At 41.8% G+C, this 259,552-nt stretch overlaps 1 protein-coding gene across 1 annotated transcript; it reads right to left on the bottom strand.

The window, feature by feature from the left end:
• Positions 1–34,755: 34,755 nt before the first annotated feature.
• On the bottom strand, positions 34,756–205,940 carry MICU1 (mitochondrial calcium uptake 1). The gene is made up of 12 exons (XM_054983650.1): positions 205,790–205,940; positions 180,193–180,354; positions 158,377–158,560; positions 148,058–148,220; positions 136,580–136,623; positions 120,058–120,172; positions 102,938–103,020; positions 97,205–97,402; positions 83,908–84,045; positions 70,788–70,896; positions 42,594–42,683; positions 34,756–35,857 (listed from the first exon to the last, which is right to left on the bottom strand). Exons 2-12 carry the CDS (start codon positions 180,351–180,353, stop codon positions 35,697–35,699), a joined length of 1,446 nt encoding a protein of 481 aa, XP_054839625.1. The 5' UTR covers position 180,354; positions 205,790–205,940; the 3' UTR covers positions 34,756–35,696.
• Positions 205,941–259,552: the final 53,612 nt, after the last annotated feature.

The following is a 259,552-nucleotide window of genomic DNA, read 5'->3' as shown; positions in this document are numbered from 1 at the left end:
TTGCCAAGATAGACTGCTGCCACATAAAGGGCTTCACGCTATCGTTGCGCTAGAAATCATTCACATGATCGTCTCGTCCGGACAGCATAATCTAGTTGTGAATTAGTATTGTAGTGCAATTACCGTGCAATATCTGATTATGGAAAGTTTATTCTTGTGAATCAAAAACTACAGGGAAGTATTTATTTGCTTCATTTATATTCCTCCTTTATCTCTAGTGGGGACCCAAAGTGGCTTCCTCCATTTTGTTGTCACAACAACCCTGTGAGGTAGGTGAGGCTGAGTGTGTGTGACTGGCCAAAATCACCCAGCAAGTTTCTATGGCACATTGATAAGATCTTATTCAGGAAAAGGCAACAAAAATATTTTAAAATACATAATTTATCTGGTTGTCTACTGAAAACATGCATGATTAAATGTAAATACTTTTTAAAAACAACATTGCAAAGTTGTTTACCCAAATCAATCCAACTGGTGTTATTCCCTCAATGTGGAAACGAAACATTGTAGCCCCAGTATGTAAAAAGCTGCAAACCGGTTCCCCAAAATTATCAAGCAGTTGACCTGCTGGACATATCCTCCAAGTTGTCAAGCAAATTTTTACTGCACAAACTGGAAGACTGGGAGACCTCTAATAATAATATCCATCCTGAGCAAGCAGGGTTTAGGAAAGGGGTAGGCACTATTGATCACTACTTGACTTTACCAGCTGGCTTAACATAGCATTAGGGGCCCCAACCAAAGCTATGTTCTCCGTGTTTGTGAATCTGACTGCTGCCTTTGACTCAGTAGATCTGAAGCAACTGTGGGCAAAACTAGAAGGCACTAAATAAATGCCTATTGTTCCTAATTCAGGAATTTCAGTCCAATATATCTGCTAGAGTTAAGGTAGGCCCCGCAGGCTGTTTAACAGAGGAAATTCAATATTTCATGTCTAAGGAAAATCCCCACGGTAAAAATGAATATATTACCAAAATTGAATGTTTTGTTTCAAATGCTGCCAATTTATATAGATGAAAAGATTTTTAAAAGTTGGCCAAAAAAAAGATAAATTACTTTGTATGGAATGGAAAGAAACCAAGGATAAGATTCAAAATACTACAAGATGAAAAAAGCCAAGGTGGATTGGCGGTTCCAAATATCAAATTGTACCGCTAAGTGGCAGCATTAGTTTGGATAACAGATTGGATTATAAATCTGAACAGAAGACATATAATATTTGAGAAAATTGATACCAAGGAAGGAATCCATATAATTATTTATGGGTTAAGAAATCACTAAAAACTATTCAAAGACAAGATGACACTCATGTTTTGAGAGATGGATTATTAAGAATATGGTTTCAATGTACAAACAGACTAAGTCCGCCAACTTCACCAATGATATCAGTAATAGATGCCTACTATGATACGACTACAAGAAATAGAACTGATCGTGTAAACTATGAATATATGATGGACAAGCATGGAAAAATAAAAAAAAATGGCAAGAAATTTAAGCTCAGGGGAAAAACATCCCATGGTTGATGTGGTGGTGTCCAAATTAAAAGAGCAACTATTTAAAGAAGTGGTGAGCCAAAACACTTGTTAGGAAAAGTATATAAAGACTTGTTGCAGTATGAAACAGAATCACAGCAAGTTAAAAAGTGTATGATAAAATGGATGCCGTTGCCAAAAGGGTCTCCCCAAAATTTTAAACTGTATACAAAATCCAAAATCCAATAGTGTCTGCTTACTGCGAAATCACTCTTCATATATGAATGACAGCCACTAGCAAAAATTATTTTATCTATCACAATGAATACTTTAACCAATACACAGTCTACTTAAACCAATACACAGTCAATGAATAAAGAACTACGTGTGGAATTGCATATGTACAAATCAATACAGAACAATGTCTCTCTGTCTATGTCCACAAGTTGTCCGTAATATGTTCTCAACTCCAAAGAATATTCCAACCTGATAGTCAACATTCAAGATGTAGGGGAAGGTCCTCCTTTAGGTGGGGAAGAAGTGAAGAAAGTGCTGTCGTGCTGTGCAAATCCACGTTCTTTCATCCACAGGCTTGAGTGTGCAAAGGAATCCCCTTGCCTCCACAACAGCAGACGTGTTCCAAGTTGCACTCTTTCCCCTGGAGTAACAAGGAGGACAGTGTTCCCAGCCCAACAAAACGCTAGCAATTTTTGTTTCGCTTGATCCAGCTTTCTCAGGGGCTTTGCTGTTATACAAATAAATACATACATCAGCTTTAACAGGTGTACCTTTTCATACATTATTCAAAATCCAGTAAAGCTATATCAATATACTCTGTTTCAATTCATTTCTGGGCATAGAACTAGTCTGGAGCCATTGTGACAGCAAGTCTCTCCGGATGCTCCCTAAGTATTTCCTGATCTTATATTGGTGCCTATGCATCCTTTCCTCTGTTAGCTGTTATGTTCTTAAAGGAAACATGACAAATCCCATTCACCATTCAGACCCATAGGTTCTCTACTGTTCAAATAAAAAATTCAAAACATTTCTCTTTGAAGTAGCTGTTTAGCCGTAAACAACCCCTCCTTATTTCTAACCACCTCCAGTACTGAGAATTTAAAATCTAGTTCCTTATGTTGTGCCTGTAGAAAATGGGCCGTTAGAGGTGCTTCCAAGTTACGTCTTCTAATTTTAGACTGATGTTCTTGAATGCGTATTCTCAACGCACGGGAGGTTGCCTTTTGGCAACGGTTTTCTACAGTCTTTCCCATAGCCTTTGTTTTTGCTTATGATAAAATGGATGCAAAACTTTGAAGAAAATACGTCTATGAGTGAATGGGAATCTTTATGAACTAAAGAGATTAAATTTACGGATTATCAAACGTTAAGGGAAAATTGGTATAAAATGTTTTTAGATGGTATGTTACTCCTAAGGAAATTGCAAAAACAATTAAGGACTATAGTGGAAGGTGCTGGAAATATCAATGCATGGACGCAACATTCTATCACGTGGTGGACATGCAAGAAAGCAAGAAGATAGTGGACAAAAATACATGATGAGATGCAAAAATATTAAAGTTCCACTTTGTGCTAGACTCAAAAATATGTTATTAAATATTTTACCAAGTAATATTGCAAAAGAACACAGTGAACTCTTTAAATATATGGCGACGATGGCGAGAGTAGTATATGCAAAAAATGGAAGGCAGAACTTTGTCCAGATGTGACTGAATGGATGAATAAATTGTATGTTTACGTGACAATGGCTAAATTAACTTCTTATATACATAATAAACCAATTTCAGAATTTCAGGAGAAATGGAAAGTCTTTTTTGAATACATGGCTGTAAGGTAAATTTTTTCTTAAAATGCTGAATATAAAATGGCAAGTATAATATATTCTAACATAAATAAGTGAGGGGATGGAGAGAAGAAACGTTATGGAGCTGTAATAATCTGCTATACTTTCTGTTTTTGATACTATGTTTATTCTTTAATGTTAGTTTTTGTTATATTATGTAGTTTTAATACTTTGTTACATATTTTGTTTTGATATTATGTTTACTGTCTAACGTTACTTTCTCTTATATAGTCTGCTTTGATATTCTTTCTACAGTCCAATGCTATTTTCTGTTTTAATAAAATAATTTTTAAAAAACTGGAGATTTCAGTTACGCGGGGGAGATAAAACAGGGGTGTGTATTTGCCCCCTTCCTCTTCAATCTCTTCTTTTTTTTTTTTTTCCAACTTTCTGGTTGATTTTTTTTTTCCTTTTTTTCTTTTATTTTTTTAAACCAACCAAACAAACAAAAACAATGTACAGAAGTAAAATAGAACAACAACAAAGTCTTAGTGAACTATATACAATAAACGTCATGCCAATATAGTTAAAACAAAGACAACTAGCATTTTTTTTTCAATTATTTGATAGTCGTTGCTTCAAATCTGAGTAACAAAAAGTAAATGCTTAGGTGGAGAGTGATTTGTATTGAAAATGAATTCAATGAATGGTAACCATTTTGCAATAAAATCAGTTTCTTTCAAATAGTGTTCACTCTGGTATAATTCGTCATGTATTTTTTCTTGTATATAGTGGTCCCATATTTTTTCTAACCATTTTTCTGCTGTGGGAACCGTCTTTGATTTCCAGTGTAAAGCTAGCAAGTTCTTAGCTACAACCAAAAGGTTGCTAATTAGATCTTTTCTTATTTGTGGAATTTCGAAAGTATCCCATACATTCAAGAATATGATCTTTGGATCAAGGGGGATTTTGTAGCCCGTTATTTCTTTTATATAACATAATATATCATTCCAAAAAGGTTCTATTCGGGGGCATTCCCACCAGCAATGTTTAAACGTTCCTATATTTCCACACTCCTTCCAGCAGAGCGGAGGATTTGTTTTAGTTATTAGTGAGAGTTTTCTTGGTGTTATGTGCCATCTGTGAATGATTTTGTAATTTTGGATTTGGGAGGTAACTGTCTTAGGTTTTAGAATGTTTGCAGTCCATATTTCTCTCCATTGTTCAGGTGTTAGCTCTATGTTGCAATCTAAGCGCCAATTTGTTTGGCATTTTAGAGTTTTAATTTGGTTGAGAGATAAAAGGATGTTGTATAGATTAGAAATTAATCCCTTTTGTTTGAGTGATTTGGTATCAAGTAGGAGTTCAAAATCGGTTGCGTTCTTTTTAAGTAATTCTTGTATTTTTATTTGTTTTAGCATGTTTGAGAGTTGAAAATAGGCAAACCAGTGAATCTTGTGTTTTATTTTTTGTTCTAATTCTATTTTGTTTATGATTCCCTTTTTTGTTGTTATATCAATTATGCGGATCATATTTGCTTGGAGCCATATATTTTTAAAGGCTTTAGTTTGCCCTGGAGGGAACCAATGCTGTTCTATAAAAGAAGAGAATCTTGAGAATTGTGGTATAAGTTTGAATCTTGTACGATCCCAGGTATTGATTATTGATTCTAGAAAAGGGTTATTTATTTTGTGGGGTCGATCTTTTTTTGTGTTCCAAAACATATTTTGTATATTGCAATGTTTAAGTTCTGACTCCAAGATTGTGATCCAGTCAGTCTTATTTGCTGTAATTAAAATTTGTAATGTATTGAATAGTCTGGTGGCTGTCTGATAGAGTTCTAGATCAGGGTATTTAAAGCCTCCTTGCTGTTTTCTTAGCTTAAGAGTTTTAAAGGCTATTCTTGGATGTTTCTTCCCCCATAAGAATTGGTTTAATAATTGTTGCCATGATTTAATTTTCTTTTGTGGAATTGTTAATGGTATTGCCCTAAAAAAAAAGAGTAATTTTGGAAGTACAAATGACTTAATTAGGTGGTATCGTTCTAACCATGAGGGTGTAATCCTTCCCCATTTATGTAGATCTGCTTTAATTTGGTTGATTGTTTTGATGTGGTTTAGTTCCATCAATTGGTTAAGGTTATTAGGGATGGTTATGCCTAAATATGACATTTGCTTATGGTTCCAGTGGTACTGACTAGATTGTTTGATATGTGTAACAGTGTTTGCTTGGAGAAATATTGGAAAGAGCTGTGACTTGGATTGATTGACTGTAAGGCCCGAAATTGAGCCGAATTCCAGTAGTTTATTTTGGAGTGGGTATAGAGAATCTATGGGATTTGTAATATATACAACCATGTCATCGGCAAAAAGGCTTAATTTATATTGATTGTTCTCTATGTTAATTCCTTGTATTTTGGGGTCTTCCCTAATAGCTATAGCCAACGGTTCGATAGCCAACGCAAATAAGATTGGTGAGAGAGGACACCCTTGTCTCGTGCCTCTTTGGATTAATATTTTGTGGGATAGATGATTGTTAATTGTTATTTGGGCAGTTGCTTGTGAGTATATAGCATTTATTATTTTGAGGAATGTCTCTCCAAATCCCATGCAGTGTAAAACTTGTTTTAAGTACAATATTTCTAGAGAATCAAACGCTTTCTCTATGTCCAAAGATAGAAATATTGATTCTAATTGTTTTTTTTGACTGTGTGAAATTAAGTTGAGTGTCTTATAGATGTTATTAGTTAAATCTCTGTTTGGAATGAAACCTGATTGATCTTGGTGTATGTAATGTGTAATAAATGAATTCAACCTTTTAGTTAGTATAGCTGTAAAAATTTTATAATCTTGATTTAGTAATGAAATAGGTCTGTAAGAAGTTGTTTTAGTTGAGTCTTTACCTGGTTTAGGGATTACTATGATCGTTGCAGTGAGCCATGATGGGGGTATTTGTCCGGTATTTAAAACTGTGTTGCAAGCATGCATTAGTGGAGTAGCAATTAGTGTGGCAAACTTTTTATAAAATTCTGATGGGTAGCCATCAGGTCCTGGAGTTTTGTTATTTTTGAGTGATTTAATAACATCAAGTATTTCTTGATGTGTGATGGGGCTGTTTAAGAGTAAACGGTGTTCGTCATCCAATTGTTTTAAATTCTTGAGTGATTTTAAGAAATGTGTAATTTTCTCTTCATTTGGTATTTTAGATGAATAAAGTTGTTTATAATAATTGACAAAAGTATCAAGAATTTCTTTTGTTTTGAATTGTAGTTTCCCATTTTTATCATATATCTGTTTAATGATATTGGATGATTTTTTTTCTTTTATTTTATATGATAGTAACCTCAATGATTTCGGATTGTTATACCAGTAGTTTTGCTTAACATATTGGAGATTTTTCAAAATTTTGTTAGTTTCTAAGGTTTCTAATAATTTACGCTGAATCAATAACTTTTTATATGTCTGTTTGCTACCAGTTTTTTTGTGCTTGAGTTCTAGTGCTTTGATGTTTTCTATTAATTCCTGTTTCATGACATTTCTCTTCTTATTTAGTTGTGATGATAAAGAAATGATATGGCCCCTAGTAACTGCTTTAATTGTATCTCACACGATGCATGAATTAACATCATCTGTTGTGTTTTTTTTTATAGCCAGCTCAATGTTATTGCTAATTTCTTTGATAGCATTTTGGTTGTTAATGAGTAATTTATTGAATGACCAATGCCTTTGTTTCAATGTGTCTTGGGTGGCCATCAGTGTACAACTAGTCCAGGCATGGTCTGATATGGTGATATTACCTATTTCAGAGGAAAGTAGCCTATTTATTGCTGTATTGGAAATTAGAATGTAATCTATTCTAGTATAGATGTTATATTTAGATGAATAGTATGTGAAATCCTTTTCTATACCATGTAAATGTCTCCATACGTCTGTTAGAAAGTTATTGTCTAGAAGCTTTGCTAGCTTAGTATTTGAAGTTTCTTTTTTACATTTTTTGTTTTTAGGTTTGGATCTGTCTAATTTTGGGTTTACTATGTAGTTCAGGTCTCCTCCCAAGATCAGTTCACCTTCCTGAAAAGAAGTCAATTTGTTTAAACTGTCTTCCAAGAACGCAATTTGATTTGAATTTGGGGCGTAAATTGAAGCTAGGGTGTAAGTTTGTGATCCTATTTTGCCCTTTACAAAAATGAATCTCCCTTTGGGATCACTTAATGTGCTTTGGTGTTGAAAAGAAATGGTTCTAGAGATTAGGATAGCTACTCCCCTCGCCTTAGAAGTGCCTTTTGCATGGTATTGAAGGTGTATCCAGCTTGCTTTTAGATTTTGACTATTTATGGGGTGGAGATGTGTTTCTTGAAGAAGGATGATGTCTGACCTTGTTTTAGCTAAGTTTGCCAAAATGCGTTTTCTTTTAATGGGGTTACCTAGACCACGAACATTAAAAGAGGTGATTTTAATATTTGATGACATATTGAATCTAATGAATTGTTCAGATGAATTCCCCCCCTCTTTTAAAAATGTATTTTAATTAATTATTTGGTAATAGCACTATCTCAAGGTAGATTGATAAAATCGAGAATAAGGGTTTAATTAATTGATGATGTGGTATTTCTCCCCCCAATCAATTTTCTTCCAATTATGGCAATTAATTTATAGGTGGTAGTTTTGTACTGTTTGGTAGGATTCAATTTATAGAAGAACTTGCTAGCTTTATATGAAGGATCTTTAGTAGCTAAGATGAATTGTGGATACTTAGTATTAAAGGTTTTAATAGATTAGTAAATTCCTGTTCACTTGAAAAGTTTTATTTTGACTTGTTAAGCTTGGTGTATATACTTTCCCTTCTAACGTTGTCTGAAGAGATCACAAATTGCTGCAGTAGTGACTATATCAATAGGATCTATAAATAATCTTTAGAGTGTTCTTTGGTACAGGTATCAAGTAAATTTAAACAAGTAAAAGTTAAATGATTTTCTGTGTTTATAACTTACGGAGATTTTTATTAACTTGAACAATGAATTCAGCTTTATATAACTTAGCAATTACCCTTGAACGTTTCTAAGCTTTGCCTCTTTCTCTTTTCTCTCTTTTGTTTATTTCAAGACAAAAATAGGCCAAAATAAAATAAGAGAAATGATTCTATTAGTGAAGTGTTTTATTCACACTTCAAATAGTTATTGAAAATAAATTGTTTGATTTCCTTTCCACTGACCTCTTACCCTTTTCTTTCCCTCTTTTTTGCAGTGTTGTAGTTTCACACTAAGTAGTTTGAATGTAATATAGAAGGATTTATTTGATTTTCCCTAGCTGTCCACTCCTTTTCTCTAACTCCTTACTCTGTTCTATTTTCTTATATCCTTTGTTTAGATAAATCAACTTATTTCATTTAATTTTCCCCCTTTCCCCCCTCCTTTCCCCCCTCTCTTTTCCTTTCTATTCCCTCCTCCTCCCTAACCCACCCAACTTTGCCCTTTAAGTCTGAATTAGCAATACAAATGAGCTTTGGAAATTTCTCCCCCTCCCTTGATGTTTCCCTTTCCCCTTTCCCTAGTTATCTTATCTTTCCCTCCCACGGAACTCTTGGTTGATTAGCTCTAAGATCACAATAATGGGAGATCTATTTCAAATCCTTTCCCTCCCACAAATCCCCTGGCCAGTTGTTACAAACTGCACAAAAATAATAGATTTGTTCCCCAAAGCCCTTTTAGCTAGTGTGTTCTATTCACACACTAGTTTGGTATATACCAAAACTTACCGGGCTTAACTAAAAAAGGAGTTACATTGAAAGGACCGAACTCCCCCCTCCCTTTCTTACCCCGTTTTGAATCTTCAATAAAGAGTATTATGATAACGCTTCCCTTAAATTTTAGCATTGTGGCTAAGTGTCTAAATCAATTGTCTCTTACTGAAATTTTACTTCCCTTCTGAGGGATGAAGATGTTGACTGAGAAAATTTTCTTTTTTGACTTGGTTTGCTTGTTTCCATCGGTTCTTCTAGGTTCAGTTCATTTAACATTGATGCTGCAGAGTCGTAGTCCGAAGCAATAAGACGATGTCCTTTGTGATAGACCAGTAGTTTCGTGTAATTCCACCATTTGTATTGTACTTTCGCTCTCCTCAAAGTCTCGGTTGTGGGTTTAAGTTCTTTTCTCTTTAAGAGAACTTCATTAGGCAGGTCACTGTATACTTGTATCTGGGTGTTATTGAATAATAGAAAGCCTTTGGATCTTGCTTCATTGATTATTTTCTTCCTGATGTTAGTATCTGGTACTTCAATAATGATATCTCTCGGCATATTTCTTTTTTTCTGCTGGCTTAAAGATCCAATGCGATAAGCTTTTGTTATGAGTTGGTTTGTGCCTTCCTTAATGCCCAGCAGCTTAGATAGCCAAGGTGTTAATGTTCTGATTATATTTTCATTTTCTATAAGGGACTCTTCAATCCCACGGAGCTTGAGATTTCTGTAACGAGCTGACACTTCCAGGTGAAGAATTCTTTCCTCCTGCTGTTCTAGTTTATTATATATTTCTCTTACGTCTCTTTGAGACATGATACTAAGTTCCATAGCACTTTCAGCTGTTTGATTTGTCTTTTGAAGTTCTAATTTGATTTCTGTTAATTGTGTAGATAGCGGTTGGATGAGCAGCTTCATTTGCTTGAGCAGGTTTTCTTCAAATTTTGCAAACTGTGCCTCGAGGGAGTGGTTATTAGTTTTTGCTGCTGCATTTGTTTCTACAAGTTTCCTGTCGGCCATTTTGGATAGCTCGGCCTTGCTGCGTTCCTGAGGCATAGTTTGAGTTGTGCTGTAAAAGAGCTGCTGCAAATTTCTTGCTGATTTTGGATAGATCTTCTTTTCCCTCTGCGTCTGCTTTCTCAAATATATAATGCAGGGTAAGCGATATCAGCTGTTTTCCGGGGTTTACAGGGAGGAAGGAGACAGAGATCTTTCAATGTGCGTCCATACCCGAAGGCTCCGACGCCACGCCCCCCTTCAATCTCTTCTTAAACAACTTAGTTCCAAGCTGGTTCAGCCTTGAGTTCTTTCCACCATCTTTGGGGTTGGGGGGAGAGTCAGAAAGTATTGATTCTCCAATACGCAGATGACAAGGTGTTAGTGTCCCTAACTTGTATTGGTTTAAAGAGGATGCTGAACAAATGGGGACAATTTCTTTAAGTGCGAGGCCTTAAACATCAACTTCCCCAAGACCAGAGCAATGGTCTTTGGGAAAAGACCTTGACCATTTAAATGGTCAATAGATGGCAATCCCATTGAACAATGCAGAGTGTCTTAAAGTATCTAAGTATCTTAAAGAGTGCCTTTAAATATCTTGGGGTGACATTTAGTGAAACCCTCTCATGGAAAACCCGCTTGGCCATAACAAAAGCCTCGGTTCTAAAATCCGTGGGGGGCATCTTTAAATTTTGCTCCTCAAAAAGAGAATTTTTAGTTGAGCCAGCCTTGAAACTGTTCCAGTGTAAGGCCATCCCACAGTTCCTATATGGTGCAGAGATCTGGGGTTGGAATAGGGTTCTCATTCCCCTGGTGGGAGTGGGGAAATTCCCACTCCCACCTTTCCCCCTCCCCCCGCCACTGCTTACCTGGCCAGTGAGGGGGAGGAGGTGGGGAACGGGACTCCCAGGCGCTCTCCTGGGGCTGGTGCCAAGAGCACACCTGCACTTCGCAGCGGGCCAATTTGGGCCCCAAATGGGCTGAATCAGGCCCATTTGGGGCCCAAATAGGCCCGCTGTGAAGTGTGCATGCTCCCTGCCTTGTGCGATGATGTCACTTCCCAGAAGTGACATCATCACATTGGTGTGGGACCGCACACACAAGGAGCATCATGTGAACATGAAGAAGTTAAGTGCCAGGTCCCCCTGCTGGGAAGGTCAGGGGACCTGACAACTCTAGCTTGGAATGAATGTCTGACCTTGATCCTGGAACCAATTCAAAATATCTTTTTAAAGGGGATTCTACCTTTGCTTTGTGACACTACACTGGCTTTAGTGTGGGCTGAACATGGCTTACCTTCTATCAGAGCTCATTTGTACTGGGCCAGATTTATATTCTGGAAAAAACAAAGGAATCTCTCTGGGAGTCTGCTCTTGAGTGAAAGCAATGCATTGCTGCTTTCAGACGCCATTTGCTCCACTGGCTTTAACAATATCCTCTGTCGTTATTCCCTGGTGAATGACTTTCAGGGTGTCCCCTTGCTCAGTCTCAATATATGAGATTGGATCTTTATGATGAATGCTGCATTGGACAGAATTACAACTCTGGTACAAATTTGCTCCCTGGTTCAAGTTGTTCAAGAGAGACTGTAATGATTTTAAGTAAATGTGTGTGTGTGTCTTTAAATGCTTGGTGCAGTATAGATGAAGAGTGGGGGTGAAAGCAGGCGAACTGTGTGTGAAGCCTGAGAGAAGATCTATGTGACTGAGTTTGAGTAAAGTAACTTTAAGAATTGAGAACTACTCTTTTGAAAGCATCAAGTTTTAGAAATAATATGAAACTGATACGCTTCTTATAAAAATAAAAATTTACTTCTTTTTTTAATATCCCAGAGTATCTGTCATTTCTATATCCCATTCCTTTCCTCAGGGCCACATAGCACCATGAAAAAGCCTGACTCTTGGGCACGTTAAAGGAGAAATTTAAGTTATTCTGGAATTTAATTCCTGGTGGCAGCAATCTACCAAGAAGGGGCAAGAATAAAAAGGCTTAAAGACCAAATCTACCCAAGAGAAAGAAAGGGGTCATAACAGGGACCGTGGCAGAACCTCTTATTTGACCCAAATCTCATTTCATAGGCTTAGAATCGCTTTAACTTCTCTGAAGTTTTAAACCATGCCCTCAGCCATTCTAGATGGTTGTTACAAATACCAGTTGATGCCCTTTTCTGTATTTGTGGAGCTTCAGTCCCTGAGGACCTTCTGTGTTATCTTTTGTTCTGCCCATTTTATACAGAGACCAGAAAAAAATTTCTTGGGGAAATCTTAAAAAACATTTATTCTTCCCCTGTGGTGGAAAAATTAACCCTCCTTTCTGACTTGGATCGATACATCTCTTATAGAGTAGCAGTCTTCCCCAGCAGCTAAGAAAACCAGGGCTCGAGCTGTGCCTAATGGTTGTGACTCCTTCACCCACATATTATGAAGGTGCTTATGTGTTTAAAATAATTTTTCTATGTATTTAACATCATAGTTTTATTGTTTGGTGTTTATGTTGTTCTTATGTGTTTTACTTTGTTTTATTTGCTTGATTGTGATGGCCTTTGGCCACATGTGATAAATATTCTGAACTCTGGAACTCTTTAAAACATATAGTTCAAAGGCATTTGTTATTATTGCAATTAAATGGTCATGTATAGCATCAGTAGTGCAGGAGAAAATGACAATACAAAAGTTGGGAAAAGTACTATAAGAAGAGGAGGACTAATTCCACCCCTTACTCAGGTTTCAGAGGAGAACAAACCAAATAGTTAGAGCAGTCAGGGATCTATTTACACTTTGCTCTTTACTGCCCTGTTGTTATCCTTTGATGTGTAGAATGCTATTCTCAGGGACTTCCTTTTTGTGACACCTCATCTTCCTCTCTTTGTTACACTCTCCATCTTGCACCATGGATGCAGGACCTCCCATCTTGCTATCCATTGGCATCCTAGATAGCTAGATAGGGATCTATTACTCGTCTTCCTCACTTATCATGTATGGAGTTCACACAATAAAGAACTCTTACTTCCTTTTCTAAAGCTTAACCAAGGTTCTGAGTGTAAGTTTGTGTCTCTCCCTCACACACACTAGCTATGCAAGCTCCTACACCCCAAGTTTCTCTGCCTAACTATGCTACTCTGATAACAAATACAGACACAAATGCCTTTGGATCATCTCCCATCACTGTAGTTTTGATCAATTTCTGCTGCAGCTTGGAGGAGCTAGCAGGGTGGTTTAGTTTGCATCCTACCACCTGTGTTTTTAACCCTTTCCTCTCCTGGCTGGCATGGGGGTGGCCTTTGGGTCCAAGAAAGGTGTGCAGATGATCTTTTAAAATGTAAAGAAATTGGACTTGCCCCTGCTCTGACCTGCATTGCACACAGCCACCTCCAGGAATGAGCCTGGTTGCCCCAGCCTTCCATCTCTGCATTGCTGCACTCTGACCCGTCGGAAGCAGGTTCTGTTCCCCCAGCTTGTACTCATGCCTTGTGTGCATGAAGGGCCAGTCATCATATTGTTTTAAAAACTTGTACCCTGCTTATCAGAAGAACTCTAGATGCAGTTTTGAAGGTCAGCAAAAAGAGCAGAGAAAACAGTTGTATAGTAAAAAATGTTTCTTACAGGTGGTGGTTGTTGGCAGATGGAAAGCCAATGAAGAATCATCAGCACGTGATTTTTGAGCCACCGGCTACAACAAGGACACACTTGGCTAGATGAAGAATTGGCATAAACAAACAATGGTATTACAAATGGTATCTTGGCAGCCTCTGCAGTAGAGTGCATTATTGTTTCCCCTCTGGTTTTTCTCAATAAAAAGCCAATATCTGTTTTCTCCTCTGGTACAGCTTCTTTTCTCAGCTGCCAGATTCATTGGTACAATAAAAACAATTTTGAAATACAGATCTTTAATTCCTTGTAGCAATTCAAGCAATTGAATTTTCCTCTCATATTTTGTGCAATCACCAGACATAATTATAGACTTATAATTCATAATTTTCTGGGTCTTATTTGTTCCCTTTATCATCCACAGCTATGTTCTAAATTATAACCTTGCATCTGATATAAAATGATTTGGTCTAGGGCAATAAGATCACTATCAAAAGCAGTTACAAAACTATGTTCTTATATGTGTGTGTGTGGTGCTCTCAAGTCATAGCTGACTTATGGCAACCCCTGGTGGGGTTTTCAAGGCAAGAGACTATCAGAGGTGGTTTGCCATTGTCTGCCTCTGCAGCCCTGGTCTTCATTGGAGGTCTCCCATCCAATTACTAACCAAGGCCAACCCTGCTTAGCGTCTAAGATCTGATGAGATCAGGATCACCTGGGCTATCTGGGTTAGGACATATCCCTATATAGAGTATTCCTATAGCATTATGCTTTTTAGGATTTCACATTTTGAAAACTACTTCAAGAGGTTTTATTTTAATAAAATATGAATTCAGGTTACTGAGGTACGAATGATTTCATTCAGTTGTACAAATAAATTGACCAACTTTACTAGTACAGGTTGTCTATGTGCCTTTGTAGGTATCTGTGGCATGAAAGAGAAAAATAATCCAAATGAGGTTTCCTGCAAGTTATTTTTTTATCTTCCTAGCTACTTAGAAGACCAGTTTCATCTTGTGACCCAATGGGCTCATCAAGAAAATTATTTGAGCAGATTTGTGCTATGGTAAACAAGGGCAGGAATCAAGAGGTACAAGTTTCCAGTAAAACGTCATACAGTCCTGACCAACATTATATTCATGTTCATCAGTGAGTTTACAAAATACATAATCTGTTTCCATCACTGTGAGAAATTTAAAGTTTTATTTTTAAGCTATCTACTCTGCATCCTGCCCCCTGACCAAATTCTGTAAAAAGTTAACCGCAATTATGTGTAAAGAAATGCTGGATTCTGTGGCTTGTATACAAATTAAGTAAATATACATATTGTTTCTTAATTTTTGTGCTATATATACTGCTGCGGCTACTCACAGGGAGGATGAATAATGCAAAGCACTGAAATCCTTAGCCCTGCTATTGGCAGTTGAAATTCACCAGGGCCCTTTTCACACTGCTTACCTGCTGCCGCAACGACGCGAAATATTGCGCAAAAAATGCGGAACATCGCGTTTTCTCGTGCGAGATTTGCACAATGTCGTGTTTTTTGTGTAATATTTTGCGTCATTGCGGCAGCAGGTAAGCAGTGTGAAAAGGGCCCATGTGTTGCCTACATACTGACAAACTATTCTGCAGAACCAAAACGACCAGAAAGTTGATTTTCTCTAAAGTTGGATACTCAGTAACTGAAATTTTGTCCCTGATCCCATATTCTGTGCTTATATAGACTCATACAAGATAAACAATCCAGCTTACCACCCAAAGTGATAGCCAGCAGCCAAACCAATCTATTACTTGCCAAAAGTCCCAGCAATAATAAAAACTGAAAACAAGAGAATGGTTCCTCACATCCTGCGAACTCTCTTTACACAGGCAGTCTTTATTTTCTTCTAAGCACTCCTGGACAATGAATCTCTCTGGTTTGTCCCTGTTGTGTTTTTGGAGGTGCCAGATTCTCTTGGTGTGCATCCACATTCTCTACAATTGCCATGTTTCAGGGCCCTCCAGCCAGCTTTCTAGAGCTCAAGGGCAGCTATATCTTGACACATCTAGGGGGAAAGTACAAGTTACTTCTTCAAACACGAGTGGGAATGGAGAACCTTGAGCCTTTATATCCCAGCCAAAGGTGGGTAGGTTGTTACAAGGGAGGGCCATCAGGAAAAAATGGTAAAATGCAGCTTGATTAGATGGGAGAGGTGTAGTAAGTAAGTACTTGTGTCTGAAGAAAGGAGCTCTGATAACACTCTGAAAATCTTGTTGGTCTCTAAGGTGCCATTGGATTAAAATCTTGCTGTTCTACTGTAGACCAACACGGCTACCATCTAAACTTAATTCATCACAAAGTGCTTAACAATGTGTATGATTGGGCTCAATGATCTTGAGGTCTCTTGTAGTATCTCTGATCCTAGAAAAGCCTTCAAAAGGTTACACTGTTTAAATTTTGCTTTTAGGCTTTTTAGTGACTTTCTTGAGAGACTCTGGCTAGTTTGGGTTTAAAGTAGCAAGGAGGAAAATGGCATACTAAAGAAGAAATTAAGTGTTCTGTTTCCTTGACCATAGATCCAGAGGAGTTAGCTGTGTTAGTCTGTAGTAGCAAAATCAAAAAGAGTCCAGTAGCACCTTTAAGACTAACCAATTTTATTTTAGCATAAGCTTTCGAGAATCACGTGCATGGAGGGCATCCATGCATCTGACGAAGAGAACTGTGATTCTCGAAAGCTTATGCTACAATAAAATTGGTTAGTCTTAAAGGTGCTACTGGACTCTTTTTGATTTTGTTTCCTTGCCGTTATTTTATTCATATGAAACTGTCTTAGCCAGGACTTGCTAAAAATAGTATGTTTTTACCCTTCCAAATCTTACTATTAAACCTGTATGAAGATTACTTTGCCCTCTTGCTAGACAGAGATTCTCTTTAAATCAATAAGCCATGGAAGAAGTTGATACAGAGGTTATTATTACCTGACTCCACTTGGACAGCCAAGCAGATGGGAGGGAAGGGTAAACCCGTTAGAAGTCAAGGCCTTGTGGCCTCTTTCCCCCAGTTAATTTCCTTCTGTTGAGAAGGCGCCCATCTGACATACTGAGTCAAGTACCCAAATCATCTGTTTGCAGCAGGCCGAAAGGTAATGATGCACCTTTATTCAGTGGCTATTATACCAGAGAGGTTAATTAATTTCAAAGCTGACGAAGCTCAGAACCTATTAGGCTGAATTAAGTAGAAGCCAAAAGACAAAGGGGGGGGGGGAAGGGGGGAATGCAAAGCTCTTGTGTCCTGGCACTTACTGAGAGTTAGTGGTTCTTCTCAAGCAATGAGACAATAACTCCGATTTTTGCCAGTTCAACCACATTTCGAACTACACAGATTTATTTCCTCAGAGCCTATAAAGGGAAAGCATCTCTCAGACAGAAGGACAGTTGGGTTCTTCATCACTGGAAAAGGGGGAATGGATAAGTTTTAAATAAACTATCTGGTTACCAATATGTCCCATTAAAGCAGTCAAGTGAATCAGCCCCTTCAATGGCAGCAAATCCTGCGAAATTACTGCAATAATCACATTTTCCAACAACTGGATAAGCACACTTCTGCATACAAGAATCAGAAATGCATATATTGTTTAAGTGCTGAGATCAGGAATACCCAAGTTTAAACCCAATGGAGTAATAACTATCAATAAGTATCCCATTGGGAGAGAAGTTTGCATGATATAGCCTGATCTTACCAAATATTGGAACCTAAGAAGGGTCTGTACCTGGTTGTGCAACCACCAAGGAAGACTCTGCGGTGGAAGGCACTGGCAAACCACTTTTGCTTCTCGCTTGCCTTGAAAGTCCCTTGCTGGGGTCACCACAAGTCAGTTGTGACTTAATGGCGCACATAAATACACACACACAAACTAGCCCATTGAACAATGGACTAGTTGCTGTTTATTGGATGATGATCCAAGACAGGGCCTTTTCAGAGGTAGCACCTTGCCTCTGGAACGGCCTCCCCTTGGAAGTTCACTTGTTGCCTATCTTCCTTTGTGTTAAGTTCCCAGCCAAAAAACTTACTTTTTGTCCAGGCTTTTCATTGAGATGTCCATCTTTTAAAGCCATTTTCATGATTTGCTTCCAGCCTGTTTTATGACTAGGGTTGCCTCCCTGCTACCGATTAGTGGGTGTTGGGTAGTAGGGGGCGGCCAGCACTTACCCGTCTTCTGTTTGCTTGCATGCAATCCTGTGGTGCTGGTTGATGATGTCATTTCTGGCATAACCTGGAAGCGATGGCATCATGCCAAGGACAATTCTTTAAGAATTGGCTTCAAAGGGGTTTTTTTTTTACTATGGAAGTGATGCACTAAAAGTGATGTAATTGGCAGGGGGATGTGGACACATTTGCACTCATTTCCCTGGTTTGCCTGCCAGTGGTGGGCAATCTCAAAGCAGCCTTCTTGTTCTTGTTGATCAGCAGTGATTGGTGGGCAGCAGCAGGAGTCCCCAGGAGACTTCCCACCACCAGTGGGCACCTGGGAAGCCTGTCAATGACTATCATTTTAAACTGCTGAATTTTGTTTTATCCTGGTTTTATGTTGTGACCTTTAAGGCTTGTTTTTATGCCATAGTTACATGCAGGGCTTTTTTTCAGGGGGAACGCGGGGGAACGGAGTTCCGGAACCACTCCAGCGGCGCGGAGGGCTAGCTAAACTCCCCTCTGTCTGGAGATCAGGGGGCGGGGCCACCAGCCAGGTGATCATTTTCGCCGAGGGCAACCCACTGAGTTCCACCACCTCTTTTCCCAGAAAAAAAGCCCTGGTTACATGATTTCATTACACTATTTTATTGTGTGAACCTCCTCAAGCATGTCTCTGGAGAAGTAGCATATAAATGTTCTAAATAAATAAAACAGCAACATTGCCACAATATCTTTTACAAAACAGTCCTAAGGTATTAAGAATTTCAAAATTTAAAGTTCTGTACTGTTCAGAAATGTCAAAAGCTTAGATTCCCAAGTAAGAAAGGATGTGCTGAGTTAGGCAAATATGTTCTGAGGCTGTGCTGTAGGATTAGACATTACTTTGACAGTGAATATTATCAATAATCAAACTAACAGCAACTCAAAACTCTAAGAATATTTTACGTGATAAAATTGCCAAAAATTGGCTGCTTTTAAAAAAGAATCCCTAAGCTGTTAGGAATGAAGGGATAAGAAAAGAACAAGTATAAATGTGTACATTCTCTTCCTTCATTTGTTTTTAATTTATGAGCTGGATATATTGTTTGCTCTGAATACTGGTTCTGATTGAGTTTTAATTAAAATTTAAAAATTAAAAAAACAAAGTGATTGTTTTTGAAATTGAGTATTGTACCTATTAAGTATGTACACAGTCATAAAGATGGTGAAGAATCCTGGCAGGGATATTAACATGTCCCAGCTCTGGACTTCTTGCCCTGTGGAAGTATATTCACTCTAAACAATTGCAGCATCATGCCCAACTAAAATTATGTCCATGGTTTAGATTATGGTTGCCATGTTCCTGGCTGCAGTGGATGAACTCTCACTCGCCCTCAATTGCCCATGCTCAATCAAATGAGCAGCTGGAGAAAAAATTTGAAGGGAAATGACATCACATGCACCAGGCATTCTAGGAATTCCTCCCATTTCTATGGCCTTTACCATAGACTGGGGGAATTCCTAGAGTGCTGCAGAAATGGGCTGTGTCAGCACTTCCAGGTAAGATTGCTAGGTATCTGGTTTTCACTGGACAGTCTGGTATTTTGTTAGTCTCTTCAGGGAAAATGCACTCAAAATACCAGGCACCAGGAGGGCAGAGGAGGAAGGGAATGAAAAGGAAAGGAAGGGGAGGGAGCTGTGTGGTGCAGAGAAGGGTTGCCAGGTCCCCTGGTGGGGGCATGGGATTTCCTGCTCCCAGCCCCTGCCCTCTGCTGCCACTCACCTGGCTGGTGGCAGGAAAAGGTCTAGGGAATGGGCCCGGGAGGCAAAAAACCTCCTGGGCCAGAGCACAGTGGGAGCACCCCCAGCAGGCATGATGATATCACTTCTGGAAGTGATGTCACTGTGCCCACCAGAAGTGTACACGTGCTTTGCACAGATGCGAGAAAAACCACCCAATAAGTGTCAGGTTCCACCCCTCCCCTCCTGTTGGGTTAGGAGACCTGACAACCCTAGTTCAGAGGAAGCTGGCCCTCTTGCCACTATGGAAGAAGTGGGAGTGGACTTGGCCAGGGGCCGGCACTGTTCGCAGGCTGAGCCCACAGCACCCCTGCCTCTCTGCTCCTCGTTGAGGGGCACCCACAGGAGGGCTGGGAGGGCCCGGAAGGGGAGGGGCCAGCACGATGAGGAAGTAGGCCCACTGACTGAGGAACAGGCTGCACGGCTTCACCTCTGAAAGACTCAGGGGCTGGGGCCTGCTCAGCCTGGCGCGACAACATCACTTCCGGAAGTAATGTCATTGCACCAGGGCTGGAAGCACACACTCATGCAAGGATCCAGTTTTTGGGGTCCCCAGGGTCCAGTTTTTGGGGGGAGACCACCTGGCAACCCTACTTGCAGGTAAACACCCAGAAGTTACATCACATCACTCATGATGCTTTCTTCCACCAGGCTCTGCACCTCCCAAAATTTCCATGATTCATGGGCATGGGCTGGCAACCCTATCTCAGGTTCATTGCAACAGCCTCTTCTTATTGTATAATTTATAACGTGCCGTTTCACAGTTGTGGGGCTCCTCATACCTCTGGCCCATCACTTGCCCCTCTGTTGCGAGTGTCACCATTCCTTCCACTACAGGCCCACTAGGCCTCCATGTGAAGTGGGTTGCAGCTCTAGGATCCTCCTCCTCCCCGCTACATCCCTGACCTGCTTCTGGACCCTCTTTAAATAACCAGTGAGATTTGGAATGCCGTGCCATTTTGGCCGTTTTCGTCCACCCATAGTACAAAGGGGTTGCCCAGGCTGTCTGCTGACATTGTAGAGGAGAAAGGAAGAGCTTGTGTTGCTGACTCCCACCTTCCAGCAGGTAAGGTCAGGTGGGGTCCTGCCTCGTGACAATGGTCAGTCATTAAGCTAAGGAAAATTGACCCAAACTGTCCTTTTGATTCCTCCTTTAGCACTTGGAAAGCAGGTGGGAATTTGCTGATTACAGACCTTCCATCAAAATGAAAAATACTGGGGTGGTCCCAGATATGATTTTGTGCACTTTCAAGATGGCCAGCAATACGATTGCTAAACTTGAGACCTGCTAAGCTGATCACCAGTTACTTGCTAGGTACATTTACACCATTCTTGACAGACAGCAAAACAAGGAGCTGGACTGCCATCATTTGCTGTTGGTCTGTGCACTCTTGCTATAGCTGAAGATTTTGGCAAAATGGCCACAGCATAACTGTGGCTGAATCCACACTTACCGGCACAGCGCTAAGCAGGTGGATTGAGAGCATCTTTCTGGTGCATTTTATGATGTCATCGCGCCATGAGAGTGGCAACATGGTGCGATGACATCATAAAATGCACCAGAAAAATGCTCTCACTCCGCCTGCTTAGCTCTGTGCCAGTAAGTGTGGATTCAGCCTGTGACTTGCCATACAACAATTCCCTTTTTGTGCTCTCCTTCTGGAGAGAGAATAGTACGTGTCCTGCCCTTACATTCAACAAATTATGAAGCCTGCCTCAAGCTTAAATGGCTCTTCCTTTGACAGCAGAGTCATTTTATCTGGAAGACCCCTTAGGTGGAAAGAAGGCAGGATACATTCCAGTATTATCACTAAGACAGATTACTTTATTCCAGCCCCTTCTGAGGACAGGAGTGTAACTAGAAATGGAGCTCCAACATAGTGTTTTAGGCAAAAACTGTATAGTCAGCCAGGGTAGGTCACCTGCTAGAAGAAAGCACATAGTTAATAGTGCTGGGAGCACTTCGCAGCAGATTGTTCAAGCTTTGTTGGATCCATAATGTTCATCATCTGCAATTAGGAAGTAATCAACAGTCCTGCCATCTTTGCTACTGCAGACCATACCCTTCTCTTCCGATTACCCACAGCCTCTGATAAAGACATCGCTCTGATAAAGACTCCTCCTACCTGGAGCTGTGCCAGAGGAAGCCACTAGCCAACTTTAAAGCATCTAGCTTCCAGAAGGGTATACGAATGCTGATGAGGTGAGGTAATTTCACACACTAATGAGATAAATTTTTAATGTCACCTTAAAATTACTATTGTTTTAATGACAACTTTAGAAGGAAATAAGAAATTGTGTCTAAGCTGTTCATTTGTGACTGAGGAGATTCGTGTAGGCTTGGTGCCAGTGACTGAAGGACATTTCTAAAGAGCACTTTGAACACCTTCAGAGAGAGGGGGGAATAGTGGGAAGGGGAACTAGGAGGAGGATTTATTTTCAAATGTGACATCTTTTCCAGAAGAAGGGGTACAATGACGCATGGCCAGCCTTGAAGTAACACTTCCCTTCACAGAGGACATGAAAAATAAGTCAGAATGGAAAATCCACACAGATCATCTTTCCTATAAAATATGTTATTTTTTTATTCTATTGTTACCAAAAATTGCATTAACCATATGACAGAAAAGACATTTACCTTAGAATAGGTCCTCAGCTATACTGGCAAAAATTCCTCTCAGAAATATTCTGCTCATCTATTGGGGGTTTTTTGCATGTTTTTTCCCTGTTGGTTCTAGTCCTATATTGCTTTGATTTATCTCCTGATTTCCTCAAGCATTTTGGGGTTTTCCCCATTTCCCCCCCCCCCCAGTTTGTTTGACAGTACTTTTACCCCAATCTTTTTCTGGAAGCTGATCTTGAATCGATTTTTCCCCTCATGCGTCATGGTTTCTTTCAGTTTTGTTCTGCCCACTCCCACCCAATTCTTATCCACTTTTGATCATTGGATGTTCATTATTGTCGAACCACTCCCTCACACCTTCCTTCCCTCCATCCTGGTTCTGTTTTTTATATCATCATTTTCATATTGCTATATCAACCTACCATGGTAATTATACAAGCAGCAGATTCTCTAAATTCTCAGTTTTCTTTAAAAAAATAGGTCTATAACCTATTCCATTGCAGAGATATGCCCTTTTCATTATATAGGGGATATAGGCCTAGGGACTCATACAGCAATATGAAAAAAATCACAATTTAAAAAATGCTGGTGGTTCAGAGGAAGGGGGGTGGCCACTTCTAGTGCCAGAAAAAGCAGCAGTTTGAAAAGCATATAGTGGTGTCCGACTGCTCTGTGTCCATCCTGTGCTTTGCCAGCTGGGACATGGGGAGTGACTTTCTCACTTGTGTTTCCCATGCTGTGCGGTGTTGCCTCCACATTCCTCTTTGTGAGGGCAGCATGGCCATAGAGAGCTCTGGAGGGAGAGAGGGCCAGTGACAGCTGAACTGGGCAGAGGCCGAGAAGGCACTCCTGTATGACCTGGTGGTGGATCATGTCAAGTGTTGCCCTTGCCACAACCAGTGTCGTCCTCCCCATGGCCAGGGGTGCCTCAGCCACTGCTCATTGATAGGTCTTTTTACACATGGTGTCGGAGCTGATGTCAGCCCTGGGGCATGCCAGGCAGATGGAGCTGTCCAGTATGAAGAACTGGAATCACTCCTTCAGGCCAACTCAGAAGTGTGTGTGCGCCCTCATGGACAGAGGTACCCCTTATGAGTGGGCGTTGCAGGAAAAGTTGTCTGAGACAGAGGTGGAGGTGGTCATGCACGCAGATTCCCACCTGTCCTATTGGACAGCCTCAGGATCGAGGTTCTGTCCTGTGAGCCCATGACTTGAGGAAGCAGTGCCGTGGGGCGGCCTGGGGGACTGGGGATGGGCCTTGGTTCCCCTTGGAGGCTACTAGTGCCCTTGCTTTTCTTCTGTAGGTGAATCACTCGGCATGGATGCTACTCCACCATCAGGTGTCAGGGGCAGGGACCACCTGGGGGAATCTGCTGGATGTCATGTACAAGGGCCAGGCACAGATTTAGGAGCTGCTTGGGCAGCTCATGGCTGCAGTTCTTGGCCCAATGTCAGCCCCTCTCCCAGCCCCTGACCTGCAGGGGTGGCCCCCGGGGCACACTACGGGGTCACCCCCAGCACTGTGGCTGGGAGGCCCCTACACCAGTGAGCATGGCTTGCTCCCAGGTTGGCTACGGCCCCTCTCCATCCACCAGGGGCTATTGCACCTACCGGCTGCTCCTGTGATGTGCTCTGGGGCTGTCCTGGCTAGGGTTCACCCTGGTGAGTTGCTGCCTCATGCCCCCTTGCAGCTGGCTGTACCTCTGGGGAACATGTGCCCCAAATGCCATGCGGCCAAGCAGCTCCCTCTTCCCATTCGTGGAACACCTCCTGGAATAGGTGCCTCCTTGGGCAGCAGCACGCATGCTCATGGGTGAGGTCTTTCCACCTCTAGTGCTTTGCTTTCCACAGGTGGTGGTGGGGGGGTTGTTTCAGTGGGTGGAGCTGGGGGAGCTGCCCATGGAGGGTGAGAGATTGACAGCTCAGCCAGCCCCAGCGGGGAGCCTGGGGGCTTGCCCCCTTGGCACTGGGGCTCTGCCTGTGATGGCTGGCCCCTGGATGGACATCTCAATGAGGGCGCTGAGACCATGTGGGCACAGGGTCCCCAACAGCCTACTCTCCTGTAACGGGAGAGGTGCCAACAGGCAGCAGTGACTATGGCCTGCACTTTGGCTCTTCATTAGCTTGCCATTTGCGGCCTTGTCACTGGGGCAGAGCGGCCATTGGGGGATGCTGGCAGGGTTGTCATGGGAACAGCGGGGTGTGCACTGTCTGCTGCAGCCTTGTTGCTCCTTGCCGAGCTCAGCCGCCAGAGTAGCTCTCCCGCAGAGGTCTTTAAGGAGCACATGAGCAGCACTACAGGTATGCGGGCAGCGGAGGCACAGCGGGCCTCAGGATTGCGCTGCCAATTGGAAACAAGAATTTGCCAATTACTCAGGTGTCTCCGAGGGACTAAAATGCCTCATTTAGATTGCCCTTGAAACCATCATGACAACTTCAAACAACATGAGCATGTATAATAGGGAGAAATTGAGCTGTGAGCTGTGCAGCACAGTGTAAACAGTTTCTCCAGCTCATCGCTCAAGTTACTGGGAAAGCTCCACCCATCAGCATGATGCACGTGAGGTTCCTCCCCTTTACCTGGAGTCATCAACTCAGAATGCTCCAAGAGCTGAAGGCAGAAGCTGAAACATAAAGATGCTAAAATTGTTATTTTCTTGCCATTTTGTACCTACTGCGCACATCCCGTTAAGCCTTAGACGGAAGTTATACTTTCTGCCTTCCAAAATGCTGCTGTGGAAATAAACAGCCACCTCCCCTGTGGATTGAATTTTGTTAGCAAGTTCTCATTTAAAATGTGAAAGGCCTTTCGATACAATTCGTTTGTGGTGTACTCAATGGGCAAACATTACTCCACTGCAGGGCAGCCAGTCTCCACTCCTAGAAAGAGAGCTTTTGTTGTAGGGAATTTCAGTTCTCGCAGTACAAAGCCCGGGTTTGCTTCTTCCATCCTCTTTGCCCCCACATTCGTTCTGTCATGTTGCTTCTTCCAAACCTACACTGTAACATTTGCCCCCTTCCTATCCCTCTACTTTGCTGAAACTATGGATTCCCTCTCCCCTTGATTAAAGCCACCTTCTTCTCTGAGGGTTTCCCCTTGAGCATCTCTCTTTCCATCCTGATCCAAGCATCACGATAATCCCCCTCTCTCTTCACTCCTTCATTGGCTCCACGTTCCCTGCTATCTCCAACCAACTCCCATTCCTTACTTTCCAAAGCAGTCCACAGTCCTGCCATGCCCTGTCATCCCCCATATTCGCTTGGCCATGTCTTATCTTTTCAGCTTTCTGTCAGATACTGAAAAACTTTGTGCTCTCTCATATAACTTTGCCCTTTATGTCCAGGAGTGCCCGTGAGAAATAGACACGCAAAATGAAACTGCAGTCACAGACAGACAGGCCCTGTGCTGCGACAGGATGGACTTCTAATCGTCCTTGTGTGACCCTACAGAAAAGGTATTTCTCACAGGTTTTGTTCTTCTTTTTGGATTTTGAGTGGACCAATGTGGCTGTACAACCTTTTCTGCAGCAGAATCAGAGCATGTCATTCAGGCTGTAGTCAGTAAATGTGGCCTCCAAGGGATGTCAAAGATTAATTCACGTCTGTGCTTTGCTTGGTCCATCTGCGTAATTTGCAAGTGTACTGTGGCTGTAAAGAGCACCACATTTTTCTTCATTCCTGTTCTTTTCCTTACAAGAGTCACTGAGCGGCTTTGAGACCAATAAGACCAAGTTCGGGATTTTTTGCCCCCCCCCCCAAGGAAGAATCTTCCATTTGCTTCTCTGTTCAAGCCTACCTTTAGAACCGTGCGCCCACAGACATTTCAGGGCACTGGATCGTGTGCAAGGCCTTTCTTCATTACCACCTTGACAACCGACGAACATCAGAGAGAGGCATATGGCTATGCCTTCTCCCCAAAAGATCTTTCAGTGTTTGTTTACAGCCAGTCTGAGGAGGTTGATAGGTAATATAAAAAGCTATCCTGACAGAAGGTAAACGTTTCACCCCACTGAGCAGGAGCAGTTTGCAGCTGGTGCTATTCAAACACATTTGAATGATGGCTGCAGTCACCGAACGGAAGGAACGCTGCGAAGACCTTTGCCTTGAAGCCGATATGGAAAGCAAAGAGGGATGGCCTGTGCACATATCTGAGGGGAGAAGAAAGAAGATCATACCACTAAGAACAAAATATCTTAACAGATGTTCAGGATTCTTCTCCACTCATGACCCTGGCTTCTCATCTTTGTAACCGCGGGGAAATGACCGCTGCAAAATAAGCCCCATTAAGATGCTGCTAGTAGATTATCTTCAAGTGAGAGACCACTGGTACCTATTAACTGTTAGAGATGGGGGGTTATGATTTTCCTACCATATTGCACAATACCAGCTATAGATGTCCACTGCTGCTTTCTTCTTATTAATAGATAGCTGTTACCCAGATACAGAAACCAATTTTGCCACTTGTATGGATGCTTCTAAGAGCCAAAACACACGTTAAGAAATACCTAGGTTCAGCACGTGTTCTCTTACCTCAAGGTTTGCCGGGATCTGTAGGCGTCCTGGAAGCTTAAAGTAGGCGTCCTGGAAGCTTAAAGATCTGTAGGCGTCCTGGAAGCTTAAAGTTCTGGAAGCTTAAAGGATCTGTAGGCGTCCTGGAAGCTTAAAGGCGTCCTGGAAGCTTAAAGCTTAAAATACAGGCGCCTGTATTTCCCTTCCCCTTTTTGCTGCTCTGTAAATGCTAAACTTTAAGCTTCCAGGACGCCTACAGATCCCGGCAAACCTTGAGGTAAGAGAACACGTGCTGAACCTAGGTATCTCTTAACGTGTGTTTTGGCTCTAATTCACACCATAGTAATGGGGCCAATGTAGATAAATCTTAGTGATAGAAAAATGTATGGCAGTACATCATTTCTGTGAAGGGTCTTATTTTCTGCAGAGAGGGAACCTCTTGACAAGCAGGATGATGCATGGGAATGTGCAAGCCCGATACAGGTTTAATTGCAAAAAGAAGTGCAGGAAAGCTCTGGAGTTCTAGTCAGCAGCAGCACGGCTCCAGTTTGGCTTATGCTGCCGGAGCTGCAAGCAACTGAATTCAGATGTTATTGTTGAATTTCTTTCAAGGAGAGTCTCTCTACACGAGACATCTGACATGTGAAGAACACGTGCTGGGAGACGCCATGTTAGCCGAGAAGGGTAGTTTAAAAAGACAGAGCCGGTGGTAGGGCAAAGGCTCTGCTAAACACTGAAGCTGTGTGGAGGGGCTGCAAAATGCCAGAAGGGAAACTTCAGTCCCTTATAACCTCTCCAGGTCCAAGCCCGGCTCGGGAAGGCATCTCCAGCCCATTTTCATTCCTCACTGCCCTCTGGTTGTGATCCCACACAGTTTTAGACTGGAGAGGTGAAATTGACAGAGTCTTTGGGGAGGTGAAGATGAAATTAACAAACCCTCTGAGAAGTGATCTCTGCGAGCTCTGTCTTTTTAAACTACCTTTCCTGGCTAACATTCCTTACACTTGACAAGCACATGCTGAGGCATCTTGTTTACAGAGACTCTAAGATGTAGTCACAAAGAGTTCAGCTGGTATGTTTGTCCTAATCACCAAACATGTTAAGAGAGCTGCATTGCAAGGGTGCTGTAGAGGTATCAGTGTAATGCAAGCATGTTGATAGCACTGCAGCTAATGGTGATAGAGATTTTAGGAAAAATAAGACTGAGCTTAAACAAAGCATCCCATCCATTACTTTTGAAGAAGATACTTCCACAGTGTGTCAGTTTTAAGAACTTTGGATCTCCAGTGCCAAGCCCTATGCATCCTGGATTAATTTCTTTTTATCTGTTGCAGAGGTGAGGGTGGGGAGAGTTCACTGCTTTCTGCTTGCAGTGCCAGGGATTTTCTTTCAATCCATTTCCTATTTACTTTGCTAGGCATTTTAACATGCAATTAAGACATTTTTAGCTCCCCAATACTAACACATTGAACAAACTCAGACAAGCAAACTTTGTTTAACACTGTGATGGGATTTGTTGTGTTCTGTTGGGAGGAGAAGGAAAACGTAGGCGGCACACAGCAGCCCGTATCTATCCAGGTTGTCAGGGGCGTATGTGCTGTAGGTTGACTTACATTCCACCAGCAGTGGTTGATGCCTGTCCAAAGTGGTGGAGTTCAGGGCTCCATTCCAGCTCTGCCCCATCCCCTCCAACTCTTTTGGACTGATCATCAAGCTTTTCTTCCTGCATTAACAATGACTAAGGGAAAGTGATGTTTCCCAGGCCAAATAGTTTATCTGTGATAGATATTACCTTAACTTATATATTGTCAAAGGCTTTCACGGCCAGAGAACGATGGTTGCTGTATAGCCGTGGTCTTGGCATTGTAGTTCCTGACATTTCGCCAGCAGCTGTGACTGGCATCTTCAGAGGTGTAGCACCAAAAGACAGAGATCTCTCAGTGTCACAGTGTGGAGAAGATGTTGGCAGGTAATTTATATCTACTCAGGAAGGTGGGATTTGGGCTGAGTCAGCCTGTAAGAGTTTCCCAGGGTGTGGAATGCTAATGGAGGGAGGCTTCACTGTATCCTGAGAAGGTTCTTTTGCATATGGATTGGTGCTTCATATGCTAATCTTCTCTGCAGGGCTATTGTAGGATGTAGAGTATTTTGTTAGTCTGGTGCTTTTCCAGGACTGGAAACCATGCTCTATTCATTCTTAAAGTCTCTTCTTTCCTGTTGAAATTGTGCTTATACTTATGAATTTCAATGGCTTCCCTGTGCAATCTGACGAAGCAGTTGGAAGTATTGTCCAGTATTTTAGTGTCCTGGAATAGGATACTGTGTCCTGTTTGAGTTAGGCTATGTGCAGTGGCTGAACATAAAAGGCAAATGCACTTACAGTGGGCCAGGATGGAGGGAATGTGTCTGCACAGAAGACACTTGGTGAAAAACAGTGCAGCTAAGTGCAAACCTGTTTTCATTGTCATTCTTCTGTGCAGTCCCACACTGGGAGTATAGGGAGCTACTCACTGATGGAGATGGGTGAGTGTGTCTGTGAAACAGAGAATGCAGGACTGCTGTTCCAACTGCTGAATCCTTTCTTGAATTCCTATCAACTGCATAGTGCTTCATGAAGGTGTCAGCCGAAGACCACGGGCAGGGAGTTTTAGCTGTTTTGTAGCAAAGTCTAATGGCTGCTACAGTCTATCTGGAGAGTGTTTGAGAAGATATTGCAAGGCTCATGTGGGGGCCAAAATAACAGACAAAAAGAGCCTTGGTTTTGCAGAAACTCTTTGTTCTGTATAAACTCCTGGCGGGGCCTAAAAGGGGTGCTAACATGCAGTGAATCCAGTAATAGCAGATTTTGCAAAGGACCAACTAGCCACGTAGGCTGGAAGTTGTTTACCAACCTAGCCTGCTTCTCCATATTCTTTTAATACCGGGATTCCACGCAAGCTTTAAAAGTGAATCTGCCAGGCCAATGCATAAGGAGCTCTACAGAACTGGACAAATTATTTAAAAATGTTAACATTTAAAAGGTTTGTTACCCAATATTTCAGCAGTTTTGTACATTAGACAAGCCCAGAGATATATTCCAGAGCTTTTAATGTGAATTTACTGAGGCTAATCCTGAGAGAAATGATTTCTGGATTGCAGTCTTCAGATCTGGTGCCGGGCCAAAAGTACTCTGCTCTTGGGGAATAAAACTGCAAAACTAAAAAGGCCCCAGTTCTGGTGTACAGACACAAGGCTTGCTTTTCCCACTCTCAGTCAGCTGTGTATTTTAAAGCCACACGTCCTAGCTGTTTTCACTTACCCGCCCCAGCCCCACACATGCACCAGAACCTTTGATGTACTTTGGAGGTCGTCAGGAAAACCATTACCATCTCATACATGGTTTTCCATGAGGCAAAGAGAATTCTTCCCTCTTACAGTAGCTCAAGTGTCCATTTAGTAATTGCAGAATTAGTTACTGCTGCCACAGCTAAAACATACGTTGAGGAATAGGCCACCCTGTTATGCTTCATTGAAATTCAAACACGGCATTGCTGCAGTCTTGTGGGTAGAGCTTTATATCTGGGATGTAAGTCCTACTGGGATTCGGTCCCCTTTATCTTTCCACATATGTCACAGCACCTGGCATTGACTGACAGAGAAAATAGGACATTCTAATTTATACCCATCCAACATTTCAGGTACCAAAAATGAACCAAACCTCAGTAAAAATGGCCTGAGAACTCTCTTCTTCCTATCAGAAACACAAACTCAAGATTGTCCGTTTAGGGGAGTGGTACCATCTCAGAAGCCAAATTGCTTGTAGCTGCTTTTGCCCTCTCTAATCTTTCATTACAAACAATTCTCACATCCTCACTCATCTGGTTTCCACAGTTGCCAATTCTCCACAGGAGTGGTTGCTACAACTCAATTTACCCAGCAGGTGGCAGGCTTGTTCCTTTAGCTATTAAACACTACTTTTGATCATTTTAGTAGTTACAATGTCCTAAGGCAGCCTGGGGGAAGAAAGCCTTTAGCTGCAGTGCAGGCAGTCTCACTATGGATAGCTCCCATTTTTATTTTTTGCAGAGGATTTTGCTTCTTATGTAATCTGCACCTGTCCTTGTACGAAGTGTCACGAGCTAGACTTACTGTTGAGAAATAGAGTAACTGTCACATGTAGCTCTAGCTGATACAGGTTTACAAGTCAGTCCAAGTTCAACAAGACTTTCTGCCCGATGAGTGTATGAAGGATTGCAGCCTTGGTCTATGAAATGGGGGAGGGGAGCATTCCCTTTTGAAAACTATTTTGCTAGTAGCACCATCTCTAGTAAAAGTGCCATCAAACTACTTAGGGTTTTGAACATCTATTTCCGACATTTGTTTTACTATATGATTATAGCAGGATATGATTGTAAACAGGATTAATCTATATATGCTAATAAATCATGGAATTCGCCTCTGCTCCCCATTATACCAGTTCAGACAACAGATCATGAAAGTACACATTTTAATGTTTCCTCCTGTAAAACTAGCTCCTAAGAGAAAGCATTCTAAGCTAGCCTTCTTCTTGAGAGGCTCTTTTTCTATATGGAGGCATACTTTTCTCCCCAGCATTTAAACCGGCAATTCTCTGCTCACAGTCCCAGTAAGGCTAGAGCAGGCGATCTATTTTCATGTGTAGATTGACTTTCAATCTCATCTGGTTTCATCCCAGGATGTGGCAAGAAAAGCTTAAGCTGTCACTGCATTAAATACCCTCCCTCAAATATCATACAGTGCCTGGCTTAAAATGAAACAAAATGGATGCCAGCAAGGTCAGAGCCTGGGAAAATATTTTAGAAGGGGAGTCAAAGCAGCAGATTAATGCCCCCCTCCATGTCCCAGAGAGAAGCATAATTTAGGACATTGGGCCTTCCAAGATGTTCTTGACTAATCTCATTCATGCCTGGCTTCACTTCCCCTCAACCCATTTACCCCTAATTAACCACTACCTAACACTATTCACCAAACCTGGTAGCTTTTCCCCTCCAGTACTCACAGGGTCATCAAGCACCATTTACACCTATTATCCACCTCTGGAAAACCCATCAAGTTATTGTTTTTTGGGGGGGGGGGTGAAACATCAGCTTGCCCCAGGGAGCATTTTGCCATATATCTGGAGTCTCTAGGTGTGTGTTCTGGGACCTGTACATACACTGCCATTTGGGCCCTCTCTTCTTCTTTCTGTGAAATGCTGGTCGTTTTGCTGCTGCCTCCGCAGATCTCTATCTTCGAGAGTGGTAACTATGGCCTTCTTCAAAACTGCTTTCACCTGTGTGTGATTACATGTTTGCCCTTTTATTTCTCTTTTAATAAAAAGCTTTCTGGCCAAACATCTGGCTGGTTTATTTCGAGAGTTCTCTTTAAGGAAGAATCCTTATAAATATTGGTGGAGAATCACAATTACCCCCCTCTCGCTGTTTCCTTTAAGCTTCTCTCAGTCTGAAAGAAGTGGTCATCTGCCTACTACTTAAAAAAACCATCCTCAGACAAAAACGATGTAGCCAATTATTGTCCAGTCTCTAATCTACCCTTTCTGAGCAAAGTAGTTGAGAGAGCAGTAGCTGATCAACTCCAAGCCTTCTTGGACAAGTCTGGTGCTTTAGACCCTTTTCAGTCTAGTTTTAGCCAGGCAAGTTTGGAACATCGCAAACAATAGCCAGATAACACCATGCATGGCTGGCTCATGCTACAAACTGTTTCTCTTCTGCTTGATCTAGGATGGAGGTGCCTATATACAACACAACGTATGTACTTCTGCAACAGTCTGACTAGTCATACAATCTCTGTCTAGAAAATGTTTATCCCACTCTTCCTCCAAGGAAAGTGCCACGCATCATCCTCCCTTCCTTACTTTATCCTCACCATAACCCTGTGAGGGAGGCTGGTTCACCTAGTCAGTTTTATGGCAGAGTGGGGGACTGAACCTGGATCTCTAAGATCGTAGCCCAACATTCTAGCCAGGACACAACATATATGTTTGTATACATCCTGAGCTACCTAGAAATAGGTTGTCTATTGCTTGACTCATGCCATGGGGTCAGTCTCCTCCAAACCACATACCATGTTTTACAGGCTTGCAGCTTTGTGGGAACAGGACAAAATGGGCAGATGCTGCTGCACCAAGTGCTCCCCATCTGGTAAGCATCTCCCCAAATTCATGGTTGCCACAGTGAACTTGCTGTTAAGGCATCACTCCCTTTGCAAAAAGGTCAGAATCTGTGAAATCACTGTAGTCCTTAAGTGTGCATGGGACTGACATACTGAGGAGGACTCAGTGTGGTATCAAGGTTAGAGTGCCACTCTTGTTCAAATCCTCACTCTGCCATGGAAGCTCGCTGTGTGACCTTAAGCCAGCCACATTCTCTCAGCCTAACCTACCTCACAAAACTGTTGTGAGGATAAAAAGTAGGCGAGGAAAATGACGTGAGCCACTTTGGGTCCTCACTGAGGAGAAAGGTGGTGCATATGACATCATATATACACAAATAAACAACCTCTCAGCATTGCATGTAGGGAAAAGAGAAGCTTCCTCCTCCTACAAGTTTTCTATCCCTTCGCTTTCTTGCTTCATGGAGTCAGCTTCACTACAGCAAACTCTTTCCTCTGCTTGGGTACCCAAGCGCGTCTGCACACGCCATACTCCACTTCTTCCTTACTACAGAGCTCCCTCTTCTGAAGCCACATACTTCCAGGCTCAAGCCAACCGAGCTCTTGTGGCCAGGTGCCCAAGGCTCATCTCCATGGAAACACTGTTGCCACCAGAGCCCCTCTGCTCACTGGGAAGTAACTTTTAACCAGTGGAGGGGCTGCTGCCTATAGGGAGGAATCCCTCCCTTACTCCACATCCTTTCCCCTTGCAGTTTAAAAGGACACACACGGGTTAGGGGGAGGGGAGTACACACTCAATTTCCTCCCTCTCTTTAGGTCCCAGGCTAGTGGGTCAAGAGGTTACACCTGCAATCTCCATCTTGTTCTGGAATGTAGCAGGAGGAGACAAGGTTTCTTTTCCTAGAAGCTTGGGGGGTCCCCCTGTTCCATATCTAGGGACTTCACGATTTCTTTGATCTGGAGGTCTCACTTTTTAAACTTTGAAAATGATTGAGAGCACTAAGGGAATGGAAATAAATATTATTTGGGAGTACACAACAAATACTGCTATTTTGGTAGGATGGTAGTCAATAAACGTCTAAGAGGGGTAGCAGGGAACCCTACATTATATTTCCATCCCCTCGTCAAACGTGCAAATGTTGAGTGCTAGGCAGAATTTTGAGTATTTGCAATAGTATAGGTTATAGGCCACATACCCTCAAGGCAAGAAATACTTGCCTATTGCTGGACTTCTCTTTGTAATTACTCATCATGTAGGGGCAACTTTCCCTGGCAGTGAAGCCGAAGAAACACACCTGCACTCTAAACAAGCCCACTTCAGCACTATTTCTGACTGCATTTATCAGAGGTTCTGCAACAGGACAGGAGTACTCCTAGCAAACCATTGTGGGCAATGCTGGAGGTTGGCACAGGCTGAACTGAACTTTTCACACTTCCAAATAAGTAACCATGGAGCTAGCCTTTGAATCTGACAGTCTTTCAAACAAACCTGGAAGTGACAGACAGGTTATTAGAGTGAGTGGGAAAGCTTAGATTACAGAAATGGATGAAACCCTTGGAAGGCCTTACTAGAATTCAAAACTGGATTCAAACCCGATTTAATGAGGGAAACATGCTGAGCCCAGAACACAAGCAAGTGAACCAAATGTGCGTTGAGGGAGAATGTGAAGAGGCCAAAAAAAATACCAGGTAGGGCCCCACCCTCCAAAGTTTCGAGGTCTTGCAAGTTCCTTATCTACTGCCCTTTCCAAACAGCAAGGGCTATTAGTTGCTGAGCCCAGAAATCCTTCCGCTGTCTTTCCAATAGCCCCTAAGCCCCCCTGCCTTTCCACCTTGCCAGTGAGACATGGCAGAGTTTTATGGACTTGCTGCCGGGACAAAGTCATCCCAGTGAAATTCATGAGGCTTCCCAGAAAGACAGAAATGACATAAGAGTCCTTGCTTTTTGTTGGGAACTATTATAATTAAAGCAATATTTTACAAGCACACAAGAGCTTGGTGAAGAGCAACTTGAAGACAATACAGGAAAACAAATCAGGATGAGTAAACGCACTTGTTAACAGGGAAAATTACAGATGGGCGCATATACATTTGGAGGTTAGACTACGGGGAAGGAGTGGTAGGAGAAAGTCTTAAGTTCTTGCCTAAGTTTTTAAAACCTTTTTACAGCAACAGAGCTGTCCCATTCCTGATCATCTACAACCTTTTGTTGTGGCATAGGCCAAAACTGCTGAGGAAAGGGAGACATTTTGGGAGAAAATGAGCCTCTTGAAGCAACCCATCAACCTATCACTCTTCTATCTTGCCTTGAAAGTCACAGACAACTTAAAGAACAGTACAAGTTTTGACATTTATCACAGGCATCAGGGTTGGCATTTTTTTTTGGTTTAACTGCAAATCAATCTCTAGATCAAGCCAAGAGACTATCAGTGGCATTCCTGTACCAATGATGCATCAAGTTCTGTATAAAGCTGATGCAAGCAGTATTGTTCTTCCATGTGCCCACCCTTTTTATTGGATACAGGAGTTTATTGCGGAGATCAAGCAAGCAGCTGCAATATTCAAAGCTAATTGCTCTGGTGGTCCATTTGTTTTTCTTCCTGAGAAATAAAGACAAAGCGGGGGAGGGAGCATTGTCAAGACAAAGGCTGAAGAAGACACAGTGCGCTCAGATTTCTGCTTAGGTCTTTTAAAGGAACGTTTGCAGTTAACAGTCTTTGCCTTGCAAGTTTTCCCCCCTCTCCTTCTTTCACTGCAGCCACAGATTATTGTAATTCCCGGGGAGGAGGCCTTCACCCACTGAGCATCAAATAAGATGGCCTTCAGCCTGCAGGGGCAGCACAGCAGTATCCATGACTCCAATCTCTGTGTTGCCACCACTTCTTGTTTGTGGCTATTGTTTGGGCATGGCAAAATCCCAGGCAGTCTCCTGTGCACATTTCCACATGGCCCTCATGAGCCGTGTAAAGCCCATGTCTTTGGGCTTCTCCAAGCCCCGCATCAGTCGCTGCTTCATAATGGCAACAAACTCCTTGTTGCTCAGCTCTCCATTCCCTAATGGAAAAAGAGGGAAAAAAATCAGTTAACAAGACCATCTTATATATATATTTGTTGCTGAAGTCTTGGACCATAGCAGCCAAAAAAGCTTCACTGCACAATCAGAAAGGGATTTAGCTGAGGTTTCAGGACTTGTCTTCACTGCTCTTTGGCTGGGTGTTCTTCCCACTTTGACATGAATTTGGCGCACATCTGACTTATCAGTTCTAAAAAGGACAACAGTGTAAACTGGTGTAGCCCTTAAATTACAGCACTCAGACATTCTGGGGATGACAACAGGGTTAACCTGGCAGCAACAAGAAAAGCAGTGGAATTTGCAACCACTGTTGCCACATGGGGAAGCAACAGAGTGTCAGGCTGTTCAGCCCCCCCCCCCCGCCTTTGCGAATCATTCACCTGTCTGATATAAAACAGACCCTTCCCAACCAGCCTGCAGCCTTTTCATTCTCTTACACAGGGCCAAATGGACAATTCTTGTAAAATATCTACGGCCAGGCTAACCAGATAACAGGGTGATCAGATACATGACTAAGGCTCACTTCTCAAAGTGAAAGACCAGCAATACTTTTGCAGTCGCATATTTGCAGACTCCGAGGAAATGATGAGATACAGGCATCACAAGAAGGCCCTTAAACCCCACCCCCCACAAGTTCTCTGTTTTTACCTACTGAACTACAGAAAAGTCCTTTAAATAAAAGGGATATGATTTAAACACAGAACAAGAATCATTCAACACAAAAGTTGTCTTATATTAAGTTGGGAACAGGGCCTAAGTAGATGTTCATGTACTCTCCAGCCATCTTATTTATTTCCACGTATCCCACACTATTCACTGAAGACCCTGCGTTTTTATCTTGTGTTTCTAGTGTATCCCCTGCTTTGTATTGTCATTCACTGCGCCTCAATACTGTAAACCACTTAATTTGTACCAGTCACATTTTGGCGGCTGCGGCTTCCTACTGGCAGCACTCCTGACTTACTGAGGTGCTTCTAAACCCTAATTAACAAGTTGCTCTGTAGCAAAATCCTTGCAAGCTCTTAGCTCAGCGTTCACTCTACAGATAAACACTTAATTACTGTGGATTGGATCCAGAAGGATCTGCTGGAATATTTTCAATTGGGGACAGCACAACAAAATTTCTGCTGGTGGAGAATGGGAGAACCATTTCTGCTACTTGCTCCCTCCTGCTGCCTATTTCCACTTTGCCTCTCCCCCTTGGACCCAGGAGTTGAACTGCAGGGGGCTCAGAGGGCTGAAGTAGAAGAGTGAAGCAGGGAAATATGGCTCCACCATCTTCACTCTACCGGGGGCGCTTTGGATCTGACCCTGTATCAAGCACTATACTGGGGTCATACCTTGCTTATTCCCTGCTTACTCACTGGCTAATGCTACTTAGGAGGAAGCAACTCCTGACCAGGTTGAACTTGCCTGGTAACATAACTCACTTCCACAACCTTTACAGCTCATATTTCAAGCATTCACACATGGGCTAAAGACAACACCCTCTTTCCATTTGTATCCTAGCAACCTTCACTCTTAGCCTAAGACATCCATACCCTGCTTGAATTTCTGTCTAAGAAAATATTTTTATCGAGAAGAAAAAAGAAGAACATGAAGAAGTGGATGGCAAAAGGCAAACATGTAGTAAATATAAAGACTCAACACTCTGCACACATCACCGTTGGCAAGTCTGTAATTCTGCCCAAACCTGACTCTGGGAAGGGAGGGGAGAGATATAGATCAACAGGCAGCTCTACTCAAACAGAAGTTTGAGGATCCTCTGAGAGCAACTGCTACACAGCTGCTGCCACCATAGAATCATACCTCTCAGCAGGTTGCTGATGGGTAGCACTATGCATGGAAATTACAACTTCAAAATAACTTCTCTTCTTCTATATGTATAATTCAGTTTATGGCCTATTCAAGACAGCATGTGGAGCAAAACCGCTGCAAATTTCTGCTGCAGCATTTATTACTCATCAGATGCGGTAATTTCAGCACTGTTTTCAGACAAGCCTAGCTTCCTCTTTTAAGAAGTTAACTCACAATCTTCACCACAAGTATAGTATGGCAAGAAACTCCTAAGCATTCTGTAAACAGCAGGTTTCTTAATGGCCCAATCCAGAAGGAATCTCCATACAATCCTGAACTGAGTGCTAAAAAACACACGACTACAAGTGAAGGTCAACCCACATCTCAGGGTACAGTGAGCATCCTTTTCCTGTTGGTCTGGTGCCAGGCCTTTTGAACAGTGTGGACCAGTACTTCCAGACTGCAAAGGTGTGAAACACGGGGTTTATGCACACATCCTGGTAATAGCATGCCTATATGAACGAGCTCCAACCAGCTTCCCAATACCTAAGGCATTCAGAAATATTGCTGTCCTACTGCCACTGGAGCTTAGGGCCTGAACAACATTTCCTGCTCTTCTGTGACCAGCCACATTCTTACACTGTTATTTTATTTTAGAAATTCCTCATGCTTTAAACGTGGCTTAAGGTTGTACTTGTCATGCTGGTTGGTTTTCTAGACTAACCTGTTAGTTGAATCACTAAGAAAGAGTGTTTGGGCTCAACATGATCTTCCTTCAAATTATTCTTGGCATTTTGGTGTGTTCATGTCTTTATCATGAGCAGGTACTTTTATGAGTTGGTGCTAGGTTATTAGTTTACAAATGAGTATGGCCATCAGAAGCATTCCCCCATCTTTAGGCCAAAATGTGACTGGGAAGGAGCTCCAGGTCAGAATTATTGAGAGCAGATTTCCACATCTCCTCCTATACAAATTTGCTCAAACACTTAGGTCAACTTCAGAGGTGTGATCTGATCACACTTGATAAGCACTTTTCAGCTGTGTAGCTATGTAATAGAATGGCCTCCCAAAGGAAATCCGCTTGGCTCAAACAATCACTGCTTGCCTTGAGGCCTTCAGCAAAACCTGGTTATTTCTAAGAGCCTTTAGAACAAAATTAAGCTAATTGGTCTCCAAGTAACTTCTGGGATGTTTTTGTTGGCAATGGTTTCTCTTAAGCATTCGATGAACTAAGAATGTAACAGCAGCCCCTGTTGGATCACACCAATGGTCCACCTAGACCAGCATCCTGCATTAAATGGCGGCCAACCAGCGGCTGAAAGGTCAGCAACAGGCTAAGACCTTCACCTGGTGCTGCCTCCGAATTCAGAAGTTTACTGCCTGGTTTATATTAGCTGCCTTGGAGGTCTTCTAAAAACAGAAATGAAGAGTTAAATTTTTAAAAAAAGCTGGGAAGGAACGTGCTGTGCTCTGAGTTCTATATTGTTTCAATGCTATAGGCAGATACATAAAGGCTGTTAGTTCAAATGCCAAAAAGGTGCTTGAACATGATTCAACTAGAATGGCTTGTTAGTGCTAGAAATATAATCCGGCATGTTCATTATTCTTGACTGAGACAAGAATTAGAGAAAGGTGACCAGACAAAGAATGTTTGCCAGTTTGTCACCTACTTAGATCCAGGTTATGTTTCTCCTTATTTTGTGCTGTAACAAGGACACTGCCTGGTTCAAACAGGACAAGCTTAATACACAAGGGTGTTTTGGAAAGGAATGGCAATTTTTGGCACAAACATTGAACAGCCATTGTGCCATTATTTTCTAAAACTTCTTTATATACATATACCATTCAACAGAGTTGTGCTATCTAACAATGACCATTTTAATACATTCCACACAGTACAGGCTGCCGCCTTTGGAGAATTTAGATGGACTAAAATTTAAAAAGCTATTACTGTGGTTTGAATTAAGGCTACTCACACAATGATGCCTCGGGTTCTTTTTGAAATAGTAATCTTCACCTCCCTACTGTTCCTATGCAAATGTATCATGTGCAGCCATACCTCTTGGAAATGGGAAAATTAGCAAGATGGAAACCAGAATCTATGGGAGAGTTTTCACCAATGAAAAGGATCACAGAACAACAATGATCTGCATCTATTAAAAGGGAGGATAGGAAACGGCATCCACAGTAGTGGGGGAGATGTTACCAGCACCAAAGCAGATGAATGCAAAGCAATCTTAGAAAACTGTACTAATATGTTAATTTCACTGATTTCCTATACCAAGAATTGTTCTTTGGTTGTTTTCCTTGAAAATAATTCCCATGAGAAAGATAGAATGGAAAACTGGGACACAACAAAAGGAATGTTACCAACAAGAAAGACCCATGAGGCCTTGTTTTTGCCTTCTAGTGGATCTGCTCTGGAGCCAGGGCTTTGGAATCCCACTTCAATTTACTCTCAATTGCGGATGCATGTTTGCTTCCCCCCAGACCTTTAGAGAGGTAAAAAAGAGACAATTTGCACCAACTCCAATCCCAGTGCATTTGGCTCATCGCTTGGAGCTTCACCTAAGAGACAGCCTGTCTTTTCCAAATTATTTCTTTGCAGTAAATGGTCCCTTACCCGCTCCCTAGACATAAATCAAGGAACACATGATGGAAGTACGAAACGTAGAGACCCTTCAGAGAAGCTTAGCCAACACTGTGTCCTTTTTGGATGACTTGCCCCCGTTTATTTATTTTTCCAAATTTATGCTCTGCCCTTTTATTGAAGTACGCAGTGCAGATTGCAAAAATTAAAACGTTTAATATACAAAATTAAACAGCTAGACAACCCTCCATAGCTTCTGCTTCAATCGTGATACTCAAATTCTGAGACTGTTCCTAGCCCTTGATCATACTACTGACTTCTACCACTTTGAGCCTCAGTGAGAAAGGTGGACTATAAATAATGGAAATGAACACAATCCATCTACACTGCTGGCACAGGAATCTGAACCTTTTCTCAACCACTTTCACGTCCATTCATTAGCAAGTCAATGCTACATTTCTTACAGAGGACGATACCACACAGTCCTCACACAGGGATCTTTCCCTCTCTCCAACATCCTTTGCCTTAGCTCATTAAAATGGCAGAATTAAGGAACACTTCTAGATTCAAACTGTAAGCAAACAAGACAATATAAGATTGTCTTTATAATGAAGCAGATTACAGGTTCATCCAGCTGATTACCACTTCCAGTTGAGGCCCCCACCCCTGCAAAGCTCACAAAGTGACCATGGCCTGAAAAAATCCACTTAAAATATCCCCCCTCATTTTTATTTTGTAACATCTGGCCTGATGAAGAATTCTGGGGAACTTGAAAGATTGCACACTGTTATGTGTCATTGGCTGGGACCTAATAAAGATATTGCTTAAAATGTGTTCTTGGCTTTCATGAAGGAAACAGACATCCCTGTTTGACCCCAGTATCTGGTAATAAGTGACATACTGTTTCTTAACACCAACATTCTCTTGCCAGCCTCTGATCAATGAAAACAAACAAACAAAAATAAACAAGCCCTTTCCTAGCACTCCTCAAATATTTCTCCAGTGGACCCTGGAGCTTGTTTAGAGAACGAACATTTATTGCTTTTGGATACGAGACCTAGAAGACAAAAACACCTTAACAGGGCATTTAGAGATTGGCACCCTTCTAGCTACCTCTGTCCATATTCTAAATATATCTGGGTAAGTGAAGCTGAATAACATTATCTGTTTCAGGCATAATGTTCAGATCGCAGAGCAATTTCTTTGCACAAACATCCAAGAATCTCCCGAGCTGGCAAACTGAAAACACTTCTCTTCAGCTTAGGCAGAAAATGCTTGAAGTGCTGTGGGAAATTGTGCAGCCATTAAGTTAAGGGCATATGCAGGGATGGGAGCATGAAGGGGCAATATTTTGTGCAGGGATGCATGCCTTGACTTGCTGCTGTCACTGGCTAGGCTAAGTCGATCATGCAGACAGGAGAGCAGGAGAGAGCAGACCTTGGCTACAAGGAAAGAATGGAAGGAAGAAGGCAATGGAGTAACAGGAGGGCAGTGGAGGTGGTGGGAGCTCAGGGGGAAAAGGGCAAAGGGCTTGAGGGAAGGGCTATTGCAGGGATGGCAATAGCCCAGGAGATGCAGAGAAGCCTAGGAAAGAGAGCAGCTTAGGTAAGTGAAGATTCTGGAAAGCTTAGGTAAGTAAAGACTCCAGACATCCTTCTACAGAGAAAGAACTTTATTTGCTTGGATAAGCTTCATAGGAAAACTAGAACAATATTATACCTTTTTCTATCTTCCCTCGACCCCAATTTTGAAGCAGTCCTGAAACGATATGGCAGTAAAAAGCATATGAGGAGATAACGCTAGCAAGGCGCAGGTATGGATTGATTCTGACACCCTGATGGTTGGGCAGAAGCAGCACCAGCTCTTCACATGTGCTAGATGATGCGGTGGGCATCTTCCCACTCAGATCTTTCCTGACTGCCAGGATAGCAACTAGCAGGGGAAACTATACTTGGATGGGTTATCGGACAGTGACAGTACATGCCTAAAGTTCCCATCCCCCCTGGAGAAGGGAGGATGACAAGAAAGGAAATGAGGATTAGTAACAGATGGGGGAGCACTCTTTTTTTTAAGGCAGACCACCCCTATTGTCTGATCAAAGTAGAGCAACAGTGAAATGAAATGCAAACAGAGTCACCAGCAGGGTTGCACCCGGGTCCCGTAACAGGCACAAGTGGCCCCAGCAAGACGCACATGAATGCTTACTATCAGGAATGCAGTCACTGTTGACAAACTGTGTGACTACTTTGCCTTAGCTTTTTTTTTTTAAAAAAAGCTGTATTGTGGGAAAACAAAAAGGACAGGACTACATGGAAATTCAAAGCACTTACCATCACAGTCGAAAAGAGCAAAAACCACATCGCACACGTGGTCCGACAGCTCCACTTTCGCCACTGTCTTGGCAACCTGCTGCATAGTGTCTGAAAGAAAAATGAGAATTCAGTGTAAGTCAGATGTCAATATGGTCCAGGAGATTAAAGAACACCCTTCTGATCCCTGTGGAGAACGCATCAGAGGCCGGATCTTCTGCCCACGACCCGTCCACCTACCACTTTCCCCTGCAGTGAGAATTACTTCTAATTTTAAACACACTTAGCAACTGGCCAGGCAAAAGGTGCTGAAACCAGCATGTAATTTCTCATTTAACTGCACGGCTGAAGCCAATCACACCAGATGTAGTCTGTCGTTCTGCTGGCGGGCATTTCATTACAATCCATTTGACATGGTAGTGGAGAAACCTGAAGAGGGATGGGCGAGCCCAGAAAGTGACGGATTAAAGCTTGGGAGGCTCAGAAATAGGCAGGCGGCAAATCCATTCCATACATTCAGTGGGTAACAGATGGGTTGAAACTGGAAGCGCAAGGTCCGCCAGCAGCCTTGTCCTCTGGGCTAACTTTTCAAGAAATTAATGGAGATCCAGTGATTCCACCGTTGTAACTCCCATTTGTTTCACTGGTGGTTATAAAAGAGATTATCCTATTGTACTGTGGCCTTGTGTGCATCAGACACCATGATCCAAAGGCTCTTAAAAACATGCAGTTGCCATAGAGGAAACATTATACATTATAATTCACATAAGCAATAAGCGACTATGAATAAAGGAGAGACAGGGCATAACAAATCTTTATTAATGATACACACACACACACTTGCTCTCTGTCTCATGTTCCACTATCTGAACACAGCCTCACCGCCCCCCCCTCACCACTCCCTGCCATGGAACATTTTAGAGCCTGATACCAGCTGAGAGAATTTCACCCCAAGCATTCAACAACGTGCAATAAAGAAAGTGAGCAACAATATTAAACTATATTAAAGGATGTTCACTCAGTTCTTGCTGGTCTCCACTGAGGAGGAATCAAAACAATCTCTGAAGAGAGGAAGGCAGGAAACAAACCTAATTCATAATCACTCCTGGCTATTTGCAGAATCCTTCCCCTACAGGAGAGAGATTTTTAGTAATCAAACATGCAAAGATGACTAAACGTCTTCACAAATATGCCAGGGAAAATTCATGGAGAAAGAAAGTTAGGGTACATTTCCACGTTCATTAAACCTTTTGTAAGCCATTTTTCTTCATAATCCATAAAACAAGATGGCATATCTAAAGCGCTGCCTTTGCCTCCATTTTGTAAATACCTCACACTGCCTGTTTGTAACTAGGGCTGACCTTGGGACCTAGTCAGAAAATGGTTCTGCTCTATAGTTCCACCTAGGCAGGCATTGGGAGTTGCCTGATGGGCTCCCCACCTTGCCTTCCCCATGGGGAGAAAAGTGAATTAATCGACAGAATCTAGGGCCAGGGAGATGTTCATTCAAAGATGTGGTTTCTCTGATGCTGTGAGATGGGATCTTCCTGATCAATTTGTTCCTTTCTCCCTGCTGTCAGAAAAACAGAAAAACAGAGCAAATGCCATGTGGGATTCAGCCACATTCTCAGTCTCTCTGCAGACAGAATCCCCGGAAATGATACCTCTCTCTCAGAAGCCCTGGGTGGAAGACCTTTCCTTGCCTACAGACAGCCCCCCAACCTTAAACGACTTCTCACCCACAATCATGAATCGGCCAGCAGAGTCACCAGCACAGGTACCAGGCCCTGCAACAGACCCAGATGCCAGCTCTGCCCCTATATCTACCCAGGGAATACAATTACAGGACCCAATGGCATCAACTACACTGTCTCTGGCTCTTACAGCTGCTCATCCTCCAATCTGATATATGCCCTCATGTGCCAACAATGTCCTTCTGCTCTGTACATTGGACAAACCAGCCAACCTCTAAGCAAAAGAATAAATGGACACAAATCTGACATTAGAAATGGAAACATCCAGAAACCAGTGGGAGAACACTTCAATCTACCAGGACATTCCATCAAAGACTTAAAGGTCGCTGTAGTTCAACAGAAACCTTTCAAAAACAAAATCCAACGGGAGGCTGCTGAATTGGAATTCATATGCAAATTTGACTCTGTCAAGCTGGGACTGAATAGGGACTATGAATGGTTATCACATTATCACAGGTAACAGATTTCCTTTACAGAGGCGGAATCTGGGGGAGCCCAGTGGCGCCTGGCGTGGGCTTTCGGGGACCACAGTTCTCTTTGTCAGATGCATCTGACGGGGAGAGCTGTGGTTATCGAAGGCTTATATTACATAGGAATTGGATGGTCTAGCTGTTTTACTGCTGCAAACTAACACGGCAAACTCCTTTGAAGCCTCACCCAAGCTAACTGACCCCCACACCAAAAGGAGATGTTTACATTTACTAGCAAAGGAATGTTTTGGTTGCACCCTCCCTCTCCCCCCTAACTGCATCTTCTCTCTCCTCCCCTCCTCCCCCCTCCTCTTCTGTATTTGACCAGTTTCTGTACCATGCATCTGACAAAGAGAACTTGATTCTCGAAAGCTTATGCTACAAAAAAATTGGTTAGTCTTAAAGGTGCTACTGGACTCTTTTTGATTTTCCCGGAATAAAAGATTCTGAGCAGAGGTCAAGACGACCAGTTCACAAACAGCTATCCCTTTTATGGCTTGAAACCAGCTATGGATTTTACAGTGAGAAAAAAAAATCAACAATTAATTATGGAAGGCTGGCAGATGTACTTTCACATAATAATTTTTTTAAAAAATTGGCATAATTACAGAAATGCTTATTCAGGATTACAGCTTCTTAGTTGTCCCTTATGCTCTCCTCCTATGACTGTCCTCCACCCACACCTGCGCTAAAGAGGCCAGCAGAAGTACTGCAGACCTCATCACAATAAAAGGCAAAGTCCTGCAGAGCCAACCAATACCTATCTCCCTCGATTCCTTCTTGTTCAGTGGTGCAGAGCAGGCCAATGTCTTAGTAGAAATTAATGACCCAAAGAATGGCCTCCTTGGTTTGCAAGGAGAGGAACCAACTTGGCATTCACTGTGATGGAGCCCCTTGACCGATCACTGATGTATTTCAAATCACAGCTAGTGAAATCTAAGACACAAAACCACTCATGGGTTTTATCTTGGATTTTGTTTTCCAGGTAAAACTACTTTTAAAAAACTACTTTAAGAACATTACAGTGACTCAGAAGATTGGCTCTGTGTCTTATACCCATCATTGCTCCTCCTCCATGTTACTTTCCTATTCTAGTGATCCTGTGTATGAAAACAATGAAAATATACACGGCTTGAGTGAATCAACCATATATCCCCCCACCATCTGTAGGCAGGGTGAGAACACAGGCTTGTCCCCCACCCCCAATTCCCTTTTGGGGAGCAAAGGGAGGCCTTTGTATGGCTCCTACTCCCCATTCAGCCCCTCCCCTCCCCCTGGAGGACAACAAAACAGGGAAACAGGAGGCATATACAGGCCTCCTCCTCCCACCATTGTCTGCCATGCTGACTGCCTTTGCAGTGTAGGAGTAGGAAGGATTCTGCTGTCCCCCTCTAGGGATCCTTCCATGGGTAGAGACCGCACACTCAGTAGACCTTAGGTTCCATCCTACAGACTCAAGGCAAATAACTGTATATATAGAGTGTGTGTTATATGCTGTCAAGTCACCTCTGACCTATAGTGATCCTATGAATGAGAGACCTCCGAAATGTCCTATCATTAACAGACTTGCTCAGATCCTGCAAACTGGAGGACGTGGCTTCTTTTATTGAGTCAAACCGTTTCATTTTGGGTCTTCCTCTTTTCCTACTGCCTTCCACTTTTCCTAGCATTACTGACTTATCCAGAGAATCTTGTCTTCTCATGATGTAGCCAAAGTACGATAGCCTCAGTTTTGTCATTTAGAGAGCAGCTCTTAATCCTGTTGACTATCATTCTTTGGCCAGTTCAAGGAATTCTGGCCCCTGAGCAGAACATCAAAATAGTATTTTCCTCTGATCAAGGAACAGTATAATAAAATTAAGTAACTGATGGATTCTCTTTAATAGAACCGGAACCTGCTCTCTGCACCATCATCCTAATTCCACCCAAGAGCACGGCCAGCTTTGTGCCAGTTTAAACTTATCCACCAAGTTTTGCATGATGTTTTTAAGGGACAAGATGGTTCTAAAGCTGTAAGGCTTTTTCTATGTACCCTAAGAGAGTGTTCCTTGGCATACAAAAAGAAGGTACTGTACTACTGTTCCAGATATACCCAAATGAAGCCATATAGGACTTTGAATCCTGCGTGGAAAACAATGTGCTGCCAGTACACTATGCACACATGCATACTCTGGAGTATTATTTTCCTGCAGGATGAGATGGCACAAGAGAGGTGGCTGACAAATGGCCAGCCAATGAGCTGAGAAGCTCTGGTGGCCAGGACAACCTTTAACGTTGCACTGAGAAGAAACAAGCTACAGAAAGAGCTGGGCAAATGCCAGGTTGCCAGGATAATTCCAGAATAATTAGCAGGCAAAGTCCCAGATTCCTTGTGAGGTCTTCCAGCAAGACCAGCAATTTGTATTTCATTACCCATTTTAAGGCAGACGAAGTCTCCAAGTCCAGGAATTGTAAGCCAAAACATGGTAGCCAAAATAGTTGGCTCACCTTGGAATGATGAAGAAGATAACTATAGATGAAAGATGTCCTCTTGATCAGGCGTCTAATAAATAGGTGGAAGCAGGGAAAGAATTTCAGCAGAGTTATCCAAGGAGAGTTTCCTTCCATTTGGAGTTCCTGACTCATCTCAGCAATGCCCACAAATTGACCTTCCTAACTTATTATGGGTAGTGTTTCTTGTCTAATGCAGCAAGTGGGGAGGTAAGCTATGGACACAGAATTAACTCATGTCTTTCCTCCTGTCATGCAAGTTTGTGATTTGGCTAAAACCATCCCTGCAAATCAAGGCATATAACTCATTTGCATTTCCTCTCCCAACATCAGAGAATGTTCCAATTGACCTAAATTCAGCAACAATAGGCTCACAGGCCACACACAACTCTAGGACCAAGGTCACCCAGCAAGCTTCCATGGCAGAGTGGGGATTCCAATGAGGATCCCAGTCTGACACTCTGATTACTACACAAAAAGTCAGTCGGTCTCTTTGAAGTCACAGATAGCCAAGGTCCCATCTCACCGACGACTAAAGATCAGTGAAAACTTCCTTCTGAACTCCATTAATTGTTCACATGCACACACAGAGCTGCCTTCAATGAGTCGAATGATCATTCGTCTGTCAAGGTCAGTACTATCTACTCTGACGAGCAAGCGGCTCTCCAGGGTATCAGGCAGAGATCTTCCATATTGGATCCTTTAAAATGGAGATGCTCGGGTTTGAACCTAGGACCTTTGTCATGGAAAGCAGATGCTCTACAGGTGAGCCATGGCCCCTTCCAAGTGTGGTCCCTGTCTAAGTTTGTGCTGGCCCCAAGAAAACTCAAAATGATGCAATACTCAAAATGATGCAAGGTTTCCTCGGAGCATCCACATGTCGTCCTCCTCCCAGACCACTTCCATGGTTCCCTCCCCACCTTTGCTCTGATGTTTTTGAAACCTGCTTTGATCAACTACATCCGGGGAAATACTGTAGTCAAATCAGGATCTCCTGCAATGTGGACAGGAAGACGCAGTTTTCTGCACCTTCTCACTCACATTCAATACCATTTTCCCATGCCATTCTCTCACACCTGCCTTTTCTGTTGCATTTGCAGCAACAATAAGCCCACAACAGGGAAATGTCCCATGCGGAAGCAGCACAGTATCAGAACTTTCTTTGTACCATGTTATGTTCCCCTTGAAATGCTCATGTATATTTGAAATATAAGCATGAGAGGCAGCCATGAGAGCCCTGCTTTATGTGACCCTGTAAAACTTCCATTGTGTTTCAGAGAGTGGCAAATGAACAGCATTCCTGTGACAAGCTAGGGAAGAGCAATGTTTCTCTCATTGGGGAAAACCTCAGAACATAAGAACATAAGCAAAGCCATGTTGGATCAGGCCGGTGGCCCATCCAGTCCAACATTCTGTCACACACAGTGGCTAGAAATCCAGTGCCATCTAAAGGACTGTCAGTGAGGCCAGGACACCAGAAGCCCTCCCACTGCCTTCCTTCCAGCACCAAGACAACAGAGCACCACCTCCCCACAAAGAGAATACCATCTATCTCCTGTGGCTAATAGCCACTGATGGACCTCTGCTCCATATATTTGTCCAGTCCCCTCTTGAAGCTGGCAATGCTTGTAGCTGCCACCACCTCCTGTGGCAACGAATTCCATGTGTTTATCACCCTTTGTGTAAAGTAGTATTTTCTTCTATCTGTTCTAACCCGACTGCTCTATAATTTCATAGAGTGCCCACGAGTTCTTGTATTGTGAGAAAGGGAGAAAAACACATCTTTCTCTACCTTCTCTAACCCGTGCATTATCTTGTAAACCTCTATCATGTCTCCCCTCAGTCGTCTTTTCTCCAGGCTAAAGAGCCCCAAGCGCCTCAATCTTTCCTCATAGGGAAAGTGTTCCAACCCTTTAATCATTTTAGTTGCCCTTCTCTGTACTTTTTCCAGTGCTATGATATCTTTTTTAAGGTGTGGCGACCAGAACTGTACACAGTACTCCAAATGAGGCCTCACCATCGATTTATACAGAGGCATTATGATACCAGCTGATTTGTTTTCAATCCCTTTCCTAATAACCCCTAGCATAGCATTAGCTTTTTTTATGGCAGTCGTACACTGTGCTGACGTTTTTAGTGAGTTATCTATCATGACTCCAAGATCTCTCTCTTGGTCAGTCTCCGCCAGTTCAGACCCCATCAACTTGTATTTATATTTTGGATTTTTGGTTCCAATGTGCATTACTTTGCACTTGGCTACATTGAACCTCATTTGCCACATGGATGCCCACTCTTCTAGCCTCGACAGATCCCTTTGGAGTGCCTCACAATCCTCTCTGGCTTTCACCACCCTGAACAATTTCGTGTCATCTGCAAATTTAGCCACTTCACTGCTTAATCCCAATTCCAAATCATTAATAAACAAGTTAAAAAGCATTGGACCCAATACCGACCCCTGTGGCACCCCACTGCTCACCACCCTCCACTGTGAGAAGTGCCCGTTTATACTCACTCTCTGTTTCCTATTAATTAGCCAGTTTTCGATCCACAAGAGGACTTGGCCCTTTATCCCATAGCTACTGAGCTTACTTAGGAGCCTTTGATGAGGAACTTTGTCAAAAGCTTTCTGGAAGTCAAGATAAACAATATCTATCGGGTCTCCCTTGTCCACTTGTTTGTTCACTCCCTCAAAGAACTCTAACAGATTGGTGAGACAAGATCTTCCCTTACAGAACCCATGCTGAGTTTTCCTCATCAGCTTTTGGTCATCAATGTGCCCACTAATTTTATTTTTGTTAATAGTTTCCACCAACTTACCCGGTATTGATGTCAGGCTGACTGGCCTGTAATTTCCCGGATCTCCCCTGGAACCTTTTTTAAAGATGGGGACAACATTAGCTACCTTCCAGTCCTCAGGAACAGATGCAGAGTTTAATGACAGATTACATATTTTTGTGAGGAGATCTACAAGTTCACACTTGAGTTCTTTCAGAACTCTTGGATGTATGCCATCTGGGCCCGGTGATTTATCAGTTTTTAAATTATCTAGCAGTCGCATAACCTCCTCTCTCGTCACCTCAATGTGACTCAGGTCTTTCAAAACCCCTCCCAAAGTCAGTGCTTCCGGAGTGGGCATGCACTTCTTATCTTCCACAGTGAAGACAGAAGCAAAGAACGCATTCAGCTTCTCGGCCATTTCCCTATCACCCTTTAGTAATCCTTTTACGCCTTGGTCATCCAAGGGCCCCACTGCCTCCCTAGCTGGTTTCCTACTTCTAATATATTTAAAGAATTGTTTATTGTTTTTCTTTATGTTCTTTGCAATATGCTCCTCATATTCCTCAGAAGTTTTCTGTTTTTTACCAGATCGCATTTTTTTGTTTTTAACCTACAGAGAAACACAGTCTCCGTGCTCTAAATATGTTCCCCACAAGTACAGGCAAAGCTCCTTTATGTCTACGTCACAGAAGAGGTTCCATAGCACATCTTCTGCATTTTTGAGGTTCTCAGTACCATATGTCAATGTATCTGTGAATGCTTTTTAATCTCACTGGGAGCTGTGAGTGGGCAGTGAGTGTCAAAATTTACCCTAAGAAGGGGTGGGGGGGGGGACAGCCCTAATTCCCAAGTAATTTCTGTAGAAATTCTGGCTCAGTTGGGCTAAACAATCCTGAATCATTCTTTTGCCAAGTGAACAGCAGGGGAACCTCATTATGTGTAATGAACGCTCACATGAAGCCACATGGTAAATTATGTCACATTGCTCAAGGTTTCAAGGAGAAAACAAGTATATATAGATACATCAAGGGAAAATACCGAGCCCATTTACAGCTTGCCAGTGCTTTAAGCTATGAAAAGTGATAAAACATGCACCCTTTATGGGGGGGGGGGCAACAACATACCTCTCATCAGGATGGTCCCCCCTAGGCATAAATTACACTTGGGGAGAGGCAAGGTGTTTGACTGGATAATGGACTGTAATTCAAGCTAATAGGATGCACTGGATGAAGGCAATCATTAGCCCTACAACAAAAGGGTTCTGCAACAGCCTTTTGTGGCATAATCTATTTACACATGCTTCAAACACCCATGAATCATAATTAAATTAGAGCAGTCAGATTGGTTTCCCTCCTCCAACTTTTAAAGGGGAGTTGAGCCAATCAATGCAGGGGTTTTGCATCTACTGCCATACCATGCTGTTAGTCAGGGTTCACCTTCCTATTGAGGTTGATAAGGACATGCCTAATCAATGACAGATCCAACCCAGAATGTGCAGATGTTCCGCCTTCCAGAATGCCTCTAGAGAACAGATGCAAAAAAACACAAAAACACCTTGTGGCTGTTTTGCTGTTAATGAATCTTGGGTCAAACTGACACAAAGCAGATGGGACAAGCACACCTCTGCATAATGCTGTTGATGATCTTCTACCCACAGCTAATAAATAACCAGCACAGAATTGCTACTGCCTCTCCTGAAATGGCTTTCACAAGAACCCTCAGTAATACCTAGGAAATGCCTAGGGAAGGGGTGCAAATTTAATACATCAAGAAGCAGTAATCACTTTGATTAAAACCAGGCTGAAAGAATTTATCAGAATCACAAGAACTTCATTTACTGAATGATTACAGAATCTCATTTGTGTACCAGTCAGACTGTTAATATTTAAAGGTGCCATTAGACTGTGTTAAGAATCTCATTGGCGTTCTTCTATACAAGCAGCCGGCACTCAAGTCCTAACAAAAGTATAGGCAATGCAGTGTCCATTTATGAGCAAGCATCTAAAGAGCTGCATAGGCTCAGGTTTCTACTGGGTCCAGTAGAATTTTTGACATTTTACTTTGAGCAAGCAGATTCTCATGTCATATCATAAACTGCTTTTGAGACTCTCTTTGGTTTCTAAGGAATAATTTACTTCATTTACATCCTCACTTTTATTTCCTAGTGAGGACACTACCTTGGGGGCAGGTTAGGCTGAGAAACCATGAGTGGCTCAAGGCCACCTAACAGGCTTCCATGTCAGAGTGGGGATTCAGACCTGGGCATCGCAGATCTAGTCCGATTTAACCACTACACCAAGGGCTACAGTTTGAGAGAAACTAGTCTAAAAGCTCGCCTGGGTCTTTATTTAAAACATTTCCACTTCACCTTTTTTTTTGGAAAGCTCAAAATGACATAAAAAGTCAGCAGTTCTGATACATTAAAAAAACAGTCTACTAAATTATATTCTATTCAGAATATTTCCTAATCCAACATTATAATTCTGGAGATTTGGAATCCCACTGGTTCCTACAGAAAGTAGGCTGTGCTGCCTAGGAAATGAAAATTAAATGCGTTCTCCAGACAGGGTGGAACCAAGAGTGATGTGGAGAGGGAACCAAGCGCCCCCTGATTGATGTTGGCATGGTTTTGCCAAGGAGGTGGGGGACTGGAGTAAAAGCACAGCCTTTGATTGATATCTGCCTGCGCTCAAAGGATCCTGAAGCCGGCACAGGCAACAGAAAGCACTTCCGCATCGATCCTTTCCCATGGAAAAAGAGGTATCGCTGCTTTACAATCTCCCCTACTGTCCTGTGACTAGTTGCTGTTGATTAAATCGCTGCATGCTGTAACAGTCCTCCTCCCATCCCTTTCAAGACAGCTCAGCATCCACTGCCTTCAATATCTAGGAATAAGATTTAGGACTGGTAGATTCACAGATTAATTAGACTGTAGATCAAAAGGAAAAATTTACGTTTAGTTTAGGCCTCTTTTGCAGTATATTAGATATAAGGATAAGATTTAGACTGCAGATTTATAGGCTTTGTCTACGTACATACGTGACAGAGATGCTCATTATTTTTTGTCTGTTTTGCTGAAACAAACCTTTAAAAATGGCTTGCCTTGTTTTTGCTGGAAAATGGCAGTTTCCTATTGATTATAATGGTATTCTGAATATTTAGAAAATGCATTTAAAAAAGATCCCAAACCAAAGGATTATAATTCCAAATCCAGATTTCGGTGCTGGCAGTAATAAACATCACCAACAGCACCACACTATCACAAACAAACGAACAGGTGAAAATAAACTTACTGTGCTGGCTAATAAGCAGGGCTTTTTTTCAGCAGGAACGTGGGGGAACGGAGTTCCGGAACCTCTTGAAAATGGTCACATGGCTGGTGGCCCCGCCCCCTGATCTCCAGATTGCCGGAGGGCAATCTAAGCTCCCCTCTATCTGGAGATCAGGGGGCGGGGCCATCAGCCATGTGACCATTTTCTCCATGGGCAACCCACTGAGTTCCACCACCTCTTTTCCCAGAAAAAAAGCCCTGCTAAGAAGTATCCACATAAAGAGACCCACTCAAGAGAACCTTCAAGCATCAATTTTTTTAAAAATAGCCATTATGGAGTGGTTAGGGCTGTTTTGGAGAGTTGGAGCCACATGTCAGAACTGTGGCTAGATAAAATCCTTACTCCAATCTGCCTTCTGCAATTAGACAAAAGTCCATTGTTTCCAAAAAGCATTTAATGAAGAAAAAGATTATTATAGTCCACTGGCCTGAATGCAATATCCAGGTTGGTACATATGCATTGTTACCAATGTCAGGCAAAGCAAGAGATACATATTAAATATCATAGCTGACCCATCCTCCCCCCACAGTTCTCAAAACATTCCCTTTGAAGCTGCAAAAGCGAAAGCTTCCCCAAGGCCGGTTCTTGGTGGAACGTCGGTAGCCAAAACAATGCAGGTCTGTGAGATAGCTGCCTGGGAACCTCTGCACCTGGGGAAGAAAGCACTGAACACTGAAAGGATTAAATATGGAGTCGGTTAAGCATAAGTATACAAAAGAGCATTCTGATCCTGACACCACAATCGAAAAGGCTGGCAAATGGGCTGCAGAGGAACATGCAATTCTGATTAGAGGTTGTGCTGTAAGGAACATAACTGGTGCACAGATTCCTGAAATAGGTATCATAGTTCCTAGCTAGTGTGCAATATGAGTATAATGTGTGTTTAGCATACATTCACAGCAGGGTTTACCCACACCATCACCCAAAGCATTCTCCAAATGCATTTTACCTTCATTACAAACTCTGCAGTATGACACAAAATCAGCTGCTGTATAGCAACAGCACTTTATTCTACATGCAACACTGCTAAGAACAGCACGAGATCTTCCTTGTATTTAACAACCTGCCTCTCTCTTTTTATTATAAGGATCCAAGTAACTTAGAGAGCGGCTTGGGGCACCCCTACCCCCCTCTCCCCCTCCCAAATAATAATAATATAACATTCAATATATATAATAACATTCAATTTATTTATATTCAGGACAACTTAATGCCCACTCAGAGCGGTTTACAAAGTATGTCATTATTATCCCCACAACAAAACACCCTGTGAGGTGGGTGGGGCTGAGTGAGCTCCAGAGAGCCGTGACTAGCCCTGGCTTCAAGTGGAGGAGTGGGGCATCAAACCCGGCTCTCCAGATTAGAGTCCCACGCTCTTAACCACTACACCAAACTGGAGATGTTACTGAAAGTAATATAAATCGTCTTCGAGTAGGGTTGCCAGGTCCCCTTATCTTCCCAGCGGGAGGGGAAGGAAACCCAGCACTTACCTTGTTCTTTGACTTTGTGCATGCCCGAGGCAGAATGATGGTGTCACTTCCAGGAAGTGATGTCATTGCGCAGGCTCTGAGAGCACTCCTGCACTTCACAGCAGGCTGATTTGGCCTGTTTGGGGCCCAAATCAGCCCGCTGTGAAGCGTGGGATGCCCTTGGGGTGGTGCAATGACATCATTCCCAGGAGTGACATTGTCACACCACCCTAGGAGAGTGCCTGGGAGGCCTGCTCCCCCCTCCCCCCGCCAGCCAGGTGAGTGGTGGTGGAGAGCACAGGGTGGAAACATGGGATCCCTCACCCCCACCAGGGGACCTAGGATCCCCATCTCAGAGACAGAAGGTCTGCAGGAACAGACAGGAAAACAAACTGTTTTAATTACCACAGAATTTGCAAAACATTCAAAAATGATAAGGATCTCCAGCAAACTAGGTCGCCATGTTCTCTAAGAACATTTGAAAGACTGCCCTAAAAAGAGCAATTAAGCTTTTGTTCACATGATGACTTGTATAACTTAATTAAAAACTAAAATTGCTTCAACTAACACCACACAAGTGCGCTCAATGAAAACGAGCTAATTAAAGGAGTTTCTGGAACTGAGCGGCTACAGGGGACGCAACAGTCTTGCACGGTTGATAGAAGGCCTTAGATCCAAACGACAGAAGTGCTTAAATTTAGCAGAATTACATCAACCTGCAACTAAACTGAAGACTTGCAAAAAGTTGCACAGGACCTCAATGGCTGGACTTTAGCAAGGTTCTCATGGGTTCACTACCCATAATAACGGGCAAGAAACTATCTTATGTTATCGGCAAATAATATGAAAGTCAAACCAATCAGAACAAAAAGTTAAATTAAGAGGATTAGATTTCAAAGCAGGGGACAGATGAAGTTTAAAGTTTATTGTCTCCTGTTCAAATGTATTAAGAGTGGATTTCATCGGGTAAAATCCCTACTTTGCATTTTCTTTTTAAAATATAAAATACAAAAATTAAGTTAAACCTTAAGACAGTTTGCTTGTTATATATAATTTTTCTAAGGACAAGATACAACCCCCCAAACCATTTCAAATGAGTATTTTAACTATGATTCATAGTTGCATCACTACTTGCTACTGTAATTCTATTTTTTAATTTAAACACTGAGATGATTGTAAGGCAGTGTGCCTGCGCAGATATATCTACGGGACCACCTCCCTCTCTATGTTCCTCTACGGCAGCTTCACTCATCTGAACAGGGTCTCCTGCAGGTGCCAGGCTGCACATGGGTGAAATCAACAGCAGCCTGTACATGGGCTTTCTATGTGGTGGCCCCTACCCTGTGGAACGACCTGCCTGAGGAGGTCAGGACGGAGAGCCCACACTCTCCTAGCTTTCCACAAATGATGCAAAACCGAATTATTCAAAAAGGCTTTTTACTCAAATGGGAGGGCTGTATTGTAGGGAGGGGCTCTCGGATGTTTTACCAATGAGATAGGGACCATAGACTTCAACACTTATATATTATCTGTTGCTTTAAATATGTACTCCTATGTACTACCTGTGCTTTATGTTGTCTAATGTTAGTCCTAGAACTGATTATGTTCTGTTTCAGTATTTCTTCTATTCTGTATTGGATTCTTGCTAATGCTATGTCTTTTTACACTTGTATCTATTTGCCCAATGGCATTGTTTATGGAAATGTCCTTGATATTGTATGGAAATGTACTTGATACTGATTGTGCTAACCTCATACTGTGTAATCTGCCTTGAGACTCAGTGAAAAAGGTAGACTATAAATGACATACATACATACATACATACATACATACATACATACAGAGTCAGTCAATCAATCACTCACTCAATCTTAGGTAACCATTCTTTTTTTGGGGGGGGGGAGTTCCTTTGTTTCTAGACTTTTGCCAAAGTGAATCTTGCTTCTGTTAACATAGTCAAAGTTATAGCATGTTTACTTTTTGACAATGAGACAGTATAGTATAATAACGCAAATACTGGCAGCACAACTTACTTCAACATCTAACCCTAAAGCCAAACAGTTGATAGCATTTTCTAAAAGTGCCCCATGTGGGTACAAGTATGCTACGTGCAGAAAAAATCTGCTTTACCTTTACTACTGTGTTAACATTTTAAATCAGTTTTTGTAATGTATTTTAGCCAGTTCCTATAGCAAGAGATGCCACTGATTAAATATTTTCCGTGCATTATCTCAAAACACAGCACTAACACAAAAGATGTAGCCAGTGAGGCAGTCCTTGACAATTCAAGGGCGCCAGGTGTCCATTGGGACCTGAAGTTTGCCCAGTTTGTTTACATGTGGCTGCATCAATGGCGTTTTTTAGATTACACACAACAGTCAGTGTCTGTGATGCTTTACAGAACACAGGGCAGGAAGTTTCTGCCTGCAAGAACCTTACAAGGTAAAAAGGAAGAGTACGAAGAGAGGGAAGATAAGATGAAGGTGTGTGTGTGGGGGGGAAATGGGGGGGTGGAGAATGTGTGCTCATTCCAAAGATATGTGAATGATTTAGTTCCTGTAGCAGAGGGGACTTAAGGGATTGTACTAAAAATTTTCTGGGCTGTGCCTCTCCTTGAAAACCTCATTTTGCACCCCATCTGAGAGAAGGTGAGGAAGAAGCAACTCTGCACCTAATTCAAGAAAGCATTCCAAAGCCTTGGCCCAACTGCAGTAAAAGCCTTGTTCTTCACACAACTCATGTTCTCTCTTCTTCAAGTCTCTCTACATGAGATGCCGAGGTGTGTGTCCATCAAGCGTTGGGAGATGCAATGTTAACCGGGAAGTATAGTTTTGAAAAAAGACAAGAGCCGGTCGAGATCGCTTCAAGGCGGCGATTCTCTCACAGCCCTCTGCCGACCCTAGCATGCCTTACTGTCTCCCCTTCTGGAGCTTTTACCCTGCCACCCTTGTTGCTGAAAACTTTGAATTAACCGAGCCTCGGCCAGGCAAAGGCTCCGGAAGGGGAGACAGTCTGGCATGCCAGAGACGGCAGAGGCTGTGAGAGAATCTGTCCCTTCTGGAGTGATCTCCGCCAGCTCTATCATTTAAAACCATGGCTGAATCCATACTTACCGGCACAGCGCTAAGCAGGCGGAGTGAGAGCGTCTTTCTGGCGCGATTTATGACGTCATCGCACCATGATGCCGCTCTCATGGCGCGATGATGTCATAAAATGCGCCAGAAAGATGCTCTCACTCCGCCTGCTTAGCGCTGTGCCGGGTAAGTGTGGATTCGGCCCATGTTTCCCAGCTAACTCTGCATCTCCCGACACATGAAGAGCACATGTCAAAATTATTGTGTAGAGAGACTCTTAAAGTAGGGTCTGATTTACTAAATTTCGGGTTGTCAACTGGTGTGGAGAATAATGTCCTTCCCCTTTAACAGAGGGTTAATATGTGGAAATGGATATTTGAAGTTTTTTGTGATGTGGAGGTAAATAACATCACCTGATAAATAACTGTCTCATTAATCCTCTATTAAAGGGACAGGGAATTTTTCTCCAGGCCAGTTGACAAACTTTCTTAATATGACGGAGAAAAAAAAATTTGTATGGATGAGTCTGGGCTTCTTATATTTGGGCTCACTCCTAGATCTATAAGAAATTTTATGAAAGCTCGCAATGAAGTTTCAAAGAATTAATTTCACAGCCTAAAGCATTCTATCTTTTTTCTATCTCTCAATCAATGTATATTGTTTCCAATAAAATACCATAAATTTTACAAAAGGTACAATTTCCATTTCCAGACAATCAGAATTCAAACGTAGTTGCTACGTAATGGATGAGGTGGCTCTGACACCAATCTAACAAGCTTGTTGTGCAAATGAGTGCTAAGGTGTTTTTTTAATAGCTCTATTTCTGATCTTCTTGTAGACTAAAGGTAAACTGATTTGTACAGAACTTATGATCAATATTAAATAATATTGAAAGCAGAAAGCAAACCCCTGTCAAGGCAGAATAGAACAGGACCCATCCAAAAAGTTAGAGACATAGCTCAGATACCACAGTGAGGCCGCAAGACCAGAGAGAAAAAACTTTAAGAGCAGACAAGTCACTTGAGAAGACCACGCATTTGCACAGGTGGATTGGATCAGACACAACAGAGAGATCTTCTGGGCTTGCCTATATGTTGATTTGGAGGCACAAAGACACCAAGACACAAGTTTTGCTCTGAGGCCATGATTTGGATTGCATATTCAAGGGAACTGCTGGTCACTCAAATACTAGTACAATTCACTACTAGTGCTCAAGGTTCTTGTATGTCCTGAACTGGGAACCAAAAGAATTCACCTAGCACATATTTAGTGAGCTCTGGCCAAAAGAGGGAAACCAGGCATATTCAAAAAGGAAGCATCTTGAGAAACAATCAGTCAAAGTTAGACAGCCTGACCCTTACTAAAAGCTTCCATCCAGCTTAGGGTTGCTCAACAATATTCTCTCTCACTCGGTGTGTGTGTTTGCATGCGTGTCAGGGGGTGCACTGATATAGCATATTTGCCTTGTATTTAACATAGCTCTTGCCATATTTAGCACCTATTTAATATAATTTAATCCCCTGATGATTTATTTAATATTTGTGGAGATGTGTGGGCAGGTTGGGGGACAATATATAAAAATACACACGGAACACTTGGGAAGTCAAAGAAACTTCACAGTTATGAAGGATATTTAAGTAGCTCCACATTTCTGCAGGTATAAAATTAAATTCTCTAATGTATAAGCAAAACCAGCACTGAAACGAAATGCTGAAATGAAGAATGGAGGCAGGAGTCCTTGGAGTACAGCTGTGTCGTTGCCTTTGATGCAAAGCCCCTTTCCTAAGCAGTTACGTTAAGAGTGATCCAACCTAGACCATCATTCTTTAGGCTAAAAATATAAAGAAAGAAAGAGGTGGGCTGAGATATGAAATACTTCTAGCTGTGCAACAGTCCTGAATGATGGGTTTTAGCAAGTTTTAAAAATGGTTAATTAATTCTTTACAATTACAAAGCTCTCTTCAAGGTCAAGGAAACTTTCAATATTATACTGTACACAGTTTTCTATAAGTCAATAACATTTGAATCTAATTCAGTCCTCTTCCCCTCTACTAGCTTTATTCTAATGTTTTAGGAAGTGTGTCATGCATACAGAGTAGCCAAAATAATAGCTTCCAGCAAAGGTCTGTGTCTGAACTCTCTCCATTGGCATAAAAAAATTAATAGTACCTACAATACTCGATAAAGATCCTATTCACCCAAGTGATGCTGCAGTCAAAGAAATATAATTAGTCTTTATTCAGAAGTGGATTACACACCTAGCAATATAATTCAAAAGGGTAACAGAGGGAAACTGCAGATGTTAATGGCACGCATCTTTCTCTACATGGTACAACAGAATTATCCTGTCAGCAGCACCCCAGACTGAACTTAGGTGGTGTTCATTACTATATTTATGAAACTTCTAGGCTGCTTTTCAAGCATTTCAAGCCAGCATATAGAAGGATTAAAAATTTAACACAACAATGAACACAGCAGCAGCCAAAGAACAGGTAATCTCTGACACTTGTCCTCCTATATGTGCCGTGCTCTAGCACCGTGAAGGACTTGAATCCTGCATGTATGTAATAATGCCATCAGCACTACTCCAGTGCCACTAGAAAGGACAAACACTTTTCAAGGGCATAGGAGGATCCAATGGGCCACATCCTGGTGGTCAAAGCAGCTTTCCTGCCTTAGCATCTGAGTAATGTTTAGAAAGCAAGATCATGGAGCTACAGTGGAGGCCCTTTGGGCAGCCTTGTCCCATCTGTCAATGACAGAAAACTCTTTCAGCTGCTGTGATGCACCATGTTTGTGCCACAAAACAGCCAAGGTAATAACATACAAACCAGGTTATAACATAACGAAAACACACCTACCACATTTTTATCCCACATTTCCTCAAAGGAACTCAAAGCTCTCTTCTCAATTTTGTCCTCACCAATAACCCTTGCCAGGTTAGGCAGAGAGATGTAGCTGAGGAGGGACTTGGACCCAGGGTCTTTCCAGGCCAAGTCTGACACTCTAGACTAGGAGCACTCACGTTCAGAGTTACCATCAACCCAAAGAGCCACATGACTACTTTATGTCCTTTATGTCCTGCGTGCATTCCACCAGACATATGTACATTCTATACAATATAACTATGAATAGCTGTAAGTATTAACTTTTAAAACTACCAGAGTACTTCTGCACATGACTCTCAGGCCACTATTGAACTTTAGCCAGTTCTTGAGTATCTAGATTGAAGAGGAAGGGCTTCCCTCTCTCCATAGCAAGAGGCACAGCCAGACAGGTGAGAGAGTGAGTTTGCCTAGGCAAGAGAATGCTGGCCATGGAGAAAGGGGAGTAAAACCACTACCAGGTGGCTGCCATGGTTGTATTACTCTCTCTTCTCTTCAGCCAGCTTGTTCTCACATGAAGGAAAGAAAATGCAATGGTTGATATACCTTCAAGCAGCTTCCAGATTAAAAGAAGCCCTCAAGGATTACAGGGGCCAACTGAAGGATCACACCGATTTTGAGAAGATAATTATGCAGAAAAAGAATCATATGCTAGGTCAAATTTACAAACTTTTACTTCAATATGATACAGAAACAGAACAAGTGAAAAATTGTATAATAAAATGGATGCAGAATTTTGGAGAAAGCACAACATTTCAACAATGGGAAAATCTATGGACTAAAGGTATAAAATTTACTGCATGCCAATCGCTCAGGGAAAATTGGTATAAGATGTTTCTTAGATGGTATATTACACCAAAACACATTGAAAAAAATGGACAACAAATATGTAGGATTGTGCTGGAAGTGGATCTCTGCGAGGCAGAGATTTTCACCTCACCTCCTACTGGATCCTTTAACCAGAAATGCCTGGGATTGAACCTGGGACCTTCTGCATGCCAAGCAGATGCTCTGTCAGAGGGCCACACCCTCCCTCCTTCCAGCAGCTGCCTAAGTGTTGGGATGCTAATGTAGGGGCTGCAGAGTAGGTTGGGTGGGTTTTGCAGAGGGTGGGCCTCTTACTCCCCTCTCTAGCGAAAGGCCCATCGCTTGCAGCTTACTAGTTCTATACTCCCTTCTGCGACAGCTACCAACTACAAGCCCTACCGGGCAATGGCCTTGCTTGCTATCCTGGTACATGGGGTATGTGTGCTCCCACTGGGGAATGATGTTCAGAAGAACCACATATGGCATGTCAAAGAACCACTGAGTATCATTGTTCTAGTCATACAGGCTCTCAGTGGCGATCCAATTATATTGTTAATGGTGTAAGTTCTCACTAATTATTTGGACTTAATTCTGCTGAAGTTTCATTTCCCTCCTTCGACTTCAGCGTTGTTTTGTTTAATTTATCCTTTTTTCTAGCCCATGCAAGATTATTTGCTTTTCATGGTCACGGCTTTTATAGCTTTAATTCGCACTTACCTTAATCAATTACAACAGCCTGTCTTTCTAATCCAGCCCTATGGTATTACCTTTGCTTGATTTTAATATTAATTGACACACTTCTGTACTGAGCCGTAAGGTGGATAGAAATCCCTCTGCTCTCTCACATTTCATTCAATGCTAAAATCATTTCCTTTTCACCCATTTCTTTCCCCAGTCTATTTATGTTACTTTGATAGCTTAATTTTTTTGTCCTAAATGACTGTAATGAATCCCACAGCAATCTGTTTTTTCCTTTTCATGCTACTTTCTTAGGGGCAAAGTTAAAACAGGGTTGTACATACTTGTAACTATTGCTCATTGAGTTCTTCTGTGCAGACACACACTGAGGCCTGCACATGCGCTGTCCTCAATGTGGGGATGCACAGAAGAACGAAGATGGACATACAAGTTAGCCAGTGAGACAGAGAGTCTTTTAGGAGTTGTCACCCCACCAAAAGTTTCTCTGGAGAAGGTGCCTTCATAAAAGAAACATTTTCACTCTCAAGTTTCCTTTCAGGACAGCATCAATCTTTTCATATCAAAGCTAGCTTGAATCTGAAGCTATTTACATTCTGTTCTAAAGCGTGCATGTTTAGAACTTACTTTCTATTCAAGACTGAAAATGTCATCAACACATGAGGTACCTCATTTTTAAATCATTGTGCATTGTGGACAGAACTTTCCAACAAGGATAGAGGTTCTTCACCTTCAAACTCTTACTGTGGTTTTGAAGCTAATGCTTCAAACCTACTCTGTAAACTCGACATACACCCAGAGGGTCTTATAAGATTTTAGTCACATCTTAATCAACAGAAATGACAACACAAAAAGCTGCACCTTACAGAATGGCTTTATCTTACAGGGTCAGGGAGAAGTAGTGCAAGACTCTGGGAATGACTCAGCAACACTCATTCATCTCTTTAGCACAGTTACATGCATTCATCCTTCCTGTGTGACATTTTCAGATACCAAGAGTGATTTACGCTAGCATTCTCACTGAATGCTAATGTGGCATAGTGGCAAGATTGCTAGAAAGACCAGTGTACAGAATTCCTGCTCATGCATGGAAGTTACTAGGGCCCCTGGTGCAGACGGAATGCTTCACCATCATTAGCACTAACCATAGGCTTTAACCTGATTAAAAATCCCAGGTGCACAATGACATTATAGGGTTTAGCTTGCCTAGGTAACTCCATCCCTCAGAGGCTGAGTCTAGGGCAATGATTTCCAAAATAGTACCCATTTGCATGCTTACTGGTATGTTTCCTGGTAGACATTTTCCAGTTCCATAAAGTAAAGTCTTCCAATTAAGAGGAGCAAAAGGTCTACAGGGAGTTCCCACTTGGAAAGATCTGCATTCATTAAAGGAGGATGCCTGGCATGGAACCCCCTCCTAACATTTTGTGGAACTTCCTAGTATTTTGTGATTAGACCTTGCCCTCATGGCAGCCATTTTGTGGCAGAGGTGTCCACTGCCCATTCTCCAAATTCTAAAAGTGCCCACAGGTTCCACAATGTTGGGAACACCTAGTCCAGAGACATGCTTAAATAGAAAGGCATGCCAGGAGGGAGAATCTGCATCATCCAAAAGCATTAGGCCAAGAGGATTACCATCATACTGTGGGAAAAGAAAATGTGACATACTTACCTAAAAACCTGGGAGAACAAACACGCCTTTGTCCAGTGATGGAAATATAACAAATAAAGAACCAGGCATGTTTCTGGAAACGGGTATTTTCAAACTGGGGCACTGTAACTGAAGAGGCTCTGCTTCTACCAATTATATACCTCACCTCTAAAACAGGCTGAAGGGAGAGCAGGGCCTCGAATGATCTTGGCAAATTATCTTGTAAACCATTTGTTGCCATATATTTGGTTGTGTTAGCTGTTCTGAACAACCATTTTCATAACTGGTATGGACTATGAAGAATGTTTTCTGCCACAATTGCAGAATACTAGCAAAGCATTGTGGCATCTCTTCTGCCTTCAGCTCGGCTAAATGTAGAATTATAGGCTCAACACATCACGACTTGACAGGAGTATTTAACAAGTCTGCTAGAAACATTAATGCAGTAGTAGTCATAACTCATCTTTTCACTGCCTCTTTAGAGAAGGACGATGTAAGATCTGGATTGAAGCTTCAGGGGACTAAAAAAAGGGTTAGAGATAAAGAAAGATGATTGATGGGCAAACCCCTTCCCTGTAATGTATTTAAAATGCTAATCAGTGACCTTGAAGAAGGCTCTTGCTAATTAGTTGGTTGTAGAGAATTTTAGAAATCATTTCTATTGGAAAGAATTCTCTATTCTACTCCCAGCATCTCCTTTGGAATTAATTACTGGTGCAGTTCCTGGTTTGAAAGTTAAATGACCAAAACTGTAACCCCTTCTGCATGGGGCAATTTCGCTGGTTCAGTTCCCATACTGCAGTGTTTTCTTTTGTGACCATCTGCACCAGATTTGTTGTCATGACTCTGGTCACTATGCGGCTTTTCCGTGGCTTTCCTGGGAGCACTTATACCCTGACTTTTTAAAAAATCTGCTTTGTGGCTGGCTATTTCCCTGTGCACACTCCCTATTCTGTTTTTGGTGTCCCATGTGCTCCCCCCCTCTCCTGCCCCCTGCCAGCCCACTGCATTATGATTGGCTAATATCCTCTATCCAGGCACTCCCCCTCCCCTGCTTGCCATCCCCCCTCCCATTTCCTCTTTAAAAAAAATTTTTTTTTTTAAAAAAAGTCCAGTGCAGGATCAATGAATTGTTGGTTTGAAAGCATGCAGGCAGAAATTCCCTTTTTATTCTTTTTGCTTTGGCACCAGTGAGAATATTGTATAGGGGGCTAAATATCTGGGTATCAGAAGCAAAGATTTTAATATCGAGTTTTAGATTCTCTTTTTATCCCATGGTGGAGAAACAGATGCTTGGGGGCAACAGAGAAGGAGTCAGGAATGGAAATTGGCCAGTGATGTATTGCTGCTTCAATAAGATGATCACTTCAAAATAAAATTACTTTAAAAAATATTATTTCTCTGTGTTTCAGGGAAAGAACATTTCCTTTTCTTGAAAGTGATTCAAGCACATGTGCAACTCGCTGCTCCCTACTTCCTCTATTGTTGCCACTGTTGGGCTGACCAATAGGCAATTCTCACAGCCAATCACATCTGGAGTTCCTTAATAGGAAAAAGAGGAGCACAGGTGAATCAGCAAATCAGGATCAACAAACGGAGGGGTGGAGAGGCTGAAATCCAGGAAATAGGTTGATCCAGTGCTCCAGCGATTCAGTGCATGAGCAAAAAAAAAGAAAGAAAGAAAAAGGAAGAAAGGGCTGGCACTGTGACGCCCAAATGACAGCATCGGTGATGACAACGAAAGCGCTCATGATCTTGACTCATTTTGGTAGGGTGCGAACTAAAAAAAACAGTGCCACACCGACCAAACATGAGAGGTGCAAACAGCCATATACAAGCCGATTCTATGTCTTCTGGCTTGACTTACAGTGAAAGTGAAGAGTTATGTTTCTGGTTCAGAAGGAGCTTGTATCTGCTTGGGGTTTACCTTTTCCTCTGTAAAGAAGTTTGATATAAACACGTGAAGGTGTCTTGTACTGAATCAGACCACTGGTCCATCACGTCATTATCGTCTACTCATACCGGCAGCGTCAGCATACAGGGTCTCACACTAAGGCCTTTTACTTCACCTCCTCCCTGGTTCTGTCAACTGGAGATGCCAGGGACTGAACCTGAGACGTTCTATATGCCAAAGCAGGCGCTCTACTGCTCAGGCACTGCCCATCCCTTTGAGCGGCGATAATGTCACTTGAGCTCATCATGTATGTAGTGTGCACGATTACAGCCACTCTGTTTTTGGCACAGAGTGAACAACAATTAACACGAGCGCTCATTTTATCCTCACAACAAATCTGGAAGATGGGTTAGGATGAAGGAATGGAAGTTAACTTCTTGGCTGAATTTAAGTTTCCAAATTCAAGCGCAACAAGTCCTATACCACACTGGCCTTCTCAGGAAGCTGCTTCTCAGGAAGCTGATCGTCCCAATGGACTGTGTTTTCATACATCCTACTTTTGAACGCAGATCTCTTTCAAAAGAGCAGCCCCTTGAGAGTTTGAATCAGCCATTTAGTGCTGATTCTTGGCTCATGTGCCTATTCTGAGTTAGTTTACAACAAAATCTCATGATTGCTAGAGAATGCTGTGGGCTCTAGCAAATATTAGAGGCTGGGCAAAATGGACCACAAGTCCCTCTTCTGCCAATGGTGGAAGAGGGGGCAGTTGTGCCCAATTTCCCCTCCTCGATGTAGCCTCCATCACACATGGCACTTGCTTTTGCTCACTTCGGTTCTGATTTTTAAATGATGTATTGCTAATTCTATTGTCAGAAATGATATCTTAACCTAGGGGTGTGTACCCTCAAAATATTCAGAATTACCAGAATCTCGAAGTGGCTTTTCTGGTATTTAGTTTGCTTCAGTAAGCTCCGTAAAGATTTAGAGCATACTGAAGTGAGGGGGAGCAAACCCTCCACCCCACCTCCTCCGCACCACCTCTGCCGCCACCGCAGGAGCCAGCTGGGCAGTGAGGAAGGCCAGAGCCGGCTCCTGTGGGGCCCACGCCACTTCCTCCACTGCCGCAGGAGCCAGCTGCAGCAGGGAAGCCTGGAGCCAGCTCCTGCAGGGACCCGCACTGCCTCCTCTACCACCTTAGTGGCCAGCTGGGCGGCAGGGAAGTCCAGAGCTGGCTCCTGCAGGGCCCACACCGCCTCCTCCACTGCTGCAGTGGCCAGCAGGGTGGCGGAGAAGGCCTGAATCAGCTGCTTGGCAGGGATCTCCCCGTCAAACAGCTGATCCACAGGTTTAAATGCCCCTTTCAGTGCTGCTCCGCAGCGGCATGGGAAGGGGCATTTAAACTCCCGCCCGCTGGATCACCTGCTTGGAAGGGATCTCCCCGCCAAACAGCTGATCCACAGGTTTAAATGCCCCTTTCTGTGCGCTTCCCAGTGGCACAGAAAGGGGCATTTAAACCCCTTGACTTGAAGCTTCCTGAAGCAACATGAATCACTTCAGGAAGCTTTGGTTCGGGGTTTCTGAATCATTGCAAATCGGGTTCGATTCGGGTACTTTACCCGAATCCAAAACCCGAATCGCACACCCCTACATTAACCCTTTACACATTAAGAAAACAAGAATCAAGTACTATTCCAAACCTGAGCTTCCTAATGTTAGTTTTTTTAGAAACAAGTTTACGTTACAATCCTAAACAGAGTTATATCCTGTTAATCCTGGACCCAGTGACTTGAATGGATTTAGAAGGGTGTAACCACATTGAGGATTATAACTATTAATTACTTCAGTTGAGGAAAACAAATAGGAAGCAGGCAGTTCTCATCCCCTACCCACTCCTTTCATTTTGCAACACAGCTGAAATCTTACAAATTAGAATAAGCTGCAATGAAGCAAGGAATGATCTAGGCTGGATACATGGGTTATATTTAATGTTCAAATAAAGGCACTGTTTTGACAGACAAGCAATCCATTTCTAATTCAGTGTATTACTATAGGAAAGATTAACCTTCCTCTGTTATTCAGGTACTAATGCGAGAAACAGCAAACACAGTTTTAACTTCATTTACTGGAGCTGCTGATTTAATTAAAAGAATGTACTGTATAAAGTAGGATAAATGCACTCACCAAAAATGCAGTCACCAAACTGAAAATAAAACACCTAAATAATGGCATTCTCAATCATTACCTTAAATATGTAAATGTCCCAAATTCTGGCACATTTGCCAACATTTCACAGAGGAAATTTACCACCAATTTCCTTGAACTAAGGATCACTGCCTCATGACATATGTTGCAGAACATGCTGATCTGTGGGGTGTAATGCAATTATTTACTCCACTGCAATAGACTGTCCTGTTAGCATTTTAAAAAACCAAGATGGTGCTTGAGTTGAAGACATTCTGTGGGTGAGGGATGTTATCTTTACCTTACTGTCAACAGTCAGGGCAGTCTTAGTGATTCTGGGACCCTGGGCAGAACTGGGACAGAGCTAGCCCCCCAGACCACCTGTCCAGCCAGCCATGCACAGCCTGGGGTCTGAGCAGCTGAATACCTCCTTCCTTCCCACCATACATCTAATTTCCTCCCCCTGCGTCCTGAGTCTCAGGCACTATGGGGGATTGCCAGCTGTTGCCTGAGCGAAGCTGCAGTGGTGGATGCTTAAGGGAGCCCCCCCCCCCACAGCACATGACCTGGAGCAGATGGCCTGTTCCTAAGACCTGCAGGCCTGTTCCTAAGACCTGCTCTGTCAACAGTTTAACATGCACCTCACCACCACTGTGTCTTATGCAGCATGCCCATGTTCATACAGGTGAGGACACATCCAGCCACACAAAGATTAAACTACTGGAGACCCCAGGGAAGGGTAAACTCTGGACAACATGAGCAACTTGTGCTAACAACATTTTTACAAGGCACCACCAAAAGTTTTTTTAAAAAATGTCAAAATTGGGACAGTGGTATCCTATGCACAGGTACCAGACCACAGAAACTGCCCCTGTTAAAAAGGAATAGTTGCTGCATGAGTCATACTTATAAGACATTAAACCACCTTTCCAAAACTGCACCAGAAATCCTGCCCAATAAGACCAAAATAAGGCCTTCCTTCCTTTTCAAAAGATTCAACTCTCCTCCATGAAGTTCACATACACTAAAGAAAAGGAACACTCACACCGAATTGAGACAGCATAAAAAGTTCATGTTTCATCAAGTATGCAAATATTATTCTTATATTATTCATATTTCTGGTGCTTTTTCAATTCTGCCAGGATTCCTTACTTGCTGGAAAAATTTTCGGTAACTCTGGGAAATACTAAGGCAGCTGCACCAAATGTGAGAATAGATAACAAGGTTATGCAGTAAAAAAGAGACTGATTTGTTGCAAATGATATCATTAATTAAGATGATTTCAAACACACGATCTACACTTTGGTATACCAACGTATCATGTTAGGTGGTGCTGCGGATGGGCTATCAGGTCAAAGCACTTTTTATAACAAGTGTTGCAATGAAAAGGTACATTGTACCCAAATGGAGTCCAGGCAGACTCGGTGATGAGAACACAGAGGACGGAAGGAAGAACCCAGAGCCACACCAGTCCTCTGGCCATTAATCCAAATGGTCCAGCTTGTATGACAAGGTCAAAACTAAGCTAGGCACAAATATTTAAGAAGTTATAAAGTAGGTGAAATGTTAAGATGCTGTCTAAAAACAGTCTTTCACAGCTAGTTATGATACGGTTCTTGCAAACAAACTCCACCAATGTGAGGCACCAGTGCCTGCTGATTTATGCTATTCTTTTTAGGGGTTATGCCACTTTAGACATGCAGGTTGGGAGAACCTCCCTTCACGTAAAAAACCAGCACATCAGAAAGAGGGCTATCCTACAACCTCTACTGCTGGCACACATTTTATATGCAGGGAGTTTTATCATCAGCCTATCATCGGTGGCCACTGGACAGAATGGAACCAGGATGGGTACTGATCCCCCACACAAGGAATCACAGCCTGTCAGTAGATTATAACTTACGTCCTGTAATGTGGACAAATAAGCGATTATGCTCATTGTTGGTGTAAGTGCCAGTATGTAACAGAGTTCTGGAATAAGGTTTTATTTCAAATCGCAGTAATAACCACCCACGAGATACCTATGAAACCAGAAATTATCTTTTTGGATATTTGGGGAAATCAGGAAATACTGTCCATTAGAAAAGATTTAATAACAACGTTTCATGCAGCTAAAACATCATTGGCATTGCATTGGAAATCCAAATCAGTCCCCACAATTAATACATGGTTTAACAAAGTCTGGGATCTACTATTGATGGAGAAATTAATTATCTTCAAACTAATCCAACAGGTACTTCAAACTTCTACGTTAAATGGGAAACTTTTTTAGAATTTTTATCTAAAAACGAACTTTCACTAACGAAGTTAAAACGTCATGATATTGTTGACATGGAAATGTGGGGGGTTATGGTGAGCTTCTTTAGTGGAACTCTATTTTGACGATAATGCTTTTATTTTACTGGTCATCTTTTTAATTTTATGTTTTTGTAAAAGACAAAACTCTTTTATAAACATGATATCTCTGTATTAAGAGACAGTTGATATTTTGTATTGTTGGATAGTTAAATGTTACATTGTTATATACAAATAATTTAATAAAAAAAATAAGTAACTTATGTTCTGCACATTGCTGGGTTAATTAATGTAATCCGATTTCAGCACTTTACCATAACCAAAACATACAATTAAAGGCCTGGTAGTGAACACACCAGGCTCGTCACTGGCCCATGGGAGTGGCCCTTTGTTTTTAAAAAATGACAACACAGTATCAGATGCATAAACTGTTCAGTACCTTTATCAAGAGAGGCTCCAGCCATGTGATAAAAACTTAAAGCTGTATCCACATCATTTATATTTTTCAGGAATGTGAAGAAGTTCTCTACCTCCTCAAATGTCAGACCCTGTAATGGGATACAAAATACCTTCAATTTAGGATTAAAACAAAGAAATTTAGTGGGAAAGTCAGTTAACCAAGAAAGAAGTTCTGAGCAATCTCGTATGGTCTATGCTAAATAAGTCATAGGAATATTTACATTCAGATTTGTGGCTCACTGGCAAGCCTAATTATGCATTCTAGCTACTGCTACTATCTTTATTGTAACAACAACAACAACAACATTCGATTTATATACCACCCTTCAGGACAACTTAACGGCCACTCAGAGCGGTTTACAAAGTATGTTATCATTATCCCCACAACAACCACCCTGTGAGGTGGGTGGGGCTGATAATAAGCAGACCACCCGCTTCAGCCTTGCTCAATTAGTTTTCCGCAGCCTACAGGGTCACGACACCTCAAAAGGAGAGGCCAGTCACACCCTCTCAGCCTAACCTACCTCATAGGGATGTTGTGAGAATAAAACAGAAGAGAAGGGAATGATGTAAGCCACTTTGGGCCCCCCTTGGAGAGAAAGGCAGGGTGTAAGTGACGAAAAAAATAAAAACAAACAGCAGTTCAAGGCAAAAGCTCTCTCGCTTTCTGAGCTCACACAAGGCCAGTGTCTTGGCCAAAAATCGCTTGGAGCCAGAGGAATGTGCTCTGCAGTCGAGGACCACCAACACACCTGTGGGTGGCGCTCAGCACAAAAAGCAGCAAGGCCAAGGATCCCCCTCCCCTGCAAAGTTAAAAATCAAAATGACCACAACCAATATAGCTGTTCCCATCCCTTCCAAAACACTTGAAGCTTCCTGGCTGCAACTTCTTATACTGCAAAAGGGCTGTGGAAGTAGTCAAAGATCCGTATGTTCCTTGTCTATTACCCCTCATCAAAAAGTAGGTCTAACAGCTGTCTTCTTTCAGATTAAACTTCGGCTTTAATTGTATTACTTCCCATTATGGCAAGTACAAAGCAGAACAGTACCTGAGAAGGCATTCTTGTGAAAGTATCACTTTGAAAAAAGGCAGGGGAGGATCCTTGTTTACCAATTTCAAAGAGCACCTGCTTCTGAATCACGGTTTAAAAACTGTTCCATTTATTTAATTATACCCTGTTTTTCTCCCAAACAGGGACCCAAAGTACCCTACAACCTCATTCTATCCACCTCCATATTGTCACAACAACCTGATGAGGTAGATTAGGCTGAGAGTGACAAGCTAAAGGTCACCTAGAGGCCTTACACTGTAGAGTGGGGATTCAAACCCAGGTCTCCTAAATCCTAGATCAATGTTTCCCAATCTGGGTTTCCTATAAAAATATTTTTTTAAAGTACACAAAAATTCCAAATATATGCATTGAAAGTAAGCCTTATACTTTTTTCCTTATGATGTAAACTGACTTTATATATATAAATAAATGTTCTTGACAATAATTTAGCAGTAATTGAATTGCACTCTCTGCCATCAACTTTTTATGGCCTGTAAATGTTTTCCTTGGGATTTGAAAAATCCCAAAAATTAATTTAGAGGTTCCTCAATAGAAAATAGATTGTGAAGCACTATTGCAGACTGATTCTCTAAACTTGAACTTCACGATAGGATCATTTGAGATCTTCTTGGTTATGAGGAAATGGTTAACTCTATTTCTTTGAAGACCCATCCCATAATCGGCTACCGCTTGTGGAAAAGTTATTTGCTTTTAGCATGGGAAATCCTGAAAACACAATTGTGCAACTATGCTAAAACTGAACACAATATGGCATTCAGCCAAACAAAGGGCAATGCAGATATAGCCCAAGAAAGATATAATTTTTGAGAAAGAATGAGTGGTTGTGAGCATTATGGGTAAGATCCTGGGGACCCATTCCACAAGTGTTGCACTCTCCTGTGGCCCAAGCAGCCTTCCCAGGGCACAAGAGGATCTTCAGCTGGTGGTGGCAGATCTGTAGAGTCTAACTCTTCATTTCTATACTCTTGTTTTGACTGGTTCGTTGGCCCATGTTCACCTGCACTACCTGCAGACCGATTTTCATTTGCAACACTGCTTCAAACTAACACTGACAGTTAAGCACTAAACACACATGAAAAGTGCCTAGTTCTTATCACAGTCTTAAACCCGATACTCTGAGCAGAACACGAAAGACAAGTAATTGTGTGACAAACCCTACAGGTTTAGGCACACCTCCACACAGACAAGACATAGTAAGATGGAAGAAAAGGCTCCTGTTGCTCTTAATTTTGCTGTTCTCTGTGCATTTGATGCCCTTGCACATAAAAATCAATACAGATCAAAGCTCATTTGCTGAAATCCCTCTCCAGTAGCAAGTGTCAAAATATTGGAAATGGACTAGCAAGTGGAAACATCAAATGGCAAAAAGAGCACGTCAGAATGGATAGGCTCATTTTACATCTTCACATTAATTGTAAAATCTGCTATTACCTTACCTGATATTTTCCTGCAGCATGAAGTACCTTCAGGGCCAGGGGCAGTCATGCTGAAATGGGCATTAACACCTCCTCACCCCATTGTGCTAATAACTCTGACTGACCTGCAAAATCTTTTTTTATGCACGAAAGAAATGATTTGGTAATTTCAAATGCCTCATTTTTCAAAGACCTGTTAATTATCTACTGCTTAGAAGTCAATGCGCTATGTAATTGAAAAAAGAAAGTCTATGAATTCATTCTGGTGTAACGATATACTATTTAAAATGAAACTCTCTTTTTATATTCAAGTCATACAGTATATTATTGTAAAATCTATTTCCTTTGGAAGTTCAAGGGAGAAGATGTGCAACTTAATGGTGCAGCTAGACAAGGTGTTGGGAGATTTCTGAAGGGATCTCTCAAGAGGTTTATTGGTAACACAACTGCAGCATGGATGGGTAGGCCTGTATGTTTTCCCCAGTAGAGCAAACAGCGGCTCAGGGGAATCATTTATAATTTATGGGAGCTTTGCTTTCACAGAAATCCAAGAGAATGAAAAAACCCTCAAAATAAGGAAAATGCTGTCTGATTACTCGGGTGGGTCAAGAAATGCTTCAAAAAAGATCCCTCCATCAACATCAGAATTAGACATTCTGAATAAGAAAGCACTTCCTCTAGTAAAAAAAAAAAGATGTGCAATTTCTAATAAAATGTATTGATCCATCAGCTATGGGGAATGATGTGCTGAACAGCCTCCCTTGAATGGCTTTCAAATTAACATGTAGTCTCTCACAAACTTTTTTTTCCTTAAGAAAAAGTAATCTGGATACATTCGACCTGTTAAAAGTATAGCACATTTCAAGTGGAATAAAAACATCCGTTCTTCGCATTCTGGGAAAATTCCACTTTGAGAGAACAATTTGAACACGTTAACTGCAGTGGAAAGTTTAATACATGCTAAATTTGAAATGTTTTATTTAGGTTCCAAAGTCTTCCCCCCGCTCCACCTTCACCCCCGTCCAAGGATGAGGGAACAGGTTGTTGCACACAACACAGCCTTAAAAAAATGTCAACGACTTCTCTCAAACCGAGCGCAGCGGCACCTTTTCATGTATTGTGTGGATTAGGCTTGAGTAATATGGTGTTATTACCCTGTATACATTTTAAAGCTAGTCCATCCCTAGCTTGCCTGCAACTCTACTGCAGACTATCTATCAGGAAGGTGGCTTGAAGGATGGTTCTTGGCATGGGGTGGGGGTGGGGGTGGACTAGACGGCCCTTCTAACTCCTTAATTCAAAGAGGTGCATCTGAATCAGAGGAAATCAATGGCTGGGATGAAGAAAAATGCTACCATACAGAAAATCTTGTGATCTGTGAAATGGAGAGATTTAACCTCAGTGAAGTGCTCTCCTCGTCACTTGCTTTGGCTGGTAACTTAACTTCACTGGCATCAATTTACTGCAATATTATGTTGTGAGATGGATGAGTGGTTTTTGTGTTGTAACAATCTTGACCATGTAACAATCTCGCCTGCCCCCACACATGCAACTAGCCGGTGAGCAGATGCAACCCTGCTCACAGGCTGGGAGGGAGGGGGCTTGATTTGTCCGAGAGAAACTCAGTCTTCCCATTGGGAATTCCTCACTGTTCCCCAACTCTCTTAGGAGCTTTGAGGGGATGTTCTTCTCTGGTAGCTACCACCACCTCCTGAGTCATGCCCCTTCACCTGCTTGATGCCAGGAGGAACATCAAACAGGCCTGATTGGAAATGTGAGCATGGAAAGACTCCCGTGCAGAAATCAAGGCAGTCTCTTTATTCCATAAACAACACAAAGCTTTATTCCACTATCAACATCTCTTGAAGGTGGACAGGCTACGTATTTCGGGTGCAGGTTGTAAGAAAAGGAAATTTATAACCTATCTTGATTTATAACCTAACTTGAAAACTACAGTTAATTGGTATTTGCTTTCTGGAGCAAATGGGAGGGAGCTCCCTGGCTATTTCTGCCTGAAAATAAAAAAAGCAAACAACACCATTTCAGTTTTCCCACCCCAGGTGTGTTGGAGGTACTGGGCTAATCTGGGCTGCTGGTTCCCACCAGAAAGTAGCAGCCGATGTTACTTGCATCAGAGGGATTCATTATTTTCACCCCAGGATACGAAAGCCTATTGATCTGGGGCTGACAAGATGTTCCCAGCCTAGCTATCTCCATTCCATCAATTCACCTCTATAAATGCCAGCCCTTCCTAGGGTGAAATGGATTTTCCTTGCTTTTATTCATCAGAAGTGTTACTTTCTGTAGATCAACAGAAGGGACCAGGGGTCATTTCGTAGAAAAAGAGCTGGAGGAACTCATTAGCATAAACTCATTAGCATATGCCATGCCTCTTGCCATCGCCGGAAGTGTGTCATTAGTATAACGGATTTGCATATGCCACACCCCCTGACATCACCTATTCTGGCTGTTTTGGACCCAATCCTGGCCATTCAGGGCTGAAATTGGGCCCAAAATGGCAAAAAGGGGCTGAAAATGGCTGAAAAGGACCCCAAAATGGTCAGTATCAGGTCGCTGATGAGTGGGAGAGTGATCCACCACCCATCAGAGGCCCGATCTGGGCCGTTTTGGCCCCAATCCAGGCCGAAACGGGCCCAAAATGGCCAAGAGTCAGGTGGGTGGGGCCACCTGACATGTTACCTCTTTGGGGAACTGCTGGAACTGCGTTCCTGTGCATTCCCCCTCGAAATGAGCCCTGGAAGGGACCATCTCCAGTGCCCTACAGCATTAATGCAACTGCTATAACTTGTGCTTGGTGGGAAGGAGACTAGAAAGGAAGCCGATGTTTTCCTCCCTTCAGATCTGTTCAGTTACAGAGAAAAAACAGGATGCTTCAGGGCAAGATTATGGAATCAACGAGAAAAGGAAACCCTTGCAACAGTCCCCTGAAGCTGACTGCATGCTTGGCACCAAAACCCAACACATTTTGCTTTCCGGCAAAATAATGCCGTGTATTCAATAACAGGCAGAATTATTAAAATGTGTGTTATTTTAAAATTCCATTTTTGTTCAGTAAAATATTAGAACATTACAGAGGTTTGTGCACTGAGGCATATTATTTCAGAAGACTTTGTATACTCAGTACTTTATAACTGGTGATTCACTGTAGTTGTTTCTGTTAGGTTAATTTTAGTGGTGTCAAGATGTTTCATCCACAGCTTTACAGATGATAAATAAGACTATGATTTAATAGGCACAAATCTCAGCAGCTGAAGCAATAAACATTTACTACTCATGCCAGTGCCACCCTCGCGACGTTACTTCAGAAGAGGAGCACTGCTGGTCTGTAGCAGCTTAAGTAAAAGGAAAACAGAATAAGAGTTCCTAACTAATTTACTAGGAAATGAATTTTTCATAGGCGAGAACCACCTCTAGGCATAGGAAAGGTCCCATGCCAAATTAGGGCTGAACTTTAAAAAACTGAAAAGGATATAACAAGTGAAGAGGAGGAGAAAGAGAAGTGGTGGGCTGTGCCTTACTGGAAGCTCTCACGCAGTGGCTGCAGACCCATCTGCCATGAATGCCCGAATTTGGATTTACTGCATGAGGGAGAAATGAGACTAGATGGACTATAAACCCTTTAAAATTCTACAATTCTATGTATGGGACTCAAGAGGTGTTTGGGCGATTGTGCTGAAGCATGGGGGTGAGGGCGGGAATAAAGCAGAATTAGACAGGAATACAGAATTCCCAGAATGCAAATGGTGGCTGCTTAACCCTTCCCCCTCAACTGCTTTCCATTGGCAGCCCCTTACTCCACATGGGCCCAGCCAGCTGTTTGCAACTTCGGGCCCAGCCAGCTGGTTACCTCCTCCCTCCCTGCTGTACAGTTCCCTGGACAAGTGGAGGCAGATGACTGGGGGCAGAAATTACAGAGGAAAAATATTGCCTTGACAACGGGTTAAGCACCCTCACATCTACCTGCAAATGCCCCCTCCCTTGCAAGAAAAAAATACCCCACAGGACAGGGATTTTCCCAGGCATCTAGTTCAGCCCACAGGTAGCTGTGCAGCCCATATAGCACAGTTTGTTAGCATTTTCCAGGAATTGGCATCTCAGCCATGCAGAAGAGAAACATTCTTTAAAAAAAAGTTATGACCAGATTCTCAGTCTTTTGATGGAGATACCATACACCATGCCTGAAAACAAACACTGTAATTCACAGCATGAATTTACCCATTCAATATTGCGGTGCAGATGACCTTGTCAAAGTCCAAGGAAGTTAAAAAGCCATTGCTTTATTCACTTTTTTTTTTAAATGAAGAAGACACAGATGAGGCAGTCTGGACAAACAAAGATTTTGTAAACATGCACTTCCCAAGGCTGGCAGATGATTTCTAAAAGCCCAGTATTAGCAAGGATAATCCTCCGTAGAATGACAAGGGCTGACCGTGCGCAAGCACTAGATAGACTCTTTAATTTAATTAGTTATTATATAGCTCTCAGCAAAATGCTACTAGAAGTTTGCTGTGCCTCTGTAAACACAAGTTGCCACTTTTGCATTCTTTTATCTATGCTCAAGTCCATTTCAAAAAACCCAATTTGCTTCCAAGGTTAATAATGAAGTGGCATTCTCATAAAAAAAAAAAAGAAACACCTTGAGATTTTCACAGCTCTGCAGCTTAGGCCATTTATAAAAGATTTCTTGCAAAGGAGGCGCATTTTGAATTATTCCCCCATTCCAAAACCTTGGCGATGATGAAGAGCTGTTGTAGACCTATTCATTAAGATCTATAAGAATTGAACAGACTGACAGGATGGTGATCTTTAAAAATCAACTTAAAAAATATGGTTCTTTTTCAAATGCCAAAGTTAAGGGTAGGGGCAGCTCAAATTCCTTTGACACTCTGCAGAGCAGGTGTATAAGATGCCACCTGCTGTGGATCCAAAGAGAGCCATAGTGGATTGCTTTGGACCTGGCAGGTGGCCTGGACCTGAGAAAGCATCTCTCTTCCCAGGCTCCAGAGGCTCCGCTGGCACCTCTGCAGCCCACCTTTCTCCCAGCCAGGCTCTTGGACGGACCTGAATGTACAGACAATCTGAATCAGGCTTGCTCAGGAGAAAGCCTTCACTGTCCCTGCTGAGCTTTTCCTGTCCCTTCTCCTTCATTTCATTTCGGGGTGGGGGGAGGAGGAGGTAAATTTTAAGCTATAGGAATATTTTTGCAACTCTTACTTTCTTATCAAGCCTCAACTTACTTTATTGTTTTAACATAAAATATATCATTTATACCTTGTTAACATATCGAATTGTACCATTCCATGTATTTATGAAATTTATCAGCATAAGTGATTTAGTGTTCTGCAAGCAAAATCACAAATATACCCCATAATAAAGAAAGAGAGAGGCTGCAGCCACGGGGAGGGTTTTCTTGGCTTACAGCTGCAGCTATTTCTTTTCTTAAGCACCCATATAAAACCCTCCTCTAATCATCCACTTTCCAGGCTTTCCCCATGCTTGTTATGTTGTCTCTCAAAACCAGCTTGATATGATTTCTCCCAAAAGAATGTAGTCCAATCTCATTTGCAAACAGACTGTTCAGGAAAGTGTGCACTTTTCAAGGTTCTGCCCACATCGGCACCATTTTCCTGCTGTCAGCCCTTGTAGCCACCATTTTTCCTGCACGGACAAGTTTTTTTTAAAAAAGGTCTTTTAAAAAATTGGTAACTGCTATTCCATCGCAGCACAATAATGTTATAAGCATCTATTGCCATGAACATCTAGTTCTTTGAATTCTCAGCTTTCATTTTCAAAAAACTAAAGTCTCTCTCTAGTCCTTTTTGTTGTGGAGTTATAATGCAAAAAGGGCTAGGAACCTGCCATTTTTAATGAAAGCTGGATATTTGGGGAAACAGATGTAATGTTATTGGGCTATACATTTACTGATTTTTTTTTTAAAAAGCCTTCAAAAATCTCTCTCATGGTACAGCAGGGGAGAGGTATAAGGAAAACAGCAGCTTTTGTTAAAAACGTGCACAAAACTCTTTTATGGATGCTTTGTCACCAATACAAATGCCTCTGCGTTTCTGACAGAGAAAAACGGCAAATAGAGAAGCTTCACCATCTGGATACTGCCAGAAAAAGAAAACTATTTACTTCATTCATTAGTCTGCCTTGCTTACTGAAACTCGAGGTGGATTAAACATTTTTTTTAAAAATGCAATAAAAATGTACAATACACAAAATAATGTAACAAACTGCCACACTTTATGCTACGTATCATAGAAAGCTACAAATTGCTACACTATGCCAATTTAGCAGATGTATCTTAGTTTTTGCCATATGTGAGGCAAAAACTAAAACTTGAAAATAGAAATCAAATTCTCTGGTAAAGAAAAGTAGCCATATTTGGACCAAAAGTCTCACAGAATCATAATTTAAGTTTTGTAGCACTGAAAACACTGAACTTTTCAATCATGCACATTCAATCATCGCGCAAGATGGGAAGGGTGTGGTTGGATGCACCACATATTCTTGAGTCTGACTTCTATTCTCTTAACTCTGAGGACCCCAGATGAGATGCAAGTCAGTGAGGTATCAGATATATAAAGCTGCAGTAAAAAAAAAAAAACCCTTTAAACTGGAACAAATTGAGCACTGTACTTTTGCTATATTAGCAACTGTCCCAAGGATAAAAACCTTCTTTGGGGTAAGTACAATGAACAGCCCTTTCTAATGCAAAACAAGCAAGTAGAGAAACACTCTAGTAACTTTAATAGTCAGGCAAAACCAGAGAAGGAAGTTTACTAGCAAAGAAGACTACAAGACATTAGCTGATAATGAATGAGATCACACGCGCCTCCATAGAAAAAGAACACAAGGCCTCTGCCAGTACTGAAGATATCATACCCAGGTTGCTCTGGAGGAGACTATCTTCTCTACATATGATTAATGAATCACCATTCCAGCACAGTGAAAGCAACCAGAACATTACTAGTGAAATGTTTTATTGATACCATAAAGCTAAACTGATCTGAAGAACTGAAGTCATCCCTGACTCAATGAGACAGATCAGGTTGGTTAGACCCTGTTTAGTGAGTTACATTTATTCCTTTTAGGCTTCCTTGATTTTTTTTTAAAGTTCAAGCTTGAAACTGCCAGGAAGCACATATTCCAAGCATAATTTTCCTCCATGATCTTTATAGGCTGAACCACTTGGCTAGCACCTGTCTTAGACAAAAGCTCCTGCTGGCTGGAGTTATTTAGGCAATGAAGCCATAATAAAGCAGAAGTCCAGTGGCACCTTCAAGACTAGTAATATTTACTTCAACATGTAGCCATAGAAAGAAGAACATGCAATCAACTCACGGCACCCATCCATGGGACATTCCAGGTAAGAGACAAGCAGAAGTGGTTTGCTGTTGCCTTTCTCCATGTAGCAACCTCAGTTTTTCTTGGTGTTCTCCCATCCAAGTACTAACTGTGGGCGACTCTGGTTAGCTTCCAAGTTTTGATGAGCTTTGGCTATTCGGGTTGCTATGTAGCCATAAGACTGTGACATTTTTACTATGCCTCCATTACTTTTAGAGTGGTCTGTTTTTCACATACTGTGTGGGCAGTTGGGCTTACTTACTTCAATTATCTGAGCTGTTCTCCTGAACTACTATTTCTCTCATAGACCACCTATGAGAGAATTGTCATGCTTGGACAGACAGAGTTCTCGCTCTTCCTGCCTGAGTCTGTCACTGGCCCTCCTTCCCCCAAGACTCCAAATAGCCAGACGTTGTGCAAATGGCTGCCAGCAAGTGCATGCCTTCCATGCCTTCCTTCCGTTGACAGATGGGTTTGATGGGATTCTCTGTTTCCGCTGGGCTTTGTTAGTTCTTTTTGGGAGGCTGGTTGCTCTCTCTGTGTTTGGCTTAGCTTCTTTGCCCCATAGAAAACACTGGATCCCCCGCATAGGAAACAATGGAGAGCAGCTGGGCACCTTGTTCAGGGGCCCAGAGAATCAAACCCCTTAACCCCATCTTCTTGAAACTTGGGGGGGGGGGTCTTGAGAGGACTGCCAGCCCTCAGTCCACTGCAATTCCAGTGTACTTTGGTCAAAAAACACCCCCCCAGCCCCTCAAAAAGACTGTCCCATAGGTAGTAATGTAGCCGAATATATTTGGATATAAACCCTGATATGAATACTATATTGGTATTTTTGGACGCAGATAGTGAGAATACCAATTTTTATTGGATTCCCAATACCAGAATCTGAAAATAACTGATTTTGTTACAGCACATCTTTTTCTAGGAGTATTTGGAGAATGAATAATGGTACGCTTTTAAATACAGAGGTAAAAAGAAAAATTCAAAATGAATTAAAAATTTTAAAATAAACATGAATAACATAACCTCAGATCCAGAGGAGTTAGCCGTGTTAGTCTGTAGTAGCAAAATCAAAAAGAGTCCAGTAGCACCTTTAAGACTAACCAACTTTATTGCAGCATAAGCTTTCGAGAATCACAGTTCTCTTTGTCAGATGCATCTGACGAAGACAACTGCATCTGACGAAGAGAACTGTGATTCTCGAAAGCTTATGCTACAATAAAGTTGGTTAGTCTTAAAGGTGCTACTGGACTCTTTTTGATAACCTCAGATCTTTCCGTATGGAAAGATAGTAAAGCTTTCATATGGGGCGTATAAATTAGATGTTCTGCTTTCCAAAATAAACAGGAAAGAACAGAATATACTGAAAAAGCCAGAAAGATGGAAGTGCAGTGTTAAAAAAAAGATGTTAATGAGATAAAATAGATATTGAAAGAATATATAAGGATATTATATATGCAACAAAAACTTCATGAAGCTGGAGGTAAGACAGGAAAGAGACTGGCTTGAACATGAGCTACTAACTTTTTATGAGCAATAAGCAAACAGGACAGATCTATAATTTGTGATATTTTACAAAGAATTCTATACACCTTAGAACTGCCAAAAGGATCTAGATACAGGTAACTTTTTGAAAAAAAAATCATTGTTGGACAACAAGAAGTTAGACCAAGATGATTTAGACTTCTGTCCTGTGCACAGTACGGTTAGGGTCAGACTAGGATCTGGGATACCTGGTTTAGAATCTCCATTCTACCATGGAAATTTGCTTGGTGATGTTGGGCTAGTCACACAGTCAGACTAACCTACTTCACTGAGGAGTTGTGAGGAAGAAAATAGAGAATGATGTTAAGTCATTGGGGAGAAAGGTGGGGGTATAAATGAAGAAAATAAAAGCTTAGAATAAGTCCAAATGCTCACAGCTAGGCTATTCCTCAGCAAGCATGCAAGGGCTTGTTTCTGAGCTGAAGAACATTTTAATTCCTATTAATATTAATTTATTACAACAAACTCCATTCATTTGTTCAGCTGACAATCTGTCTCCATATATTATTTATTACTGGTCTTTTTGTATTTCTATTTCTATTCCTTCAGACTTGGAGTTCTCATTTTGAATTTACTGGGAATTATGCAGCATCTTAAAGACAAAATATAAGCTTTTGTGAGACAGAACTCACTCCATTAGATGTGTCAAACGCTAAGTGCAGAAGGCAGACACGTATATATGGAGGAAATGGAGGAAAGGGAGTGGGATACAGTATTACAAAATGAAATCAGCAATCTAAGTGTATTCCACTACTTTGTGGAGTACAGAGAAAAACAAGATCCGTCAAAAAAACTAACCATCCAGAATAAGAGTGGGTACGGACCACTCCCAATTGGTTTTGAGTTGGCAAAATAAAACTGTACATTTAAATCTCTATAATGACTTTCGCTGATGTCACTCCCAGGTCCTACTGAGTCCCAGTATGATAGTATTGTTCATATAGGAATTATGCAATAGCTTGAGGCTCTGCAGAGAAGCTCTTGAGTTGCAGTTCCCAAGCAGATTTGACTGCACTAGACCCTGGGGGAGGCACCCTACATAATCTGCTTAAAACTGGATTCTAGCACTTAAAGAAATGAGGTATAGCTTGGAAAATTACTAGTTCTAAAACAGAAGTCCTTCAACAGTTCTCAATTGGGTTTAATAGCTATGTTCAGATAATAGTTAATCAGAAAAAGAAGCATTATCCATCTTTAAAAGGACCAGATGTGAAAATCTTACTTTCCTTAGCAGATTGAAAGATGTCCTTCCACTTCAAGTATTTCATTCAAGGTCTCTTACAATGCATTAAGTACCACAGCAGCTGCAACCTCTTTCCCCTTTTAAAATTATGAGCCTACTTTTCGATAATTTAACTTTCTTCACCTGAGTTTGTTATATGATAAATTATCCAGTCACAATGGACAATTAAGCCAAGGTCACAGCAGTGGGTTATACATCTTTCTCTGGTTTACTCAGGCAGAAGACCAAGGGAGCAGACTGCTGTAAGCACAAATTGTTAATGTTCATAAACCCTCCATAGTAATGCACATCTTTTAAATCTTATGGCCAGTTTTCCATGTATGCCCAAATTATAGCAAAGCAGAGGATGAACCCTTCTTTAAGTGTCACTTTACATTTCAGCCAAAGGTAACAAGTGCACAGAAATAATAAGAACCTCTCTCTGTTTCATCGTCTAGAGGCCACACTAACCTCTCCATCTTGGAACTGTTTCTTGAGCTGTTTCAGCATGAGGGTCAGCTTTTTGGATTGCACTCCACTGTAAGCCAGCAGCATGCTGCCAAACTGACGCTCTGTGATCCGACCGTTTACAGGGTCATGTCTTTCAAACTGGAAGAGAACAGAACAGAACTAAGTTAATCTACAGTCAAATCTCTCTCTCTGTGTCATTTTCTTGCATACAGACATTACAATGTTTATTTGGAATTCTTCTTCCAATCCGTATGAAACTGATGCAACAATCAGTAATCTAGGCAGGTAAACAAACAGGTTTTTGAGTAGATGAAATTCTAATAATAATGGAACAGCATTTTCAGCAGCATCATAATTTCATGTGCAGTAGTCATAAAAGAGCTGGTGTATTTATGCGTTTCATGTGTTTCATTTTTCTCTGAGATGTTATTTTCATGGACACAAAATCCTAATTTATCACTTTTATCTGGATTTAAAACAGGCTCTTCCAAACCATTTTCAATTCCAAGATCATCTTTAGAACATGCTACCTCCATTTTTTCAAACTTCTAATCATACCACGAAGGTAACCACAGTTTCATTTTAAATGAATATTGAGAATATACTTATAGATAGTTATGAAAAAGCAAAACTGTTCCTGACAATCTCTGCCATAGGCTGTAAACAACAGGACTGGCTTCTTGGGATACACCTGAGTTCAGGGGAGATTTGGGAGCACAGTCTGGGGATGGGGAGGGACCTCAGTAGGTATAATGCCATCCGAAGCAGCCATTTTCTCTAGGGAGACTGTTCTCTGTCACCTCGAGATCAGCAGTAATTTTAGATTTCCAGGCCCCAACTGGAGGCTGCAACTCTATCTTTACCTGAACACATTTAGCAGAAAAATCTAATGGTTGTTAATATTTTGTTGTATTTTAAAAGTTATGAGGATAAATTCTTTAATACTGTGGCTTGAGAGGCAGAATGTGTCGCATTAAACAACCCCCAAGCAATTAACTAACTTTATCTGAAATAATTTTAGTATTTCATTTGGAGTATCAAAAGGTGTCAACCCTAAGAGTATCACTTTTGCATCCAATGTCTGACTTTAAGGAAAATGAAAAGCCAATGTATTTATTAGGGACTAGAAATAAAGCATATTTCTATATTAGAGTCATCACCAGTAACCCAGACTTATTTTGTCTAATAGAAGTAGCTTTCCACAGTAAACACAGATATGTTTTAAGTAGAGTGCACAGTATCATTTCAGTTTGAGCAATGGATGAGGAATCAAGCATCATTCACCAACAGGACTAATTAAGCAAAATATTCACAACTTCAGATATCTTTTCATGGCAAAAACCTTCACTTTTCCTGAATCAGAAACAATGAACCAGTCATTATAATTCAGAAGAACACATTTCTCAAACATCCTGAAAATGAGCAACATTTCCAAAATTCCCAGAAGCCCTCCAAAAGGCAATTTCGATTTTATATCCAGATTTTCTAATGAAGAATCTCCATTAACTCCTTTGATTAGCCACACACAAATCATCATTTTCTACAAATGGCCTATATTTTTTTTCCGGAAGAAAGCCATTAGCTTTTACTAGCACGCCACAAAGGGCTTTAAAATCATGTTTTGCCAGAGGCTGTTTGGTTTGTAGCAGGATCTAAGTGATCTGGCGGTCAAGAAAACTCTAAAAGGCATGATATCTTTGTAATGTGAAGACAGCCGTCTTTTACATCCCTCTTACAGAACAATCCTAAGCAAAGTTACTCCAGGCTAAGTTCATTGATTTCAATGGGTTTAGAGTGGAGTAACTCTGTTTAGGATTGCACTGTCAGTCAACTGAGCGCTCCTTAGAGCAAGGATCATGCCCCTGAGCCTGGTTCCACAGCATCTCTTCGTCTCCCGGGAAGCCCACTTGCTACCTCTTCCTCGTCTATGCTATCTTCAGCCTGTTAGGGGCTGCCTCCCAGGACTAGTGACACATGACAATCTTGACGGGTCATGCAAAATTGAGGCTAATGCCTACATCTGGAGCACTTTGCCCTTTATCAGGAAGGATGAATGACTAAAAGGAAGAAGTAAAAAGGAGGAAGCACGTGTGGAAGTGGTTAAAACTCCTGATAAACAGTTTGGACCTCGCAGTCATGCCAGTGTTTCAACTTAAGAGGAACGTGGCAGTGACTTGAGCGCTTAATTCTCCAACTGCAAACCCATTTCCAGATTGTGTAAATAAATGTATTACTATGGGCCAAGCTAGAAGTGATGAATGACACTTGCCTGGCACGTGAACAAACTCACGTGTATTCCTCCCTGTTCACTTGCCATTCACTTGCGCTCCAAGTGGAGAGCAAGTGAATGGCAAGTGAACAGGGAGGAATACACGTGAGTCTGTTCACTTGTCAGGCAACTGTCATTCGTCACTTCTAGCTTGGCCCTCAGATATATGAACTAGGTAAGTGATGGCCATCAATATTTGCTTCCAAATCAAAATCAGAAGCCTACTTCAAACCAGGTTGACAATTATGGTTAACAATGAATTGCAATGTCATATTTTAAAATTTTCTCTATGCAAATTAGAAGACCCTCTTCCATAAAGCTTTAGCAGCAGAGCAGAGGCGGCTTACACTCACACTTAGTAGCTTAAATAAGTTCTCATTAGTTTCCACAACAGATGTATTTATTTTAATACAATGCTGTTGAATTATATAACCAAAGCTGCTGGGGGGTTGGGGGTGGAAAACAGCAAGACATTTTAAATCCATTGGTTTAAAACTGCATGTCAGAGCTAAAACTTTAACCCAAAAAAACTGAAGCTCTTTAACACTGCTATACTAATATACTGATTTACACAAGATGTCAAAAGGCGGATTTTGGAACAATAAAAATAAAAGCAAAAGATGGTTTCCGGGGCATTTCTACAACATGAGAATAAAAATAAATGAGGAAAGGAACTTCCAGCAGCAAACCTGCCCCTCCTTGACGGCACCATTTTCAATCAGCATCCTGTTATTAAGCATGGCAATCTGCAGTCACCATACACTGTGGTGTAATGTAGCAAACGGTAGTTACAGAATGGAATCGCTATCCCAAAGAGCCCTGCAAAATAAATGAATGTAACCTAAAGCACATTTGGTATTCACAGTGTTTCCTCATTTTGGGGAAAGAACACATGCCAATGAAGATGTGAACCACAAAAATACAACAGCCCAATGCTCATCTGATAAGCTGTTCTTCAAACCATTCCTTGCCTTCATACTGTCAGAACCTCTCTAGAATATCCTGTACCATTTAGACAGGGCTGCCTATTAATCCAAACTCACTCGACCAGATGCAATTTGTCACTCTATCTGACAGCATTTAAGATTCTCCAAATTTCCCAGAGTTTCTCCAGAATCGGAGGAGTGACCGCCTGCTATGCTCATCAAGCTGGAAAAAGACAGTGGTAAGCATTATGCCTTCCGGAACTGGTGAATTGTACATGCTTTATGCAGACATCAAAATATCTGTTCTTAGTATCTGACAGGGAAAAGCCAGAAAATCCCTAGATGTATAAAAAAAAGATTTATCACATATGTACTGCTTCGCTGATGCAAGACAGCCCCAAGAGCCCTCCTCCTATGCTGCCCTGCCAGTCAGGCAGACTCCAAAGACAGCACCTATGCTGCCCGCCTTGGAGCCCTGGAGGGTGGGTGGTACACGCCTTCTCCAGTTTTTTTTATTGCTGCCAGCAGGATCTGGGAAGCACTTTGTTCCCCAGACCTGCCTTACCACCACCAGGTGCAAGATAAGCTCCAGTAGGAGAATGTCAAATAAAATGGACAACAGAGGGATGAAACTTGGGGGAGGGGGCAGAAAAGCAGTTTATTGGAAGTTTGACCAAGACCGTCTTTGCACGTGGCTGTATTCTTATAATGTGGCATGAGGAAAGGATCAAAGCTAGGAAGTAAAAGGGGCATGAACCAGAGGCTGTTTTATGTGCTGTGAGATTTCTTTCTCCCTCTGCATGCAAAGCAAATGCTCTACCACTAAGCCATGGTCCTCCCAAGATGAAATGTCCTACGCTATATTAACCCCACACATAGTTCATCACCAAACGTGCACCAGCCTTTCACTGAGCTGAGACTTCTTGCTCAGGGCCATTTACAGATTCACATAAATTCTTGCACATTAAAAAAATCATCTTGGATGAGGACTACAGTCCTGAAGTATGCTTGCTGGAGAGAAAGAGCCACCGAATTCCATGCCATTTACTTCTGCGTAAACACTCTCAGATTGCACTGTATGCAGACAGCAAACAAAACAGAAGAAAGCTGTGCTAAGAAAACCTAGGGAAAAGGGAAAACAGCTCATGATTGGTTTTCACACAAGTAAACGTTCTTTAAACATATGCTTCAAGGAGGCTTGTTTGAAGTTCAAAATTAATGTAGCCAAATATGTTGCTTTAATATGCAATGTGCAAATACTTCGTAAGAGCACTTAAATATGTAATAAAAATGGCTAGTTATATCATTTCCCCCAGGAAAACCCTCTTCCATGAATAATCAACCTCTATTTGTTTTCCAAGATATTATTTCTTACTTCAGCTCCCTCTCCAGCTGAGCCCTTGTGAGAATGTTATTTTTTAAAGGGCTGTACAGAATTGCCTCCACTGAGGATTTGAAATATAAAATTTAGAGATCAAGGAAAGTGACTTTTCACTGAAAGTTAAAGCCACCAGCGTCTCTTGGTTACAAGACACAAGGGCTCAGTTCAGACAGAATGGGAAACCGGGGCTTACATTGAAAAAAACAAACCCTGTTGTTAATGTGATTGTCTGAACATGGACTACTCCACAGTTAGCTGGGGGTTCATTATGCCAGTAGCTGAAGCTACAGTTCGAAATTGTTTTTTCAGTCACAGTTAGCCTTAAATATGGTTTTGCATGATGTGTGAACATGGGCGTGATGGCTTCGCCGTGATGGTGCTGCCTCCTTCTCACACACCTTGGCTGCAGAGATGCCTGGCTCAAACAAAGGGGATGAAACCAACATTCATTGACAAACCAGGATGTGAGTCTGTGAGTTGACCCCCGGTTTCACAATCTAACCACAAGTAAAATAAACCACGGCACTGCATTATGTCTCATCTGACCCAAGGAGTTCTCCAGTTTGTATTATCATAGTAAAATATAGGGTCCCCTCCCCAAGATTTACTTCTTAAACTCTGTGCCTATTGTCAACCTGCAAAGAACACAGGCATGCGCTCGTGCAAACATGCACAGTTTTAAGACTCACAACAGAAGACGTGTGCAAATGCCATTTAAAAAAGCAGAACCCTTGTAGTGGATCCTACAAAGACATATTTGGAATAATTCGAGTATACCTGCTGGTATCAGTGGGACTTGATGCACTATAAACAAAAGCATCAAGACTAGTGGATTCTGCTGGGCAGAACATTTTTTCTGTTCTGATTATAGAACAGCACAATCAGGAAAGCATTTCATAGTTTGGATTAGAACTGCCCTATAAAACAAAGCAGTTCTTCATGTGCTGCTACTATTTGAAATGAGAATCACAGAACTTCCTGGCAATTGGATGCTATGTGCACTAAGATGAAATCCAATGTCACACCCTGGGCCTGACATTTAATTTACTTTATATTTCACACTGTCAATCAAAAAGAAGTAAAGAGCACACTCCTGAGCAAAGCTGCTCCATGAGTGGATTGGAGAGGCACCCAGCTGGCAATTAGCTTCTGCGCTTCACAGATCTCTATCACAGCTGAGAATTCTGGAGCCAGGCAGTGCAAAAAACCCAAGATGTTTGACAACACTTGTGGGAGCATTCCTTCCTTTCTTCTTTCCCTTCCTTCCTCCGTCCCTCCCTTTCTCTTTCCTTCTTTCCATGTCTTTCTTTCTTTCTCCTGGGAGGCAGCCGTGCCTTACACGATGATGTCACTTCCTGGAAGTGACATCTTTGTATGGTCCTAGGAGCACACGTGTGTAGTGACAGGGGCGCCACCTCCTGCCAGGAGTTGCCCCGGGTGAGAGTTCCCCCACCTCTTTGCCTGGAAAAAAAGCCCTGGAAAGAAGTAATTTCCAAAGGGTCTCCTGATGGTGCGACTCAGTGTCTTGGGCATCACTTTCCCCCCTTATCTCTGATTTTCATAAAAATCTAATCAAGAGCATCCTTGAATAGACTGTTGCCTTGAAATGGATAGGCTGGAAGTCAGCTTGCCAGGCCTGGAGCCATAAAGTTCTTCTGGTGGCTGCTGCAGATACCATAGCCCTGGATGAGAAGATTAGGGAATCTAACGTTGCATCTGCTGTGAATGAGTTGGCTTTGAGGACTCTGTTGGCTCCCTCCACTATGTGATGGTTGTGATGTGCTGAAGAAGTTTTCTGGACCAGACCATAGCTGCTCTTGATACCATTGCGGCGATGGAGGAGGCCTTGACGGCCATTGAAGTATCCTCATGAGCTTTTCTTAGGGTGAAGTCAGCCCTTTTGTCTAGGCTGTCCCCAGGTCATGCCCTCACCATCTTCTGACAGTAGTCCAGATGACTGTAATGCTGCTACTTGAGCATCCACTACTGGGACTTGAAAAAACTCAGTATTAAACGATGGTAAAGAATTTGGTTTCTCAATAAAGGTTGGAAATTGCCTGTTGGCCATAGGTTTTGCTCATTCTGCCTTTAATTGCTTCTCAAAACATTTAAGGGAAGGGGAAGACCCTCTCCACTATGCTTGACCTTGGGAAGAATTCAGTCTGTCCTTGGGTTCTGAGGTGGATGAACCCCATTTCTCCTTCTGATGGATTCTCCTGAAGATCCAAGGCTGAACAGGAGATACTGATAGTCCTCTGATTTAAAGAATCTTAGGGATTGTTCTAGGACTTCTATCTCATCCTCTTCCTTGTCTGGGATGTTGTATATCATAATATATTGTATATTTTGTGTGTAAAGTACCATCAAGTCACAACTGACTTACAGTGACCTCTGCTGGGGCTTTCGAGGCAAGTGGGAAGCAGAGGTGATTTGCCATTGCCTTCCTCTGCAGTGTCTTCCTTGGTGGAGTGCCATCCAAGTACTGATCTTATTTAGCTTCTGATATCTGACAGGATATATATATAAGCTATACCATGCCACCTGCCTTCTAGACTTCACTATCTGCATAAACTTGTTTCCCACTGAGAGTTATCTCTCTTTCTAATTTTCTAGTATAGGTTTCTTTTCCAACTGCCTTAGTGGGCCAGCTAGGTTTCCCTTTATATGAAATTGCCCCTTCTGCATTTCCCTGCCTGGGAGGGAAAGGGCAGGTGGATGAACTGGAGGGAGATCTGTCTTTTCCCTTAGCACTCAGACAAATATTGGCAATCTCTTCTCTCACAGTTTGTCTAATCAAGGTTAGGAAATCTGGAGATAATATCACAGTTCCCAATTCCAACGCATGACTCACAGGTAGACCTTTGCCGTCAGCACCGGATCCTGGAGTCATTGGCATTTGTAGATCTGCAAAACAGCTTGACTGGCTCTTGTTGGGTCCAACGCCCATTGATTGGCTTATGGATGTGGGGAAACCACTTTGCAGCCACCTTCCGGTAGGTTGGCAAGGTTGCCCAAGTCAGCGGGGCCAGAAATGGCTGCCACAGTTTTCTTGGGTGCAGAGGAATGGTGCTTCTTTTCGGCACGCTTTTGAGCCTCTGATCTTTTCACGCTGTGGATGACAACTGCTGTGGCCTCTGTGCAATCTGTGCCGATTGCACTAGTGTTGTTACTGGGAACAGTAATGAGGGGGGCTTCTAACTCTCCTTCAGAGTGGAAGCTATTGCTGCCCTCACAGCTTTCCATTTTGGAGTGGTTGGGAAACATGCTCTGTAATGCTGTCAGATTTGGAGAGAATAACCATCACAGCTGGTAAGTTCTCTTGACTAAAGCAGTCTTTCCCTGAAGTTTCTTTGTGTAGATACACAAAATAGAGTAGACTAGTGAAGAAATAGAAGGAATTGAAGACAGGCACAAAAAAAGAATCTAGAGTTAGAAGTTAGTTGAAAAGAAGGAAAGAAAAAATGAATAGGTAAGACAGTGCCCATTCTAAACTGCTCTCCTTGTTGAGGCAGGGAAAGAATTGAGGAGATGGGTGGCTCTCACCAAGGAGACAGGAAGTGGAAAGACTTTGTTCCTGCCTCTCTGATTGGAGGGTGGGAATCACCCACCAAGATGTCCTCCTCCTCAGAGGGAAAAAGGCAAACTAAAAATAATGTAAATAAATAAATAAAAAGAAATGAAGAAAATTCCAAGAGGAGGAGGAATAAAAAGAAAGGAAGGAAAACCAGAGCGGGGAGAGAAAGAGAAAATGGTACAAAATGAAGGAAAGGATGAAGGAAGAATGGAACCACTGATTAATGGACATAGATCCAGAGGAGTTAGCCGTGTTAGTCTGTAGTAGCAAAATCAAAAAGAGTCCAGTAGCACCTTTAAGACTAACCAATTTTATTGTAGCATAAGCTTTCGAGAATCAAGTTGATTCTCGAAAGCTTATGCTACAATAAAATTGGTTAGTCTTAAAGGTGCTACTGGACTCTTACTGATTAATGGAAACCTTAGTGCGTTCTCCTGATCCTCCGGTAGTATTTGAATGAGGGCAGCCAATAGCAAGTGGGTGCCATGTTGGAGAACCCTGATCTACAACGTATGAGAACACCGCTTCCGGCATGAGCTCCAGCTTGAATATCCCATACCCCGAAGTATCTCTCTCTCAGTTTCTCCACCAGTGAAAGATGAGTTGGAAACCACGTCCCACCTCAAACCCTCTTTCTTGTATTGTTTTGAAATTATTCTAAGCCACCATGGCAATACAATAATGTTATTTTTCTTTAGATATTCCCTGCCTATGCGGCATGTGCTCCAAGGTCTCGGTTATCTACAATAGGCTTGTTACTACAATACGCTTGTTACTACTTCGCTACTGGTAGACTCCCCTTCAAATGAAACCAGAGGTGGTTTTTTAACAAATAAAATTGTCACTTATTCATTTCACTTCCAGAGGCAAATATAGGACACACAGGTTTAAGCAGATGAGCAGAACAAATTGGGAGCATGATAAAGTATGAAGGATCAGGCAGTAGAGTAGCAGAGAAAGAGGAGCTATGGTGGGGCTTAGTGAAGACTTTCCTCAAAAAGTGATTTTGAGGAACGAGAGAGAAATTATTTATGATAAATCCCTGGGCCCACCATTTTCCCATTTCTCCTGCCCCTGGAGACCATTTTTTAAAAAAATGAATGGGCAGTAACTAGGTTAAAATATACTTCTTGGTGACAACAATATCCCCATGGATGCCAGCTGTTTGAGAGATATTTCTAACATATCGTTGACCTTGCAAATACACTGCAGTCTGGAACAGAATGATAGAATTAATAACAGCCTCTAGCAGTTTCCAGCACCTTAATGAGCAATTAAAAAGGTTATGTAAAGAAGCACTGAACCTTCAGCTTTCAAGTCATGCATGAAAGTAACTTAGTCTGCAAGAAGCAGTTCTGCAGATTTCCCACCCCCCACAAGCTTTTTTTTCTTCCAATCTCTGAGACATGCAGGGGAAGAGTTCCTCAGAACAGGATGAACAAGGAAGAAAGGCCTAGGAAGCAAGGTGCATGCATGAAAATGAAGTACTTTTAAAATTCCAATGGTCTCCTATATGTAACTGTAAAATTAAGAGATGTGTAACTTCGAATAGTAGACTGTGGGAGCACAGTTCTTGTACATAAAGGAACAGGGATTCTGGCATCCTGATTTAAAGTTCAAGTCACGTGTCTTTTCTGCACAGTTGATTTACTCCTCTCTTTGCTCCTCAAGGACTGGTTTTGGCCACCTATCTTTCCACATGCTGCTTTTAATTCCACTGTGGGGGCTGTCCACACCACCATGAAATAAAGAGGATTACATGGTGAGGTGTGGATATCATCATTAACATCACTGATGCCATCACATCACCATCCTCTTTTTTAATTTTTATGTATGCCCAAATGAATTATTATGACGGCTAAAGGCACAAGCACTAAGATGTTACCAATGGGGGAAAAAAACAAAAACAAAAAGAGAATCAAAAGGAAACCCAACATGGTGTACATGCAGTGTTGGCACAGAGTAACCCCAAACACTGAACTTTTAACTTAAAAAACATACCTATCCTTTGAAAACCTAAAGGAGATCCATGTAACCCCAACACAAAGTAACCCTGCCATTATAGTGTTATGTTATACTGTCATTATGCACAGTTTTTTTAAAAAAAACCCTTGATACAGGACAGCCATTCTCTGAGTAGACATTTTTGTTTATGATTTATGTGAGAAAATCACAAGAAGGGAAAATTCACGTTAACCTTGGCCCCCATGAATTTGCCTGTTAAGAATGTCTACAGAGTTAGCCATGCTAAGTAAAAACTCCATTTTCAAGGGCAATATTCTCTCTGAATACAAGTTGCTGGGAACAATGTGAGGGAGAAAAGTGCTACCTTCATGCCTTGCTTTAGCAGTTGGAAAAATAATGCTAGAGCCAAGGTATTATTATCTGTTTCCACAGTATCTTCTTTTAAAAAAAAAATTACTTACACACAGGGATGATTTGAAGGTAACAAATATAATCAAAGTTAACTGATCTCCAAAGGTGTTTAAAGGAAATGTGGCACCAACAGCTCAAGTGGTGTCAAATTCATTTTATCCTGCACCCATTAGTAACTTATACAGTTCTTCTCTTCGAAGTCACAGTGCCGCACATCCTCCTTTTTTTAAACGGAGCTAAAAATAGCCTAGCTTCTCCATCCTTTTAAGTCAGGTTCTTATGATTCCTACAATAAGCTTTCTCGTTGTATCATTCCCCAACAGAAGCTAAGCATTTCCACTGAGGGAAGGATTTTTGTGCACAAGGTGCCATTTGCTTGGTCTCCTTCCTCTGCAGCCCAAAATGTGATTCCAAAATGCTGTTCCTGGGGATCATTTTGGGCTGCAGCAAGAAATTCATACTCAGCAGGCAGAAATCCTTCTGTCCACAAAAAATGCTGTGCTGCAGCCAAGCCAGAATCTGTTATTTTGGCATACTAATGATCAGTGCTAGGCAAAGTAATCCAAATGAGACTTCACCAGTCTTATTCCACAGCATTAGTACTTCATAGCCGTTCTGGAAATCAATGCACCCTGGAATTAACACTTTTCCTGTCAACAGTGGAGGCTCAAAGGCCCATTTCACATGGCATACTTTAAGCCGGCACTTCTGAGAATTCATGTAGATCGGTGCTGAATCGGTTTGGGCTTCTGGCACTCTGCACTGCACAACCTCAAGGCAATTTGGTGTCTACTTTCTTATTCCAGACAAGTTGAGATACGTCTGTTTGAAGCCACCTTTTTGGAGGGGGGGGGGGACTGGAGCCAACATCACTTTTAAAAAAAAAAAAAAAATCAGTGCATGTAGTGTAACATTGCAATGTTGGAACCCAGTGTGTCCACCAGCCCCGCCCCCCTGCTTCTCCCTGTCCCTGTATTCACTGATTGGGCAGTCCCAAGCCCACCATTTTTATTTAAAATTCTGGCGAGGCAACTGGTGGGAGAGTTCTGGGTGGGGGGAACCTACAAAGTACTTTTTGTGCTTGCTCCAATCGCTGCTAGCAGATTGCTCTGGTGTGGTTTGAATTGTCTGCTTGGCGCAGAACAGCACCTCTCTGCCAGAGCAAAATGTTCAAATGCTGTTGCCCAAAATACAGCATTCTCACTGGCCTCCTCACATCATGTGACCATGTTCTGGGATGGGGAAGGTGGATTCTTGAAATAAGTCCCCCATCCCTGTTTCCAAATCACTGTGAACATGAGCCCAGGTTGTAAATAAAGGAAATAAAAAAGTAAAACCAAGAAGTGATCAGGGAAACAGACAGACATTGTGCTTAAAAGGGGAGAATGCATGAATGTTGCAGCATTTCAACTTTCCCCTAATTAAAAAAAGAGGGGAGGGGAATGGATGCTCAGTTGCTTGAGGACTGTTTCTGGCTTCTCCTAGTCAAAGAGGGGGGAAAAGATGTGTGTGGAGAGCTGGGGAGGGAGACAGTGGTCGCCACAGCTGTTTGAGAACAACACAGTGTTATGGCTTCCACCAGATATCCAACCAATCAGTGCCCAGGGGGAAAGGAGGGGGAAAGATGCAGTTAAGGACTAAGAATCTGCACACACATAGGACTCATCAGTGGCAATGACAACAACAGCAACAATAATAACATTTGAGTTATATTCTGCCCTTCAGGACAACTTAATACCACACTCAGAGCAGTTTACAAAGTGTGTTGTTATTCCTCACAACAATCATCCTGTGAGGTGAGTGGGGCTGAGAGAGCACCAAGAAGCTGTGACTGACCCAAGGTCACCCAGCTGGCTTCAAGCAGAGGAGCGGGGAATCAAACCTGGTTCTCTAGATTAGAGTCCTGCTGCTCTTAACCACTACATCAAAAAAAGGCTGCCTTATGTGCACATGGAAAAAGTTGGGGGAAAGTTGATTCTGCATCTCACACATCTCACACCTGATGTAAGGAGGCCAGTGAGAATGCTGTATTTGGGGCAACAGCATTGGAACATTTTGCTCTGGCAGAGAGGTGCCGTTTTGCACCAAGCAGACAATTCAAACCACACCAGAGCAATCTGCTAGCAGCTAGTGTGGGATGTGTGGAATCCAAAGTTTGGGTGACTGCAATGATACACATTTGTAGCCCAGAGAGCCTTTATTTATTTATTTACTTCATTTCTACCCTATTTTTCTTCCCAACAGGGGACCCAAAGTGACTTGCATCATTCCTATCATCTCCACTTTATCCTAACAACAACCCTGTAAGGTGAGTTAGGTTGAATGTGTGACTGACTGACAGAGTAGTGTTTGAACCTGGACATCCAAAATCCTAGTCCAACACACTAACCACTATACCATGCTGGCTTTGATTCATTAGGATAAATGAACATTGCACTGAATGAAAATACTGATTTTCAAAGTGACTTTAGCTACCTGTCAAGCCTTAAAAGTACCAGCCACATTTGAATCAGATGGGTGCTAGAAAATAAAGATGCCATTGTTCCTTCTTTTGAGTCCCCCTATCTAGCATTCTGGTGCCTTTATACAACATTATATGTATTGATATGATTTGTAGACCTGCTCTGTAATTACTAATTGACTTCAACATTTTCATCAATTCCAAAGGCTAAATCTCATCTTTCCCACAGCTGACAGCTGGTTGATGGAATCAAAGCCAAGCGGTACAGTAAGCAGCGGAGTCCCCAAACCTTAGCATGTCAGACGCTTACCTCAAGCTTCAAAATGTCATGCTGAAGTTTGCGCTGGAAATCCAGGAAGTGAGAGATGGTCAGTTTCCCCTTCAGATCAGCTCCAAAAAAGTAGGTGGTCAGCGCAGAATTAAAGCCAGTCTTCAGGGTGTTCCCTGTAGTCGAACGGTCCCTGTGACGCATGCCCATGCTCGTTTGGGAGCGAATGATGCTCTGAACCTGAGAGATTGCAGAAGTCAAGAAAACCAGTTATGGAACACAAGCTACGCAGAATACCTGCAAATCAGCATCTCTGCTGTAAAAATCACTTTACTGAAGACAACAGGGGTTTTCATTGTGGTGCAGTTGAATTTGTTTTGAATTCTTTAATGACAGGATAGTTAACTACCCTATTTTCAGAAGCCACTGTCTCTTACAGACGATATTCTGAATGGATGGCAACTGGATCCCCCCCCCCGCCCCGCCCAAGCCTGGCAGAGTTAAAGAAAAGGGTAGAAATGCATAGTGTTGTACAAGATCGCAACATGCTTGGAAAAGTTTGAGAAAGCCAAAACCAAAGAAAAATTGCAACCCAGCTCATGGGCCCACCGACCTACTCAACTGGAGGTGCCCACTAGGTTATAGGCTCCACTTAAATTTCCAAATTGATGGTTCCAAAAAAAGCCTTAGAGACATTCTGATGTCTTAAAAGTCTTAATCTTTTAATAGGGGGATCTAAAATTCATGACATGATAAATCTGTTTTCATCATGGCATAATCTTGAGATCCTACTATTCAAAGACATGCATAAAACCTGGAGAGGTAAAGCAGAGCAAGGAAGGAGCTCACATCTCCCAAAGCCTATTACTGTGCCTTCCTTGAGGACTCTTGCCTCTAATGATCAGACCTCAAGTCTGTTGTAGTGAAATCAAAGCTACATTGCAGGAACATAAAAATAAACACAGAAGAAATTATTATTAAGCAAGTACAGTTATGTATACAATCATCAAACAAACAGACACCCAGAGAAATCAAGTTTCTGTGACAGAATTCAATCATTTCTGCAGGAATCTTCCAAAATTATTCTTGCCCTGAGATCAAAGTCTGTAATAAGAGAACAGGCTCTGGCAGACATTAATAACTGGCCATATGTTCCAACACCCAAAGGTCAAAATAAAACCAGCAGCTGGCAAACTGCGATGAATCTTGATGGCAGCCACCATAAAAGATCATCAACAAGCGATTAGGAATATAATCTGCCAAAAAACCCCTTACAATGTATTTGCAAATGTAAATATGAATATATGTAGATAAAAATTATTTGGTGTCTAGCGCTAAGATGACACACATGCAAAAAGGGGGGAGGTGAGTGATGGGGCGGAGAACTGGAGAGGTTGAAAACAAACGTAATCAACAGAAAGCACTAGCAGGTCTGATGCCTCATGCCTTGGCAAAATTCCTACATTTATTCTGGGATTCAATAAGAAATTGTTTTAGAGATTTGTTCATTTTTATTCTGTGACATTTAAATGCTACCTACCCTGAGTTGTTGCAAAAGAAAAAGAAAACCCAAAATCATATTATGGGAACATGTCCAAAGACTATAGTCTGTTCCAATGAAGGAAAAGAAAACTTTCCATATTGGTCACAGGCTGATCCACTTTAAATATTCAAATACCAGGAAGTTAATTTTCATTTAGTAGGCACAGTATGCTACATTTTGCCTAGCAGAGTGGAGAGCAGATACAATCCTGAAGGGCATGTTTTGATAGCCAACGGCACTAAATAATTTGAGTAGGAGGAATGGGATGTGGGGGAGGACTCCAGTAAAAGCACAGCTTTCTTTGTCAGAATCAAACTTCCTGGTTTGTGTGATGCAGAGTTTTCTTTAAGGGCACCACCTGGAATGTTTAAATCTGTCATCTAAACAATGTTTATTTAGCCAATCTCAATTATAGGATCTGAGTCTAGCGGCACCTTAAAGACCAACAAGATTTTCAGGGTATAAGCTTTTGAGAGTCAAACTTTGACTCTCGAAAGCCTATACCCTCAAAAATTTGTTGGTCTTTAAGGTGCCACTGGACTAAGGGTACTAGGTCCCACAGTGATCAAACTGGGGGGGGGGTAGTGGGGTACTTATCCCCACACCCTTTTATCCCACCAGAAAATGATGTTGTTTGCTTCTGGAAGCAATTCTTAGTGAATTGTTCCCTGGTGAGACAGCTTACACATTGCACCAGCAAATGATGTTATTTTATGGAAAAATGAGGAAGCACATACGCACTGTGTGTTTGTGCCTTCTCCCCACCAGTGCTTTTACCCCCACTAGTCAGGTGAGAGGAGGCAGGAGAGCAGAGAATCCTCTTCTCCTAGTGGGGTGGGTGGGTGGAATGGCAACCCTACACTGGACTCTAATCCTGCTGTTCTACTGCAGACCAGCACGGCTACCCACTTGAAACAGGCTCCCAACTGAGGTTTATTTAATTCTGGCATTGCTTTATACCTTTGCCTTGCTGGGTTTTACTGTTTTTGTATTATCTCATGCCAATTTTAGGTTGTGTTTATGACTTGTTATTGTTATTTGTTCAATCTCAGAAGTTTTGATTTCTTAACTGGCTGTAGGTCACCCAGAACTGTTCTCGGGAAAGGCTAAGAAATCATCATAACAAGCAAACAAAGGACTAAATTTTCTGCTCGTGCAAGGCATTTGTGTCACTGGAATAGTGTTCCTGCATCCCCACCTCCCCTGGTTGCAGCTCACTGATATCCCTGAAATGCTGCTTTCAAGGGGCAGGAACAGCAGGAGAGGCAAAATGGGGGTCTGCAGCAGAGAGAGGGAATTGGTGTAAATTACTACGTCTTCCGTTAGCAGAAAAATTGGTCCAGATCCAACCCATACACAGTTCAGTGAAGTTCAGCAACAAAAAGAAATTAAGCAAGCTTTAAAAAAAATTAGTCAGTGACATACATTAACAGAAGGATCCATTTATCTTCCATGAAGATAAGTTTCAGATGGGTAGTCATACTGGTTTACAGCGGAACAGTAAGAGTCCACTAGCATCAAAAGGATCAATAAGATTTCAAGGGTATGAGCTCCCTTCATCAGATAATGTCAGAGTTTGACTCCTGAAAGCTTATATCCTTGAAATCTTGTGGTCCTTAATGTGCTACTGGATTCAAATCTTGCTGATTCATATATCTGTTATTTCTTGTTTGTTCCACCTGAATAAACTTAAGTTGACTAGCTTCTTATAAAACATTTTGACCTCAGAATGTTTTGTGTAAGCAGACATCTTATATTAATAACTACATGGAGCTAAAAAGAAGTTTCAGATACTGAAGGTATCAAGCAGCCACTAATGAATGGTGTCTCTAAGAATTCAGGAACTTGCCACCAGATATTCTTAGGCTGCAATCATATGCAGGCTTACTTGAGTGTAAGGAACTCAGCAAGACTTATTTCAAAGTAAAGCAAAGTAGGATCAAGCAGTACATTAAGGGTTATGAATGTGTGAGTTCCTAGCATGCAAAAGGGGTTACATTATGGTATCTGTCTTTAAAGTATGTTGAAGAAGAACACGGATAAAGCATGCCTTGCACATACATCTCACAATCATACACACAGAATAGAAAAGCCATAACCTGTTCATTATATGTTTCAGACGCTCTACTAGAATGCCTTAAGACTCCTTGGCCAATTGCAGAAACAGCAAAGCTACTAAAAACTGACTTGCATCCATACTGGCGGGAAACTCTCCATCACGCATACATCACTGCAAAACTCAAAAACTGATCCCAGATCTCATGCTGCATGATGGTGAACAAGTGGCAAAACACAACACTTTCTTATCTCCCTTATGTGGTTCACAGCAGCTGTTGAGTGGGATTTCTATGCTAGCCTTTTTCTATTGTATTGAACCATTTGTTCGCTGATAATAAAGGCTGCCTTCCCGTATTTCCAGGGAAAGACTACAGGAAAGCAGGAAGGACCTGTGAGATCCAACCCAGTGGTCCTCAAAGTGAGCAACTTCTGAAGCAGCTATAGTCTCTTGAAAAAGAGAATAAAGGCTTGCAGAGTAAGACCCTGACTGAATCCTGGGTTTTGCACTGTGGGAGAGATACAGAAGGCGGGCAGCAATAGGGTGGCATAAAGTGTTTTGAAGTATTTCCAACACAGGCTTGAAACCAGATCTGCAAACAGGTTCTCAGCACACCAGCCGCATATTACTGCTTTTCAGGAGCTTTTTTAGCCCGCAGGTAGGAGCTCCTAACAGGGGACATAAACATTCCCTTCGTTCTTATGCAGCGTACAGACACATAAGGCCTGTCTTTAAAACAATACTGTTTTTATTCCCCAGTCAACCCTTGCCTAATTCCAGGGCTGACAAAAGACAACAGAGACCTGGCTACAACACAAAATGCTTGGCAATTGTTTAAAAATACAGGATCAAACTAATGAAGCTCAAATTTGGCACACTTAAACTTGCTCTTGAATAAATTTCCAATGTGTTGTTTTCAAGAAAGAAACACTGATTGGATCTTTAGCCCACATAAGTCACGAGCAACAGAACATGATGCTGTTTTGTGCCAGGGCAACTTAATGGAAATTGAAACAAATGCTAAACAACTTGTTTATTTCTCCCTCTCTGAAAGTATTCCTTTGGGTTCTACTTGTCATGTATCCAACTTAATTGTTCTCTTTCCTCTGTAAATGCTTTCACCTTTCCTCCTCACCCCTGTCGCTGTTCTAGCTCTGGAGCAGTTCTCTCTGTTTACAATTAAAGGTATTTTATTAAACTTTCAAAGCGCTATTTGCCTTTCTGTCACAAACGAAGACAAATTAAAACATTCTTAATGTAAAGCAAAATAAATTAATTGTACGTTAACACATACAACAAGCTGGCTTTGGGATTTTCTACTTGCAATGTGTTGCATCAGTAGAAATCAGGCCGTTTTCTCAATACTTTTAACAACCATTTTCCTAAAATCCACTTGTGCAGGTCTAATTTTACTGTAAGTGAGATATTAACAAAAAAGGTGGAAACTAATGCTCTTTGAAAAGTAAGCAGACAACTTCACAAAAGCATCTACTTCAGATTTCACTTTTTAGAAAAATGCATGCACTTATTTTCCTCACAAACAAATGCTTTTCTGAATTTTGCCCAAGTTGTAGTCTTATTAAACACTCTCATTGCTTTTCCTCTGTAGTATCTGTAGGCATCTTAGGATTCAAGTGTGTAAAATGGAAAGGAAAAACTTCCAAATATGCCTGGGGTTTCTATCGAGAGATGGCTTTGCCTCTAATTGATGACCACATAAAATCTATTCTTGTGAACCAGAATTGCCTTCACTTGAATTTTGACTGTACATGTCGTCATGCATAGATGCCTCAATTCTGAACACACACACACCCTCCCAGAGGTAATTGATAGTGCAAAAAATGAGAGAATGGAGACATTTAACAGGCTAAATTATGCAGCGAAAAAGTGACAAATCAACAAATCCTCTGTTATAAGACATGTTACCAACATATAATGCACGCATCTGACTTTCATCTTAAGATCTCTTCAGGGAGAGATGCTAACAGTCAGAACTTTGAAGTTGACATATTTGTTCACAGAAACACAGAATGAAAAGGTTCTACATATAGCAATCAGAAGCAGAGAAAACGTAACTTCCGACTTCAGTGCAGCTACAAAAGTGTAACATGATTTGTGCACGTAATTCAGAATAAGACTAGTCTTTTTTATAAGCTAAAGCTCCAAGAAAACTTACCTGCTCAAACTCTTCCATATCCACTTCTCCATCACCATTCAGATCAAACATCTTGAAGGCAATTTCAAAGTTCCTCTGAGGAGCTAGAAGGAAATACAGACACTTACAATCATGAACAAATAAAACAGCAGAAATTTGATCCAAAAGTAGTCTCATTGATAAGTTATTTTTATAAATATAGAACACCATTTTTGTTTCCTTCTTATTTATAGCTTTTATCTGTTGCATATTTTGTTTTCACTAGTCTCCTGGTACTAGTCTTTTAAAATGATTCTTATACATATGTGCTCCCCCTCCCTGCAAACTATGGTTAGCAGTCAGACCCCTTCCTCATGATAAGAGTGCAGTTTATGGATGGAGTATCATAAACGCCCTTCATGACTTCAAGGAACTGCCTAGCCCAGAGTGGATACCAGCTGGGCGGGAGCCTGGAAAACTACCAGAACATGAGTCCGAGACAGTTGATAATGAGGTTTCTTGAGGAAACCCTTATCTAATCCCATCTATGCCCTGCTATACTTCCCCCCTCACCCACCTATCTTAATCACAGCTATTCAGCAAACCTGGTAGTTTTCCCATCCAGTACTTACGAGGTCATAAAACAGTATTTTTGATGATAGGAGCTAATGTTCATCAAATCAGCCCCACTCAGGGGCTTTCACTTCCATGTTGCACTGGGAATGTCATTCTCAGTGTGACAAGGAAGATCCTGGGCCCGTTCTAATGCTTCCCTCCCCCACCACTCCGCCAGATAGGTGAGTGTCGGCAGAGGCTGGGAGCAGGGGACTGGTAACCCTAACTGGTACATAGATTAAAATGAATGGGAACAAACAGATTATGATCATTCAGAGTGCAGGACAGCATGGCTGGAAAAAGACAGAAGGCAAGACATTTTGCCCAGACCATACACAGGAAAGCTGGCAATCTTTTAAAAGAAGCACAACCTTTGCACGGAGGAAAATGTTATAGCCTACGTTTTGTTTCCTTGGAATAAGTACCAGCCAAACTCGATACAGAAAAATAAATCCCCGGTTGAGTTGGGCTGGAGACTTCCAGATAGCAATCCAAAGGCCAAGCTACTGCAGTCATTTCTAAATTCCATTTTGAATTTGCTGCAGAATCCTGTATTAGAACTGGGATTGTGGGTTGTTAGTGGCAGTTGTGGGACTATAAATAAGAGCTTAACAACAACAACAAAAACAACAATCATATACCGCCCTTCAGGACAACTTAACACCCACTCAGAGTGGTTTACAAAGTATGTTATTATTATCCTCATGACAATCACCCTGTGAGGTGGTTTGGGCTGAGAGAGCTCCTAGAGGCTGTGACTGACCCAAGGTCACCCAGCTGGCTTCAAGTGGAGGAGTGGGACCTCCAGGTTCTCCAGATTAGAGTCTCGTACTCGCACTCGCACTCTTAACCAGAAAGTAGAATGCTAGTGGGCTTAGGGGAGAAAGCTTATTTTTTAATGACAATTAAGCACATTAGCAAAAGCCAAAAGTACCAGATCTACCCAGGAAATTTCTGAGAGCTAGGGACTGGGAGGTGAAAGCCTACACCTTTAAGGAACCCTGTGTCTTGGGAACCAGGTCCAGTAAATCTCCTACCATGAAAAACTTTCTGAGGAAAGGCAGAAAGAATTTCTCCTCAGTGTTTATTTGTTTAGTTGAGTTATAAAGTATTCAGTCTTGAGGGAGGAAGACTGTAACTGCTGGGCTGCACTGTAGAACTGCTTTACCACACCAGCACTTAATACCTTGTTTTTAATGTGAAACAAAACATTTTCTTCTGCTTTCACTTGTGTTTTATCTGTCCAGTAGAATATATAGGAACAGGGGAACTAAATTTACCTAAAAAATACAACCAATATTGTTGTAACAGCACCTGAATAAGAGACTTTTGGGGGCACATGACTTAAATGCTACCAGCACTTTACTATAAACATATGTCACCCATTTTCATGACTGTGGGTAATTGGTAATTCAAAGATAAAGATATGGTAGTGTAAGGGAGGGGCCATTTTAGAAAGACTTCAGAGGACACTGATGTGTTTCAATACAGCATAATCCTAAACATAATAAAACCTTGAGCCTAAATACTGTTGCCTTAGAGTTTCATTCTGGCCATACTCTTCTGTAACTTTCTAAGCAAAAGCAATGCACGGTTTCAAAATTAATATTTGTATAATCGCCACAAAGACTCCAAGAAATTAATAAAGTTCTATTAGGAATAATTTTCTTTCCCATAAATCAGAACCATAAATACCACCATTCACAGTACTTTGAGGTTTACTAATAACAACAAAATCCAGGTGAAACTTCAGACTTCCTTAAAACCAGATGCTGACATCTAGTTACTCCAAGCTATCTTCTGTCTGGCAGGTTTGACTCTTTGTCAAAACATTCTCCTTTAAACAGCAAGGGCTTAAGGAGTGACTTTTTAGCAAAATCTACAAAATAGCAGGCTGGTTATTTCCTAAGGCTTTGCACGCTACCATTTTAATCACAAATGCCTTTTGCATGTCTTTGAACACAGAGTACTCAGCCTGGTGCAGACGTGACACAATGGTTACAGTATCAGACTATGCCATGTGTGCTGGATGGCCTAGGGTCACTCACTCTTTCTCAGCCTAAGCTGGTCACAGGGTGGCTAGGGGAATACAAGGAGATGGGTGAACCGAGTACGCTGACTGGTGCTCCTTGTAGCAAGAGGAGGATAAAACAAATTAGGTATTACTAGCCAACAAACCAAGATTCACAAATTGGAAGCCAATTTTATGAACACGCTCATCCTCTCTCCTTCCTTTCTTGTTATATGAACATCAGTTCAAACCAGAGTTCTGAACTGGGTTTGCAAACCATGATTAACCATGGTTTCCACGGTGCACATAAAAATTACAAAGCCATGGTTAGTCCTATAGAAGGGAGAAGAAATTGCTCAGAAGAGGAGGAGGAAAGCATTCCACACCCACAAGGCTGCTTTTTGATTTGTAAACCATAGCTTGCCAAGAACTACCACTACATCATACACAATGCTCATGAAGAGTTAGGATGACTAGCATGCATATTATACGCCACGAGAGATAGAAACTCGCAACCTGAAAGATGTGAATGGAAGCTAGGCTTCTCAACTAGAGATGGGCACAAACCGAAATATGAACCAAAGTTCGTGATGAACCATGCTGGTTCGTGATTTGTGAACCGGCGGTTCTTCAGAGCTCATTTCTGATGAACTGCTATGAATTTTAGGCTGGTTCGTCTGGTTCGTCACTGCAAACAGCCTGGTACCGATCAATCAGTTTCCTAGGCAACAGGGGATGGACTTCTTGCAGACCTTCTGCTGACCCAGAAATGGCCTTCTGCTGGCCTGGAAGTGACATTTTCATGAATCAAACAAACCAGTTCATGAACCTGGGCAGTGAAAGTTCGTGGTTCGTGAAATGCGACAAACCACAAACTGCACGGTTCGGGTTTCTGAAGCCCTTCCAAAATAGGTTACACACAAAAAGACTTCGTTTATCATTGTATGTAACTTTAACTTGTATGCAAATTTAAGATGAATCTCTATTTTCCTTGACAGAACACCAGGGGGCAAAGGGGTAGCTATTTAGGTACCTATGCTCACAGCATTATTCTACCATTACTATTTAAACAGCACGTGTGATAGGTGAGGGACTCTTAAGTGTGTCTGCTCCAACAATTCTGCAGCAGATGAGAAGCTGAAAAAGTAACTTGCCCAAAGCCATCAAATGAGACCAGAGAAAGGCTTCCATGAAGATTAAATGCAGACATCTCTTACCAAGAATCTCTACAAGGTGACATTTAAAAATCTGTATACAACAGAAAAGAAACTTAAAATTCAACTTATTCTTAGCATTTTTATTCACCGCTTTTCTTCCTGAACTGACCAAATGCAACTTGAAACAATAATAAGAAATACAAACAAAAAACAATAGAAGAAAAACTAAAAAACAAACAAAAAACAACCAACTATATCTTGGGCTTGTTCAGGAGCCGATGTTCATCCAAGGTCACAGGGAGGAAGCTTTGGGCTAAGTTCCAACAGCATCTTCCCAACACGAGAAAACTAACATTAATGTGTAAAATGAGGTGATACCCTGCTGCTTCTTCAAACTTTGACCATAGCTGATGTGCCGGGGGGGGGGGGGGAGACCATACATGCCAATGAAATGAGCAGCACATTTTCCATAATAGCTAAGGAGGGCTTGTCTTTACTACAATTTACATCTTTATATGTGACATTTTCTACAGAGACGCTGAGAAACTGCTAAACACATCAGGGAAAAATCATGAGGAAACACAAACAAAATGTTCACTTGCCTCTGCAGTTTGGAACAAATAGGAATAAAGATTTGAGAGGATGAAAGGCACAATTTATATGCGGTTATTGGAGAGTGGAAGTAATTCATCTGTGGTCAAGTCATGCTAGAAATATGTAAGAGACTGTGATACTGGTTGCAGAAACAAGGAGGCGGTGCTCTCTCCTCTACCAGTATCTCCTTTCCCGTAGCTCCTGCCTCCTCCATGTAAAAAAGACCCAGTGTTGGAGGTGGGGATATGGCAGTAGCCACCAAAAAAGGAGGAAGGCAAACAATAAGATTAGATTTTTCTGGGGATTGCAACTGAAACACAGACTTTAAGTTGCCAGCAACTTGTGTGTCATATTAGAGCTGGGAGACAAAGGTTTGAAGCCTCACCCTGTGAGCCAGTCATTCTCTCTAAGCCCATCACAGAGGTGCCATGATGAAAAAATGGAAGAGGAGGAAATAATGTATATACTGCTCTGAGCTCTTGGGAAGAAGGGAGAGATAACAGTGTGCTAAATAAATAAACCCTAGCTGCAAGTCTGGAGTAGTGCACAACTGTGTCTAGTATAAGCCCCCAAAGCTTTAAAAAAATGGCAAGCCTCTCCACTTAAACCAGGAGTGAGAGGTACTTTTATTGTTGCTGTGTTTATTTTTCATTGTTTTCTCACTGTTACTGTGGCTGGTTTTGCAGTGTCTTGGTTTTAGTTGTTCTTTGTGTAATTATTTTCTTGTGCATCATTGTAGTATACCAAATAAAATAGGTCACAGTTTTCCACTGACAAAGTATTAATTCAACATTCCCTCAAGCAGAAACTAAATCAGCACTCTACTTGTTCTAAAATTTGAGCACCCCAAACAATGTATTGGCATACTATAATGTTAACAAAATGTAAAAGCGAACAGGAAACTGCTCCTTTGCAAGTCAAACTTACAATTCAATGAAATGTAAAACTTCCATTACTGGCAATTTTAATAATAATATTGTACTTCCAACCCCCACATTGAAATAAAATGTAACATTTCAACTGATGTCAATGGAATGGTTAATGCTTGTATCATTTGGATTCATATGCAAAACGGCTCCTGGAAAGTGTAAGCGCAATAATTCTAAGCACAGATAGAAACTTAACATGGACAAAGTTGTGCTTCAGGCCACAAATGGGAATACAAGACTGAATGCTCCCATCACATAAAAAAAATCTGGAAGCCAAGGAAAAGGGGTCCAGCTGAATTCTCTTCCTTGCCTTTTTCATACAGGGGAAAGGGTTGGGGGAGGATACCATCATGTGAACAGCAGTCTGAAATAAACCAACAGCAGTCTGAAATAAAACAGCCCACATCTTTCAGCAAGCATTAAGCCATATGCTGGTACTGGAATGCACCAAAGAAAATGATTTAAAGTTGTGATTGTATGTGTGGTGCTAAACATGCAAAACCTCCACACCTTATAATGTAGCAAATACAACCCAAAGCCAACCTTAGAAACTGAAGAATAGAAAATTCTATTTGTAAAAACAGAAAGACAAGCAGTTCTGCCTGAATCCCACTGTCATTGGTAGGGTTAACATTGGTAGGAAACTTCTTGATAATGACTGTAGGTATTACTGAAGACAACCTGAAGATTTCAGGAACCACTAGCAGCTATCTGGTTGTCATCTCCTGGAAATCAGGGAGGTAACTTAAGTAATTTTTACTGGGGCAAACATTTAGTACCCTAGGTAATGCAAGGGGTGAATTCTAGCTGGATTCTTAAATAGCATTTCAACTTCTAGTTGGAGGGGGAGAGAAACAATTTCCTGAGAATATGAAGATTTATCAGGTTAAATTAATTAACCTGGTTAAATACAGTTGAATGGTTTATCACTTCTAGCTGCAGAGCAGAGATAAGAGACAATGTCCTAAATCAGAGCTCAAGCATTAACTTCTAGCAACATTACCTCAGTTACTGACTGGCCTTCAGAGGTATATTAAAATAAAGAAATAAAATTATAAGAACACTTCCATAGCAAATTCTGGACCCAGTGTAGTGGGTGCGACAGAAACCCCTAAACTCCCTATGGCTCAAGAGTGCCACCTAGAGCATCTGGAATCCTGGACCCCTGGAGTTTACATGAGAACAGCTCTTTCGTAGCCAAGCCACTGGGCCTACTTTTGCCAACTTAATACTTTTTTAAATAAAGGACAACTGGTTTGGGCCAGATACCCTATTTGTCATGGAAGTACAAAAACTTTAATAGGGTGTGGCTATTATTTTGGGAATTTTCTAATCGGTATCAGTAGCCTCTGATATAAGAGGTGGCTTACTTGGGATTGGTTAAACCCATTGGTCAATATTACAAAGGAGGCTGGCTTAGGTCAGATTTCGTTTCCCATAAATACCTGGGAGCTCTGGACTTTCCTTTTGTTCCCACTTTGGAATAGCCTGACACCTAGAGACCCCAAGATCAGTGGGCAGGAGTTAAGGACTCTTCCACCATCTTGGTACTGAAAGGAACTCTGTACAAGCTCTAAGGAGCCTACTACAGTCTAAGTACAGTATACTTAGCTGAGGTGGTAGTAGATACTGGAGAGTGCTGTCAAATCATAGGTGACTTATGGCAACCCCCGTTTTCAAGCCAAAAGGCCAGAGGGTGAGACAGAGAAGAGAACAAACTCCTGCCTGTGCAGAGAGAAGCCAGCGGATTAGCCCCACCATCGTCTATAAGAGTGCCTGCGTCCAGGGGCCTACACTGTCAGAGAGAAAGGGAGAAATCCTGCCTATGCTGCAGGCTGCTTGAAATGGCACTAACTTACTATATGCCTCACTTTGCTGCTCAGCAGCACTTTAGCTCGAGCTGTATACATTTCAGGCCTGTGAGATGGCATGTGTCCCTGGGATCAGAGTTTCACAGCAATTTGGAGTGGAGGGGCATGGCTGTGGGAGGAGGTATGGAATTCAAAGAAGTGCACTGATATATAGATATGCTTGGCTCCCTCAGAATGATGATGGTCAGGCCCAGTGTGTTTCCTTCTCTTCCAGTTTGAAGTTGTGTAATACCCAGTCAGTGAAGAACAAAACTGATACCCTCTGGGAGCTTATTAGGAGAGACAATTCTAACCTGGCTTGTGTAACTGAGACCTGGCTAAGTGAGGAGGATGTGGTCCCTCTCATGCAATTAACACCACTAGGTTACTTTGTCCTTCATCAACTTCAAACAGAAGTGGGGGGTAGCAATACTTCTCTGAGATATTTTTCTCTTCTGAGAGGTCCCTGCGCCAAAGATTTCTGACATATAATGTATAAGCCTGGTGTGGGAAGCTGGGGAAAGAATGGATGTTCTGCTGGTGTACCGACTGCCCAGTTCACCAGCTGAAACCCTGCTGAGGCTGTCAGAGGCTGTTATTGATTGGGTGTTGCAGTTCTCCACATCAGTGATCCCAGAGGACTCCAACATCCACGCAGAAGCTGTCCTGTCAAGGGGAGCACAGGCTTTACAGCTGCCATGGTGATATTGGGTCTTTCCCAGGTTGTGTCGACTCCCATGCATGAACCGGTGCTATGGTTAGATAATTTCCTCATTAGGGTGGGATTGATGTTAGCTGCCCCCTCCTGCTTGGGCAACAAGCTGATTTATGCTTGCCTGTGGAGACTTATGGATCCTAATGGATTCTTGAATGCTTTATGGGATTTTATCAGGGTCTACTGGCAGCTCAGTTGATGGGCTTACCGAGTCCTGGAATAAGAGTCTTCAGGAGGCCATCGATAGAATTGCTCTTCGACACCCTCTTCACCCTCGGTGGCTCAGTGGTGTAAAGAGGAGCTAAGAGAGGCTAAGAGTCATTAAGACGGCTAGAGTGTAAATGGCGCCAGCCTTGTTATGAGACCATGAGAACGTTATAGGGCTCTAAACTGTACAGGACTGACTCTGGCCTGTGCTGCCTGTCCCAGCAATCTCCCCCACTGTGAGGTAGATTTCCCCCCCAAAACCGATGAGGTTATTTACTAGGGCTGAGAAGCCTTAGGTAGTGTGTATTTGGGTTGTTCTACACTTCCAGTACGTATATAATTGGATTATTACCCAGCCCAAGTTTAAGTAGAGGAAAAGCAGAAGCCCACACTCCTTTAAAAGGAAATGGTACTAGAGACTAAGAAAAGTTCAAAAAGATAACAGCAGATTATTAAGAAGATAGGCAGGGAAAGGAAAGCTGAGGTAAATTTTGGTTTGTTGATCAGAACACTTCACTAGCACAAGGCACAATAGTCTTCTTCAAACTTAGTTTCAAATATTTACAGAGTTTAAATTGGTAGCTACAGACTTAAGTTACTTAAAGCAAAGTTCCTTCAGAGATTTCACTTCACTGCTTAGATGTGCAGACTTCCATACACGGCACTCTTTTCCTTTTACTGCAGACCAAGGGTACTCCACAAAGTCAAAACCCTCTTTCAAAACAACGGGCAGGAATTATTATTCTTCTAAAAACATAATCCTGTTCTTTTGGCTGAAGGGGAATCTCTTTTTACTACCCATTTCCTCTGCCAACCATACACTCCCAGTTCTAGCTGGTCTGAGTAATATCATTTTAGTTCTTCAACTAAATGCTTTTTATCAACCATAAGCTGTCACAGTAAGTGCAAACTATCCTCCCCTTTTCCTCACACAGAGGCATCTCAGTCTGATCCTCCATGGTCAGATTCCAAGCATGACTTCCTTCCTGACAATCCTGTTAGCCCCAATTTGTTACCTTCTTGTTGGCCAATCACAGAGAGGGAGGAGCAGTATGTCAATCTTAACTTACAAGATCTCCCTTCAGCCAGTTGTTTTAACCCTCTACCTGCCTCTCTCTGGATGCAGCAGTTGGTAAGCCTTGCATTCAATGCCCATTCTGTCACAGATTCACTTGAAGGCCTATGAAATGGTGGTGAAGGGGGCAAAGAAGAATCACTTTCCCCCCTCCATCACGTCTGCTAGTTTGTGCCCAGCTCAATTGTTTAGATTGATTTAGCAGCTAACTACTCCTTTTACAAAGTCTAAAATGGTAGACGATTTGATTTTCAGCTGTGACTTATTTGTGACTTATTTTACAGATAAAGTCTCTGTGCTTTGTACCAACCTGGCTGCCCAAGTCTGTTGCTAGTAGCATACCAGTGGCTCCATTTGCATTGTTGGGTCCATTCTTAGACTCCTTCACTTACCTCCACAGATGTTGACAGAACCCTGATGGCTGTAAGGCCTAGCACCTGCTCGTTGGACCTCTGCTCCTCTTGGCTAATTAAATTTTGCTGAGATGTGGTGGGAAGTCCCTTACAAGCTATTATTAACTGTTCCCTCACCTCAGGTAAATTTCCTAGCTCCCTCAAAGAGGGGGTAGACCTCTGTTGAAAGAGCCTTCCTTAGATAAAGGGAAGCTAGCAAATGACCACCCAGTGTCAAATTTGCTTTTCCTGGGTAAGGTTATTGAGAGGGTGGTGGCTGACCAGCTTCAGTGGTTTTTGAATTATACATCAGTTCTTTATCCATTCCACTCTGGCTTCAGGCCAGGTTTTGGGACTGAGACTGCTTTGACAGCTCTGGTTGATGACATCCAGCTTCAGATAGATAAGGGTGGTTGTGCACTGCTGATTTTATTAGATTTGTTGGCAGCGTTTGACACAGTTGACCATTTGGTCCTGGAGGACCGCATAGCCTCACTGGGAGTAGAAGCTACTGCCTTACAATGATTTGCCTCTTTCTTCCAGGGACGCTCAATTGGTCATTGCAGATGAGGATTCATCCCGATGGGAACTACACTGTGGTTTCCACAGGAATCTATCTTGTCACCAATGCTTTTTAATTTATATATGCGCCCTCAAGTGGATGTTGTTAGGAGTTATGCTGATAACACCCAATTCTACCTTCTACTTGATAAGCAACCAGAAGCAGGTATCTCTTCCTTAGCCTAATGTCTGGATGCCTGGCTGAGGGTTAAATTCCTTTGAAAACTGAGGTCCTGTGGCTGGGAAGGACTTTGGCTGTGGGGAATTTGTCACTCCCATTACTCAATGGAGCCCAACTTTCTGCTGTGGACTCCGTGAAGAGTTTGGGGGGGGGGAGGTTGGCTTGATTCTGAACTTTCCATGGACAAACAGGTGGCTAGAACAGCATTTTTTTCATCTTCACCAGACCTGACAGCTTTCCCCATACCTATATCAATCTGACCTGGCCACATTGATCCTTTAGACGGTCACCTCTCGTTTAGACTACTGCAACACACTCTACATAAGATGCTCTGGAGATTTCAGTTGGTGCAGAATACAGCTGCTAGGTTGCTGATGAAGTTGCCATGGTCAACTCATATAACACTGAATCAGAAGCAGCTGCACTGGTTACCAATTAGCCTCCGGATCCAATTCAAGGTGTTGGTCTTCACTTTTAAAGCCCTACATAGTCTGGGACTGTCATAACTTTGGGTCCACCTCTCCCATTATGACCCCTGCCCCTTGCCTGCTTCGTTCATATTCACACAGCTTGCTGGTGGTTCCTGCCCCTGAGATGGCAGGATTTTCTTCCACCAGGAAGAGGGCCTTTATGACTGTGGTGCCCTCCTTTTGGAATGCACTGTCAGAAGGCACTCATGCTCAGCATGAGTTTTGGAAACTCTGTAAGGCAGAACTATTCTGGTGTGTCTTTGCTATCTAATATAGCAAATTGTTGTGCATTTTTATCTACCTGCAATTTTTATGTTATTCACAGAGTTTTATAGGCTGGGGTTGGGACTAGAGTATTTTTAAATTATTTATATTAGGCTTTTAGATTTTATTGAATATTATATTTTTGTACTGTTTTCAACTGTTGTAATTGTTGTGAACTGCTTTGAGATCTTAACTGAAAAGAAGCAGTATAAAAATTTAATAAATAAAATAAAATAAAAAATAATAGAGGTAGTTAGCAATTACCTGCCTCTGCAGCCCTGTTTTTTGTTGGCAGTCTCCCATCCAATATATTAACCAAGGCTATCCCTGCTTAACTTACAAGATCTGACAAGATTAGGCTTGCTTGGGCTATCTGGGTCAGGGCACTTAGTTGAGTTAGATGAAGTTTATTATTTTTATTTGAAAGACTCTGTGCTGAGAGATTGTGTGATCTTCACAGTATTTTTGTTTTGTCCTCATTCTTATACCTTTTGAATCCAACCATTCTTTCCATTCCCTGTTTTTCTACAATAAACCTTCATTTTATAAAGACATTTTTGGCTTTCTTTAGCATAATATATTTCTCTGGGATATCTCTTAGTCTCTTCCCTGCCAGCTTGACTACATGGATGCTACATAGTTGCTATAAGATATTGTCCAGGGTTTCCACCCTGTTACTTCTTTATTGGTCTAGTACTGTGCTTGGAGAATACCATCTTAGCAGGTCTGACTAGATGTTTTCAGGAGGTACCTGAGTGGTGGCAGCTGGTTATCAGGCGTTTTCCAGGGAACCCTTGGTCTAAGGGAATTTCCTAGCAAGGAAAACCACCTTCCCCCGCTTCCTTCCATAACAGAGGGAAGTGCTTGCCAAAGGCTCCCATTGCTTGCCTCGTCAAAAGCCTAAAAATTCTCAGGAATGCATGGTGAATGATCACAGAGTCTTCACTGGAGTCGTAAAGTTATCAATATTATTATGAATGTATTAAAATCTTGCCCACAGTTATTTTCTGTCCAAAATCTGCCGTTGCTGATAGGAGACTGTAGATAGCAGCCAAGAGACACAAGAACCCTGCCATAGCACATGAAATATTAATCAGAGCATTTCCCCCATTTTTGCTCATCAGCTGTTATCAGAACAGACCCCATAATGCACTAAACAAGCATGTACTTCAGTGTAGCCTCACCAGTTAGTTAAATCAGTGATACTAAGAGGTTTGGGAGCCATATGGTACTCTTTAGAATGCCACTTGTAGCCTGTCTGAGCGCCATTCCCCCAATGCGGCACATGTCCTATGTTCCAGGAAAGCAGGCAGGGCCATTGCTCAGTAGGACTTATGGCTGGCATGCAGTCTGCACCTTGAAACAGATGTTATGGGAGATTGGGTAAGCTGAGAGCCTCCCTGAGCTCTGTACCAGCAATGGAAGCAACATGCCCATCTTCTCCATTAGCTCCCCCACCACCACTTTGTAACCTTTCCACTCTCATCTCAGTACCAAGACAGCTATTGGGAGGAGAGCAAGTATGCTGCAGGCAAGAGGGAGTAAAAGCACCACCACCATGGCAGCCACTTGGGAAAAGAGCAAGCTGGCCAGGGTGGGTCAGTGATGTTTTTATTCCTCTCATTTCACTGCCAGATTGCTGTTCTCTGGGCCTCTTGGCAATCTCACTCTCTAGCCTGAGATGCTCTGCCTCATGCTGAGGAGAAAGCAGAAGAACATAGGGGGAAGCCCTTCTCCTCACTCCTGATAAAGAAGTATTGGCTCAGTAATGGCGGGGAGAGACATCCCTACATGCATAGGGGTAGTCTGGTAATATATTTAATATTAATATTTAGAACTGATATTATTCTGTGTGTGTGGTTGGTGGGGTGACATACAAAGTAGTCATGTGGTTCTTTTGGTTGACAGCAGTTGCAAATGTGGCTCTCTGTGAGCCATGAAGAGAGTACCACAAGGTTAACTAAAACTTCAGCTGATTAACCTACTGATGAAATATATTCAAGATTGCAGTCCCTAACATGGCCAGAAATGTTATCAATACTACTGAAGCCACTACATTGCTTGACTGAGCATGACCAAACTGCTGCTGCTGATTATTATTATTATTATTATTTCACACACCACAATCAAAAACAAACAAACAAACATTTTACACCGATACCTGGCTGATACTTAGGTCTCTGGTGGAAATTCGTATCAGCTCAGCAAGGCCAATCAGTGTTAACATGATCTTTATCATCATCATTATTAATGTCATTAATAGTCCGCCATCCTCATTGAGACTTAGGGCGGATTACACAGTATGAGATTAGTTCAGTCAATATCAAGGACATTTTCATAAACAATGCCATTGGGTAAATAAATACAAGTTTTATCCTTATACAAACAACTAGGTTAAGGGAAGCATCCATAAAACAGGAGCGTATCTACACAAAAAACTACTACATTTCTCTTTGTAGGCAAAATTATTTGATCATTCTTCTTACTTTTATTACTGAAATCATAGGATTACAAAAATAAAACAAACGAAAAATGAACTATCAATCATGCCAGCTACACAGGGGGAAATGGTAATCAAAGCCTAGCCCGCTCCAGAAAAGGAACTGATTAAGGATCCATTTAGGAGTGGTGTAACTTTGGGGACTTAACAGGAAATAACTGAGCACAGAGAAATAGAAGTGCTCCTACTGTTAAACAAAGAGGTAAGTAATGAAATTTAATGGGACCTTTGCGGAACAGAACTTACGTTGCTTCAACATAAACACTGCTGGATTTCTATGAGGAATGTAGTGCTATATTTATTCCAGTGTGGAAGCACAGTTTCACTTCCACTTCCAGCTGCTTGTCAAAGGAAATCCTTTAGCGGTACAGAAGAGTCATAGCGAAGAAGCAGCCTGAGAGCAGCTGACATCTTGGTAAATATGCTTAGGACTAGGTTGCAAACACAAGAGCAAAAAACCTCTGTCCTACCACTGCCATTCCAAACACTTGGTAAAATGGGTAAAATGCCATTTTCTCACACCCTATGTTTAATAATGTAAAAAGGAAATTTCACCTATTTTTCATCTTGCACCACATCACTGAAGAAATTCCTAGGGATAAAAAAATCCCTAGGGGAGCAAGTTGGGGAGCAATTAAATCAATGAAATCAGTGTGCCACCTTCCAAGACATTTTGGTAGAGCAGCCTTTTAACAGAAGTACTCATGCTTATTAATATAATGATGTTGCTTTTTTTACATCGGCAAGGGGAATTATTTTTCCATTGAAGCACACCTCAGACGACGAAAAACAGACCACATGAGAGAAGAAAATTACTCATAAAATATGACAGACTTCATTTTCTATGCAAGATGCAAACAGCTCCACGCCTGTAAATTGCAAATGAGTTTGATTTAAACTTGGGACAGCTGATGAACACTGTTGTTAACAGCCGAAATAATAACCAGAACCAATTTCCTCAGGCTTATTGGACTTATTCCTCATAACTCTACTCCAGGGATTGTGCAGGAGGCCCGCTGGGGTGGGGGTTGGGGGGAAACCACAATTTCTAGAGTAAGCATCACAAGGGATGGGCTGATACACAGAAGGATGAGGGAGGGTGCTGGCAAAGCAATGGCAGCAGATAGCATCAAATATCTTAGTGTCGGGCATTTAAATTTTCCTTGCTTGTAATTAGGTTTCAAGCAATTGCACAGTTAGGCTGGGTGGCATAAAAATCGTAACTTACAGGATAAAAAATGAACTTTAATATAGCAGCATCAGGCTGACTTTGTCACACTCAAGGTTTTCACATTGCTGTTCCACCAGCTGCAATCACTCTCCTTCTGCAGAGGATTCTATCAGTAAGGTAACAGAAGATGCACCCATCTTTCAAGTATGTTTGTTCTTGCATTAATTTGGGGTCTTAAAAAACATGCCACAGTTACAAGTAAGCCGTTCATTAGCATTCCATTACTCAATATTGTATTAATTAACATTCTATTTGTTTTGCTCCTAACAGCTTTACTACAAGCAGTCAGTAATTATTTTATTACAAGCAGTTACTAATTGGGTTATCACAGTTCAGGACCTATTAGCAAGGGCTATAAGAGCAAAGAAAAACAGTTCAATTCATAGCATTATGTTAAAGGTCTTCAACCTTTCCAGATTCAGGTTCACCCCAAGGGGCAGAATGGATCAGACTGAGTTGCATGCATGTGACGAATAAAATAAAATCACATAACACAGTCATGTAACAGTAAAAAGGGGGAGGCAAAGTTATACCCTCATCAAGGCCAGGGATGCAGGTAGCATACCAAGGCAGTTAGGTACAGGAAATATAGGCCATGTGCCAGGTGTATGTAGTGATGTTGAATATGCCAAGAAGGATGCCCCTTTGTCACTGAATGCTCCTGCCTCGCCATCTTTCATGTGCGCAAAGAGGGGCAGGAGACATAGGAGACATAGCATATGCACATTAGCAGGGCTTTTTTTCAGCTGGAACGTGGTGGAACGGAGTTCCGGCACCTCTTGAAAATGGTCACATGGCCGGTGGCCCCGCCTCTGATCTCCAGACAGAGGGGAGTTTAGATTGCCCTCCACGCCGTAGCCGTGGCGCGGAGGGCAATCTAAACTCCCCTCTGCCTGGAGATCAGGGGCGGGGCCACCGGCCATGTGACCATTTTCACCAAGGGCAATTTAAACTTTTAAAAACTCCCCCCTTGTTCCAGCTGACCCAAACTGACGTTATTGTGTGGTCGTGAGTTCCACCACCTCTTTTCCCCCCCAAAAAGCCCTGCACATTAGCAGTATGTCCTGCCCAAAGTAGCAAACACAATATGGAGGCTCTATAGGGTATCATGAAACACCAGCTGAGGCATCACAACCCACCTGAAGATCCTCAGCCATGGGCTGAAGACTACTACCTTCATGGCCAAATCAAACCCTGGCATAATTTAACTGAGCATCTAACAAATACCCTGATCTCAACTTGATGGGTAGGTACATGGTTCTTTCCTGGAAGGCATTTTTCTCAAAGAGGAAGTTAAGGGTAATCTCATCCAAACTTGGAGATGCTCCCCGTACTAAGAAGCTTCCATCATTCATCTGTTCATTCTCAAATGCAACCTGGACAATGCTCACTGCTGAAATGTTATATCCAAATGGTCATCTGTGGATGCTCCTGTAATATATCCCAAATAAATCCCGCACAACCTTCTGTATGGCTCCCATTTATATTATTCAGATTATGTTGGAATTACTGTATTCATAGTATCATGGTAAGCAGTGGAGCCCTACGAATTGATTCTGGAGTATCCAAATGGAATCCTGAATGGGGACTTCTCTAAGTTATGAGGCAGCTCTGTAACACATTATATTTACTTCATACTTATTTACTTGGGTAAACACTTTTCCACTCTGCATGTTGATCATGAGGAAAGTACACAAAGAGTTGCTGTTTCCCCCACCCAGGTTTATTGACCTGGCTTTTTTTTAGTGGTGCTGTGCACATGTGCACTGTGGGCCCCCAAGAACAAGAAAGAATGTTTTGTGCTTACAGTATTTTTCTTGCCAAGGGACTATTAAACACTCGTTTCTTTAACTCAGCTATTTTGAAACCAATGAAACTTCCCAGGGGGGGGCGGTCAGGCAAACATCTCTCAGCCACTTAAATAATCCTTTTCTACTGTGAATGGAGGCAGCACTACAAATTCTCCACTTCCATCTGAATATCACATACCCAACACTTTTGGGGGGACCCCATCACCCTTCCTGCCTGTTCAGTCATCCTTAAGTCTATTCACAAATACAGCTTGCATATATGTGCAAGTACCAGTTTGTAAGAAAAAGCCAACGTACATTCACTTTTAAAATAAAACCTGCATGAACATTCACCTGTAGGTGTGTTGGATGTAACACGAGAAATGTACACTGTACAACCATTGCATGAATGTTCATTGTAACCTGTGAACAAGGGATCTTGTCACACCACTATGTACCATATATGGCATACAATGAGAACTGAAATAGTTCAAGTTTAGATAGTTCCTTTCTAAGAAAGTAACTGAACCATGCAACTATTCATTGCAATCCCTTAAGGATTAAAAAAAAAAACAGAACATAACAGCTACATGAAAATGACAAAGAAGCCATGTACTTACTAGAAAGGACTGTAGTGAGGAAGATATAATCTGAAAAGGAGATCAAACCGCATTCTCCAAGTGCATAGAATATGCTGTCCTCATCTGCAAACTTCTCTCTTTCCTGGGAGATTCTCTATTTCAAAAAAAATTCCAAGGCACCACATTTCCAAGGGGAAAGAAAAAAAAATTCAGTCAAAAAGCAGTGAAAACAAAGCCAGTTTTTATATGTTTAGTATCGTTGCCTCTAACCATCTGTTTTCCTCCTATTATCATACAAGATACCTTTCCAGCCTTTAAGATGCTTATTGATCATCAAATGTTTAGAATCAAAAGCCTTATTCTGTCTGTTGCAATGCACCTGCCACCTAAGAACAGTCAACTCAAGACTGTGCCTTGTGGTTTAGTGCAAACCAAGTGGGTCGGAGAGCAGGCAGGCTATTTAGAGATCTCTCCCTGGCTAGGAATTTCACTCACAGTTTGGTGGATCTAATTAAAACAACATTATTAGTGCTTGGCATCAAGGGCCTATGCTCTGCATAAGCTCAACAGCAACAATTCAGCACATACTTTAAAAAGTTTCTCACTAAAGCTTTACAAAGCAATTGCTTCTTTAGCAATACAAGCTCAAATACAGATATAATGCTGCCCATCTCTTAAGCAGGGCTAAGACTGGAGGTGGGCTGCAGTGGCTGCCATTAACTATGGTTTTATATTACCCTGATTCAAGCCATGCTAAAACATGGCCCCCTCCTGAAACCACTCATTGTGACAGTGGCACGGCCTCCTCCATGGCATCCCTCCAACTCTCCCTTATCTCTTCAGAGCAGTCTACGTGGCTATAATTTCAAGGGAACTTGATTGGCATTCACCATTTGTATCAGTGCATATTTAAAGTGATCATGTGGTTAAACGCATCATATGTGAAAGACCCAGAAGAAATTGCTTCAAAGAAGGAAAGGGAATATCTGATCTCCTGATCTCTTTACCATGGTTAAAAGATTGACATCATTACATCTGCAGCGAACCACAGTGGGACAAGCATGCTTCTACCAATTTTATTGCAGACAGGGCCATTTTGATTAGGACAGCACACCCTTCTGTTTTCCCACCCACTGGATTAAATGCTAAATAGGCATACCAAATTAGTTTAACTCTGCAGCTTTAAAGACTGAAAAGGATGCATACAGTGAGTTAGAAGGTGGGGCCTAAATTTTTAAACGGGTACTATTTCAGAAGTATTAGAAGATGACACACACGCACACACACACAGGAAAGAAAAAATATTAAAGGATTAAGTATAGTTGTGGTTAATGTATATGAAAACATGCAAGCACAGAAGTTGCAAGCTTAAGTTTAGGAGCAGTATTGGGGAACAAGAAACACCACCAACAGCACACCAGGGTCCAGTTATACAACTGTCCCCCATCTGTTACCTCTGTCTAGCGAGGATCCCACCATATACAAGATAAAGGAAAGACAATTTGTTAAGCAATGACACTTAAAGCACACTGAAAAATCACAGCATTAATTGCATTTGAAGAGCAAGAAAAATTGGAAGCTATTAACTAGTTCCTGTTACTATAAGTTCTTGTAGACGTTAACTATCAGAGCTTCAGAAATCTAGCAAAGCTCATATCTGCTTTTTGTCTAGGAGAGCTGAGTGTACATAGTGAATTGGAAACAGTATACCAAAGAATTTAAGGTAAAAATGAGACCAATTCCCAAAGCTACAATGGAAAACAGTGGTCAGATAGACAAAATATGCAGTCTAATTAAACCCCAGTTACCCCACCAATACCCAACGTGTTCACAATTTTTATTTCTGTCAATGAGAGATCATCTAAAATGTTGAGCTAGACAAACAACATCATCAACAGGAACAACACTTTTTGGGATACTAACAATGCCTCCAGAGAACAGGGAGATTCGAGAGCATTTTCAGCAAGGAATGTTTCACTGTCACACACCCCCTCCCTTCATTTTTGGCGTTCTTCCAAATAAAGAACTTCCTAAGGAAACACTTAAGAAATCTACCTCAAAATAACCACAAGCTACCAATCATACTAAATGCTAAAAGCTCCCTTAATGCGAGCAACCTACAGCAATCTCTCTATTATTCTGCAAAACGCTTCTCATGATTATGCTATCATGACAATATATATTCTTAAGCAGCTTCACATTGTGCTCAACATGTTTGATCCCATTAAGATCAAAGCAAGCCAATTTTAAAACTGAGAATGGATGAAGATTTAATGGCCAACCCTCTTATTCCCTATCAGCTATATTTGGAAAGGCACATACCATCACATAATAGGCCTCTGTGAACTGTGCTTAAGATCAGAAGGCTATTTAAACTTTAAGGTTTCAAGGTTCTGAATTATGTATCAATTCGTTATATCAGAAGCTAGGATATAAAGTGCTTGGGAATTCTTGACTCCCCAGCCTCTTTTTAACGTATGATCCAATGCCTTATCACAAACTTTCTGAATTTCAAATGTTGTACAGCATGGGAAGGGCGAGTCAAGCAATGTTTCCTTGAGTACCAAACGACTAACAAAGTTCTGTGGAATTCTGTCTCTTAAGATTTACAGTAAAAAGCTTGGAAGATCTCCCTAAAGCAGGATCACAGACATGTGCCAAAAATCGGAGCGAGTATCCATTAGAGGACCTTTAGCCAGAATGCAACAGAAAGGGACCTTGAAGTTGAAAGCTCTCTTGGGGTTGCAAAATCTGAACAGGTTTCACATAATGCCGTTCCACTTCCATTCTTCTCCTGCTGTAATCTTGTTTAAAATGTGGGTTTTTTCTTCATTTAGGATCCTAAACATGCCAGTTTTAACTTCAATGGGATTTCCCCCCCTCTAGTGCATAATAGCTGAGTTAATAGCAATACCCTTTTTTACAGCACATACTGAAATTAAAAATCACTAGAATAATGTATTTCTAATGAGATCACCCTGCTTAGTGAAAGGCAGGGAGGAAAACCCATCAGAAATCAGGCTGTGCTTTCTTTTTGCAGCTAACTCTTAAAGCTACATTAAAGGAAGGTAAATCATGACCAACAGACCAAGAAAACAGAAACAATTATTACACTTTATTATTTTATTAGAAAAATTCTTATGCTGGTTTTTTGCTAGAGTTGATTATCTAGTTTTTCCTAGCACCGAGGGCCACTGCAACTGATAAGGATGTAACATGCAGGCAGGTGTTGTATGTCCTGAACATCACACTCTAGAGTGAACACCTTCCTACTCCGGCAATTCTACCAACTCTATTAATTTTACAGACAAAGTCAATTGCTTGAGCACTCTCTATTAAAATTCATCTTCTCTTATTATAAAACTAAATTAAGAAACTCAGCACCATTTTCGCCTGATCTGCCTTCCTGCAATACTATCCTGATGCACAACGAATTTCATATTTGAAATCTAATGCAGGGTCCTTTTTTAAAAAAGCAAAATCAACATGCAAACAGGGATAAACAGCTCAAAAATGCAAATTGTTACTATTAAATACACCCTTCCCCACATGTTATCTTTAACATTAGCATGATGCATAGCCTGCGGGCAGGGGACTGGGGCAATCTGACATGGGCCCTGGCAAAGCAAGCCCCCACCCCTGCCTCAACTCCTGTAGATACCACTGACTCTGCCCCAGTGCTGACACGTTCCTCATCAAAATTCTTGGCATTTTGTTTAGAGTATTTTGGCTGCAATTCCAAAAAGCAGTTCAGCTTTTCTTTCTTTTTTTTTTAACATTTTGAAATCATTAAGGACTCTTAGTCTTCAGAGTGTTATCTGAAGTTCAAAACAAATGTAAGTATACAAAATAAAAGAACAATCCATTAGTATACGGCTTATATGCAATACATTTTTCCTGGAGCAGTAAAATTCTGTTAGATACAAGCATATAAAACAAGCAAACAGACAGAGATGTGCTTCAGATGAATATCTATTCATTGTATACACCAATGCAAGCAAGAATATGCATAGACAGAAGAGGGGTACAATTCAATTTCTGTCAAATGGATTCAGACCATCAGGTAAGTGAAACAAATCAAAGCAATGCTTCTCGCAGATGTGGCTGTACAAGAACCATGCAGGAAAAGTGAACAGCTATTTTTAACAGGGAAAAACAAAACAGCCCATCAGTTAAAAAAAAAATAGCAAATAAGATTGAGAAACCTACTGTTTGATCTAATGGGTTAAATCAAAATCACTAAAGGCAATGCTTTCAAGTGAATGGTTGCTTTCCCAGGTTCTACTGTTAATACTGTTAAAACTTTCTGAATTTGAAACACTGGAGGCAGGAGTGGGGGGAAGATCTACATATACATGCATTGATTTCAGAAATATGTTATCATAAGGGAGGAATGCTAGATCAGGATTGGCCCTTTTGAAAAATGAAAGAGGGAGACAAAACATGTCCCTTTCCATATCCATAGCACTTGCTGAGCAAGAGTCCTGCTCAGGAAGGGCTCCATCTCTTTGCTGATACTGGAAGGGGAGGGCAGGAAAAGCTGGGTCACAGCAGTGGAAATCTAAGGCTCTCTCTCAGGCTCTTGGTAAGCCAGGTTCAAGTTCAGACATCATGGCTAGTCCCATTCAAACTGGGACTGCAAATCCAATTCTGACAAATTCTAGTTCTCTACAAAGAGCAGCTGCCACCCCCCTCAATCCCTGCACAATATTATGTGGAAAATTCTGCCTTAATTCAATGCATATGCTTTCTGGCCACATATTTGTAGAGATACAGTACTACACTATTTAGCTGGCAGTTATAAAGTACACTATATGTACACTTGGCTAAAGCAGTATGCTTTGGAAGCGTTCTTTGTATTAAGAAAGAAATGCTGCAGGATTTTGAAGGTGGCAATTTGTTCAAGGTAGGATTGCCCCCTTTTAATCTGACCAGTGTTTAGGAGTCCAATTGTTCACCACATCCATGGAGCACAAGGAGTAGGATACTAGAAGGCCTCACTGCAATCACAGTTTCTAGTAACACAATTTCAATTAGCTGAATTGGGAAGTACTGAGGAGGAAAATGGGTCACCCCCATGCTGAATAGTGATTAGAACCCCTTATTTTCCAAAAGTTTTTTTGGTGGGGGGTATGACTAACAAAACAGCAATACCTACTCCTGGAGTGTCTAATAATTTGCCCTTATCACAGCATGTGTTGGCCTTTTTATAAACATATACTTGGCACTGCTGTTGCAGGAGACCTTCTTCCTTCTTCAACCCATATATCCAAAAAGGAAGGCATAACAGACTGAAGTTGGTTTGGGTGCGCAAACCTGAACCGAGAGACCACATGCACAAAACCCATCCGTAACACACTGTCTACTTGTTATGGGTGGTGCTCCTCAATACTAATACATAAGCATTACGGACAGGTGGCAATCCTAGTTCAAAGTCATTAGTATGGATTTTTAAAGAGCATAACAAAAACTCACAATGTATTTTACATTTTTAAAAACCCTTTGGATATTAACTGGTGCACTTCAGACAGCTTCATGTAAAACTGACCATTTGAATAATAACATGAAGGAAGGAAGCAAATGTTCAGTGACATTCCCCATGCCATTAATGTTTATGCTTCAAAACCAGTTTTAAAAAGTGAAAATCTTAAGCAATCATTGAACAATTTCCTTCAAATCAAAATATGCCATGTGGGGGAGGGGTGTGAACCCCTAGCATTATTATTGTAAATTTACAAAACAGGTATTCTGCCCCCAAGATGAATAATTAAAGGCTTGGGACAACTTTTTTTAAAATTCTGACACTGTGCAATCACTGAAAAATGAGTGCTTAAGACTGTGCATATATTTCAGTTTGCTGTCATGTCATTCTCTTTCAGTCCCCATTGACCATGCTCAACTTGGCAATACACAGAGATCTTTCTCACTGACAACTACAGCTACAGTCCTATGCACACACTTGAGAATAAGTGACATTAATCCCAGTGAGACTTCTTTCCTAATAAACATATGTAGGATGGAAAATACTGTAAAGGCAGGAAATATTAAGCATTTTAAAACGATGAAAGCTGGCTCAGGACAGGCAACTCTCAATGTCAGCGAAAGTTGTGGTTTGAATATGGGAATTTTAGAGTCTATTCAACCTGTACCTCTTTAATTAAAGAGGCACTCTCTCTCTTTTCTTTTCTGAAGACATCTCATTTAGACATGGTATAGAGATATCCTTTTCCAAGATAATATATAACACATTTTATCACCATTTCGCTCCTACAGATCGGAAGAGACAGATAGGCCTTTCAAAATCTCCTCTGACTCATCAGCTCAGTGATGTGATGTTTTAATAGGTGTTAATTAAAAATTGTGTTAGCTAAACATTTTAAAACATCACTTATCTTCCTGGCCTAGATGTTACATGTACAAAGGCACACAATATATTTTTTAAAATAAATGTCTATTTAAAAGTACCTCATCAAAAGTGACTAGAATAGCTGGAGGAAGAAGCCAAGCCTTTTTGACCATGGCTCTGAGATGATCTACCTGAGAAAAGGTACTTCTCTGTTAGTTTGCAAAAGGGCAAGTAAAGCTCATCTGTTCCCATAAACAGAGCGGGCAGGGGGAGCCAGCTTCATGTTTTTGAGTTACAGAACCACTGATAAAAACACTCTTCTGCTGGATTGTAATCTTAGTGGTTTTGTTAGCTTCTATGTGTTTTATGCTTTTAATGACTGTACACACCCTCAAACATTTCAGCCAGAGAGAAAAGATAAGTGAACTAAATAAGTAAAAGTATACTGATTACTGAGATCTTTGACTGCTTTCCAAAGCTCTGCTGAGGTAGCTCTTAAAAATGCATCTATGGGCATAAGATTACACTGGCAGTTGCTCATTCATTTATGGCAAGGATCTACCTTAAGAAGTTCTATGAAATTAGGAATGGCTTTATATCAGTGCTCGACAGCTCAAGGTCTTGTTTTCCTCAAGATGCAGAGGCAGGATTATCACCTCAAGTAAGATATCCTTGCATTTAAGAAACTAAAGTCTCTAGAAATGTTGAATGTAATTCCACTGCATCACATCTGGGCTTTTTCTTTCTGAACATCCAGAATCTCTCCTTGTGCAAACAGAGTCATACTTCTCTTCACTCCGTGTGTGTGTGTGTGTATTCCACCTCCTGCCTGCAGTGCAGACCCCTGTGCCACATTCCACCCTCAGCAACAGATGTTTGTAGGCAGGAGAAGGGAGAGCGGCTAGAAGCAGGAAGGAAGAGGCAGGAAAGCCACATTCCACAAACAGAGCTCTGTATGTTTTCTGCCAGATCCAAACTATAGGCAATAATAACCACACAGCAGGAAACACACTGAGTTCAGTGCTGTTGGGAAGCAGGCTTTTCCCTACTTCACCACAGCACTGTGGTGTACTTGTGCGCCTCCTGGGATTTCCACAGCTTTTCTCCAATCTTTCTTAAACCTGTTTTTCTGCAACGTTTTGGGAAAGATCACAGTAAAGTTTGGATGGCTGCTGTGTGGGAGGGAAAGTTTGGATTTTCCTGCCCATGTGTCAGCCATTTTCCTTGACACTGGCCCCGCAGCAGCCATTTCCTCCCTCTGCCACCAGGAGCTTCTTTGGTTTTTCTAAAATCAGCAAATGAATACCAATAGGGGTAACAAGTTCCCTGAATCCCCAGCTTCCATTTTTAAAAAGTCTCTAGCCCTTTCCACAATATAAGGAAAAGGGCACAGAAAGAGATACTTACTTTAAAAAAAAAAGAGCAAGCCAGCCAGCCGGGGATTCAGAGAACCTTTTATACATACTGTTATGCCAATATAATAATATTCAAATTGCCAATTAAAAAAATTAAATCCCCAGTGGCCCAGGAGTGGGGGTGGGGGGAGAGAATGGCTACTGCTGGTGGACTGGAGCAAGGAAACCTGCCAGGTGCACACCCTGTTGCCTTTGTGCGGTTATCAGCAGTCACAAAAGCAACAAACCTGTTCCTGTGTAGAAACCATTACAGACTTTTAATGTAGAGCCTAATGGGTCTCCATTACTGATCATTAGCAAGAATACTTCCCAACCTGTTGTGAGGTACTAGAATGCTACACAATTCTACCATACTCTGAGCACTGTTTATTACTTTAAGGGAGAGTTTTGCTTATCCTACTGGAAGAGTGATTATGATTCTAAAAGGTATCTTTCTGATCCCATCGTCTTGAAATCTCTCCTATCCTTTCCTTTTAAAATTGAGCTCAGCAAAGGTTTGAGCAGAGTTGTTGCGACTGGTGGTCGTCAGAGGCTAGAAAGAGAAATGCACATGTACCCCTATAAAGCAGCAGGGTAAGATTCCATCACTATTTTTAAATGCTGCACCTGAAATGCAAAGCTAGCATTCTTTAATCAAAAGAAGAAGAAGAAAACAACCACCAAGACACCAATGTCCAAAGACCCTTTTGCAGGCAGCAGGAACCGCGCATGCAAGGGAGAAAACCCTTGCAAGGAAAGCAAGAAGGAAATGCCTCTTTCAAAGGGACAGAATATATTGCATTCCCCATTAGTAGCATCTCTCAAGTTCACAGATGGTTCCTGAGCATCAGCTTACATTTTTTTGTTCAGAGGATAACTTGCATTCTCTTATTCTTTATTTGTTCAAAAAAGCCAGGTACAGTTTCTTTGAAATGAAAGTGCTTTACATTTTTAACAAAGGGAACAGAAGACACTGTGCATACGGCTCCTTCTGAAATTAATGAATTTGTATGCATCAGAGACCAGATACAATTTACAGATAGTAGATAGGCTGAACTGCCTTCGACAGCGCTAGCCTTGTGAAAGGCCACATCATACTACAGTGGAAATGCTACAGATTTTATAAGTGTGTCATAATTCTAGCTGGCACATTGAGCAAGTGTGAACACCACAGCACACCTCAGAAATCAAAGACTGCACGCTCAGGTTTAGCACTTGCTCGGGGAGTTGACTAATGCCTGTCTACAAGCAAGTAGCAGCAGCTACAAGGGCAACTCTTCCACAGCAGCGTATCTTTTGATATGGTTACTAGTTGGACAGATGCTTGGTCCTGCTTCTTGACAGCTATGTAACGTTCTGGCAGACAACAGAAGAACAAAAACATAGAGGGTTATGGTTGTAGATACTGAAGGGGGAAATCTGAAAATTTGTTACATTCTGAGGGGAAAAAACAGCTCTTCTCCTGATTTCAATACATCTGTGGTCTTCAACACATTTTCTTGAATTTTGCATGGGATGCCAACTTTTGAGAGTCTAGGAAAAGAACTTCTCTCTCTCTCTCTCTCTCTCTCTCTCTCTCTCTCTCTCTCTCTCTCCCTCCCTCCCTCCCTCCTGTTGATTTCAATAAATCATATTCACCCAATTTTGCACTGGAGGTTTTCAACACTTCAAAATACAAAATATTTGGAATTTAGCTTTCTGATAAATGGAAAAGGGGTTTGCCAGTATTTCTAAAATGTCTCATAAACAGATTGTAGGTACAAACATTTAAAATGCTTTAAAGAAAGACTCCCCCCAAAAAATCTTCAAACTGTAATTGCAATTTAGTGCCTGACAATACAGATACCAGAGGAGTGACAAATTCCCTGATAAAACCTGTTTGAAGTGTTCCAGTTCTACTGAAGTAATGGCTGTTTGCTTAGGCCATAATCCTTCATATTGAAAATAAAAGTTTCTTATGGGAACATCATGTTACTGTTTCTTTCACAAACATACAAATTTGTCAAGTGAAACAACTCAGCACAGGACTTCTGCAATCAGAACTTATGCATCTTTTTAGGGAACTATTCAGTATGCAGGGCTTCTCCCTCTTGAAAATACCCCAAGGCATTAAAGAGCCCTCCAGACATAAACATCAGCAAATTTAAGAGCCAGAGAGCCTTAGAAAAGATCACTGCATTTAATTAGAAACATATTTTGTCATTATCCTGCTTTTTCTTTAATTCCCTTAGTACCTTTCAGTTCAAATCCTGAGGTAGGAAAGCACAGGCAGTGCATTTTAATAAGGTGAAACTTAACTAGGCAGCTAGACAGGCTTCCGCACTCCCTAATTCTTCTAAAAAAATACTGTCCCTGGAATTTAAGGCAACGTGAGGTAAAATAAAGAGATACAAAACAGACTGATTTCTCTGAAGGGATTATCTTTCACCAATGTAGAAGTACGCAAGTTCTCAAGTTACACATAACTCAATGGTTTAGATCTTGGGTAGAGTTTTGCAGGCATGGGTGTGTGTCTGTATGTTGCCAATTGCTCCACCCTGTGGCAGCCCAAAATGCTGCTAGGGGGGCAGGGACACTGAGGAATAGCTTATGGAAGGAGGTTTCCCATGGGAGGGACAACTCAGCCAAAACTGAGCTCTCCAGCTTGCCTGAGGAAATCTTGACATGATTTAAGCCATTATCTCCAAGATTTTGAAAAGTTTCCATTCTGTTGGATTAATTGTAATTAACTGAAAGCTTGTATACTCTTATATCAACTCTGCTCAAAGTTTCATCTTCATTTCTATCTGCAAACAACCTTTCAAGTACAACTGCTGAACCTTAAAGGCCAATATAGGAACACAATAAATAGAAAGAAAAGAGAAGAAACACATAGGACATAGGAGCTCCTGACTTCTGCTGTAAATAACAAAGATTCCAGTTCTTTTTGGTCACTGACCACTAGAAACTCGGATAGAAGACCATCCCCCTCGTTCTGAACCTCTGCTTCGGAATGGGTGCTATTTTTCAGGGAAATATTCTCCTCTGAAAATACTTCGCCATGCAACTTGACCTCTGCTGATCTCTCTCTCTCTCTCTCTCTCTCTCTCTGTGATCTGCTATCATTAAGCTGGAAGTCATCTCCATAATTAAGCATTTATGTTCAGGGAAAGCTCCAGGCTTGGACTAAGTGCCTAACAATTTGTTTAAGGCTAATCCAGCACGATGGGCTACGATTTTAGCTCCAATTTTCTCTGAAATCAACCTATCAGGAAAGATTCCCCCAGTCTGGAAACATGCTATGATCATTCCAATCTTTAAGAAAGGCTCCGTGTCAGATTCAGCAAACTACCTCATTTCATCAGTGGCAAAGTTATATTACTCAAATCTATACCTCAAACTAGAGGAATGGATAATCTCAAATAACATCCTTGGATGGGAACTAATTGGCTTCAGAAAGGGCTTTGCACCTCAGGACCACTCTGATCTTAGCCCATTTAGTTGAAAAATACACCTCCCCATCTAGAGGTAAACTGTATGTTGCATTTATAGATCTCAAGAGAGCTTACAACACTATACCCAGGAGCAGACTGTGGAGAAAATTGGAACGTACTTCAATCAATAAAATATTGCTCTGGCTAATTAAAAATCTCTACTCCTCTTGTGGGGCTCAAGTCCACTGTGGAGAAAAGGAAGAACTTTCAGAATGATTTCATCTTGATAGAGGAGTGAAGCAAGGCTGGCTCTTAGCATGTCTTTGCAACTGCCCTCTCTTCAGCAGAATTCCATCCCTCCGTATTTATCCTCAAAGGCACTAACTCTACTCCTCTATGTGGATAATGCTATCCTTATGTCCCAAACTCAGATTGGACTGAGAAGACTCCTAAATCATTTCTCAAAATAATGTAAACATAAAGAACTTAAGATCAGTTATTCAAAATCAAAGGTTATGATCTTCTCTAAAGCCAAGAAAACTACCTCCTCAATCTGGAGAACTAACAGCGTTCAATTAGAACAAGTCTTCAAATTTCCATACCTGGCTGTGGTTTTCAATTCCTATTTTAACTGGCAATACCATCTTAAATTTGCAATAAATAAAATAAAGTCTGCTGGGTCAGCAATTGAAGGCTTTTTCTTCTCTAAGGGATGCAAATATATTCCAGGGGGTTTGTCCTTAGTCAAACTGAAAATCATTCTGCATCTCCTTTATGGAGCTTCAATGTGGATTCTTCAAGTAAATGAGAACTTAGATCATCCACTTTGCCACTTTCTACGATGCATAACAGGAACCCCAAAATGTATAGCTGGGATAGCTCTATGATTAGAATTGGGCCAGGGCTCTATTGAAGCCAAAGCATGGCTGGATGCATTCAAACATAGGCTAGAGGTATTTCTCTCCACAAAGAGGGGTGGTTTGCTTTATGAGCTAAACCAAGATCAACTCTACTCTCGTTGGATGCAAGAAATAGACAATAAACTATCTAGCTTTGGCCTAGCAAAGGACAATGTATTAAGACTTGGGGAAAGTGAATCTATACTATCAAGAAATGTATAAAATATCTAGACTACTCCGGCTCAGTTATACAAGCTTGGAGCATACGTTCCACCCAGTTCTTTGGTATCTTTCCACTTTCCAGTCTATATCTAACAGTTCTTCAATACTATAGAGCAGGGGTGGGCAAATGGCGGCTCGCGGGCCACATGCGGCCCGCTACAGAGTTTTTTGTGGCCCGCCAAGACAGTCAGAAAAATCCGCCTTGAACTGAGATATAGATGATATGAAATTAGCACAATAAATAAATTGAATAAAACTACCACTATTTTATTTAATTTATATTTATTGATTTTTATGATACAATTTATACCTTTTCTGAAATGCAAAGTTAACTAATGAATGCAATCATTTTAAAAGGTGTGGCCCTCCGCTAACCTCCACTCCCACAAAGTGGCCCCCGAGCCAAAACAATTGCCCACCCCTGCTATAGAGCATTCATGCTCGCATACCTGAACACTGCCCCCTCAGAAGTCCTACATGGGAGATACTGTAATTTGCCAATGTGATTTGGAAAAGGTTAATACCCTGTCCCATATGATATTGGAATGTCCTCATTATAACTTTTATCACAAATTATGGATTGCTCCAATTTTAACTAAATTACCTCCTACTATATTAAAAGAAAATATAGTTCCCTATCTGCTGGTGGACAGAGACTCAAGAACTATGCTGGTCATGGTGAAGTATCTCTCCACCATATTTTTCCTTAAAGAAATACAGACTCCCTATCCACTGCTCAAGATCATTGGATCAAAGGAGCTTGAAAGGAAAAGGAAAGGAACCTTTTAAATATTACGTAAGGTTTCCAGGCATGACCTGGCAACCAGCAGGAGCAAGGTGGGGATATGGGGGTGCCACTGGTGATGGACTGATGATACTTCAGTTTTTCACCTGGAAGTGACTTTACACCATCAGCTTGATGGCGATTTTTTTGTTTACTTTTCTTCTGCCACTGTTCTACACGATGGCAGGAAGAGAGAGTTGCTGCCATAACAGGAGACCTGGCAACCCTAGTACTACATCAATTTTAAGACATGTTTACACAAAAATTAAGACTCTGAAGCAAAGACAGCTCAAAAAACAGAAAAGAGTAATTAGATCTAGCTGCTTACGATGTTCTGTGAGTGAAAAACTAAATTCTCATTACTGGTTTTTTAAAATTGTTTTCTGTTTCCATATATTTTTAAATAAAGCTTTTTTATTTCTAATGAAGAAAACCAATTTTTTTTTAAGGTAATGGGGAAGATGATAAATATAGACTGTCCCTTTTCAAAGAAGGTGCACATGGGATTTGAAGCACAAATTGGTTGAATGAAGCACATGCTGACAAAGTCAGTACCTGCCAAAAATCCTGATGAGAGGGGGAAAGGTTAGGAAGAAAGGGAAGAAAATGAGCAAAGGTTTGGTTACAGGAACAAAAAAGGTTTGGTTACAGGAACAAATTAAAGAATTAACAATATTGCATCATAAAAAGAAATCACGGAACAAAATCAGTGTCTCAGGAAAATGAAGCTAACACACACTTCAAAATTAAGGTATAAGGGAGGGACATGGGGGGAAATCAGTGACATTTAGGAATTACCTGCCGACATGTAAAAAAATTAAAGTTAGTAATTACCATACAAAAACAATTTTCACTGTACAGCAACAAAATGGTCATGCCAGAAAGCTTTGACAAGGGCAGGCCGATGGCCAAAAGTAACCTGTTCATGGTCATAAAGGAATCACCGTAAGAAAGGGTGGGTCTCTTCCCTTTAAACCTCCCGTCCCCGTCCCCCCAAAACACATGGCATATAAGATATTGCACCATTGTAATCATGCTCTCCCTTGGTTTCTGAGCAGAAAGGAAAATCTAGAAACTCCTTACAATGGGGTAATACCAATGATGTGTGGGTTCAGTGCTAGAATACAAAGACTTTTAGCAACCCATTTTCTTCAATTTACAAGGGAAGAGTCTTCCCTGACGGGCAATACTGGCATTGGGACAGAATCATAAACTCATTCGCCACTGCATTTATGAATGAATGACTAATCCCAGGTTAATAAACAAGCAGCTGTCAGAATCCTCCTCTATGTGGAGCACATTGGACTAGTTAACACTTGATCTTCAAATGTACTGAAAAGGGCACTGCTGTGTGTGTAAATAATGGGTTAGATGTACCCATCCATGGGTGCAAGGACTGTGGAACTTTTCTGCATTCCCCTCCCTACAGCATCTCCTTCAGACCCTGGAAAAATGACCCAAGCAGACTAAGGACCAAGCAAGTAGGGAGCAGTACTGAGGAGAGGGGTGGAGGCAAAAACCAGCTCTTCTTGCTCTTCTATCAGCACTGCTCCAGTGATGGGAGAGGCAGGAAGAGCCATTTCATCCCCTCACCTCTCCATACTGCAGCCCCCCAGACTTGTATGGCTATTAGTCCGCATGGGTCCTCTGACTCCCACATCAACTTTCCCAGGGATGGGAAAGGACTGCTAAGAAGGGAGAGGAAAGGTCTGCAATTGTCAGCACCTTCTGCTGACAGATCACCGAATCCAATCCTTTAAGGTGCACAGAAGCAGGATGTCCCACCGTGTCCTTTTCTCAGTCAATTTACATTTTAAGGGCAAAGCAGCAACTCATACATACACGTATGCAGGGCTTTTTTTCAGGGGGAACACGGGGGAATGGGGTTCCGGAACCTCTTGAAAATGGTCACATGGCTGGTGGCCCCGCCCCCTGATCTCCAGACAGAGGGAAGTTTAGATTGCCCTCCGCACCGCTCAGTGGCGCGGAGGGCAATCTCAACTCCCCTCTGTCTGGAGATCAGGGGGCGGGGCCACCAGCCATGTGACCATTTTCTCTGAGGGCAACCTACTGAGTTCCACCACCTCTTTTCCCAGAAAAAAAGCCCTGCACATATGCATCCTTCAGAACTAATGCAAGGGCATATAAATTTTGGATTCAGGTTTTCTATACTGAAACACAAAAGGCAGCATGAGAAATCACTCTAAAAAGAGACATGTACAATTTACAGAAGACAACAAGTAAAATGAGCGAAAGACAAGAAACCTTTAAATGACAGATCTGATTGAGAAAGGCTGTACAAGAAAAGGTACAAAATTCACTGTACATTCTTGTACGGCAAATATATTCTTGTATCCATGCAATGAGATCTCTTTCAGGTTAGGTCCCTGACAGTTTGATTTTTCCCCCTGTTTAGTCAACAGCAGAGCAGAATGATAAAAATGTAAAGAACCTTGCCACAATGAGCAGCTCATGAAAAGATCATCAAAAAAGATCTGGAAACATTCTGCATCACAAAAACAAATTATCTGGATGGTTTCAGACATGCTTCTTTATGTGATGACAGGGTAGACTGGACAATACAACAAGTATAACATAAAGTGCATTTACCACATGACTGACTTGCCGTATGAAACCACTGAAGACAGACAGTAGGGAGGACTAACCACCACCACCCAAACTTTGTCAGAGGAACTGCTTTCTGAATGGTGTAAAACTATCTCCCTAAAGTTAAGTCATACATATAGAAGCTAAAGTCTCATCGCTTGGTTTTAATCCAGCATGCTCAGGAAACAGAAGACAGGATTCATACTTTGTTCTCGAGGCCTAGCAGTAACATTATAGTTTAGTTAAAAATTAAAGGCCAGCCAATAAAGATGCAGGAGGAAAACAAATCAACAGACAAATGTTCTTTGGCTTGTAAATGTTATTTAACTACTGCTTAAGAGGACAAGGCAGAAAACACTACTAGGAATTCTGCATGTCCTTCTCACATAGCTTTCTAGTAGACGCCTGAACAAATTCAATTGTGAAAGAAGGATGGAAGTAAAGTAGGTTATCGGTATCCGGAGAGAAACCAGTTAAAATGACAAAGAGAGCATTTTCCCCTTTGAAATCACATGGAAGATGGGATGTCTCACATACAGCATTTTTCCTACACTGAAACTATTTCAGAAAACGGGGAAAAATATGTATCCACTTATGACGGAGAACTACTAGCATTAACTCTGTTACAATTTCACATTTGGAAGCTGAAAACATGCAATGTGTAAAGTTGCCCTACGAGTGATGGAAAGAGATCTATATTATTTTCAAGTATGATGTTGCTTCTTCAGTTTCAGTAATACATATGTCAAGCATGGAGCAACTTTTTTGAGCCTTCTAAGATTGGATACACTTATTTTAGTGAGTCCGAGGAAAAACAAAAAACTGTTCTGGCCGTGTTCAACTTTTCTTGTTGCTACAGAGTATCATTTAGAACAGCCCAGGTTTAGTAAGCTCACCTTCCCATCATAGCGTTTCACCACAAACTGATCAAGGCCGAGGTCTGAAAGAAACAAAAACACACATTGATGCAGTATTTGATTTTTATTTTTTCATCAGACCGATTTTAAAAGCATTGTTTCAAACAGATAAAGCCAGGGGAACCACAACAGTTTATTTGATAACTTATGAAATATTTACAGACCTGGATAATAAAGCCTCCTCTCAATCTCTGAAAAACGAAGCAGTTAGCATGGGATGACCGACTGCAACACTCTGCTTCAGAAAGTCTAAAACACAAGCCATATCAGTATTTTTCTATGCTACCTTGCAGAATAATTTCTAGCCATCCCTCCCTGCGTTACTTTAAAAAAAGGGTATGCCGTTGGTAGACTGCTTACAATGAATTATTCTGGACTGTTCAGCAACACACATTTTCTATGAATTGGAAGCGATTGCTTTTTATAGTCTCCTGACTATGCAGATACAAAAGGTATGTGACCTTATAATAAAGAAACAAAAATGGCAATCAAAAGTGGGTCTGGAATAAGAAGGTATCAACTCAGGAATCCAGAATCTGAGATACCTTTCACAGTAAGTCTATATAATGAATCAAACAGAACAAAATGGGTTAAGCAAGGCCAAAGACAAATTGTATTCCCAACTGTTTCTAGTATAGCCAAATATATCACTCAGTATAAATAAACAAGGGGAAGGGACGTGCAAATAGCAACATCTTCCAACACTGCTGTGAAGTCCCAATGCATGCTTAGACAACTTTCACAATATGTTATAAGTGGTTCCATTTGTTTCTGTCACACAGAAATGCAGCCAGTGAATTTATGCTTCAAATGTGCAGAGAGCAAAAGATAGCCGAGCATCACCAGATGAATCACTAGAGAACATCTCAGAACAGTACAGAAGAGTCATATTTCTAGATACAAAATTAATAAGGATGAATTTACTAGGATGGAACCTTAATTAGGAACAGAAGCAAAAATTAAACAGGAAAACTTTGAACAGCATGACTTGAATGTGCAATGGAATATTTGGGACTATCAGTAAATCTTAAGCAGCGATTTATGTTCAATTAGGAGCCAGTTATTAAAAAAAATAAAGAGCTTAAAGGGATGTGAAAATCTAACATGGTCTTCTTTGGACAGTGCAGCTACTGCCAAGATGAATATTATACCATTTGTGTTTAATACATTATCATTCAAAGCTCTGACATTAGTCTAAGGTGCTGGTCAAAACCCCAAAAAGGTATACAATTTTGTTCAGGGGAATAAGCTCAGAAGGATTAAACTAACTCTGAATACTACCTACAGCTATGTTCTATGCACATGCAAAAGACTTTAAACAACTACTACATCATCACTATATTACTCAGACTAGCAAAGGTGAACAAATTAAAATGGAGGCAGGGAAAAGGGAATAGCAGCCCTTGATCAGAAAGACAGAGAATATATTGCTACCACCTGTTTATGAGTGAAAGTGATTAAAGGCTTCCTATATACCCAAAACTTCATAATGGTCATGGCGCAGAAAATGGAGTTATTAATCAGCTCAGAATCTTTTAGACTCTCCTAAGTTAGGTGATAAAAATTCCTCTGTCATCAGTTTCACAGACTGAGAAATTATAAGATTGTCAAACAGTATACTGAAATTATGAGTCTTGCATTGAAGAACTATCACCAGCACATTTTTTCTCTGCTTGCCAAAAGATAAGAGCACATTTTTAATTCACTCCAAGATCAATGGGAAAATTAAGCAGATGTTTAAATATCTTCCAGAGAAACCAACGAGGCTTGAAATCACTTAAGTGTGGTTGGACCGCCCTCCTCTGTAATTATGTATTGTAGGTATTACCAGGGCTTTTTTTCAGCAGGAACCAAGTGGAATGGAGTTCCGGCACCTCTTGAAAATGGTCACACGGCTGGTGGCCCCGCCCCCTGATCTCCAGACAGAGGGGAGTTAGATTGCCCTCCGTGCCAGCTGGTGCAGAGGGCAATCTAAACTCCCCTCTGTCTTGAGATCAGGGGGTGGGGCCACCAGCTATGTGACCATTTTCACCAAGGGCAATTTAAACGTTAAAAACCTCCTCCCTTGTTCCAGCTGACCCAAAGTAACATCATTATGCAGCCCTGAGTTCCATCACTGAGTTCCACCACCTCTTTTCCCAGAAAAAAAGCCCTAGGTATTACTATCTCTTGGTTTACAGAAATGGAATGTCCCTATACAGAGGCAGTATGAATAACCACAACAAAGGAAGACCACCATCTTCATGCCCATTTGTGAATACTTGGAAAACATCACACTGGCAAGGTAATCCTTGTATGTACACAAAAGTGACAGAATAACCGTCTGTAATTAGTGCTGCCAAGTGACCCACCTTGCCCAACAACAAAAACACTGGAGCCAAGACGTTGTGATAAAGTGCAGATGGTGTATTATACAAGTCCATATATTACAGGTGCAAAAGTGCTCAGCATACATACAGAGAGAGCAAAAACCAGAGTCCAGTCCTTAGGTCAGTTACCAGAGTTATCCAAGATTTTGTAGAAAGCGACAAAGGTTTGCACCAGGCACCAAGCTGAGCAGATCAGCCATGCACAAACCTTTGGCTGGACTTTTAAGTGTCCACTAGCCTATAGGGTGAGTTGGAGTCAGCCAACCAGCACACGGCTGATGCAATCATGCCGCAATCCCAGCTTAATTGATCAGGTGTGAACTGTCAGAGAAATAGCTGACTCACCCTATGCTCTATGTTAAAGGGCACAACAGCCTTTACACATGTGCAAGTGAGTTTATATTCTGACAAAAAGCCTCCTCAAAACCTTATTAAATAAATTTGCCTGGCTACTGTTGGCTTGGATCTGACAAGATCCAAGCCAACCTACCTGACAAGGCTTTTAGAATAATACATGATAAAGTATCATAAATTGCTTTGTACCTTGAGAAATGCTATGGAAGTGAGGAATTGCACATAGCCTGTCAAGAAGGTTCTTAAGAACATTTTTCACAAAACCTACTTCTGCCAAAAACATAGTCTTTAAAACATGCACATATAGCATACTAAATAAATGTATCAGTCTGAAATTTCCACTGAAATGAATTACGAGATACTTTCATCTTCTTTACAACAGGAAAAAAAACTGCTGTGGAATATCTGAGCTACTCCTCAGAAATGCCTCAGATGATATCAAAACGTAAAAAAGAGAAACTGCTGGGCAATAAGATTCTGTCAGAAGGTTACTAAAAACTCATCAGATAGTAACCCAGGTTGCTAACAAAACAGGGTTGCACTTACTTGTAACTGCTGTTTGTCGAGCGTCTTCTGTATAAGCACACATTGGGACTGTGCATGCTCAGACCAGGCACACTCAGAAGAGATTTTTCTAGCTCTTAAAATCTGTAAGGGGGCGCTCAGCCTCTAATGAGCATATGCAGAGGTTTTGGTTGTTAGGCAGAGTGCCCCCACTTTCCTCAGTTCTCCTGAGCCACCAGAGTAACAAAAGATACAGGCAAAAATTTGCGCTCACAGAGGGGCAGGAGGGAGGAAATGTGTGCCTGCACAGAGGACACACGATGAACAAAATAGTCACAGGTAAGTGCAACACTGTTTTCATTGTCGTTCTTCTGTGCAGTCCCACACTGGAAGTATAGCAAGCTAATCACCAATGGAGGAGTGTTGGGTTATGATTTAATTATGATTATGATAATGATTAGCAGAGGAGAGCATTGCACAGCAGATAAAGAATCACAGAGACACGTGTGTTCAGCTTCTAAAATAATGTTTACTACATAAAGGATAAGATAATAAAGGTTACATTAGTGATAAAATAAAGAAGAGCTAACTAGCTTCTACATCCTTACATGCTGGAGGTAACTGTGCAACAGAATAGTGGGCAATGGCGTCCTGGACAAAGGAAAGAATGTTAATTGCCCCCAATAAACCTGGTCAGCCAATAATCAATCCTAGATTTGTTCGTTAGGCATGCAACTCCCCTTTGCCCTGGCGGGAACAGTTACTCGACTTCTAACTGGTCTCATGCTAACTCATTATGCTTAGCTAAACACAAACAGATTAACCCTTTCATGACAGAAGAGAATGACACTTGTAAGATTCCCAACAAGGAGGTTGTGAGTGGATCAGCCAAACGGTGACTGGCATACAGCTGACTCTCTTCTGGCATTCATGTTGATGGAATAATGCTTGATAAAGGAGTCAGCCAAGGATCACATGGCAACTTGCAGGATGTCTCGAAGAGGAACTCCTTGCAGGAATGCTGCTGCTGAAGCTTGTGCCCTAGTTGAGAGTGCTCTGATCAGCAAAGGGCATAGGACCCCAGCCCCGTTGCAACAGAGTTTAATGGCTGCTACTATCCATCTTGATAAAGTCTGGGAAGAAGTTGAGAATCCCTTGCGACGTCCAAAATAACACACAAAAAGTTATCTGGATTTATGAATATCTTTTGTTCTATGTAAATAGTACAATAAAGCTCTTTTTACATCCAATGTACGTAGGGTATGTTCTGCATTGGAAGTAGGATTGCAAAAAACACAGGTAGAGTAACCCTCTGCTGTCAGTGAAATTTTGACACCACCTTGGGAAGGAATTCAAGGCTGGTATGTAATATGACTTTCTCCAGAAAAAAACTGAATAAAGGGAAGGTCAACCTGAAGGGCTGTGATTTCCCCCACCCGATGTCTGGTTGAAGAAATGGCAACTAGGAGTGCTACTTTCCAAGATAATAGGAAGAGTGGGCAGCAGCCCATCGGTTCAAAGGGTGGTGGTAACATGAGTTGAGAAAGAACTAAAGGAAGGCTCTATTGAGGGACTGGTGGAGTTCTCGATAAAAAAGTATTGAAGATACCATTAAGAAATTGTTTAGAAATGTAATGGAAGAAAACTGTCTTGCCATCAACCTTCTCATGAAAGGCTGAAATAGTAGCCAGGTGTACTTTAATAGAAGAAACAAGGCAGTTGGTGGCAGTTCTTTTTCAAGAAGCAAAACATGGCAAGAAGAGGGGATTTAACACTTTGCTGACCCACCTGATCCCACCATCCTTCTTTTCTACCAGGAAATACCTAGAATAAAACACATAAAGGGAAGAATCAGACTGAACTCTTTGAATGGCTCCTTTAGCCAATAAACCTGTAATGGCTTCCTTGAGTGCAGGGGAGCAGGGTCCCAAACTGGAAGGAGGTATAGGCAATGGTGGAAACTCAGAAAAACACAATCAATAACCTTGTCTAACTATAGATAGGACCCAAGAGTCCTTGATGACAGAGTCCCATATTGGAGCAAAGGGACACAATCTATCCAAACAGAACACAGAAGTGTCTGATCCAACACTAGTTAGTCAGAACAAAGATTTGTGTCCTTGAGGAGCAGGCTTGGGAGAAGATCTGGTCCTCGGAACAGAAGGAGATGGTTCAGTGTGGGCTGGTGGCTCTTTCGCAGCAGATGACTTTACTGCCAGTTTGTCTAAGCCAGAGAGTACTTTCTCCCATAGTGCCACTTTAAGCAGAGAAGCTCTGTCACTTCTGGTTTTTGGCATGAACCTTTGGCAGTGCCTATACCCCCACACATTGACAGAGAAGACAAAGATCATGTTCATCAGTGTCAGGCATCTTCTTTTTGCATTGTGTAGACTTACTGAATAATGAGACATAATGAAGCAAAAAAGGATCCCAGAACAGAGAAGAGTAGGAGAAGAAGGAGAAAACAGAGTTGCACTTATTGTAACTGCTGTTCATTGACGTCTTCTGGGCAGGCAGACATGGGACTGCGCATGCGCAGGCCTGCCAATTGGTAGATTTTTCTAGCTAAGTCCACTAGGGGGCACTCGCCTCCCAGTGCGCATGAGCGAGCCTTCTCACTGAAACGGCACTGGGAGGCAGTGTCCCCAACCCTCCAGTTCTCCTGAGCTGCCGGTTCCACACAGGTAAGTAATGAAGAACACAGAAGGGTAGGAGGGAGGATATGTGTGCCTGCACTGAAGACGTCAATGAACAGCAGTTACGGTAAGTGAAACTCTGTTTTCATTGTCTGTCTTCTGTGCAGTCCCACAAGGGAGACTCACAAGCTTCTTACCTGGAGGTGGGAGTGATCTTGTGGAGTGAGCCCATACCTCCAGGGGGCACAGAAGGTTAGTCATATGGTAACATTGCCTAATGGAGATTGAAGACCAATTGGCAGACCTGCACATGCACAGTCCCATGTGGGACTCACAGAAGATGGACAATGAAGAAGCTAGGAAGAACCTTTCTTGTTGGCGGCAAAAGAAGAACTGAAGGAAGTGGGGCACTCTGCCTCACAATCTGTGTTTTCAGAGGGAAAACCTCTGCACATGTGCAGTAGAGGCTGAGCACCATCTTACAGATTTTAAAAGCTAGAAAAATCGCTCCATGCCTGGCCTGTGTATGCATAGACCCAATGTGGAACTGCTCAGAAGAACAATGACAAACCAATATTTACTAAAAATGAAGAGCCTCCCACAGATCTTTATTTCCCATAAAGATTCTTCTATGCCGACTGCCACATTTACTTTCATCCCTGGCACAAGGCCTGCACCTCAAGGAGGCTTGCAGCTTACCTATTCCTCTACAGTGGCTGTTTCAAGGTAGGGAAAACATGCCCACCACACTTTCCTGAAACACAGGGTAGGTGCCACATTGAAGAACAGTGCTCAGAAGACCCACATGTGACTCCCGAATGACTCAGTAAGTTTCAATCAACTAGATAATGTATATAAAGCACTTTGAACATTCTAAAGTGCCATATAAATGCTAACAAATAGTACCTAACAGCCTAACTCTAGCTGTGACAATTCCTAGTGTTCCAAAAGAAGAAGGATGAGCAGATGATGGATGTGGCCAGGAGTGCCGTTTACCACTTTGACTGGTTAGCTAGCTGTGGCCTTTCCTGGGCAGAAAGGCTGCTGGGATGCATGCTCAAGTTACGTACAGATTAGATTACTGCAATGAACTATACATGGGGCTGCCATTGAAGACTGTCCAGAAGCTACAGTTGGTACAGAACGCTGCAGCCAAAATGTTCACCAGAGTGTGCTATAAGAAACATATTACTTGAGTTTTAGCCCATCTACATAGGCGTCAAATTTGTTCCCGGGCACAACATGGGACCAACATACTGGAAGGATTGCCTACTCCATTATGATCCTACCTGACCACTAAGATCATCTTTGGAAGCCCTGCTTCAGGTGAACCCATCTTCTGAGATTAGGCAGGTGACAACCTAGAAGAGGGCCTTCTTGGTTGTGGCAACAAAACTCTGGAGATCTCTCCCCAGGGAGATTTGTCTGTCCCTTCTATTGCCATCTACCATCAAGTGAAGACTTTGTTGTTTCATCTGGCATTCCCTCAGTGATTCCTCCTTCCTGCCCAATGTTTTAATTGGGTTTTTTTGTCTTAATATGTACTTAATTGTGGTTTAAATTATTTTAATGAGGTGTTGTTCTTTTGGTTGGTTTTAATGGTTTTAAACATTTGATTTTGTTATGTACACTTTAATTTGTTAGCTGCCTTATAAGAGCAAAAAGGTAGGATATACATTTTGTAAATTTAAAAAAATCCCTTTTTCTTCTCCATAACTGATCAGAATTGAGGGTCATTTCACATGTTATATAAGAAACATGCTTATGCCACTAAGTATACATGTAATTGGGAGCCACAGACAATACAAACTTTGGTGAGTTTAGTGGCACCTTAAAGTTTAACAAAAATTTATATCAGCCTAAGCTTTCATGACCTAGAGCATCCTCTTTCAGATACAGTGTAGTGGTTCCTCACAGGCAGACCTTGTATGCAACAGATACATAAGGTTGACAAATGCTTACTGTTACTTTCACATGTTCAGGTACACAACAATGTATGGTCTGAAGAGTCCCAAAGATCTTTCTTCTCTTTATACAAGTCTATTAACTAGTTTTAAAACACCCACAGAATACTTCTAAGTTTATTTTTTTTGCAGCGAATGGGCACATTAAAGCATTTTAATTTTTGTTTAATGATTATCTTGGCAAACATCATAAATTTGCAGAGATTAGTGACTAAAATCCACCATAAATGTACATTTTTATCTCTGTTTATAAAAGAGAAAGATTTCCAGTCATAACTCAGGACTTAGCTGTAAGCTAAACCACAATTAAAATTATGAGCAGAACACTCATACACATAAGCCCTTTACTTCTCGTACACTGAACCCTGTCTGTAGGTAGGAATTCGTTTGTTATTATAGCTGTACTATGTTTTTATTACGGCTGCTCCACCACAGCATGTAAAAGCCACATGAATACTCTGAAGGCAGCCGTTGAAGCAGTGGGTTAAACATCCTCAAAGCTACCTTTCAAGGAAACGAGCAGCTACTTGCTGAAATGCAGGGAAGAAGAGAACACCATCTCACCTGCCTAAGCTGAGTACAAGCTAGCCTTCCCCAGATACATGGAATGCAAACCAAGACTCTCCACCTTCAGAGAAGGGAGAAATAGCAACAGAGTATGAACTCTCATTTCAACGCAGACGAGACATAAAGAAATGCTGAACCGTCTAGCCCATATGATCTACATCTGCATAGCCATCCACCTTACTCACTTTTCACAGGGCCTTACATCCACACTCAGCTATTTTCAGGCTTAGGTGAAACCTAATGCCAATAAAATTCAAGTTATTTTGACTACAGTGGTGGATGGACCCAAGCAAACAATAGAAATAAACTGGAGGACTGGGAGGAATCACAGGCTCAGAGGGTCATAAACAAATTGAGAATTCTTTCTCCCATGACTCCCAAAAGATTACTGAGCTCTAGGGATGTTAACCTGATCTTGAATCTCAAGAGTCTAACACTACAGCACAGGATAAAAGAATTTTTACCATCTTTTCCCTCTACTGTGTGGGAATGCCAGCGTGTGTGTGTACAACTCAACTCAAGCGGACCAATTTCCCCTCTTCTAGACCCCCACCTTGCTTTTCTGGATAGACTATCAACTTCCTTCAACATTCTATACCTTTTGTAGAGTATTAAAAGCATGCTCAGTCCTTATCCCAGATTTTTTGCAGGGGGTATCTGTGCTACTGCTGATGCTTTTAATTTATGAAGTAGTTATTCATACTTATAGGCACACTATACAAACCAATAAAAGACAACTTAACATGAGCTGTCACCCTTAAAAAATTAACGGAATCAAAGCAGTTAAACCAGCAAAGGAAGATGACAGATTTGATTGAGAGAGACTGAGCTCACTGTAAATTCATTTACACTCATTCGTCTGTGCAATGAGAGCTCTTGCGTGCAAGGAGATCTCTTGAAGTCCTTGATGGGTTGGATTTTCTGTTAGTCAACAGCACAGTGTCTGTATTTAATCACCAGAGATGGTAAAAACCACTTGGGCAGGCATTTTGCAGTGGGAAAATGGTGGGTCAGCAAAGTGTTAAATCCCCTGTTCCTGCCATGTTTTGCTTCTTGAAAAAGAAGTCTCAGCAGACACTGCTTGGGGGAAAAAGAGGTGTGTGTGTCTGAAAATGATCATGTAACTAAATGGAATGCATATTTCGGTCCTAACAGTGGCAAGGCCTGTTCTCTGCTCTTCTCCCGTCACAGGATGCCATGGCACACAAAGGCTGCATGCATTCAGGGGGCTCCCCCTTCCCTTGCTACAAAAGGGAACCACGGCAGCAGTTTTATAGCGTTCAAAAATCGTATCTCTTTGTGATATGACTTTTTTGTTTTCCACGACTTTCCTCTCTCCCCAATGTTCTAACTGTTGTTTTTAATCTTTAGTATTTATTTTAAATTCTGGTTTTAAATTATTTTCATTATGCATTCATGTGTTGTTTTTGATAGACGTTAAGTTGTTTTAATCTGCATGTTTTAAATTTGAGAGCCGCCTTGGTGGCCCTGTGAGGGCAGAAAAGCAGGGTAAAAAAACCCTGCAAACAAATAAGCATTGTTGTAAGCCAGGTCACTGCAGAGGGAAGGGCTGAGGGTAGGTGAGGGTGGCTTGCTTAAGACCACATTGAAGGAGACGGGAAATGGGGTCTCCTTACTTCACAGGTCAATCTGTTAGCCCCCAGGCTAGAATACTTGCACACACAATTTAACATAAGGATGAATCCTATGAAGGACCAGTGTTGAAAAAAAAATGTTTAGGCTACAGGAGGCCGAGATTCAAAACCCAGCTCAGACCAATTTCTCAAGGTCAAGTCAGCTTCTCTCTCTCTCTCTAACCTTCTTTACAGGGTACTTAGCAGGACCATGCAAGAACTGTGAAGCCCATTATACATCTTGTACTAATGATTAATTGCAACCTTCATTTCTAATAAAGGCCCAGATCAAGTAGCAGCCTGCGCTCGGATGCTAAGTGACAAATTTGATGCCACAGCCTTTCCAACAAGGCAAGAGAGGGCTGGCAAGGAAAACTCTCCTGCTGCAAAAGCTTCCTTTCAGAACAGGGAACATATTTACGGCTGCTGTTTGCCAACTGCCAAGGATTCTATAAGGTGGCACCTGTCTCTCTTTACAAGTTATGCTATTTTCAGCTGTATGAGCAACTCAGCTATTATGATTTTGAAAAGCAGGTGGGGACATCAAGGTTGGGCAGACAGGCCATCTCATAGTTATTAGGTACCTTTCCCCCAAGAAAAACAAAGGCCAAAGCTTAAACATCTTCTGGAAGCGCTGCAAGAATTTTTTTTGTTGAAGTTGCCGGTAAGTATTCTCGGCTAAGGAGGGCTGGGGGGGGGGGGGGCGGGTCTAGCCATTATTTATAATGCCAGGGCTTTATTGCTTTTATTTCTTACCCAACAGCTCCCTGGGGGTAGAGATGGCTATTAATAAACAAAATAGAATTTTAAAATGTATATCATCATTGATAAAACTCTGTCAGCTGACACTTCAAGGTGTTGAGATTTTTGGAAAACAATAACACATATATATGTTGAATCAGACTGACAGGATAGAATGCATTCTCATTTGGCAGCATCGTAACGAACTGCAGTAGATCAGCTATCACTTATCTTCATCTCAGTTGTACGAGGTTTTTGGTTATATAATCAATCTAACAAACTGGACTTGCATGTATCGTAAAGTCAAATGCCTTTACAACAATTACAGTTCTCACACTTAAAGTATTTCAAAAGCTTATGTGAATTTAAATCTTTCCAGTGACCTATTCACCATTTCTAATTTAAAAGTTATCGCATATGCAAACAAGATCAGTTTGTTAGCCGCCACTCCAATAAATAGGTGGGGTATGGCTCAGCGGAAGAGCTTCTGACAGTCCGTGTAGACAACACTGACCTTGGCTGACAAATGGCCTGACTCCGTATAAGGCAGCATCATTTTCTCAAGCATGCAATATTTAACAAGTAAATTTAGTGGGTCAATCTAAGCTTTTAGACAGAAAACAACAACAAATAATTGCCTTTGGTACAAGAGACTTGTGTGTGCAAAGTGTTTACAAAAATTACTTACTTTCTGGTTGTTTCTCATTTGGAGTTATAGAACGCACAAAATCTTGTGGAGTCATAAAGACTTCTGACTCTCCATGCTCATTTATGACTTTCAAAGTAGCAAAATATCGGAAGATTTTGTCTGGAGTGGAGTAGGCTCGGATTCGGTTTTCATACTCCATCACCTGAAAGAAATATGCAAAGTGAAATTCCCCCCAAGCCAATCAGTGTTGTTTTGACAGACATTCCATATACAGCTTTTCAAAACGCAATCAATCAATATGTTTACCATGTACAGAAAGGAAAATTACTTCTACTACTATTAAATATCATCTCTTCTGCATACTGGGATTTCTATACTCCACTGGGATTTCAATGCTCCAGTTTTCTTTGTAGTCATTTACCATCATTATAGTCTCTGGAAGCTCCAAAAGATGCTAATTACTATAAGACAGTTCAGAATACATCAATTTAACAGTCCCAGTAAGGTATTTTCTTTAACTACTAGCTAAAGTCCATAATTATGACAGGCAGGGTATATGTGGAGGGAGGATCTCTGTATTCCTAGGACTCTGGAGATGTGTCACACCTGAGTAGTCTGATCAAGGATGCATTGTGCATATATACCCCACAAAGAATCCCTGTTAGTGGGTCGATTACTCACCGGTTTGGGGCAAGCGGGGAAAAGTTTTGCCAGTTCTGCCACAAAGTACTTAAGTATGGTATTTTACTTTTCCTCACTAGAGCAAATGGCTTTACTTTATTTACATATAAGCAAATAAAGGCATGAACTTATTGCTGGGGTCGTGGATATACGTGATCCATAACTCCAGTGTCTAGGAGAATTATCATGCTTAGCCCCCTCCATACACACACATCAGTGTAACTCAGAAGCACAATGTTTAACCCTATATATTTGGTACAGGCTTAACAGGTATTAACTTAGCATTTATACCAGCAGATGTTGCCATTCTTACAACAAACCCTATAAAGGTAGCTCAGCATTATTACCCTCATATTTCAGATGGAGGGGGGGACTTCCCCAGCAAGTTTGTGACTCATGGGAAATTTGAACCAGATACTTAAAGAGGTGTCAGCTCTTAATTAATCATCTCCCAACCACCACTGAACACAACTGCACTTTTAATCTCTATCACATCTTAGTTTGCACCATTACCTTATAAGCATTTATTAAAGGGGCAGGGTGGTTGGTGTTTGAATGTTTTATGGGAAGAGGGTGGGGAAGATATTCAAACAGATCATCAGAAGACTTCCTCTCATCAATAGTACGTTTCAAAAGATCTCCATTCAACGCACATCGCAGTAGAGCAAAACAACCTGAAGTTTTAGCTTATGTCAGCTTCCTAACTGCTGCATTCCTAATAAGCTGCAGTTTAAGGTCAGAGAAAAAGGAAGTGAGCAGTGAAACACTTATCCACCCCCACCCCCACTCCCACCCCTAATTTACCATGGATCACAAAAGCTGACATGGCAGTTTCAGGAGCTGAAGCTCTCTGTAGCTTGAGTGCAGCTGCTGCTTAAAAACAACTAATTCTACTAGATGTTTAATACACACTTATGTAATAGATTAAGAGTGTTGCTGAAGCCTGGGTAAAATACCTTCCTGTTATAAACTTTTGAGAATCACCATTAAACTTTGAACATTTATAGTACAGCCCTCTATGGAGCTTGGTCTTCTTTTGCCTTGCGCCTGTCCTCCAGGCCTCGGGCTGTCAGCCATTCCCTGTGGCATCTAAGCTGAGCTTCCATCGGAGCTTTCTGCTCTGAGGGTTCTGGAGGTGGGTTCCTTAGCACTCCTCCTCTTTGACCTTGACCTCTGCTCATGGGCTACTGGGTTTTTCGCCCAGCAGCCATGGCTGGCTGCATTTCCTTGAAATGCTGCCTGACATCATTGCTCCTGATGGGAGCGTATGTCAGTGTTTCAACTTCTGTAGGACTGGCCACCACAGTATCCTCCACTGAGGATTCACCAGGCCCAACTCTGACAAACACAAAAACAGAACTGGACAAATCAGAGAACAGTGTCAGAACTAAACTACAGAGTTGGGAGTAATCTGGACTATGGAATATCACACAAGACAAGTTTCAAAACCTTTTCTTTCAGGACTTTATAGCAAATAATAATATGCATGTTGATACCTGGATGGCCGCGGGTAGCCTGATCTCATCAGATCCAGAAACTAAGCAGGGTCGGTCCTGGTTAGTATTTGGATGGGGGACCACCAAGGAAGTCCAGAGTTGCTATACAGAAGCAGGCAATGGCATTCTCTCTGTATTCATCTCTTGCCTGGAAAATCCTATGGGGTCAACTAAAGTCAGTTGCACCTAGACAGCACATCATACACACACACATACACACACACACACACACACACACACAGCAGAAAAACCTTTGTCCACTGGCGCTGAAAGAAGAATACTTTCTTACCTTGCTGTACATTTGAAGAGAGATGAATTTTCCTTCTGAAACAATTTGATTTGGTACATTTTCCAGAGAATTCTGTCTTCATGAGAAGACAAGATTCTCTGGAATACTAAATAATGCTAGGAAAAGTAGAAGGCAGTAAGAAAAGAGGAAGACCTAAAACGAGATGGCTGGACTCAATAAAAGAAGCTATGTCCCGAGATTGCGAGATCTGAGCAAGTCTGTTAATGATAGGACATTTTGGAGGTCTTTCATTCATAGGGTCGCCATAGGTTGGAGGCAACTTGACGGCACATAAAACACACACACACACACACACACACACACACACACACACACACACACACAGAGTCATTTTACAAGTGACTGTAAGAAATCAGAACAGATCTTGTCTCCACATCTGAAACTGTCTAATCTGGCTGAGGAACATCAGGCATTTTCATAATTATGTCACAAAAAGAACCGTTATTATACATATAAAGTACACTAGAGGGTCTGTATAGTCCGCTCCTTTCAGGAGCACTCTAGTGTGCAACTATTACCAGGGGTGTGTGATACAGATTTCTGATCCAGCTTTTATAGCCAGATTTATGTTGATGTAGCAAAATCCAGCTGTGCTGGATCAGATCAGAGAATCCCGGATCAGATCCAGGAAGCTGAATCAAGGCAGACAGATGAATCTGGCAACCACAGTTTCAGCCTGTTGGCTGGCTCCTTCCCGGGCTTTATGAGGCTTTCTATCAGCAGAACGTGAAGAAGAGCGGGAAGTGAGGCAGGAGGAAGTGAGGTACGGAAGGGGAGTACATGGCCAATCGGTGCAGAAATGCTCCTTGTCAAGTCAATGGGGACTCTTGAATAGGAAAGAGCCTTTTTCAAACTGCCTATAAGTAGTTAAAGAAGGAGGCTTAGCAAAGAGCAGACTCCATTTTGTTTGGATCTGAGATTGTGAGAGACTGTAGTTACCGGCTGCTCTAGCTTGCTCTGCTTAAAGATGGTATCTGAAATAACCTTAGGGATCTTAGGGCCAAGCTACAAGTGACGAATGACATAGGTTGGAAACTTGTCAGCTTCCCTCAAGTTTTGATGGGAAATGTAGGCATCCTGGTCTTGCAGCTTGGCTCTCCAACTGCTGTCCAATGGACTTTTCAACTGTCACTTGTCCAACATTCCGCCAAGCTGCCTACATTTCCCATCAAAACTTGAGGGAAGCTGACAAGTGTCCAACCTGTGTCATTCGTCACTTGTAGTTTGGCCCTATGTGTATGCTATGCCTTGGATTCCTGAATTTATTTACCTGATCTGCTGCCTGGTCTTGCTGCCTGCCTGAGGAGGACCACCTACTTCATCTGGTTCTCAACTCCTTTAAGTCTCTTTTTCCTCTTGTTTTGGGGGGAAGGTGTTGGATGGCCTTGGGTTGGGTTGGGGAAGGAGCAGTTTTCTAAGCTTCAAGCTAAGTTATTAATTACTTTTAATTAATTGGTGTTGGGGATACTTTGCTTTATCATGTTAACTTGTTAAGTGTTCGTTGTTTGCTGTCTGTTCTTGTGTGTAATGTTAACTTTCTTCATTGCAGGGGTGGAAGGGAACAGGATGGCCAGAGATAAAGGGATAGTGCAACTGCAGCTCTGTCTCAAGGCTCCTCTGAGCCACGGAGAGTGGCAGTGTAGGCTGCAGAGAGCAGACTGCAGAGACTACCTAAATTTCCCCAAATCACCCCTCCTTCTCACTTTTTGAGGCCCAGAAGAAACATCTTATACTAAGTTACAACTGTGTTTGCTTGCCATTGCCTTGTGTTTGGTGGTTCTGGAGCTGTGCTGCTGATTATGGGGGCACATGCTTGATTCTGTTCTGTGGTGTTCTCCATGCCCCCTGGGTTCTGCCTGGCTTCTTTTGGGCTTGCAACAGTGTCTGTTGTTTCAGTCTGGTTTGTGTGGAATCTGCTGGTTTGACATGAATCTCTGGTTTGATGCTGGTCCCCTTGCTTCACTTTGGTTCTGGAGGGATTCCACTCCCTTGCTTCAGTTTGGTTTTGTTGGTCTTTTTCAGTGTTGAGCTTGCATTTGGGACTGTGCCTTTGGCCAGCAGCTGCCTTTTCCTTCTGTGTTTTTGACTGAGAGCCAGCCTGGAATTTTTTCTCACCATAAGAAACAATGGAGAGTGGTTGGGAACCCCAGGGTCCAATTTTCCTGAAATTTTGGGTGTCTTTAGCACACAGTCAGGAGTAGGTTCCTTGCAAATTTGATGGTTTGCGCTTGAAAAATGCCCACCCTCAGCCCCAAGGGCGTAGACTTTCCAATTTCCCAGGGGGGAGGGCTGGGGCTGGGCCAGTGGCATTGCTATATCAGGTTCTTAAAAGAACCGGGTCCCAGTAACATCATAGGCTTTTGCTTTGGCTAATCAGCAGAGTTATACAGGTCCTGTCAAGGAAGAGGATTATGATGATAAAAGAACTGGGGCCCAGTGACATATACATAGTTTACACCTATACCCAGCCCTATGGAGAGTTTTCCCCATAAGGAATAATGGTCGAATAAATTCAGAGTTCTGTAATTTTGCCAAACTGGATTAGAGAATTTTACCTGAATTTCAGAGGTACCGAATTTTATTAGCTTCCCTGAAACCTGGACCTGGATAAACTGAATTTTTTGGGGTGCACACTCCTAACTGTTACTTGAATGCAAATAAATCCTTGGCCACGCTGTCAGAACAGCAAGGCTAAAATAGAGGGGACCAAAATACAGATCACCCCCTAGCTGCTTTGCCAATCTTCAAGGGACCTACCCTGAGTTTGGGATATTTACCTCCCTTGTCTTCTGTGTTAAGAGTTCTCTCAGGAGTTTTGGAAAGGTTAACGTACAATCAGTAATTTATCCAGCATAAGGTTCCAAGAAGTGAAAACAGCTTGCAATAATACATCATTTCAGCTTTGTTTTTATCTCAACCCAGAGTAATATTTGATTGTAGGATTAAACAGAGGATAACAAGAGATAACAAAACAGAGGATAAAAAGAGATAACAAAATATCAAAATAAAATATAAGATACAGATTAAACTCCCTAAATCCAGACTTGGATAGAATGGCTATTAAGGCAGTGCTAAATTTTAATCACTGAGATCAGTAAGGGTACGATCCACCTAGCTTGCAACACTGGACCCACTTCTTATTTTCTTTTATATGTTTAGGTGTTACATTGTGCATGCATGAGCGTGCACACGTGTCTTTACTTTTTTTAATCTTTAAGAGAAAAAAATGAGGGCAGTATTGATACAATTCTGTAGCTAGGACAAGACCAAGGGATAAAGCACACAGGTTTGACTAAACCTAGAGACTCTCTGTAAAGGTTTGATACGGTTTAATTTCCTCAGCATATTTAGTTTCGGGCTAATCAAATGCACTTCTAAGAGATTTACATACTTCCTATTTAGACTTTTCAATTAAAACAGGGTTAAAGAGGGAAAGATTTCCTTCACTCATGTGTTACTTCAGTTTAAAAAAACAGACTCTCACTGGAATGCACACCTGATTGCTTTATATGTGGCTGACTGCCTGTCTCCCTAGCTGGGTGGTCTTGTTGGCAACTGATGAAGGGAGCTTTGACTATCTTTTTTTTTGCAAGTTTTTTTTTATTTTTTTAATTACTAGTCCTACAAAAGGGAAAAAATAGGGACAGGGAGAAGGGGAAGAAACAACACATAACAACACAAACACTACATCTACAAGTAATGCATTCCCTTCATACTGCAATTATTTAACATTAGAACTTCGTAAAATGCTGTTAGATTGGTAGATCTTATAAAATACAAACTACAATCAGGATTAGGTCTTCTTCCCCCCTCTGGGTCTCGGTCGCAATTCTCTCTGAACAGCTACAGTCACTGTGCTCGTTCCCTCCTCCCCTCCCCCTTCAGGCTTGAAATCCTCTTCTTGTTGCTGAAAATCTTGATGTTTACACACAAAGTCCCTTAGCTGATCTTCTGATGTTATCTTGTGAGGTTGATCTTTGTAGCTAAACCAAATACCTTCCGGAAATAACCATTTGTACTTTATTTCACGTTTCCTCAGAAGAGCTGCAAACCTTTTATATTTAAATCTTCTTTTCCGAGCTAAAAATGGAACGTCCTTCAATATCTTAACCTTATTGCCCAGAAAGTCCAAGTCTGCATTGTATGAATTATATAGGATGGTGTCCCGGATCTTCTTTTATGTGAAAAGTCTATAATAATCTCGCACGGCAGCTGACGCTTCGTTGCATATTTTGAAGAAGCCCGACGGACTTCCAAAATGGCGCTTTTTAACTCTTCTTTAGTTGCCTTCGCGGGTATCGCCAAAAGTTCCGACACCAAATCCTTTAAATTCCCATTTTCCTCCTCCTTCACATTCTGGATCCGCAATATTGTCTGCGCACGGTCCACTTGCAACCCGATCAGTTGGTTCTCCAACAGCTTTAAGTCTTTATTTGATGCCCTCATGAGTGCTGCGTTTTCCCGAGCAGACTTTTCCACACACACCCCCCGCTGCTTCCTTAATGGTTTTCACTTCACTCTCAATTAAGCCAACCCTTTGATCAGTTTCGTTTAACTTGTCAACAAAGGGCTTTATTGCTTCGACGACAGACCGCTTTACTAGCTCTTCCAGAGACTCTCCTTTCCCCTGCAAAGCAGCCGAGATAGATTTGCCCATAGCGGGGCTCTGCTTTTTCGTCGCCATCTTAGGGGGGGAATCCACCAGCCAAGTTTTGAAACTCAGTGAGGGGGAAGAAATCCGAGCCTTCTTAGCTTCAAATCCCACCAATCCTTTGCATACACTTGTAGTAACAGAAGGGATTCGCTACTTACAGGTTTTCACCTTAGATCTGCTTTTTGCCGTTCTCCATGGCCCGGCAGCACACGAAGTGCTGCGCAAGTCTGCCGGCCTCCATGGGAGCAAACGGGCAATTTACCCCCCCCATCGATTTCGGGGGGGTTCTTCCCATCGCGCTCCGGACCCTGACACCCTCACTGGGAGTCTTGGGGGCTAACCTTTGCAGGTCAGCCGCCCGGTCAGGCTGCTCGGGCGCTTCCTCCCGGACCTGTGGAGAGGAGCGTCCGACACGGCCGAGAAAACGAAACCGAATCCGGGAGCTTTGACTATCAAAGTTTTTTTTCTGCAGCACAGCTTGCCTATATGCCAACATATGTATGAAAAACATTTTCCATTGTATCTGCAGCAGGCACAGCAAGAAGAAGAGCTTACCAAGTTAAAGCCCATCCCACAAGCTGGTGATTGGTATAAGTAACACTTTGGAAAGACAGACTTATCATTATAATCCTCTTCCTTGACAGCACCTGTGTAACTCTGCTGATTGGACAAAGCAAAAGCCCCCCCCCCCCGCCCAAGCCATGTAACAAAATCCTTTTATTAGGACCAACCATGGTAACACAACACAGTGTACATGGTTTTGTATCATTTTGGTTTGTTAAAAAAAAAGTTATTACATTGTTTTCATCTTGAGACTTGAGTTTGAACCAATGCAGCTACCTGCAATCTCCTTCTACTTTGAGAAAATCTAAATCCAGATGTTGGAGGGATTTGTCAACTGGAAGAAAACGATCTTTGGAAAGGAACAAACTTAAGGGATTTCCCAACAACACAAGGTAATATTACCCAGTTTGGCTTCCAGTGACACTTTATACCTTGTGTACCAATTAAAATTAATCTCCAGTATTGTTAATGCAGTGACTACCATGTTCTGGCTCTGTCACCCACTTTTTAAAAGATTGTGTTCTGTCTGGTGTTAAAGCATTTGATCAACTGCTGGCTATTTTTATTAAGATGATTCTTTGGTTTTGCTTTTTCCCAGAAGGCCAACAGTAACACCTGCCACCAGCATCATTCTAAATATGAACACCTGCTCAGTCTTTTCATATAAAGCCTTGGCCTGTTACAACTTTTTTCCTACTCCCCTTTTTAAAAAAAGTCCAGTTCTGAAGAACAAGAACTGGAAAGTTTGCAGTCTGATTTGTGTCATGTTGGCTTGGTAGTAACAAAAGGTATGGCATGACTTGGTCTTTGCTTTCAGCCAATGCAGCTACCTGTGATCACACCTCTCTAGGGGCTTTCTCCTCACTAACCTTCCTCCAAGCCAAACAGCCAGGCACCACAACAACCAACAGATTCAAATGTTTTCTAATATTACAAAAGTCACAGTTCTTCCAATTCCGACCAAAGAACAGGGTAGAGCCAGATTGGGTTACGAATAATTATCATTTTACTACATGTTCCTAGAAAACACAGTAAGATCAAAGAAAAATGTGTAACAAGCCACCTGTAGTGGCCACATATAAGTGAAACAGAAGCAAATAGTCCCAAGTACTGCAGAGCATATACCAAAATACAATAAAAACAGGGGGATTCTCCAACTAGTACCCATACAAAAGAAAAGCCATGTTTTTCTTAGGCACTGCAGAAGAGTCCTTGCATGGGATAGACACACTTATTTGAAAAAAAGTAGTTCTAATAACATTGACATTTCACTTTATTCATCATCAAGACCTTTAGCCACAAGTGCATTCTCTGAATCACTTTTCCATTCTTTAGCTCTACCTATGTAGCTTAAGCACTGTTTTGCAAACAAATAGCCTGTTTCTGAACTCTCCAAATACAAGCACAGCTCAAGGATTTGACAAAGAACTATTATATTCTAGCTTCCTTTTATACCAATTCTTTCTCCAGCATGGCTTGCATGTCCGCCTTGATTTACTAGGCTGTTTGTAATTGCCTTCTTTAACAGTACCAAGACAAGACTGGCTTCTAAGCCCTAAAGCTTAAGCAGAACGCATCTGCCCACACCTGCCTTTTTAATACAACCATAAAACAGTTTACCATAGATTGTTCTGCATATAAATTAGTCTACATAGATTAGTGTATGTAGATTGCCAGGACAGTCAAGAAGCTTCTCTGCCTCAGCAACTGCACACTTGCTGGCTAGGATCCCAAAGAACCACACAATTAATTGTGTATGCGCAAAACAGCTTTCAATGTGTGCTCCTCAATCAGCAGCACATCACACCCACCCACCAACATGGCAGGACTCATTGAACCTAAGAGTAGTTTCAAGTACGTGGTATGACAGGAGAATCCACTACTCCTCAAGTCAAACACTCCCCTCTTCTGGATGGAGGGGAGACAGCTTTTGCAAATTAGGTTAAGAACCTGATGGTACTTATGGATCCAGCTTTGCTGTTTGAAAAAGCAGGTTGGTTAATGTTCAACTGGTTGAGAATGTGGCACAGCAGTTACGGTTGAAGCTGTCTGACAGGAGCACCCCCTGCATATTTTAAAATTACGCTTGTTTGATCACTACCTTTGGACGGTTTCCACCCTGCAAGGTTACTAACTTGGCACCCATCAGAGCTCATTCCACCACAAAGGCTCCAGCTTTATTATTAATGAAGCTCCACAAGGACATGTGTGTGTAAGGGGGGGGGGTCTCCATTGAACTGTTTGTATGGCACTGTTAGGCTGTTTGATTTGTGAGAGTATTGGGGAACTGAGATACAGGGATTTTGTGGGTTTTTTTAAAAAATGGGTTTCATGGATCATATTGTGTTTTAGTTAAATAAATTATAAGCTGCAAGGAAAGGTGGATGGATCAATATGCCACCAAATCTCAAGCCATCTTTTGGACTCCACCATTGTTTTCTATTATGTCTTCAGTTGTTTTCACTGTCACAGAACATCTACAACAGGATATAGTTTTCTATTCATATCTGCCCTAACAGGGCCTTGAGAATGGACAGGATCTCAGAAGAATGTACACAGCTTAAACTTTTAAACCTGTTTCAGCGACCCAAGTATATATGTCCTTTCACCATTTAAACTGCTGCAGATTAACAAAGGCAACCAAGATATATACTTTACGGTCCCGGAATCCAGAACGCTTCTTCTTCTTCCCTTCTGCTGGAGCATCCTCACTGCTTGACTCTACGGCACTCCTGTCGTCACACTCTTCATTCACCGCTTCTTCTCTGTTCTTTACCTTCTCGCCAGGTTCTGCTCGTATGTCATGTTTCACTGATGATGATGCTTCTGCATTGGCTCTGTGATAAAACATGAAGACAACATGAGCCATCAAGTTCCTCCTCTCATTTCAAATTCCCATTAGGAAATTTGTTTATGGACACTTATATTCTACTGGAAGTTCCCAAAGCAATTAGTGCTATTTGGATCCTTCTGCAGAGAAGGAGAAACTTCTACAAGCATTTCCACCAGTACTGTCAGTGGGCTACCTTTTAAAGCAAAAAACGTGGCTCTGTTAACAACTTAACTACAATTAACATGACAACCACCCACCAAAATAACAGCATTTACTTCAACTTGTGCCCAGTTTCTGACACTTTACAATTTTTTATTTTGAGCTCCAACGTACCTTTATTCATGTACTTCTTAGGATGTACTAAGTACCCAAATTGAACTACAAAATACCTGACATCAGTTATGAAAAATGAAATGCGGTATGATTTGAAGCACCGTTCTTTAAAAATAGTGGTAAGGAGAATGGGCCAAATTTCTTTTGGGTAACTGTAACAGACAGGAGGCTATCCTGCCCCTGAAAGGAAAAACACCAATTCGCTTTAGTCCCGCCCGTTTGGTATGTGAGCAGTGCAGTTCATTGACATCTGAACTGTAATACTGATGTATTCTGACAGATGTACACAATGAGATGGCTGTTGTCGACATCTTCCACAAGAGGTGAGGGGGAAAGTTCTAGAACTGATGGTCCTCTAATTTGAACTTATCATTTGCAGCTCTCTCTAAGTTAGAAATGGTTTATCAGTGACTTTGGTGAGGAAGCTGAAATTGACAGCGCATTCCTAGCAGAGTTACCATATAACTAAGTCCAGCCTGTGGGCACCTTTGGAATTCTGACACAGGGTGGTGGGCACAACCACAAAATGGCTGCTGCAGGAGGTAAAGCCAACCACAAAATAACTGCCACAAGAGGAGGAGCCAACCACAAAAAGTCAAGAAGTAAGGTCATACATAACTTTAACAGTAACTCCTTAACATTTCAAGCATTGAACATACGCTCTGTTAAATAGTATGTCTTTTTCAATGAGGATACCATTTTAAAACATTTTCTTGCATACCACACAGTTTATCTCCAGTGAAGATTGTTGTGTTGTGGTGACAGCTGCAGGCAAAGAAACTTTAAAAATGCAAATCTGATCAGATCTTTAATGGCCCATCAGAAGCCCTCACCTGGCCTCACTCGATTTCTAAAAACTTTTGGTGGGCACCAGGAAGTGTCAGCAGGCACCCTGGTGCCCAGAGGTCCCTGGACTAGGAGAAAGTTTATACAAACTTGGGACAGCCGCTAGATTTGCACATAAATCCAAACATAAAAAAAAAAGTTGACTGGAATTTTTTAGAACTTTTAAAAAGTTAACATTTTAACTTCAACATCACAATATCTTGATAACCATTTTGAGGGCAGCTTCACAACGCCATAAGCAGAACAGTCAAACCCTGCAGGAGCAGCCAGAAGATGGCTGTACCAGGTGTTGGCTCTACCAGGAATTGTCATCACTGCAATAGTAGATATGACAAAGAAGCGGGGGCAAAGGGGGCAGCAGGGTTACCAGCTCCCCAAAGGAGGCAGGGGACCTCCCCTCCCGCTCCCATTTTCCACCACTGCTCAGAGCAGCAATGGGGAAAAAATCTGAAAATGGCAGCCACTCAGGCAGCATGATGTCTCTTCTGGGAAAGTGATGTCATGCTTCTGCAGGAATTGCCTACAGAACTGATCCATGTTCCTGCCCTCCTCAGTCTCCTGCTAGCTGTGCCTTGCCATCCTAGATCGGAGACAGGATGATGGAGGTGAGTCAGGCATGCAGAGGAGGAAGCAGTGCTATGAACAGTTGGTAGACAGGCATGGCAGTGACCGGAGAAGCAGCGGGTAAGGAAGAGGCAGTAGGTAGCGTCGAAGAGGTGCTACTGCCAGGTGAGCCCAACAGGAGATGGCAGATGGAATAAAGAAAGAGAAAGATTGGGAGAAGCATAAAAGGGAGGAAAAAGGCTGGCATGGAGCATCGAAGTCAAGGGAAGGCAGAGGGGATGAGAAGGAGAGGGAAAGGGTTACCTCATGGCAGTGCAGGAGAAGCAAAATAAAAAGATAGGATCCCTCATTTCAGTGAGTCTTGTGGTTCTCTTCTTGTCCATTTAAGTCAAGGGTGTAGCTGTGCTCAGGAATGCACTGTAAGTGGCTGAATGTAATCAGCTCTGTTCTCCTTTTTGTTCAGAAAGACAGATGCAAAATCTGAATGCTTCATATTGGACAAGTCAAGAGTAAACGGAGGATTTTCAGGGAAACACAGAAGTCTTTTTATTGCCCTTTCCAGGATTCACCCGACCCAAACAAACAAAATGCATTAGAAATTATTCTGGTAATTCTAAAGAGTACACACTATTACAGAAATTCACATCTTCACATGCTCTGCCCTACTGAATGATGACAGGAGAGAGAGCTGATATTCCCCCCCCCCTAGAAAATACTGATCATAAAATGCTTCTCACATAGGCCCAAAATTCTTTAATTTCTTTACACCACCCCAAAAAAACAAGCAGCTAAAGCAATAAACGAGGAACCATAAAATTGGTTTTGCCTTTGGAACTGCAGCATTCACAACAAACAGCCCTCTCGGCCTCTGCTTGGCTGATTTATTTTTGATCCCCAACAGGTGATAAACTGGGCTGCCTTCCTTTCCCCTATGAATCCAGCAAACTTATAGTGCAAAGGATTGATGATAATGGAAACTGAAGTTGTTTATCCATAAGGTATGCAGCCAGGGCCCAGACGCTTGGCATGTCTTCCTTTGCTATGGAAATACATTTCCTGATGCCAACTTCGGAGAAAAAATTAAGCAGTCATATCTTTCAGTCAATATCATTCTGAACACAAATATGCATTTACTGCCTATATATCAATATAACGGTCAGTTTTAGGACTGGGATGTAGATACAATACTGAAGTTGCACTACTTGCAATCCCACTGGTGATAAGATTTTTTTTTAAGTGCCAACAGAAATATATGGTTTCTCTTCAGCATATGCATTAAAAGAGTCACAGCCCTAACATTTGGAATTAAGGCATGATAGACCAAATGCACAGCAGCATTCTCATGTCCCAAACTTCAGGTACTCCTGCTCACATGTATACATATAAGTGCTACGTTTAAACTTCTAACTTACAAAGGCTTGGGGCACACAACAATGGCTCAAATCAAAACCACCTGTTTATGAAGCTTCTAGAGGTATCCATGCCAGCTCCCTATTGCCACACCTTCGGGCTTCGCTAAAGCCCAAGCCACCACTCATCTACCAGGTCTGACCTTTGCTGGAAAACAAAGAATAGCTGTACTCATTCATGCTTTTTATAACCTTGAAGATACGAGTCCTTGCTGCTGAGCAATGTGCTTTGCCAGAGAGCCACACTGAGAGGATTCTCTAAAACCTTTTTCCCTAAGTGACCTAGGATTAGAGACGGGCACGAACAGGGGAAAAAACCCTGGACACAATGTTCATTGCCATCCACGAACAGGGATTCACGAACATCAACAAACATGACCCGTTCACGAACATGTTCGTAGTTGGAGGTTTGTGGGAGCCAGAACGCCCCCCCCCCCTTGGGACTTAGCTGAACTTGAGCCAGGAAAGGCATGATCCATGGGTCTCCCCCTTTAAAGTCATTTTCTCTTCACAGTGGCAAAAACTGGACTGTCTGCTGGAAGCTACTTTGAGGGGTTACAAGCCAGAAGGACTTCAGACAGTCCATGCCTATGTTGCCAGGGGAATTGATTGAAAGGCGCCAGACTGTCTGGCTTTACGAAGGGCTGACGAATGCCACGAAGAGGGCTTGGAACGAACACATGTTCGCTGGGAACGGGGCCTCATGAACAGCTTGCTCGCGAACAGCAGATTGGGCTGTTGGTGGCTTTTTTTGTTCGTATTGCTGTTCGTGCCCATCTCTACCTAGGATTAGTTTCAGCAGGGGGATGAGGAATAAGGGATTCAGAAAAAGGCTCCAAGGATGAGATGGTGATCAAGAGATTCAGAAAAAGGCTCCAAGGACGAGATGGTGATCAAGAGGGCTTCTAAAAGAAGAGGAAGGGAATGCCATACAAGTGAGTCCAGAAGGCATTCCAGGCATAAGAGGCAGCAAGAGAGAATGGAGTCATTTAGAGAAGCAGAAGATTTTCAGGTGGCTAAGGAGGGCAGCTGCGCAACCTAGACAACTTTTGTTGCGGTTTCAAATCCAGGGCTGTTGAATGAAATGTTTAATGTGATTGGGTAGCTTTTCAGTGAGGTGGTGCCAGGGTTGGGGACAAAATTTGTTAGATTTTTCCATTCTCATGATTTCTGTGGCCATTCTTTTCAATGGCAGGGGAAACTGGACCAATTAGAGGCTCTGGGGCAGCTATTAATGCATCTAACAGTGCCAAAACACACAGAGAACACAGTCCTTTCTCTCATCTAAAGAACCCCTAAATTTCATGCAGATTGAATGGCAAGGGTAATTTTCCAGAACCCCCCCCACACACACACACACACAAAGTAGGCACCTCTCTGAACAGCTGCACAAAGTTCTCTCTACTAATTCCTAAAATAGTTGTCAAGCAGCAGCCAGCAGAAGAGCTTTGGCCAGCCACTAGCATTTTAAAAAACAAAGCCCTGCGGACATTTATTTCATTTCCCTACGCTTACAGTAACTGGCCTTTTTTTTTTACCTTTTCACTGTAAACTCTGCATGTGCCTTCCTTCCTTGTTGTGATTTGTTGTTAGTTTCCTTTCAGAAAGTGAGGAAGGCTTCCACTGCAAACCCCCCCCCCCAATCATTACTGTACTTTCATTCCCTATATGGGAATTTGGAGGGGGGAGTCATTGCTTTTCAACCAAATGTCCCCCAAATTGCAGCGAATTGTCCACTGCCTGTCCTTCAACGAAACCCCAAGTTTCAAACAAACGGGGCAAAGCATTCAAATTCTACAGGCCCCTGAGCAAGCCAAGGAGTTTTTACTTTTCACAAAAAAGGAGCTTCTCTGCAGCCCACAAGAAAGTGTTAAGGGGGGGGGGGGGAGAATAGCAGCTCTCTGCAGGTTGGGATTGGCTGGCAGTGCTCTTTGTTCCTCCTTTGCTGCCTGTTTGAAAGGGAGAAATTTTCCAGGAAATCCCTAGATTCAAAATGAAATGCAAGCTCATGCTGCATTGCTGGTAAATGCTGGAACTTGTGGGGAAAATACCCAGGTTTTTTTTCAGGTAGGGGTTTCATGACTACAAGCAGCCAGGACTAGCATTTCTGTTCGAAAGAGTCACTAATTAAATAAGACCTGGAGATTTTCCTGATTTTTATGGCTTGTGATTTTCATTATGCACACCCCTAGAGGGCAGCTAATTTTGCTTATTACCCTTGCTCCTCTATCAGTATCAGGAGATAAAACCATTGGCAGCACAGACAAGGATTTTCTGTTGTATGCAAGAGTCAGTAGCAAGTCAGAATAGGATATAAATCGGGGTGTCAGTCCTTCCTTGTAATAATATGATCATTACTTAAGGACACAATTGGGAATCTACTGAAGTTAAATGAAAAAACTATCAGATGTCCACAAGATACTCAAACTTAGCTAATCTATTTAACTGATAAAGAATAATCACAAAGAATGCTCCCCTACCACAGATGCTTGCTTTTAAACAATTAGGTGGTGGAGACAGATAAAAAGATGTCTGAATCGGAGGGATCATAAGATAACAGGAAGGACAAGCTGGTCATTTTGTAACACTGGACTCAAATCCAGTCCTTTATTTCCCAATAGAAAATGTAGATTTTAAATAAATTTAAAATAGAAGAATCAAGAAACTGGAGCATGTGCAACTTCAAAAATGAATGAAAAACACCCAAACACCATTTTCTTCTTCCCAGCCCCTGATCAGCCGCCGATGGCTATTGTATGTGACAGACTTGAAAGTACTAATAAATGCAGACACTCCACCGAACACCAGGGGCAAATTCTCCGAAATGTCTATCAGTGTCCTTTAAACAGTCAGTTTTATAAATGCAAATTAACTTAAGCACAGTAATAATGTAAATCATAAAAATTGATGAGGCCACCACTGGCTCACAGTCTACTACAGCACAGTGGGGCATGACAACAGAGGTTTCATTATTTTTATCCTTGTCCAGGTATATGCAATGTGGAGCAACAGCATGGGTGACAACAGTTATTTGAGAACATGTGCTGTGCAATAAAAAAGCTAATCTACAAAGTTAACGAAACTTGCAGTTTAACACAAGGCTCAACCCTCAATTGTAAACAAAATACACCATGTCACAGAAGATTAAGTTGAAAATATTATGAAATTATGCAATGAATACATCACCGTAGATATGCAACACAAAATATATTACTAAGAAATGCTAAAAGATGACTGTGCAACAATTCATATTGTTGCTTCAATAAGGAACAACCCAAGAACTTGTCTTAGACACAAGCCACAGCTTAGACACAAGCCTCCCAAATGATGGCACTTCCAAGACGTTACTGCACAATTTCAATCTTTCTGTACTGGAATTTGATTTATCTTCTCTTCACTAGGGCAGACAACAAACTTTGCAGCACAGTCCTCACATTGTTATCTGTTCTTTTCATTGGGGACAATATTAATGGAAGGTACACTCCTGCCATGTTTCAGGGCCTTTGCTCTAGGGAGGACAACACCCAAGATGTCTCCCTCCTGCACAATCCTGTAGCATTTGCTCTTTGGGGTAGGTACAGAAGTTCTCGCTTCTCTTTTCTGAAGGAGGCTGAGGCTACACATGACATTTTTGGTCTTGGATTCTTTAGTTCCTCTTACCATCAGCCCGCCTAATGTATGGTTTCATGCTCTCCTTTTGCTGAATTAATCCCAGGAAACTTTTAACAGGGTTGTTTTTTTCCAGCACACTCTCCAAAAAGGAAGTTGGTCTTCTGTAATAGCTTATATCTTAAATTTTGAGTGGAGAGGAATTTCAGGGATGCAGAAACAAAGACACAAGTTGCGCCTGAATTTCAACAACAGTAGTCCCAAATCAACAGTGGCATCACCTGAAACTTCTTCCCCTCAAACACTGCAGGACTCTAGCAGCACCGTAAAGATGAACAGGATTTTATTCCAGTATAAACTTTCCTCGACTAAATTCACCTAATCAAATGCATGTTAAGGGCTCTCATTAAACAGATATAAATGCATCTTGGTTTTGTCTGTTTAATGAGGACCCACTATGTGCATTCTGATTAAATGAAAGTTTATGCTGCAATAAAAATCTTGTTAGTCTTTTTGGTACCATTAGATGCCTGTATACTTGTGCTGCAACAAACTAACATGGTTGTCCTTTCCCTTCTTGAATTATGCTCTTCTGCCACCATCTCACAGTGACCCTGCCAGCTAATTTCACTTTCAGAAATTCTTCTGTCTGCCTCCATCTTAGCCTTCCACTAGCAGGTGAAGACTTGTTTTGTTTGATGTCACCTCACTGACTCTTATAAGCCCTCCTCCCTCTGTATTTTAATACGCTTATGTGTTATTTTGTTTTAAATATTTTTATGTATTTGTATTTTAAATGCTCTTTGTACTTTGTCTTCCTCAGAAACAGCTCCTTTAGGTTTATTAGCATTCATAATACCCTTGACAGAAGAATTCAAAAAATCAAGCTTCTCGTAAATTTTTTTGAGAGTCTCAACAACCAACGTTATTTGTGTTGTAAGTAGACAGTAATTCTCTGACTCTTCTTAATGTCTGAAGTATGGTTGCTAGGTGGCCTCCGTGAAAACAAAGCAGAAGGGGCCCCTAGCACTTAACCTACTTTTCAGATTTGCCTGTGCATAGCATAGGGTTGCCTGGTCCAGGATGGGAACAGATTTTGGAGGGTGGAGCCTGGAGAGGGCGAGGCTTGGGGAGGAGAGAGGCCTCACTGGGGTGTAATGCCGTCGAGTTCAATCTTCATAGCAGCTATTTTCTCCAGGGGAACTGATGTCTGTTGCCTGGAGATCAGTTGTAATTCCGGGAGATCTCCAGCTACCACCTGAAGGCTGGCAACTCTAGCACAGCAGCAATCCCAACTCCAGTATGATGATATCACTTCTGCAAGTGACGTCATCACTGGTGACAGTGGCTGGGCATTCAGGCTGACCACTTCCCCTGGAGCACAGGTATTCAGACAAGCAGGCAGGTTGGGCGAGCAGGTTGGAAGCAAGGGAAAGGAAGTGGAGTTGGCACAGAAGGTTGGGTGGGCCTCCCAGCCACTTCCCCAGGTGTGTTTCAAGCAGGAGGGAGAAGGCAGAGGCAACACAGGAAGGCCTTGCTGGTGCTGCAGCAACAAGGTGTTCCTCCCCGCCCCGCCCCCCAAAATAATCAACATCTATATGTCTAGTATTTTAAGCAAGTTTCCCCTTGATGGTCCAATTTAAAAAAAGACGGTCCGAGGGAAAACCGAACATCTGGAAACCGTAGTTTGAAGTGTTTTAATGTTTGCCACCTTAGAGACCCTGAATTGGATGGAAAGGTGGCATAGAAATATTGTAACTAAACAAACAATCAGATCAAATCATTTCTAGCCTCCATGGGGACAGGGGTGGGGGTCAAAGGCTTTCCGATTTAGAATGGTGTGTTTTTTAAAAAAACAAAGAGACACTCCTAATGGCCTAATACTAGGGATACTGGACCAAAAAATGTTAAAAATAAAATACAGGATGTAGGACAAGAACGACATGCTCCATCTATACATGCCAAACGGCAAATTATATCATTTAATACCAAAGCTGAAGTCTCAATTTTTCATTACAGCCAGAATATTTTGCACAAGATTAAGAATTTAGAGAAAATACATAGCTCTACAGAAAATTCTGGAAATATGGCCATAGTATTCAGAGTATACACAAATCACCAGAGCAGAGAAAGGAATGAAACTTCTGCACATTTTGCTGCCTTTCCTTATGACCTCTGCTCAACGATAGTAGCTAGATTTGAGAAGTCAAAACCAAAAATTAAAGTGCTTCTAGAAGTAGAAGTTCAGCTAAGGGCTGTGCCCAGTTTTTCTACCAGTGAGAAATGGGGCACAACACATGACCAGACAGTGGAGGTGGTGTTGTCTAAGTATCCACAGCTGCCTGGAAGTGGCTACTGATGACTTGAAACTTGGGTGGCACAAAACCAAGAAGTGTGCCTCCTGTGCCTAAGATGATCTACATCTCAGACTTTTCCCCCAGTGCCTAAGTAGCAAACCAAAATGGCAACAATAAAGCACACAAATGTATTTAAAACAACCACCAAATGTGTTTATATCATTGACATGCTTGTTGGGAAGGCTGAGATCTTGAAGGACATTGTACTCTCCACTTTTGACGGAGTCCATCTGACCCTTGCAGACTCAGTTAGGAACCTGGATCCAGTGCTACTACTAGAAAAGCAATTTAAGGCCGCTGCAAAAAAAAAAATGCTTTCTACAACCTCATTCTAGCCTGGAAGATGGCTTCCTACCTTGACACAGCCAATCTGGCCATGCTATTGTAACATCAAGGTGTGGTTACTGTAATGCATTATACATAGGTCTCCCATCTAAGTTAACTAAGAGACTCCAGCTGGCGCTGTGGCTCAGCTGTTATCAGGAGCACGCAGGAGCATAAATATTACTCCCAACTTGCAGTCACTCTATTGGCTACTTATCAGTTACCATGCTCAATTCAAGGTACTGGCTATCACATACAAAGCTCTTCATGGCCTTGATTCAGCATACCATAGGGAGCGATCGCCTCTCTCCCATGTTCCTCAACAGCAGCTTCACTTGTCTGAACAGGGTCTCCTGCAGATGCCGCCCTGCACATGGGCAAAATCAACAGCAGCCCATACATGTGCATGCTTTGTGGTGTCCTCTGCCCTGTGGAACGGCCTGCCTCAGGAGGTCAGGAGAGTCCCCACTCTCCTGGCTTTCTGCAAATGATGCAAAACTGAATTACTCATACGGACTTTTTACTCAAATAGAAGTGCTGTATTGTAGGGAGGTGGCCTCAGAGATATGCTTCACTAACAAGTTAGGAACCATAGACCACTATGGTGTCTTACATACTACCTGTTGCTTTAAGTATGACCCGACTGGATAGTTCTATGTTGTCTAATGTCAGCCCTAGAACTGCTTATGCTCTGTTTCAGCATTTCTTCAACTCTGTATTGGACTTTTGCTAATGTTATGTCTTTGTAAGCTTGCATTTATTTACTCTATGGTATTGTTTATTGAAATGTCCTTGATATTGACTGTACTAATCTCATACTATATAACCCCCTTGAGTCTCAGTGAGAAAGGTGGACTATAAATGACAAACTGTTTCAAAGACAATGAGCTGGATCATACAGTCTGTGTCTGCTGATGCAAAGGCACTTCCACATCAAACATAAGTAGGTCATTTTCTTTCACGACTTTCTCCCACTACAGATCCCCCACATCATACTCAGCGCTGTTCCTGGGGAGGAGTCACCTGAATCCCAAGGGTAGTATTTGAGGGGCTACAGTGAGACAGAACAGGAAGGAGAAGGTGGAACAGCTTCATGCCACAAACAGAGCAGAGGACTCAAACCATTATCTTACAATCCAACCCTGCAAAGCAGGTCAACAATCTTTACCCTGCATTGTAAATTAAGTGCTGAGAAATATTAGCTGACCTCTGGTCAGTATATCTCAGCCTTTGCTAGGCAAAGACAAGATATGAACCAGCTCGGTCTCTTTGCTATTATGGCTTCTTGACATTCTGATAACACTTGAGAAGTTCACTAATAGGCATTGCCATAAGAATGCAAAGCTGGGCCAAGAACACCAACTATTAAACTGACAATCAGGCCTCTCTGCTCTACTTTTAACGAGGCTTTGAGATACATTTTAAATAGAAGATAAAGAAAGGGAGTGAGGTGAGCGTGGAGGTTCCCTAGGACCAGTGCCAGGGGTTAAATAGGAACACTGTACAGCTTCCTACATAGAGAACATAAATTCTTCCTTTAAAAAGGTTCTTGCACCAAGAGAAAGCCAAGTAGTACATTAAAACATGAAAGCTTTGTTTCCACGCTTGTAGAGTTCATTCTTCCAGCCACAACTGAGCGACACTTGACCATTTGCCAGGGCACTTTCAAAGAGAGCACAATGGACCAAACTGCCCCACAAATGGACAAGTATTGGGGGGGGGGGAGCTGTCTGCATGTCCGTAGGGCCCATAAAGGGAAATCCTCTTAATTCAATGGTGTTTGCTCTTCTGGCGAGTGTGTTTAAGCTTACCTAGGAGGAGCTTTCCAACATGAGTTTCCTTTATGTCAAATGTATGAAATTCACTATGCAAAAAATCACTGCTGGTTTAGCTCCCTTTAAAACATTAATCATCACTGAGGAATAATCCCACTACCATGGTTTGGAACCCTGTATTTTATTCTGTTATCTCTGTAGCTGTCTCAGATCAGCAATTTCTAGTTCAAAGTCCCCTGTAACACAACTTACAGTAGATTATGAGTATTTACTACAGAACCCCTAGCACTTGCCTCCACCTTCACAGCCATTCCTTACCAGGCCTCTCAGTCTCTTGCCCAGATGCATCCACCTGATCCAACACACACTTAAGCAAAATGTTGAAGGGCAAAGACAGGCAATCCAAGGAGCGGATAAAAGGGAACTGATCAGGCCTCTGACGGGAGAAGATCTCTGCCATATTACTGTAAATAGGCTATCCCTGAGAGGTGCGTGGGATGCAGTAATCTTCCTGAGCCTGCATTTCCAGAGTGTATCAAAGAAACCGAGTCTGGCTAATATACAGAAATGGGCTGTTATGCCCAGCTTTCTTGGTTCAAATGTACACAAGTCAGGAAATAAAAAGGCCTGCCTGTCTAAAAATCTAGCAATAAAGTCTCTCAGCCACCTCAGCGGCATCATTATTCCCAGACAACAGGCATTAGGCTTCACCTCTGCTCTGCACCATCGATTCCCGACCATCCCTTTAAAAAGGCTCACCACCTAGCCCTAGGATTTTGTCATGTACTATTCCCTTGGACTCAGAGAACATCATTACAAAATAATGCAGCCTTTGATTACAAGTTATAATCTATGTTCACAATAAACTGTGATTTGCTTAATCGGTTTCAAGTTTGCTGCAAAACCCCCTGGTGAACAATCATATGAACCTAATCACAATCTACTGGTAAACCCCACTATCTGCTTCCTTTCCCGCCTCCAAGAGGCACCCCCAGATGCTACCACTAACTGCTTTATGTATGCAGCCGGCTTGCTTCTATATTATGATTGCCAGCTACAGGTTGGGAAATTCCTGCAGATTTTGGTGGCAGAGCTTGGGTAGGGTGGGGTTTGGGAAGGGGAGAAACTTCAGGATGTGTAAGCACCCTCCAAAGCATCCATTTTCTCTGGGGGAGCTGATCTCTGAGGCATGAATATCAGTCGTAATTCTAGGAGAACTCCAGCCACCACCTGATGGTGGCAGTAACAATTCTGAGGAGAACAGGAGGGGGAAGCTCAGCCTCCTCTCCTCTTCCATCTTCACTAAGGATTGTCAGTCACCCTCCCCCTCTCCTTTTCTATCTTGCTGCTTCACTGAATACCTGAACTTTTTGGCTGAGATAAAAATAGATCTTTTAAAGCCCCCCCCCCCCAGCTTTCTTGCAATTTCACTGCCTTTTAAATCTGAAGCTTTGTCATCTTGTTGAGTTATTACTAATGGGGGTGTGGGACAGAGGGAAGCAGAGGCCCAAACAGGGCCCTCTGTAGCTCAGTGTATTTGAAGCAGCAAGGGAGTCCATTTGCCTGTGCTTCTCTCTATATGCAGGAAGCTAAGAGGGGTGGAGCTGCTAGGCAAACTGGGATTTTTGCATTCAGCCATCAGAAACTCACTCATACTTTAATAGTAACAACAACAACAACAACATTTGATTTATATACTGCCCTTCAGGATGACTTAACATCCACTCAGAGCAGTTTACAAGTATGTTATTATTAGGGGTGTGCAACCTGAAAATATTCAGGTTTCCTGCTTCAGGTTTACCCGAAGCAGGAAAAACATTCAGAAACACCCAAAACCCGAAGCAGCAAGCCACTTTGGATTCAGGTGTTTGAATTGCTTCAGAATGCTCCATAAAGTTTCGGAGCATTCCAAAGTGATTCAGGGGGCTGGGTTTTCTCCCAGCACCCCCCCCCCCGCTGGTTTAAGCAGCAGGTCCCTTTAAACTATCAGCTGGCAGGCTGCCGGGGGGTATCCCCCCCTGCTGCCTGCCAGCTGATAGTTTAAAGGGACCTGCTGCTTGCAGGCAACAGGGCCCTTTAAACAGCCCAACCCCCAATCCCATATCCACAGCACCCCACCCCACCCTCCAGCCCCAGCTTCCCTCTGATGCTGCGGTGGTGGAGGCCTCCTCCGCTGCCCTGCAGGCCTGCAACAGAGGAGAAGGGAAAAAATGCCCTTTCTGCCCCTCAAATGGCATCCGTGGCTGCCATTTGAGGGGCTGGAGGGCCCTTTTTGGCTTCTTTCGCTGTCACGCAGGACTGCAGGGCAGCAGAGGAGACTGAAAAGGGCCATCCCACCCCTCAAATGGCAGCCGTGGCTGCCATTTGAGGGGCAGAAAGGGCATTTTCCCCCTTCTCCTCTGCTGTGGGCCTGCAGGGCAGCAGAGGAGGCCTCCACCACCCCAGCATCAGAGGTAAGTGGGGGGCTGGGGGGGTGACGGGCTGGGGCTGGGCTGTTTAAAGGTTTTCAAATCATAGATTTTTGTCACATAGGTACACAGAACTTCCCATACTGTAAGTCAAAGGAACTTGCTGAAACAGATAAAATTTCAACAAGGAAGTATGTTTTAAGGGGTTGGAGAAGTGAAATTCATATGGGATTAATCAACAAATCACTCATGGTACACTTATTTTGATATGACAACAGCAGCGAAACTGTTATAGGCTCAAAAATGGAAAGCTACAGTACTACCTACAATAGAGGAATGGCTGGAGAAGATGATGGAGTATGCTGAGATGGCCAAACTTAACGTCTTTGATTAGGGAACGATCACTGGAGAAATATATGGCTACCTGCAAACCCCCTTAAAGATTTTTTGCAGGAAACAGAGAGAAATGAACTGACGATTTATGCATTTGAAGATTAGGAGGTGGAAAAAAATGTTTTTAGAGGCAAAGGAGATATGAGGCTATTTGAAACCTTCCACATCTCCTGAACAGAAAAGAATGTAAGAAATATTGCTGCAAGGAAAACCCAGCTGCCAAAAATTAGGCATAAATTTATCAGTGGGAGGTAACAGTGGGAGGCAAATGGGGAGTGCCTCAGTTAAAAAAAAAAGGAAGGAAATTCCTTCCTGAGAGAGATCAGACACAGAATGATCCAAGCAAGTGCAGGACAAGCGTGCCACACATTGCTATGGTTAAGTGGTCCAAAAACACTGTGTCTGTACCAAGCTGAATAGGCTAAACAAACATTATTGAGAATGAGTACTGTAATTACTGGCTCTCTTTATCATAATTCCAGCTTCCCTTTTCGCCAGGCAACAAGAGCATCTGCTAAAGAGAAATAGTTATGATACATTACAGACAGTTTCTGATTGTTCTGGATTAACACAATTAACCTCCCAAGACCAGAAACAAAAGCCACTCCTGCCCCCCAACAAAACCATTCAATGCGGCAGGCAGTAGAAAAACTTCATTTTACTGATCGTGAATTCATTTGAGCAGAACAGATGCTTCATGCTAGTACCCATTGCTAGATTAGGCATCAATCTTATTGTGTTTACGCTAATTTGCTTATGCTTGTGTGTCACATGCAACTATGACAACCTTAAGAAGAGAAACAACAACAGTGTATGAGATTTTACAGGAAGATCAATCTATAACACATCCCTGCCATTACATGAGTGAAAGCTAATAAAGCCACCCAAAGAATAAATTAGTCAATTTCCAGGAGGCTATATGCAAATGTTAGCAGCTATGCAGATGAAATGAATGCCAGCCATCTGCAGAATAATCAAGATGCACAAATATTGGCTGTAAATGCCAAGACCGGTTACAAGCACTTTAGATTTAGTGAAATCAATGCAATTTTAGCGTACGCAACAGCGAGCTTGCAGCTATTACACACAGGTTATGCTCTGATCAATCTGGAGTTTTGTTTCTGAGCCTTGTAGCCCTTCTCTCTTTAGGAATGGGAAAGGGGTTTACTTTTACTAAACAGGGGGTAGGGGCAAGCACACTGAATATAGACTGTAAGAACGTATTCTTATAGGCCAGAGAGCAGCAAGCCCATTCTATACTTCTTACTATGTACATATAAAAAAATATCAGCAGAACAGTCAGCACTCCTAAGGATTGGGAAGACACAGGTGAGAAGGTAACACAGGAAGGGAAAGTGAGCAAGTTTCCAGTTACAATTCCCAAAAGTCAGTAATTAAGCATCACATCTTCTGGAATAACAAACTGCTAGTTAAAGAACAGGTACTTACAGTATTTATTCAAATGCAAGACTAGACTATTTTCCAAGTATGTTATCAAGGTGTATGTGTGTGTGTGGGTGGGGGGGGTCATCTTAAATCAGCATACAAGTTGCAATTATGTCCAATACTAAAGAACTTTTTTCGTATAACAATTTTAGGGGATTTGTTTTACATTCAGTGTTGTCTTACTTTTGAATAAATACCGCATTTTCTTAGCATTATGTCATCTACTTACAATTAAGTTATCAGAAAACTTTGTTTGGGAAGTTAGATATCAAGTTATCCACCAGAGGGTGCCCTTGCTGCTCTATAAAACCCGACCGAATGAATTGAAAGCAACATTCAAGAGCAGAGAAGTTCAAAAGCTAACGCAAATGCATGGGGAAGAAAACCTTCTTGCAGCGCTTTCCTGCTTCAGGTGAAGAAGCTGCAGTAGCACGATTAGCATGCCTAACAGCATATGCCTAACAGCATAGTCCATTCTAATAATGAAACACCCATTATGTTTTTGACTTCAGGATGAGTTGCTATAGCATGCACATAAATACACACATGCAACAGAATTTCTCCCCCTAGTAAGATTTAAGCAGTTTTAAGTCAGGAGCTTATAAGTGATCCAGCCCCATATAGGGCAGACTAATGTTTTCCAACAGTCACTTGTCAATATGGTCTATTAGTTTGTAACGGACATTATAATTCCCCTGCAGCTAATCAACAGAAATAAAGTCACCAGCGAGCAATACGTTTGCTTTTCAACATGACCTTCTAAGGTCTCTGATGCTTCAGCTCCAGGAACAACCACAACAAAAAAGCTTGTAGGTGCTGCTATTTTAAAGCAGATTCTGCACACAATCTTGTCAGCTTTCTGTTTGTCTGGTGAAAGGGCAGATTTTAACATTGACTCAAGGTCCTTCCTTGTGACAGGTGCCAGAGGAGTAAGAGATGAAGTCCCAGGTGGCCAGCTCAGGACAGAATCAGAGGGAAAAGGATGCCAGAACTGTGCATGCACAGGGCAGCATTCTAAAGTGGAAGCTGTGGCACAGGGGCAGAGTGCATCCTCTATGAATGTAGGAAATCCCAGATTCAAGTACTGGCACCACGTGTTGAAAGATTTCAGACAGCAGGTGATACCGGAGTCTGGAGAGCCACTGGAAGTTGATAAAACTGAGTTAAATGGAACGACTGATCTTGTTTGGTATAATAACGCAGCGATCTATGTTCCAACAGAAAGGGGGCAGTCAACCACATCTGGAAGAGGCTAGCAGAGCTTGAGGAAGTAGTTTCTACATTGGGAAAGGTATAACTATATCAAGATAGTTCAAGACAAGTGGCTTGGATCCAGTTTGGTGTAGTGGCTAAGAGCGCAGGACTCTAATCTGGAGAACCGGGTTTGATTCCCCACTCCTCCACTTGAAGCCAGCTGGGTGACCTTGGGACAGTCACAGCTCCTAGCTCTCTCAGCCCCACCCACCTCACAGGGTGCTTTGTTGTGGGGATAGTAACAACATACTTTGTAAACCACTCTGAGTGGGTATTAAGTCATCCTGAAGGGTGGTATATAAATCGAGCGTTGTTGTTGTTGTTAACTGAGCATGTCTGTAGACAGAAGGATTTCCACCCACTGAGTGCAACTTTCTAACCCTACTCTATCCTGCTGCACTGCAAACAACCTTCAGGTATGCACTGCAGGGTCATTTTGAGCTGCTGTGGGTTGAAGGAGGTGGACGGGGAAGTCATGCTCCACTAATGAAAATATTTGTCTGTGGAAACACTCTGCTGGACCTAAGCAACTGTTGGTAACTTGGGCTTGTGGCATTGAAGAATCCCTTTCATATAACCAGGCAGGGAAATCCTTAGAACAACACCAGTTCTCTTCCAACTTACTATGTGCCACCAGTGTAAGCATGTTTGTATCAACAAGTTTTTTTTAAAAAAAATCTCTTAGCTACATGAGCAAGTACCAACAATACCGGTACCAGTTACAAAAGAGCTTGTTGGACAAGAATTGCACAGCAATACCAGGACTGCACACTGCTTGGCATACTGAAACCACCCCCACTGCTGCATGGTATTTTTAAGGAACAGCTGAGCTACTCCACTGACCCAGGGAATGGGGCTCTTCCCCCCCCCCCACAAAAAAACACATGTTAAAACGGGAAGGATCCCCACTCTCAAGGAGTCTATTCAATTACTATCCTCTGGAACATTTAGCAACCCTACTCCCTGGCAAGGTGAAACATCTTCTAAAGTGCAGTTTAAGAAACTAGAATACAAGACTGGCCAGTTGTAACCTTGTTTGGTATAATAAGTCCAGGAGAGAGGGGCTGTGGTTCATTATGGAGCTCACAGTTTGCATACGGAAGGACTCAGGCTCAATCCTCAGCATCAGCAGTTAACAGATCTATTCTCCACCAGTTTGTTTAATTCACAGCCTTAATTGAGAACTACAAAATTTTAACAAATGTAAAAAATTAATTACACCCATTTTATTGTATCTTAGATAAACATAAATGATTGGGTTTGGGCTATTTTCACTTCTCTTTCTATACTGAAAGTTCCAGGTCACTTCTATCACAACAGTGAAAAAGGGAAAAAATAAATGTTCCAGAAAAAGGAACCTATTTCATTGAGAAACCTCCATGAACACATTTCCCTTACAGAAATACAAGTCCCATTTCCATGAGCTGGAGTATTACAAACCTGCCTTCTTGATTAACAAAGTATCACAAGGCTAGAATGGTATTCGCAATTTCTGCTCCTTATAAATGGACTGCGGGCAATAGTCTGCTATCGCACTTCAACAGCAACAGCAAAACTATTTAGCAAACTATTCTAGCACAAGACATTTGTAGTTGTGTGCATTCCCCACCTTCAGCCTTACCACCTTCTCCACTACTATTTCCAGGTGACCTTCTCTATAGCCAGATTACTGCTCCTCCTCCTAGAACTCCTTGTTCAGTCACAGCAGGGCAAGGATGTCCCAGTTTTGCTGATGTATAAAAGGCTTTGGACAAACACGCTGCATAGGAAACTGTGCCAAGATTCCCTAAACCGCTAAATTGGCAAAACTACCTACAGCGTACTAGTCAGACTGCTGTAAAAGTCCAAGAGGTCCCCTCACCCCCAACTACAAAGATCTTGAACCTCCAGCTTCAAGCTAATTAAGAGATCTACGGTATCAAAACAAGTAGGAAAGTCCATTCTCACATCCCATCTGCCATGTGCTCACTGTGCCGTATCAGGCAAGCCACTGGCCTTTCAGCCTTAGCAGCCCAACTTTAATGCAAGGATACTACCTAATGCAAGGAATACTACCTACCTTACAGGGTTGTAGTAAAGATTACTAAGAATGTTTAGGTAGAATTTTGAGGATTTTGGAAAAAGCATTTTAAGTACCAAGTACTACAACCTCCCCCTTAAAAAAAGAACCACTAAAGGTATATTTCTCACTGCTGAGACTGTTAAAAATGACTGAAATAAGACCACTAACTTACATAATACTTTTAACAGTTAAAAGTACATCATCATATTCATTGTTGTAATCCTTATGACCAGCTAAGAACATGGACCAGTATCAACCATTCCATATTGCAGACGTATGAGCTTGACTGACAACCTAGAGAATTCATGGGAGAAGTAAGACTCAAACTAGGGGCTGATCTGATTCTCAGCTCAATCTCTTAGCTGATGTCATATTAGCCCCACTGACTAGTACCCAATGAAATCTTTTGCACTACACAAGATGCAATCCCTGCACGTCTTCCAAATTGTTAATATTTTAGGGCTGTTATCTGGCCAACCAGACAAGCACTCAAAAAAGGATCCTTGAAAGATGCATTGAGACTCTTTTTTCAAGAACACAAAAGAGTTTGTTCACACAGTATGCTTTTCTGCCAGATCAGACAACACAAATCTTCACATGGGAAGATGCTCAAAAGGCTGAAGATCAACTCTGCTGTTAATCTGGATCAGAAATTCAATTTACCAATGACAGTTAATCCTAAAAAACCCACTGGAAAAACCACAAATAGAGCATCTTGTAGCGTAGTTAAAAGATGGGTTTTCCTTAAGAAGCTATTAGAAGTGCTGTAGAAAAACTTGGCAACCTAATTCATCTTCAGGCACAAAGGAAAGGGGCTCCCCTGCTGTTGACATGGATTATTCTAATGGGGCTTCTCATTGAACTACTGATAAAGTGCCCCACTGGCAGAAATAGACTATTCAAGGTTAACCAGCATATTGGAAGCCACACACTCCTTATTAGTGTCACATATCATCTCAGGCAGCAGGCTTGCTGAAAAAAGCAAGGAGCCCTATCAGGAGTGGCGGGAGAGACCCAGCCTCCCGCCTCTCAAGAGTCTGCAGCTTTGCAGCACAGCAATGATTCATATACCAATGAAAATATATTTGCTTAACTAATTGAGAGAAAACAAGCGTCGTGTTATATCATCTCTGCAGTGGGTGAACTTCCCTAATAGAATATTTATACAAAGTCTCATTCTGAATTAACTATTGTTCTCGATTATTAAAAAAATCCCTGCAGGAAGTTTTCATAACCTTGAGATGCTGACTTTATATCTGAGCGTACCAACAAGTATTGGGGAATTTTGTTTTGTTTTAGTTTTAAATTTTGGACCTTTCATTCAGAACTGTTTATCTGCCCCTAAGATCAGCCAGGCATACATTGGGTTTTGGTGAGTTTCCAAAAGCAGGGAATTCCAGAGTTAGGCAGCCACCGAAAATGTTTGTCTAGGCCTTGTGATTCATCTTCAGCGCACAGATAGCAAAACTGAGGGTCTGATTCTGTGTGTGCTAAATGCAAGGTGTTCATTTTGTGCTGCACTTGCCTTCAAAATGACGGAGGTAGGGAAACAGGCTCCAGAGCACGTGCATAAGCAAGAGCAGCTTATTCGATTCCTGCTTTTCACCAAGAGGGCAACCCTGTTAGTCCTACTGCTGAAAACAGGCATTTAACACACATGTAATCAGATTCTCAGTTTCACTACCTATGCATCAGGCACGGACCACAAAGCCGAGAAAGACATTTTTGCTGGCTGCCAAACTGGGGAATTCCCAGCCCTAGAAAACTCACTATAACTCAAGTCAGTATATCTTGCAGAAAATATGGAAGATGTACTTATTTGTGCATGCGTGCGTGCATGTTCATGCACACAGGCCATTCAAGAAGCAAGCAAGGGACAATGAGCCTCTGTCCTGTATACAAGCGCCGTGTCTGCAAACTCTGTTGCTACAGATGCCTTTATTTCTCTTTTTTTCTACCCTGAAAAATGGGAAGCAAGGCAGCAAGCTTCAGGGAAGCAAGCCTGAAGCCTCCAGTTGCTAAGCCCTTTGATACAAATGTCATTGTTTGCCCAGATTCCAGAAGGGACCATCTTCAGTTTAAAAAATACTATCAGCTCAGAAGTGTTTTACTGACACACAGATCCAAAACCTTATTAGGGGGTGTGCATGTGCGTGTTCCAGAACACTTAAAATCATCTAAGTGTATTTGACTGAATGATCCTTAAGAGGCATCCAGGCCATTTTCAAGAACACATTCAACAATGGACATCCGGAAATGACAAATTAGGCCTATATTGCTACCTGTTAACCATGCTGAGACCAGTGCTAGGCTGTACATGGGATAGGCTTCCCAAGCAGAGCTCATTTGTTTCACATAAGGGGAAAGTTGAGCAGGAGTGATTTGTCCTGTAAAAGGGTGACATGATGCAAGAAGGTCCACCCATTCGTTCTCTTCTAGGCAACTAATGCACATTTGACCTATCATGCATGCAGCATAACAAGTCCAAAAGGTGACCAGTAGTGTATGAAATTGTGGCCTTACTGTCCTATTTTCTATATTACAAGTGTTTGAACTACGTAGGATGTTAAGATCTTGCCACTCTATAACGAGGCTGGAAGGGGCTGCCAGAGAATGGTTGGGAATGTGAAGACAAGCCAAGATAGTCCCTCTACAGCTACGTTCCTGGTTCCAGCTGAACTACAAGACCCCCAACTGCACCATGCAATGAGGAACTGAGAATCACTCACAAGCTGTTTCTCTGCTTATGCAAACAACACGATTCAAACAACAGACCGAAGCTTTCTCAAAAAACCAACAGACTGAAGCTTTCTCAAAAAACCAAAGAATACTGCAATAGCAGCTCACAGAACCTACCTCTTTAACAGAAGTCCAGTGCTTGATGCCACTGCAGCTGTTCCTACAAAGGCCACCATCATCAGCCTGCGACGGCTGCGAATAGAATGTGCTGTTCCATAGTATCGCCTGGAAATGGCAGCTAAACTTGCCACAGCAGGGAAAAGACGAAAGCGCAACATCCTGGGGAGGAAAACAAAAAGTACAGTAATAAAGGCATCAAGAAAACAGTTAATGTTCTCATTCTAGTCCTCTGGTCAGGTGCCTTTACACAGACAAAGAATGGCACCTTGCATTGCCTTTTAATTCTATAAAGCAGCAGTAGAAAACTGGTAATCAGAGATTACCTATCAATAATCTTCCTAAACCAACATCAGCCACAAAAAGCAGGCGCCCTGATGCTAGGCTGCAGGTAGTCAAGCACAGGGTCACCTGCAGACTGTGGGATGGGTTATGAAGTTCATCTGAAGGGCAAGGGGTGGAAAGAGGATTCAGGCAAGTGCATTCTAAAGCAAACGACAGTACTGATGGTGGCAGATTAGAAAGGGAAGAGGCAGGCAGGTGAACTCATACAAGGCTATGGAGTCACATAAGGAAAGTAAGATTTTGTCTGTTCCCCACCTAAAGACCAAGCTGGACATGTAAGCATTAACAGCAAGGCCAAGCAAAACCAACAGACTCTGTGTGCGGGAAGTTATGCTTGGGAGAACTAGTCCACTGCTTCACACCTTCAAGGGATTCACCTCTAAGAAAACCAGGAAGCTCTTTGCAAAGCCCAACAGATTTGGACTACACGAAGCCTTTTGCTATATTACATAGGTACTGTGCTACGGAACCAAAAATCTTGACCTAAATCCAGCACTGATATCCCATGAGAAAGCAGTGTTGTGAAGCACAAGACAAGCAGTAATTCAAACATTCTTCGCTCTCAGAACAATGAGATTAGAAGTCAACATGCAACTGCTCAATTTATGCAGGATCTTGAGGGCTAAAGGTTTGACAGTCCAACAAGGGTAGCATCTCTTGCCAGTTTCTCCTTCTCTAATTTATGTTTTGACCCTCAATGCACACATGCATTCTCTCTCTCCACCCACAATCACATGTTCACAAATGGAAAAGTCATAGAAATGAATAATGTCTATTAAGGGAGTTACTCAAGCACCATTTTGCTTCAGAAGGCCTCTCTGTAGATTTAAATCTAATGAGTTGGACTCTAACACTGCACATGAAAACTTATCTGTAATTAAAATGTTCTGTACTTCAAAACTCACCTTTTATAGCCAACAACGTTTTGCCTGCTGGTCCAATGACTGTATAAAAAGGAAAGTGAAAAGTTGGCTACTGATCCCAGAGTCGTTAAAGGTGGAAAAACTTTGCCCAAGTGCAAACAACAATCTATTTCCAAGGCACCTCTGGGAACAGCAAAAATGGAAACATTTGAAATAATAATGACTGCAAGATGCAAGCACCTTTACAGCAAGATGTAATGTTTCCATTACGGCAAACAGCCAAGTGCATTTGCCTTTGTAATGACAAAGTCACCACCAGGGCTTTTTTTCTGGGGAAAGAGGTGGTGGAACTCAGGACTGCACAATGACGTCACTTTGGGTCAGCTGGAACAAGGGGGGAGTTTTTTTAAAGTTTAAATCACCTTCGGTGAAAATGGTCACATGGCTGGTGGTCCTGCCCCCTGATCTCCAGACAGAGGGGAGTTTAGATTGCCCTCCGCGCCGCTCCAGCGGGGCCACTGGCCATGTGACCATTTTCAAGAGGTGCCGGAACTCCGTTCCACCACGTTCCCACTGAAAAAAAGCCCTGGTCACCACTAACTGCCAACACAGCTTACAGAAATTCTTCAGATGGGAGAGTGCTAGGAACAGTACTGGCTTTTTTTGGAATGAAGAATCACATACATTTTGCCATCCTCCTAATACACAAAGTTGCAGCCACACCTAACGGTAGATATAATGATGCTCTCATAGTAGAAAGGTGTAACTCTGTTTAGGACCAAGGTTAAGAGATTAAGAACCTCCTGTAGGTCCCACCTACTCCTTCTGAATTTGCAAACCAACTTCCAGCCTAGATTCCACATTTTTATTTAAAGCTAACTGCAGTCAGTTTGAAACTTTGTGCGTGCATAATATTACAACACAGTTAAGGCTGGAAAGGAAGAGAGCATGAGAGCTCACTGGGCGCTTCTGGCATACTACATAGTTAAGAGGCTGATACACACGGCATCTATACTTGTCAGTACTAGTCTCCTGCTTACCAGAAATACTCCAACCAAATCCACCAACAACTTTAAAGACTAGGACTATGGTACAAATCTCCATCAGCAGAAACTACAAATCATATGTGATGCTTAACCAAGAGTGAGTTTCTTGCCCTTAATCTTTAGATCAAGGGACTAATGCTAGCTTCCACTTTTAAAAAAATCACTATAGTTAAAATGGATTACTGCTACTAGGAATTACAATCTGCCCAATGGTACAAATGATGCAGAACAGCCCAATTTAAGAACATCACCTCCCGCCACACACAAAGTCAAGGGCAGCTGAAGAAGCAAGAATAATAAACGTGATTTGTAACAAGTAAAAACCGAGGCAGGCACTGGATATCAACATCAAAAGCCTTAAGAAAAGAGGAATTTGTGAGATTTGAGTGAAGGTCCTCTTGGAACTGGATTACTGGAAGAAATTCTAGAAGTGGGAAAGATGATGGATGTCTAGCGTAAAGAAATAAGAGGTGAAAAGTCCACAATACAGTTGTCCACAACTTTCAAGCTCTTTTTCAAATTAACATCTGGAAACCAAGTCCCTTCCCCTTGTGTACAAAGAGTCTCTCTCATCTTGCTCCCCCAAATCTCACTCTTTCGCTAGCTTTTATGTTTGAAGAGGTAAGACGGAAGTCTTGATAATCACGCTTTTTTGTTTAATGAAGCCCAACAACAACAAATTTTAATTACTCTCACAGGAAAGTAAGGTTTTAAAAAAAAATATGCAGGAAGTGTAGAAATTAAATATTGGGGGCCAGTGAGCTTAGTCAGTAGCATGCTATTTTTAAAAGTAGTTCTGTGCACAAGAATTTATCCACACACAGCATTTTTCAGTAGGTCTCTGTCCAATTTGCTCAGTGTTCATCATAGGCCTGACAATACATTATGCACTCTTGGCCTCTTTAGCACAGTTTCTTGGCAGGCACCCCTGCACTCTATAAGATTACTGCTTAAGACTTCCAATAATACCAAACCCCATATTGCCTTTGAAGTCAACACTGGAAATCTATGTCAACAAAAGCTACAAAAAAAAAATACAGACTCCCACCCATTTCAATAAAATTTTCCAATGTGTGCTTCTTAACTGACATGCAATGGTGGAGTTTTCCAGCTCTGAAAATGTGCTGGTAAAGTTTGTATGTCAGCATAAAAAGGGTACATAAATGAATAATATATAGTTAATAATGCTGACATGTGTGTTATGTGCCGTCAAGTCGTTTCTGACCTATGGCAACCCTATGGATGAAAGACCTCCAAAACATTCTCTTTCTAACAGACCTACTCAGATCCTGCAAACTGGAGGACGTGGCTTCTTTTATTGAGTCAAGCCATCTCATTTTAGGTCTCCCTCTTTTCCTGCTGCCTTCCACTTTTCCTAACATTATTGATTTTTCCAGAGAATCTTGTCTTCTCATGATGTGACCAAAGTACGATAGCTTTAGTCTTGTCATTCTAGCTTCTAAGGAGAATTCTGGCTTGATTTGATCTAGTACCCACTTATTTGTCTTTTTGGCTGTCCATGGTATCTGCAAAACTCTCCTCCAGCACCACATTTCAAATGAATCATTTTTTTTCCTGTCAGCTTTATTTACTGTCCAACTTTCACATCCAAACATGGCAATAGGGAATATCATAGTTTGGATTATCTTGATCTTGGTTCCCAGAGAGACATCTATATCTTTAAGGATCTTATCTAGCTCCCTCACAACTGCTCTTCCAAGTCTCAATCTTCTTCTGATTTATTCATTGCAGTCTCCCTGTTGGTTGATGATTAAACCAAGGAATAGAAAATCTTGAACAACTTCAATTTCCTCATTGTCAACTTTAAAATTGTGTAGTTCCTCAGTAGACATAACTTTTGTCTTCTTGATGTTCAGTTATAATCCTGCTTTGGTGCTTTCCCCTTTAACCTTCATCAGTAGTTATTTCAAGTCTTCACTATTTTCTGCTAGTAATGTGGTGTCATCTCCATATCTCAAATTGTTAATGTTCTTCCCACCAATTTTCATTCCACCTTCTAAATCTAATCCAGCTTTCCTTATGATATACTCTGCATAGAGGTTGAACAGGTAGGGAGATAATATGCATCCTTGTCTGACACCCATGCCAACTGGAAACCATTCTGTTTCCCCATATTCTGTCCTGACAGTAGCCTCTTGTCCCGAGTATAGGTTGCGCATCAAAACAATCAGATGTTGTGGAACCCCCATTTCTTTTAAGATTCTCCATAGCTTTTCATGAGCTAAACAGTCAAAAGCTTTGCTGTAATCTATAAAACACAGGCTGATTTTCTTCTGAAATTCCCTGGTATGTTCCATTAGCCGTCGTAAATTTGCAATGTGATCTCTGGTGCCACTTTCTTTTCTGAATCCAGCTTGAACATCTGGCATTCTCGTTCCATATATGGTAAGAGTCTTTGCTGTATAATTCTGAGCATCACTTTGCTTACATGGGAAATTAACGCAATTGTCCGATAATTACTGCACTCCTTGGCGTCCCCTTTTGGGGGGATTGGAATGTAGACTGAGCGTTTCCAGTCGGTGGGCCATTGTTTTGTTTTCCATATTTGTTGATATATTCTTGTTAAGATTCTGATGGACTCCATTTCTGTGCCTTGAAATAGCTCTATTGGTATTCAATCTACTCCCGGTGCTTTGTTTCTCTCAAATTGCTTTGAGTGCAGCTTTTACCTCACTTTCTAGGATTTCTGGTTCTTCATCAAAAGATTCTTCGTCATCCTTCCATCTCTTTTGTATAGTTCCTCAGTGTATTGTTTCCATCTTTCCTTTATTTTGTCATGACCAGATACTGTATTTCCATGTTGATATTTTAGCATCCCAAGCCGTGGCTTGAATTTCCCTTTGATTTCTCGGATCTTTTGGAACAAATCTCTTGTTCTTCCTTTTTTGTTGTTCTCTTCTATTTCTTTGCACTGGTTATTATAATAGATTTCTTTGTCTCTGCATGCAAGTCGCTGAAAGGCTGCATTTAGAGTTTTGACCCTATTTCTGTTGCCTTTTTTTTTTTTGCTTCTCGCCTATCTTTAGCAAAAGAATCCTGACACATGTGACATAAAAGAGTCCAATGAACACGGCTGACTTGCATACTAGGTCTTCCCTGCTAGGCCCTATCAGGATTGAACCAAACCAGGTTGACATTTAAACCTAGATCTGACACCAGCTATGGTTTTAAATCACAAGTTAAATATGGAGTCCTGGCTATCTAACCATAGCAACTTAATGGCTCACCACAGTTAAGCTCTGCGAGGCGTTCTTTTACTCTGAGAAGGGAAGAGGGATGGAGTGTGCAATCCTGCAGCCTGCTCCCATTTCCTCAACTATCATGAATGCCTTTCTTTGCAGAGCAAATTTTTTTGCGGAAGCATCCTTACAGTAAAGGGTCACTAAGGATGCTGTGGCTTGTGCACAGAGCAGAGGAATGGGCACCAGGGTCCAGGTGACAGGAACAAGCAGCAAGGGAAACAGACCGGCTACACTAGATGCTAGTTCTGTATGTTCAGAGAGCTCACAGGCTAACAACTTCTTCCAGCAAAGGTTAGGCCCACGCAGAGCTTCTTTCTAGGGGAACAGGCTCTGTAGACTCAAGGAGGCTCTGCCCCTTCAGCGTAAAGTGTCTTCTTAAAGGACCCACACAGCCTAGCATTCAAGAGATGCTCAGAGGTCTCCTGACTAGGGTTGTGCACATTAAAAAAAAATCAGTATTTTTCAAACTCAAGTATTGGGAAAGCCATAAATATGAGTATTCCCAAAGTCCAGGGACTTCCGTACCAGTTTTGTTTTTGAGGGGGAGAGGAGATTCCAAAATTAACCAGGTCCATTATTCCCTGTGGGGGAATGTTTCCGGGGGATGGAGGGGAAGCTTTTTACGGAAATTTCACCAAACCTGTATTGGAGTGGGGGCTGCCAGTCCACTAAAAACCCCACAAGTTTCAAGAAGATTGTGCCAAGGTATCCAGCTCTACAGGCTCCTGAACAAGATGCCTGAAGCAACTCTCCATTGTTTCCTATAGGAGGAAAATCCAATGCTTTCTACAAGGCAAAGAACCCTTAGCCCAATGCACAAGAACAACTGCTAACCAAAAAGAACTAACAAAGCCCAACAGACTCAGTGCCAAACCAGGGGTTCCGAACATAACCAATCTGTCAGCAGGCAGCAGAAGGCACAAGCTCCCCCCCAAAATTCTTGTCCCGAAGCTGCAGCTGGTTGCAGGGCAGCATGTTTCCCTCCCATTGAAGATTTCCCATATGAAAAAGGGAGGGGGGGCGGAGGTACCGTGACTCCCACAGGTGAATGGCATTGCTCATTAGGAGTTCAACTGTCTTTCCAATTAAGATGATTCTCTCATGTGGTCTATGTGAAAATCATTGTGATTGGACAGACAGTTGACAGTCTACCTTCTTTGCCTGGGAAACGTGAAAGAAAGAAAAACAAACTGCTGCAACCTTTGAAATGACAGCCCTGGTTATTGCTGAATATTTCCAAGATTAATTGAGATAGACTGATGTATCTGAGAACCCCTAGATAAGATCATGATTCCCAAATAAATCCCCAAAATACCAATGAGGCATTTTTGAGGAATATTTTTTGAACCAGATATACTGAATCACACACCCCTACTCCTGACAGATCCTCCAGCATTTCTGGCAAAGTCAGAAGCTGGCACCTAGCCTCTGAGGCGGTTCTTCCAGGAATTCTGTAAAAATAGCCAGGGGAGGGGGTCAGGCTGCTGATTCTTGGGCTTAACTCTAAAGGTGCTGTTTTGTCCCTCAACCTTTCCCAGACTTTGTATCTTTCACAGCTAGATCTGCACAGAGGTCTGGGCCTGGCGTATCACCTACTCTAAACCCATAAATGGCCCTATGACAATTAAGCAGCCAGTTTGTCAATTTCAGGCATTGACGAGTTTGTCATTTTCAGGCATTAGCACTTTGTAAAGTTATTGAGTTTAGCACTTGGCACTTTGTTCTTTGCCACTGGCATATGAATATTCTTTCACTTGGCACTTTGCATTTGCCATTATACTTCTTGTGAGATGCTTTGCCTTTTGTATGTATCCAAGCTATAATGTATGTATAGTTTATGAGACTCCTGAGAGATTGTTACACCACTAAATGATATTTGGAATATATTTCTTAAGTCACTATTTAAATATTCTTCAGTTAGTTGATCACGGGTTTTTTCCTGTTGGATAGCTGCTTTTACCGTGATACTCTCCTTTCCACATTTAGTACTGCTATACCTGCAGCGGCCCAAACAAGAATTTTAGTTTATTTGCAAATGAGAAACCAAACAACTACAGCCTGGGAAGTCATGCAAGCTCAGCACAAATAGACTGATGTATGTTTTATAAACCAAATTTGATTCAGATTACATTTTTGTTCAGCATCAACAGCAGAACAACCCAGCATATACATAGATTTAATTCTCCTTGCCAAATGGAAAACAGCACAGGGACTGGCAACCATGGCTCCAGAGCAAAAAGGCAGAGATTCCAGCCAGCGAGCCCTACACAGCTCATCCCCCTCTGGCCTCCAATCTCAGTTAATTATGGAGAAACGGGCCAAGCTTAGTTCAAGTGGTGTTCCTATGGAGGAAGGCAGCAAAGAAAACAGCACCACAACAAAACAAAAGGGAGAGCGCCAAGCCTTTCTGAACCAAGGAGGCTCCAGAGATGCTGCGTTAGTACCACTGCCGTACTAAGGTTCATGGAAGAGAAACGCAAGCACCCTCTAGCCAGTTCCTAAAGAGGAAAAATCAACCTAGGAAGCTCCTCCCTGCCCACTGAGCAGCTGTTCGGCTCTTTTGCAGCAATATGACTTGTGCCACTGCACTGCAGCTTCTGCAGCCAGCCTCATTTGGTCAGCCCCGGAGATCGGGATCAGGAGCAGATCAAAGCTGTTTTGATGGCTTTTCCCCAAGGAGGAAAAAACAGTATGAGAGAAGTAAGATGGAACAGCACAGCCACCCCCAGCAGTGACTCTCGCAAAGCTCTTCTGCACAGACCCCAATAAAACTGGCTCTGATAGAGAAAGTCAGGAGGAAAGTGAGAGACAGAAACTTTTGCGCAGTGCTTAATTTCCAAAGAAAGAAAAGAGAGTAAGCACAGGGTTCACACCTGCCGGCAAGCCGTCAGCCTGGCCAGAGAGGCCTTCCTCCTCCAGTACCAGATGTAGGGAGGCTGGCTGTGACTACTCAGCTATAATTCGTTTATATCCTGCCTTTCAATTCAAAAAGACACCCAAGGCAGCTAAAAAAACACAAAACATCCTATTATAATAGAGACATCAAATAATTAACAAAATGACAGACAGGCAGCTAGGGGATGGGGCTGAGCAGGTGGAAAAGCTCAGCCTAGATGGCAAGGTTTCCCCGCGCAAAAGGCCATAATGAGTTTTGTAATCAATTTAGCATATTTGAATCTGGCATAACTCCAGCACAGTGCAGTCGCTAAAATGCCAAACTAAGGATCTGGGAGCGTGCCAGAGCAGGGATCCAAACCTGGGTCTCTTCAGCCAACATATTATCCACAACACCATTCTACAGCCCATGACAATAATGTCCCATCTCTTCACCACATTGCTACATTAGCCTTAATATACGGATACACAGAAACAGGGATGGCAACGGAGAAGAGCAGAAATGAGGAGTATCTGACCATTGGCTCACCTAGCCTAGTGCTGCCTATTCTGTCCCCTTATCCAGCTTTTGCTACGGAGAGATCTTTTCATTTACAGATGCCACCGTAGGGTTGGCATGCCAGTCAACACAGTCTAATAACATCAAATAATCCCTGGGGCAAATAACAGTGCCATTTGTTAGCAAGGGCATGAAGGAGGGTTTCTTGACCCCTGAGCCCTGTAGCAGTTAGTGCAACCAAAGCAGCATAGCAAAGTTTCTCTGCTGAACATCTGCAAGAACTGCAGACCTCTCCAAACAGCAGCCCAGCAGAAACCGGCCTGGTGTTATAAAAAAAAGATTAGTTTTTAAAAAATAGTTGCTGTTACTTTGCTTTCTTTTCTGTTCAAATTTCATTTTTAAAACAGAACTACAGGCTGACCCTGGTTTCTAAGGTGAAAACCAAAGAGAAACACTGTTCAATGCGCTGTTCATATTTATGGAAACCTAGTCAGAATTTATTAGAATTTTTTTAATGTTAATTTCATTTTTTTTTCACAACAGTTAACCAATCAGCCTTTGCAATTAGCATAAATATCAAACCTATTTATGGTTTATGAGTTGTTTTAAGTAGTTCTAATTAAATTCATACTTGAAAAAAACCAGATCAATATTTGATCGGTCAATTGACCAAATTTGTTTAAGGGTTAAGAGCGCGGGACTCTAATCTGGAGAGCCGGATTTGATTCCCCACTCCTCCGCTTGAAGCCAGCTGGGTGACCTTGGGCTAGTCACAGTTCTCTGGAGCTCTCTCAGCCCCACCCACCTCACACAGTGTTTTGTTGTGGGGATAATAATGGCATACTTTGTAAACCGCTCTGAGTGGGCGTTAAGTTGTCCTGAAGGGCGGTATATAAATCGAATGTTGTTGTTGTTGTTACTATTGCCAAAAAGTTATAGCCCCTGCCCTTAAGAATCCTAAACCTATATAAGTCATTACTTCGATTTACCCACTAGGTTTTCATATGACATCAATTGCTTTAGAAAACATCCTTTTTGCAGGTTCAAAACATGATGGACCAAGGAGAATAATCACTGTACTATAGTTGCACATAGAAGAGCTAATCAGCAATATGCACATGAAATTCAAGTGAAATCTACATCAAGGCATAAAGGCTGCAGAACACAGACTGATACCGTATTTGATGGCTGTTCTTACTATATTGTTTATAGATGCAGAGGAGTTAGCCGTGTTAGTCTGTAGTAGCAAAATCAAAAAGAGTCCAGTAGCATCTTTAAGACTAACCAATTTTATTGTAGCATAAGCTTTCGAGAATCAAGTTCTCTTCGTCAGATGCCTGATACAGATACTGGCCAAATTTGGCCAGTATCTGTATCAGGCATCTGACGAAGAGAACTTGATTCTCGAAAGCTTATGCTACAATAAAATTGGTTAGTCTTAAAGGTGCTACTGGACTCTTTTTGATTATATTATTTATAAAACTAAAGGAAAAAGGATTGTAAATGTCAGAAAATCACTTATTTCAATAATATTTTGACCCTAGCTCAAATCCTGTGCAGCGATTTGTGTGGACGTGTTTGAGGGGCAGAACTCCACCTGGAAGCCCGTAACTGCTACTTAAGGGACCCAGAAACGTCTTTCCTGAGACTGCCTCACCGTCACTTTCACTCAAGTTGACTCCCCACTCCCCATCTTTGCCAGATAAAAGATTATCTGCCATATTTATGTTATTAATTCAAAATAGATTTCTGGATGATGATGAAATTCTGTACCAGGGTAATTCCTTCGACAGAGCTTGGGCTGATCTATCATATTAATTCCAGCCAAGCAGGAAATGCCATTTGTTTAAGAACAGAATTGAGTCAATATTACCTGAAAGTCATAACTCCTCCTCAATTTAACACTTGATCTCCATCAGAAGCCTAGACTCCTGCCACCACAGAAGAGTTTTCTTTCCAGCTCATCACATGCATCACTGTACTTCCTATCATCGGCCTCAGCCCCAGACATGAGATTCAAGGGGCAGAAGCAAAGATTTTCTTTTATCTTTTCACTTGGGCCATCTTATTTCTCAGAATTTGCTAAAGCCTTATGGGCAGGGAGTCCCCTAATGTGGAACAGCAATGCCAAATACAACACAAAAGTAAACAAACCTAAAATGGTAGAAAATGAACAAGGTTCAAGATGCCAAGTCTACGTGATTATTTTTACAACAAAGCACGGTACTCATGAGCTAACTTGTATACTTAGCAACATGACTTTTCAAACAGCAATCGGGGAGTAAATCTTTGTCACTTGCCTGCAGCACCATCAGGAGACGCAGGCTAATTAAGCGGTGAGGTCACCATAGAATGTCTTTCCTCTGATGCAAAAATAGACGAGTCCAGTAGCACCTTTAAGACTAACCAACTTTACTGCAGCGTAAGCTTTCGAGAATCACAGTTCTCTTCGTCAGATTCTGTTTTTGAAAGGTTTCTGTTGAACTACAGTGACATTTAAGTCCTTGATGGAATGTCCTGATAGACTGAAGTGTTCTCCCACTGGTTTCTGGATGTTGCCATTTTTAATGTCAGATTTGTGTCCATTTATTCTTTTGCGCAGACCTTGGCTAGTTTGTCCAATGTACAGAGCAGATGGACATTACTGGCACATGAGGGCATATATCACATTGGAGGATGAGCAGCTGTAAGAGCCAGAGATAGTGTAGTTGACGCCATTGGGTCCTGTAATTGTATTTTCTGAGTAGATATGAGGGCAGAGCTGGCATCTGGGTTTGTTGCAGGGTCTGGTACCTGTGTTGGTGACTCTGCTAGCCAATTCATGGTTGTAAGTGAGAAGTTGTTTAAGGTTGAGGGGCTGTTTGTAGGCAAGTAGAGGACTTCCACCCAGGGCTTGTGAGAGAGAGGCATCATTTTCCAGGATGGGTTTTAGATCACTGATGATACGTTGGATGGATCTGAGCTGGGAACTATAGGTGACAACCAGTAGTGTTCTGTTGTTAGTTCCTTTAGGTTTGTCCTGGAGCAGGCTGTTTCTGGGTACTAGTCCAGCCCTGTCGATTTGTTTCCTCACTTCATTAGGTGGGTACTGTAGCCCCAAAAATGCTTGTTTTAAATCTCTTAAATGGGAGTCCCGATCAAGAGCATTGGAGCAGAGCAGATTGTACTCAGAAACAGAACACTTCAACCTATCAGGACATCCCATCAAGGACTTAAAGATCACTGTAGTTCAACAGAAACTTTTCGAAAACAGAATCCAACGGGAAGCTGCTGAATTGGAATTCATATGTAAATTTGACTCAGTCAGGCTTGGATTGAATAGAGACTATGAATGGTTATCTAATTATCAGAAGTAACTGATTTCATTATCTGCAGCCAACTGATCCCATTATCAGAAGCTACTGATTGCATCTACTCCCCCCTCCCTTCTCCACCTATATATCTGACCAGTTTCTTCTTACCCTCCATGCATCTGATGAAGAGAACTGTGATTCTCAAAAGCTTATGCTACAGTAAAGTTGGTTAGTCTCAAAGGTGCTACTAGACTCTTTTCTAATTTTGCTACTACAGACTAACACGGCTAACTCCTCTGGATCTATATTTCCTCTGATGAGACCCAATCCTTGGCCTGAACCAACAATGTGTATCTGAGTGCTGAAATATACAATATGCTCAACACTCATCTGGTCACAGGTGCACAACTGGATTCATAGACACACATAGGGGAAACTGTTTACTCAGAGCTGAGAGGAGGAGGAAGGAGCTGTAACCTTTCTACCCTCAGTATCTGCCAGAACACTCTTGTTCCCTACTTGTGTAACCAGCTGACAAGCAGGCAAACAAGACCCAGCAGTTCTCAGAAGATGGAGGGAAGTTGTTTTTGCTGAGGGAAACCTAACCGTTGTTCCCCAATTCTTTCTCAAGACCTTTGAAGGGGGGGGCTTTCCCTTTAGTAGCTGCCACCACCTCCTGGGTTCTTAACCCCATATCCAGTTTCATGCCAGGAGGCACAAACAGGGCTGCTTTGGTAACATTAGCCACAGCAAGGCACATAGGTAGGAATCCAGCCAGTCTTTTTTATCTTAAATAAATGCAAGCTTTATTCTACTGTCAGCATCACTAAAGGGCACACAGGTGACAGAGACTATGGAGAAGGATACCAACAAAGCAAATGAAACATAGAAAGATTTCTAACTTAACTTGGAAACTACACGACCTATCATCTACTGCTCCCTCCCTCCTGCCGGAGAATGCAAATGGGTGTATGAGTGAAACGAGGATGCTCTCTGGGCTGTAATTCTCACAACTTGCCCCCCAGTCACTCACACACACCCATGCACAACCATACACAACACTCCTTCTCAGTTCTCTACTCCCATGTGTGTAGAAAAGTCTTAGCCAATCTGGGTTCTGACTGCATGGGCCCACCAGAACCCATCAACCAACAGACAGGTGTTTGAACATCAGAAGGATTTTGTATCTTGCTTGCAGGGTGTGGAAATATCTAGCTTCAAGAGAAATGAGGGTTTCATTTCTCTGGTGCTACAAAGATTGGTCCATATAACTGTCAGCCCTTCCTGAGATTAATGGTCTTGTCCTGTTCTCAAACCATGACAAGAGCTTCTGGTTTCACTCCTGCCTCATTTTTGCCAGTGGAAACAGTGGTGGGAGGGGCTTTCCAACACTTTTCTCTGGCTCCACATGTCCTTCCTGGGGCACAAGGAGGAAAACAAACAGGGCAAAAAAAAACCCCTCCCCAGCCACTATTTTCACTGGCAAAACAGGATGGGAAGGAAACTGGATGCTTATTCTCTTCCCTTGCACAGCTCTGTCACAGAAGCAAGTGGGAAAGTGCTGTCATACCCTGGTGATCCCACACATGTTGAGGGTATCTTATATTTGAGCTCTGAAATTTAAGAATGGTAGACCACAGCTTGTAGCCCACAACTCCACATTCCACAAATTGATATACAGGTTTGTACTGCTAAAATAATTCTCTGCTGCCTTCCCACAACAAAGTTCACCCTCCCACAGCGATTTTAAAATAAATTTTCCCATGTTTAAAAAGCCATTGGATTGGTCACATTTCAGTGTATACCCTTGATGAGACAATTAAGCTAAAGTGCAATCCTACATATCCTGACTTGGAATAAGCTCTACCAAGCCTTATAAGACAGGTCTGCAAGTAAATATGCCATGGATTACACTGCAAGACCCTTTGCCCAGTCTTCACATCTTCAGCACACTGTTCACTGGCTCTGAACCATATTTGCACCGAGTTGCCATTTCATTACACTTCTTTACGTAGAAGTTAGCTAAATCCTTCCAGTTATTTTTTTCCCCTAAGCATACACAGAAGCCAGTTTTAGCACTGTTAAGAACCATATGCCATTGTTTCCTGCATTGTTCGTTGGCAGCCATAAGACAAGATTCATTTTATGTTATTCCTTCTGATCTTTTGGATTCTGTAGAAAAACTGAACCAACAGGCAAATGTATTTTCTGACACTAACTTTCTACATTTAAGGAGTCTGATTTGTTATAATTGTTTACTAGAGCATCATCCTGAAAATTCTATTCCAGCATTTAAGGAACTAATTTAGTATTAAATTGAGCCATTTGGCATTAAGACAATTAGTATGAGTATAAAATGGCAAAGCTTTGCAACGATTTTTATATCTTTGGAAATGTTTATATCTTTGGAAATACAATATTTATTTATTGCATATGCTTTATTATCCTAATATCCAGAATTTAGCCAGTTTAAAAAAAAAATTCATGTAGGCAGCCCATAGCACCTAAAATATAACTACTGATCAGGATAGAAGAGTAATGAACAGAACCTATATTCTGTTTTCTGAGTAAGCCTGACAAATAGCAGATTCTAATCTGGTGAATAAATCTATTTAGTCACAATATGATTCTCTAACCCAAGGAAGCAAGTTTTGCTTTAAATGAAGTTGCACACAACAAGAGACAACCTCCATTGATTTCAACCTTTATAGCATGGTATAAAAACTAAGTAGGAGCTGAAATTGCATAACATACTTCAGACCAGTGTAGTAGTTTCAAATGGCTTCCCTGTAGACATGGAGTGGGCTGCTGAGCAACTAATTCTGAACTGCTCCTCATATCCCTCAATTTATTAATTCTTCACCTATCAGGAACACAACCTACAACTTTTAATTCATACCATAAAAGATTTACAAGGTTGCTGCAGGTGACAGGCACTGTGTACTTAAGTCTTTGGGGAAAATACTTTGAAAAAGTTTTTAAAAGGAGGGTTTTTAAACTTTTATTTATTTCATTTATACCGTACCTTTCTCCCCAAGAGAGACCCAAAGAAGCTTACATTCTCCTCTTCTCCAAGTTTTGGCAGTGCTGATTTCACTAGAGAGTTAAAAGTATTGACAGTATGTTTGTGCTTAAACCTGGTCTACATTTGCAGAAGAACAAGGTGACTGAATTTTGGAGTGTGCTGCTTCAGACATCAGACCTCCGAATTGGTTTTGAAAGCCCCTGTAGAAATCATCTCCAAAGTCGTGCCTACCCTCCGGGGCTCTGAAGCAATCCTTTAATTTTGGCTTCTGGCAAATTCAAGTGATTGTCAACTAAGTGACTGTCAGCCAACCAGAGCCCATGGAACTCACTGGATGGGAAGAGATGAGCCAGCTTCAGTTTAAGAAGGAAGAGAGATTTTTCCCCTTCAGACAGGGAAATTGCAAAATTTTTATTTGGTTTGTATTTGGGATTTGGGGTCAGGTTAGGAAAGAAAACTTGTTTCAGTGAGACACATAAGGACCATGTAAGGGGCCCATCAAATCTAACTTTTGTGTAGAGGTTCTCTGAAGAGGGTCAGTTAAAAGAGAAGCCTAGAACCTGAATAGTCATCTTGACAGTTGGGGTAACAGGTTCCAGCGAATCTTGAATTCTGAAGGATCCTGTCTGGAGAAAAGGAATCAAATCACCCCTCAGTGGTTGTGTATGTTAAATGAGGCTCAGTTTCAACATGTGAATGAATGCCCATTGGGAAAATGTATAATCTCTAGGGAGTGAAGCTGAAAGCAAGTTGTACATTCTATAATAAAGTACTGCACACAAAATCTTTACCTTGTCACACACCTATTTTCTGTAAATAAATCTGTTATTCATCACCATCTGTTTCTTGTCTGTTCAGACGAAACAGCTATGAAAAGGGGTTTATACTTACAATTACTTTATTCTAGTAGGGTCTGAAATGAGGCCCCTTTAATAATAACAGCCTAATAATAATAACAGTGTGCTTATATTTCACCCTTCTAGACAAATTAATGCCACACTCAGAGTGGTGAACAAAGTCAGTGTTATTATTATCCCTACAATAAAGCTGGAGAGCTGGGGCTGAGAGGAGTGGCTTACCCAAGGCCACCTACAGAGCTCATGGCAGTAGTGGGAGTCGAACCAGCAGAATGCTGGCTTGGAGCCCAGCCACTTAATCACTATGCTACAGCACAAAGCTTACATGTTATCAACCAGTTAAATAAAGCTTGTGTCGTCTCTTTTTACTGACTGTGGGTGGCTGAGGGCCAGAATGTGGAATTGGGTAGCCTTGAGTCCAGAAGGCAGTTACCTCAGAAGCCTCCTTCTTCTGCCCCTCCCTTTCCTCCACCCCACTGTGGCACTACAACCCCTCATGTAACAACCTCCACAGAACTTCTTGCCCAGTCACTTCCTGATGTGTTAATTTCTACTTTTTAAAGCATGCCTGGATATTCAAAAATATGAATACCGCACCTACAGTTCAAACTGGTACAGCCCTCTACCACCTCAGGACTCTGCCCTTCATTTCACTTCATGGGAGAGGCAGGCCTTACTCCTGCATCAAAGACAGAGTCACACCCTTTCCTAACGCTGTGACTGGAAGACAGCTACTCAAAAGGCCTCTGCTTTAAAATGTCCAAAGAGTGCTTAGCCAATTCAATAATTCATTTTGTAACATCCTCATCTCCATAAGGCCATTTCTCCTGGTTGCCCTCTCAACAATTTCCCATCTTTTTCCATAGGGTAAAGATGAAACAGAGGAGAATGAGGTGGGAATTCCCATAAAAGGTAACCTGTCCCTTGAGGCGATGGTCATAGTTTTAATCTGCTACCCTCTCTGTATGCATTTGACCAAATTCCCACCTAACAAAGCCTTTAAATCACCCTGGAAATTTTCAAGAGACAACTGGATAGTTAATATACCACTAAGAAATCAGAAGGGGAGATACACAAGCACTTTCAAGCTAATTTTGCAGACAATATTTCAATTTGGGATGGAGGTTGAGTCTGTTAGGAAAGGATACGTGTGCTTTCAGAATAACACAGGCTTATCTGCTGGAATGGAGCAGTTAAATCACACATTACTTTCTGGGAAGGGAAGGACAGGTATATGCTGATGAAATGAGTTGGGAAAGGAAATTAAATCATGGTCTCAAAATCACCATTTGGACAAACTGTCAAGTCTTTGATGGATTATCATTGGCTTTCCTTTTGGTGAGCTAAATTCATTTACTCCAGACTACTGCAGTGGCTAGTCAAGAAGCAGCTTGGAGAGAATATTTGAACCTGCACCTTAAATTCTGACAGGCGCTAGGAAAGAAGTTTCAGGCTCCAGAAAAATCCATGAATATACTGTTAACCTGAGTTGCAACACGATGTCAAGACTTGGGGAAAGAATATAAATCTTGCCAGTCTATGTCAAGATGTTGGAACTGGGGGAACACGATCTGAAAGTCTGTACCTTCATCTTGGACCCATTCTCAGGAAGGAAATGTAGAGGCTATAAGAAAAGGTTAGCTAGTAAAAATACTTGTTTCTGGGGTTTTTTTGTAGTGTTCTGCCTAAAACCTGCATGTTTATAGATTGTTTTCAAGTATTTGTGCCTTCTAGGGTTTATGTGTAGTTATTTGTTTTTTTATACTCATAATCTTTGGGTTGGTTACTGAAAACTGTTTGGAAGACTCTTTCACGTGTCACCAAAAACTGCTCTGATAAGCTAACTAGAGGGAGCCGGTGCTGATGGATAGCTCTGGCAGAGAGATGCATAGATATAGTATTTGGGGGGGGGGCACACCTTTCTCTCAAACACAGCCCACACACATTTACAGACTTCCGGTTTGCAAAGGAGTCAGTATCATAAATAACTAATCTTGCAGCCAATACCACAGAAACATCCGAGACGAGAAGAGAAGGAGTTCCTTCTTCTCCAGTGGGTTGAAAAGGAGTTTTTTAAAACACCACACCCCTTGGTTCTTGGCCAACACAGAGGGTCTGTTGCTGAGCCCCAAGCAACAGAGACAATAAAAAAAACCCTGGGAGCCAAATGGGTCTCCGATAACATCTAATCCTGCCACCATTTTGTTCACTCACACAGCCCATCATCATGCCACAAAAGTGGCTGCATCCTGCCTGGCAGTTGCCCCTCCCAGTAAGAAATAAGAAGTTATATCTGGGAGGAATGCTTGACACAGAAAAAGATTAAACCTGCACCACATAAGGCAATGTCTTTCTCCCTGCACTTTTACTTCCTCTTATGAAATGAGAATCACCACAGCTACCACTGCAATTTTTTCCCATGAGAGAGTCAGCTATACACCAAATAAGAAGTGTTGGGGTTTTTTGTTAGAGAAGGGCTTTCCCTTTCCCACTCAAGCTGCTGAGAGGACATAACTGGGGGTGCAGTTTGGTCCTGGGCGGCCAACCAAGCCTCACCTGCTTATTAAATGGTCATTTAAACAGCGCTCCAAGCGGTAGGGAAATGGCCATTTAAACAGCGGGGCTTGGCTGGCCAGCCAGGAACTCCTGGTTGGGCAGCCAAGCCCCGCTGTTTAAATGAGCAGCTGCTTGTCAGGGATCTCCCCAACAAGCAGCTGATCGGCAGGTTTAAATGCCCCTCTCCCTGCCACTTTGCAGCAGCAGGGAAAGGGGTGTTAGTGTTTAGGAACCAAACAAACAGCTGGTTCACAAACCACAAACCAGGCTGGTTTGTGGGGGGTGTTTTTTGGTTCGTAGTCCGGTTCGTGCCCACCTCTAGTGCAGACTCCCATTTAGGCCAAAGAAAGGGGATAGAGCTTCTAGTAAGAGGAGAATTTCCCTACCAAGTTAAACAGGGAGGTAGCTTTGAAGAGTGACAAGATCCTTGGTCTGGTGTGGTTAAAAACTGCCTTTGAAGACCTTAAGGGTCAGTTAAAAACTCAAGATGAGTATTGGTGTTTCAAGAAAAGGGGTTTGGGTACTAGAAAGAAGGTACCAGCCTTCTGGAAACCAAAAAGAGTAAGAGAAGACTCAAAGAAAGTGTACTAGACTGTTTGGGAAAACACTGGAACTAAAGCCTCTCAACATAAAGATTTAAGTAAGTGTGAAGAGTTTAAGAAACTCTCCTTAGACTGAAACATTAGACCTTAAGTCTGTGCATGTAACTGATTTTACCTCAGAGTTATCTATACTGAGTGACCTCAGAAATTTTCAGCCCCCGATTTCACCTGACCTTTCCCCTCAATGTTAAATAAAATATTTTGTTATATTTGAATTTTAAAGTGCCTCTAGTGCCATTTAAGTTATTTAAGTCAAGGGGGGGGCACATCATAACAGCTCAGTATAGTGATATGAAATAGATGATTTTCAAAAGATTGAAAACACAACCAGAAGGAGGAGAAGGAAGATGAGGGAGAAGTGGTTTGACCATAACAAGTGTCCAATAATCAAAAAGTAGGTTGGAGGTGGGTTGGAGCAGGCGCAACAAAACAGAAAAAAACATTATGCCAGCAGTTTCCAACCTTTTTGAGCCTGTGGGCACATTTGGAGCTTTGACACAGGGTGCTGGGCACAGCAACAAACAGGCTGCCACAAAATGGCTGCTACAGCTTACCTTCACTCACGCATTGAAGATCCTCATGCTGTGGAAACAGCTTCTGCCAAAGCAGTGTCTTTAAAAATCTCCACAGTCCATCAAATCTCCAATAGTCAATCAGAAGCCATGCTTGGCAAAAGCCCTACCCAGTCCTACCCACTTTCTAAAAACACTTGGTGGGTATCAGGCAAGGTGTGGGCGGGCACTGGCTCAAAATCTGCTTCCAGAAAAAGATTGGGGTAAGAGAGGTCTCAAAAGAACCAGGGGGGTGGGGGGGGTGGAAACAAAAAAAACTGAAGTGAAAACTAAAGGCAAAAAATGTGTACAGAAATCAGGAAATAAACTGAAGCAGTAGGGAGCCAAAACTGAAGAAAAAAAACCTTGAGGAAAACCTCACTCTCTTTCTTGGACTTTGTTCTCCCTGAAAAGCCTACAGCAAAGCAGCTTTGAGAAAACATGCAAAGGATGGGAGAAACCTGGAAAGAGAACAATTTGTGGAGGACTTTGTGCAGCTGTTCTTAAAAACAGAGCTTCAATTTTGAATGAGAAGTGGAATAATGTCTGTCTGGAAGATGCCATAAACCCCTAAGGCTATTCCATGTGTTATACTTGTAATTCATATACCCTCAAAATATTTAACACTCATATGCTTTGAGGAAACACAAATGCTGTCAAGAAGGCTTTTATTGACGCATCAATGGATAAATTAACTACTTATCTGCATAACAGACCAATAGCTGAATTTTGGGGAAAATGGAAGGATTTCTTTGACTATTTAGGAAGAAATTAACATTAACTAAGGTAACTTAGTATAAAGATAAGAAGATAAAAATAGAGAATTAAGGGAAGGAAAATAGAAGCTAATATTATAGCTTCTATAAGTAAAATTAACTAAGGAGAGAGATGGAGAGTTATTACACAATTATATTTAGTTACGGCAAATTTTGAATGTATTCTTCTAACTAGTTCCATCTAATTTTCAATACAGTGCTTGTATAAGTCTCAAACTAATTCCAAATGTACCTTTTAAATAAGATTGTATAAGTTTCAATTTCCAATATAGTGTTTGTATAATCTTTTACTATGCACTTTCTATTTTTTTTTTACATCTTTTCTTTTTAAATAAAATTTCTTATAAAAAGAAGGTTTTTATTGACGTCTTTTTAAGTGCATTTTTTCTCTCAGATTATGTGAAACAGCTTTGTCATTTTGATGATCCAAACAAGTATCCAACCACACGTCCTGAAGACTCAAGTGTTTTTAAGATAGAGCAGTGAATTCCAAAAATTAGCCCCTACAACTGCAGACCATGACTTCACCCCCTACATTGTCCCTGAATAAAAGAAACCAAGGACTTAAAACAGCCGACAACATCATTCTCCCCTCCTCCAGTTTATCCTTACAACAACACTGTGAGGTAGGCTAGATTGAATGACTAGTCTGTAGTCACCTAGCAAGCTTCCATACATGAATGAGGATCCAACTTGGATCTCCCAGATCCTAGTCTGACATCACTACATAATTACAACTCCCACATAATTATTCCTTGTTTCACTTTTCAGGGGGGAAAACCACAGTTGCAAAAAGAAACAGAAACTGCACTCAAAGTTTACATACGAATTTTAAATTGCTACCTAAATACCCTTCTTAGAATTATGCTAAAAGAAAAGTACATAATATATTGTTCTCTATTAAAGACTAACAGAACAGATGCAGCTTAAGCTGTCATAGACTAGATGGTTTTCTGCAAGCTATACAAAACTGAACTGAATTATTCAGGAGGGATTTCTACCCAGATTGTAGGGCTGTGTCATAAGAAATAGCTTAGAGAGATGCTATGGTAGGGATCAGGAATATAGATTATGCTACTGGGCACAGTCTGCTAATACAAATCTGCTCCTACTAGGGAATTTCTACATTACTAAACATGCCATGTTCACTAGCTATGCTTTGTTTCTGGAAGATTTCATCTCTGTCCTCGGCCTTATGGTTGTTTCAAATTTTCTGTGACCATTCCCTATTGTATCTGGTCACTGAATATCCTATTGTTGATTTTTGTACTTTGCTCAGTGAACATACTAGCTGTTGATTATATTGTATTTCACTTGCAGTATGTAGTCTGCTTTGCAATGTAATCTGCTTTGGGTCTCAGTGAGAAAGACATGCTATAAACAAATAATAATAAAGCAGCAAATCATCTGCTAGTAAATGAACACACAGACAAGAAAAGATTTGTAAAAATGGAGTCAAAAGGCCTTTCAGTGGAAGATGTACAAGCTGTGACATTTCTATGTAGCATTCAGATATATTATTCACATCACAATAAACTAATGCCCTTAATTTTATTAAGCTAATTTAATACCAGTACCAGATGAGAAAAGCTTCATCTTTATTCAGACCTTGATGAATAACACTTCCTGTTAAATACATTTTGACTATTCAAGCTGCAATGAATATAAATACGAGGTAGTTTTGCATAATTATTTGTAATTGTGTTAAGAGCTGTGACTAAGTGTTTCCATATAAGGCACAGGGCACCAGGTTTCTGGCATCTCTAATAACAAACATTAGAAAAGACCTTCAGCTGCCTGAGACTCCAGAGCACCCACTGCCAATCACAGAATACATAGCCAGATGAGCCCATGGCCTGCATTAATACAATGTAAATTCATGTTTATAATCAGACCTTAGAGATCTGCCCCAAGCAGAAGAGTAAGATATAAACAATATAATGAATTAAAAGCCAACAATGACCTGTTCTCTCATATACCAGCACTTGCCAAAAATGACTCTCAGGAGTTTGCAAAAGAACCAGTGGGCAAAGAAAAACAATTTAAAAGAATGAACATGCAAGTAACAGTGAGGAAAATTCTCTCTCTCTCCTCAGACACTCTATTCTTACTCGCTGGGTAACTAACTATAAGCCATTTCAAAACGGAGGTTAGCGCAGCTGGGTCTGTTTAACTGATCTGATTGAACATACCTAGACAAGATACTGGGAACTCCATGAGTGGATCGCCAGCACATTTTTTCTAGGTAAACATTAAGTGCTGCCTCCACTGAAGAGTTTTAACTCCTTCCCTGGAAAGACACAGCTGTCCAGTCCTCAAATTCTGACAGCTCACCCCCATCCCACCCCAGCTGGGGAAAATATGCATGTATGCTTCTCCCAGGGGCAAACAGCAGCTCCAAGGGGCATGCAAGATTAGGAAAATGGCACATGCTGTGGTCCAAGTCAGGACCTCTTGGGGTCCAAGTCCTCAGATATATCATTCAAGTCAGGACCTCTTGGGGTCCAAGTCAGGACAAAGAACAAATGTACTGGAAAGGCATCAACGGGTCTTCCAGCATGTTGTTTAATCAAGAATGGCTCTCTGATTGCAAAGAAAGTTGTTCTGGGGGCTTTGGGTGGATTCAAAGAGAGAGTGGATATGTAAAATATGAAGCATCAGTTGTCTCCTGTTTAGTTGTGTAGTAGTGCTTAGAACTCCAAACATGACGGTAACTTTTTTTAGACATGTTAATCTAAGGCATCTCAGTCACTTAATCACATGCATGTAAATCAGTCAATTACACTTGTGCAAACTGACATGTGAACTATAATTCTCAAGAAAAAAGCACTCTCTCTTTTTAGATGATGCACTCAACAGGCAGCAAACAAAAACAAAACTTTAACTTTAACAGCAGCAATAAAACCAATCAAAATCTAGTCGTAACTCCTGGAGCGGCACAGAACAACTCTTTGTCCTTGACCATATAACAACCCTTCTGGATATTTCAAGAGTACAACCATCATGTCTCCTCTCTATGTTGCCAGCTCCAAGCTGAACATACTCAGCTCCTTCAATCTTTCCTCTTAGACTTTTATTTATTTTTTACACATTCCTGCTAATATTTTATTTAGACATTGACAACCCCTGTGTATAGGGCAGGTTAACTATCATATACTCATTGTCTTTTCAGTCCTTTTTCAAACAAACTGATGAAGTACAAAACAACAAAAATTCACCCTCCAAGAACTCAGCGATGTACAACAGAAATTTGCACATTTCTGACTCTGCTCCATTATCATTATTATGATTAATATAGTACCATCAATAAGTCTGGCATGTTGCTAAGTGCAAGACAGATCCTTGCCAGCGGAGATCATGATCTACAATTTGACATGGGGAAGACTGTGGGAAGGAAGGAAAAACCAAGATAAACAAAGACAATAAGCAAGGATCCTATTATACTACAGTACAGCTAAAGGTGCTACTGGACTCTTTTCTATTTTGCTACTACAGACTAACACAGCTAACTCCTCTGGATCTACAGCTATACAGATACCGGAAAGGCAGATCCACCAAAAATTCAAATTCATTGTACTGAAATTGACACGATGGTTTCAAATAGTAAATGTACAGCATATTATCAAAGGCTGAAAAACTCTCTAATAAACCAGAAGCAAAAGACTAAGTATTAATCTGAGAAAAAGAGATCCCTTATTACAGAAAACTCTGAACAATTAAGGATACAAAGTTAAGGGAAGTACATACTTCTAAGCAAATAAGCAGAGAATGAGGCTTAAAACATTTCTGTTTAAACTATCAGTAGAGATCACCAGCTTAAGCAAGTTCTAGGGGGAAGCTATGGTGATTCCTCTTGAAAGAGTTGTAAGCAGATACAGGTCTTTTTGTTGCTCTATCAAGAAAGGAGAGAATTTAGTCTTCCAAGATCAAATGAAAAATCATAAATGTTAGTACTACAGAAGAGCCGGACAGAACTGGCATCAAGGAAACATGCTCTATCTGTCTCTCATTTTCTTTAGCCCTACACTAAGTAAAAGATGGTAGATGGTAGAATGGAAAAACTACACAGAGAAAGTAGCCCGTAAAAAATAAAATATACAAGCCACCATGCTCATGTTAGTACGCATGTCTATAGCACTGCTCAATATAAAGGATGTTTTAGAAATGTACTCTCTTTTTTTAACTCTGGCCTGGAAGGCCGAGGCTACTCTGATGTCATCAACTCTTAGAAGCTAAGCAGGATTGGGCCTGGTTAGTATTTGGATAGGAGATCACCAAGGAAGTCCAGGGTTGCTACACACAGGCAGGCTATGGCAAAACACCCCCGTTTGTCTCTTGCCTTGAAAACCTTCCGGGGCTACCATAAGCCAGATGTGACATGACGCTGCTTTACACACATACACTTGTTTTTATCCCAGATTAACTGCAATCCCCCCTCCCCATCCAGTTCCACACTCAGAGACTGGGGGCCATCTACAATGGGAGACAGGTGTGGGTAGCAAAGCTGTGATAGGAAGGAGGATTTGATACTCACTGAAATGGGGCCCAGTATGACAGAGATTTGGATGTTTTGTTGGTTTTAAGGACACAATTTACAGACAGGCCCTTTAAATTAGTAAAATAACTATCCATCAACATGCAGAAAGGAGGCGGAGTAACAGGAAAAGAAGCAAGAAACAGAAAACAGACTGGGGAGAGGGCAGAATGAACATGCTCAGGATTTAATTCTGAACCAGGCCTCACCAAATAAGAACCAGCAAGTTGTCTTGAATCTCAGCCCTTACTAGAACTCTAGAGGAAAAGAGACCCCTTGACCATGTGCAGAGCGCCACGCCCACGAAGAAAGCTCCCCATAAATCTGCAATTTAGGGGCAGGAAGAAGCTCGAAACCGGGACTTCAAGCCCCGACCCTTCAACAGGAGACCGCCAGCACTGCCGAGCGCGCGATTCGACAGATGCCCTTCGATCCCTCCCACCGACTTACCATCTCCCCTCTTGGGAGACGTTTCCCTCACTGCAACCCTACCTGGGCCGGGGGTCTCCGCAGGCGCGCGCGTTCCGCTTCTTGCAACTCCGCTTAAAACGAGCCGAGGGCGCAGCGAGACTACGGCGAAGCCGCCGGGCGCTCCCCTCCGGCAAGCGAGCGAGGGAACCCCGGCCAGGCTCCCGGCCCTCTGGCTCCGCCCCCTTGCCGCTCGGCTCCAGCTCCGCCCCTCCCTTCCATCCGACGCGGCCTGTTGATGTCATCGCGCCTCTGTCCATGGGCGCCTTGTCCCGGCCTCCTGGTTTCCACGGCAACAGGCGTGGACTTGCTTCTTGCGTTGTGGCGGAATGCGGGGAGTTCCGTGGATATGGAAGTCTGTGGAAGCCCAAAGCCTGTCCAGCTGTTCATCGTGATTTGCTTAAGAATGTAGCACGGTATGGTGGTGGCCCTGCCGTGCAACTCAGCGTGTGCAGACTCAGTAGGGTTTGTGAGAATGTGAACTCCAAGTCAGCTATGCATGCTTAGCGGGGCATGGTTGCTTGGAAGTAAGTCCTACTCCGTTCAGTGGCGCTTGTTCTCAGGTAAATCTGTGTAGGGTCGCTGTCCTATTACGTTGCATTTGTATGCTGCCTTCTGAGAGGCAATACAAGCAGAAGTCCCCCCTCGGAAGTCAATTCTCACTGTGTTCAGTGGGACCTGCTCTTAAAGAAATGTGAATTGGATTGACGCGCGATCCTGTGTGTGCGCGGCAGAAAGAAAGAATGGAAAGAGAAGAGGAGAAGAGGGGAGACGGACAAGAAAAGAAAAGGAACGATAGCTCGTATGCATGTTTACTTAGAAGTAACTGCCACAGAGTTCAGTGAACCTGATCTCAAGTACATGTGCATACAATTGCGTGCTATTCAATTTGAGGGATGTTAATATAGGACAGCAGATGGAAGCCAAATGTGCATCACTGATCTTTGGCTGTTGTATAGCCACAATGGTGCCATGATCCATGGACTTATGGGGGGTGTGATACAAAAGTGGCATCGTGTAACCTTTGGGGGAGGATGAAAAAGAAAGGGAGAGAGAGAGTCATAGGAAACAAATCACAGACAGGGAGTGAAATAAAAGAGGCCCATGTTCTGGGTTCGTATGGAAATATACTCAAGTTGTAGTCAGCGTAGGTACGTAGGAAGGGGTGCATTCAGTCATCTAGGGCCATTATGGAGCTGGACTGTCCTTACTGCTGCGTTCACTGAGCCCTCTCTCTCACACCTTAAAATTTTATTCCAGAGACCCTCAGAAACAGTATTGTATGTAAAGCTGGAGCCTGCGGTGGGAGAGGAAAATGGGAGGAAACTGTTGCCCTGGGTTGCACACACTTTCCATTAACAGTGCAAGTGTAAGCAGAGTTATACTCCCCATTTACTGAAATAGACTTTAGAAGGGTGTGGCAAGGGTTGGCTGCACTGTCAACCTTTGGAACTGCATGATTGAAAGTGTATTTCTGAGTTGGACACTGTACAAAAAATATGCTTCATATCAAACTTGTATCCACATAGGCAATTTTTTTCTGTGACTCCCTCCTACAAAATGCCCTAAGAACAGTAGGGGGGGCATAACAGATATTCCGGTACAAATATCCTGTTCTAATGATAGTTTGAGAGTCAGAAACCGCTGACAATTAAATCAGTTTAAATCTGTTTAAATAGCATGTTTAATAGCTGAAGTATGAAAGGCTTATTGTATTTAGCCATATGCCATTACAAGTCACAAATAAGAATAAAAACAGAAACACGCTTGAACGAAATTGATGTGACATAGTCAAAACAATAAAATTTAAAATTGGATAAAACCATTAAACCATTGCTGGTTGTCAAATTCCTATAGGACAATAAAAGTATACACAGTTAATAAAACCAGTAAAAATCCACAATGTTCAGTGTTAATTTAATCCCTTAAGCACAGCATTAGCCTGTATTTTTTTTGCAGCCAGGGCATATAAAACCATTTTGTAGGATATGTTAACATCAGAATCGGTTTGTTTAATAGTTAAATAGTTTAAATAGCATCTGCTGAATGTGCAGGCTTAACTAGTATTGAACAAAGTTTATAGAATGTTTAGAAAACTTTTCTTTACAAATGTATGGTCTGGATTTGAGCCATGAAGGTGCTTTGATTCAAAATGCATTTAACTGTCCAGTTGATATCATTGGAATGCTTCCATGTCATTGATTAGCAGGTCAATTATCTGTTTATTTAATATCTTCTTATCCCACCCTTCCTCTAGGGTGCTTGGGGGGGGACATCATTCCACCCATCCTCTATTTTATCTTCATAACTGACTGAAAGAGAGTATCTGACCAAGGTGATCTGGAAAGCTTCATGGCAGAGCAGGAATGTGAATGTGGATCTCCCAGGTCCAATGTAATCCTGCGCGAATTTACTTCAGTCTCAGATAATTGAAATCAGTGAAATTGGGGCTGGAGTAACTCTGCATGGGATTTGGGTCCAGTAGCACCTTAAAGACCAACTAGATTTCTATGGTATGAGCTTTTGAGAGTCAGAGCGCCCTCTCTCAAAAGCTCAGACCCTGGAGCCGGTCTTCTATGGGGCGGGGGGTGGGGGATATGATCATCTGCTCTCCCCACACATGATGAGTTATAGTCAGTGTTATTAACTCACACCTCCACCCTTTCTTATGTGTATGACGTGCAGGGAAAAGGGAAGGGGGCCCATCTAGGTTACTGGAAATTATGTTTGTGATAATTGACTCTGTGATTGTATTGTTTTATCAATTGTAATTCTTATCTATTGCTGTAACCCGCCGTGAGCCCACTTGGGAGGATTATCAATCAATCAATTATAATGATGATGATGGTAGCAACAACAACAACAACAACAATAATAATAATAAAGGTGCTGCTGAACCCAAATCTCACTCTTCTCCATACCAACACAACTACACACCTGAAACTATCTGCATGGGATAACAGTATTGGTTATTCCCAAGTAAGAATAATTGCCAAAATAGTCCCAATTCCAGAATGATGTTTCTCCTAATGTGCAGCAACTCTGATGTCAGCAAGCTAGAAATAATTTTGAAAGGCAAAGCACTTTTTTCTTGAGACACCCCCTTGTCTTGCACAAAGCAGACATCCCTCTAGTATTTGATAAAATAAAACAGTGAAGATACATGATGCAACATCCTTGCTGAAGCTTGAATATGATCAGTGAGTGGATACCTCCAGGAAATCCTCCATACACTGCCAGGGAACGCTCCATACACTTTGATTAGTGTACATACACTCCATACACCTCCAGGGAATCATCCATACACTGCCAGGTTTGTGCAAGAAAGGCCAGACATAAATAAAAGGGACAGAATCATTTCAAATGATACTTAATCATCATAGTGGCTTTCAAAATACTCAAACTCCTTACTATTGCTCTCAGGCATAAAATATACCTTGAATATGTATCTTGGAACAGCAAAATGGGAATTTTCAATAAGTTAACAAAGATTTTAATCCAATGAACGAGGAACTGCACCTATCCAGGCAGATAGGCAAGACATTATTAATGAGATGAGAATCCCATAATTTGTTTTCCTCCAGAGCATGAAATTAACACCGCTTGCATTTTATTATTGTATTTGTTTATGAAGACTAATTATCATTACACAAAGACTTTTGCTACCAGATGATTCATTTAGAAAGCAATCCACAAATACATATAAGGGCACTGGCTTTGCATTATTATATAGTGCGTTGCAGAATGTCATTCGAAAAACCTGTGGTAGAAACGCCACAAAGATACTGGAATAAAGATATTACATAGCATTCACTTTATATATTGTAATGTGCATTTTGCCTCACCCTAATTAAAATGGTTATATAATCCACATTTTTCCCCTTAAGCAGATTGATCTTGTCTGCAAAAGGCTATTTTCCTTGGAAATCATGGTCAGATCTTTGGTATAGCGTTTGTTTGGGAGTTTTTGCCTCTCAAACTAGCCAACAGGGTTTTCTTTAATGTTATTACTTTTTTCTCTCACTTCTTCTACAGAATGAAGAGGAGAGGTAGAAGTAGGCACAGAGGGTATATGTAAATTGTAAACTCCATGTAGACAGCAAGGAGATTGGATGAAAGTAAAAATGTTGTACGCTGCTGTTGGGATTCAGAATCCATAAACAGGAAATGCTTCTCCAGCAGATGATTTTGTTCTGTCCATCACAGTTTACAATGTTAGTATTCCCACGACAGCTCTGGGGAGGTAAAAATGAGAAAAAGTGTTACCTGATTGTCCTACGGCTGTGACAGTTTGACAAGTGCTATATGGTACATTTTGCTTTATAATGCCAACTTCTAACTATATCGCCGCATCATGCAGGCCATTTTTTCAGGGAAGAACCCACTGATTTTTGTTTCTACTGAGAAATTCTTCATTCTTTCTGTCACCATTTTTGTGTCTTTTTGACCATGAAGAATTCTAATTTCTCCAAGAATAGATGAAGTCCTGTTTTATACACAAACATAGCTCTTTCCTCCACTGCATATGGCTCTGAAAGACCACCTGTCCCTGTGTGTTACTGCCACATTGCAAAAAGCACAGGTGCTGATGCTTATAATAGGGAGAAGCTAAATATAGGGCATTTTCCTCACCAGAAGTATTATAATGAAGCTCACTGTTTCTTTTAGTAGCTAAAGGGTGGAAGAACTTAACATTAATGGCTTAATGAACGGTATTGTGTTACTGTAAGCTTTTCATAACTTCAGAGTTCCAAATGGTGATGCTGACCTCCATGCTTATTGATTTTTACCCATCAGGATTTAATATTTTTGTTTAATTTCAAGGCCACAATCTTACACATATCTCACCAGGTTTCTAGCAAACAGAAAGATAACATGGTAGGACCCACAGTACTTAGAGTGCTGAGGAAACATGCCTCAACTTTAGGTTAGAGGATAACTTTCTTACAACCTCTGTTGGCACTAGTAAATTGTGATTCCAAGCAGTTATCCCCAACATGGTGCCCATAGGTGCCATGGCAACTGCTGATAGGTTTCCTATTGCCCATTTGCTTCTTCAACAAAGCATCTCTTTGCTGAGGCAAAGAGCCAGTCCTGGGCCGATTCCAGACGGCCCTCTGCATTCCGAAATGTCGCGCGTCGTCGCGTGGAAAACGTGAAATAACGCGTTTTCTCACGCGAGGTTGCGCAAAACTTGCGCGAGAAAGCGCGACGTTTCAGAATGCAGAGGGCCGTCTGGAATCGGCCCTGGTTTGTATCTACCCTTTTGCATAGCTATCAGGATTGTTAAATGGTGGTCTAAAATAGTCTATAGAGTCTCTGGTCTCTTAATATCTGTGATGGTTCTAGATGTCCAGCAAAAATACCCCAACAAAACACACCTCAGGCAGTACAATGAATAATTCTAAGATGCCACTTCAAATCCCCTCCCAGCCTAATGGTAGCCTTCAACTGAATGCACATGCGCTTTTCCCCTGTTGAACACAGAGAAATTCCACATCAAACATGACACTAAGGTGGGGCATGTGTTTGTCCAGTTTATCTCCATTGCTAGAAGTCTGCTTAGCATAGATGACGGTGCCATTCTGCTCAAAGCAAGTACTGTTTTTGAAGAGTTCATCATGAACGACAGGATGTCATGTTCGCGGCTGGTCTGAAAGAATTGATTTTGGCAAGTATTTTTTGCTGTGTGACCAGTAACAAATACATCATTCTGCTTCATAGATGTGTAATGGAATAATGTGTCAGTTCACAATTAGAGCTTGGAGGCATCCAAATTACAAGTGTTACTCTTGAAACTGGTCAGCTTCAAAGGACTACAAAAAAGGGTTTGATAACCAGGACCTCTTTAGAGAATGTTTCTCAGTTCAAAATATCTATACGGATTCTTCTTGTTTCTCTTTCCCATCACTACACACAGAAACTTATTTTAGAGTTTGAATCTTTATTCTTTATTGAAATAAACCTTTTTATTTAAGCAAGATCCCAAGTTAAACAGAATCTTACCAGTAATGAAATTATACATGAAATGAGAAATCAATTCTCAACCATAACTAAATACAAGGGATATAAAATCAAACCATAATTAATTAACTGAAATGCATTGGAATTTTTATTGATACACAGATGCATAGATTTCTGACCTAAAATCTTTTGCACAAGATTGCCTTCATTCAGATAATAATTCCTTATATATGTGGCATCTGATTATATTCATTGATATCTACAGACAAATCTTTAGCATGTGACAATATTATAAAAATATCATTGGTCCTAGCTCTAGCTGATTCTTCCATTTTATATCATGTAATGTTTTGCTAAAGCTAATTTATGATATAATTGCACACCTGGGCTGATTAGTTTCTTATAAAGCTTTGATGCTACTACAAGCAAGATTAACAGATAGTCTTTTCTAGTAATTAAAAGAAATTGTCTGTCTTGAGCTCTTTTCCACCTACTTTTACAAAGATGCCTATATTTTTCCTACAACCTGCAGGTGAACTGTGCTAAAGATCATACAAAGCTTTCAAAAATATATAACGTGTGTAATTGATTCAAATCAATATCTGTAACAGATGGGGCAAAAGGGAAATGGAGCCATGACACCACTTCAGAAACAGGTGCTAAGGTGCTGTAATACAAGTAACTGTGACTGGTTTTGCAATATTTTGTGGTGCTCTTGCTCCACCCATAGTTACAGATTCTGTTGTTGTGGAATGAAGACATTCTTTCTTGTCGTTCATGTGTTGCTGCAATATTTTGTTACTACCTCCTCTTCTTTCTTCACAGGAGGAAAAGGTTAAGTGGGAAGTTACAACAATCCTTTCTTGTGTAGGATTCCAGTAAAACTAATAACGTTTATTCCAGCATAAGCTTTCATGAGCAGAGCTCACTTCATCCGATGCATGGAGTATGAGTTCATAAAGCTACAAACAATAGAATGGCAGGAGGAAGTGCTATTCCCTATTCTGTATAATTCAAATTATCCATGTACATGGTCTGTGTACTCCCTTCACTGATGGATTTTGTTTTGTATTTTTAATGGTGTCTCTGTTGTGTACTTGCATGCAATCTATGTGAAACCTTTAAAAATGAGGGGAAGAAATCCCCTAAAGTTCACTCATTAAAACAAACAAAAATTTTATATATATATATATATATATATATATATATATATATATATATATATATATATATATATATATATATATATATATATATATATATGCACATGCAGTTTTTCAGTTTTTAAAAAGACATTCCAATACGTACATGAAATTAAAAAATAAGAGACAAAAACATTTCAATGGCCCAGGAGTGGTGGTCCAAGTTATGCCCTCCCCGCCTGGCAGCTGTTCTGGGAGAGGAACCATGCCCTGCCCCCCTCCATGGCCAAGCAGGACGATTGAGCCCACTGATGGCTCATAACCTGGCCCTGCCAATTGACAGTTGGTTATTTGATGTATTGTTATGGGATTTCATATTTGTAATTTTATAGAATTTTGAGTTCGTATTATGATAGGATTTCAGGTTTTGTTAGCTACCTTGGGTGTTGTTTTGAACAGAGAGGCAGTATACAAATGAATGAATGAATGAATAAGGGGTGCAGAAGAGGGGGGAGGGGCAGGAAGCTGCCTGAACTTCTGATGATACACAGGCCCCTTGTGCTTGGGCTGGCAAGTAAACAAGTGGGACACCAGATTGAGTCCCAGCACAGGTGAGGAGAGTGTGTGGCTCCCCCATCCCCGCATGACCTGTGGGAATGAGGCCTCGCAAGGATACCAGCCCTGTCACTCAACAAAGCTCCACCCACTTCTCAGTTGGGTGGCAAATGGAGACACGCAAGAGAGGAGCTGGATCCAGCTATAAGGAATAGCTCCCTCAACCAATCAGCTGGTTGGCATGGAGGGAGGCAGGATAAAAACACCGAATGATGGGTAGGATCTGAATCTAGTGGCACCTTAAGAGACTACCATGTCTACTCAACTATCCCAATGATGGATGGTTGGGAAGAGGTATCTGCCTACCAGCATGAGTTCCTTCCTGTGGTGGAGGAGAAGTCCTTACAGAGTGCTAGCAGCCTGCAGGGCTGCCTTTAAAAGAGAGTGGGAAGCAGCCAATGAAGACACACTAGTTGCTCTCTCTCAGGTTGAAAAGAGAAGCTGAGGAAAGAAGGACCAGGGTGATACCCTTCCCTCTCAATACAGAGGGAATACACATCTCTCATCGCTGTCTTTTCCTTAATATTTTGCTTCCACCACGAATGCTTTGCAAAGCAATTATTTCTCGCTATTTCTTTAGTCCACGAAGACAAGCAAAGCCCGAACAGTAGGCAACTGGTGGATAACCTTGTGAAGCATGTTTAACAGGCGGTACTGTAGGGAGGGGGGGTCTCAGATGTTTCACTAATGAATTAGGAACCATAGACTTCACCATTATATTGCCTTACCTATTATCTGTTGCTTTAAGTATGTACTCCTATATATTACTTGTGCTTCATGTTGTCTAATGTCAGTCCTAGAATTTATTATGTTCTGTTTCAGCAATTCTTCAACCCATATTGGATCCTTGCTAATGCTATGTCTTTGTAAACTTGTAACGAAGACAAATAGGGAGAAGAAAAAAAACTCAACCCAAAATAGTGAGTGAAATAAGAAGTTCAGGCTAACAACATATTACAAAATTACAAATATTTATTATAGAGTGTACATGGACAACAATTTAAATTTTAAAAAATCTGAATATCAGACTGCATAACAAATACATACTAGGTTATAATATTACGTATACAATGATGGATTACCCAATGATCACTAATAAGTACATACCAATTTATAATATCTCGTAAACCATTGATGGACTATCCAATGACAAATAGACCATACACGTTTTGGCCCCTAAAGGCCTTTCTCAGTGGTCAATGTAATATTATACAAAAAACCTGCACATCCAGGAATATAATAAGCCATTATTGCAGGATGGCAGGCTGTCAGGTGGGGGTGCCAGTGAGGGAGGAGCCTCACAGATATCCAGATATTTAGCCCCCTATACAATATTACCACCAGTGCCAAGCAAAAAAATAAAAAGGAACTTCCCCTTGCCTGCTTTCAAACCAGTGATTCATCAATCCTGCACTGGACTAAAAAAAAATGTAAACAAAAGAGGAAAGGGGAGGGGGAAGGAATGGAAAGGAGGGGGAGGGAGTGGCTGGCTAGATGAGAGTAGCCAATCACAATACAGTGGGCTGGCAGGGGGTGGGGGGGGGAAGAGGGTGGAACACCAAAATCAGAATAACAAGGGGAAACAGCAGAGCGCAAAGTGGATTTTAAAAAAGAGAAAAAGTCATGGTATAAGTGTTTCCAGGAAAGCTGCATAGTGGCTGGAGTGACTACTCATGGCAGCAAACCTGGTGCAGATGGTCACCCAAAAATGCTCCAGTATGGGAACTGAGCCAGCAAAATAGACTCGTGCACATGCAGACTCAGCTTCAGACTCCTGCTCAAATCTCTTCAGTAGGGCTTACTCCCAGAAAAATGTTCTTAGGATTGCACTGTAAATCACTTTGTATGTGGTTGCTGCTGCCTTCCTTTGCTCAGTAAGAGGGGAGAGCATTTCACTTTCTTTTCTTTGATAGAGTAGACTGTTCTGTGCCTTGGGACACATTTTTACACAACCTTTCCGTATTCAGTGTTCATATTACGCCCTTAGGAACAATTGTTGCACAAAAGCTGCTATTGGAAGCTTTATGAGCTACAGTTAAAGTCATAGTAATCTTTCCATGCCAACAAAACCAAAAAATAATTTCAAAGGAATGCTGAACAACCCTGTAGGACAAGCCTGAATATCTTCTTGTAGTGTGCAGAGTGATTCAAGATATATAAAAACATTATAGGCAATATTATTCATATTACCATCTTGCTAAAGAAGGGAGCTGCATTGGCAGGAATAAAATTTAAATATACAAGCACATTTAAATAGCATTTGTGTCTTTATTCATTTACACTATTTATTCTCTATAAAGAGGTTATTCTAAGTTATCTTGAAAATGAGATTTTGAATTCATTTTTCTCGCTGTAAACTTGAGACGTAGGAAAGGACAACAAAAAGGGGAGAAAAAACAACAACCCTGCAAACCAATGGTAACCAAGGAGGTTGGGACAACAGAAAATAACCAAAAATATGAATAAAAACACCAGTATAAAGTTTAATAAGAAATACATACATTAGATTAAAAGCATCATATGGTTCTACATATATATACTAAAACCTTGTATGTAAATAAAATAAAATCACTAATACAGTGGTATAATAGTACAACTCATTACCATATGTACAGAACTAATAAAACCAGTCGCGTTTCAGCCCAAAGGCTTTCCTCAGTGGTATAAATATATCACAGATAGCACCCCATCAATAAAATACATATATTAAACATAAATGACCTAGCACACAAAGAATCTGGAATACAGAAAAAAGAAAAAGGAGGACAAAAATATGTAAAGGTTAATACTCGGAAAGTAAGTTGAAAACCGATAACAAATAAATATAGTTCAATGAAATTACATTGAGATGAAATTGAAAATAACATGGAGCGAATTCCTTAGCACTCTGCCCCAGAACAGCATAAAATAAAGTCAGGGCAATGTGCCATATTAGGAGTAGTAATTCCTTTGCCCATAAATCTTTTAAAGAAGAAATACCGTCAAATTTATCCCAATTGAAAAAAAAATATTTTGAAAAAAGAAATCTGCCAAATAAAAAATAAAATCAAGGAAATTTACCTTATATAGCAAGGTCAAGAATATAAAATTCAAGATGAGGTGCTGGATACCAAGCAAAGATGAAAGAGAAATGAAACAAAAACATGACTACATGTCTAAGCTATATACTGTAGGAGTAGAAGCGGAAGATGATACAACAGTATGAGTGACAATGAGGTATAAGGCAGCCTCTGCAACAACGATTGCATCCGCTCAAAAGTGACTTGTTTTATTATCTGGCAGTCCACTATATCAAAAGAAGATCTAGTGTAAAAAACACTAGCAAAAGACCATACAACCACATTATTTACACACACAACCAATCAATTTCTTCATTTAAACGTTTAGGCACCATGGTTTCTGGTGTAAAGATCCAGAATGCCTCCCTTTTCTTCAGAAGTTGGAATTGTTGTGAAGTATGAATCTGTATTTTTTCCCTATAATCCCAAACTTCATTTCCTTATCAGAGTGTTTCAAGGCTATGAAATGCTTGACCAGCAGAGACTACAGTTCTGTCATCCTGATGCAGCGTCTATGTTCTGAAATCCTGATCTGTACAGGACAAGTTGTAAGACCTATATACAGCAAATTGCTTGGGCATTATATACAATAAATAACGCCTTTGGAGTTAAAGTTAACAAAAGATCTAATATAGTCACTTCTGGTCTTGGAAAATTTTTGAAACGTTGGTTTTAAGACAAAGACCACAAACAACAAAAACAACAACAATAATAACATTTGATTTATAGCCCTCAGGCAACTCAAGAACCAATCAGGGCAAAGCAACTAATTGGCATTACAGCAGTGAGAACATTCAGGGAGGATCAGATAAATCTTCTCTGAGACTGGTACTCAAGGCCATTCACTGGAAACTCAGAGGGAAACTACACGAGACACCCAACATGTGTTCTTCTCATGTTGGTTTCCCACAAGTTTCCATGGGAAATGTAGTGAGAAAGAGTGGTCACTCAATGCAATTCTCTGCTAGGGAGAAGAGGGAAAGAATCCCTTCCACTGCTCAAGGACCATATTGAGGGTGGCCCAGGAAGCCAACCGCCAGTCCCCCTCATGCCTGCCTCATAATGCAGCTGTGGTGCCCAGCGCTCCCTCCTCCTACCCCAGCCAGCAGTGCTTGTGGCAGCCTCAGCCACCAGCTCCCACCAGCTTCCATTCAGGGACCAAGCAAACGCCATGCATGCTCCGCCACCTCCCTAGGATCAAGGGCTAGAGCATAGTCTGCTCAGCTCCCTCTGGCCGCTGGCAGCATGCTCTCTCCTTGCATAGCTCAGAGTGCATTTAGGAGAGCCCTGAATGTATTGTGCATGGGAGGGAAGGTAGGAGTGTTGCACAAAAAGTGCTCTTTCCCTTTGCCCCTTCCAATCTTCTGAGCAAAAGAGAGATGAGACAGACAAGGGCTGTTGTAACAGAGTATATTTGCAAATATAGGGTACCAGCTTACAAAATGAGTTTAGAATGTACCACAGAACAAAGGAGCACATGCTTCTTTTAAGGGCTTGTGACATCATTTTGGAGAAACGAAAGTCACATTCAGAATAAGGCACCTGATCGCTTTTATACCTTTACATTGGACTATTGTCCACCGTTCAGTCTCGCGACAACATCATGTACCATCCTTTCTTGGTCTCCATAGCAGCATCTTCCTTCATTCCACAACTGGTTACTTTTCTACACAAACTCTCTTCTCCAAAAAGGGGGAAGGGGTGGAACTTATAATTCTCCCTTTGTTTCTAGCTTTGCCCTGTTCATATACTGGCAGGAATGTCCAGTTATCTATCTTCAAGGATAGACATTCTTTCTTTCCATGTACAGCTAGGGAGAAGAAGGGGGAGGGGTGGCTAAAGACAGAGACCAGTTACTTTAAAACATAAAGAATCCATCTTATGCTTCTTGCTAGCTTACTATTATTGCTATGATTAATCCATAGTCTTTACTAATATTTGCTAATCCCACAGGAGGGTATAGCCCATCCTCAGATTTTGGAAACTAAGCAGGGTTGGTACTTTGATGGGGGGTGCAGCACCAAGGAAGACTGCAGAGGAAGGCAATAGCAAACCACCTCTGCTTCTCACTTGCCCTGAAAGCCCCTTCCTGGGGTTGCAATAAATTGGTTGCAACTTGACAACACCTACATTTGGAGATAATGTGTTTTGTATTGGCTGGCCTACCAAACTCCTTCATAGCAACTTCCCTAGATCCAGCCATAAATAAAACCTCATCTGGAACTACTTCAGATTCTGATGCCTTGTAACTATATTAAAACATGAAACAGACTTCTGCATATTACAGGCATTTGGGGAGATGGGGACTGTGACATTCATTTTATTTGCCATGTAGACGTTTCTTGGCTCATGACTTTATATGCTAGACAACTGCTTATTATGGTCTTATTATATGCATGCTACACATTATTTACCTTTTCAACATGCTTTGACTCATAAACAAGAGCTCAGTTTTCTCTGCCTCATTTTTTATTCCTAAAGCAAATACTCCATCTTCAAAGATCACCAAATTTCATCTCCCTGGCAGTCAATTCTACATTGATCTTAGGTACATTCTGTCTTTTCTTTTGACTCTTGGCTTGCTTTAAATAGGTCTGCTAAAATCCTTGGACTTCAAACAGAGTTGTGCTGTAAATATATTTTAAAAACCTGGCATGATATTAGAAATACTTATAAGCATTTAATATTCAATTTTTATAGCAAAACAAAATATAAACTTGTTCTGAAATCTCAGAGACCCAGCAAAAAGAGTTTCTATTCAATGAAAAATCATTTTGCCTCACTTATAGATGTTTCTGCAAAGCCTGAAAGAGTATTTAAAGACAATCATACTGACAGTAAGATAAGAACAATTTATTATTCAACTGATCGGTTATCAATAAATGTCTATCTTCATAGAATTCCTCAACCGTTGATTTAATCGTTGATGTTCTCTATAGTCTTCCTATTTCTCTTTGTTCTTTTCACCCTTAGATTTATTATCATTTTCTCTTTCTCTCAAAAAAGCTGGTTTTAAGAATGTGTGCCTTTCTTTTTAAAAAAATTGCCTCACCACAGATAGGAATATATATCATTACAATATGTTCTAAAGAGCTTGCTTTTTGCTTGGAATTTGAGAATGATTCTATCTTATATGCCTGGCTGCTCATCTTTGGTATTCATAGTGTATTCCTAAGCAGAGTTACCTTTCTAAACCCAGCCAGGTCAATGGACTTGGAAAGGTTTTAGGATTGTACTGTCAGCGTATCTTACATGGTAAAGGAAAGCTTGTTAATGTTTCTTAATGGCTGTGACTATCCTGCCGCTATGTGTCTTTAAGGGTCCTGGCCCCCATACTATAAGGTCTGGAAATTACTGCAGCTGAGATTGGGAGGGCAGACTTGTAGGTTTGTGGGAGGAAAGCCCAGCATGTGGGATGAAAAGGAAATACACAAAGAAGATGAGGGAGTCATTGCTAAGGAATCACCTGGTAGACAGAAAACCTTTATGTCTCTGAGGATGTGATGCGAGGTAGTGGATCTGTTGTAGGGTCCCCAACCGCCAGGTGGTAGCTGGAGATCTCCCAATATTACAACTGATCTTCAGACAACAGAGATGATTTCCCTGGGAGAAAATGGCTGCCTTGGAAAACAGATTCTGTGGCATTATATCCCGTTAAGATCCTTCCCCTCCCCAAACCCCACTCTCCCCAGGCTCTACCCTAAAAATCTCCAGGAATTTCCCACCCTGGAGCTGGCAACCCTATTACATTTGTGCCCCCATCCACCATGTATATATGTGTAGATCACACAAACACTACAAAAATGCTATAAGTGTCCAGAACTCTCTTATCCAAGGGAATCATCCCCCATAATCCCTAGCTGCTGTAACGTCTCACCTTTTGAAGAAATGTGAGGAGCATAACAATGTGATCTCCTGTCTTGGATATATGACCCCAACTTAGGCCGTTTTCACATGTCTTACCGGCTTGGGTACGTTGCGCAAAGCTCCCGCAAGGACACCGTCTTCCTGGCGTGATTTCGCGCGAGAACCGGAAAATCGCGCCAGGAAGATGCTGTCCTTGCGGGAGCTTTGCGCAACGTATCCAAGCCGGTAAGACATGTGAAAAAGGCCTTAGTTCCTTAACCAGAAAGATCAGATCATGGACATGGTGTCATGAACCACTGGCGTAAAAGTAAAGATTCATTTGAGACAACTCAGTACCACAAGAGTTCAGCCGTAGCACAGCTGTCCATTAATAATAAAATTCAGAACAGTTCAGGGCAAGTATGTAAACTTATCCTTCTCCACTGCAGGATGCTACATATGTTAAATCCCACACATAGGGTTGTCAACCTCAGCTTGGGAAATTACTGGAAGTTTGGATGCAGTGCCTGGGGAGGGCGGAGTATGACAAGGAGCGGGGAGCTAAATGAGGATATCATGTCTGTTACGACCTTTTCTTTCTCTTGGGTAGATTTTACCTTTAATCTTTCTCTTATACCCTCTGGGTAGATTACTGTCACCAGGAATATTATATTCCAAGGTATTTTATTTAAATTTCCCCTATAGTAACGTGCCCAAGTGTCAGGCTCCTTTGTGGTATTATGTGGCCCTGAGGATAGGAATGGGATATAGGAATGACAGATACTCTGGGACAGGGCTTTTTTTCTGGGAAAAGAGGTGGTGGAACTCAGTGGTGGAACTCAGGACCACACAATGACGACACTTAGGGTCAGCTGGAACAAGGGGGGAGTTTTTAAAAGTTTAAATCACCCTTGGTCACATGGCCAGTGGCCCCATCCTCTGATCTCCAGACAGAGGGGAGTTTAGATTGCGGCGCAGAGGGCAATCTAAACTCCCCTCTGTCTAGAGATCAGGGGCGGAGCCATCGGCCATATGACCATTTTCAAGAGGTGCCGGAACTCCGTTCCACCGTGTTCCCGCTGAAAAAAAACCCTGCTCTGGGATATAAAAAAAAACAAAGTAAACTTTTATTTTTATAAGAAGCATATTGTTTTCATATTATTTCTTAAGCTTGATGGTTTTAAAGAGTTTTGGTAGTTCTTAAAGTTTCCTTTCATAGACACAGTCACACAGATCTTCTCTCAGGCTTCACACACAGTTTGTCTGCTTCAGATATCAACCTCTCATTCAATTATATATAGACTTTCTCTCTCAGGTGCACACACAGTTTGCCTGCTTCAAATAAAATGAATATGTAGTCTAATATACACACACAGTTCAGGCTTCCACACAGGTTGCCCTTCTTTCAAAAATACATGGACACTCTCAGGCTGCACACAGCTTGCCTCTCTTGCCCTGACTGAATTTTTTCTCTCCCTCAGTAACTAAAAACTGCATTCACTCTGCCCACACTCTCAGCCATCAACCAATCATATCACTCACTCATTCCTCTCTTTCACCCCCACACTTCATCTGTACCACACCAAACATTTAAAGACACACACACACACTTAAAATCATTACAATGTCACTTTAGGACTTCTATTTCTATAGAGTCTACCATCTGAAACTGTCATTTCCTCCCCAGAATGGCCTGGAGATCAGTTGTATTTCTGAGAGAACTGTAGGCCTTAAGGTTGGTAATGGTGGTACTGCATGAAGTCCAGTTAAATTTATGTGGTAGTGGTTCTAGATGATAAGTAATTTCAAATGTACCAGCTCACCCCACAGATGGTGTGGCCATATAATGCTGCCTGTTAGTACCATTCAAATTACCATGAAAAAATACCAGCCATCCGCAACAATTCTGTAATATGCAACAGTGACCTAATGTACTTTCTGTACACACACTCGCACGCACAGACGCACACAAATGAACAAACCAGTGTAGTTTTCAGTATAGTAACAGTGCACTGACCTTTGTCACAGCAGTTTGTTGGCAATGACATTCATAAGTGCAGATAAGACAGTTTGACATTGCAGCACCTGTCTCAAAACTAGTGGAGACATGTTCCAAAAGAAAGCAGAGGTATTATATGTGCTTGTTAGCACAGATGGTGATATAATGAGGCAAAACTTTGCTCTCTGATGACCTTTCCTTGACTGCGTGTTCAGCTTTCCTGCATCTAATGCCATTAGATTTCATCTGTATTTTCTAAAAGCAGTTGTAGGCTCCCATGTTAACTTCAGCTGAAAACACTTCATATTTAATATCTATACTGGAGTTTTTCTTTCTGGAGACACCACAATTTGATCAGGAAGTCATTCCCCCTATTCTGTGATGTATGGGAGTTCTGTACTCTTAGAGGTATAGAGCAAAATGTCCTTTTCTCTTGGAGTCTCTCTACACAAGGCATCTTACACGGGGATGTTCAAGTGACTTACTTCCTGTGTGGTCTTATAGTCAAGTGTACTCTGTCTCCCTAGCAATGCATATGTATCCATAATGGGAGAACAAGTATAAGATCTTTTTTCTGATTTTATAGAAATTTTATTTGAAAGAAAAGGTATGAAAATAGAAAGTGCATAATAAAAGATGATACAAACACTACATTTGAAATTGAATTGAGGCTTATACAAACTTATAAAAACAGTACATTTGGAATTAGTTTAAGACTTATACAAGCACTGCTTTAAAATTACATTGAACTAATATAAAAATACATTCAAAATTTGCCATGACTAAACGTAATTGTATAATGGCTCTCCTTCCCCCTCCTTGGTTACTTATACACACTATAATATCAACTTTTTGATTAATCATTTCCCTATATTTTATCTTCTTATCTTTATACTAAGTTATCGTAATGTTAAATTTATGCCTAGCAGTCAAAGAAATCCATTTTCCCCAAAATTTGGCGATTGGTCTATTATGTAGATAAGTAGTTAATTTGGCCATTGATGCATATTCATAAATCTTATCTATCCACTCTGACGCATCAGGACACATATCTGTTTTCCATTTTGCTGCATATAATACTCTTGCTTCCATTTATTACTTTCTGCCACTCGTTTAGAATCTTTTGGCCTATATGAATGTGTAAGATCTTTCACTTGAGCATCCCTGTGTAAGATGTCTTATCTTTTGTAGAGAGACTCTTGGTAAGGAGTACTTCCTGGTCACAGGCTGTCAGGACTGTGCTCTGGAATAAAACACAGATTTCAGAGCAGAGTCCCGGTGAGCTCAGGTAAAAATCAAGCCCTGAAAATTCTTCAATATTATTCAGTCTACTGTTCCTGTTTCCTGCCTATGCGGAAGGAAACCAGTCCCAAATTCCTTTATGCCAATTAAAAGAATATATAGGATGATGCTATGCAAAAAAAAAGCATCCTTCATGAAGACAAGAGAACACTGGCATTAGAGATGTCACTGCTGTGAACTATATAACCATCCACTTGCTCCTTTTTCAGGATTTCTTCTGGGGTCTTTGGAACTACAGTAATTTGGAACTGCTGTTGAACTTAGCAACTTCATCCTCACACCAAACTAATATTGAAGTGAGGCAGGAGAAGCATTTCCTGTAGCAAGCAATGTGTAAGCAGTTAAGGGCAAGTTTATCCTTATTTATCTTCTAACCTTCCAGCAAGGAACTCATTGAAACAAACATTTTATCCTTACAATGACCAAGCAAGGTAAGTTAAGTTGAAATGAGAGAAAGAGGCTGGCTTAAGGTGACCCATTCATGGGTGAATAGGGTATTAGACCAGACAGAGTATTCTTGTTCAGATCTTAATTCAGCCACAGATTTGGGGGGTGGCAATTAGTAAGGGAAATATGGAATGCTATGATATAGCTTGATCTTGTCAGAACCTGGAAGCTAATCAGGGTCAGTACTTAGGTAGGGGACCACCAAGGAAGAAGAAGAAGTTAATGCAGAAGAAGGTAATGGTAAACCACCTCTTCTCATTTGCCTTGAAAGCCCCTTGCTGGGGTCAACTCATCACCATAAGTCAGTTGTGACTTGGCTGTACATAGATGTATATAATTAGCATGGATCTATAAGCATCCTTTGGAACACCAAGAAGCACACAGAGCTCCATATTTTCCTAGAACTCCATACTCTCCTACATATATCAGTTTAGATACATTAGTTTTCTCAAATGTTCCTTAATGAGTTCAGAACATTCTGCCCCAACACAGGATTCCAACAAGCCTTTCTCTTGAATCTGAAGTTTGGGATATGTTCTGATGTCCCCAGACAAACACAAAGTTGCAAGATCTCAGTTATTTTCTATGCCAAAAGAATAACAGTGACAAAGAGAGCAATCTTAAGCAGGTCTACTCAGAATTCTGCTCAGGTCTATCCAACAGGACTTACTCTCTGGAACATGTTTTTACAATTGTAGTGAGTGACATTGACCTTGTAGACATACTTTAAAGCTAACAATATAAATGTCAAGTTTTTAGATTTGTTTTAGTGCTGCCATATTGTGATCAGCATATGCCCACTGCCTGACACATATATCTGATGCAGCCATCAAAACAATAAAAAGCCACTTTACCATACACAGGGACAGGTAAGCAATTTTTGGTACCACTCTAGTATTTATTATTACATCAACAGTCTATCGGGAGGTCTCGGATGGGAATCTTTTTGAAGGTTCACAGAGAGAGAGAGAAGCAAAGAACAAATACATTTAGAAGCTGCAACGTTTTATTTCATTTTAACTGAGGCTGCAAGTAGTCTCACTGATCCAGAGCAAAATTCAGCAACAAAAACTGTGCAACCACTCATATTCAGACCACTTTGTCATTAGACAGCATATTAGTTTTCAAGGTCTTCAGAATTCTTCATCAGCTGGATATTAAAGGGGAGGGGGATATGTTACATACACTGACCTTAAGGTAGGGTTCCAGTTCCTTGTTAAGAAATTCTGGGAGATTTAGGGGTGGAGCCTGGGGAGGGCAGACTCAGAGGAAGGGAGAGACCTTAGCAGGATATAATGCCGTACAGTCCACCATCCAAATCAGACATTTCCTCCAGAAGAACCGATATCTATCATTTAAAAATCCTGTCATAACTCGTAATTATGCCCTATGTGATTCGGGGCCCTGGACAAAAGTCCAGAGTGGGACACCAGAATCAGTGCCACGCCACTGTTGGCTCCCCTCATGGGGAGCCTCACTGATCTCCAGTGAAGGTACCTAGAGGTGCACCAGATCATGCCCCTCACCTTGTCACTCTTCTCACAGTGAAAGTGCCAATTAATAACTCTAATGCTCTGATTCCTAAGTAATCAACTAAATCCTGCAACGTTCCACGGAGACATTTGTTATTCAGTTCCCAGCACAGGAGAACTAAAGCACCGAAAGGGCCAGAGCCTTGGCCCAGGTCAGAGAAGACGCCCGGGATAGAAACGGGAGTGAAATGTAGGGCTTAGTAGATGACAGGCATCTGCTCTGATCATAAGTCAAGCACAAGGCTGGGCTATTGAAAGCATGCAGCAGCTGAAATCAAAAGAGCTCTTATTAGAGAAGGCAGCGCACACATTTTATGCTCCAGTGCGGCTATGACAGCCCATCTCTCATTACAGTTATCACAGCTCTTCTCTCCATTTTTCTCCGTCCCCTTAAAGATTCTGAATATGCACCATATAAAAAATAGTCTACAGTGAGAGCAGGATAAGGGTGTGGAATGCAGTTGATTTCAAGAGCACTTCTATCTATTTCAGGCATCTGGATGCAAAGATTCAACAGTCTTTCCTACATACCAAGCTCTTTAATGCTCCCCGCCCTCCTAGAATCTGGGTCAGAATCCTCATTGGCTTCAAATAGGGATGCTCAGGGACTCCCACAATGCAAAGAGGAGCAACATGGCCATTTTTAAATTTTGGATATGATATTCCTCATCGACACAGAAATTCAACAAAACTTTTTAGGGAGCTCTAAGCAAGTGCTGCAGGCTGAACCCACTCACACAAGGTGCGATGACCTTTCAGAAGGCACAAGGCGGCAATCTCAGTCAAGCTTAAACCCCCAGAGTAAATTGCAAACACATAGACTCACTCCAGTGGGTGTTAAGAGCATTTACAGTGAAATCCTATTTTAGTTTAGTTTAGTTTAGTTTAAAAATACAGATACTATATATAGGCACAGTTCCAGCCTATGCATGTTTACTCAGAAATAATGTCTGCAGTGGGATTTATTCCCATCTAAGCATACACAGGATTGGAATCTTAGTTGATAACAATATTATCAATACAAGTCAGTCATCTTTTTTTAAAAAGCCAATGAATTTGTGTAGTTGGCACATTGTGGTTGGCACACAGTTGTAACTAGAGATGGACGCGAACAGCAATACAAACTTTAAAAAGCCATGAACAGCCCAATCAGCTGTTCGCGAACAAGTTGTGTGTGAGGCCCCATTCTAAACAAGCAGGTGGTCGTTGCAAGCCTCCTTCGTTGCTGTTCGTCAAGCCAGACAATCTGGCACCTGCAATCAATTCCCTTGGCAACCAGAGGCAGGGACTGCCTGAACTCTGTCTGAACTCCTGCTGTTGCCCTGGAAACCCCAATCTAAGCCGAATTTAGCTTGATAGGCAAGTCTTCCTTTCAAGTGTGGAGCTCCAAATTTGTTACAAGGAAGCAAAGAGCAGGGGGGAGGGGGGCTCCCAGCTCTGGTTTTGCAGACAGTGAGGGAGAGACAGTTGTTGTTGGCATTTTGAGAGAGAGACAGAGAGAGTGCATAGGAGCTTCAATTTTCTTTGTGTGTGGTGGGATAGGGATCTACCCCTTCAGATTCCAGGGCTGCTGCCAGGCTCTGGAGCCAAGCTATTGTTTATTATTGGTATATTTCCTGCTGCCTGCTCAGGTAGGGGTTCTGGGAGTGGTGTGGTAGGGATCTTGATGGCTGGAGGAGAGCCTGCTGGCCCCCATGAACAACGAACAACAAACATGTTCGTGAACAGGTCATGTTTGTCAATGTTCATTGTTCATGGATGGCAACGAACAATGAATACCACGTTCGGGTTTTTTCTGTTCGTGCCCATGTCTAGTTGTAACCAGTGAACTGGCCAAATATGTTAATACTCCGAAATAACAATCCTACATGTCTGAAAAAGTATCCTCCTCCAAATGGCACCTGTACATGAAGGGGTACCACTAATTTTTTTGAGGGGGGGTGCAAAGGGATGGCAAAAACTGTATTAGGGATGGAAGGATTTTGCCATATACATTAAATACATTATAGACTGAACTAAAATTTTAATGTAGATTATAAAATCTTGATATGCTTTAACTGAAAGCTAGGGGAATGAAAGGGGTATTGAGAAATATTGGAAAAGTGCCTCCTCCCTCTTGCTACACCTTGGGAGTCACTCCTCCTTTGAAGATCAATTACAGTCCTATCCTTATTGGTATATTGCTTTACCGAACATTGTAAACTAGTGGCTATTCTGCATCCTGATTTTTATATGGGAGGAGAAAGAACTGGAGGTTTTTGCCTAGCTAACAATTGTCCAAAGGCTGAGCAGGATATCCAGGCAGCACAGAATGCTTCTCCCCATCCTTGGAACTGAAAAAACGTCCGGCTTGTGGTGGCTGAACCTTAACTGTTGAGTCTGTGATCACAGGGAATCCTTTTTAGGAGGAGGAAAATTCAAGGAGAGAATGAAGTTTCCTGCCTGTCCTGTTTTGCCTTCCCGTTTGATGCTCATCTCACATTACCTCGAAAGTGCCTTCCAAATCATGTGGAAAATGTTAAAATAATAAATTGTTCAAAAAGGCACATAATTTTTTATTCACTTTAAAAAAAACATTATGCTGTTTGTAGTGCACCTTTCTCCCGAAGACTCAAGGTGGAGTACGCAGTGTAGGTCGATACAGTCAACAGCTGGGACATTCAATAAACATTCAGTAAACAACACAATAGGGTAAGAATTGCAGAAATTTGGAAACAAGAAGAAATCTGATACAGATCTGAAAACAACGACGAAACAAAACACAAAATTGACATGACATAAACACAAGGACTGCTGAAACAATATGGTTAGAGGACTTAATCAAACATAAAATATTCTTTAGCCTCAATTTTTGGACTGTTTTTAAAAATACTCTTTGCATAATAGATCGCCATTAAATTTTATATTCAGTTTGTAAAAAAAGTGATTAAACATGCATTTATTTTGCCACTACAGTTATTAAACTACCAAGAAATTTAATTTTTGTAATAAAAGTTTTAAAATGAGTCGTATCCTTAACAGACCCTTACTGCTGTGGCATAGGAAGCGGTTTCTGTCTCTAGTTACAGCAGTTGGGAGTGGGACGGAGCCTCGCAGCTCTGCTCCGCTTGCATTAACAAAGTCCTCAGATAGTATGGTCCCGTTCCCAGCTTGGTTTTGCACCAGCAATAGAAAAGGCGGGGTTATTCCAACTGGTCTTCTTTACAATGGCGTACAAGGGACTAATTTTGCAAACCTATGCAGAATTACTGCAGTGCAGTAACTGATTTATTATTGTAAGTGTGGTGTTTGTTGATTATAATGTTGTGCATTCAGTATTATGCTTGTTATATATACCAAGGATGACTTTTAGACCATCATGTTTTTTCAAAAAATTCTTTATTTTTCAGTTCAGGTGTTATCTGTGTTGTGACTCCCGAGGAAGATGTTTTGAAACAAGTTCTTTGCCTGGCTGCTTGTAGAGTCACTGGGGTCTTGTGCCCCCAGGCTTTCTTCCTGACACCTGCAAAAAAGAACGTAAGTACATACCTTTAATAAGAAAATAATTGTATGACTTTATATGTAGCACTCACCTTGTACTCCATTACCTTGGTTGGTTGTATTGGCCACCGCTGTCTGTTCTGATTGTATTACTATGGTACTGTAGCATGTTGCACTTTAATTGACTATACATTTGTTGTTACTTTTTCAATAACACTTTATACTATTTTTTCACTGTGTTGCCCTCATATATATTGCTTGTTTTGGTACTCCCTTGAGGGTTGCTCCTGTTGCTTTTTTGGATCCACCATTCTGCCAGGCATTCAGGATTCAGTTCTGAAAAGACACTGAAGTTCGGAGCCAGCTCTGTACGAGATGCTTTTCCCGCTGGTAAGATCTCAAGGTGCTGAAATGAAAGTCTACAAGAAGGAGCTTCTCTGGGCCTTAGGGGGAAGAGAACTAGTGTGATGTAGTAGCTAAAGGAGACCCCAGTTCAATCCCCATTCTGACTTGGAAGCTTGCTGGGTGACTCTGGGCCAGCCATACACTCTCCGCCTACCCTACCTCACTGGGTTGTTGTGATAATAAAATAGAAGATAAGAGAATGATGTAGGCCACTGTGGATCCCCATTGGGACCCTGGCCGTCATCACACGGGCTTTTATTTAGCGCTAAAATTGTGCTATTTCTCGGCAAACACCCACCTTATTCCAACACTGTAGCGATTTTCTCTCTTCTGCTTTGTGCTTGATAGTTGCACTATTTTGTGCCTCAGTGTGAATGCCTCACATCGATGTATTTCGCCTCGCAACGTCCTATGCCCTCCCTTCAATCCCAGAATCCATTTCCTCCTGCGACTCCCCTTTTTAAAATTTTATTATGTCCTTATAACGCCATAACGACATAACACAATGCAAACTTTCTGCTGAAGTAAAAATGACTCAATCGCCATGGCAGAGTCTTCAGCGATGGGGATCACGTCAGACAGGGAGTTTTCTGTGGGCAAAGGGCTATTTATATAATTTCAAAGTTGGAAAAACAAAAGGGTCATAATGTTTTGCTCTAACGGAATGTTTATATGCTGTTATTCCGTTATAGCGGAATTAAACGCCAGAATAATAAAAAAAGGGGGGGGAGGAGCTGCTTCTGCGCGGTTAGAGAGAACAGAACAGAGCGCTTCGGTGTGGACAGCTGGTGGCGCGAAGAGCCGTTAGGTGACCCAAAGAAACGTTACTGTGCCGATAACAGGTAGGACGCTATATGCTGTAAATTTAACGGAAGAGATGCCCGTGTGACGACGGCCCCTAACTCAAGGTATTAATTAATTAATTTTTCAAATAACAGATGTGTCGTTTCCTTGCTTTAGCCATTGGGATTTTGCATCAGATCCTCCACTCTGTTATTTTTGCACAACAGTGCACCAAAGCTGGATGTCAGCATACAAACTCTACACTTTCTGTATCAAACAGCACTCATCCCTATTATTGTCAACAGAATGTGTCATGGTTGTAAATGTGTGGTTACAGTCCTAAACTCCCTTACTGGTAAGTCCTGCTGTTCTCAGTGTGATGTATGCCTGAGTAAACATGCTTAGGAGCATGCCACCCAAAATATATATGGGGGGAAAAACCCCACATTGTTGTTTGCCCATATTGCTTAGATGCTTGCAAATATACAGTAAAATGACACCTAGCTATAAATATATATGCCACACACCTTTGTTATTTGTATGGGGAGCGGTGGTTACTTGCTTACAAGCAGTAGGTGCTGCACGAATTGGTGCGAACATTGACAATCTGTTCTCAAGTTGCAGGACATCTTTGCTCTGGATTTCCAAGACTTGCAAACATCTAAATGTGACATTGCCTAGTGTTATTGGAGCCAAGCCTGCTTGGGGATCTAGCCATTCCTGCTGCTGGCACAGAGAACATCAGCTGCCAGTATAGATGGAGGGAGCAAAAGGCTGCCTTCACTTGCCCTCCTAAAAGCGGTAGCATCTCATCACGTTCCAGCAGCAGAGGGAGCAGGTAATTCCTTTATGTAACTTTTATTATTAGCCACCTTGACCATACTAATGGAAAGGAGGGATATTAATTTCAATAAATAAACCAATATTAAACATTTATTACATTGGTTCTTGGATAGGTTTTATATTTCCCTTTCTTTAAAAGAAAAATTACCATATTCTTGGGTTTGAAAGGATATCATGCACATAAGACCATCCTTGATCTGAATGTAAGCATTGCCAAGTGACCAGAAAACCTGTCCTGGCCACCCGTTTCTTTTGTTTTGACAAGTTGACAAAAAAGCAAGGGGGAAGGGGGAATTTTCCCTATGCCTCCCCCCATTCACATGTTAGGTGAATAGACAGCTTTTGTGCCATTTTCCACACCCAGACTTCCCCAAAACTTCTGGACTCTGTCCCTAATGGACTCCACTGCGGCACCAAGGGGGCACGGTTCCATGAAAGCACAGATTCCAGAATTTTAAATTTCCATCACTGGCAGCGCTACTGATTGTTGTTAGATAAAATCTTTCTTTTGGAAGATCTCTGTGAAAAATTAGTAACATACCATGCAATTGTATTTGGAATTGCTCCACTCTCAACCCATTGTGGACTTACTTGTGGAGTAATTCTGTCTATGATTGCACTGATAAAGAGGGGGTTTGCCAATGTAATCATGCAAAGAGCTGTAATCTTGTTGTTGTTCAATGGAGGAACTCCTTGTTCATAAGAACTAGGGATGCTACAAACTTCACTGTGAATGAGTTCAACAGATGAATTTACCATGTTTGATGGTAACAATTATGGTGAGCCAGTCCCAGGATTAGTTTGTTACTGTAGCAAACTCCTTATGAAATGGTTGGCAACTGTGGCAAAGCTTTTTTAGTACTAGCCATACTATTTAGATAGATCAAGATGGGTAGCTGTGTTTGTAGTAGGAAAGAATGAGTCCAGTAGCACCTATAAGACTAACAAAAATTGTGGTAAGGTATGAACTTTTGTGAGTGTCACAGGCACAGCTCACTTCTTCAGATACAGATACATACAGTGCTACTGGACAAATAGTATGGATATACTTTTCTACATCCATACTATTTGATTGATTTTTTTCTAAACTTCAAAAGAGGAGAGGGACAAAGAAAGGTTCCTTCTGTTGGGATGAGGAGAGGGACGGGGTCCAGGGCCCTTCTGGAAATAATTCTAAACAAGGTCAAAGAGCTCTAAAGATTTCCAGTTGTGGGATAGGTTCAGTATGAATGAAGAGAATTTGTTGGTCAGAAACTGGGATAATTAATTTGAGGGTGGGAAATGAAACTGTGGCTGACCCAAGTTTCTATGTTTAAGGCAATGGAAATATGATAATTATAATCGGTTTTGTTAGTATCTAAAGCAACACAGGTGAATTACTTTGAATGTCTTGCACTGGGTGAGGTAAAGCTTTTCCCAGGTCACTCCCTGGAGTGCCTAACATAAGCAAGTTAGGTGTGGTTTTGTTTCCTCCGTCTTTTGTTCTGTGGTGGCTGGAAACTGGTTTACTTGGTCAAATGCAAAAGCCTGGAGAAAAGCAGGTATCAAGACCAAAACTGAGGCAGCATTGCAAGGGTTTGTTTTAAACGTTTGTTTCCAATTTTCTATCCTGTTCAAGGCCAACTTTCTCCTTTCAATCAGCAGGTCTCACTAACTCCCACAGACTTAAAAGTAAAACTGCCAATCAATCTTTTTTTAAAAAAAGACATGAAAATGGCACACATTAATATATAATATATAATATATTCAGTTAAGATAAGGTAGAACCATATGTTGGTGATCAGGTTGTGGAACATTTTGGTGAGCATTTAAAAACGAAGGATGACGCATGCTTCACACAGACCAAATTACACATTTGCTTTTGTTCGGGTAATTGCTAGGTCCACTGCAGGTCCTGTTGATCTGACATGCACTGTGAATTCTGTACTTGAAACTCAGTTCCAAGTGGAGGCCCAATTTGGATCAGGGCTGTGGAATACAGCAAGAAGGGCCTTAAGCCCCCCTCCCCCCATTTTTCTGACCAGAACCCCAGGAGCTGTGTGTCCTGTTGGGGAAATGTATGTGTATTCTGGGCTACATATACCAATGGAGCAAACCGTGGCTCCCCAAGGCCTTTTTAAGGTGCTGCTGCACTCAATCTTGCTCTTCTACTGCAGACCAATGCAGCTACCCACTAGAATGAAACCAAAGAGACCTCATGGCCCTTCTGCAACTGAAGCCACACACCCCCTTAGCAATCCACCCTGTCAACAAACCAATAGGCCTGGAGCCACTTGGGATAATAAGGATGAAAGTGCTTCAACTGTGACATCAGCCACAGAAGGGACCCCAGCACCGTTGTTAACTATTAAGAGCCATTTCTATCCAGTATTGCTCTTTTCTTTTTAGGGATTTTAAGGAAGGCAAAATAATGACTAACTCAGATTCCAGCTTGTGGCTCAACCTGCCACCCGCAAAGTATCAAGTTCTCTACCCAGAAATATGCCTTAAAAACTGCACTTTTCATATTAGCTGCCCCTGATTGTGAGCAGGAAAAGGGCAGTTTAAAAATATAAAAATGCAGTGAATGCATTCCAAATTCCTGGACCAAAATGTCATTGCAGGCAGATGTTTCCTAACCCAGAACTACGTGACTGTTGACTAATGGTAGACCTGAACGTTCCCTATTATTCTGAGTGATCTTTTTTTAAAAACTACATCAAAGTCCACAGCAGGGTGTGGGGCTAAGGGGGAAACAGCTCTGCACTAAAAACGATTGAAAACCAAACTATGCAGTGGTAAGCAGTACTGCAACCCTCTGAGCCTACTTAAGTCTGCGTAGGATTGCACTGATATAGTACTCTTTCTGTAGCTAAAGATATTACATACCCAACTGAGTTTTACTGATCAGAGCTGAACCAAGCAAAAGATGGATAGTCACTTTATTAGACAAGGAGCTCCAAGATTCTGTTCATAAGTGAAGTGTATGTACCACTTTCTCATCTTCCTTTATATTGACTTCTATGCACACTGCCTATGGAGAAAGGGCAGGTAATGTTAAAGAGGCAGTACATGAGCTGATCCTTCAGGAAATTCATTTTAAATGGCTAAATCCAAAGCAAACACCAACATCTCTAAAGATGCTAAAAATCATTAGAAGAACGTTTATATTTCATTTTCCTTCTTGTTTGCTCTTTAGCAGATATTCCCCCTTAACTGATGTGAATTTTATTTCCAGTTTCCCTAAAAGCTATCATTTATAAGATGCAAAGGAACCAGCACTCCTCTATTTTTAAAAGGTGTGTTGATTTCTTTTCCTTTAATCAATGTACAGACATTGAGACTGATCCCTAACCATGAACTGAACACCTGAAGCTGCCTTATACTAAGTCAGACCATTGGACGATCAAGGTCAATATTGCCTGCTGTGACTGGCTGCAGCTCTCCAAGGTCTCTAATAGCATCCTTTCACATTATTCACTATCTGACTTTTTTACTTGGAGATGTCAGGGATTTGAACCTGGGACTTTCTGCATGGAAATCAGATGTGGAATCACTGAACTGCAGACTCATACTTACTTGCAATTGAATATTCCCTTCAATTATCAGATTCTTTTTGTCATGTCTGACTCACATAAGACAGGAACCACCCGTCGGGGAGTTCCCCTCTGCAAGCTCCATTGAAATGAAAGGGTGTTTTTGTGGTAGTTTCTATGGTGTTGAATAACTGCCAGCTTGGATCCTATTCTGTTCCCTTGGCATAACTATGGAGTTGATCTTTTGACAGTTTAGCTGTTTGCCATTAGAATAAGCCTGTTTGTTGGCTTACTTTTAATGTGTTTGAACAGTATGATTCAGTGTAATTGGTGGTGTGATATGCATGTGCATTTTCTCACACAGCTCTGTCCGGGGGTGAGTACCCCAAGCACCCTGGACTTGCCACAGACCCCTTACCTGTAAACCAATGGTGCCCCAGAAGGAGGCACCGAGAGCCCAGAGGAGTTGACGCAGCACCAGCCAGTGGAGAGGAAGGGGGGAAAGGAGCCAGCTGGAGAAGCCAGCCAGGTGTGTGCTGCCCAGCCAAGCCTTAAAGGGCAAGAGGCACGCATGCCTACTTGGGATGCTGACGCCAGGGCAAACAGGCTAGACACCCCTACCCAGGTCCTAGGGGGAACCAGCTGCAAAGTTCATCCTGGGGAATTGGCCAGAACCCAGGAGGCCAGGGTGGCTCCTCAAGAGCAGAGGCAGCCAAGCCACATTACCTGGAAAGGCCCTGCCAGCCCCATCCTGCAGGAAAGGATAAGGGGGCAGGGAGGAATGAGAGGAGGGTGCCACCAGCTTGGGATAAGAGAGGAAACACCTGAGGGCATACCCTGCTGGAGGGCATCAGGGATAGGGCAGAGCCTGGGAGGAAGGGAGGTGGAAGATGGGAAAAAGCCCTATAAAGGCAGGCTCAGTAGGGAGCTCAGGGTGGGTTGTGTAGGAGTGGTGATATAGAGGTGGAGAGTGACGAAGGAGTGGAGAGTTTAGGAGAGTATGCAAGGGGGGACGGGGACGGGGACGGGGACGGGGACGGGGACGGGGACGGGGACGGGGACGGGGACGGGGACGGGGACGGGGACGGGGACGGGGACGGGGATGGGGACGGGGACGGGGATGGGAGGCAAGAAGCAGAGGCAGAAGGGATCTCGACAGGTTGAGCAGGCCTGCGAGTGGTAGAGAGAGAGCAAGTGTGATGTATACCTCCCCTCCTTCCACAAAGCTGGAACCTGTGCTGTCCCTGTCCACGCCTGGGAGCTGTAGTTCAGGCCCACCAGTGCTTTGCCACAGCCACACTCATGCCAAAGCCTGACAGCTCTATAAGACTTCTACTTTCCCCCTCCCTCTAGACATTTTACTGCTGCAGGGTGGTCAGCACCCAACCATTTAAATGACGAGTGAGCAAATCGATTAGTGAGCCAACACTGTATAATTTTTTTTGTCTTACATTTTGGTGTTTAAGGATCAAAAATATTTCACACATACACATTTTTGCGCAGCCTTTTTTAATTTTTTTTTTATTTTTTATTACCTACCTACATTAACTAACAATACAGAGGGAAAGAAGGGGGGCAGGGGAAGGAAAGGAAAAAAAAGCAACATATAACAACACTACACTACAAATAATGCTTTCCCTTCATACTGCCATTATTAAAAAATTAAAACTTTGTAAGATATTGATGGAGTGGTTGACCTTGCAAAATACAGATTACAATCCAAATTAAGTCTTCCTCCCCGCCGCCCGGGCCTCGGACGCAGTTCTCTCTGAGCAACTGCAACCGCAGTGCTCGTTCCCTCCCCCCACCCTTCAGACTTCAAATCCTTTTCTTCTTGCTTGGTGTCTTGCTGAAATTCTTGATTTTTGTCCTCAAAATCCCTTAGTTGATCTTCTGATATTATCTTGTAAGCTTGATCTTTGTAACTAACCCAGATACCTTCCGGAAATAACCATTTATACTTTATTCCACGTTCCCTCAGAAGAGCTGCGAACTTTTTATACTTAAATCTTCTTTTCCGAACTAAAAATGGGACGTCCTTCAGTATCTTAACTTTATTACCCAGAAAGTCCAGATCCGCATTATATGAGTTGTATAGGATAGTGTCTCGGATCCTCCTAGATGAAAAATCGATGATGATCTCGTGAGGCAGCTGATGCTTCATTGCATATTTTGAAGAAGTCTGATGGACTTCCAAAATGGCGCTTTTTACCTCTTCTTTAGTTGCCCTCGCGGGTGTCGCCAATAGTTCCGAGGCCAGACCCCATAAATCCTCATTTTCCTCCTCTTTCACATTCTGGAGGCGCTAAAATTGTCTGTGTTCGTTCCACTTGTAGCCTGATCAGCTGGTTCTCCACCAGCTTTAACTCTTTATTCGTTGCCCTCACGAGTGACGCATTTTCCCGAGCAGACTTCTCTGCCCTCCTCGCTGCTTCCTTAATGGTTTTCACTTCGCTCTCAATTAAGCCCACCCTTTGATCTGTTTCATTCAGCTTGTCAACAAAGGGCTTTATGGCTTCGATCACCGACCTCTTCACCAAGTCCTCAAGCGACTCTCCTTTCCCCTGCGGGGCAGCCGAGATAGACTTGCCCAAAGCGGGACTCTGCTTTTTCGCTGCCATTTTAGGGGGGGGACGGGACCGCCGACCAAATTCTGAAACTCAGTGAGGGGGAAGAACGAGCCTTCTTAGCTTCAGATCCCACCACTCCTTCGCGTGCGCTTGTAATAACAGAAGGGATTCACTTACTTACAGGCTTCCGCCTAGTTCTGCTCTTTGCCGTTTTCCAAGGCCCAGCAGTACTCGAGGTGCCACGCATGTCTGCCGGCCTCCATAGGGACAAACGGGCAATTTACCCCCTGCATCGATTTCAGGGGGCTCTTCCCGCCGCGTCCCGGACCCTGCCTCCCTCACTGGGAGTCCTGGGGGCTAATCTTCACAGATCAGCCGCCTGGTCAGGCTGCTCGGGCGCTTCCTCTCAGACCTGCGGAGAGGAGCGTCCGACATGGCCGAGAAAATGAAACCGAATCACATTTTTGCGCAGCCTTAATGGAGGCAGAGTCCTCCCCTCTACATGTCATTAAATTATCTGATCCGAACATCCATGACCCTGGGGTCGAATTCTCTTCTTGTGCAGATGCAAAAGCCTCCACACGGCAAGTAAATGAAACTCCACCACCGCAAGAAAATTAAACTCTACCATCATAGCTATTGGGCAGCCACAAAGCTGTTCAGTAGCTGATCAAGGCACACAACAGTAAGATCTGAGGCTCCGCTCATGAGAGATCACTATTGTCACAGTTCTGGTATGTTTTGAACATGTTCTCCATGAAGTTAGAAGCATCCCTAATTTAAATGTAACTTGTATCAGATAACTTCTGTGCAGATATTGCTATAAATGCTAAGCCTTCTGGCACAGGCCAAACTTGTTTTTTCCTATACAATGCTTAGTTCACTGTTGGGTCTAAATGAATGTTAACAGTAGGACATAGTAAGTAGCAGGGGGGTTTTTCTGGGAAAAGAGGTAGTGGAACTCAGTGGGTTGCCCTTGGAGAAAATGGTCACATGGCTGGTGGCCCCGCCCCCTGATCTCCAGACAGAGGGGAGTTTAGATTGCCCTCTGCGTCCCCAAGCGGCACGGAGAGCAGTCTGAACTCTGTCTGGAGATCAGGGGGCGGGGCCACCAGCCATGTGACCATTTTCAAGAGGTTCTGGAACTCCATTCCACTGCATTCCAGCTGAAAAAAAGCCCTGGTAAGTAGGAGACTTTGTAGACCTGTTTAGGATTGCTCCCTTATATGCCTCCTGCATGGTAACAACAGCCTCCTCAGAGGATGATCCCAAAAGCTGGAACCCAGCCTGATAACCAGCCAGTACTCCAGTCATGTAAACAGCAAGCCATGTGATTGTGACTGGGTGATGGTTAGACTGAACCTGAGTGGTGTGAAGGGGGCCTGGGGACAGTCTTTCTCTGGGGGTTCATGATGGGTCCTGGTGATCCTGTCCCTGCTTTTAACTCCTGCAGTTGTCTTGCTAGTATTTCATTTGCGTGAGCTACTAATGTTATCATTCTTTCGAAAAGAGTCCAGTAGCACCTTTAAGACTAACCAATTTTATTATAGCATAAGCTTTCGAGAATCAAGTTCTCTTCATCAGATGCCTGATCAAAACTTTGATCAGTTTTGATCAGGCATCTGATGAAGAGAACTTGATTCTCGAAAGCTTATGCTATAATAAAATTGGTTAGTCTTAAAGGTGCTACTGGACTCTTTTTGATTTTGCTACTACAGACTAACATGGCTAACTCCTCTGGATCATTCTTTCGAGTTAACCTTCCTCCTCAGTGCCTCTAGAATATATCCATGTTAATGTACAGGCATGAATGTTAAGGCTGTGCATAGCCTGCACACGAGGAAATCTATTTTCAACAGTGATAACATACTGTAGGACAATAATGGGTTTCTTACATTTCTTTATAAACATCACCTTTGTCAACATCAATCACAATCAGTGGGAAAAAGTAGTAATGGAGAATAAATAAATACAACAGGAAGAGAGGAGCCTTTAGCTATGTGTAGTTATGGGGCAGGGGTGGGGAGATGTTTATGAAAGCATCCTTAGCATGAGATCTTCAATGTTACCATTATATCAGTTTTTCCTCTGTGATGTTTTGGAGGCTGTAGAAATGCAGAAGGAGAGAGACTCTCTGTAGCAGTCTGTCAAAACAATCCTAGGCAGATATATCAAGATGGATCACACCTGCTATTGTCATTCATTGATTATTGTCATTTACCTGCTATTGACATTCAGCATCTGAAAGCACTCCACTCTCCAAGATATAAGGACAGAGGGACTCACGTTCTAGCTGTATCTGAAGAAGTGAGCTGAGAGACTCACATGAAAGCTCATACCCTACCACAAATTTTGTTAGTCTTATAGGTGCTACTGGACTTTTGCTCTTTTCTATGCAGATATACTCCAGGATCTGTATAGGATTGCATCATAAATCGATTTCCCTTTCTATGATCCATCTGCCAAGCACTTCATATGCAGCTTCCATTAATTTCAAAGGGGCATGCATGGAACCCAGGCACAAGATTTTGCCTTCAGGCTCCCATAAAGAAAATCAATTCAGCTGTTATAGGTTTCCCTCTGAGCCACAATAAGATCAATAATATTTTTTTCCCTGTGCACACTCAACAATTAGGGTGCAAATTAAATTGCATTGAAGTAAATGGCAGAACTCACATAGGTCTGAAAAGAACTGGTTTATTTACCCACAATGACTCTGTAGGCATGTGAAATTCTTAATCTCCTAAAGTAGGGGGACATTTCTCCCTTTTCTCTTAGGGCCAAACTAGATAGTTTGCCATGAGCTGAATCAGAGTTTACATTGTATTTGTTCACCAATTAGAGGGACATTTTGTTTTAAATAAGTAACCAACAATGCCATCTTAACCAAGTCAATTGTTTTTAGAAGGATCTAACTGGTTAGGGATTCCTCAAGTCAATAGAATCTAGCCTATTTCCAGTTTTTAAATTGCTGGTGTTTATTTTCATTTTCAAAAATAGCAGTTGATAAAGTGATGGAACAGGAGAAGATACAGATGGCACAAATACTTTTTAATTGCATAATTAAAAATGTCCTTCTCTAATACCATCATTATTTTACAGTTCTTTGAAAAGTTACAGTTTGAAATAATATGGATTCCTAACGTTTACTGATAAGCAAACAATACAGAGAGATTGCAGAATGTCCAGTAGATTATATCATATTCATGCAGTTTAAAATGGTCTCTTGTTTATTAAATGAAATGGCTTCAAATAATTAATCACCAAAGCCCAATTTTTAACATAATCAGGGTTTAGTCTACCTTTATACAAACCTTTATAGGCTGTTAGCTTCCCCAGTGCTGCAATTTGCTAGATCTTTAATAGCCATTCATCTTTGGTTGGATGGCTGTTAGCGTCTCCCAGCCTTTCACAAAACTGAGCGTAGCTGCTACTATTTATCTCAGGTAGACAGTTAGCAGCCTGATCCTATGATCAAGCTACAATGGCTGTATGTATGATGTTTCCTTTTTACATTTGTAAGGTCTACAGTATCCTACAGTAATCAAACAGCAACATAAAAACACCCCAAACAAAAAACAACAGAACAGCAGCCCCCATTATTACAGCATCTCTAACTGTGTGTCACAACCATTGTTGTTGTTGTTGTTGTTGTTGTTGTTAATTTATAGCCCACATTTCTCACTGAGAGTCAAGACAGATTAAAATGAAAAGCAATCCAATCAATAAACAATGCACTAAGATTATAAAAACAGGAAAACAGTGCAAATGACGAACTGCCTATGGCAATGAAAGCTGTCTAAGGCATAACATACCATAATGAAGAAAGGGCAGAGGACATTGCAGTAAAAAAGGGAGGTGATATACATACAATAAACACTGCAGAAGACTGCTATCCCTTAAAGAAGCAACCTGTGCTGCTCCATTACATTATCCTTCTATTTCCCTTGTAAAAATGGCCTCCTGGACAACAAACAGTAACTGCATAGGAAAACCACACTGGAACACACTCGATGCATCTTATGCAACAATTCCCAACCAACAGGGCTGGCTGTTCCATTAGGCAGATGTGGGGGTGGGGGGGTGGGATTCTCCTGAGGTTGCAGATCTTGAAGTCTCGTGAAAGGGAAGCAAACTGACAATGAATCTAATTGCTCTAACATTTCTATCCTGTTGGGTGAGGCACCATTTCTGTTCTCTGCTTGAGGCACCAAAATGTCTTGGGTCACTTATAATTTCCCCCAACATAATTGAGAGCAATACCATGTCCCTGTCAATGCTTCTGGCAACAGTTGTCCCTTAGATATGACAAGAAGCAGTATCCCTTCACCACCCATTTTGCTGTCAACAGTTGTACTATGCCTAAGGATGATCCAGGGTATAAACTGCCACCTTTCTGAATCACCATCCATTTCTGTCTGTGCATTCTTTTTTTAAAAACACAGATTTTAAAATGAAGATGTTCAAATAGTTACTTATTGAAGGAAACATAATTGTAGTTTTAATAAATGGAGTTTTATAGAGCTTATCTCTGAATAGCTTTCTGAAGGTGGAAACCTGCAAAGGGATAAATTCAATGGCGGATGTAACCAAGCGATCTCCATTGTGGCTCCCACTTGATAGAATGGGCTGCCTGAGAAGGTCTCAGAACAGTTCTCACACTTCCGTCATTTTGCTGAATATGTAAAATAGAATTGTTCATGACGGTAATTTTTTATAAAGGGAAGAGGGTTATAGTTTTAATGTTCATGGAAATGATAGGCAATTCTCATTGCACTGTTTATTGTATATATTACAATGTTTCATTGCATTGTTTTCTAATTTTGTATTTCAGTTTTATTACATTGTTTCTTATATGTAGTATGTCTTTATTGCGCTGTTCTCCAAATTTGTAATCCTGCTTTATTGCATCACTTGCTGTATATATTATAATGTTGTCATGGGTTTCTTTGGGCATTTTCTAATTTTGTAATCCAGTTTTTATGCATTGTTCGTAACTATCATACTATTTTATTGCATTGTTCTTTAATTGTGTGACCCACCTTGAGTTTTTGTGAGAATGGCAGAATATAAATGAAGTAAGTAAATAAATAATTATTTTATATACAAGGAATTCTCCGGCTGTTCAAAATATAATACAATCAGTTTGCTTGATTCCACTTGTCGCTTCAGTAATGCACATGCACAGAGAGGATATGTAATAGTGGCACTAGCCACCTCTCAGTTCCTAAGGCCTCTTTGTATGTAAGGGGAGGAAGTGGTGGCTCCGTAGTAGAACATCTGCTTGTATATTGGAGGTCCCAGGTTCTGTCCACCACTTCTCCAATTAAAAGGAGCAGATATGAGATGATGTGAGGGCCAAATCAGATGTGATGGTGTCTATGGGTCTGACTCATGAATGCTGCCACATTTTAAAGTAACTTAAAAATGCCCAGTCCTGATCCTGAGGTGCTCTTTTTCCTCACTAAAATAGCTGCTATTAAATAGTATCATCCATGGGTTGGACCTGTGGATACCATCATGTCTCATTTGGCCCTGAAGGACCTCAGCCAGAGATTCTAGGGAGCAACCACCAATCAGAGTAGACAATACTGACTTTGAAAGACCAATAGTCTAATAAAGCAAGTTCATGTGATTGCCTCATTTCCCTGTGAGGTGTGACGTCCTGCTGGTTGCTACTGAACAATCCACCCTTTTTAACGTGCAGTCCAATAAGGGCTGTCAACCTCCAGGTGGGTCCTAGAGATCTCCTTAAATTACAACTAATCTCCAGACCACAGAGACCAGTTTACCTTGGAGGAAACGGCTGTTCTGGAGGGTAGCATGATACTCTGCTGAGGTCCCTCCCTACCTCCTCAAACCCCACCTTCCCTAGGATCCACCCTCCAAATCTCCAAATCGCCTGAATTTGGCGACCCTAAGCCTGATGAAGACTTCTGAAGAACTCAACAGCTTGCATAGCATTTTGTGTCATGCTGATTGGTCTTGGACAAAGGTATTCCAAGGCTTTTGTTTTTGGCTTTTGTGTGTGTGTGTGCGTGCGCGCGTGTGCGCGCGCGTGCGTGTGTGTACACATAAATATGAGAAGTAATATCATTCTGCAGACGTATTTGTTCAAATAATATTGAACTTCATTTAATAACTATATACAGTAAAGCAAACAGCAAACTATGAGAGAAAACTTGTTCATGACTTGTACATAAGATAGTTACAGTAACAGACCTTTTTTAACTGACACAAAAGGAATGTTCATTCACAGCAGGGAGTGGCCAGTTCAATAGCAACAGATAAACTGACACTATACAAAGTATCAAGCCCCCTTTCATCTGCAAGTACTCTTCACTTTTTCTATTCAAATTAGGCTACAGTGATTTATTCCAACAATATGAAGGGTATGAAACATGAATGCACACTCTAAATGTTCTCATTGCATCAGGAGAGGGGCCAAGCCACAGCAGGGCAGCCAGAAGACATCCTTGTTACGTGGCCTGTTGCTGCCTTTGAGCTTGCAAAATAACAGGAAAAAGTGTCTGCATTGGGACCTTTCAGCTGGCTCGCCATCTCCTCCATGGACAATGCACTATGCAAAAGCAATCCAAAACTTTCCTCTGTGAATTGAGCATGAAATGTACTGACTCCCACTGTGTAATCTGCCTTGAGTATCAGTGAGAAACATAAATAAATTTTAAAAAACTAAAACTACCTAAAAGATGTGTCCAACAGTTCTTCTGAGTTCGGAATATGAGACAAATGCAGTACCTTTGGAGCAGTTTCTATTCCTAGTGGATAACCTTTTTTTTCAAATGAAGATTAGGCATCAAGATGGAGATCCAAGAGCTTGGTATGGAAACTGGTAGCAAGATATGAGGGTGTACAGTTGGGAATACCCTACCTATCGCAAGCCATTTATCAACTGCACCCAACTTCAGGCTGTCACATTGTAGAGCTCAGGAGCTTCCATAGAGAACCAATGCCTAAGAAGGGGTTATTGGTGGAGCTCTGTTTTATGCATCAGAGGAACTGGCTGGACCAACTGAGGGAGAGGGGAAGTCTGGTGGAGAAGGGAGCTAGCCTCAGGTTCAGTTACCTATCATGCGCAGGGGATCCCCTCGTATTTTTCCCCCCAGTGAACACTGCTACCAAGAAGAGTAGATAAATTATCAAGAAGTGAAGATAACCATGGTGACAGCTTCAGAGTAAAAAAAAAAAATCAAAATAGAACAGAACAGCATGTCCTTGAAAAAGCATCCCTTAATTAAAAGATATGCTGGAAGAAGATTTGGGTTCATTGCACTGCCCTCTGCTGTGAAATCCTAGGTGGGAAATATCTCCTAGGGTTGCTGTATGGAGATTATTTTTAGTTCTGTGTGAATGCTTGATTTTCAGGGTCTTTATTCTGAAAGTGTTAGGAGAACTGAGAATGTGCTGTCCATCAAATAGAGTCTAAAACACACACATGTTTCCAAGCTATTTATAAGTTATAAGAATAAAGTTTGGGGGGGGGGGTGGAACTTGTCAGGGTAGAGGGCACAACCTGAGATTTCCTAAATATACACTAGATCTATAACAAGGGTCTTGCTTGCTTTGAGGCAGTTGCAATGCTGAAGGGGTAAAACTTGATTCCTATGAGGATCCATAGTGTGGCCTGACTAAGGAGCCTTTAGAGAAATAATTTTCCAGGAAATACATATAGGCCAACATCTATATGCCACCATCCACTTCAACGGTGTCCTAAACAGAGTTACACTATAGTGCAATGTTATGCAGTTACTTCAGTCTAAGCCCATTCATTTAGGACTGCTCTGTAAGTCATGTTTACATCCCTTCTCAGCTGTTTTTGGTTTCTTGCAGATGGGCATGGCTGGTATCAGCATCTAGGAAAGCAGATGAAGGATATTTGAAAGGCTCAATGAGATGACCATGGATCTAATATATTCTCTAAGTTTTCAAACTACCCTCCCGTGTTGCTTTGCTGGTATTTGGAAAGCCATGGAGATAGTGGATTTAGGATTTCATATGTGAATTTGTATGGGGAATTGGAAATAGAACACTCATTGGAGGAGGGGACAGGTTCCATTACACTCAAGAGGTCTGGGTGAGTCCCCGATGAGAGCTAATTTGGAGAGGTGGTTAGAATGTCAGACTAGGATCTGGAAAATGCACGTTCAAATTCTCCCTCTGCCATGAAGCTCAATGGGTGACCTTGGGCCAGTCATTCCCTCTCAGCTTTTGCAAGGATAAAAAAGAGGAGGGGGGAAACAATGCACACTAGCATAAATGTTAAGTATGCTTGATTATCAGAAGTGTAGGTATCTGCGGGATTTTAGCTCATGTAAGAAGGGCTCCAGTCATGCATCATGCATAGGTGGTACATGACAGACTAGTGGCTCCTCCATCCTCAAATTCAGTGATCTCAAGCATGTTCCCTGATGCCCACTTCCTTCTTCCACAAAGGTCATAGATCCAGAGGAGTTAGCCGTGTTAGTCTGTAGTAGCAAAATAGTAGAGTCAGTAGCACCTTTAAGACTAACCAACTTTACAGTAGCAAAAGCTTTCGAGAACCACAGTTCTCTTCATCAGATCTGATGAAAAGACAGTTCTCTTCATCAGATCTGATGAAGAGAACTGTGGTTCTCGAAAGCTTATGCTACAGTGAAGTTGGTTAGTCTTAAAGGTGCTACTGGACTCTTTACTATTCTTCCCCAAAGAATCCCTTCTGCAAAAAGCCTCCATTTCACTGGACCAGCAGATGCTTCAGAAGACCACAGAAGACATCACCACTGGGTTTATACTCATTGACAGAGACTTCAGTCATAGGAGAATGCTTAGCTTGGAAGCTGATCTCTTTAGAGGAAGGGCAGGATATAAATGCACTAAAAATTAAACCAATAAGGTAGCCTCTTGAAGTGTTCTAAAATAAGGAATGTGTAGTGAGACCATAAGAACATGACACCTATGTGTGTAGAGTGCATTACCAATACTTTATTTGAAAATACTGTCTTGGCAGTGTATTAAGTTGGAGTTGTGTTTTGTTGTTAGGATGCATCTCTTTTTTCCATGAATGTTTTTCAGATAAACAAATAGAAAATGGTTCTTTGAAACAAGGAACAAGTGGCTCTTCTTCATGCTGTGACAGCATACCATAATACATCTGTTCAGATGTGATTCCCCATATATATTCCTCATTGCTTTCTTGGTGGATCAGGAAGCCAATCCTAAGCAGTTATACTCTTCTAAGCCCATTGAATTTAATGGTCTTGGGAGAAGATAACTCTGCTTAGAATTGTACTGGTAATAAAGTATCATAGACATGAGCAAGTCGCATGGACAGGTCTTTTGGCCAGAGAATGCCAACTACGGGTGTCTTGCTTGGAGAGCTGGTCTTACCAGGACTGATGGAGATTGCTTGGACTTCAATGCTTAGAAGAAGGCATAGTGAAACGTGGCTAAACCCTCACATATTATAGCAGTACTGTATGGCAATGAGAAAAAAATCTTCAAAATAAATATAGGCTTTCATTGAACTCCCAGAATACAGAAGAAGCTTGAATGGATGGCTCAATAGGTTTAGAGCCATTGTGCGCAGTCATTATTAGTTACGTAGGATTCTAACTGCTGAGTCTTGATGTCTTTCACACAATTATAGTAATCTTTCTTTCTTTCTCTTTAAAGTTGTTGGCATTTTATGTGGGTGGCAAACTAATAACAATTCTATCACCTGCTTTCCAAGGTATAATATTTTAAAATATAACTAAATGGATACTGCAAGAGGAATAGTTAGGTGGCGGGGTTGCGAAAGACAGGTTTGTTTTTGGCAAGGAAATCAAGAACGTCGTTTTTTTTATAGTATATTAAAAATATTGGAAATAATAGGACAGAAATAGAATAATAGAAATGATATAGAATATTAGAAATAGTCAAACAATAATTGGGGTGGTAATTGAGGTCTTTTGCCATTTTTGTTGCTCCTAATTAGTTCCGATTGGATTTCAATGAGATGGTATTGGCTTTTTTACATCATGTCCATCTTTGATCCATGTCATGCATGGGGTGGCAAAGTATGGAAGTGGGAGGAGTGTTGGTGCAGGAAGACAGGCGGAGGATGTGATGCTCGCTGCATGTCTAATTTCCATCTCATCAAGGGGAATATGGGTGCTCTCTCATGTGGCTCCACTTCGACCTTGGTGCTGTGCAATGCCAGGTCTATGAAAAATATGATCTTTATATTATCTGACCAATTATATGAGGAGCAGGTGGACTTGGCCTGCTCGACTGAAACCTGGCTGGATGAATCTGATGTTGCCAGTTTGGCAACACTGACACCAGATGTGTATAAGGTCCATTAATCTTGAAGTGGACGATGGTGGAGGCAACAGAGTGATTCTTTTCCATGAGACATCCCTCTAAGCAGTCAGCCCGGCCTCCGCCATGATTAATAGCTATTTAATAGTTATCTGTGATATAAGAATCGCAAGGCCCCTGGATTAAATGCAGTTTGATTTGCAAACAGGGGAATTCCAGCTAGAAGTTGCTGAGTCCCGCCTGGGAGATCCAGGCATGAATGGAATGCCGAATGTAAATCCAGAGTGACCAGCTGTGATTAGTTTACAGAACTCTCAGCTCTGGTGGTGCCAGAGCAAGAAAGATCTCACAGTGTCATCCCACTTAGCACATTCCTTTCTTTCCTTCCGTGATGAGATCCCCAGCCTTCCAAAGCAAACTTAGGGAAAGGGCGCTCTAAACAAGGCCCAATGGCACATGGAAGATGGGCTGTTTAACAATTTCCCTCTGCCAAAGTGCTTGTCTTCCTGAAGCTGCTATTAGCCCAACTGTGGCTATTTCCACATAATAGTAATTCTCCAAGTAACTTTCATTGCCATGTTGAAGCATTCACAGTGGCAGTGGAGCATCCACATGTTAGTTTCCCCCACATTTTCCTAAACTCAGCCACCTGTGACTAGACATGGGCATGAATGGACCCCCCCCCCCAACACAAGCTGTCCGTTGTTCATTGCCATCCAAGAACAACGAACAATGAACAGTAACGGACATGACCCTGTTCACAAACATGTTTGTTGTTCGTTGTTCACAGCCCTTTAAAGATCCCTTTAAACTATCAGCTGGCAGGTGGCAGGGGGGATTCCCCCCTGCCAGCTGATAGTTTAAAGAGCCCTTTCCTGCCACATGCAAGGGGCAGGGCCCTTTAAACACCCCACAAACTGACCTTCCCAATGTCCAATACCCACCAAATTTGCAGGGGACATAGTCCTCACTGTCCTCTGAAGACCCCCACAAGTTTCAGAGAGATTGCACCCCAGGAAAGGCATGATACCTGGGTCTCCCCCTTTGTTGTCATTTTCTCTTCACAGTGGCAAAAACGGGACTCTCTGCTGAAAGAACTTTGAAGGGTTAAAGCCAGAAGGAAAGCCAGAGGGAGTTAAGACAAAGTTCAGTCCCTGCCGTTGCCAGGGGAATTGATTGAAAGGCCCCAGACTGTCTGGCTTTATGAACAGCTGACGAAGGCAATGATCAATGATTGCAATGACCACTTGTTCGTTTAGAATGGAGCCTCACGAACGGCTTCTTCGCGAACAGACGAACAGGCTGTTCATGGGTTTTTTCCGTTCGTAATGCTGCTCGTGCCCATGTCTACCTGTGACTGGCCTTCCCTCTGCCATGCCACCAAAAGGCTTTTTAAAAATATATATGTAATTGACACATAGCAATCTATCTTCTAGGCCCTCTGAATGCCTAGTTTTCCTTTTAAAAAGTGAGTTTCCCCTTTTTTCTCTGGTCTGTCCAGAGACTTATTTTTTAAAAAATGAAATTTAGGAATTTAGAGGAACTATGTGGTTAGCATTATAACATTAGATATGTCAATTGCCATTTTTTTTAAAAAAGCCAAAGAAGCCCTCCAGTGATGAGGGAAAGGCAGCTATGGGGTGTGGGCTGAGACATGGAAAATGGTGCTGATGTAGGCAGGGCTTACAAAAATACTCTCCTTCCCATCCACACAGAATGAAAATACACTTTGATTGTAATCTTTCCAAAAAGATCATACTAAACCAGGTTTAGGAAAGATCACATCAAAGCAGGGGAAATCGAGGAAAGAGGATGATTAGGGGCTGACATGGTGTGGATGCTCAACAAAAAAAAAAAGGAGCAGCTCTGGTTTAATTGCCAAACTGGAACAAAACAAACAACACTTTCATGTGGAAGTGTACCTCCTGTAAGTTAGATAGGGCGAAGCTACAAGTGACGAATGACACTTGAACGGCAAGTGTATTTCTCCCTGTTCACTTGCGCTCAACTCAATCCACTTGCCATTCAAGTGTCATTCGTCACTTGTAGCTTGGCCCTTAGTCTAGCCAAGTAAGGCAGAGTGAATGTCCGGAACTGAGCAGCTGAAGATGAGCCTGGTTGCTGGGGAGCTCAATAAAATTTCACGTGCACTTAACACTTTGAATAAAGGCCATCATTTCTTAGTGGAAGACTGAAGTCTGAGTTCAAGTTTGTTCCTTTAATGAAGAAGACTATATGAAAAGACTCTGGCACTTGGTGGACCAGAAAAGGTTGGCATTTACTCATCCTGAAGTGTTACCAAAAACCAACTAGTTGCTTAAGTGAATTTAAAGACACAATTTGCTGTATGTTTCTGTTCTATTACACCTGGGTGTTTAGTTATCAAAGTCAAGTTGTATTGTTCTAACTGTTCAAAGGTTATGACGTAAAGAAATTTCTTAACTTACAATTGTCTTGCAGTTTTGGTTCCTAATTTAGTCCCACAGAACCCACACAGAAAGAGGTTATAGAAGCAGCTGAGGGGGGAAAAGACAGGTATTTATATTGCCTGTCTTCTTTTACCTCAACCAGGTAATAGCAGTTTCAGGGAAAGGCAAGACAATTTCAGCCTGGAAAAATACATGGAAAGATGTGAGGAAGTCATATAAGCCTAGCATTTGTTTCACAGTTCTCAAGAGCCCTGGAGCCCTTCTAGAGAAGGAAGTATTAGGTCTGACAGTGCATATGATTTCTCATATCTCATCCCTCCCTCCTTGGTGCTGATGCCTGATGCTACCCAAACAGCCCTGAAGCCAGGGCTTTTTTTGAGTCAGAAGGCCCTGGAACGGCATTCCAGCACCTTTTTAAAATACCTGCATGACTGTTGTCAGGCCCAAAATGGCCAGGATCAGGCCCAAAGTGGCCAGGATTGGGCTCGAAATGGCTAAGATTAGATCTCTGCCAGGTGGGGGAACACTCCCCTGCCTGGCAGCCGCCTGATCTTGGCCATTTTGGGACCCTTTTGGCTGTTTTCAGCCCAATTCAGGCCCAAAATGGCTAGGATTGGGCCGTTGCCTGGCAGGGGAGTACTCTCCTCTGTGGCAGCAGCCCATTCCAGGCCACTTTGGGCCTGTTTTGGCCCAAAATGGGCCCAAAATGGCCCATATTCTATAAAGGGCCAGGTTCAGGCTGCTGCTGGGCGGAGGAGTGGTCTCCTGTATGGTAGCAGCCTGTTCCAGGCTGATCCGGGCTGTTTGGGCCCATTTTGGCCCAATTTGGGCCTGAAATGGTCCAGATCCGGCCACTGCCGGGTGAGGGAGTGCACTCTCGTGGTGGAGCAGCCTGTTCCGGGCCAAATTTTGCCTTATCCAGGCAGAATCGGACCCCCCCATGGAGCACAGGAGCACTCCCGGGGCAGCCACGGTCTGTGTGATGATATCACTTCCTAGAAGTGACATCATCATGCAGTCCTAGGAGCATGTTTTGACAGACCCATCACCTCCTCCCGGGAGTTGCCCTGGGTGAGAGTTTCTCCACCTCTTTCCCCAGAAAAAAAAGCCCTGCCTGAAGCTATTACCTGGAACCAGTTCAGAACAGGGATTAGACTCAGATCTTGGAGACCTGGCTTCAAATTCCCATTCTACCATGAAACTCAGTAGATGACCTTGTTCCAGTTACTGTCTCTTAGCTTCACAGGGGTGGTATGAGAATAAAGCGTAGGGAAAGAGAACCACATAAATTGCCCTGAGTTTCTTGGAAGAAAGGTGCAATAAAGATGTATTAGACAGACTGAAACACCAACATATTGAACCCTCTGAGAACAATCCTGCTTCCTCATTCTGTAATGCTTGTGTAAATGTGTGTGAGGGGGATCCTTTCTTCATATCACATCCTGTCTTGTTGCTATGGGTGAGATGGTTGGATTAGAGGTTCTTAGCCCCCTGCTGCTTCCTCTTTTTATGTTTTTAACGCTTACTTCTCAAACTAGGGGGAGCCTGAAATAGGATTACATCTGAAATAAACCCATTTCTAAGCTCTGTGTCCCTACCTTAATGTAGTTCTTTCTTGTCCTCTTTCCTTTTACACAGATAATTTCAGTGAAAAGATAATGATCCTGTAAACAGCTGGCTTTCCTGAATAGTATTTTCCCACTTGTATTTATTACAAATCTTCCCACTTTTTATATTTCTCTTGCTATCTGTGTTGCTAGCAAATGTTTTTCAGAGTGTTCTTAGAGTCGATTGTGCCGGATACCTCATTGCAAAGAATCTATTCTACCCAACAGTTATAAAATCAACACCCACGTCATTTACAACTAGGTGGAGTTAGAAACCACACCTGCCATAATGAATCAGCAGGAATGTCGTCTTCTCTGTTAACAGGGTTTTGTTAGCAGGAGTAAAAGGAATGGTGAGGAAACGCCCTGTGTACATCAGCAGGTCTCCTGGGCCGAGCTGGTCGAACCAGGTGGCAGCTATCTTTCTTTGGCTTGGTAGATCATTTTTGGTATTCCTCCGAAGTAAATGGTTATTGGGAGGCATAGTGTTTCCGAGGGCGTTTAAGACTGGCAAATTGCCACATGGGGAATCTACCTTTGCAGTACAGAAGGAAAGGCTGCGGCCAGAAATCCTCCCACTTGGTTCTTTACAGGATGTATTTTATTTATTTTTAATATTATTATAGTCTGCCTTTCTCACTGTGACTCAAAAGCAAATTAAATAGAATAAAAATGGATTACATATATGTGTGTTTGTGTGCGTGTGTTCGTATGTATATATATTCTTCTTTTTATAATGAATTCTCTTTTTTCTTTGGCTTCATTAAGAATAATACATTTCTCCAGGATGTTTCTCTGAATATCTTCCCTATGTCCTACATCACACACGCACTACAAACTTACTTGCTGCAAGGTATTTTCCAGGGTTCCGCCCAGTTACTTCTTTATTGTTCTAGTACTGTGCTGGAAGGATACTTCATTCTAGATGTTCTCAGGAGTTGCCTGAGTGATGGCAGCTGGTTACCAGGGTATTTTCTAGGGAATCCTTGGTCTAAAGAGGTTTCCCAGCAAGGAATGTCACCTCATCCCTCCCCCTTCCACCAGAACAATTTGTTCCAGTTGGTCATTCTTCCGCTGCTAGAACAAGAATTTAGGTGTGTTTTCAGGACATAGGGGAGGAAATTGAGCAGTGGGATCCAGAAAGGAAGGGGAGGCACACCTTTCCCTATTTTATCATGTTATCAGTCAAGAGAGGATGCAACTTTACAATCCTCTTTGAGGCTATGTGAATTTTGAGCCAGAACTTAAAGCCTGATTCCATTCAGAATGTTTGAGTTCAGCCCTAGACTGTATGGGAGGAAATACATATTACTAAGTACCTAGGGACACTCAAGTGCAGGATTTTATGTGTGATCCTCCTCAATTCACGCACAGGCTATTCTTGCTCGGTGCATGTGCATGCTGCATTCACGTGAGCTCCCTTTGTGTGACGGCATTTAGCAGTTGAGGAGGAACTGATATTGAACACATGAATGTATTCACATAGAACAAATTGAAGTGAGACAGTGAGAGCAAGTGCATGGAAAGTTGGGGGGGGCACACACATGAAATGAAGTTCACTTGAGCGTCCCTAGGTTCTTAGTAATGTATATTTCCACACTATAAGGTAGTGGCAGGAATAAGAACAATTGGCTGGGGCCAATTTTTGCTCCAAATGGGCTGAATTTGCCCTGCACAAAATGCAGGCGCATACCCATGGTTGGCATGATGACATCAGCTCCCGGAACTGATGTCATCATGCAAGCTCGGGAGCACATGCACAAAGACTCCTAGAAAGGACAAAGTAAGTGCCAGGTCCCCCTCTCCCTCCAAGAGGGTATAGGGCCCTGGCAACCATACTCACCACTCAAGCTGCTTCCATGTCACAACAGCATGAGAGCAAGGTTTTCTCCCTTTTCCCCTGCTCTTCTGTGCATGTGAGCAGTAAAAACGAGGGGGGGGGGCTCCCCCTACTATTGTGATATGGGGAAATGTCTCTTTAAAAACCTGCACATCTAGCTTGACCCTAAATCTCCAGGAATTTCACTGTCCAAAGTTGGCAGCCCTACATCCACCTATCCATGGTGCCACTGGACCCACAATCGTTTTTGAAATCAAATGCCAGCAACTATCTGGGGAAAGTCAGTGTCAGGGAGTTAGGAGTAGAATGACTAATTGCTTTCCAAAATGTACTATGAGGATGACTCTTCAACAGAACAAACTTCATCTAGTTTTCAAATGCAGAACCCCAAGATAAAATGTTTTACAGTCAATTCTCCTCTGACCATAGCAGCAGTTTATGGTCTGTGTTTTTTATACGGAAGTCTTAAAAAACGACTCTTTCTCACGGCAGTGGCTCCTGACTATATGCCAGAAGCACAGATATAAAAAGCTTCTTGACAAATGTTTGCTTCAGGTTTACAATCCTGTTTTCCTCAGTAACGCCTATGCAACAGAACAGAGGGATGTGACTTCACTGCGCGGACATACCTACTGCTCTGTTTACACAGTAGCTGTGCAAATGAGGGAATGACAATACGCTCTTTTGCACCTCAGCTACCAAGACATTGTTATTCAGCTAGACTGTGACACAGTTCTGCAGTACCAAACAAGACCAACATGTTATTATAAGCAGCAAAAGAAGGGCTTTTTCTTGGCCAAATTTAAAAGGTTCTTTTAAAGCCCCTTGGGTACACTAAACACTAGGCTTGGGCATGGGAGTTTCTTTCATTTTTGTTCTTAATTCCCAAGGGAACTTTTCATTATTGGATTGTTTTATATGGTTTTGTTTCGTTATTGAGTTATTTCGTTACTGTTGTTTTGTTTTTTTATAATTCTGTTTTGTTATTATTTCCCATTGATTTCACCCCCCGCTTTCTTGAGTTTTCCATCAAAATTGGACAAAACCCAGAAGAATTGTAGTATTAACTGAGGACACACACACAGTCAAAATTCAGACAGAATAAAGGGCCCCCTTTCTGAACAATGAAAGGCATTCCTGTTTAAAATTAAAGTCTATGGGAGAATTGATTGGAAAGACTCCAAACAGTGGCCATTTCGGCACATCCTTAGAGGTACTGTTTACTCTCGGAACTGTGGCAGCTTTTCCGCAAGCATCCAGATGTTATCATTTGCCAAACGTTGCATATTGGTCTTCTTTCTTTCTTTCTTTCTTTCTTTCTTTCTTTCTTTCTTTCTTTCTTTCTTTCTTTCTTTCTTTCTTTCTTTCTTTCTTTCTTTCTTTCTTTCTTTCGGCCTTTTCTGGCTTAAAAATTTAAAGCATTTCTGATGAAACCTCCTATTCCTCTCAATCTCCACCCAGTTCTTCTCCCAAAGTTCTTGCCTTTCCTTCTTCACATTTACATTCAGCTGCAGAAGCCTGCTTGTAACAATATCTGCATGCAATCAAACATGCACAAGGAAAAAAAATAAAAAGGGGGATAGGTGCTTTTAGTCTGTGATGATGAAAGTGCTCAACCTCCCCTCCAAAACCACTGTTTTTTGGAACTGTTTGGAGGTTTTCCTGCGACCTCACAACCAAAAGTGAGCACTTGAGGGTACCGCATGTGGAGGATGAGTTGTTGGGCCACTCAACAAAACACTGACCTAAAACGGGAAAAAAGCAGGAAGAATGGGCTGTGTGGAAATGGCCAGTAACACAGACAGTGCTGCAACCACTTTACTTGAAGCACAAGGAAGAGAGAGGCTGACAAGGCAAGGACATTTGGTGGCACAAGGCAGGAAAGGTATCTGGGCAGGCAGGGAGGCAGCAGCAGGGGGACCTTGAGGTAGGCTTGCTTGGAAAGGGGAGCGTAAAGGTTTGGATAGCAGCAGGCAAGCAGGGGAGTGCACCCTGCAAGAGAAAAGTTGGTACAACAGGGCAGGCATCAGGAGGAGAGAGAAAGGCAAAGTCCCACCCATATCCTTCAGGACTGGAATACCTGATGCATGAATGCAGTTCTATTGACTGCAGCTTGCAGATAGTCAAGAAAGCCCAGAATCTCTCTCCTCCATCCCCCTAAGGAATCTTGTGCTCTCTCTATCCTCTAATTAGGAAAATGCGGGCTGCCTTGCAAAAGTGAAACCAATAGAAGCAGATTTTTGCAATAATGGAAAAAAATGAGAACAAAATGCAAGAAAATGTTTCCCCCCTTTATAGGTTGTTAAGATGGGGCAATTTTTGTTCAGGTCAACAAAAAGGTGTAAAAAACCAACAGTCCTGCAAACCAAGGGTAACCAAGGAGGTTGGAACAAAATAAAGAAAATACTTAAAATTACTGAATATAACAAAATAAAATATGAATTAGAAACATCAGTATAAAATTTAATAAATCGATTAGAAAGTCAAAAGTTAGGTAAAAACATCCTCAATACGATTCTACATATAATTACTATACAGGTATAATAGCACATTTTCAGTGCAATCGTATGGAGAGTTACTCCAGTCTAAGGCCATTGTCTTCAATGGACTTGGTCTGGAGTAAGTCTCCATAGGATTGCACTGTTCATTGTCATATGTACGGACCAAAAAAACAGATGCCTTTTGGCCCAAAGACCTTCCTTGGTGGTATGAAAATTTCACAAACAACATCACATCAATATATTACATAAAAACGTACATGATCTAGTATACAATAAACCTGGAATGGGAAAAATGGGGAGAAAGGAGACAAAAATATGTTACGGTTCATACCTGGGTACTTGGCTGAAAACTAGGATTGCTGGTCCCCTGGTAGAGGTAAGTGCTGGGTTCCTCCACCCCACCCCCCGCTGGGAGGGTAAGGGAACTTGGCAATCCTACTGAAAAACAGTATAAAACAAATATATTAGAATAAAATTACTTATAGCAAAATTACTTATAGCAAAATTAATCTCAATGTTTAAAAAAAATTGTAAAAGAAAAAATGTCAAATGACAACTAGGAAATTTACCTTATATTTCCTGGTCAATTTGACCAGGCAATATAAGGTATATTTCCTAGTCAGTTGCCTAGTCAGTCAGGTGAGTTTCCGGACTGCAGTCTTCTGGGGATTGCGGGCCAAGGGCTGGCAACACTGTTGTGTGCCCACTTACTGCAGGCACTGTAGGTCTGAGCGCTGCTGTCTACCAGTTTGTCTGGCCCTTCCACAGTGTCTCCTCCAGGAAGGGTAGGGGGTGCTTGCACCTCCACCCTGCTGCTTACTTGTCTGTGCAGCCCTTTCTTTTTCTGGGATGGCTCAGAGAATTAGCAAGGGAAGCCTCCTCCTATGTCTTCGTGGATTTAAAGAGGCCCTTGAAGGCATCATAACCTTCAACTTGAGCTGCCCTAATGGTATTTTTCAAAGGAGAAACTGGGCAGGTGAGGCAGCATGCCTCTTCTAATTGGCTTGCATGATAATAGCATGATATAAGGGAGAGGAAAAATATGATTGCATCATGAGAAATCTATCTGAATTGATACGTTATTGCTGATAACAATGGTGCTTTAACATCATTTATGCTTTCACTACTGAAATTTAGCATTGCTTCTATTTAAACCATCCCCCCAAAACACATGATTTCATTAGATGTGGTACACTTGAACATTTAAATCCAAAGTATAATATAACTACTTAAAAAAAAATACTACTTTCACATTCTTCTGGTAAAATTCTCTTGAAAAGTTCTCCGTGACAGCACATTACATAGAATGCAAATACTTAAAACATGGATCTTAATTTTATACTGTCTTAATACTCTGCCGTTTACAGAGGCAGAGAGCAAAAGGTGAGCAATATTCAGTGAGAGTACCCATGAGGGAACATGCCGACAGATTCTTAATGTGCGCTGGCACTTATTTTGAGCAGAAATTAGTTATGCTCAGTCACTCCCTAGTTTGGCTCAAGTCCTGCTTTCCAGGGAGCCAGTTGTTCGGTAAGCTATGTGGGTGGGTCCAAGAGAATTTGGATGTGTCCAATTTGTTTCTTGCATGATTAGATTGCTTTCTTGCACCTGCTGCCCCCTGCCACTTGTCTGCTGTCTCCTCCAATTTTTAAATGCACATCGTTTTTTAAAAGTTTGAGATTTCTAAGATGTACTATTTAGGTATCTCAATATGCTTTTGGTGTCTAGCCATTAATCTAGCTAATCTTGTAATTAGTTCTTGCAATCAATTTTCAAACATATGCTACACAGGCACAAAAACAAGGCAACGTAATCTAGCCAATGCTGATCATTTAAAGGAGGCATCCAATTATACAGATGCAAAGAGGGTACAAATTACAAGCCATGTTTTACATTACAATTGGACAATGACACCCTGGGACTACTGCTGCTTGTCTGGTTAATGGGAAAAAAAATGTTTTTGCAGTGAGGGAATAAAGCCATAAAGCCACAACAATGCTCCTGTGCAGCCACAAATCTCCTCAGTGGATTGAGATAGACTTTGCTGGGGAATATTGAGAGGAATGTTGAGGTGCTTCACTCAGGAATTCACACTTGCATAATTGAGACAGAGTAAGGCAAGTTTACCTGGTAACCATGTATGTTTTGAATTTCTCAGGATGTCTAGCAGATACAACTTCTCATTGGTCATTCATGATCCTGAAAACAAACCAGACCTTTAAAGTCATCAGAAGTGGGTAAGAGGGAACCTGCTTGGTCCTGCCCTCCACTAGAGTTTGCAATTTCAGATTTTCTTCTGCAGTGAAAAACAATATTGTACAGCAATAATGCTTTACTCAGAACCAATGGGCTGGGATCTAACTCTTTGGTAAATTACATTCTTTGCATGCATTCATAAAGCTAGGGCTGTCAGCCCCCACTGGGGATGGAGGATCCCCCCCCACCCCCAGCCTGTGCCACCCCAGGCACTCAGCTGGCCAGCAGTGGAAGAAACGGGGGACTTATGTTGTGACTGTGGGCCCTTCTGGATGATGTCATGTTGTCCCCCACGATGTGACAACATCACGTTCTGTATGCCCAGAAATTATGTCATCACATTGCCAGGTAAAGCCCTTGGTGAAGCCATAGAGTTTTTGCCCAAATGCCAGAGAGGTTCTGGTATGGCAGCAAAATGATGATGCAAAGCCCAGCTTCAAGTCCATGTTAGTTCCAATAAAAACAAGATAGCAGGACTGAGGAAGATCACCTCTGCTCAAGGGGACTAGGCTTGATGGTTTTACTTACTATATGGCAGGCAGCTTCAAGTGACCCATTTACCACATACAGCCAGGGCTGCTGAAAGCCGCCATGTATCTGCAAAAGAGATTCCCTCTGGCCACCCTAATCCCACCCAGATCCAACACATCACATGGCTTGCCATGTTCGCCGGTAAATCAGATTATTTTGTTCTCAGACTGAAGTTGTCGTGGCCCAGTCTGGGCTCAGTGAGAGTGGGGACTCCTCCAGAGGAGAGGAGCCTCATGTAGACAGCCATGACTCCTCAGGAGAAGAGGAGCTCCATGTAGCCCTGACTCAGCAGAGGCCAGGCATCAGGAACCACAGCTGCTGGCTAGTCAGAGTTCACAGCCAGCAGCTGAGACAGGGCCACCAGCACTCTCCAGCCCCAATACCACTGGGGAAGCCCTGCCAGGGACTTCCAACACTACTGGGGAAGCCCAGCCAGGGGCTTCCACTCCGCCCCCCCAGGTTCACCCATACCTAAAGAGCGCCACAGACATAAGCAGAGGTTAGAGCTAGAGGAGAGACGGCACAGTTCTCGCCTTCTGAGCTGACACCAGCTGCTGGAGAGCAAGGATGAGTAGCATCAGGAGTGAGCTCCAGCAGCTGGCTGCAAACCACGGCTGGCTATAAAAGCCAGTCTGGTGGAACTGCCAGGTGTGGAAGCAACCTGTTGGATGCCTGCAACCACAGTCATGAGCCTTGCACCTTGGCCTTGCCTGCACCTGGATTTGATGCCATTGGAAACTGACCTTGGACTGGACTTGACTTGGCTTTTTAGATTCTGAAAACACACCTGGCATTAATTTGTGCTCTGATTTTAGACTG

This window comes from Eublepharis macularius, chromosome 6 (assembly GCF_028583425.1).
Source record: "Eublepharis macularius isolate TG4126 chromosome 6, MPM_Emac_v1.0, whole genome shotgun sequence".
Classification (NCBI taxonomy): Eukaryota; Metazoa; Chordata; class Lepidosauria; order Squamata; family Eublepharidae; genus Eublepharis; species Eublepharis macularius.
The sequence above is the reverse complement of the archived record's forward strand: the minus strand, read 5'-3'. Positions and strand labels throughout refer to the sequence as shown.

What these genes read in the sequence shown, in the direction of transcription:
- MICU1 (XM_054983650.1), bottom strand. Translation starts at nt 180,353, where the DNA reads ATGTTGCGCTTTCGTCTTTTCCCTGCTGTGGCAAGTTTAGCTGCCATT. An exon ending in CCTCACTACAGTCCTTTCTA is followed by an intron (nt 103,021 to 120,057) that starts GTAAGTACATGG and finishes ATTTCCTTCTAG; the next exon opens with CTCCTCAGAGGAACTTTGAA. An exon ending in TGGAGCCTCTCTTGATAAAG is followed by an intron (nt 42,684 to 70,787) that starts GTACTGAACAGT and finishes TTTTTCTTTCAG; the next exon opens with ACACTATGCAGCAGGTTGCC.